This window comes from Passer domesticus, chromosome 5 (genome assembly GCF_036417665.1).
Source record: "Passer domesticus isolate bPasDom1 chromosome 5, bPasDom1.hap1, whole genome shotgun sequence".
Lineage (NCBI taxonomy): Eukaryota > Metazoa > Chordata > Aves > Passeriformes > Passeridae > Passer > Passer domesticus.
Window position 1 is genome coordinate 2368875 of NC_087478.1, and position 248331 is coordinate 2617205.

The window sequence follows — 248331 nt, forward strand, 5'->3', positions numbered from 1 at the left end:
CTCCAGCATCCCAGCACTGTGCTGGGGAAGGAAATGTCCATGAACAGCTGCAGGCAGAGAACGGGCACAGAGAAATTAAGATTATTCACATGGACACGGAATCTTTCATGCCAAGCTCTACACGACTCAGTGGGGATGGAGATGCTGCCACCCCGCATCCTTGGGGTCTGCTCCAATCCCAAGGGTCCACGGGCTCCAGGGAAGAGCAGGGATCCTGCTGATGTGCTGTCACTAGAGGGAAGCAGAGCCACGAGCACGGGGCTGGGCTGGCGCTGCTGAGGCAGCGAGGGGACTGTGCAGAGACACCCAGAGCAGCTTTGAGCTGGGGAAAGGGGACAGGGAAAGGAGCAGCTGAAGTGATGCTGGGCTCTCCCGGGACACACTTGGGTCCCGTGTCCCCTTCCTGCAGTGTCTGTCACTGCTGAGAGTGACACCGGGGGCTGAAATGGGGTTCAGGGGCACCCCATAATGCAGGGTTGTGGCCAGCAAGGCTGACTGGGGACTTTGAGCACCGTTTGCTCTGCCGAGGAGGTGACACTGCTCCTGGAGACAGTGGGGACAGCTCATCGGGCAGGGCATCCCTCTGCCACCACCCTGCTGGGAGCCACGACCCTCCTGGGATGGGTTAACTGGGGGTCTGGGGGCAAAGGTGGAGGAGGCACGAGGTGGCAGGAAGGGGACAGGGCCCCAGACTGCCCGTGGAGGGATGACCATGGGGGAATGACCAGGTAAGGATGACCCTGGAGGGTTGACCATGGAGGGATGACCATGATGGGATGACCATGGTGGGATGACCATTGAAGGATGATCATGGAAGGATGACCATGGAAGGATGATCATGGGGAGGTGACCATGAAGGGATGATCATGGGGATGACCACTGAAGGATGATCATGGAGGGGTGACCATGGAGGGGTGACCATGAAGGGATGATCATGGGGATGACCACTGAAGGATGATCATGGAGGGGTGACCACGTTGTGTTGGCAATTCTACCGGTCTGGGGACCCCAGGGAATGTGCAGCACACACTCATGGAAGCCACACCACCCACAGACAAGGCTGGACTCCAAACCAGCTGCTCTGGGACCTGGAGATTTTCTCCTTTATGAAGATGAGCAGCCAAAATAGTCATTTCCCTCTTTGCCCCTGGAGATTTGGAGGATTCCCCTCCTCTCCTTGCACACTGGGCTTGGATCTACTTATATCCTGAGCTCTCCCATGGGGCTGCCTTGGCCACAACCCACCTTCAGCCCATCCACATCTCTGGGAAAAGCTTCCCCCAAGCATTTGTCAGCTGCAGATCAGGATAATTTCCTGGCATATTTGGAAACAAATGCATCCTGTAAATTTCTTCCATTTTCTATTGCTCCTGAGAGATTTTTGATTCAAAGTCGTCCTATTTACCAGCAGCTGCCAGGAGTTTAGTTCAATAACAACTCTTGCTGACAGAGTTCTGCCCATGTCAGTACAAGCCTCAGTCGTTGTGGTTCTCCCAGTGCAGGTCATGGAGCCTGGAAATGCCAGGACTTGCTGCTTTGGCCAGCACAGGGCTGTATCTCTCTGCCAACCTCATACAATACAGGTTAACTTGCTGTTTTTCTCAATGCCATCTCTCCTGCAGAGATGGTTTATGGCACATAAAAAATCATTGCAATGAGGAAATAGGTTTGTTTGTCTGCTATAAAGTGCTGGTTTGGAAACAGGAGATAAAATATTAGCTGGTATTAGAACTTGAGCTCAACAGCTAAAAATTACTGCCAGCAGGAGTGGTTTGGGTGAGGAGGGAGAGACACATATGCAAAATGGCTCACACAGGAGGACAGAGGAAAAAAAAAAGACTGCAAGATAAAAATAATGTTGCATTTTTTGTATTTTGTTCCCGAGGAGTGGAGGCCACTGGAACTTCTAGGGTGATCATTGTGCACTGGAACAACAGCAGGCAAAAGATGGGTACAAAAAGGCTGCGATATTGCAATGACCTGAAGGCAACTGCAAATCGAAGAACAAGAAGTGCTAAAGAATGCCTTGTTTTAAAAGGAAGTTTTCTCCCCATCAGAGAACTTCCTGCAGCAAAAAATAAGGGCAGCTGCTCCTTTTTTTTTTTTCAATTATGATTTGTTTCTTTCATGTTTTCTGTTTGAGAAGGAGCTGGTTGAAAACTGGTTCTGTGGTGCCCTGTGAGCTGACAAACTCCTGGACACATGGGCACGTGGCAAGAGCTGCTTCAGCCTGCTTAAGTGGCCCCAGTCACCAGCCAAACCAAACATCTGAAGTCTAAATCAAGGCCTAGAAAGAGCAAATCAGTGCTTAAGGTTCCTACCAAATCTCCAAGTCCCACACAGTAGAAATCAATGCTATGGAATGCCATCACTATGGATATTTTCCAGCACCACTGATGGCTTTGTATTCCCCTGTAGCTGGACATCCCAGGAAAGGTTAAATCAACCCGTGATTTACCCTAAAAGCCAGAGAGATCAGCTTGTACCCTGGCTGTGTCACTGGTCACCTGTTCCTTCCAAAGCTATGGACCACGGGACAGGCCAGCAGAGTTGGTAGGGACAACTTTTCCATTGGGTTGAGTTCAGCCTAGGGACAGACCTCATCATTTGGGTGATAACACAATCCTCTGCACCCACAAGCTGTACCCTGGGACATTTTCTTCATTTTTATGGTGCCTCTGGAGCTGGTCCTTTATGATATTACCCCAGGTACAGAACCATTCTGTGAGTTTAAAGGGCACAGGTTCACTCCTGACATCAACTTGTTGGGTTTGCCACTCATCTGATGCAGTAACTTGTTTTGTTGGCTGTTTTCTTCTTTTTTACCAAGATTTCTGGGTTGTCATTAGCAGCAGAATTAAGTAGCTGCCTTCACATGTTGAGCTCCACTGAACATATGAAGTTTAACAGGCAGCTGTAAGAGCTGGATTCAGGATTTTTTTATTTTTTTTTAATCCTCTGCTCATTGTCAGGACATCTGGGTTCTCCCCCTATCCTTGTCTCCTGTTACCCAGAGTTGACCAGGAGGACCTTGCAAGCCTAAGACATCACCAATATTTAAAAATATAAAGGTGGGTGTCAAGGGGATGGTGCTAGACTCTTCTCAGTGGTTCCCAGTGACAGGACAAGGAGCAATGGCCATAAACTAAAGCACAAGACATTCCTTCTCAACATGAGGAATAACTCCTTTACAGTGAGGGTTGCACTGGAAAAGGCTGCCCAGGGAGGGTGCGGAGTCTCCCTCTCTAGAGACATTCCAGCCCCACCTGGATGTGCTCTGTGTAACCTGCTCTAGGCAGGCAGGGGTGTTGATCTCAGACCTCCCTTCCATCATTAAAGATTCTGTGTTTCTGTAGGAAAATGTGAAAATTCAGCCAGGACTGTGCTGATCAACAGTAGGGACAGCAAGTCTGCTCCAACACCATTTTTCCATGGGGGAAAGAGCAAGGAAAATTAGTGCAATGGGTCATTTTCCAGGTGAAGAGCTGCAGTTGAAGCTCTTCCATGCACAAGTGCTGATTTGTGTCAGTAGCTGCAGTTACGTTTGTTTATATTTAAGCACACACCGTGTAGCCAGACAAAAACCTATAGACTCAGGATATAGACATGGGTGATCATGGACAACCAGCCCCAGCTCCTGCCCTGGCCCCAGGAGCCCCAGTGATCCCCTGGTACCTCTGGACACTACTCTGGAGTCCAGAGGATGCAGTGCTGAGCACACAGGGGCAAAACTTGAGGGCAGACATTCAGCCAGCCCTTCTTCTCTGCCAGGTCTCCTGAAAGGAAGCAAATTTCTGGCCAGAAAGCTGTTTGGAGGGGAGATGTCTCTTTGGGGCTGGCCAGTGGGCCTGGCTGGGGAGTTGTTGTAGGTTTTGGATTTGCCCATCACTGGCACTGCTGCAGGAGAAATCTGACAGCAGGGAATGATGGAAAACATGCCAAGGGGCTGCAGGGCTAATGCTTGCCTGCCAGTTCATCTCCCATCTCCAGGAATTATGGCTTTTTATCTGGTCCCACAGGGCTTTATCCACCCCACGGTGCCCACATAAAATTGCTGCTCTCTCCCTTTGATGGCATCACCCCAAAGGGACAGGGACACACTGACACTGGCAAAGCCCCCTCCTGATCTCACCCCACACCAAGTATGGCTCTGTCTTGTAGGAAGTGACTGGGAATAATGCCCAGTGAGCTGCTGGAGAACACTTGACTGAGGCACCATCCTGCTCCTGGCCCCTGGCTGCACCCAGGCATCTTTCTAGAAAGGAAAATTCCTGTACTTTTGAACTCAAGTGTAAGAAATCTGACCTTCTCAACTTCTGCTTTTCACTTTTGCCTGGTAAGCATCTGTGCTGGTGACCCCACATGCTCCCAGTCACCAAGTTTCACTTTCATGGCCAAAGCTCCTTGCAGCACAGAAAACACAGGAAAGAAAACTTCCCTCCACTTCCCATCCTTGGCCAGTATTTGCTCTGGGGAGTTGAGTTGCCATTGACCACCAACAGGAGTTCAGGTTTCAGAGTCAGAGCCCTCCTGAGGCGAGGCAGCAGGGACAGTTTGTATGATAAATATTGTCAAAGTCCCCCTCTTCCCTCCTGCACAAGTTGGTGTCCTGTCACTTGGTCAGAGGCTCATCTCTGTCATGCTGCTGTAACCCCTGCAGGGGGGTGGCTTTGTAGCCTACTTTGGGAATCAGTGGGGTGTGAGACATTAAGGGAATTGAATTGCAAACTTCTCTCCTTCTTCTCCTTCTTCTCCTTCTTCTCCTTCTTCTCCTTCTTCTTCTTCTTCTCCTTCTTCTCCTTCTTCTTCTTCTTCTTCTTCTTCTTCTTCTTCTTCTTCTTCTTCTTCTTCTTCTTCTTCTTCTCCTTCTTCTCCTCCTCCTTCTTCTTCTTCTTCTTCTTCTTCTTCTTCTTCTTCTTCTTCTTCTTCTTCTTCTTCTTCTTCTTCTTCTTCTTCTTCTTCTCCTCCTTCTTCTCCTCCTTCTCCTCCTTCTTCTCCTCCTTCTCCTTCTTCTTCTTCTTCTTCTTCTTCTTCTTCTTCTTCTTCTTCTTCTTCTTCTTCTTCTTCTTCTTCTTCTTCTTCTTCTTCTTCTTCTTCTTCTTCTTCTTCTTCTTCTTCTTCTTCTTCTTCTTCTTCTTCTTCTTCTTCTTCTTCTTCTCCTTCTTCTCCTTCTCCTCCTTCTTCTCCTTCTTCTCCTCCTTCTCCTCCTCCCCCTCCTCCTCCTCCTCGTTTGTAAGGGCTCCTGCTGGGAAATGGCGCTTGGTGCTGCTGGTGGTGCTTTGAGGACAATTTCCAGGAGTGTCTGCAGAAAATGGATGGCTGTGATGCTGTTATCATCATCATGAATTTCAAGGTGGTATTTTTCCACCCAGAATATCTCTCTAACTTGTTTAGATCCTGTTAAATATTAATCCCGCTCCCCCATGCCCTTGAACTCATTTCCTGCTTGGAAGAGAATGTGAATTTAACAAGGATATGGTTTCCTCCATCAGCTGAGCTACCAGTTGAAAGCATTGAACAGGACTTGGGAAGCTGTGGAGAAACCCATGTTCTTCCACTCTGGTGTGGACCATTAAAGGCAGTTCTCTGGGCTTCCCACCACTTCCCACAGCTATCCCAACACATTGTGTCAGCCTCTGGTCTCTCAAACACTGCCATGGGAGACATGATCCAAAGTCTTTATAAAAAGAAGCAATGTGAAATCATCTGTCTCCTTTACCCACAAGGTCTGCAACCAGCTCACAAAAGGAAATCAGACTGGACTGAGAAAATTTGGTCTTTACAAACCCTCTCTCTTATGTTAATTTAGGATGTTTGCAGAAAGGTGGCCTCAGCAGTTGTTCTGGAATTAAATGAAGCTCATCCTCCCAGGTTTATAGGTTCTGGGGTCCATCTTTTCCTTCCAACCCTTTATTTCTAAAGACAAGCATGACTTCTCCTCTTCCTTCATGTGAAAGCATTTTCTTACCCTGCTCAAATTCCTCAAGTCAATTTCTAGCAGCTGTTTTCAAGCCTTGCAGAGGAGTCCCTGAGACAGGCGAGGTGAAGGCATCTCCTGCTCCTGGGTACTCTCTGCTTTGCAGATGTCCACATCAATAACCACCCTGTGCATTGAGCAGCACATTCAGAGTTCCTCCTGGTCATATGGTGATGGTCAGAGCACCTAAAAAGGGATTTTCCATTGCCCCAGATCAGGTGTGAGCTGTGTTTGGCCTTTCTCATTTAGTCCCAGTAAGCTCTACATAAGGAGGCTCATCTCTTTGAAGCTGACCTGGTTTCTACTTTATGCCACCCTGAAGCTGAGGTCAGTGAAGAGCTTGACATTTATCTGGCCTGTAGTGATGCTTCTTTCCTTCACTTTAGAGAACTCTGACCTTGAGTTCTTATAATTTATTTTATGTTAGTAATGAGTCAAGAGGACAGGCATATGTGTGTTCAGCTATAAGCATTTGCAAATCTGAATTTCAAAACTCTTCCAGAACACCTTTGAAGAAGAAAAATGATGGTTAGTCATAGAACTATTGACTAAGGGAAAGAGCAGATTTTAGGACCTGAAATAAAGGGTGAATTTGTAGGCTATTTCCCCTTTGGCCTGACTGGTGTAAAAAAAATATTTTCAGTTACTGAAAGCTGTCCTGAATCACCAATTGTAGTAGAGGAAACGGCCTCAAATTGTGCCTGGGGAGGTTTAGATTTGATTTAGCAAAAAATTTATTCCCTGAAAGGGTTGTCAAGTATTGGACAGGCTGTCCAGGGCAGTGGTGGAAGGAAAGATTTGAAAGATGTGTAAATGTGGCATTTGGGGATGAGGTTTAGTGGTGGTCTTGGCAGTGCTGGGTTAGCATTTGGACTTGGTGATCTTAGAAGTCTTTTCCAAACAAAATAATTTTATAATAATGCTGACCTCCTCCTCCTTGATGGGCTGATGGACAGAATGTTAAATCAACCTTTCAGCAATGTCAGTAACTAACATGTTTAGGATTTACAATAGGAATGAAATAATAATCCAGCAGTAAGGGCAGCCAATGCAGTTAGGTAATGCAGGTAAGGATGTGCTGCCCAGGCATGTGGTGGAGTCTAGAATAAATAATTTCTTGTGAGTTAAAGGGACAGGCAGCTGCCAGGATTGGTGTATTCTGGATTGAACCTTTCTGGAGGCTGGTGGTGAACAAAGTGCCCTTTCCAGGACAATCTGCTGTGACATTTGGCACAATCACAAGCTCCAAGTGTTTCATGTTGGTCATATCGAGGTAGGGAGGCTGAGGCAGAGGATTTAGGAGTTTGCAATGGTCCTTTGGCAAGTACCTGTGAAAGCTGAAGTCAGAGCTCAGGAAACCCTGGCTCCCACCCTGCAGCTGGCAGGGTATTGTTAATAACAGCAGAGACAAGCCAAAGGAAGACCAAGCCTGACATTTCTCATAAAGAATTTTGCTTGTGTTCACAAGTTGAGCACACACCATTGTACTTTGCCAGCGAAACTCTTGCTGGCTGGAGTGCCTCACAGCAAAGATAAAGAGGTTTTCTGCTTCAAGGCAAGGTCCCATAGAGCTGCCTCATGGGGCTTGTATCAGTCCCCAACCAAAACCAGGGTGCTGTGGTCTCAGCAGACGCTGCATAGGGGGAAGAGTTGCGCCACTTCCTGCGCGCAGTCGCTGAGCACGGTCTAGCACAGGCAACCTCCTTCCTCTGCCAGGGTTGTTGACACTCTTCTGCTTCTCCTTAAAAAAAAAATGGCCAAAAAGCATCCCTGGTTCCAGGAAAGCCTCTTCCCCAGCCTTTTTCCCATCGCAGCACAGTGCAGAACATGATGTGGTGGCCTGGCTCTCTTCCTTCTCCGTGCAACATCTTTGCAGTGCTCTGGGTAGGATGGAGTGAAATATATGTACTAAAAATAGCTGGGGGTTTTTGAAAGTAAAACTTGATTGCCTTCTGTTTTATTGCTGGTGTCAGTTCCTGAAGGCCCGTCAGCTTTGGGATTGGGAAGATGGGACTTTCATGATGAGGCTTCTTCAAAGAACATAGGAAACAAAATATCTGGAGTTTTTATACCTTGTGTGCTTTGCCCTTGAACATCACTGGGCAGAAAGTAGACAAAGAAAGTCTCCATACTGGCATATTATTTTTTCTCAAAGCTTATCAGTAAAGTCATCTAACTTTATTACAACTAATTGCAAAATTGAAATTGAAAAATATTAGTTGCAGTGTTTGTAACACACTGAAATTTGTCTTTTACAGCAAAGTCAGTCTCTGACAGACAAACCAATAAAAGCTGTGAGTTTTTACCTGCCCTCAGTAAATATTATTTGCTTATCTTTGGGACGGGTTGTTTCTGCAGGTTACTTTGATTGGATGACTGAGGATAAAAAACATGCAGCCTTTTAAATATAAGCTGCCTGAATAGATGCTAAATAAAAATAATTTAGAGAATGAAGGGTAGTTTGAGAATAAATAATACCTTTAAGTCTGTTCCTCTGTTTTCTGAATGTTTGAGTGATTTCCAAGAGTAAAAACCAAAGTTTCAATATGCAATATAAACACAGATAAAGAATCTCAAATTAGTAGCAGATTTCACAGTAAAAGCACTAACAGATAATGCCCAAGTAGCTGCAGGGCACCTGTGATCTTTAGGAGAGCAGAGCTCTGTAATGGAATAATCTGGCTGAGCAGTTGCCCTAGGTTACAGTAAAGAGGGGTGTTCCCTGTTTTAATCCTGCAGGAAAAAAATGTTTTGAAAGGTTGATATTAAATAATTGCATGGACTTTAATGGCAAGTTTGTGCCACTAACCTCATGGTGTGTTCCAAATAATGCACCCATAGGGAAAGGATGGAGGGCTGGAGCTCCTGAGCTCTGGAGACAGTCTGAGAGAGTTGGGAGTGCTCAGTCTGGAGAAGAGAAGGCTCCAGGAAGACCTTAAAGTTCCTTCCAGTGCCTAAAGGGGCTCCAAGAGAGCTGAAAAGGTATGTTGGACAAGGGCTGGAGGCACAAGACAAGGGGGAATGGCTTCCCACTGCCAGAGGGCAGGCCTAGGTGGCATATTGGGAATAAATTGTCCCCTGGGAGGGTGGTGAGGCCCTGGCACAGGGTGCCCAGAGAAGCTCTGGCTGCCCCTGGATCCCTGGAGGTGTCCAAGGGCAGGCTGAATAGGGCTGGGAGAAACCTTGACTTGTTAAAAATGTCCCTGCCCATGGCAGGGGATTGGAACGAGATGATCTTGAAGTTCCCTCTCAATCCAAACCCTTCTGTGATCTATGATTATAATGCTCAGGAACAAGTGTGAGAGTGGTATGCAAAGAAAGGGTCATGTTCTCAGCACTCATTTCCTGTAGTACAGACTCCCAGGATGCCCTATTGGGGCTGATGATAACAGCTCTGCATTTATAAGAAACAGTGGTTTAAAAAACCATAAAAGTATCAACCATTGCATTTTGTGCTGATTTCTGTGATTTTGATCTGCAGCTGTCTGAAAAACAAGAACCAGCACACAGAAACTGAGTGCTAAACCTGGTATTTTCAATCTTCTTATTGCTCCAGCTTTGCCCACTTTGACCTGCATTTTGGTATTATTTTGAATAACTCTGCACATTTTTTCACAATACCCATGGTCACATAAAGATTTGCCTTTTGACATTTGAGGCTGTACTTGAGTCACACGGACTCCTTATCCCCACTATTCTCAGAGGTGAAACCTCTGCACCAAGCTCTGTAAGCAGAAAGATATTTTTTTAGGATCATAGACTCATTTAGGCTGGAAAAGACCTCTAAAATCATTTTAATCCTTGCAGCAGATCTACTATCAATGCTGGATCAGACTGCTGCAGACTGGCTCCATCCCGAGCCAATGGTGTCTCCAAGGGTTCCCATGGGACAGTTGGATCAAATCCATCTCTTTGCATTCAGTACCTCCACCTTGAGGTTGATGGGTTTCTGGTTTAGGGTTCCCCACACCCAAATTTTGATGGTAACATTCGCTCTTGCTGTGTCCAGGCACAACAGCCTGTAGCAGAACTGGTGAATCTAACTTTTTCTACCAAGGCAACCAAGAGCTCCAATGAGGGCAACCAGGTGTGCTAACCCCAGAGGTTAAACTGGCACAAACACCTCAAAATCCCTCCAAAATTTCATTGTTATGGGATCTGCCTCTTATCAGCCAGTCTGGATTTCTAATTCATCTCCTGTAAACCAGTTTTGCTGGTCTGGTTTCCTTGCTTGTGACAGCAGGTGCTTTTGCTTCTGTTTCTCAAGAATGAAACAACCTCTCCTTAGACCCATAGCTGGGCTGTGGGTACTGCTGCCCAGCACTTCCCCAACCTCATCAGCTGCCTTCTCTGCCCCAGAAAATATCCCTCACTGAGAGCTGAGTCCTGGCAGTCAGCCCCTGGTGGGAAGGTTGTGTTCTAGGGAAGTGCCTTCATTGTCCAAGAGCTGGCTGAGGTGAGATCTGAGCTGGCTACATGCAGGTTTCTGCTTTTCCCTGATAGGTTCCTGTCTGGTTTAGTTTGAAGAAAATCTTGGCTCATCACTGAAGCATTTGCCTATTCTTACGGCTGATTTTCTCATCCTGTTCCAAGTCACCCCTGCAAACCCATCCACCCTTCATGTTCCCATTCATCTCTCTCCTGCTTGGGAAATGAGATGCTGCCCGTGTACAACACTTTCAGAAACACATCAGTGCAGAATCCCACCAAACAAAGGAAATTCTGAGTTTGCTTACCACATTTTGTGACTCACCACATCTGGTTGACCGAGTGCTAGAAACACCCATCTAAAATTTCCTCAGATGCTTGTTATGGACAGAAGTGTATTTTTACCATAATCTTGTTCTCTGGATCTTTCTGTGTGAAAAGGAGCATAAAATTGGGCATCCATAGCATCCAGATTCAGGATTTTCTCACACATCCCATTGGCAATGGTCATGTCCCATGAAATGCTATCTGCAGCAGAAAACTAAGCCACAAATGAAGCATCACAGGTCCCCTCTGAGGTCACCTGTTTGAGATGGAAGAGGAGTGTTGCAGACTAAGGCTGGATCACAAGGGGAGCCCAGAGAAGCCCTAAGGCCCAGAGAAGGACTTCTGACTTGCTTCATTGCATCCGTGAGCTGGCTCTTAGTCCAGCAGGAGGTCTTACTCAGAGCAAGTCACCTGCACAAAAAACTTTTGACTTCACTTCTCAAGAACCAAATTTGCATCTAGTCAGTGGCCAGTTTAGCATGAGCTCATTTTCAAACCAGGTGATCTTGTTGTGCTATATGCTCTTTTGGGCTTGAGTAAGGCTTAAAACACACAGCTAACCCTGCCAAGAAGTAAGAAAAATAATCTCTATTCCTTATCCTCTGCTGTGTTCTTCAGTCACATAAAACATCTTGGTTTCAGAATACTCAGATTGAATTCCATGAAGTGCATCCTTCCCTCCTTCCTTGCAATGCTGATTATTTGTTGTGCTCTCAAGAAAACATCTTTCCAGACAGGTTACAAAACTCCCCTGAAATTCCTGCTGGATTGACACATCAAGCATATGAAAATGAATGAGGAGAGGCTGTTTACTTTGAAGGTTTGTCCAGAAGGAAAGGGCTTTGGAAATGGATGGTTTTGTATTTTTTTTGTTATGCTTTGGCTAAATAATGTGATACAGACATCATGGATTTAGAGATGGCAACATAAAGTGGGACTCAGCTCATGTAATTTTGGAGGTGTAAGTCAGAGCTTGGCCTTCTGTGAATCCTCATGGTCATCAGAGAGGAAGAAACACTTTTAGAGTGTAATTCCCTTCATCTTCCAGATGCAAGCTGTGCCCTGGAAACGTGGATATTCCTCTTGTATTGACTCTAAAGGGAGTGCTGAGAACCAGCCCTTAAACAGGGTGAATTCTGCTTAGCCAAAACCAGAGCTCCTGGGACTACAAGTAATTTAGCTGGGGTGAGCAAGGAGTGAGTTCCTACAGCTGTTTGTTTGTGTTAGACTATCCTCAAGGGTTAGTTTCTTGTGAACTCATTAAAATGAGGACATGTTCTTAATTAGGCCAGGATTTGAGTCTGCCACCTCCTACAACACAAAATTCTCACATCTTTTCTGGCTGGAGGCAGTGAGCTCTGAGTGACACCTTCAGAGGTGAAGGGAAAATCAGCATTGCCCACTGCACACAGCTGGGCCCCCCTTCCCTGCCACATCCAGGGGATGCCAAGCCCAGCAGAGACGACCAAAGGCACTGAGCACAAGGGCTGCTCTTCCTCATGAGCAACAAGGCTCTTCCTCTGAAGCCTGGTCTAACATAATTTCCTCTTGCAATCAACAACCCTTGTCCAATCAACAACCTCATTTCCACGTGGAGTCAGCCAGCAGTCAAACTGGAAATCATGTTGACGTAACTGCTAATTACCCTCAGCATAACTAATGTGCCGTAGCAAAGCTTGTATTTATTTAAGTGTGGGGATGGCTAGCAGAGGAATCTAACTGGTGCAGACACTGTTGAAAAAGATCAGTCTCTCCTTAGGGAAAGAGATGAGTGGCTGGGGTCTCATCTAGTTGCTGTCTTTTCCCCAGAAGAGTCTGACCCAGGATTCTGGAAGTGTGTCCTCCTCCTGTCTCTCTGAGGTATGTGGTGTGTTTTTTATGACTTTGGGCTATAGAAAGACTTAAAAGTACAGCTCTCAGGACCAGAGAATTTGGCCTGTGTTACCATAATTTTCCAGGCAATATCTGAGTGTGGCAGGCCAGGGTGGGGTGGAATGGGAGAAGCTGGGAGATATATCTACCATAGGATCAAAGAAATGCTGTTTGGCACCATCAGCCGCAGGACTCTAATTCACCTGTGTTTTCATGAGGCTGAGCCTTGAGTCACCTCTACAATTCATCATTTGTCATTTCCCAACAACCTGTTCCAGTGCTGTAGTAGATGCCTAGAGGCAATTTTTATCCTGCTGTGCAACCTCCCAAACCAGTCTGTGGGTGCTGCCCTTTGTTACAGCGCCTGACACTGCCACAAAGAGCTCAGCTTTGGTGTTCTTGACCTTTTGAGTAGCTGTAGGCGACTGTTGGGCTGCCCTTCAGCCTCCCTTTGGCCAGACTCAACACGTCTGAATGCCTTCCACAAGGTGTGAATCCCTTCCTGAAGGTGTGTGCTCCATGCCTCAGACCACCTTGGTAGCATAACTGAGAGCAACTTCAAAGCAGCCAAATCTCAACAGCATTTGGGAGTCCACGTACATGGTGAAATCCTAATACACAAACATCTTCCAGGAAGAAAAATCAAAGGAGGCTTTATAAGCAGGTTGTATTAAATAAAGGTATTTCATCCTCCTAAGAATGTATCTGTATGAAACCACAGCATGGATTAATTTCTATACATACCAAAATGTGATTGAAATTGAAGTGCAGTTATGACTGCTGCTATAGCTTATGAGGAAGTGTGTTGTTATCACTGCATGGTGGAAATAAAATTCCCCAAATTCAGAATTCGGACTCCAGAGTTCCATTAATATGCTGGGACTTCCATTTTACCTGAGAAACAACTGCAGAATGTGAGAGAACAGAAGGGAAGGGTAACCCAAGTTCTTGTTAATAGATCCCTTGGGGTGGATTAGAATGAAACAATACTGAATGACCAGTGTTTTTAAGAATCTATGTGTGTAGAAGGGTTTATTTTAGAACAATTTGGTTGCAATGGAAAGGAGGTATGTAGTAGTTTTAGTTAGTATTGTCTTTATTAATATCCATACTATAAATCCTTATTTTGTATATATCTATATATATCTGTGTGTATATATATCTCCATTTTTTATTTTTTAAATATATGTATCTGTATATATCCATTAAAATATCACTCAAAGAAATATATAAGGGAAAAAAGAAAGAAAGGATAAGAGTAGAAAGACCTCACCTCCCATGGATCCAGGGACAAGATTTTATTGTTGCTATTTTGATGTCTGTTTGTTGAAATGATGGTCATAATCTTCATCCATTGGGTGTGGGGGGAAAAGCCCCCAAACAAAAAGTCCAGCGAGTTAAAATATGCTCAGGCTGTGTGGGAATGCCCAGCTACCTGGCAGGGGGGAGCTTTCAGTTCTGTGGTGGAAGGCCTCAGGAATGAGTCTGGAGACACTTCAGGGGGTCTTTGATGGTTTATCACCTCTTCTCAGCTGCCTCTCACATCAGGGAAGTTGAGGCTGTTTTAGCCCATCAGAAGGGATGAAAACCCTCAGGTGTGAATGTGACCTTCTCTAGGGGTGAGGGGTGGGAGTTCTACACTGAGCCAGTTGTAAGGGAGGACAATTGCCATGATAAAAACACCATCCTACCTCCTCAGGGTCTGCTTCTTGTCATCCTTCTCCCTTATCTGGCTGAAAACCTGGCTTGTAGCTTCATTACCTCTGTTTTAATGCAGTTCAGAGGTTTTTCCACTTGGGGATCTGAAAGTGAAAATAATAAACCGATTTTTGGTCTCCAAAGCCAAAAGAAACTGAAAGAGTGAGTGTAACCACAGGGAGCCTGACAGCTCTCAGCTGTGAGTGATAGTAGCAGGGTGGTGCTTGATTGGTGGCAAGGAGGTGACCCTTCTGTCACCTCAGTGTTTCCTGCTCTGCATGCACAGGGACAGTAGCAGCTGGTCTGGTGGAGTTAATGTAACCAAAGATACCCAAATCCCACACCAACTTTTTCAGCTGAACTGTAGAGTATTAAAAAATCTGTTGACCCTTGTGAGGAAAAAAATGCATTGAATAAATTTATCTCCAAAATTCAAGGATAGCCATGAGCCAGCATTTGGAGTGTTGCATAGAAAGGCTTGAGGAATAAAAAAAAAATTGTTTAAAATGGATAATGTACATCTGCTGTCCTGGGGTGGCGGGGGGGATTCAGTAACACAGTCAATCTTTTATATCCTTACCTTTTCCTTGCACTTTTTTCCATACAATTGATACTTTTCATATGGCTCTGGACAAGGGGTTTATTTTTCACACAGAGAATGTTCCTTGAGGGAGAGCTGCACAGCAGAGATGCTTTAGGGTCACTTTGGGACATGGGGGAAGAACAGAAGAAGCAGCTGTTGCCTTTTTTGTGAACCTCTAATCTTTGGTCTGATTGGGTCAGTGTTTTACCCATCACTTGAAGCTCACTCTGCTTTGTACACCTGGCAAAGGTGAACATGGGAATGCCCCATCCCTGGAAGTGTTCAAGGCCAGGATGGACTGGACTTTGAGCAGCCTGGTCCAGTGGAAGGTGTCAAAACACGGGGTTTGGAAATGGATGATCCCTAAGGTCCCACCCAATCCAAACCATTCCATGATTCTTTCTGTGATTCTGTGAACATACTTGGCATGTAAGGTGAGACATGCATGTATCACCATCCTGGCTGATGTAAAGAGTGTGCTGGCCTTGAGGTTTCTACACTCCCTCTCTGTCCTCACTCACAGATCTTGCCTGTGGCCATGGCATCTTTGCTGCCCTTGAAGGAGAACAGTCCAGAACAGGACAAATCTCCTCAATTCACCTGTCCAAGCAACATTCCTGTTTCTTGCATTTTGTTTTCTCATGTGCATTTGGCATCTGCTGCTGTGATTTACTTTGCTCTGGAGACCTGCAGCCCTTCCTGTACTGAGTATCTCTTCAGCTATTCACTTCCTTTATCCACAGGGACTGAAAACTCAGGAGAAGGCTTTGATGACATCTCGTTCTTTTCAGTAGAATCACAGCATCATTTAGGTTGAAAAAAATGTCCAAATCATTAAGTCACAGCTTTGATCAATCACCACCTTGTCACCCAGACCATGGCACTGAGTGCCACATCCAGTCATTAAAGTAGAAATAGCACTGCCCTCTGGTTAAAAACCCCCTTTTTCCACTACTGCAGTCATAACAGCTGTTTCTATTTCCCTGCATTTGCTCAGCTACTTCCCAGCTTGCCCTGCTTTTACCATGAAGTTGGACTGCTACATTTAGCATCTGATAGAAAGAAAATTGAAGGAGAAATCAGGAGAACATCCACTGGGAGAAGCCAGATCTGGACTTCAAAACAATTTCCTTAAAAAGTGCTGTAAATCCTGTTTGTTTTTTGTTTTTTGTTTTTTGGTTTTGTTTTTTTTCTTCACCATGATATGGAAAACTCACCAAAAGTACTTCATGTGGGAATCTCTGATCTCACAACTGTAAGAAGATTGGAGGATCCAACAGAATTTTTTACAAGTAGAAGAAATGGAGGCTTTTCTTACGGAACAGACCACAGGGCAGTTGGATCACTGGGCAGAAGGGCTCACTGAACATCTCTCATCCAGAAAGTGCACACCTCAGAGCAACATGTAGGCAGTGCCTCCACTAACTGAAAGGCAGAGAAGATCCAGTAAATAGGCACTGGAGCAGAGATTTTTATGAAAAAAACAGTGAAATGCAAAACCATGAGCTCACAGACCTCAGACATTGTTTGAGAGATTCATTACTTCATAACCTCATCTGGTTATAACAACCAACACGTTATTACTGTATTCCTGGAGTTTTGGAAGTGGAGGAAAATGAATCTAGTTTAGTTGTCAGTGAATGAGCAGTGGGAATAGACTGCTCCTCTGCCAGCTCTGTCCCACATGCAGAGACCATTATCAGCTCTCCAAGCTGAGTTTGTCTCTGCATTTGCCTTCCAGGGGAGCAAGAGCCCTTCCCTGAAATCCTCCCACCATGCTGGGGCTGCTGCTGCTGCAGGTGTTGGCCAGCTGCCTCTGGCTGGGACACAGCGAGGTGGTGAAGTCATTTGCAAGTTGTCCTCAGTTCTTCTATGCAGGGATTCCTCCAAATATTGTCCTGAATCCAAAGAAGCCAGCCTGGATCTGTCAGCACTTCAGGAACTCGTATCACTATGCCACCCTGTATGACAGAGACAGGAGAATTCCAGTGTACTCTGCTTACAAATACCAGCCTGGACCGGGCAAAAGACCTCAAACATGGCTGGCTGAGCCTCAGGTGAGTGTCTCTCTTGCAGCACATCACCCTCCGGTCATTATAAGACGAACTGCAGCATTCAACCCAACTTTTCTATTTCCTCCCACTTCCCTACACACATTCAAGTGAACACACCGGACAGGATTCTTCTAATTGAACTTCAATCTCCTGCACACCATGGTTCCTCTGATGCATCTGAGACATCAGCAGGAGCATGAGATGAATCACATCCCAAGGGTGCCCAGCTTTCTGCCTTCACCTGACAGGAACAGCAAATCAGATTCCTTTGCATGACATGACAAAGTCAAATGCTTCCCCTCCCTGGGCCCTGCTGTGCTGGGTGAGCAAGTGATGGGAAAAGGCATCCAGGAGAGGCTAAACTTGAGGCACCAACAGTCCTGCTGGCATCTGATCCCCCCTTGGCCCTGAGCTGTTCTGCATCCCTGGCAGAGCTTCTCTGCTCCCAGTGAAGAGTCAAACAGCCTTTGTGAGTGGTGGGAGTGAAGTGAGGAGAAACTCAGAAGGGGGTGACATGGTCCAGGGACAAAGCCTCAGGGGAAAAGGCACTGGAGATGAGAAGGTCAGGTTAACTGTGGAGGGATTTATGCAGTGACATTTCAGGCAGTGAAAGGTGAGGAGCATCAGTGTTGGTCCAGTCAGAAGGGTGTGATCTGCATCCATGGGCAGTGACCCCTGAGCACCTTTGGCTCAGGCTTGGTCCAGAAGGATCCAGCAGACAGACAGAACTCCACAAGCTCCAGAGCCCTCACCAATGTCCTTCAGACAAACTTCAGTAGAACAGGACAGGCCAATTTAAGAACCGAATAACAACAAATTCAGGACCTTTTTATGAGCAGAGCAGGAGGAGAGTTTTTGGTGAAACTGTGCAAGATCATATTGTCCAGTTCCAGAAGAAGGCTAAATAAGCTTCCCTAAAGATGAACAACAAGGTGTTGAAGTTATGAAAAATAACCATTTGCACTTCTTACTCACATGATCATGAGCAATTTATCGATCTTGCACCACTGCAGCCTCCACATTAGGGAGGGATAAAAACTTCTGTCTTTTTGTAGAGTCATAGAATCATAGAGTGGTTTGTGTTGGAAGCAACCTTAAACATCATCTCAATGCAAACCCCCTGCATGGGACAGGCCACTTGCCATTAGACCAGCATCCTCCAAACCCATCACTGGCCTTATGTTCCTAGACCTTGGACATAGGATACCTGAAATATCTTTGATTTTGGTGATGTTCTCCAAAGGCATTTTTTGAGTATTTAGTTATCACAGGAGTCTTTTGGGATTACAGGCTCCTCTCAGAAGCTGATGTTTTTTTAAATTTCATATCAATGATGCTGCAGAAAATGCTCCCTTGCCAGATCATCTCTGAGACACATTCTCAGCACTGCTGTAACAGATTCCATTCACACTGAAATATTTCTGCTTACTGAGCAAAAACATCAATCCTTGAACAAACTGCAGCCCTCCCAGGGAAACCTCAGCTCCAGGACTGATTTCCTGACACATCTCCCTCTGTATGGGGTTACAGGAGGCAACCTCTGGTGTTCCAGATCTGGGGTACACCTGCAACAACCACACATAAAATCACAGAATCATTGAATGACAGAATCACAGTGTAGTGTGAGGGGATCCAGGGAGAGCCCTGGGCAGATTTGGGCTGTGGAGACAGGAGGAAAGGAAAGCAGATTTGGCAGGGAAGTTGCCTCACCAAAATCAACTTTCAATCCTCGGAGTGGAAAATGCTCCATATCTTGTGCATCCATCCATGCTCCCTGCACAGGCTGCAGGCTGGATCACAAAGGTCACAAGTCAAACTGAGAGCAGTCACATTCTGAGCTGCTTGCTCTTTAATGCTCTTGCATTCATGCAGGAAGGACATGTGTATGATTTCTCTCAGATTCTTCCATTTTCCTGCACTGAGATGACAATAAATGGAATTTTGACCATCAGAGATTTCTGCTCCAGGAAAATCTGTTTCATTACATGCATCCTCAGTACTGACACCTTTTGCTCTTCTTACCCTGTCCAGCTAATCAACCCAACATATTCCAAGGATATGGATACAGAGACATCCATCAGTAATCGATACAAGATCACTCCACAGCAAATTGGCCAGAGTCAGGCTATCACCCAAGACTACAAAAACCTCCAGGGTTTGGACCGTGGTCACTTGAGCCCCAGTGGTCACCGAAGTGGCAACAACAGCAAGATGGCTACCTTCACCCTCACCAACATAGTGCCCCAGAACAGCACACTCAACAAGGGCCAGTGGAAAGACTACGAGAACCAAACGATGGCTCAGAGAACCCAGGGCTGTACAACAACCTATGTGATCAGGGGTGCTGTGCCTGGGAACACCTACATCTCCAATAACAGGGTTAATGTACCCAGCCACATCTGGTCAGCTGCCTGCTGCCAGACCAACACCACCATGAGGACTTGGGCGGTCATTGCTGAAAACAGCAGGAACCAGGTCCAGAACCTCACACGGGCACAACTGGAGGCCACGCTGACCCAGCTCTATGGGAGGGGACAGGTTTCTCTGTTCCACAGTGCCTGTCCCCGCTAACAAACCTCATATCCTGGGTGGAAAAGGCTCATGAGCTTTTCCCACATGTCACAGAATCACAGAATGCTTTGTGTTTTATGGCACTTCAAAGATCATCTTGTTCCATCCCTTTCCCTGTGCAGTGACACCTTCCACTACAACAGGTTGCTCCAAGCCCCATCCAACCTGGCCTTGAACACTTCCAGGAATGGGACAGCCACAGCTTGTCTGCTCACCCTGTGACAGAGCCTCACCACCCCCTCAGTATAGAATTTCTCCCTAATATGTCATGTAACCCTGCCATTTGTCAGTGTGAAACAATTCCCTCTTGTCCTGTCACTCCATGCCCTTATTCAAAATCCCTCTCCAGATCTCTTGGTGAACTTCTAAGTAGTGAAAGAAGATCCAGCTTCTCCCCATAGCCTTTTCTTGTTAACACCCTCAGCTGTCTCAGCCTGTCTCCAGAGGAGAGATGTTCCAGACCTTGAAAGATCTTTGTGGCCTCCACTGGACTCCACTCCAATATGTTTTTTGTCCTTCTCATGTTGGGCACCAGAGCTGGACACAGCACTCCAGGTGCAAGGACAAGATTCTGGACAACCTGCTCCAGATGATCCTCCTTGACCAAGGGAATGGACTAGAAGATTTTGAATCATCCCTCCCACACTCAACAATTCAGTGATTATGTGATCCTGAGACATGCTCTTGTTTGCTTGCTTTTGAAACTGCACCTTGAGAGCAGCAGCTGTGGTATCAGACAGCCAGGATGAGGCATTAGGTATAAAGGAAGCTTTGAGCAGCCAAAGATAAATTTCTATGATGCACTGCTTGGATACCTTACTTCCCTGCCCTGCTTCTGAAGCTTTTTCTGCAAAATTATAGGCAACTGATCTGGGGAAATGTGTTCAATGTATTCAATGTAATAATCAAAAGATCATCACAGGACAGATCATTTAGTTCCTGAGTAGTTCACAATAAAAGTGATTTGCTGCAGTGCTGGTTTGCAGGGTCATCTCATGTGTAAACAACAAGTTCATTCTTGCTGAAATTTCTACTACCAATAATGTCACAGTTCCCAGGACATCAGTGCAATTTCAGGCTGAAAGACATCTGCAGACACCTCTGCTGTACCTCAGGGGCTGCCTCTGACTCACTCACCCACCTCTGCACACTGGCTGGGGCTTGACACCACACTCATCCTCATCCCTGCTCATCCCATGCCCACTGCTTCCACTTTCCAGGCTCTGGAACTATGGGTGATTGACCAACCCCAGGAATCTCACCTCCATAACCTCCTTGGGCTGTCCTGGGGACCTTTACCCCTGGCAGTACCCAGAAATGCCCTGTCCTCCACAGCAAGCTTGTGAAATACTTGGGAAGCCATAAAGAAGAAGGAATTGGTTTCACAGAATTACTGAATGACAGAATTCAAGGTTGGAATAGACCTCCAAGGTCATCCTGTCACACCATCCTCTCAGCACTACCACTGTAAACCTTAAACCACCAACCAATATCACCCAGTGCCAAATCCAAATGCCTGAAACACCTCCAGGGATGGTGCCTCCAGCAAATTCTTCCATTGTCTGACAACATGGCCGTTAAAAGTGTTTTTTCTAACATCTAATAGGAATTTTCCCTGTCTCATCTTAAAGCCTTTTCCTCTAGTCCTCTCACTACTGGCATGGAAGAAGAGACCAATTTCAACCTCATTACAACCTCCTTTCAGGCAATTGTAGAGTGCCCTATGCCTGCTCTTCTCGAGACTAAAATCTAATCCTAACATCTAATCTAGCTCTGCCTTCTGTCAGTTTAAAGCTGCTCCCTGTTGTCCTGTCACTCCAAACCCTTCTCAAAAGTTCCTCTCCTTTTGAACCACTCTCAGGTACTGAAGGGGCTCTAAGGTCTTCCAGAGCCTTCTCAGCAGAAGGCTTTGCATGAATAAGAGCTCTTACAAAGCCTTTGAAATCAGGCAAGGGAAAATACGCAGCCTGACCCTACTAATTGTGTTCTGACAGGCTGCAGAAGAGCAGACTGTGAACATCTGGGTGTACTCAGAGACAGGCCGGTCAGTCTAATGCCACAAGAGATGTTCTGTCAGGAACAGGAACACATGTAGGTCCCCATTCATGGGGAATGAGGAAATGAAGACATAAGTCACCAGACCCAATTATTTTCTCCTGACACGTGATGATGCAAGAACCTGGCAGAAATCCTGAGGAAATTGCAAATAGCAAATGTCACCCCACTTCAGGGTGGTCGTGAACAAATCTCCTTGAATAACAACAGAAAACCTTTCTTTTCAGTGAAATTCCCTGTTTATGACAACGGGCAGATTTCTGACCAGGTATATATTGCACTGGGACTCCTGAGGGATCAGCCAAGGGTTTCTTCAGGGAGAAGAAGAAAGGAACTCTTTAGCTGCCTGTTCTGAGACTGCTTCAAGGTAAGCTCTTGCTCCTTTCTCCCCATTTACTACAATATTTCAGGACTTTCCTGAGCTTTGGAATAAATATATATATAGGCAAAGCCTAGGAGTTGCTGAGTTCCAACATCTCTTCTCCAAGGAGCAAGGAGAGTTTATGCATGCACTGAATATTGCAGCTCTTTGACTTTTTCTGTAAAGGACGTCAAGGACAGAAGGAATGATTTGGGAAAGAATTTCAAGCCAAGCCACCTGGAAAATTAACATCAAACTGTTCAATAAGAAGGAGGGGTGAGTTTATTGAGCACCAAAACTCCACCCATGACCTTGCAAGAGGCCTCTGGACAAACACAGGTGGCCGAACTCCTGGGCAAACTCCCTCTAAACTGTGGGAAATCTAACAACTCTGCCCACTTGGTGATTATATAGAAACAGCCAGTCTGAGACTGCAGCAGAGGCATTTGAGACTCCTCTGCCACTTTGGGGCTGTGAACAGAATCCTATGCTGCTCCTTCTCACGGTAGGCTGGTTTCTATATATCTGATATTAAGTTAGACAGTAAGTTAGTTAAATATATTTTAAGCTTGTGGAGGAGGTCATACAAAAGGACTTTTCAGGAACTTCTCTACTTGATTTGGGGCAGTTATGGGCATGTTCTGCAGAGTACTGTAAAAAGTCACCACTTCTTGTTCCTGTTCCTAGTTTCCAGCTTATTGGTCACAGGGTTGCTAAAGAGTTCTTAGTTTCCAGCTTACTGATCCAGGGTTGCTAAAGAGGAAAAGGACCAGATGTCTTGCATCAGAGCCAAGGTATATGTAGCTGAATACCCCAATGTCAGCTGAGAGGCAGGAGCCCAGGTGGATCATTTGGGGTTCAGTATTGGGTCTGAGTGGCAGAGCTGAGTGTCTGTGTGAGCCTGGATGGGGCAGAGACTTGTAGGAAGTGCAGCATTGCTGTTCTTTGCCTGCCCAATGCCCCATGAGATTAAAGCCCAGCTCAGCATGGCAGGGGGCTGAGCAGAGCCCGTGCCCAGCTGCAGGTGTCTGCTGTGGGAAGGTGCTGAGGGCAGGAGGGAGTGAGAATGGCCTGAAACTGAGCCAGGGAAGATTTAAGCTGGATATCAGGAAGAGGTTTTTCACACAGAGGGTGGTTGAGCCCTGAAACAGGCTGCCCTGGGAAGTGGTCACATCACCACACCTGTCTGAGTACAAAATGTGTTTGTACAATACTGTCAGGCACATGGTGAGTTTTCTGGGTCTGTCCTGGGCAGGTCCAGAAGTTGGACCCGATGGTCCTGATGAGTCCATTCCAACTCAGCATCTTCTGTCATTCTATGAGATCATGTTTGGAAGTAGGGGCCTCCCGGCCCTGTTTTGTTGAAGGATTTTTTCTCCAGTGCCAGTGCAAAAGCTGAGCTCTGAGCTCAACTGAAATAGGCTGGAAAAGGTGACCTTGTCCCAGTGCCATACCTCAGTTCCATGATAATTTTGCCATGAGAGCTGTTTAGGCATTGGGTGGGTTTGGAACACCCCTCAGACAGACTATGCCCCCACCATTGCCTCCTCTGGGCACCTAAAACCTATTTTACATTTCATTTTCTCAGGTGAAAAAGGGAGATTTGCTCAAAGCTTCAGTGTGTGTTCGGTCTGTTACTGCCACAGGAAAGCCAAAACCCTTCCGAGTCTGTTGGTGTCCTGTGGTAGGGACCCTTCACCAAGCAGTTCTCTGTGTTGGAGGGTTTGACTGACATGTTCAGGGTCACACACCAACCAGAGAAAGTCCTCCTGGGTCTCCACACCTTTACCCACTGCCAGAAGCTGTCAGCGCCCCTGAAGGACTCACTTTAACTGTTTACAGAATAACACTATTAATAAAACTGTGACAGGTTAAGGTTTGAGGCTTGCCAGTGAAAGTATCTGACTGCAAAGAGATATTCAAAGTGAGATATTAATTCAGAACAATATACTAAGAACCTTTAATCTTCAGCAAAAGCTGGCTTGAGATAATCATTCAGCATGCATAAAGTAGGATTCTTACCCAACAAGCATCTCTAAGGGAGAGAAGGCAGGTTCAGTCCATCAATTGACCCCAGAAGTTACAATGTAGTCTTCCATCACTTCTTTCCATTTTTAATTCACTTTTACACTATTTCTGTACATTTAGGTGGTGTTTGCATGTAGTTATACATCTTCCTCAGTGAGGGCTTCTCAAGCCCTGGGGGTGGATATCTCAGTAAAGTACCTGCAGTAACCTTGGGATGGGGATGTGCGTCAGTCCAAGGAGAGGAATTTTGCCCTGGTTGCTGATTCAGCAGCAGGACATCTTCATTTGTGTCCCATGGTTTTCAGTTGTCACGCAGATTATCAGATAGAAAATGCCACTGAGGTGTCTCCTCTGTAAGGGTTTTGAGAGAGCCTGGCCGTGGCATCTCCACTCCACTCCCCCTGCTGTTTAGACCCACCTTAGATTTAGTCCTCCTTGTGTGTGGGAGGCCAGGTATGCTGACTGTGTTTCATACAGGCAGGAGCAACTGTATTTTCTCCTGTAACCTGTTTACCACTATCCTTTTATCCCCAGTAATCTCCCTGCACAACCCTATAGCATTGATGATTTTTCCATATCCAGGAGGACAGAAGTTACCCCCACCTTGGTCTCTCACAGTCCCCTTCTCTGCATTTGCCTTCCAGAGTAGCAAGAGCCCTTCACTGAAATCCTCCCACCATGCTGGGGCTGCTGCTGCTGCAGGTGTTGGCCAGCTGCCTCTGGCTGGGACACAGCGAGGTGGTGAACTCCTTTGAAACTTCATGTCCTCAGTTTTTTTTCCGGGAGATCCCCCCAAATGAAGCCCTGGAGCCGCAGAAGCCAGCCTGGATCTGCCAGCGCTACAAGAACCAGTATTACTTTGCCACCCTGTACGACAGGAAGATGCGTATTCCTGTCTACTCTGCTTACATCTACCAGCCTGGACCGGGCAAAAGACCTAAAACATGGCTGGTTGAGCCTCAGGTGAGTGTCCCTCTTACAGCACATGACTCTCCAGTCATTAAAAGCAGTATTAAAATAACCATTTCTATTTTGTCCCAACCCACTACACGCATGCAAATGGACCCACTGGACAGGATTATCCCCGTTTTACTTCAAACAGCTTCATCATATGATTCCTCTGATGCATCTCAGACATCAGCAGGAGCATAAGATGAATCACATCCCAAAGGTGCCCATCTCTCTGTCTTCACCTGACAGGAACAGCAAATCAGATTCCTTTGCATGACATGACAAAGGCAAATGCTTCCCCTCCCTGGGCCCTGCTGTGCTGGGTGACCAAGTGATGGGGAAAAGGCATCCAGGAGAGGCTAAACTTGAGGCACCAACAGTCCTGCTGGCATCTGATCCCCACTTGGCCCTGAGCTGTTCTGCATCCCTGGCAGAGCTTCTCTGCTCCCAGTGAAGAGTCAAACAGCCTTTGTGAAAGGAGTGAGGAGAAACTCAGAAGAGGGTTGAGATGGCCCAGGGACAAAGCCTCAGGGGAAAAGGCACTGGAGATGAGAGGGTCAGGTTAACTGTGCAGGGATTTCTGCAGTGACATTTCAGGCAGTGAAAGGTGAGGAGCATCAGTGTTGGTCCAGTCAGAAGGGTGTGATCTCCATTCATGGTCAGTGACCCCTGAGTGCCTTTGGCTCAGGCTTGGTCCACATGGATCCAGCAGACAGACAGAACTCCAAAACCAACAGAGCTCTCCCAGATGTCTTTCAGTCAAACTTCAGAACTTTAGGAAAACAGGCCACGGAAATAATGGGCACAAAAAGAGGAAGTTCATGTCATTGCAAAGGACAGAGGGGCAGGATTGATTTAGGTGAAAAGAAATCACAGAAGAAACCCATATGCAGTGTTCCAAAGGAAAACAAAAAATAATGCACTGAATGTGAAATGAATTTCTGAAACAAAAAAATATTTGCAGTTTGATTGCACTTTGAGTTCCTCATAGGAACTCAAGCAACTAATCTGGTATTGTACCACACCAGGAACAGACAAAAACACAGATCTCGACACTCAGAGACTTCTGCTCTAGAGAAGTCTGTTCAATTATCCTCATCCCCAGTAATAACACCTTTTTCTCCTTATTTCCTGTCAAGCTGATTGGCCCAGCTTATCCCAAAACTATGGAAAAAGAGTGGACACTCTTAAATCATTACAATGTCACCTTAGAGAAACTCAGCCAGAGCCAGGCTATCCTTCATGACTACAAGAACCTGACGGGTCTGAACCGGGGCCATTTGAACCCCAATGGCCACCACGATGACTACAGCAGCAGGACGGCTACCTTCACCCTCACCAACATCGTGCCCCAGGATGAGAAACTCAACGGTGGCGCCTGGAACAACTACGAGCAGCAAACGATGATCAGGAGGACCCAGGGCTGTAAAACCACCTATGTCATCGTGGGTGCTGTGCCTGGGAACAACTACATCGCCAAGGGGAGGGTTAATAAACCCAGCCACCTCTGGTCAGCTGCCTGCTGCGTGGTAGACAATAACTACATAAAGGCCTGGGCGGTCATCGCTGAGAACGACAAGAACGAGGTTGAGCTCCTCACACTGGGAGAGCTGGAGGACACGTTAACTGAGCTCTATGGGAGGGGACAGGTTTCCCTGTTTGACAGTGACTGTCCTCGAGAATAAGCCTCACATCCTGGGTGGAACAGGCTCAGGAGCTTTTGCCACATGTCATAGAATCACAGAATGGTCTGGGTTTGAAGGAATTTCAAAGACCATCCGTGTAGTCTCAGCTCCTGAGCCATGGACAGGGACATCTTCCACTATCCTTGGTGGCTTCAAGCCCCATCCTGTGGTAGTGAGTTTCTTTGTTATGAAATTGTGGTGTTATAAGTTCAAAATAGTTTCCTCCCGTTGTCCCCCATACATATTGGTTTGTCCCTGAGATAGGTCCATCCATTCCCCTGTCCATCTACCTAAAGAGCTACCCCTTGTTCCAGAGTCTTCCCTGCCACTCAGGGAGACCTTGCCCTCCTCCCTTGTCCATCACAGAAACCCCACCTTTGTTTCCAGAACCTTCTGCATGCATCCTGGATCCCTCAAACACCTATTGGTCTCCTTGGCCTGCTCTCCTCCCCTGTTGTCTCCCATTGGATGTCATGATGTGTGCGCTGCCTTCTGCCCCTCCCCGGGTGTCTCACTATTGGTCCAAGTTTGTATCCTCCCTATGTTCCCTCCCCTGTACTTAAGATGCTGTTACCGTGTTGAAACGCTGTTATTTGTCTCTGGACTCTTTCAGATTAAATGCTCTTGAGAACATATACAAGTGATCCCTCTCTTTTCCTTTATTTTGGATGCCTCAACTCGGGATTCTAACAGCAGCTGCACAGAGCAGCTTTGCTGCCTCTGAGAGCTAGGCAGCCCTGCTTTACTGCCACCCAGACCGGCCCGGGGGGGGACAAAGAGCAGCCACTCTTGGCACAGGCCAGGAGCTTGGGTTAGCTGTTGTCAGCCCTAAGGGGTCAGCCCGTGTCACTGTCCAACCTGGCTTTGAGCACTTCCAGGGATGGAGCAGCCACAACTTCTCTGGACAACCTATGCCAGGGCCTCACCACCCTCACAGTAAAGAATTTCTTTTTAACATCTAATCTAACCCCACCTGCATTCAGTTTAAAGCCATTCCCTCTTGTTCTGTCACTCCACACCCTTGTCCAAAATCCTTCTCTCTTCTAAAACCATTTAGACACTGGAAGAGGTCCAAATTCTCCCAAGAGCCTTTTCTCCAGGCTCCGTCACCCTCAGCTCTCTCATTCTCTCTCCAGAGCAGATGGGCTCCAGCTCTTGGAGCATCTTTGTGGCCTCCTCTGGACTCCACTCCAACAGCTTTGTCTCCTTTTTTCTGTTGTGGATCCCAGAACGGGAGGAAGAACTGCAGTTGAGGTCTCACCAGAACAGAATAGAGGGGGACAAATGGACTGTAGAAGGGAACAAGACAACTCAAGGCTCCCAAAGACCTTTGATTCGTTTCCAGGAAGGTCTGAGAGAGCAGACTTCACATGATATCTATGTTCCATTAGGAAGTGAGAAACCTGTCATCAGATCAGGAAAATTTATATATAAAAGGATACCCAGTGCCACCTGCTTATAGAGTAGTTTAGGGACTGACATAACAATTTCCATGCCAAGTGTGTAATTTACTAATAAACCTTGTGGAATTTTACATATCTTCTGATTTTTTTAATTCCTTTTTACCATGAACATTTAGGGATCTTGGGGTGTTGGGGGGTGTTCCCTTTGCCTTGAAAGTGGTTTTGTGGGCAGAATGGGAGCTTCAGGCAAAGATCAATAGAGAAACCTTCCTGTTGAGTCATAAGCTGCAGGAAGGACCCCCTGGCTTGGTAAACTCCTTCTCAGGGAGCTGTCTGGGTTCAGTTGGATCCAATCTTAGCCCCACATTTTGTCAGTTATTATCCAGAGGATTATATAAATGTAATTGAAACTTTATTCAACTTGTCCCATGGGTTTTGAAGATTGCCAACCATACACATTTACATAATTATATATGATTTAAGATTAGAATGATAAGGCAAAAATATGTTAATCAGAATTACTTAGTACACAGTATGGAAGCTGTAACTACTAGTATAATATTGTCCACTGTGAAGAGGTATTGAAGCAAATATATTAAAGCAGTTATATAAAAACCAGCAAAAACAATTAAATAGAGATCACCCATAACAATGACCATGATCAAATCTCATTGGCTCAGCTTTGAGAAGCGACCTTGAGAGACATCTCCACGCCAGGGAGGAATCTCCACACACACACTCTCCAGGAACGTGTGTGCCTGGTGTGCAAGTGCTAAAGAGAGCAAAAGCCAGGTTCTACTTCACATCAAGAGCGATGTTCAGACACTTCCTGGGAAGCAGGGCACAACTGCTCTAAAAGGCCAGAATTAAAAACTCACACACAGTCCTCCTTCCTCCTCTCTCCCTTGGCTTATATATCTAAGCTGAAATCATCTGGAATGAAATATCCCTTTGGCTAATTTCGGTCAGCTGTCCTGGTTGTGTCCCCTCCCAGGATCTTGCCCACTACCATCCCCTGTGATGGGGAAAGGAATATCAGAGGGACAGTGCTGCTTTGCAGTGGCCAAAACACTGGTCTCTTATCAACACCCGTCCAGCTACCAGCACAGCACTGTAAGGGCTGTGACCTTTACCTCGGTCAGTCCCAACAAAGGCATTCACAATAAAGTTTACTTGCTGCAGTGCTGGATTGCAGGTTTATCTTATATGTAAATCACAAGTTGCTTCCCATTGAAATTTCCACCAGCAGTAAAGTAACAGTGCCCATCCTCACAGAATGTTGGGTGTCCAAACACAACCAGAGGATGCCATAACACCCGCACAAGTGTCATCATCACACTCCACATACTTCTCCAACAAATGAGGATGAACAAAGTGGGCCAGGGTGCCAGGAGCTCTTACAAGATATCCCCACAGACCCAGTAACAAGACTCCCAACTTTAATGTCACCACTCTTGATCATTTGGCCGTGGGGGCCTTTGTATTTAACAGTTCAACAGGTTCAGTAAATTAAAGATTACGTGGGATTGCCCCACTTTTCCCCTGGGAGGGGTTTTACACTGGTCATACAGCACTGTGGAGTTGGGGGGCACTTTGGGAGTCTTTGATCCTTTACGGCCCCTTCTAATGATGTGACCACTGATGGGCCCTGCTTTGTTCTGTCAGCTGGGCCTCATAAGGAAGGAGGAATTTGCTCCACCTCCACCAGATCTGCTTCTTCTTGGCCTTTTCCCTCATTCTGGATAAACCCCACTTTGTTTAAGACATCAGTCACAGGTTAACAGAGGCAAAAGGAACCACAGGACCCAACCAGTTTGTTTGAACAAACTTTGGTCTAACCCACTTCTTCTGGATATTTCTGGTTGTAACAACAAACTCATCATTCTATTATTCCTGGGCTTTTGGAAACAGAAAGAATTAAGTCCTGTTTAGTTTTGAGTGAATGAATGGTCATTGAATGGCAGAACATTCTGGGGTGGAAAGGTTCTTAATGACCAGCTACTTTCATGCTCTCCCATGGACAGGGACACCTTTCACTATCCCCGGTTTCTCCAAGCCTTGTGCAACCCGGCCATGGACACTTCCAGGGATGGGGCAGTCTCAGCTTCTGTGAGCAACCTGTGCTGGGGCTTCACCACCCCCACAGTAACAAATATCTGCCTAATATCCACTCTAAACCTACACTGCTTTCAAGCCCTTTCACCTTGTCTCAAGCTGCTTCAAGGGAAATAGAGGTCGGATACTAGGAAAAAGTTTTTCACTGAAAAAGTGATGAAGTTCTGGAATCATCTGCCTGGGGAGGTGGTGGAGTCACCATCCCTGCAAGTGTTTTAAAAAAAGACAGGATACAGCACTCGGTGTCATGGTTCAGTTAAGAAGTTGGGGCATGGGTTGGACTCAATCATTTTGAGGGTCTCTTCCAAACAAGTCATTCTGGGAATTCTGGGAATTCTGTCCTAAAGATGTGGTTTAACCCCAGCCAGCAGCCACACCCCACGCAGCCACTCCCTCACTTCCCGACCATCCGGACCTGAGAGTGAACTGGAAGGGGAAAAGCTGGAAAACTTGTGATGCAGACAGAGCCAGTCTAACAGGGAAAACAAAAACTTTGCTCACAAGCAAAGCTGATCAAAGAATCCTTTCATCATTTCACATGGATAGAAATGTGTTCAGCCACCTCCAGGAGAGGAGGGCCCCATCCCACCTAACAGCTGCCTCCGAAGACAAAACCCACCACTCCAAATAACACCTCCTTTCTTCTCCTTCCCCTCCCTTTATATCCTCAGCTGGATGTCTCATGGTCTGCAATATCACTCTGGTCAGTTGGGCTCACCTCTCCAGGCTGTGTCTCCTCCCAAGTACCCCCAGCCTCCTTGCCAGCCTGGCAGTACAAAAAGCAGAAAAGGCCTTGGCTCTGTGAAAGCTCTGCCCAGCAAAACCAGAAACATCTCTGTGTTATCAGCTCTGTGTTTAGCAGAACTCCAAAACACAGCCCCACACTTTCTACTGTCAAAACCAGAAACATCTCTGTGTTATCAGCTCTGTGTTTAGCAGAACTCCAAAACACAGCCCCACACTTTCTACTGTCAAGAACATTAACTCTGAACCCATCACACCTTTCAGCTCCATGCCACTGTGCAAAGTCTCTCTCCAGCTCTCCTGCAGACTCCTACAGTACTGGCAGGTGCTCTGAGGTGTCCCCAGAGCCTTCTCCTTCCCAGGCTGCTGGGATCAAGCTGTTACACAGCCATGGCAATCAGGCAGGAGAATATTTGTAGCCTGGCCATAGGAATGATGTTATGGGAGGCTGCAGAAGAGCAGACTGTGAATATCTGAGTGCACTCAGAGCCAGGCCAGTCCATCCCATGTCACCAGAGATGTTCTGTTGGGAACAGGAACACGTGTAGGTGCTGGAGCAGCAGCAGCTGCAGCTGGTGGGATTGATGAAATGATCAAGGCAGCCACCAGACTCTGTTAGCTGATGCAGACATACCATGCTGCAAGGCAGCAAATTTGGGAGAAATTCTGGGGAAAATTTGAGAAACAACTGTCAACCCATTTCAGGGTGGGTGTGAAGAAACACCCTAACTAAAAATAGAAAACTTCTCTTTTCTGTAGAATTCACTGTTTACAAGAAAGAGCAACTTCATAACTGGGTATATAGTTAACTGATCCTGACATGCCATGCTGCAATTCAGCAAATTTGGGAGAAATTCTGGGTAAACTGTGACAAAAAACAGTCAGCACATTTCAGGGTGGGTGTGCACATACCTTCCGAATAAAAATAGAAAACTTCCCTATTCCGTGGAAGTCCTTGTTTATAAGAAGGGGCAAATTTATGACAGGGTATATATTGCAGTGGCACTCCTGAGCATTCAAACACTCCTTTCCCCAGGGAGAAGACAGAAGGAATGGTTCAGCTGCCTGTTCTGAGATTCTGCATTAAGGTAAGCTTTTGCTCCCTCCTCACCATGGACTCCAATATTCAGAGTCTTTCCTGACTTTTTGAAATAAATATATATACATAGACAAAACCTAGACTGGAGTTGCTGAAGTCCAAGGAGCAGAGCTTATGCGTGCACTGAATTTTGCAAGACTTCAGTCTTTTCTGTCAGTCAGGAGGGCAAAGACAGATGGAATGATTTGGGAAAGAAACTCAAGCCAGCTCACCTGAAAATTAAGTGAAACTGTTGAATAAGTAGGAAGGGGGAGATTACAGAGTACTAGAACTCCACCTGTGATCTTGCAAAAAAACCCTGAACAAACAGAGGTGTGGTCTGAACTCCTGGGAAAATTTACTCAAAGGGCTTCTTGGGAAATCTAAAAACTACCTCTTCTGGGAGAGCATATAAACCCAGAGAGTCTGAGACTGCAGCAGAGGCATTGGAGACTCCTCTGCCACTTTGGGGCGGCGAGCAGAATCCTGTGCCACTCCTTCTCACGGTAGGTTGTTTTCTATGTATCTGTTAAATTAGATATTAAGTGAGTTGGATCTATTTCAATCTCATGGAGTAGGACACGCAGAAGGAGTTTTCAGACCCTTCTCTGCTTGCTTTAGGGCAGCATTGGGCATGCTCTGCAGAGTACTGTAAAAAGGGCCTACTTGTAGTTCCAGCTCATTGCTCACCACATTCCTGGTCCAGGGATGAACAAGAGAAAAAACACCAGATATCTTGGGTCACAGCAGGGCTGTGTGCAGCTCAACATCCTGAATTCAGTGGAAATGGAGAGATGAGGGTCAGGGAGAAGAAGAAGACAAGGGCAAATGTGCAAGGTGACTTGACCTTCAGCAGTGTTGAGCTCAGCCCCTTCCCAGCCCAAGGTGGGCTTTATGCTTTAGAGACTGTGGCAGCTTTCTCTGCTAGGAGCCCTTTTACCTGCCTGTCCCAGCTGCCATATTCCAAATGCTGATGATATGAAATCACTGCATTGAGTGTCTGGAAATGCAAACGGAAGCATCCCTGCTCTTCCAAACCTGGGCTGCCTCCGAAAGGAAACAAAGCCCCTTGTTTGGTTACCAGCATCCCAGGTAGCTTTTCAGCAGGTTTCTCATAAAGGAATGATCTTACTGACTGCTGAAAATCATGTCACCACTGGGTAAGACAAAATAGGACAGGTGTCTTTCCAGGAAATTCCTGCAATGGTGCCTTTGACAGTACAGGGAAATCAATCAGCAAAGCTGAAGATGGACATCAGCAGCAATCCCAAGCAACCATGGGAAGAGCTGCCCCTCAGTGCTTGCATTGCAGCAGCCACTGTACTGATAAGATAGAGGTGTTATCCCTGATGTTTGCTACTGCCATCTGCTTGGCCCCGTCATTTGCTCTCTCCATGTGTCTGCAAGTTCAGACTCTGGAGTTGGATAACATGGAAATGCAAGGTGAGCAGCAGGACACCCATGGCCCAATGTCAGCTGAGAGGCAGGAGCCCAGTGGATCATTTGGGGCTCAGTATTGGGTCTGAGTGGCAGAGCTGAGTGTCTGTGTGACACTGGATGGGGCCAGACACTTGTAGGAAGTGCAGCATTGCTGTTCTTTGCCTGCCCCATGCCCCATGAGATTAAAGCCCAGCTCAGCATGGCAGGGGGCTGAGCAGAGCCCGTGCCCAGCTGCAGGTGTCTGCTGTGGGAAGGTGCTGAGAGCAGGAGGGAGGTGGGAAAAGGTGACCTTGTCCCAGGGCTGTGCCTCAGTTACACCTTTGCTGTGAGAGATGATTGCCCTCTTGGTGGGTTTGGCTCCTTCCTCCTACAGGCTGAGTTCTCACAGTGCTGTCTCCTGTGGTCACCTAAACCCTGTTTTAGGTTTCACACTTTTTGCCCATGTGATTTTTCCGTATCGAGGAGGACAGAAATTAGACCTTTCCTGGTGTCTCATAATCCCCTCCTCTGGCAGCTCTGTCCCCCTGCACAAAAAGGCTCCAGGCCATGTCCAGCTCTCTCCAAGCTGAGTGTGTCTCTGCATTTGCCTTCCAGGGGAGCAAGAGCCCTTCACTGAAATCCTCCCACCATGCTGGGGCTGCTGCTGCTGCAGGTGTTGGCCAGCTGCCTCTGGCTGGGACACAGCGAGGTGGTGAACTCCTTTGCAAGCTGTCCTCAGTTCTTCTATGCAGGGACAACTCCAAATGATGCCCTGAATCCAAAGAACCCAGCCTGGATCTGTCAGCGCTTCAGGAACTCGTATCACTATGCCACCCTGTATGACAGAGACAGGAGAATTCCAGTGTACTCTGCTTACAAATACGAACCTGGAGATGCCAAGAAACCTCCAGAGTGGTGGATGGTTGAGCCCCAGGTGAGTGTCCCTCTTTACTCACATTCCCCTCCAACCACTCAGAGATGAGCTGCAGCATTTAAATTACCACTTCTATTTCCTGATATTCCACTACTCACATGTAAATTGACACACTGCATGGGAATGTCCTCACTGAACTTCAATCTCCTGCACCACAGGGTTCCTCTGATGCATCTCAGAGATCAGGAGGAGCATGAGATGAATCACATCCCAAAGGTGCCCAGCTTTCTGCCTTCACCTGACAGGAACAGCAAATCAGATTCCTTTGCATGACATGACAAAGGCAAATGCTTCCCCTCCCTGGGCCCTGCTGTGCTGGGTGACCAAGTGATGGGGAAAAGGCATCCAGGAGAGGCTAAACTTGAGGCACCAACAGTCCTGCTGGCATCTGATCCCCACTTGGCCCTGAGCTGTTCTGCATCCCTGGCAGAGATCCTCTGCTCCCAGTGAAGAGTCAAACAGCCTTTGTGAGTGGTGGGAGAGAAGTGAGGAGAAACTCAGAAGGGAATGAAATGGCCCAGGGACAAAGCCTCAGGGGAAAAGGCACTGGAGATGAGAGGGTCAGGTTAACTGTGGAGGGATTTCTGGAGTGACACTTCAGGCAGTGCAAAGTGAGGAGCATCAGTGTTGGTCCAGTCAGAAGGGTGTGATCTGCATCCATGGGCAGTGACCCCTGAGCACCTTTGGCTCAGGCTTGGTCCACAAGGATCCAGCAGACAGACAGAACTCCAGAAACAATAGAGCCCTCACCAATGTCCTTCTGACAAAATTCAGTAGAACAGGCCAGGCCACTTGCAGAAGAGAAAAAGAGGCAATTGCTGTCATTGGTAAGGACAGACCAGCAGGACAGCATTTGGGGAAAGGTGAGCCAGAGGAGGAAGCCACATGCCTTACTCTCGAGGAAGGCTTTTCATTCCCTAAAAATTAACAAAAGTATTTTGAACTTAAGAATAATATATACTTGTTATCTTATATATAGGAACTCGAGCAACTAATCTGGTCTTGCACAGCTGCAGCCTCCACATTCTCTCTTTTTGGATATTTATGGAATCATTTGTGTTGGAAGGAACTTTAAAGACCATCTCAGTCCAACTCCCCTGCATGGGCCAGGTCACTTGCCATTAGACCAGCATGATCCAAGCCCTATCTAACCTGTCATATTCCTCCTGGACCTTTGACCCAAGCCACCCAAAATATCTTTGATTTTGTTAGCAGTCTCCTGAGGCATTTCGGGTATTTATTTTCCCCAGGACTCTTCTGGGATTACAGGCTCCTCTCACAAACTGATAATTTGTAACTTCTTCCCAGTGATGCTGCAGAAAATTCTCGCTTGCCCAGATAGCTCTAGCACACATTCCCAGCACTGCTGCAATAGATTCTATTGAGATTCTATTTACATTGAGCTCTTTTTGCTTACTGAGCAAAACTATTCCTCCTTGAATGAACTGCAGCCCTCCCAGGGAAACCTCAGCTGCAGGACTGATTTCCTGACACATCTCCCTCTGTATGGGGTTACAGTCCTGGTGTTCCAGGACTGGGGTACACCTAAAGCAACCACACATAAAATCACAGAATCATAGAATCGCAGCATGGTGTGAGGGGATGCAGGGAGAGCCCTGGGCAGATTTGGGCTGTGGAGACAGGAGGAAAGGGAAACAGATTTGGCAAGGGAGGACTCTCACCACAATTACATTTCAATCCTCGGAGTGGGAAATGCTCCTTGTCTCGTGCATCCATCCATGCTCCCAGCACATGCTGCAGGCTGGAACAAAAATGTCAGAAGTCAAAATCAGATTCTGAGCTACTTTCTCTTTCAAGCTCATGCATTCACGCAGGAGGGGCATGTGTATGATTTCTCTCAGATTCATACGTTTTTTCTACACTGAGATGGCAAAAAATGAGATCTTGACAATCAGAGACTTCTGCTCCAGGGAAATCTCCGTTACACCCATTCCCCAATCTAACACCTCTTTCTTTTTCCATGTCCAGCTCATAGATAAAAATAGTCTTCCAGATATGGAAAGGGATTGGATCCTCATAGAACAAAAAAAGTTCACCTTAGACCAAATCAAACAGAGTCAGGCTGTCCTTGATGACTACAAAGGACTGAAGGATTTGGACCGTGGCCATTTGAGCCCCAGTGGCCATCAGTTGAGTAGAGAGAGCAAGATGGCTACCTTCACCCTCACCAACATAGTGCCCCAGGACAGCAGCCTCAACAATGGTAAGTGGAATGCCTATGAACATAAAACAATGTCCAAAAAGACCAAGGGCTGTACAACGACCTACGTGATCACGGGTGCTGTGCCTGGGAACACCTACGTATCCGAGGAGAGGGTTAACAGACCCAGCCACATCTGGTCAGCTGCCTGCTGTCTGGTGGATGAAGAGCCCACGAAGGCTTGGGGGGCCATCGCTGAGAACGACAAGAATGAAGTGGAGGAGCTCAGTCTGGGGGAGCTGGAGGAGAGGTTGACTGATCTGTATAAGGGAGAGGTTACTCTGTTCAACAATGCCTGTCCCCGGAAATAAGCCTCACATCCTCAGTGGAAGAGGCTCGGTGGCTTTTCCCACGTGTCACAGAATCACAGAATGGGTTGCTTTGATGGGACCTTAAAGCCTCGATGATCATCTCGTTCACACCTACCCGCCATGGGCAGGGACGCCTTCCACTACACCAGGTTATTCCAAGCCCTCCCCAGCCCAGCCTTGAACCCTTCCAGGGATGGGCCAGTCAAAACATCTCTCAGTAACTTTTACTTGTACCACAGCATGCTCATGGTAATTTACTTCTTTATAATATCCCATCCAACCCTGCCCTCCATCAGTGTGAAACCATTCCGTCTTGCCCTGCACTCTCAGCAGTCTTCTCCAGGCTGAACATCCCCAGCTCTCTCACCCTCTCTCCAGAGCAGACATGCTCCAGCCCTTGCAGCACCTTCATGGCCTCCACTGGACTCCTCTCCAACAGCTTTGTATCCTTCTTGTGCTGTGGGCCCCAGAGCTGGAGGCAGCACTGCAGGTGGGGTCTCAGCAGAGCAGAGTAGTGGGGCACAAATGTCCTGTGCAGAGTCTGTGCTGCTTCCTTCTCTGCTGTGTTTGCAGCTCTGTCCCTCAGGGCACCTCCTCCTCTGCTCAAAGGCACAGAGACGTGGGCAGAGCCTCCAGCTGCTTTGCTTTGCTGCCCATCTCAGGATTGTGCAGCTGACTTGTCCCTCATCTCCTTAGCAAGGCTGTGGCACCAGGGCTCCTCAGGTTGCTCAGAGATCCTGCCTGGAGATCTCCATGCCTGGAGATACCCAAATGCCAACAATCCGTGATTCTGGACAACCTGCTCTAGCTGATCCTGCTGGAGCCTGGAGTCTGGACTAGAACGTCCTGAAAAGTCCCTCCAAAACACAACAATTCTGTGATTCTGTGATCCTGGTATATTCCTTTGCTTGCTTGCTTTGGAAACTGCACCTTGAGAGCAGCAGCTCTTGTATCAGACAGGCAGGCTTTGGCATCAGAGACATAGAAAGCTTTGAGCAGCCAAAGCTGAATTCCTGTGATGCACTCCTTGGACACCTTCATTCTCTGCTCTGCTTCTGAAGCTTTTCTGCAGATTGATGGGAAACTGATTTGGGGAAATGTATTCAGTGCTTGTCAAAGACCAATGTGTGCCACATCATGGAGTTTGCAAGAGCTCACAATAAAAGTTATTTGCAGCAGTGCTGGATTGCAGGCTCACATCTTCTATAAATCACAAGGTGCTTCTCACTGAAGTTTCTAGAACCACAAGTAAAGTCACAGTGCCCAGAGCATCCTTGCAGAACATTGGGTGTTCAAATGCAATCAGAGGGTGCCATAACACCCACACAAATGTCAGCATCAGACACCAGTTATTCTCCTGTGAATGGCATGAACAAAGTGGGCCAGGGTGCCAAGAGCTCATACAAGATATCCCCACAGACCCAGGAACAGGACTCCCAACTTTAATGTCCCCACTCTTGATCCTTTAGGGCATGAGGGCCTTTGCATTGAACACTTAAACATGTTCAGTGAGTTAAAGATTATGTGGAATTGCCTCATGTTTCCCCCTGGAGGAGTTTTACACTGGGTCATGCAGCACTGTGGAGTTGGGGGCACTTTTTGGGTCTTTTATTGTTCGTGGCCCCTTCTAATGATGTGACCACTGTTGGCCCTGCTATGTTCTGTCAGCTGGGCCTCATCAGAAAGGAGGAATTTGCCCCACCTCCACCAGATCTGCTTCTTCTTGGCTTTCTCCCTCATTCTGGATAAACCCCACTTTGTTTAAGACATCAGTCCCAGGTTAACAGAGAAAAAAAAGAAACCACAGGACTCAACCAGTTTGTTTGAACAAACTTTGGTCTAACCCACTTCTTCTGGATACTTCTGGTTGTAACAACCAACTCATCATTCTGTTATTCCTGGACTCTTCTAAATGGAAGAAAATTAGTGCAGTTTAGTTTTGAGTGAATGAATAGTCATTGAATGGCAGTACATTTTGGGTTGGAAAAGATCTTAATGACCATGCCGTCCTATGGGTAGGGACACCTTTCACTATCCCAGGTTTCTCCAAGCCTTGTGCAACCTGGCCTTGGACACTTCCATGGATGGGGCAGTCTCAGCTTCTGTGAGCAACCTGTGCTGGGGATTTACCACCCCCACAGTAACAAATATCTTCCTAATATCTAGTCTAAACCTACACTCCTTCCATTTCAAGCCTTTTCACCTTGTCATAATAGTGTGGTTTAAGCCCAGCCAGCAGCCGCTCCCTCACACCAAGACCACCGGGATCAGAGAGAGAACTGGGAAGGGGAAACCTGGAAAACTCGTGGGTGGAGATAGAGACAGTTTAACAGGGAAAGCAAGAGCTGTTCACACAAGCACAGCACATTAAGGAATCCTTTCACCATTTCCCATGGATAGAAAGGTACTCAGTCAGCTCCAAGAGGGCTGGGTCCTTTTCCACCTAACAGCTAGCTGGGTAGACTAAACCCAACACTCCAAATAACATCTCCTTCCTCCTTCTTTCCGTCACTTTATATCCTCAGCATGATGTCACATGGTCTGCGATATCCCTCTGGTCAGTTGGGATCACCTCTCCTGGCTCCTCCCAAGTACCCCCAGCCTCCTTGCCAGCCTGGCAGTACAAAAAAGCAGAAAAGGCCTTGCTCTGTGAAAGCTCTGCTCAACAGTAACAGAAACATCCCTGTGCTATCAACTCTGTGTTCAGCAGAACTCCAAAACACAGCCCCACACCTGCCATTTTCAAAAAAATTAACTCTGAACCCAGCACACCTGTCAGCTCCATGCCACTGTGCAAAGTCTCTCTCCAGCTCTCCTGCAGACTCCTACAGTACTGGCAGGTGCTCTGAGGTGTCCCCAGAGCCTTCTCCTTCCCAGGCTGCTGGGATCAAGCTGTTACACAGACATGGCAATTAGGCAAGAGAATATTTGTAGCCTGGCCATAGGAATGATGTTATGGGAGGCTGCAGAAGAGCAGACTGTGAATATCTGAGTGCACTCAGAGCCAGGCCAGTCCATCCCATGTCACCAGAGATGTTCTGTTGGGAACAGGAACATGTGTAGGTGCTGGAGCAGCAGCGACTGCAGCTGGTGGGATTGATGAAATGATCAAGGCAGCCACCAGACCCTGCTAGCTGAACCTGACATACCATGCTTCAAGGCAGCAAAGTTGGGAGAAATTCTGGGGAAAATTTGAGAAACAACTATCAACACATTTCAGGGTGGGTGTGAACATACTCCCTGAATAGAAACAGAAAGCTCTCTTTTCTGTGGAATTCCCTGTTTATAAGAAGGGGCAAATTTATGACTGGGTATATATTGCATTGGCATTCCTGAGGATTTAAACACTTCTGTCTCCAGGGAGAAGACAGAAGGAACAGTTCAGCTGCTTCTTCTGAGACTTTGCTTCAAGGTAAGCTCTTCCTCCTTCCTCACCATTAACTCCAGTATTCAAAGTCTTTCCTGAGCTTTGCAATAAATATACATAGAGAAAGCCTAGGCTGGAGTTGCTGAGCTCCAAGGAGCAATCAGCGCTTATGCATGCATTGCATTTTGCAGGATTTAGGTATTTTCTGTCAGTCAGGGGGGCAAGTACAGATGGAATGATTTGGGCAAGAAACTAAAGCCAGCTTACCTGAAAATTAACCCCAAACTGTTGAATAAGAAGGATGGGGGAGACTATTCACAGAATCACAGAATTTCTGGTTGGAAGAGACCTTTAAGATCATGGAGTCCAACCCATGTTCTAACACCTCAACTAGGTCATGGCACCAAGTGCCACATCCAGTCTTTTTTTAAACACATCCAGGGATGGTGAGTCCACCACCTCCCTGGGCAGATGACTCCAGTATTTGACCACTCTTTCTGTGAAAAACTCCCTCCTTAAGTCTAGCCTGTATCTCCCTTGGCGCAGCTTGAGACTCTGTCCTCTTGTTCTGTCTGTTGTTGCCCGGAGAAAGAGACTGACCCCCAGCTCACCACAGCCACCCTTCAGGAAGTTGAAGAGAGTGATAAGGTCACCTCTGAGTCTCCTTTTCTCCAGGCTAAACAATCCCAGCTCCCTCAGTCGTTCCTCATATGGCTTGTGTTCCAAGCCCCTCACCAGCCTCGTTGCTCTCCTTTGGACACACTCAAGCATCTCAACGTCCCTCCTAAACTGAGGGACCCAGAACTGAACACAGTACTCTAGGTGTGGCCTCACCAGTGCCGAGTACAGGGGAAGAATGACCTCCCTGCTCCTGCTGGCCACACTATTCCTGATACTGGCCAGGATGCCATTGGCCTTCTTGGCCACCTGGGCACACTGGTGGCTCATGTTCAGCCGACTGTCAACCAGCACCCCCAGGTCCCTTTCCACCTGAGCACTGTCCAGCCATACCATCCCCAGCCTGTAACGTTGCAGGGGGTTATTGTGGCCAAAGTGCAGGACTTGGCACTTGGACTTATTGAACTTCATCCCCTTAGATTCTGCCCATCCATCCAACCGTTCCAAGTCCCTCTGCAAAGCCCTCTGTCCCTCTGACAGATCGACACATGCTCCCAGCTTAGTGTCGTCTGCAAATTTACTAATGAAAGATTCTAAACCCTCATCCATATCATCAATAAAAATATTAAACAGAACTGGCCCCAGCACAGACCCCTGAGGGACACCACTGGTGACTGATACCAGCTGGATGCGGCACCATTCACCACCACTCTCTGGGCCCGGCCATGCAGCCAGTTCCTAACCCAGCACAGAGTGCTCCTGTCCAAGCCACGGGCTGCCAGTTTATCAAGGAGTATGCTGTGGGAGACAGTGTCAAAGGCCTTGCTGAAATCCAAATAAACAACATCTACAGCCTTCACTACTAAAACTACACCCATCAACTTCTAAAAAACCTTTGTATAAACAGAGGTGTGGTGTGATGTCCTGAGAAAATTCACTTTTAGGCCTGCTTGGGAAATCTAGCAACTGTCTCTTCCAGGAGAGTACTGCGGTGTGTTTTTGTCCTTAATGGTCTGTTCTGTTTCTCCCCCTGCCTCATTAGGTCAGACCAAATTATACCCTCCCTGCTAGATATCTTTCCTAAGACCAACCCCTAATTTTAAACAGTCCCACTTCCTCCTCCCCACAGTTGTCAATCCCTTCTTCTACCAAAACCCTGCCAGACCTCTCCTTTGGAAATCCCCAGATCCTGGAAGTTCCAATGGTTTATTTGAACTGTTTCCCTCCCCCTGTGTACCCGGTTGGTTAGAAGATTGCAAACTCTGCCTTATGTTCTTCCCCTAAGATTCTCAGATTGGACGAAGAGCTGTACCCTCTCCTGAGTTCTCCCTAGCTGAAAATATCCCGAACCGCTATATTTGGGGTCCTTGCCTCTGGTCAGTTAATAAAATTGATAAATCCTTGGGTCACCAAGGAAGACCCGTCTCGCTTGTCATCAGCATTGATCTGTGGTAGCTGGCTGGGACTCCAGGCCTCCCGGGTGTTGTCACATCACCTTATGCGTGGAGTGTGTGCTGTGACAGGAAATCATATAAACCCAGAGAGTCTGAGACTGCAGCAGAGGCATTGGAGACTCCTCTGACACTTGGGGGCTGTGACCAGAATCCTGTGCCGCTCCTTCTCACGGTAGGTGGTTTTTTATGTATCTGTTAACTTAGATATTAAGTGAGTTAGATCTATTTCAGTCTCATGGAGTAGGACACGCAGAAGGAGTTTTCCAACCCTTCTCTGCTTGCTTTGGGGCAGCTTTGGGCATGCTCTGCAGAGTACTGTAAAAAGTCATCACTTGTACCTCCAGTCCTCAGTTTGCAGATCATTGGTCACCATGTTCCTGATCCAGGGATGAACAAGAGAAAAAGTACCAGATATCTTGGGTCAGAGCAGGGCTGTCTGCAGCTCAACATCCTGAATCCAGTGGAAATGGAGAGATGAGGGTCAGGGAGAAGAACAAGACAAGGTCAAATGTGCAAGGTGACTTGTCAAGCCTTCAGCAGTGCTGAGCTCAGCCCCTTCCCAGCCCAAGGTGGGCTTTGTGCTTTAGAGGCTGTGACAGCTTTCTCTGCCAGGAGCCCTTTTACCTGCCTGTCCCAGCTGCCTTATTCCAAATGCTGATGATATGAAATCACTGCACTGAGTGTCTGGCAATGCAAATGGCAGCATCCCTGCTCTCCCCATCCTGTGCTGCCTCTGAAAGGAGACAAACTGTTATAAATCACTCATAACCCAGGTGGGATTGAGTAAATAAAATTGACTTAGATCCTGTTAAAAATTACAAAGCAAAGGGAAAATCGCTGTGAGCATAGCCTTTGATTGTACAGGGAAATCAATCAGCAAAGCTGAAGATGGACATCAGTAGGAATCCCCAGCAACCAATGGGAAGAGCTGCCCCTCAGTGCTTGCATTGCAGCAGCCACTGTGCTGATAAGATAGAGATGTTATCTCTCATGCTTGGAGTTACTATTTTTGTGGTCCCTTCATTTGCTCTGTCCATGTGTCTGCAAGTTCAGAGTGTGGGGTTGAATAGTGTGGAAATGCAAGGTGAGCAGCAGGACACCCATGGCCCAATGTCAGCTGAGGCAGGAGCCCAGGTGGATCATTTGGATTTCAGTATTGGGTCTGAGTGGCAGAGCTGAGTGTCTGTGTGAGCCTGGATGGGGCCAGACACTTGTAGGAAGTGCAGCATTGCTGTTCTTTACCTGGCCCATGCCCCATGAGATTAAAGCCCAGCTCAGCATGGCAGGGGGCTGAGCAGAGCCCGTGCCCAGCTGAGAGCGGGAGGGAGGTGGGAAAAGGTGACCTTGTCCCAGGGCTATGCCTCAGTTACACCTTTGCTGTGAGAGCTGATTGCAGTCCTGGTGGGTTTGACTCCTTCCTCCTGCAGGCTGAGTTCTCACAGTGCTGTCTCCTGTGGTCACCTAAAGTCTGTTTTAGGTTTCACACTTTTTGCCCATGTGATTTTTCCATATCGAGGAGGACAGAAATTACTCCTTTCCTGGTGTCTCATAATCCCCTCCTCTGGCAGCTCTGTCCCCCTGCACAAAAAGGCTCCAGGCCATGTCCAGCTCTCTCCAAGCTGAGTGTGTCTCTGCATTTGCCTTCCAGGGGAGCAAGAGCCCTTCACTGAAATCCTCCCACCATGCTGGGGCTGCTGCTGCTGCAGGTGTTGGCCAGCTGCCTCTGGCTGGGACACAGCGAGGTGGAAACACCCTTTGCAGGTTGTCCTCAGTTCTTCTATGCAGGCCATCCCCCAAATGATGCCCTGAATCCAGATAACCCAGCCTGGATCTGCCAGCGGTTCAGGAGCTCGTATCACTATGCCACCCTGTATGACAGAGACAGGAGAATTCCAGTGTACTCGGCTTACAAATACCAGCCTGGAGATGGCAGGAGACCTTCAGATTGTTGGATGGTTGAGCCCCAGGTGAGTGTCCCTCTTTACTAACACCACCCTCCAGCCACTCAGAGATGAGCTGCAGCATGGAATTACCTCTTTTATTCTGTAACACCCCACCACACACATGCAAATGGACACACTGGATGGAAATGTCCTCACTGAACATCAAACCCCGGCACACCATGCTTCCTCTGATGCATCTCAGACATCAGCAGGAGCATGAGATGAATCACATCCCAAAGGTGCCCAGCTTTCTGCCTTCACCTGACAGGAACAGCAAATCAGATTCCTTTGCATGACATGACAAAGGCAAATGCTTCCCCTCCCTGGGCCCTGCTGTTCTGGGTGACCAAGTGATGGGGAAAAGGCATCCAGGAGAGGCTAAACTTGAGGCACCAACAGTCCTGCTGGCATCTGATCCCCACTTGGCCCTGAGCTGTTCTGCATCCCTGGCAGAGCTTCTCAGCTCCCAGTGAAGAGTCAAACAGCCTTTGTGAGTGGTTTGAGAGAAGTGAGGAGAAACTCAGAAGGGAATGAAATGGCTGAGGGACAAATACTTGAGGGAAAAGGCACTGGAGATGAGAGGGTCAGGTTAACTGTGGAGGGATTTCTGGAGTGACATTTCAGGCAGTGCAAAGTGAGGAGCATCAGTGTTGGTCCAGTCAGAAGGGTGTGATTTCCATCCATGGGCAGTGACCCCTGAGCACCTTTGGCTCAGGCTTGGTCCAGAAGGATCCAGCAGACAGACAGAACTCCACAAGCTCTAGAGCCCTGACCCATGTCTTTCAGACAAACTTGAGTAAAACAGGCCAGGCCAATTGCAAAAGAGAAAAAGAAGCAATTTTTTTTCATTGCTAAGGACAGAGTAGCAGGATGGCACTTGAGGAAAGATGAGCCAGAGAAGGAAACTACATGCCCTACTCCAGAGGAAGGCTAAATATGTTTCTCTAAAGATGAACCAAAAGATGTTGAAGTTATGAAAAAATAAACTATTTCATCTTATGCTTAGGAACTTGAACACGTACTCTGTTATTGCACCACTACAGCCTCCACATTCTCTCTTTTTGGAGAATCATAGAATGGTTGGTGTTGGAAGGAACCATAAAGACCATCTCAGTCCAATTCCCCTGCATAGCCGAGGCCACTTGCCACTAAACCAGCATGATCCAGGCTCTAGCCAACCTGGCATTTTCCTCCTGGACATGAACCCTGGCCATTTAAAAAATCTTGGATTTTGTTGATTTACTCCAGAGGCATTTTTGGGATATTTAGATTTGCCAGGGCTCTTTTGAGGTTACAGCCCCCTCTCAGAGGCTGATCATTTGTAACTTCCTTCCAGAAATGCTGCAGAAAATACTCCCTGGCCCAGATCAGCCCTGAGACACATTCTCAGCACTGCTGTAACAGATTCCATTCACATTGAGATCTTTTTGCTTACTGAGCAAAACTGTTCAACCTTGAACAAACTGCAGCCCTCACAGGGAAACCTCAGCTGCAGGACTGATTTCCTGACACATCTCCCTCTGTATAGGGTTACAGTCCTGGTGTTCCAGAACTGGGGTACACCTGTAGCAACCACACATAAAATCACAGAATCACAGAATCACACAGTCACAGTGTGGTGTAAGAGGATCCAGGGAGAGCCCTGGGCAGATTTGAGCTGTGGAGACAAGAGGAAAGGAAAGCAGATTTGGCAGGGGAGGTGCCTCACCAAAGTCACCTTTCAATCCTAGGAGTGGGAAATGTTCCTTGACTCATGTATCCATCCATAACCTCAGCACAGGCTCCAGGCTGGATCACAAAGGTCAAAAGTCAAACTGAGAGCTGTCAGATTCTGAGCTACTTGCTCTTTAATGCTGTTCTATTCATGCAGGAGGGACATGTGTATGATTTCTCACAGATTCAAACGTTTTCCTGCACTGAGATAACACAAAATGGGATCTTGACCATCAGAGACTTCTGCTCCAGAGAAATCTGTTCCATTACTCTCATTCCCTATTCTAATACCACTTTCTCTTTCCCTGCCCAGCTCATAGATAACAATGTAAATCTTAAAGAGATGGAAAGGGATTGGATCCTCATACAAGAAAAAAAGTTCACCTTAGACCAAATCAAACAGAGCCAGGCTGTTCCTGCCGACTACAAAGAACTGGAGGGTTTGGACCGTGGCCATTTGAGCCCCAGTGGCCATCAGTTCAGTAGAGAGAGCAAGATGGCTACCTTCACCCTCACCAACATAGTGCCCCAGGACAGCAGCCTCAACAAAGGCCAGTGGAACATCTACGAGTCTAAAAAGATGCGCACAAAGACCAAGACCAAGGGCTGTACAACCACCTACGTGATCACGGGTGCTGTGCCTGGGAACACCTACGTATCCGAGGAGAGGGTTAACAGACCCAGCCACATCTGGTCAGCTGCCTGCTGTCTGGTGGATGAAGAGACCACGAAGGCTTGGGGGGCCATCGCTGAGAATGACAAGAACGAGGTGGAGGAGCTCAGCCTGGGGGAGCTGGAAGAGAGGTTGACCGAACTCTATAAGGGAGAGGTTACTCTGTTCAACAATGCCTGTCCCCGGACATAAGCCTCACATCCTCAGTGGAAGAGGCTCGGTGGCTTTTCCCACATGTCACAGAATCACAGAATCACAGAATGGGTTGGTTTTGATTGGACTTAAAAGCTTAAGGATCATCTCATACTGAACCTGCCTGCCATGGGCAGGGACACCTTCCACTACTCCAGGTTGTTCCAAGACCTCCCCAGCCAGGCCTTGAACCCTTCCAGGGACTGAGCAGTCAGAACATCTCTCAGTAACTTTTACTTGTACCACAGCATGCTCATGGTAATTTACTTCTTTATAATATCCCGTCCAACCCTGCCCTCCATCAGTGTGAAACCATTCCCGCTTGCCCTGTCACTCCATACCCTTGTCCAGAGACCCTCTCCAGCTCTCTTGGAGATCCTTGAGGTACTGCACTCTCAGCAGTCTTCTCCAGGCTGAACATCCCCAGCTCTCTCACCCTCTCTCCAGAGCAGACATGCTCCAGCCCTTGCAGCACCTTCATGGCCTCCACTGGACTCCTCTCCATCAGCTTTGTGTCCTTCTTGTGCTGTGGGCCCCAGAGCTGGAGGCAGCACTGCAGGTGGGGTCTCAGCAGAGCAGAGTAGAGGGGGACAAATGTCCTGTGCAGAGTCTGTGCTGCTTCCTTCTCTGCTGTGTTCCCAGCTCTGTCCCTCAGGGCACCTCCTCCTCTGCTCAAAGGCACAGAGACGTGGGCAGAGCCTCCAGCTGCTTTGCTTTGCTGCCCATCTCAGGAGAGAGCTCTCAGGAATGAGTCCTCTCCTCCTTAGCTGTCCCCAGGAGTGTGCATCTGACTTGTCCCTCACCTCCTTAGCAAGGCTGTGGCACCAGGGCTCCTCAGGATGCCCAGAGATCCTGCCTGGAGATCTCCATGTCTGGAGATACCCAAATGCCAACATACACGATTCTGGACAACCTGCTGATCCTGCTGGAGCCTGGAGTCTGGATTAGATTGTCCTGAGAAGTCCCTCCAAAACACAACAATTCTGTGATTCTGTGATCCTGGCACATGCTTTTGCTTGCTTGCTTTGGAAACTGCACCTTGAGAGCAGCAGCTGTTGTATCAGACAGGCAGGCTTTGGCATCAGAGTCTTAGAAAGCTCTGAGCAGCCAAAGCTGAATTCCTGTGGTGCACTCCTTGGACACCTTCATTCTCTGCTCTGCTTCTGAAGCTTTTCTGCAGATTTATGGGAAACTGATTTGGGGAAATGTATTCAGTGCTTGTCAAAGACCAATGTGTGCCACATCATGGAATTTGCAAGAGCTCACAATAAAAGTTATTTGCAGCAGTGCTGGATTGCAGGCTCACATCTTCTATAAATCACAAGTTGCTTCTCACTGAAATTTCTACAGCCACCAATAAAGTCACAGTGCCCAGAGCACCCTTGCAGGACATTGGGTGTGCAAATTACAATCAGAGGATGCGCCAACACCCAAACCAGTGTCCGTGTTAGACAGCAGTTATTCTCATGTGAATGGGCATGAACAAAGTGGGCCAGGGTGACAACAGCCCTTGCAAGCTGTGTCCCGTTCAGAGGTGCCAGCATGGGACTGGACTTCTCAGCTCAGGAGCTGTTCTTCATCTTCCTACTGGGTCTCACTGCTCAGCCAGGACCAACCTCTGTGGGAGCTGCACTAAAACACAGGTTCTGGTGGAGGTGCAGAGTGAGGCAGCCCCATGCAGATGTCTGCAGGTGTGCTGGTGTCCCAGCTGTGACCACAGCCAGCAGAGCTCCAGGCTTGCCTCAGCTGCATGAAGAGCTGCACCCTGGGCCAGTGCAGCTGCCCTGAGCTTTGGAGAGCCCCACTGGGGCTGGCTGATGTACTGCAGGATCCTGGGCAAGAGCCACCCCCAGCTGGGCCAGCAGCCAGAGGCCAGGCCCATTCCCCAGGGGCAGCTCTGGGGGCTCTGCACACCTGAGCACAGGGCACCAGATCCCAGGGCAGACACGGGGCATGGCCTGGGAGCACCATGGAGTTCTGCTCCTGCTGCCTCCAGCTGCCTTGGGCACAGCAGCAAGAGCCCTGCCTTGTGCCAGCTGGGCTGCACAGACCCCTAGGAGAAGATTTTGCTTTTTAGAAGAACAAAGTGACCATATCACTCTCACCCCTTTGCTGGAGAGCTCCTGCCATCCCGGGTCCTCTGCCTGGAAGGAGTTTTTCTGCTGGGATCAAATGCTGACACAGTCCCTGATGGGATGAAAGCATCAGAGTGATTTCAGGCTGAGGCACCTCTGCAGACACCTCTGCTGTACCTCAGGGTATGGCTCCCTCTGACTTGCTCACCAGCATCTGCACACTGGCTGTGTCTTGAGACCACAGTCATCCTCACCATTTCTTGTGCCATGCCCCACGGCCCTCAATTCCCAGGCTCTGGAGCCACTGGCTGCTTGACCAGATGTCATGGTTTGACACTGGCCAAACACCAGGCGCCCACAAAAGCTGCCCACTCAGCCTCCCCTGTTACAGATGGACAGGGGAGAGAAACAAAATTAATAAATGAATTATAAGTTGAGATAAGGACTTCGAGAAAACTCTCCCAAGGGCAAAACATGCTCAACTTTGAGATAGAAATTGAGTTAATTATTATCACAATGAGAGGAGGATAATGAGAATTAAAATAGCCCTTAGAAACACCTTTTCTTCCCTCAGCCTTTCCCTCCTTCCCACAAACAGCACAGGGAGACAGATTTAGGCGGGCTTTGGTCAGTTAATCACCCAAGATTCTCTTCCTGTGCTCAGGGAGAGGAGTGCCTCCCCTTCTGCACCACGCGGTCCCTCCCATGGGAGACAGTTCTCCTTGAACTTCTCCAGTATGGCTCCACTCTCGCAAGCAGAACTCCAACCAAAACTGCTGCAACATGAGTCCCTCCCACAGGCACACAGTCCTCCCAAAACTGCCCTGGCATGGGTCATCCTTCCATAGGGTGTAATCTTCCAAGGACTGGCGGCTGCAGCGGGGGAGCTGGGGACCCATCTATTCCCTGGATCACAGCCTCCTCCAGGCATCCACCTGCCCGAGTGTGGGCACCTCTGATATGGTCTGTGGATGACTCTCTGAATTTCCCCTGGATCCCATGGGCTGTGGGTGGATCTCTGCATCCCGCATGGATCCCAGTGTGCTGCAGGGGCACAGGTGCATCACCCTGGACTCACCGCTGCCTGCACAGGAATCTCTGCTCCGACACCTGGACCTTCTCTTCCCCCTCCTTCTCCACTGACCTTGTTGTCTCCATGTTGTTTCCTGCACATGTTCTCAGCACCACCTCTTCTCTGGCTGGAAATCAAACTGCCCGCCCCACTTTCCTTTGATTTTCTTCTTAAATATGTTATTGCAGAGGTGTTACCAACATCTCTAACTGGCCAGCAGTGGCCAGCACCATGTCCATGTACCGAACCACCATGCATTGGGCCTGCTGGATATGGTGGAAGCTTCCAGCAGCTTCTCACAGAAGCCACCTCTGTGGTCCCCCACTCCCAAGATCCAGTCTATGCAAAACCAACCCACCAATCCCATCAGTGCCACCTCTAGATCAACTTCCCAGGCTCTTCCCAGGACCTTCACCCCTGGCAGTAATCAGAAATGCCCTGCCATGCACAGCAAGCTTGTGAAATACATGGGAAGCGCAAGAGGGAAAAGGATCAGCTTGGATTCTGCCTTAGTTCATATATGAGGACTGTTGCTTTCCATCACTTCTAATCAGTGCTGGGTCACTGGGGAGGTCCCACATGCCTGGAGTTTGGCCATTGTGACACCCATCCTCAAGAAGGGATGGAAGGGGAATCTGGGGAATTACAGGCGTGTCCACCTGACCTGGCTTCCCAGAGGGGTTTTGGAGCAGATTGTCCAGAGTGTGATCACAGGGCACATCCAGGATAACCAAGGCATCAGTCCCAGCCAGCAGGGGTTTAGGAAAGGCAGGTATTGCCTAGTGACCCTGATCTCCTTTGATGACCAGATGAGCGGCCCAGCGAATGAGGGGGAGGCTGTGGAAGTGTCCACCTGGACTTCAACAAAGCCTTTGGCACGGTGTCCCACAGCATTCTCCTGGAAAAGCTGTCAGCCCACAGCTTGGAGAGGTGCTCTCCTGGCTGGGTCAGGAGCTGTCTGGGTGTCCAGGCCCAGAGAGCCTTGGTGAACAGTGCCACATCCAGCTGGCGTCCGGCCACAAGCGCTGTCCCCAGGGAGCAGCGTGGGGCCTAGTCCCGTTTAAGATCTTCACTGGTGATCTGCATGAGGGCATCCAGGGAACTCTCAACAAGATCATGGATGATACCAAGGTTGGTGGGAGACTCAGCCTGCTGGAGGGCAGAAAGGTTCTGCAAAGGGATCTGGACGGGCTGGATCCACGGGCCGAGGCCACGTCAGCAGGCAGTGCAGAGAAAGGCCATGAAGCTGGTGAAGGCCCTGGAGGGAAAGGCCTGAGAGGAGCAGCTGGGGCAGCTGGGGTTCTTTAGCCCAGAAAAGGCGGCTCTGAGAGATTATTTTTCTCTCCAGCTCCCTGAAAAGGGGGTGTAGCCAGCTGGGTGTCAGAATTTTCTGCTGGATAACCAGGGAGATGATGAGAGGGCCAGGCCTCAACCGGCAGCAGGGGAGATTCTGTGGCACATCAGGAGGAATTTTTTCACATAAAGAGTGATTCAACATTGGAATGGACTGCCTGAGGTTATGGTGGCATCCCAATCCCACGGTGGGTAGCAAGCACCTGTGTTCCCTGGGAAGATGCAGCTGCACTGACATGGCCGGGTAATTTTGCAGTTTGCTCTGTGTCTGTCCATCTTTAGGGAGAGCTCTGCGCTCCAGTGTGTCACAGGGATTTTAGCCACTTAGGAAAAATGACTTTTGCTGGGAGATGTGGGGTGACACTGCGACCTCAAGCCTCTTCACTGCAAAGTGTTGGATCATGCAGCTTGCTTAGCCCTTTTCCAGTAACACCAAGGGTTCCCATTCTGTGGACTGAATATGTTGCCGTGTGCTGTCCCAAAAGAGAAGGTAACAGGAGACTCAAGACAGTGACATCCTCTGGCCTTTGGCTGAGAGAGAAGTTGGGCAAAGCCAGGAAAAAAAAAAATTCCTGTTTGGCAACTTTAATACAGTTACATTGTAAAGTTAAACTTCTGATTTCTGAGGAACTACTTATCTGTTGTAAATCTGGGTGCGTTTCTGCTACGCTACCTGCAATGAGGCCCTCACTTCCTGTACCTGGGCAAAATGTCCTTGCTAATGGGCAACAGCACTTTGGCACAGGAATATCAGGCAAGAACCCCTGGGTTCAGGTGAGGAGGTGTTCAGCAATGCTGCTGCCCAAGTGCTGTGCCACACGCCTGAAGATGCTGCAGAGAACCTTATGGACAACCTGCTCTAGCTGATCCTGCTGGAGCCTGGAGTCTGGACTAGAAGGTCCTGAGAAGTCCCTCCAAAACACAACAATTCAGTGATTCTGTGATCCTGGCACATGCTTTTGCTTGCTTGCTTTGGAAACTGCACCTTGAGAGCAGCAGCTGTCGTATCAGACAGGCAGGCTTTGGCATCAGAGCCTTAGAAAGCTCTGAGCAGCCAAAGCTGAATTCCTGTGGTGCACTCCTTGGACACCTTCATTCTCTGCTCTGCTTCTGAAGCTTTTCTGCAGATTGATGGGAAACTGATTTGGGGAAATGTATTCAATGGTTGTCAAAGACCAATGTGTGCCACATCATGGAGTTTTCAAGAGCTTACAATAAAAGTTATTTGCAGCAGTGCTGGATTGCAGACTCACATCTTCTATAAATCACAAGTTGCTTTCCACTGAAGTTTCTAGAACCACCAATAATGTCACAGTGCCCAGAGCACCCTTGCAGGACACTGGGTGTGCAAATTCAATCAGAGGATGCGCCAACACCCAAACCAGTGCCAGTGTCAGACAGCAGTTATTCTCATGGGTATGGCATGAGCAACGTGGGCCAGGGTGACAACAGCCCTTGCAAGCTGTGTCCCTTTCAGAGGTGCCATCATGGGACTGGACATCTCAGCTCAGGAGCTGTTGTGCATTGTCCTACTGGGTCTCACTGCTCAGCCAGGACCAACCTCTGTGGGAGCTGCACTAAAACACAGGTTCTGGTGGAGGTGCAGAGTGAGGCAGCCCCATGCAGATGTCTGCAGGTGTGCTGGTGTCCTAGCTGTGACCACAGCCAGCAGAGCTCCAGGCTTGCCTCAGCTGCATGAAGAGCTACACCCTGGGCCAGTGCAGCTGCCCTGAGCTTTGGAGAGCCCCACTGGGGCTGGCTGATGTGCTGCAGGATCCTGGGCAAGAGCCACCCCCAGCTGGGCCAGCAGCCAGAGGCAGGGCACATTCCCCAGGGGCAGCTCTGGGGGCTCTGCACACCTGAGCACAGGGCACCAGATCCCAGGGCAGACACGGGGCACGGCCTGGGAGCACCATGGAGTTCTGCTCCTGCTGCCTCCAGCTGCCTTGGGCACAGCAGCAAGAGCCCTGCCTTGTGCCAGCTGGGCTGCACAGACCCCTAGAAGAAGATTTTGCTTTTTAGAAGAACAAAGTGACCATATCACTCTCACCCCTTTGCTGGAGAGCTCCTGCCATCCCGGGTCCTCTGCCTGGAAGGAGTTTTTCTGCTGGGATCAAATGCTGACACAGTCCCTGATGGGATGAAAGCATCAGAGCGATTTCAGGCTGAGGCACCTCTGCAGACACCTCTACTGTAACACAGGGTATGGCTCCCTCTGACTTGCTCACCAGCATCTGCACACTGGCTGTGTCTTGAGACCACACTCATCCTCACCATTTCTTGTGCCATGCCTCACTGCCCTCAATTCCCAGGCTCTGGAGCCACTGGCTGCTTGACCAGCTGTCGTGGTTTGACACTGGCCAAACACCAGGCGCCCACAAAAGCTGCCCACTCAGCCTCCCCTGTTACAGATGGACAGGGGAGAGAAACAAAATTAATAAATGAATTATAAGTTGAGATAAGGACTTTGAGAAAACTCTCCCAAGGGCAAAACATGTTCAACTTTGAGATAGAAATTGAGTTTATTATTATCACAATGAGAGCAGGATAATGAGAATTAAAATAGCCCTTAGAAACACCTTTTCTTCCCTCAGCCTTTCCCTCCTTCCCGCAAACAGCACAGGGAGACAGATTTAGGCGGGCTTTGGTCAGTTAATCACCCAAGATTCTCTTCCTGTGCTCAGGGAGAGGAGTGCCTCCCCTTCTGCACCACAGGGTCCATCCCATGGGAGACAGTTCTCCTTGAACTTCTCCAGTATGGCTCCACTCTCACAAGCAGAACTCCAATCAAAACTGCTGCAACATGAGTCCCTCCCAGAGGCACACAGTCCTCCCAAAACTGCCCTGGCATGGGTTATCCTTCCATAGGGTGTAATCTTCCAAGGACTGGCGGCTGCAGCGGGGGGGGGGAGCTGGGGACCCATCTATTCCCTGGATCACAGCCTCCTCCAGGCATCCACTTGCCCGAGTGTGGGCACCTCTGATATGGCCTGTGGATGACTCTCTGAATTTCCCCTGGATCCCCATGGGCTGTGGGTGGATCTCTGCATCCCGCATGGATCCCAATGTGCTGCAGGGGCACAGATGCATCACCCTGGACTCACTGCTGCCTGCAGAGGAATCTCTGCTCTGACACCTGGACCTTCTCTTCCCCCTCCTTCTCCAATGACCTTGGTGTCTCCATGTTGTTTCCTGCACATGTTCTCACCTCCTCCTCTTCTCTGGCTGGAAATCAAACTGCCCGCCCCACTTTCCTTTGATTTTCTTCTTTAGTATGTTATTACCAACATCTCTAACTGGCCAGCAGTGGCCAGCACCATGTCCATGTACAGAACCACCATGCATTGGGCCTGCTGGATATGGTGGAAGCTTCCAGCAGCTTCTCACAGAAGCCACATCTGTGGTCCCCCACTCCCAAGATCCAGCCTGTGCAAAACCAACACACCAATCCCATCAGTGCCACCTCTAGATCAACTTCCCAGGCTCTTCCCAGGACCTTCACCTCTGGCAGTAATCAGAAATGCCCTGCCATGCACAGCAAGCTTGTGAAATACATGGGAAGCGCAAGAGGGAAAAGGATCAGCTTGGATTCTGCCTTAGTTCATATATGAGGACTGTTGCTTTCCATCACTTCTAATCAGTGCTGGGTCACTGGGGAGGTCCCACATGCCTGGAGTTTGGCCATTGTGACACCCATCCTCAAGAAGGGATGGAAGGGGAATCTGGGGAATTACAGGCGTGTCCACCTGACCTGGCTTCCCAGAAGGGTTTTGGAGCAGATTGTCCAGAGTGTGATCACAGGGCACATCCAGGATAACCAAGGCATCAGTCCCAGCCAGCAGGGGTTTAGGAAAGGCAGGTATTGCCTAGTGACCCTGATCTCCTTTGATGACCAGATGAGCGGCCCAGCGGATGAGGGGGAGGCTGTGGAAGTGTCCACCTGGACTTCAACAAAGCCTTTGGCACAGTGTCCCACAGCATTCTCCTGGAAAAGCTGTCAGCCCACGGCTTGGAGAGGTGCTCTCCTGGCTGGGTCAGGAGCTGTCTGGGTGTCCAGGCCCAGAGAGCCTTGGTGAACAGTGCCACATCCAGCTGGCGTCCGGCCACAAGCGCTGTCCCCAGGGAGCAGCGTGGGGCCTAGTCCCGTTTAAGATCTTTACTGGTGATCTGCATGAGGGGATCTCGTGAACTCTCAGCAAGATCATGGATGATACCAAGGTTGGTGGGCGACTCAGCCTGCTGGAGGGCAGGAAGGCTCTGCAGAGGGATCTGGACGGGCTGGATCCACGGGCCGAGGCCACATCAGCAGGCAGTGCAGAGAAAGGCCATGAAGCTGGTGAAGGCCCTGGAGGGAAAGGCCTGAGAGGAGCAGCTGGGGCAGCTGGGGTTCTTTAGCCCAGAAAAGGCGGCTCTGAGAGATTATTTCTCTCTCCAGCTCCCTGAAAAGGGGGTGCAGCCAGCTGGGTGTCAGAATATTCTGCTGGATAACCAGGGAGATGATGAGAGGGCCAGGCCTCAACTGGCAGCAGGGGAGATTCTGGTGGCACATCAGGAGGAATTTCTTCACATAAAGGGTGATTCAACATTGGAATGGACTGCCTGAGGATGTGGTGGAATCCCAATCCCACCGTGGTGTGGGAAGCACCTGTGTTTTCTGGGAAGATGCAGCTGCACTGACATGGCCGGGTAATTTTGCAGTTTGCTCTGTGTCTGTCCATCTTTGGGGAGAGCTCTGGGCTCCGGTGTGCCACAGGGATTTTAGCCGCTAAGGAAAAATTATTTTTGCTGCGAGCTGTGAGGAGACACTGCAGCCTCAAGCCTCTTCACTGCAAAATGTTGGTCATGCAGCTTGCTTAGCCCTTTTCCAGTAACACCAAGGGTTCCCATTCTGTGGACTGAACATGTTGCTGTGTGCTCTCCCAAAAGAGAAGATAACAGGAGACTCAATGCAGTGACATCCACTGGCCTCTGCTTGAGAGAGAAGTTGGGCAAAGCTCCTTTGGTTCCTTCAGGAAAAAAAATTCCTGTTTGGCAACTTTAATAAAGTTACATTGTAAAGTTAAACTTCTGATTTCTCTGGAACTACTTATCTGTTGTAAATCTGGGTGCGATTCTGTTACACTCCCTGCAATGAGGCCCTCACTTCCTGTACCTGGGCAAAAATGTCCTTGCTAATGGGCAACAGCACTTTGGCACAGGAATATCAGGCAAGAACCCCTGGGTTCAGGTGAGGAGGCGTTCAGCAATGCTGCTGCCCAAGTGCTGTGCCACACGCCTGAAGATGCTGCAGAGAACCTTATGGACAACCTGCTCTAGCTGATCCTGCTGGAGCCTGGAGTCTGGCTTAGAAGGTCCTGAGAAGTCCCTCCAAAACACAACAATTCTGTGATTCTGTGAACCTGGCACATGCTTTTGTTTGTTTGCTTTTGAAACTGCACCTTGAGAGCAGCAGCTGTTGTATCAAACAGGCAGGCTTTGGCATCAGAGACATAGAAAGCTCAGATATGCTCCTTGGACAGCTTCATTCTCTGCTCTGCTTCTGAAGCTTTTCTGCAGATTGATGGGAAACTGATTTGGGGAAATGTATTCAATGGTTGTCAAAGACCAATGTGTGCCACATCATGTCGTTTGCATGAGCTTACAATAAAAGTTATTTGCTGCAGTGCTGGATTGTAGGGTCAGGTCTTCTACAAACCACAAGTTGTTTCTAACTGAAATTTCTAGAACCACCAGTAAAGTTACAGTGCCCGGAGCATCCTTGCAGGACACTGGGTGTGCAAATGCAATCAGAGGGTGTCATAACACCCACACAAATGTCAGCATCAGACAGCAGTTATTCTGGTGTGAATGGCAAGAACAAAGTGGGCCAGGGTGCTGACAGCTCTTACAAGATATCCCCATGGATCCAGGAAAAACACTCCCAACTTAGAGGACTGCAGTCTTGATCCTTTGGGGATGGGGGCCTTTCCAAAGAGTTCAGCGGATTCTGTGAGTTCAGGATTATGTGGGATTGCCCCACTTTTCCCCTGGGAAGGGTTTTACACAGGGTCATGCAGCACTGTAGAGTTCGGGGACACTGTAGGGGTCTTTGATGGTTTATGGCCCCTTCTGATGATGTGACATCTGTTGGACCCTGCTTTGTTCTGCCAGCTGGGCCTCATAAGGAAGGCGGAATTTGCCCCACCTCCACCAGGTCTGCTTCTTCTTGGCCTTCCCCCTCATTCTGGCTAAACCCCACTTTGTTTAAGACATCCGTCCCACGTTAACAGAGAAAAAAGAAACCACAGGACTCAACCAGTTTGATTGAACAAACTTTGGTCTAGCACACTTCTTCTGGATACTTCTGGTTGTAACAACAAACTCATCATTTTATTATTCCTGGCCTTTTGAAAATGGAAGAACATGAGTCCAGTTTCATTTTGAGTGTGTGAATGCTCATTGAATGACAGAATATTTTGGGTTGGAAAGGTTCTTAATGACCAGCTACTTCCATGCCCTCCCATGGGCAGAGGCACCTTCCACTATCCCAGGTTGCTCCAAGCCCCAGCCAACCTGGCCATGGACACTTCCAGGCATGTGGCAGTCTCAGCTTCTGTAAGCAACCTGTGCTGAGGCTTCACCATCCCCACAGTAAAAAATACCTTCCTAATATCCACTCTAAATCTACACTTCTTCCATTTTAAGCCTTTTCACCTTGTCCTAATGGTGTGGTTTAAGCCCAGCCAGCAGCCACTCCTCACACAGCCACTCCCTCACTCTCCAACCACAAGGATCAGAGAGAGAACTGGAAGAGTAAAATCTGGAGAATTTGTGGGTAGAGATAGAGACAGTTTGACAGGGAAAGGAGAAGCTGTGCACACAATCAAGGCACATCAAGGAATCCTTTCACCATTTCCCATGGATAGAAAGGTGCTCAGCCACCTCCAAGAGAGCTAGGTCCTATTCCGCCTACCACTTACGTGGGAACACTAAACCCAACACCCCAAAGGACATCTCCTCCTTTCCCTCACTTTATATCCTCCGCATGATGTCTCATGGTCTGCAATATCCCTCTGGTCAGTTGGGCTCACCTCTCCTGGCTCCTCCCAAGTACCCCCAGCCTCCTTGCCAGCCTGGCAGTACAAAAAGCAGAAAAGGCTTTGCCCTGTAAAAGTTGTACCCAGCAAAACCAGAAACATCCCTGTGCTATCAACTCTGTGTTCAGCAGAACTCCAAAACACAGCCCCACACCTGCCACTGTCAAAAAAATTAACTCTGAACCCAGCACACCTATCAGCTCCATGCCACTGTGCAAAGTCTCTCTCCAGTCTCCTGCAGACTCCTACAGTACTGGCAGGTGCTCTGAGGTGTCCCCAGAGCCTTCTCCTTCCCAGGCTGCTGGGATGAAGCTGTTACACAGCCATGGCAAGCAGGCAGGAGAATATTTGTAGCCTGGCCATAGGAATGATGTTATGGGAGGCTGCAGAAGAGCAGACTGTGAATATCTGAGTGCACTCAGAGCCAGGCCAGTTCATCCCATGTCATCAGAGATGTTCTGTTGGGAACAGGAACACGTGTAGGTGCTGGAGCAGCAGCAGCTGCAGCTGGTGGGATTGATGAAATGATCAAGGCAGCCACCAGACCCTGAGAGGTGATCCTGACATACCATGCTTCAAGGCAACAAATTTGGGAAAAATTTTGGGGAAACTATGACAAACAACTGTCAACACATTTCAGGGTGGGTGTGAATAATCACCCTAACTAAAACCAGGAAACTTCTCTTTTCTGTGGAATTCCCTGTTTACTAGAAAGGGCAAATTCATGACTGGGTATATAGATAACAGATCCTGACATGCCATGCTGTGAGTCAGCAAATTTGGGAGCAATTCTGAGGAAACTATGAAAAACAACAGTCAGCATATTTCAGGGTGGGTGGGCACATATCATCCAAATTAAATAGAAAACTTCTCTATTCTGTCCTTGTTTATAAGAAGGGGCAAATTTATTACATGGTATACATCGCAGTGGCACTCCTGTGGATTCAAACACTCCTTTCGCTTGAGAGAAGAGAAAAGGAACGGTTCAGCTGCTTTCTCTGAGGCTCTGCATCAAGGTAAGCTCTTCCTCCCTCTCACTATTGATTCCAATATTTGAAGTCTTTCCTGACTTTTTGAAATATATATAGTTATGGACAAACCTAGGCTGGAGTTGCTGAGCTCCAAGGAGCAATTAGAGCTTATGTGTGCACTGAATTTTGCAGGACTTCAGTATTTTCCGTCAGTCAGGAGGACAAAGACAGAAGGAATGATTTGGGGAAGAAAGTCAAGCCAGCTCACCTGAAAATTAACAGCAAACTGCTGAATAAGAAAGAAGGGGGAGATTATTGAGAGCTAAATCTCCACCCATGACCTTGCAAAAAACTTCTGGACAAACAGAGGTGTGGTCTGAACACCTGGTAAAATTTACTCAAAAGGCTTCTCAGGAAATGTAACAACTGCCTCTCCCTGGAGAGCATATAAACCCAGAGAGTCTGAGACTGCAGCAGAGGCATTGGAGACTCCTCTGCCACTCAAGGGGCTGCGAGCAGAATCCTGTGCCACTCCTTCTCACGGTAGGTTTGTTGCTATTTACCTATTAAGTTAGATATTAAATTAATTAGATGTATTTTAATCTTATGGAGTGGTTCATGCAGAAGGACATTTCAGACCCTTCTCTGCTTCCTTTGGGGCAGCTTTGGGCATGCTCTGCAGAGTACTGTAAAAAGTCACCACCTGTAGTTGCAGTTCTCAGTTTCCAGCTCATTAGTCAACACATTCCTAATCCAGGCCTGAACAAGAGAATAAGGATCAGATATCTTGGGTCAGAGCAGGGCTGAGTGCAGCTCAGCATCCTGACTCCAGTGGAAATGGAGAGATGAGGGTCAGGGAGAAGAAGAAGAAATGAGCAAATGTGCAAGGTGACTTGTCAAGCCTTCAGCAGTGCTGAGCTCAGCCCCTTCCCAGCCCAAGGTGGGCTCTGTGCTTTAGAGGCTGTGGCAGCTTTCTCTGCCAGGAGCCCTTTTACCTGCCTGTCCCAGCTCCTTATTCCAAAGTCTGATGATATTAAATCACTCCATAGAGTGTCTGGCAATGCAAATGGAAGCATCCCAGCTCTCCCAAACCTCTGCTGCCTCTGAATGGAAACAAAGCCCCTTGCTTTGCCAGCACCCCAGGGAGCTTTTCAGCAGTTTTGTCATAAAGGAATGAACTTACTGACTGCTGAAAATCATGTCACCACTGGAAAAAACAAAATAGGACAGGTGTCTTTCCAGGAAATTCCTGCAATGGTGCCTTTGACTGTACAGGGAAATCAATCAGCAAAGCTGAAGTTGGACATCAGCAGAAATCCCAATCAACCATGGGAAGAGCTGCCCCTCAGTGCTTGCATTGCAGCAGCCACTGTACTGATAAGATAGAGGAGTTATCTCTCATGCTTGCGGCTACTATTTGTGTGGGCCCTTCATTTGCTCTCTCCATGTGTCTGCAAGTTCAGACTCTGGGGTTGGATGACATGGAAATGCAAGGTGAGCAGCAGGACACCCATGGCCCAATGTCAGCTGAGAGGCAGGAGCCCAGTGGATCATTTGGGGCTCAGTATTGGGTCTGAGTGGCAGAGCTGAGTGTCTGTGTGAGCCTGGATGGGGCCAGACACTTGTAGGAAGTGCAGCATTGCTGTTCTTTGCCTGCCCAATGCCCCATGAGATTAAAGCCCAGCTCAGCATGGCAGGGGGCTGAGCAGAGCCCGTGCCCAGCTGCAGGTGTCTGCTGTGCGAAGGTGCTGAGAGCAGGAGGGAGGTGGGAAAAGGTGACCTTGTCCCAGGGCTGGGCAAGATCCCTTTGCTGTGAGAGCTGATTGCAGTCCTGGTGGGTTTGGCTCCTTCCTTCTGCTGGCTGAGTGCTCCCACTGCTGCCTCCTGCGGGCACCTAAACCCTGTTTTAGGTTTCACCCTTAGTGCCCTCATGATTTTTCCATCTCCAGGAGAAAAGAAATTAGACCTTTCCTGGTGTTTCATAATCCCCTCCTGTGCCAGCTCTGTCCCCCTGCACAAAAAGGCTCCAGGCCATGTCCAGCTCTCTCCAAGCTGAGTGTGTCTCTGCATTTGCCTTCCAGGGGAGAAAGAGCCCTTCACTGAAATCCTCCCACCATGCTGGGGCTGCTGCTGCTGCAGGTGTTGGCCAGCTGCCTCTGGCTGGGACACAGCGAGGTGGTGAAGAATTTTGAAACTTGTCCTCAGTTCTTCTATGCAGGGACAACTCCAAATGATGCCCTGAATCCAAAGAAGCCAGCCTGGATCTGTCAGCGCTTCAGGAACTTGTATCACTATGCCACCCTGTACGACAGAGTCAGGAAAATTCCAGTGTACTCTGCTTACAAATACCAGCCTGTAGAAAAGAAGAGACCTCAAGGATGGTGGTTTGTTGAGCCTCAGGTGAGTGTCTCTCTTACAGCACATCACATTACCCTCCATCCATCCAGAGATGAGCTGCAGTATTTAATATTTCCTAACACCCCACTACACACATGCAAATGGAAACACTGGATGGAAATGTTCTCACTGAACATCAAACCCCTGCACACCATGCTTCCTCTGATGCATCTCAGAGATCAGCAGGAGCATGAGATGAATCACATCCCAAGGGTGCCCAGCTTTCTGCCTTCACCTGACAGGAACAGCAAATCAGATTCCTTTGCATGACATGACAAAGGCAAATGCTTCCCCTCCCTGGGCCCTGCTGTGCTGGGTGACCAAGTGATGGGGAAAAGGCATCCAGGAAAGGCTAAGTAGTGACCACTGTGCGCCTTTGGCTCAGGCTTGGTCCACAAGGATCCAGCAGACAGACAGAACTCCAGAAACAATAAAGCCCTCACAAATGTCCTTCTGACAAACTTCAATAGAACAAGCCAGGCCACTCGCAGAAGAGAAAAAGAGGCAATTCCTGTCATTGGTAAGGACAGAGTACCAGGACACAATTTGAGGGAAGGCGAGCCAGAGGAGGAAGCCACGTGCCCTACTCCAGAGGAAGGCTAAATATGTTTGCTTAAAGATGAACCAAAAGATGTTGAAGTTATGAGAAAAACATCTTTTCATCTTGTTTTGCATAGGAACTGCAATAACTACTCTAGTCTTGCACAGCTGCAGCTTCCACATTTTCTCTTTTTTGGAGAATCGTAGAATAGTTCATGTTGAAAGGAATCTTAAAGACCATCTCAATCCAACTCCACTGCATGGGCCAGGCCATTTCCCATTAGACCAGCCTGCTCCAAGCCCTATCCAACCTGGCATTTTCCTCCTGCACCTTGGACCCTGGCCACCCAAACAACCTTTGATTTTTAATAACTTTCTCCTGAGGCCTTTTTGGAGTATTTAGTTTCCCCAGGACTCTTTTGAGGTTACAGGTCACAATCAGAGGCTGATCATTTGTAACTTCTTTTCAGTGATGCTGCCAATAATTCTCCCTGGCCCACATCAGCCCTGAGACACATTCTCAGCACTGCTATAACAGATTCCATTCACATTGAGATCTTTTTGCTTACTGAACAAAACTGTTCCTCCTTGAATGAACTGCAGCCCACCCAGGGAAACCTCAGCTCCAGGACTGATTTCCTGACACATCTCCCTCTGTATGGGGTTACAGGAGGCAACCTCTGGTGGTCCAGGACTGGGGTACACCTGCAGCAACCACACATAAAATCGCAGAATCATAGAATCACACGATCACAGCGTGTTGTGAGGGGTCCAGGGAGAGCCCTGGGCAGATTTGGGCTGTGGCAACAGGAGGAAACAGAAGCAGATTTTACAGGGGAGCTGCCTTACCAAAGTCACCTTTCAATCCTAGGAGTGGGAAATGCTCCTTGTCTCGTGCATTCATCCATGCTCCCTGCACAAGCTGCAGGCTGGATCACAAAGGTCACAAGTCAAACTGAGAGCAGTCACATTTTGAGCTGCTTTCTGTTTAAAGATCTTGCATTCATGCAGGAGGGACATGTGTATGATTCCTCTCTGATTCTTATATTTTCCTACACTGAGATGACAAAAAATAGGATCTTGACCATCAGAGACTTCTGCTCCAATGAAATCTTCTTCTTTATTCCAATTCCCCAGTCTAACATCTCTTTCTCTTTATTTGTCCAGCTCATAGATGAAAATCTAAATCTTAAAGATATGGAAACAGAGTCACTCCTCATAAAACAACACAAGATCACCTTAGATGATATCAAAGAGAGCCAGGCTGTCCTTGATGACTACAGAGGACTGAAGGATTTGGTGCACGGCCATTTGAGTCCCAGTGGGCATATGGATGATACAGTGAGTAAAATGGCTACCTTCACGCTCACCAACATAGTGCCCCAAAATAAGAGTCTCAATGATGGCCAGTGGAGGGTCTACGAGCATAAAACAATGTCTGAAAATACCAAGGGCTGTACAACCACCTACGTGATCACGGGTGCTGTAGCTGAGTACACCACCGTCGACGAAGAGAGGGTTAAGACACCCAGCCATATCTGGTCAGCTGCCTGCTGTCTGGTAAATGAAGAGCCCAGGAAGGCTTGGGGGGCCATCGCTGAGAATGACAAGAACGAGGTAGAGGAGCTCAGCCTGGGGAAGCTGGAGGAGAGGTTGACCAAGCTCTATGGTAGAACAGTTACTCTGTTCAACAATGCCTGTCCTCGGAAATAAGCCTCACATCCTCAGTGGAAGAGGTTCAGTGACTTTTCCCACGTCACAGAATCACAGAATGGGTTGGCTTTGATGGGACATAAAAGCCTTAATGATCATCTCATTCGCACCTGACAGCCATGGGTAGGGACATCTTCCATTACATCAGGTTGTTCCAAACCTTCCCCAGCCTCACATTGAACCCCTCCAGGGATGGGCCAGTCAAAACATCTCTCAGTAACTTTTACTCATACCACAGCATGCTCACAGTAATTTACTTCTTTATAATATCCCATCCAACCCTGCCCTCCATCAGTGTGAAACCATTCCCTCTCGCCCTGTCACTCCATACCCTTGTCCAGAGACCCTCTCCAGCTCTCTTGGAGATCCTTGAGGTACTGCACTCTCAGCAGTCTTCTCCAGGCTGAACATCCCCAGCTCTCTCACCCTCTCTCCAGAGCAGACATGCTCCAGCCCTCACAGCACCTTCATGGCCTCCACTGGACTCCTCTCCAACAGCTTTGTATCCTTCTTGTGCTGTGGGCCCCAGAGCTGGAGGCAGCACTGCAGGTGGGGTCTCAGCAGAGCAGAGTAGAGGGGCACAAATGTCCTGTGCAGAGTCTGTGCTGCTTCCTTCTCTGCTGTGTTTGCAGCTCTGTCCCTCAGGGCACCTCCTCCTCTGCTCAAAGCCACAGAGACGTGGGCAGAGCCTCCAGCTGCTTTGCTTTGCTGCCCATCTCAGGAGAGAGCTCTCAGGAATGAGTCCTCTCCTACTTAGCTGTCCCCAGGAGTGTGCAGCTGACTTGTCCCTCATCTCCTTAGCAAGGCTGTGGAACCTGGGCTCCTCAGGATGCCCAGAGATCCTGCCTGGAGATCTCCATGCCTGGAGATACCCTAATGCCAACAATACGTGATTCTGAACAACCGGCTGATCCTGCTGGAGCCTGGAGTCTGGACTAGAAGGTCCTGAGAAGTCCCTCCAAACACAACAATTCCGTGATTCTGTGATCCTGGCACATGTTTTTGTTTGTTTGCTTTTGAAACTGCACATTGAGAGCAGCAGCTGTTGTATCAGACAGGCAGGCTTTGGTATCAGAGACATAGAAAGCTTTGAGCAGCCAAAGCTGAATTCCTGTGGTGCACTCCTTGGACACCTTCATTCTCTGCTCTGCTTCTGAAGCTTTTCTGCAGATTGATGGGACACTGATTTGGGGAAATGTATTCAATGATTGTCAAAGACCAATGTGTGCCACATCATGGAGTTTGCAAGAGCTCACAATAAAAATTATTTGCAGCAGTGCTGGATTGCAGGCTCACATCTTCTATAAATCACAAGTTGTTTCTCACTGAAATTTCTACAGCCACCAGTAAAGTTGCAGTGCCCAGAGCATCCTTGCAGGACACTGGGTGTGCAAATGCATTCAGACGGTGCCATAACACCCACACAAATGTCAGCATCAGACAACAGATATTCTCCTGTGAATGGCATGAACAAAGTGGCCCAGAATGCCAACAGCTCTTACAAGATATACCCAAAGACCCACGAACAAGACTCCCAACTTTAATTTCTGCACTCTTGATCCTCTGGCGGTGAGGGCCTTTGCATTTAACAGTTCAACGGGTTCCGTGAGTTAAAGATTACATGGGATTGCCCCACTTTTCGCCTGGGAGGGGTTTTACACTGGTCATGCAGCATTGTGGAGTTGGGGGACACTTTGGGAGTCTTTGATCCTTTACGGCCCCTTCTACTGATGTGACCACTATTGGGCCCTGCTTTGTTTGGTCAGTTGGGCGTCATAAGGAAGGAGGAATTTGCCCCACCTCCACCAGGTCTGCTTCTTCTTGGCCTTCTCCCTCATTCTGGCTAAACCCCACCTTGTTTAAGACATCTGTCCCAGGTTAACAGAGAAAAAAGGAACCACAGAACCGAACCAGTTTGTTGGAACAAACTTTGGTCTAACCCACCTCTTCTGTATACTTCTGGTTGTAACTCATCCTTTTGTTACCCCTGGACTTTTGGAAATGCAAGAACATGTGTCCAGTTAGCTTTCAGTGAATGAATGCTCACTGAATGACAGAACATTTTGGGTTGGAAAGGACCTTAATGACCAGCTACTTCCATGCCCTCCCTTGGACAGGGACACCTTGCACTATCCTAGGTTGCTCCAAGCCCCAGCCAGCCTGGTCATGGACACTTCCAGGCATGGGGCAGTCTCAGCTTCTGTGAGCAACCTGTGCTGGGGCATCACCACCCCCACAGTAACAAATATCTTCCCAATATCCAGTCTAAACCTACACTCCTGCCATTTCAAGCCTTTTCACCTTGTCCTAATAGTGTGGTTTAAGCCCAGCCAGCAGCCGCTCCCTCACTCCAAGACCACCGGGATCAGGGAGAGAACTGGAAGGGGAAAAGCTGGAAAACTCGTGGGTGGAGATAGAGACAGTTTAACAGGGAAAGCAAAAGCTGTGCATACAAGCACAGCACATCAAGGAATCCTTTCACCATTTCCCATGGATAGAAAGGTGTTCACCACCTCCAGGAGAGCAGGGCCCTATTCCACCTAACAGCTAGCTGGGAAGACAAAATCCACCACTCCAAATGACACCGCCTTCCTCCTTCTTCCCCTCACTTTATATCCTGATCAGGATGTCTCATGGTCTGGAATATCCCTCTGGTCAGGTGGGCTCACCTCTCCTGGCTGTGTCTCCTCCCAAGTACCCCCAGCCTCCTTGCCAGCCTGGCAGTACAAAAAGCAGAAAAGGCCTTGCCCCGTGAAAGCTCTGCTCAGCAAAACCAGAAACATCTCTGTTATCAGCTCTGTGTTCAGCAGAACTCCAAAACACAGCCCCACACTTTCTACTGTCAAGAACATTAACTCTGAACGCAGCACAGCTATCAGCTGCATGCCCCTGTGCAAAGTCTCTCTCCAGCTCTCCTGCAGACTCCTACAGTACTGGCAGGTGCTCTGAGGTGTCCCCAGAGCCTTCTCCTTCCCAGGCTGCTGGGATCAAGCTGTTACACAGCCATGGCAATCAGGCAGGAGAATATTTGTAGCCTGGCCATAGGAATGATGTTATGGAAGGCTGCAGAAGAGCAGACTGTGAATATCTGAGTGCACTCAGAGCCAGGCCAGTCCATCCAATGTCACCAGAGATGTTCTGTTGGGAACAGGAACACGTGTAGGTGCTGGAGCAGCAGCGACTGCAGCTGGTGGGATTGATGAAATGATCAAGGCAGCCTCCAGACCCTGCTAGCTGAACCTGACATACCATGCTACAAATCAGCAAAGTTGGGAGAAATTCTGAGGAAATTAATAACTGTCAACACATTTCAGGGTGAGTAATGTGATGAGTATTGAAATAGTTGACTCTCACAATTAAAGGCTAAATACTATTTATGTGGTAAGAGAATTTTTATAGATATGTTTTCCCCTTTTTCCATTGGTCTCATGGGATGGCTGGGGAAGCTAGGGCATTTGGGAGGGTCCACTTGTTAATGTGGCAATATCTGACCTCCAATCAAGATGTCAGGAAGTAACCTCTACCACTTGAAATGAAGGAGTTGATGGACAGAGCTTTGGGAGGGGCCAGAGGGTTAAAAGGTGGAACCCCCATTTTGTGGATGAGCAGATGGTTGGTAGTACTTTGTTCATGGTGCTTTGTTTAATTTTCTCTATTCTGTCTTCTGTTGTAAGTTTTGATATGGTTTTAATCAACCTTTTAAAATTTTGAAAGGTGGCAGCATTTCTCACAGTATGAACAAACTGCCCTAAAGTAAATAGAAAACTTCTCTTTCCTGTGGAATTCCCTGTTTATAAGAAGAGCAAATTTATGCCTGGGTATATATTTTGCAGTGGCACTCCTGAGGATTCAAACAAGTCCTTTCAGGTCCTTGCTCCAGGGAGAAATGAGAAGGAGCAGTTCAGCTGCCTCTTCTGAGACTCTGCTTCAAGGTCATCTCTTGCTCCTTCCTCACCACTGACTCTAATATTCAAAGTCTTTCCTGAGCTTTGTGTTGGGGGTTAGGTTTCTCTGCCTTTGTTCCTTCTCACCTATAGAACTTTTCCCATAAGTTGCTAAGAAACACTGACTACTGGGCACTTACGGCTACTTGAGAAAACAAAGAAGTGGCTAAGCCCAGGGGTTATGAAGGCATCTGGTTGCATTTTCTCTCATCTGGGGAGTTTCTCTATGAGGGACAGAGGTACTGCTGGATTTCAGGGCAGGTGAAGGAAGGCTGGGGCAGCTGGTAGCTCTTTGGCTCAGCGGCTTCATAGGTGGATGCTCGGAACTGCTGCTCCTTGTTGTTCTTGTTCTTCTTCCTCTTCTTCTTCCTCTCCTTCTCTTCTTCTTTCTCTTCTTTTATTCTTTTTCTTCGTCTTCTCCTTTGCCTTCTCCTGCTTCTTCTTTGGCTTCTTCTTTTTCTGTAGGGTGAGCTTCTGACTGTAAGAGCAGCCACTAAACCAAAACCTTATTAGTTCTTACCTGCTAAGAAGGACCTATCACCATCTGCTCAGATGCCTGGGAGCCTGAACCTGCCTCTCCCTGCCCTGCTGGGAGCCGGGTCACTCCTGCCCCACGCCCACTGCTTTCTTTGGCACTGCTCTGGGTTTCTCTACGCTGTGGGGCCCCGCATCGCCCTGCCCTGCTGGGATGTCCCACAGTTCCATCTACCACTGTGGAGATTCTGATACCTCTCATCCACCACCCCAAGATTTCTGCTCATTCCTGCCGTTCCAGCTCGGTGCTCCTCAGACTCCTGCTGGGGCACAGAGATCGATTGCCCCAGGGTTTTTTTCAGCAAAGCCTCTCTTCCGTCCCTTCGCGGGACAAAGCCGCCATTGCCGCGTGCTCCGCGAGCCCGCGCCACAGCGCCCCCTGCAGCCGCGGAGGAGTCACCGCACTGCCCCGCCCAACAGGAGCCACCAGCGCCCCTGGTGGCGGTGACAGGAACTGCACCGAAGGGGAAGGCGCCCATGGCAGAGCAGGCTGGGAGTGGGATTGTGGTTCTGTTTGTTGTGAATGCTGTAGGTGTTATTGTTCGCTTGCTTTATTGTAAAAACTAGTAAAAAAACCCCTGTGATTTCTATATTCATATGCTTTTGCCTGAGAGAACCCTAATTTCAAAATTAAAATAATTCAGAAGGACGGGGGTTACATTTTCCATTTCAAGGGAGGCTCCAGCCTTCACTAACACACATTTGTCTTTCAAAACATTTTAGCATAAATATATCTAGTCAATAAGCAAAGCCTAAGCTGGAGTTGCTGAGCTCCAAGGAGCAATCAGACCATATGCATGTACTGAATTTTGCAGCACTTTGGTATTTTCTCTCAGTCAGGAGGGCAAGAAGAGAAGGAATGATTTAGAAAGAAACTCAAGCCAGCTCACCTGAAAATTAACATCAAACTGTTGAATAAGTAGGAAGGGGGAGATTATGCAGTACTAAAACTCCACCCATGACCTTGCAAAAACCTCTGGACAAACAGAGGTGCTCTCTGAACACCTGGGAAAATTCACTCGAAAGCCTTCTTGGGAAATATAACATCTGTCTCTTCCTGGAGAGCATATAAACCAAGAGAGTCTGAGACTGCAGCAGAGGCATTGGAGACTCCTCTGCCACTCTGGGGCTGTGAGCAGAATCCTGTGCCACTCCTTCTCACGGTAGGTTGTTTACTATGTATCTATTAAGTCAGATATTAAGTGAGTTAGATCTATTTCAATCTCATGGAGTGGTTCATGCAGAAGGACTTTTCAGACCCTTCTCTGCTTGCTTTGGGGCAGCATTGGGCATGCTCTGCAGAGTACTGTAAAAAGTCACCACTTATAGTGCCATTTCTCAGTTTCCAGCTCATTGGTCAGGATCCCATGTTCCTGATCCAGGGATGCAAAAGAGAAAAAACACCAGATATCTTGGGTCAGAGCAGGGCTGAGTGCAGCTCAGCATCCTGACTCCAGTGGAAATGGAGAGATGAGGGTCAGGGAGAAGAAAAAGACAAGGGCAAATGTGCAAGGTGACTTGTCAAGCCTTCAGCAGTGCTGAGCTTAGCCCAAGGTGGGCTTTGTGCTTTAGAGGCTGTGGCAGCTTTCTCTGCCAGGAACCCTTTTACCTGCCTGCCCCAGCTGCCTTATTCCAAATGCTGATGACATGAAATCACTGCATTGAGTGTCTGGCGATGCAAATGGAAATATCCCTGCTCTCCCAAACCTGTACTGCCTCTGAAAGGAGACAAACTGTTATAAACCAATCATACCCTACGTGGGATTGAGTAAATAAAATTTGCTTAGATCCTGTTAAAAATTACAAAGCAAAGGGAAAATTGCTGTGAGCATAGTAAGTCTCCTTTTGCTCACTGGAGGCTTGGCTTAAAAAATGGCATCTCCGTCTTTGATATGCCCAAGATTGCATCAGCCTCATTAATATTCATGAGCAGTCCTCATATGTCCTTCCATGCCTTTCTTTGGCTGAGGTCTTCCTGCATCTTGAGTGGTGGGGCAATGCTACCCTGCCAGGCCTCCCAGCAACGAGTGTCCCCCACTCCCTGTAGCTTCCCACAAGGGACAAATACACATCGTCCCGCACATGGCCCCACAGTCCCGTCAGCCAGAGCTGCCAGGCAGCCACCCCACGGGGGGGGGAATTGAAGGGAGAACAGAAAAGGGTTCAAATCCACAGTGGAGAAACAAAAATACATGTCAAAGAAATGCTAACCTCAATAAAACCTCCACCCACCATATTTAATAACTCCTCCTCATTTTCATGAACCAGTCACTACATCTTATTCAAGCCAAAGACCCATGCTTGGTTACCAGCATCCCAGGGAGCTTTTCAGCAGTTTTGTCATAAAGAAATGACCTTACTGACTGCTTAAAATCAGGTCTCCACTGAGAAAGACAAAACAGGATAGGTGGCTTTCCAGGAAATTCCTGCAATGGTGCCTTTGACTGTACAGGGAAATCCATCAGCAAAGCTGAAGATGGACATCAGCAGCAATCCCAAGCAACCATGGGAAGAGCTGCCCCTCAGTGCTTGCATTGCAGAAGCCACTGTACTGATAAGATAGAGGTGTTATCCCTGATGTTTGCTCTTGCCATCTGCTTGGCCCCTTCATTTGCTCTCTCCATGTGACTGCAAGTTCCGACTCTGGGGTTGGATGACATGGAAATGCAAGGTGAGCAGCAGGACACCCATGGCCCAATGTCAGCTGAGAGGCAGGAGCCCAGGTGGATAATTTGGGGTTCAGTATTGGGTCTGACTGGAAGAGCTGAGTGTCTGTGTGAGCCTGGATGGGGCCAGAGACTTGTAGGAAGTGCAGCATTGCTGTTCTTTGCCTGCCCAATGCCCCATGAGATTAAAGCCCAGCTCAGCATGGCAGGGGGCTGAGCAGAGCCCGTGCCCAGCTGCAGGTGTCTGCTGTGGGAAGGTGCTGAGAGCAGGAGGGAGGTGGGAAAAGGTGACCTTGTCCCAGGGCTGTGCCTCAGTTGCAAGATCCCTTTGCTGTGAGAGCTGATTGCAGTCCTGGTGGGTTTGGCTCCTTCCTCCTACAGGCTGAGTGCTCCCACTGCTGCCTCCTGTGGGCACCTAAATCCTGTGTTGGGATTCACCCTTATTGCCCTTGTGATTTTTCCGTATCGAGGAGGACAGAAATTAGACCTTTCCTGGTGTTTCATAATCCCCTCCTGTGCCAGCTCTGTCCCCTGCACAAAAAGGCTCCAGGCCATGTCCAGCTCTCTCCAAGCTGAGTGTGTCTCTGCATTTGCCTTCCAGGGGAGCAAGAGCCCTTCACTGAAATCCTCCCACCATGCTGGGGCTGCTGCTGCTGCAGGTGTTGGCCAGCTGCCTCTGGCTGGGACACGGCGAGGTGGGGAACTCCTTTGAAAATTGTATTCAGTTTTTCTATGCAAACTCCACCCCAAATGATGCCCTGAATCCAAAGAACCCAGCCTGGATCTGCCAGCGGTACAACGGCTCTTATCACTATGCCACCCTGTACAACAGAGACGAGAGAATACCAGTGTACTCTGCTTACAAATACCATCCTGTAGAAGGGAACAATCCTCGACGATTGTGGATGGTTGAGCCTCAGGTGAGTGTCTCTCTCACATCACATCACCCTCCAGCCACTGAGAGATGAGCTGCAGGATTTAAATTACCACTTCTATTTCCTGACACCCCACTACACACATGTAAATTGACACACTGCATGGGAATGTCCTCACTGAACTTCAATCTCCTGCACCACAGGGTTCCTCTGATGCATCTGAGACATCAGCAGGAGCATGAGATGAATCACATCCCAAGGGTGCCCAGCTTTCTGCCTTCACCTGACAGGAACAGCAAATCAGATTCCTTTGCATGACATGACAAAGGCAAATGCTTCCCCTCCCTGGGCCCTGCTGTGCTGGGTGACCAAGTGATGGGGAAAAGGCATCCAGGAAAGGCTAAACTTGAGGCACCAACAGTCCTGCTGGCATCTGATCCCCACTTGGCCCTGAGCTTTTCTGCATCCCTGGCAGAGATCCTCTGCTCCCAGTGAAGAGTCAAACAGCCTTTGTGAGTGGTGGGAGAGAAGTGAAAGAAAACTCAGAAGGGAATGAAATGGCTGAGGGACAAAGCCTCAGGGGAAAAGGCACTGGAGATGAGAGGGTCAGGTTAACTGTGGAGGGATTTCTGGAGTGACATTTCAGGCAGAGAAACGTGAGAAGCGTCAGTGTTGGTCCAGTCAGAAGGGTGGGATCTCCATCCATGGGCAGTGACCCCTGAGCACCTTTGGCTCAGGCTTGGTCCACAATGATCCAGCAGACTGACACAACACCACAAAAAACTGAGCCCTCACAAATGTCCTTCTGACAAACATCAGTAAAACAGGCCAGGCCAATTGCAAAAGAGAAAAAGAAGGAATTCCTGTCATTGGTATGGACAGAGTAGCAGGACAAAATTTGGGGGAACATGAGCCAGAGGAGGAAGCCACATGTCCTGCTTCAGAGGAAGGCTAAATATGTTTCCCTAAAAATGAACAAAAATATGTTGAAGTTATAAAAAAAAATGTAATTTCATCATATAACTTGAACAACTATTCCGATTCATCAACACTGTAGCCTCCACATTCTCTATTTTTGGATATTTATGGAATTATTTGTGTTAGAAGGAACCTTAAAGACCATCTCAGTCCAACTCCCCTAATGGCCACTTGCCATTAGACCAGCATGATCCAAGCCCTATCCATCCTGGCATCTTCCTCCTCGACCTTGGACCCTAGCAACTTAAAACGTCTTAGATTTGGTAGATGTATTCCTGAGGAATTGTTGGAGTATTTCGTTTCCCCAGGACTCTTTTGAGGTCCCAATCAGAGGCTGATCATTTGTAACTTCTTTTCAGTGATGCTGCCAATAATTCACCCTGGCCCACATCAGCCCTGAGACACATTCTCAGCACTGCTGTAACAGATTCCATTCACACTGAGATCTTTTTGCTTACTGAGCAAAACTGTTCAACCTTGAATAAACTGCAGCCCTCCCAGGGAAACCTCAGCTGCAGGACTGATTTCCTGACACATCTCCCTCTGTATGAGGTTACAGGAGGCAACCTCTGGTGTTCCAGGACTGGGGTACACCTGCAGCAACCACACATAAAATCACAGAATCACAGAATGACAGCGTGTTGTGAGGGGATCCAGGGAGAGCCCTGGGCAGATTTGGGCTGTGGAGACAGGAGGAAAGCGAAACAGATTTGGCAGGGAAAGTGCTTCACCAAAATCAACTTTCAATCCTAGGAGTGGGAAATGCTCCTTGTCTTGTGCATCCATCCATGCTCCCTGCACAAGCTGCAGGCTAGATTACAAAGGTCACAAGTCAAACTGAGAGCAGTCAGATTCTGAGCTGCTTACTCTTTCAGCTTTTGTGTTCATGTGGGTGGGTCATGTGTATGATTTCTCTAAGATTCATACTTTTTTCCTACAATGAGATGACAAAAAATTGGATCTTAATCATCAGAGACTTCTGCTCCACGGAAATCTTCTCCATTACTCCCATTCTAACACCTCTTTCTCTTTCTCTGTCCAGCTCATAGGTAAAAATAATTTTGAAGCTATGGAAATGGAATCAGTCCTCATAAGAAACAATTTCACCGTAGAAGAAATCCAAAAGAGCCAGGCTGTCAATGCTGACTACAACATGACTGTTTGGGACCGTGGCCATTTGTGCCCCTGTGGCCATATGGATAATAAAGAGAGCAAGAAAGCTACCTACACCCTGACCAACGCAGTGCCCCAGAATAAGAGTCTCAATGATGGCCAGTGGAAGGTCTATGAGCGTAGAACAATGATCGAAATGACCAAGGGCTGTACAACCACCTATGTCATCACAGGTGCTGTGCCTGGGAAAAATTACATGTCCAATAAGAGGGTTAATGTACCCAGCCACATCTGGTCAGCTGCCTGCTGTCTGGTGGGCACAGAGCCCAGGAAGGCTTGGGGGGCCATTGCTGAGAATGACAAGAACGAGGTGGAGAACATCACGCTGGGGGAGCTGGAAGAGAGGTTGACTGAGCTCTACAAGGTGAAAAATATTACTCTGTTCAACAATTCCTGTCCTCGGAAATAAGCCACACATCCTCAATGGAAAAGGTGCAGTGCCTTTTCTCACATGTCACAGAATCACAGAATCACAGAATGGGTTGGCTTTGATGGGACATAAAAGCCTTAATGATCATCTCATATTGACCTGCCCGCCATGAGCAGGGACACCTTCCACTACTCCAGGTTGTTCCAAGCCCTCCCCAGCCCAGCCTTGAACCCTTCCAGGGATGGGCCAGTCAAAACATCTCTCAGTAACTTTTACTTGTACCACAGCATGCTCACAGTAATTTACTTCTTTATAATATCCCATCCAACCCTGCCCTCCATCAGTGTGAAACCATTCCCTCTTGCCCTGTCACTCCATACCCTGGTCCAGAGACCCTCTCCAGCCCTCTTGGAGATCCTTGAGGTACTGCACTCTCAGCAGTCTTCTCCAGGCTGAACATCCCCAGCTCTCTCACCCTCTCTCCAGAGCAGACATGCTCCAGCCCTTGCAGCACCTTCATGGCCTCCACTGGACTCCTCTCCAACAGCTTTGTATCCTTCTTGTGCTGTGGGCCCCAGAGCTGGAGGCAGCACTGCAGGTGGGGTCTCAGCAGAGCAGAGTAGAGGGGGACAAATGTCCTGTGCAGAGTCTGTGCTGCTTCCTTCTCTGCTGTGTTCCCAGCTCTGTCCCTCAGGCCACCTCCTCCTCTGCTCAAAGGCACAGAGACGTGGGCAGAGCCTCCAGCTGCTTTGCTTTGCTGCCCATCTCAGGAGAGAGCTCTCAGGAACAAGTCCTCTCCTCCTTTGCTGTCCCCAGGAGTGTGCAGCTGACTTGTCCCTCACCTCCTTAGCAAGGCTGTGGCACCAGGGCTCCTCAGGTTGCCCAGAGATCCTGTCTGGAGATCTCCATGTCTGGAGATACCCAAATGCCAACAATACGTGATTCTGGACAACCTGCTGATCCTTCTGGAGCCTGGAGTCTGGATTAGATTGTCCTGAAAAGTCCCTCCAAAACACAACAATTCTGTGATTCTGTGATCCTGGCACATGCTTTTGCTTGCTTGCTTTGGAAACTGCACCTTGAGAGCAGCAGCTGTTGTATCAGACAGGCAGGCTTTGGCATCAGAGACATAGAAAGCTTTGAGCAGCCAAAGCTGAATTCCTGTGATGCACTCCTTGGACACCTTCATTCTCTGCTCTGCTTCTGAAGCTTTTCTGCAGATTGATGGGAAACTGATTTGGGGAAATGTATTCAATGGTTGTCAAAGACCAATGTGTGCCACATCATGGAGTTTGCAAAAGGTCACAATAAAAGTTATTTGCTGCAGTGCTGGATTGCAGGGACACCTCTTTCATAAACTACATGTTGCTTCTCACTGAAATTTCTAGAACCACCAGTAAAGTCACAGTGCCCAGAGCACCCTTGCAGGACATTGGGTAGCCAAATGCAATCAGAGGATGTCATAACACCCACAAAAGTGTCAGCATCAGACAGCAGTTATTCTGGTGTGAATGGCATGAACAAAGTGAGCCAGGGTGCCAACAGCTCTTACAAGCTGTGTCCCTTTCAGAGGTGCCAGCTTGGGACTGGACATCTCAGCTCAGGAGATTGTTAATTGTCCTAGACATTGTCCTAGAAGAACAAAGTGAGCACATCACTCTCACCCCTTTGCTGGAGAGCTCCTGCCATCCTGGGTCCTCTGACTGGAAGGATTTTTTCTGCTGGGATCAAATGCTGACACAGTCCCTGATGGGATGAAAGCATCAGAGTGATTTCAGGCTGAGGCACCTCTGCAGACACCTCTGCTGACACCTCTGCTGTACCTCAGGGTATGGCTCCCTCTGACTTGCTCACCCACCTCTGCCCATTGGCTGGGGCTTGAGACCACACTCATCCTCACCATTACTCATACCATGCCCACTGCCCTCAATTTCCAGGCTCTGGAACCACTGGCTGATTGATCATGTCCATCAGTCCCTGCTTTATGAACTTCCCAGGCTCTTCCCAGGGCCTTTACTCATGGCAGTACCTAGAAATGCCCTGCCCTGCACAGCAAGCTTGTAAAGCCCAACAGAGAAAGGAATCATCTGAGTCAATTCAGAATTCCCTTTCCCCAGTACTGCAATCACAACAGGGTTTACATTTCCCTGCATTTGCTTAGTTTATTTCTTAAGAAAAAACTCAAGCCTAGTCACCTTGAGAACTAACATCAAATATTTTAATTAGAGGGGAGTGAGAGCATTGTGAATACCAAAACCTCTCCCCAGACAGTGCAAAATTTCTCTGGAGAAATACAAGTGCTGGCAGATCTCCTGGACAAACTCCATCTCAACCCTGTATGGGAAATCCCACACATCTTCCTTCCTGGAGATCCTATAAACATAGCCATTCTCAGACTATAGCAGACGCATTAGAGAGTCCTCTGCCACCTTGGCAGAAATGCCCTGCCTTCCACAGCAGGAGGTGAAATAGCTGGAAAACACAAAACAAAGGATCAGCCTGGCTGGTGTCTTCCCACAGGTCTTAGAGTTGCTTCTCACAGGAACCCAGCTTGGAGCTGAGCAGAGGGCTGCCCCAGCTCCACAAGCCTGCTGCCAGGCACCTTTCAGCTGGGATGGCCTCTGCTTTCTGCTGAGCCTGCTGTGAACAGGGAATAGGGATGGAGCCCTTTGCTGAGGCCAGAGCTGCTCCATGCCCACGCTGGGGTGGCAAGCACCTGTGTTCCCTTGGAAGATGCAGCTGCATTGACATGGCCGGGTAACTTTGCAGTTTGCTCTGTGTCTGTCCATCTTTGGGGAGAGCTCTGGGCTCCAGTGTGTCACAGGGATTTTAGCCACTAAGGAAAAATTATTTTTGCTGGGAGCTGTGAAGACACACTGCAACCTCAAGCCTCTTCACAGCAAAGTGTTGGATCATGCAGCTTTCTTGGTCCTTTTCCAATAACACCAAGGGTTCAGATTGCATTAAATGAACCCTTTGTCTCGTGCTGTCCTGGAAGAGAAAGAAACAAGAAAATCAAGACATTTGCATAACCTGGCCTGTGCTGGGCACAACTCCTTTGGTGCACCCAGAAGAATCTTTGGCTGCTCATTGGGAAGGCAGCCTGGGAGCTGCTTCCCGGTGCTTTGCCATCCCCTGGGCAAAGGAGATGCCATCCCCATCTGCCGAGTCGGACACGTGGGAGCTACCAGATCTCTCTCATGTAGGCGGCAAATGTACTGTGTGTGGTTCTGCATGAAACATGTTCTGTTTGTGGCACTGCCAGCCCAATCTCCAGCTGCTCCTCCAGGGAAAATGCACAGCTCATCTCACCCTGCAGGGACAGGCTCTTGCCTGGGAAATGATGATCAAAGACATGGGGGACATTCCCGAGTCTCACAGGAGGTCCTTCTAGGAGTTTCCTGTCTTAAATTAAATGTTAATCTAGAAAAAGGATAACAAAAAAAGACTACTTTCACTAGTCTAAGTGCTTTATCTTGCTGGGAGCTTTTAGAAGAGAGGACAGTTAAATTTATCAAAACCCAAATGTTTATTCTCATGCGTTGTTTTTACATCCAAAGTCAGATTCAGACATTAAGTCCATATTAGATGTTTGCTTAACCTTTTTAGCCTCTGGATATAAAGGCCACACTTTCCTATTATGAAAGTCGTATAAAATTTAACCTCCTTTGATTTCTGAGGAACTATTTATTTCTTGTGTACCCAGATGGGATCATGTGAAGTTACACTCCATGTACATAAGAACCACCAAACCTATTCAAACTAATTACACAGTAGGAGAGTTTCCCTATTGTTTTGTTTTGTTTTTACTGTTGCTTTTGGTTATTGTCTGGGTTCTCCTTCAGTGGGATTTACAAACTCAGCTTTCACATAGTGACGGTGCAAATATTGGAGCTCCAGCAGTCAACAACAAACCCCAAATACATAAAGTCTTTTATACTTCCAAATATACTTCCCAGGTGGATGGCACTACATTTAAGAGTGGCTCAGGAAGATTATCCAGATGATTTTTTAGGCCTTTGTAAACATCACATCCATTCTAAGGAACACTCAAAGGCCTCAACACGAGCTGCTTCTGAGAGTCAATGTTACATTCACATTTCCTCTGAGAACAACAATTACTTCAGCAAAAGAAATCTGATTTTACTTGACATTATTTTTTAGGAACTGCTAATTTGTGATTCATTGTGAACTCAGTGCCTCAAAATGCTTCATAATCTAAAGAACCCTCCAAGAATGTAGATTTATATATCAAAGAGAACTAAGAGAGAAAATACACTCAGGATCAGCCTGATCTGTCTCAAGTGCTGGATGGATGGCTCTGCTGTGCCAGTGGGTTTGAGGAGTTGTAGATCACACGCTGAAGAAGTCCAGAAAATGCCAACACCATTCAGTAGCAGCACTGTACCTTGGGAGTGCAAGTTGGCATGCTCTTGTTTTTCTTTTCATATGAAGTTACATTTTTCTCCACTACCTTCACTAAATATTCTAAGCCCAAAGCAAATGAAATTGTGTGATATAAATATGGTAGAAAAGCCTGCAAGTTCAAGAAGGCTGAACCAGTGATTCTGAGCTGGAAGTAAACAGGTTGCACTGCCTCCATCCTTTAGGGAGTAAATGCTAGGAGCAGTGATTTATCTCTGTCCTTCCCTTGCTGGTTTATATGCAGGTGGAATTTATTACTATGGCTACCCACAAACACTTGGTGTCTAGGTAAACTCTGGATCTTAGATATGTAAAAAGATTTAAAACCCAAGTGTCTTTATCTTGATTTTTGAGAGAAAAAAAAAAAAAATAAAAAAAATGAGGAGAAGGTTTGTCTGCTAAGTGTCTTCCAGTTTCAAGCATGAGAAGCCTTCAGAAAACAGCAATTTAAGAGTATCAGACAAATTGTCATTATCAGTGAGTGGAGGTGAGGAAGGCAGAACATGAGCCATTGTCCACATAGTTTGGGAATGTATAAGCCAGCTCTTGTAAATACACATGCAGATACTCCAGGTTAACACATCACATCCTTTTCTTTTAACAGCTGCAGAAAACTTGTTTAAAGCAGATGTACTGGAAAAACATTCCCTGGGGCTTCATTGAATTATGGAATGGTTTGGGTTAGAAGGGACATGAAACATCTTCCAGTTCCAAATGCCCTGCCATGAGGAGAGACACCTTCCACTATCCCAGGTTGCTCCAAGCCCTGTCCTGGTCTTGGACATTCCCAGGGATGGGGCAGCCACAGCTTCTCTGGGCAGCCTGTGCCAGGGCCTCACCAGCCCCACAGTTAAGAATGCATCCCTAATATCCCATCTAACCCTGCCCTCTGGCAGTGGGAAGCCATTCCCCCTTGTCCTGTCACTTCATGCCCATGTCCAAAGTCTCTCTCCAGCTCTCCTGGAGTCCCTTGAGGCACTGGAAGTGGCTCCAAGGTCTCCCTGGAGTAATTTCTTCTCCAGGTTGAACACCCCCAGCTGTCTCTGTTTGCAGAGCACACATTAAACTTACAGGTACTTTCATATCTGACATAAATTAAAAGCCCTCTTTTAAAACTAAATTGTGTTTTTATGTTTCTAACCCATCTAGAAGCCAGCATTGTCAAATGGAGAGTTTCTCTTTGAATACCCACTGCCTGTGTGAGTGGCTACTCCCCTTACTTCCAACACTGACCTCTTCAGGGTTTATCTCCTTTACTGCCATCCAAGCCTGTGGACCTTCTCAGAAGAAAAGGAGGAAGAAGGAGGAAGAGGAAATGGCTTCCTATTTACCCTTGCTGCCTGTACTTTTCTCTTCAAGCCCTCCTTCTCATTCAGAGTGAAGGGCCATGTCACAGAATCAGTTAGGTTGGAAAAGACCTCCAAAATTACTGAGTCCAATCTTTGACCACCTTGTGACACCATGTGTCATGTCCAGTCATTTCTTGAACACTTTCAGGGATGGTGATTCCACACCCTCCCTGTGCAGCCCATTCCAATGCTTAACCACCCTTTCAGTGAAGAAATTCTTCCTGAGGTTCAGTTTGAACCTCCCCTGGAGCAGCTTGAGGCTGGGTCCTCTCATCCTCTCGCTGGTTTCCTGGGAGAAGTGACAGACACTCACCAGAGTTGCAGAGAGCAATAAAGTCTCTCCTGAACCTCTTTTTGTCTGGGATAAACAATCCCAGCTCCCTCAGCCACTCCTCATAGGACTTGCCCACCAGGACCTTCATTAACTTCATTGTCCTTCTCTGGACTCACCACCACCTCAGTGTCTTCCCTGATCTGAGGGGTCCTGAGCTGGACACAGGACTCAAGGTGGGGCTTCCTTCCCCAGTGCCAACCACAGGAGGGCAATCACTGCCCTGGTCCTGCTGGCCACACTATTGCTGATACAAGCCATGATGCCTTCTTGATCACCTGGGCACAGCTGACCCATGTTCAGCTGCTGTCACCCAGGTCCTTTCCCCCTGGGACACTTTCCAGCCACTTTGGCCCAGCCTGTAGCACTGCCTGGGGTTATTGTGGCTAAAATGCAGGACTCAGCACTTGGTCTGTTGAACCTCATTCCATTGGCCTCCCACCATCAGTCCAGCCTGTCCAGATCCTTCTGCAGACCCTTCCTACCTTCCAGCAGATTAACATTCCCAGCATACTTGACAGTATCCCTGAATTTACTGAGGGTTCATAGAATAAGATACTTACTACAAATAAATCCTATCCCAACAAGAATAAAAAAGCCATGGGAAATACAAACATCAAGGCTGTAGAGTGAGAATAACTCAACAGGAATACTAACCAGTAAAGCAATGACACACACTCTATCTCAAAACAGAAAACTAGACCAAAACCTCCTCATGCCTTCTGAATTATAAGGAAGGGATCCACCCCATTTTGGCTTTTGTCATATGCCATGTAAGCATCTGTAGTTAATCTGGTCAATCTGGGCATTGGTAAAGTCAATACAGAGAAACTGGTCAGGACCCTGAGTCATTTGACCTGTATATATACATAAATAACTATATGTCTCTGTGTGTGTATAAATAAATACATATTCACATACATATATTACAGAATAATAATATATGTATTATCATATATACTATATATTTATTATTATATATATATAGGCAATAGGGTGAGAAGAACTGCTCTCCAAAGAGACTTGTTCCTCCCCACTGCCTGCCTGAGATTCATCCAGGTGAAACCCATCTTACCCAGATGAGCGTGGCTAAAAAGAGGCAGAAGAATATCCAAATTCCCAATAGTACAAGAACATGTCAAGTATTATGTGTGCTTGAGCCTGTCCTCAGATGCCTTTGTGCTGGGCTCTCTCACTCTCTGCAGCTACAAAAGGAGCTGTCAAATTAATTGGCCACCACGATCTGCATCATCCTTGTCTGAGCTGGAGGAATGATGGAGGAACTGTCATGGAAGGCACAAATCCAAAATAACTGGGAAGAGGGGAGTGATGAGGAATGCATGTATATAGCAAACCATAAGGGAATCCAGTCAGATTTTCAGCTGCAGTGCAGGGGGTGAAGGGGTTTAATTTCCAAGGGGAACAATTTGAGGAGAAAAGTGTGCCTGCGCTTGCCCCACCTGGGTGGGGAAGAGGCAGGGGGACATCAGGTGTCCAGCAAAGCTGCTCTGTTTGTGGGGAGGATGGTGTGTGGGCTGAAATGACAGTGGCACCATTCAATGTGCTTGGGAGAATTGTCCATATGTACTCCTGGTGGCTTGGGAGGGGCTGCAGTTATATTAGAAATACATCTGCTGTGTCGTAGGAGGAGGAGAAGTGGGTTTGGGAAGCAGCTTCAGGCAGGGCTCTTTCCCCAGCAGTGAGTGATGGGGTGCAGTCCTCCTACCAACACTCTGTAGGTGGAAAGTCATGCTGTCCCCATAAGAGTTGAGCTGTAACATCTTCTGCCACCTTCACACATTGGATTTGGGTGTCCAGGCTTCCTCCTCGTTTGCCATTGCTAGTCTTGGGGTCACTGGTGCAATCTGGTTTCTTCTGGTGGCAAATCATTAATTTCACAAGTTTGCATCTGAATGCCACAATTCCCTGAGAAGTCTTCCCTACAACAGGAAAAATACTTTTTTACAGGTGGGAAGAAGCAGGTTTTCTGTGGCTTCTTCTATATTTACTATGAGAAACAACGGAGTATTTTTTGCAGATGACACCATTTAGGATCTCAGTTACTCTTTCATTTGTCAGTTCCTATTTCATCTGGCATTGGCTATTTCATCTTTGTTCCACCACAGAGCCAGTACAATGTAGATCATTCTTGACACTTTGTCACATAGCACACTTTCAGAAATCCTACAATGGCCCAGGCAATCTGCACCATGGTTGACTATCTTCACTAAAGCACATTTCAAAGCATTGTTTACACTTTATCCAGCCATGAATCGACAAAATTCCACTTCTAATGTGGTTTCACAAGGTCCTCCCTTCCCACTTTTCAAGAAACATCCCCATTCAGCTAAGAAGCATTAGTAATTAGTAAGGAACATGAAGAGAAACAGGGATGAGGATTAGTAAAGAGAGAGAAGAGGAGAGTTCCCAAATGTTAAATAGGAACAATTGGCTTAACTAGGCAGGGGAGCCTATGAGCAGGAACAGCCTTGGTGCATCTCACTGTAGTAACAGAAACAGGGAGGAGGCTAGACTGAAATAAATCTGAAGTACAAAGTTGTCATGACACAACTCTGAAATTAGGGGAAAGAAGTTAACAGAATTACGTGGTTGTGGTGGCAGATGCTCCCCCAGACTTCCCACAGTTTGGCCAGAGAGAAAAAGACTGATTGCATAACCTATCTGAAACAATGTATTTGCATAGCTAACCTTAATTTTCCCACAGAATTAATCTCCCACCCATTATTTGAACTGCCATTCTCAGTTCCACAATGGCTGGGACAAAGACTGCTTTTTAGAATTAGAGAATCACAAAATGATTTGGGTTGGAAGGGATATTAAAGCCCATCTCATTCCATTCCCCTGCCATGGGCAGGGACACCTTCCACTACCCCAGGCTGCTCCATCCAACCTGGCCTCGGACCCTTCCAGGGATGAGGAGTCCACAACCTCTCTCAGCAACTTGTTCTAAGATTTTTTTTATTTGATTCCTCCTTTTTTTGTGCCAGTATTTAACAGCTGAATCAGACAATCCCAAAATCATGGCTCATATTTAACACCAAAGATTCCAGAAATCTAAGCAGTGCATCAGGGAAAGGCTGATCCAGTTGATAACTCTTCCACCTCTGGGGATTTTTTTGTTATATTCCATGTTTTCCTCCTTCTGCCCCACTTACCTTATCGGCTGCTTGGTGAGTCACACAAAGGCAGTGGGAATGATAAGCAGAACAAACCAGATAGCTGTAAAACGTGAAAACCAATATGGTTAGCACCTGGAGTTACCTTAATTATTGTATTTACTCCAGCTGGGAAAAACAGGCAGGATTAGGGATGGGGTCTCATCTTGCCCCTCTGCCCAGAGGCAGGAATTTTTCCATGTTTTCCCATTGCTCCCAGGACTCAAGCAGAGGGGACTTGGGCTACTAGTGATTGACCACAGTCAAATAACCAGGGACTGCTGTTGTTGTGGTCTCTGGAGCAGTTTGCAAAACTCCTCCTTCCCTTCCTTCATCTCACTCCATTATTTCTTCTCACCATAATGTGCACTACAGTTTTTGACAGACTCCAGCTGGAATCAAGAGCCCTTGTGCAAAGTCTTGAGCTTATGCACAGTAAGACACAATTTCTATTTCATCAGCTAATGGCTGAGTGGAAGATAGGGAAGTGGGAGAAGAAAATCTCTTCAGACTGATCTAAATGCATTGGTTTAGCCATGAAGAAATGTTCTATTTGCCCTCTTTTTTATTCCTTTGAAAATGTGAAAAAGACCTCAGCATTTAAATATTTACTTTTTTATTTCTGCTTTTTTCCAGTTGAAGTGATTCACTGAATTCACAGAAGGTCTCAGAGAAGAATCTGAAAATGGTTCCATTTAAAAAACAGACTTTTGGTTGATCTGTTTTCTTTTACATTCCTTACAAATATTTGAAAATTTCTTTGTAAAAGCTTAAGTGCTTAAACAATCTGGTTATACTGTCTTTACTAACTTCTCACAAAATACATGGGTATAGCTTTGTCTTGAAGCATATTTAGCAGCTCTTCTAACAGAGATGGATCTCTTTGGAATGGAACAACAAACTGAAAGACCAACTAAGTGCTCTGGGTGGTGAAGTCTTTAATAAAATGACATACCTGTCACTGGCAGTGTCCCTGATGAGGAAGGGAAAGAGGACAGAAGACTCAAACCTATGAAGAGAGAGAAAAATCTTGATTTTTTTTATCAATTTGCTCTTCTGATGAAGAGCACCAGGACAGTGATGAGGACAGAGCTGGGCAAAGAGCCAGCTCATTCCAGCACCAAAGCACCAAGCCCAGCTCATTCCAGCACCAAAGCAGCTCCAAGGGTGGAGTCTGATAGCTTTAAAATTGCCATGTTTGTTTCTTGGCCATCAAAAGATCTTTCCAGCCTGGATACCAACATACCTGCTAACCTGATACCTGTTAGTGGTGGGCATGAAGTGAACTGGAATGGGATCCATCTAAGATCTTTACCTCATATAAGAGGGGAAGGATGACTTTCAAGGTGTCACGCTAGTACTTGGAAACATGGTTTCAACCAGGATCTGTTTTTGTCCAGAAATGTAAACTAAACTTTCCCTGGTGCAAGAAATTAATTTCTCTCTTATCCTGAAAAGGAAGTCTGAACTTGCCCTGATATGGGGCAAAATTTTTAACAAGATGCCCTGTAATAGTGGTTGAAATTTTTTTTTGTGCTGAATGCTGAAGGAGAACTGAGAAAGTTCTAGCCTCATTACAGACATCAGATCATAACAAATACAAAGGCAACACTTTAGGGGAATAAACATTTGGTACTCTATTTGCAAGGACCTGACCTTGCTGAGGTTTGAGAGCATTTTGCAGGAAACTGGAATTACTGTTCAGTTAAATTAAAGGCAACGGGGGCTTCTTTTGTTATCCAGTCCCATGTTTTTCACAATCCAAATTTAAAAATTCTAAAATATTTGTAATTTTTAAATAGATGAAATTCCAATCGGCTGTATTATTTTCTAGGACTGGTTTGTTGATGGGCTGTATCTATCAGAGCAAGAAATTCTTTTATCCTGATAGCACCAAGTGAAATTTCAGTGGATTCATTCTGTACCAGGAACACTCTGAACCAGGCACCACAGGGGAACAGATCTATGAAATAGGGGAGAAAGTGCTGGGCTGATGCTGAAACAAGGTATGCAGTGGTCTGGTATGGTCACAAGGGCTGGAATGACAAAATAGGCTGAATTTCTCACTGACAGCCATTCATTTTACAGATATAAAAGCCACAGCAAACTTTCACAAAGTAGAAATCTGTACATTTTCCTGGAAATGTGTGGAGTTTCTGCCATGAGTAGGGAAACCTATTTCACAAATACTTCCCAAGGGATTAAGTAAAGGAATCTGTACATTATAATTATTTCAGTGGTAAGTTACATTTGACTCCTAATCAATACTATTTCTTTTGTTGGCTTTAATATAGGTATCTTGATACAGTTTTATATTGTGCTATAATCTGCTGGTAGTTATTTTAATTTTATACTGTGTAGCAAGTAATCCTGATGAAAGTCTTTTGTCTGTTACCTCCTGTTCATATGTCTTAATAAACAACTCCCTTTTATATGAATACATCTGATTTGCCATCAACAGAACTTGCAGGACAGGGTGATTCCTTAAATTTAAACTGTTGACAAAATCTGAGGCTAAGGAAGGATTTGCCTTCATTTCAACCCCTTTCTATCAAGGTGTTTAAACACACAAGGGACTTCTTTCTTCCCCTCAGTGGCAGGGCTTCTTTAGTAAACTTTTTTGAAGCCCCCACTCTCCCCAGGACAGCCGGGGTGTCTGAACCCCACATGAGCAGGTCAGGGCATTGCTGTGGTGTAACCACAACCATCTTACCTGGCCCAATGGTCTGTGGTGGCCACTGGTTGGTGTCATTGGTGCATCTCATATCAAGGGGGGTCCAGAAGGTTCTGCCATCCACCTCCTTGCACGTCCTGCTGCCAGAGGTGGGGGGTCTCTTATCATAACCCGCCTGGCATTTGAAATGTAAGACTTGTCCCACGTAATGCGTTTGGGGCAGCTTTATGGAGGCATGTGGAACAGTCTTGGGAGGACCACAGAAATCTGTGGGAGCACAAGGCAGCACATGGTTAAAGCAGACAGAGTTTGCATACTGCTTCTGTTCTTGAAAATTTTGTGTTCTTAGGAAATAAAGACAAGCAAGGTATTTCAAGCCTTTATAATTCTTGGTTAGGATATAAAATGCTCATTTGCTTATACTGTACCACCTTATTCAGCCAAGATATTACAGAAATAATTTCTTTCCCTCTGTCTGCAAAATAATTAAATATTATTCACCATTTTTACACTACTTCCATGGAAATCAGCAGGAAAAGTATTGAATGAGCTCTTATCTACCTTTTTGTTTGGACTCTGAAAGGTCTTCTTGCTTCTGGGGTGCAGGGCTCGTTGGTTCTATTTCTGGCTTCTGTGTAAGTTCTAACTCTGTCTTGGAAGCCATTGCTGATGAATTTTTAATTTCTGTGGAGAAGTTACATTTGTTGAGTTACTGCAGGACGAATATCAGAACAAAGTGCCAGAGCACCCAAGCTTCTAGAGGTTGGATAAAACTGTTTCAAGTTCTAACTTAGAAAAATAAGCACAAAAGATCTTTTGTTAATGCCCAGATTTGTTTTATACCAAGTTACACATGGAGGAGAAACACCTCTATATATAGAAAAAAAAACAACACTCACTCACCAATGCATTTAAAATGTTGGAATTCCCAAACAGCACCCTGCTGTCCACTCTTACACTGAATTCCTAGGTATACACCAGCTTCTCTGTCATAGCCAGGGTCACACACATAGTACAGTCTGGTCTGTACTGGATACATGTCGGCAGTAACATCAGCAAATTCACTCGGTGGAAGACGTGGGCATGCTCCTGCAAATAGAAAGCCTGAGAATCAGCACAGCCTGGCATTTTACTTTATGGATCAAGGACTTCCCTGTTCTCAATACCAGACATGTCCAGCAGATGGACAACATGAAACATTTTCTTAATGAAGAATCATTATTGTCAGCATTTTCTTAATGCAGCTGTATGTAATTGTTTTGGAAAGCAGCTACCACCACCAGAGTGTGCTGCCCTCAGTCTATGGAGTGAGGCACAATAGGCAAAAGTAAGCAATTAAAAGTTGCAATCATATATAAGCAAACACTGGGAACAGGCACAGACTCTCAGTTCTGTCTGAGGACACTAAAGAGCAGTTTACTGTGAAATAAGTTTGCAAACCTAAATATAACTTGTCCCAAAACAAAGACGTGAAGTGTTGTATCATCACCAAATCATATCTAAATATACTTCTTAATCAGTTGGAATGAGTTAAGTTAGATCATTTCAGCGCACTTGAAAAGCCTGCTCAAGCTGAGCTGGGGACCCGGAGGTTGGTAAAGGCACTACTTAATTATTAGTTAAGGCCTAAAGGCTGAGAAATTCAAGGCTCAAATAGTCTGGTTGCACCAGGCCTCTGGATCTTTGGGGGCATGATCTGTGGCCCTTTATGCTTATGCACAACAGTAACAGCTATCAGGAGTGAGATTTCTTAATCCTCATATCCTTACACTTTCTGCACCCATAATTAATGCAGCCTTAGCAAACAGTAGGAATGACTGCCAAAGGCCATCAAGTCCCTGATAGTTGTTCATCATCTGGTGTCTGCCCTTGACTCCCAAAAGTGCTTTCTCCTTGAAAGACCAACAGCAACTCAACCTGTGACTCCCAGCCCCAGCCCTGCAATGCCTTTTTCTTTCATTTCCTCGCGTCGATAATTTCTGCCCTTTTTACTTTACATTGTTTTGCTGTTTAGTAAGTCACAAAGTTTGAAGAAGGCAACAATGAAAGGTTTGTGCGCAGTTTAACAGCTAATCTGCATAAGGGTTGTTTTAATCCCCTTGTATCTTTCTGTTATCAAAGGATTTGCCTTGTAAACGACATCAGACTGTGGCTTTGAGAGAAGCGACTGCACCCGAAATAGTTAACCACATGGTTTACCACAGACTGTCAGGGTGATTAAAATTAAAGAGTTATCAGATCAGCAGCAAGTTGAGATCATGTACTCTCACTTTCCCTGAAAGCTAAAAGCTTGTTTCCCTCAAGACTTCAAAAGCCTCTTTGAAGCAGATTGCAGATCTGAATCTCAGCATAAGGCACTCAAACCTACAACTCATTAGTCTCTTCTTAAGAAAACCCACAACATTTAACCAACTCATCATAAAGGGCAAACATTCTTTAATTGATGATCAGATGTCAGGTTGTTCTGAACTTGCACACATCAGCCAGGGATTGTGCAGAAATGGTGCACTTGGGAGATGGTCAACATCCACTTTGCAGCTGGATCACACACAACCTTCCTTGGATCCAGCCTTTTAATTTCATCCACATTGCTCAAGTTCTTGTCTTCTCACATCTAAATAACTGCAGTATCTTCTTTGACCTTTACAACCATATTCCTTTCTCCTATCCAGAAAGAATTTTGGAAATTTCCCGGGTTTTGTTGTGACCTTGTGCCTGCCTCCTTTTAACTTTTAACTGCTCCATTGTCACATAAAATATTTTGCTCCCATTTTCAAGAGCCTTTTCCTTTGGAACCATCATAACCTTTTAAAACATTAGCTTGTCTTCCCATACTTCTCACCAATGTGCTTGATCAAAGCCGTCAACTTTTGGGTTTATTGTTGTACCAGTCCTCACACTGGGAGGAGCCGTGAATGAATACAGATATTGCAAAATATCCTTTGCCATGATTGCTCTGAATTGTCTCAAAATATCTTATATATCTTCAGAAGTCCTCCTCTTTATGTGGTTTTTACTCCTCTTTCTAGAAAAAGTAGGCACTCAGCCTGTAACCCATGCCAGGTAGTTTTAGGGAGTGAAAAGATCCTCCCCGAGCCTCATTTTCTCCAGGCTGAGCTCCCCCAGATCCCTCAGCCTCTCCTCATCAAACCTGTGCTCCAAACCCTTCCCCAGCTCCACTGGACCTGTTCCAGCATCTCGTTGTCTTTCTTTGGTTTCATGTCATGGGACCTCCTGGAATACTTTGGGAAGACTGCAGAGAGGATGCAGACCTGGTGAGCTCTGGACCATACTGACCTCTGGAGTGAATTGTGCCTAGAACTTCATTCCATCTTTGTTCCCAAGGAGACTACATGGTTTACTCCTAAAAAAATCAACATCCTTGCTGTGTGAGTGGGAAAATAGGCAAGGGATTGGAAGAATCCAGGGAGTAGGGAATGGCAGGGTAGATTTTTTTCTCCCTCACCAAATTTCTGACTTTTTACATTTTTAGGGAAGATTAGCTTTGTTTTCTGGGGTTTTCTGTTGTTTTGCACCCTGTTGGTAATTAGCCAATCAACTTGTTTGAGTTGGTGTGATATGAAAATATCAATCTTTTAAGAGGCCAGCATATCTGGGCATAACCTGCCTCACAGCCTGTGGTGACCTAGTTTTGCACAGCCCAGCTTTCCCTGGATTCTGCATCCCTTCTCATCTTCTCCAGGACTGCACTCCTGCTAGTACTCGTTTGAAATACTGCCCTCACATTACCTTGAGATGTCTTGATGTTTTGTTGCCTCCTCATTTTCCCTCTGCACATATTCCAATTTTTCGTCCCCATGACAAGGTGCTGTGTGCCACTATTTCCTCCTCTTGCTATCCTGATGTTCACTGTTCTCTCATTCCTTCATTCACAAAATTCATCAGTCCCTACCAATTATTCTCACTTCCCATACCCCAAAAGTGTCATGGGACTCCATTTATCTGCAGTTAGAGGTAGTAAATCGGCCAAACAGAGAGGCTGGTATAATTGTGTTCACAGGGATTTAGCCTTTCTGTCAGTTGCACAATTATGAGAAAATTTAGCTGTCCTAAAACAGATGGGAATTTCTGTTTCTCCCCCCATCTTCATGGATTTTTGGTACCTACAGCATTTGTGGAAATTCTGGAGGTGGTTTCAATTATTATGATGGAGTGGATGGAGACAAACCCTTGGAATTAGGAGACTTGTGTATTGGGACAATAGGCAGCCATGAAACATAAAAATTAAAAAGTAGTTCTTGGTTCTGCTGGAGTGCTCCCTAAATTAGGTTTGAAAAGCTTTTTGAGACCTGAAAGCCTTGTCATCTGAGCCAACAGATAAGTGTGATCTGGGGTGTCTGATGCCATTTGAGATGTCTCAGGGCATTTGGGATTTCCACAGGAGCTGTCAGATATCAGACAGGAGATACTGGAGGGAAAGAAACCCAGCATTTAAATCAGCATCAGTTCTTTCAGATTTCTTCCGTCACATTTCCCATGCACCTATGTTACTCACCCAACCACAAAACTACCACAAAACTGCTCTTGGTGGGTGTGCTGGCAGTACCAGGCTTCATGAAACCCTCCCTTCTGTTTCTCTTCCACATCTGAGCTGGCAGAGCAGCGATAGATGAGGGTCTAAAACAGCACCTTCAGTCCACAAGAAGCGAGTGCGGAAAATTTGTAACAGGTATTTTTAGTGTTAGGTAAAATACAGACAGTGAGTCACGCCACACTAACCTAAACTCAGAACTTCCTCTGTCACGTGGCTGTGTGTCACCAGCACTGACATTATTCTGATCTCAAGTTAAAGCAGCAAGGTGCAAAAATAGGACATTTTTCCCCTTACTACAAAGGCAGTAGGATGGGATTGGTAGGAGACTGGATGCTCTGAAGTTTTGGGCAGAAGCAGTGGAAGAAACCAGGCACTGCACACACCTGCCCAGTTCAGAGATGAAGGGCACCTCTCCCCAGAGACAGCAACAAATCAAACCAGGTGAAAATGAAGATACTCTCCCAGCTGTGCCTGAAAAGCTAAATCAGCCCTGGGGATTTATGTGCTGTGAGAAACTGGGCTCTCTAAATGGTGCAGTCTCATGAAGATGAAACTGATACAGGCAAAGAGAAGGAATTGATACCGACAACAGGACTGAAATGGTAATGAACTTTTCCTAATTTCAAAACCTATTCCCAAAGGATCCTTTAACGAGCAAACCTCAGGTCTGCAGGAGTCTTTCCCCCATTAATGTCATTTATTGCTTATGTGAATTTGTAAGATGGGAACAGATCCCAAAGGTGGGGTTGGGGAACAGACCCCAACTTTATTGTAATTTGCCTGTGAGATTATAATTAACTGTTCCTTAGATTACAGAGAGATTATCTTAAAAATAATTTGAGTAATAGTGAGTCTGCAGTGTAAGTGACAGAAATACAGTGCAGATAAAATGACCAGGTGCAAGTTTTAATACAAACAGCAATGGAGGAAAGACCAGCCTTGAGGGGATGGAGGTGGGTTTGAATATTCCCAGCAGTGAAGAACAAGAATGTTCTGTTCTAAGGATCTGGCAGTTCAGTCCCTGCTGAGTTTGCTGTGCCAGATGTCTCTGTTTAAAAAACAGTGTAAAATAAAGTGGAATATAAACTGTCAGGAGCCCTATGACCACAAAAAAAACTGTGTTTGGGAGACATGAACTTTTCTCTTACCTCTTGGCTTAATCCTGCTTACCAGCTGTTAGCCATTGACCTAGGCAGTGGAATCTAATGCAAAAAAAATTCCATCTACAGCAAGGCTAGAGCAGGTTGCACAGTGGACTAAGCTTTGTCATGCTAAGCAGAATTTGGCCTCAGGAATGTGCCTTCTTAGCTCATTCTGTGAGAAGTGGAGCTGGGCAAACCTCTCTAGAGCACAGCAGACACCTAATTTACCTCCCCCAAAGCAAAGCTTTAAGGTGCTCCTTCCTTTTTGTCAGCTGCAGCGGTGGAAGAACATTCTTACATGCTCACATTGATAATCAGAGTGGTTTACCTGATGCACTGATGGATCTCACTCCTGCCCTAGCTGAGAGGCTGGGCTGGGGACTTGAACTCAAAAAGTGGAATTGGAAGAGGGAACATTAGCAAAAGAGGAAGAGGGAGGAAAACTAGGAACATTAGCAAAAGAGGAAGCGGGAGGAAAACTAGGAACATTAACAAAGGAGGAAGAGGGAGGAAAACTAGCCTGGACACTGTGTGTTGTATAGAAAGTGCAGTAAGTAAAGCATGGGGAACACTTGTTTTTGTTTCTGGGTGTTTATAACATCCGTGGTTCCGTGGTAAAGCCACAGAGCTCAGACTGTCTAAATGGAATCATAGCACATGGTTTTGTAGCAAAACACAGAGCCAAGTTTTGAGAATATCATACATGAAAGCCTTGTTTTGGTGTGTGACACTTCTGCTTAAATAGACAATCTCAGTAACACGTGTCTTTGATATTTTCATCTAAAAAGAAACAAAAAATTTCTTTTTAAACAACAGCAGAGATACAGATTCTTTCCTTTGTCTGGAATTTTCTCAATCTTGCTTTTTGTAGGGCTGAAAGGCAGTTGAGAATAGCATCTCTGAAAATAATTGAATGGTCTGACATATGTGTGTGTCCCAGTCTTGGGAAAGTGGAAAAAAAAGGTCTAGTGGGGAAATTTTGATTTCAAATATGCCCTAAGGATTCATCTCACCTGACTTAGGGACTTTGCATGGTTATGGAGCTTTGCCCTGGAGATCTCAAAAGTGAAACGGAAATTTTCTGCACATGGCAATGATTTTTCTGATGTCATGCATGAAGTATTTTTCCACATAGAGAGGGTTATATATTCTTTATGTGAAGGCTCACACTTTACAAATCAAGAACATCAAGAACAAGCAGCAGATGACTGAGTGCTGCTCAGGCAGGGCTGAGGAGCAGGGAGTCAGGTGAGGAAACTCATGGAAGGACTTTGGAAATGTGAGGTTTTGGGAAGCATTGGAGGAGATGGAGCAAAGACTCAGTGAGCCACGTTGTTCCAAAATTCAGGACCAAGGTCAGGGAATGGAATCCGTGGGTAGAAAATATCCAGAAGCTGGGCTCTGAAGATAGCATTAATGCAACAGGGAGAACAGGGCAGACAAAGCTGAACACTGAGGAGGTAGGGAGACCAAAATAACAACAATCTGAAGGCAACAGTGAGCAAAGTCAGCAGCAGTGTCTTTCTAGAAGTAGATAAAGAGTGGATTTTTTTCTGCAATAAAAGGAAAAAGGACATAATTCCTCCAGCTGAAGAAGCAGGTACTGCAGGATCTCTATCTGTCTATAATATCTGCTTTTCCTCAGAAGGATCACACTTTAAAAACATGTTTTTACTTCTTTTTTAATTGTAGCTGTGTATTGAGCCCTTTGTTGCTGAAGGGCACTGTAGCTGAAAGGTTTATAAAGGTATTTGCTCTCTAGTTGACCTTACAACAATCACTTGTCTGTGTTTGACAACTTTAATGTATTCTGCATTGCATTTCAAATCCACTAATATGCAAGTATAATGGGAAAGAAATTCCTCTCATTTACATGACTGAGATCTGGTACCCATCTTGTGTGAATGAAATTCACTTGAATGAATTTCTTTCTTTTGTGAGTTTCAATCCTTTCCAGGTTTAAGTTACAAATCTGTTCAGTGTATTCCTGTATGATGAACAGCAAGATGGAAAGGTTGTAGGAGCACAAACCAGCTTTTACCTTGTGTTTGACCCTCACTTCAGGCTTCAACCATGCCTGCATCTTCTAGGCACTGATGCTGTGCAGAATAAAGGAGATAAATGTGATGCTCTTCACAGGAAAACCAGCATTTCTCTTCTTTTCAACACTAAGGTGTAGTTTAATTTTTATTAAATGAATAATCATCCCATGCCTTAACTTCCCCAGTCCCCCAGGACTTTTCCCTCTCAAAACACTTTGAGACCTCTCAGTGAAGTTGTTCTGTAAAACAAATGGTTTTTATTTCCTTCTCCCTCTAATTATATTTATTCCTGATAGTGCATTTTGACAAACACCATCTAGGAATGGATGTATTTACAAAACTGAACTTGCAGTGCTGGGACGAGCTGAAAATACTAAGGCAAAATAATAAAAAAAGCACTGTATGTGCTGAGGCCTGGTTGATTTTTGACCAGTTTGACCCAGCTCCTTTCCCTTTGCTTTGCTTATGTCTATTCCCAGGTCTCCTTGTTGATCCCCCTAAGGAATTAAACCAACAGGTCTTACAGCCACAATCCCTTAAGTGTTTCCATGATTAAAAATCCCTAAATTGGTAAAAGGTGGTGTTTCTACCTTAGCATATTATTTGCAGGGAGAAATTACAAATATATATATATAAATATTATGTTTAAACATGGGGAGAGACATTGAAAATAAGTACAGGAAGCTGAGGAAAGAAGAGCTTAGAGATACAGTGGGGAATGCAATCCTGTGCATTAATTCATTCAGCAGTGAATAAAATTGCATGAAATAGCATAAAATGCAACTGCTCTGACACCCCTCAATTTTTTTTCCAAAAAACCAGAAAGGTTTCTGATAAACGAGAACTGCCAGAAAGAAATTTCATAACATGTTCCAGGCAGAGTAATACAGAAAGTGTGATCTGGGGGACCTGACTCATCCCAGAACTGATCCCACTGACACATCTCTGGCTGAGCAGCTCGTGGTGCTGCTCCTGCACGCAGCACCAAACACTTCCCATGGGCTCTGCTTCCTCACCTGGCAGTGAAAGGAGAAGGTGCAGCATTTACTGGCAAAATAATGAGAATAAAATCACTTGGAGCTTCAACTGTTTGTGAAGGTCCTTCCTGCATTCATCAGTTCAGTCATTAGCAACACACTCCTCCCTTGAGATGGCCAGCCCTGAGGAAAATTCCCAGCCCTGCTAAGGATGATCCATCAGCAGTTACAGCACCAGCATATCTGAGAGCCTGCCTTAGGCTGTGTCTGTTCATACCTCTCAGCCTGGACATCATCATCAGACACGGAAAGAAATATCACATTTATGGAGCACTGAGAATGGAAGGGTTTTTTGGTTTTTTTTTTTTTTTTTTTCCCTGCCTTTGAACAAAGCAGTTTAAATTTAAATACAGTAATGCATCACCAGACCATTTCTCAATGCACACACTTGTCACAATAAATAAGCCAAATCTAAGCAGTGTCACCATTTATAAATGTGCAAAATCATGCTGAATTGGATTAGCTGTCTCCATTCACAGTTTACAGGCACTGCTGATTGAGAGGCATGGCTGAAAAAATATTTCATATCTATAGTACCCATAGCAAATTTGGATGGTACCTTTTAACTAATAGCATTGCCATCAATTTTACCTACAGGGATGCTGGCATTTCAGTGTCTATTTTTGTTTCCTAAACTTACAAGCAAAATGGAAAAAGGAAAATCAAAGGGCTGCCTCAGGCTGCTTTGATCTGCCCACTGTTCCAGTGATGGGTTGGAGGATACATACATTAGTCACACAAAAAATATCCTCTAAAGCTCTGGATTTTCTGCAGTTGACAGCTTGTGGGCACAGAACCCATTTCTCTCATTTCCTTAGAATAATAAATTCCTTAAGCTCCTTAGCATCTTTCCTTTGCTGAAAGAATGTTGTGAACACCCTCTTCAGCCACCAAAAAACCCAAATCATTTTTTCCCTCCCCAAAAGGCAAAAAGAGTCTTTTACCTGGCCCGTTCCCCTTGACAAATCCAAGCAAGAGCCACATCAAAAGCCACTTGGTCTCCATGGGACTTGTCCCCATCTTTTCTCCACACCTCTGAGGATGGTGAAGTTTCTCAGAAGTGATGAGCTGTTGCCAGCTAAGCCAAGGAGCTGATTACTGCCTGATGAAGCTGTCTGGGAGCATCCCCCACGTGTGCAGCGAGGGCTTTGGTCAGCAAATCATTGTTTTGCTGGCTCCACGGGAAAGAACAAAGGCTGCTTTCTGTTCAAGTATTAGTCTGTTATCCAGGAAACCAAACTCAATGCTCGCTGTGGCAGAGCGTGCCATTGTGTATAGGAAGTGGTTTGACACATCAGAGCTCCTGGCTCCAGAGCTCTTTCACATTTCACTACAGCTGAGGTCAGTAGAAGCAGGAAGACTTCAATAGGTTTGTTCAGGCACTCAGCCCCAAATCTGTGGCTGAAGAGGTATTAGAGAGGGAACCAGGGCTGTGGAATAGATGTGTGGTGTGTGACAATGGATCTCAGACAACCTCTGTGGGCTCTACCAGCAAAGAAAAGGTTCCATGGCTTATCCTTTTGGGTTTCAGAGGTCTTCTGTTAGTGGTGATAAAGCCATACTGCATTTGGGTTGGATGGAAGCATGTGTGCAGTTTCTCTGAATCACAGCTGAGCTCCTGAAGGATGAACAGCTTGATTTAAAAAAAAAAAAACAAAAAAACCATGACAGTGAGGCTCCCAGGTTTGGAAAGGTTTCCCTTGCTCCTAAATTGTCTGGGTGTGACATACTTCAGTGAAATTTTTGCAAAAATGGAAATTACCAAGGAAGTATCACACTTTATGTAGCTTTTCTTCAGTCATTTTCACAGAAACTATTTTCTGTTAATAAATAGAGAATTAGTTGGGATAAACTATAGAAGAAAACTGATTTAAACTATCTGTGGTATTCTATCATGATTATTACATGCTCAGCATTTATTTCGCCTTTATAAATTCCCAATGAATTAAATCTTAACAGGCAAGCTAAGGAATAGATGTGATACATTTTTAACTGCTGCTGTGGCTGTACCCATCAGTCTGCCACCTTTCTCCTGATAAATTTCCCTTTGCTCTTTCCATGAGAGATTTTGTGCAGCTTTGTGATGCAGGTGACAAATCCTCCTGCAGGGTTTGCCAGCTGCGAGGCTTTGCCAGGAGATTACTTCTCAAATCCAAATGCAACAGGGCATGGAGAACAAGTAAGATTTGTGAAGCAACTGCTGTGGGTAAAATGCTCTGCTCACCCCGGGGCTGCTTCACACTCCACAGTATTTACTAACTTTGCTTCAGTATCAAATCATCTTCCATATTTAACAGTGTAACAGGAAAAGCTCATGCCAAAGCCATATGAAGGACTTAAGAGAGTTTCACTCCTGAAAATTCTGTCTGAAAGTCTTAGAACCCAATCCTTCACCTTTTTCCAAGATGCCATGAGATATGTAACTGCATGAACCCTGCAGTCATTGGGACTGGTAAAACATATTTATTATGTTGCCTGGAATGAAATCCCAAACTTTTTATCCTTTCCTTACTAAACACAGGGTCTGTTCTTTTGAGGTGAAGGGATTTACTTGCCAACATCTGCTTCAATTTCTTGCTTGGTCTAACTTTTTAGTTCCACGGCTATTTTAATGATGGACACAGATGAGGAATGTTTTCTGCAGTCCTCCAGCTCAATCTTTCATTAAGCCATTTGTTTTCAGGTAGCAAACCTCAGCACAGGTGAGTAACAGCCACTAAGGTTGTATCAGAAAAGGTGAGTTTTTATCCAGGAATAAATGGAAAGTACAGTCAATTGTACTGGAATGAATGGTGACTTCAGGTGGCTCATTGCTACAAACACAGATTGCATGAGAAAGACCTGTAACTCAGCATTTACATCTCTTAAAGGTCAGAAAAAACAGTTATGGTTTGTGAGAGGAATTAGCCAGATCAGCTTTGGAAGTAGGTCAGTTTGCTGAATGATTCTACAAAAAAAAAAAAAAAAAAAAAAAAAAAAAAAAAAAAAAAAAAAAGAGAGAGAGAGAGAAAAGAAAAAACCCACCACCAAAAAAACCACAAACCCAACCCAGTGCAGATTCTGCAAGGAACAGACCCAAAGTACAGCAAGGTAGAGAAGGGGAGAGTGAGAGCAGAGAGACCCAGCAAGGAGGAAAAGGCACCCAGGCACAGATAAAAATTGGTGTTTATGAGAAAAAAAACATAACTAGCATTATAATTTTGATTATCAACATAAGATGTTAGCAACAGAATTAGGTGTGACAATAAAGGACAGGAGGTGCTGTGAAAACTCAGTGGGTATCTGGGCAGTGGTGGAGGAAGAAAAAAAAGGCATCTTGAGAATTAAGGAAGATGTAGAAGGAAAGTGCTGGGATACTGTTGCTCCTTGATTTTCCTCCATTGATTAGCAGAGTTTTGCTACTCAGATAAATCGTCTGTTTCAGCAGAGAGCTGGGAGGAAAAGAGTCTGTCACGTAGCTGAGGCCACCACAGACAAGATTATAAAGATTATTTTTATTCAGTATCACAAGATCACAAGTACAGGAATGGAGTTGCCATGGAGTAAACCACAAACACAGCTACAGCCTTCCTAGGTCTAGGTTTAACAAGGGCTTTTTGAAATCCTGTAAGTGCTTTTAAAACTCTGCACAAACTCATTTGGTCTGGAGGACTGTCCTTTCCTTCTCTCAGCCAGCTTGAAGAAAGGGTAACACTGATCTTACTGCAGCTCTTCCCATTTTAAAGCAGCTGTAAGCATCCATGTAACTCACTGAAATAAGCAATCTTTGTGTTTTATTCAACTTTTCTGCTGTTAATCACTCTTATGTGAGTCCTGTATTCAAGGGAATAATGTTTCATATGGACCTTCCCAGGGAGGGTGTGGGGGTGGCTCTAGCAGCTACTTAAACTCTGTTAATCAGCATATTGCTTATCCATCCTTAAAATCACAGTAAAGGGGGTTGTGAACTCACACTGCACCCACAAGGGCCCTTCCCAACTTCCACAGCAGCATCCAGCTCTGCTGCAGGGCAGAGGTTTGGGGAAGCCTGATTATACCACCTCCTCAAAATTATCATGAGAAAAATTTCATCCACCCTAATTATCTATAAAGGTCAAACAGGTTTTAATCACTTTTTATTTCCCATAAAAGTGAGATGGAGCTGACGCAAGGCATACAAATTTCAGGCCTTAAGTGGAGCATCTTTACCATGTCCACAGGGTTCAGCTCAAGAGTTGTGTGGTCAGTACAGTTGTTAAAGTTCCCCCTTGAGTCAGTGGACAGTCAATAAGGGCATCCAGAGAGTGACTCACCTCGTCTTCTGAACATCTACATCCACCAGATGAGTCACTGTTATCTTCTCTCCTTCTCTCCCTTCCATCTGCATGCAACTGTTAAACCAGCACAACAGGTCTTCTAGGTAGCCTCAGCTGGATGAGACAAATCCATCCTGAAAATCCATACTGACTTTGAAAACAGAATTTAAATTGATTGTTTAGTGACTGAGAACAGTCTTTTCTGCCAAACATCCTGGATATGGGTCATCATGGCTAATATTAACTGTTCCTTTCTTTGATGCTGAGTTGTGAGATAAATATGTGAGGAATATGAAAAACTCTTTAGTTTCCATGTAGTGAGTTCTTAACACACCAGTGCCTAGACTGGGTTCCTTAATACTTCCCCATGCAAATACAGCTGAGTAGTACAGATAAATTCCTTCCTATTCTTATTTGCAATCACCATTCCCTTGGCCTGAGGGAAAAAAAAAAAGAAACTGGAAAATGAAGTGTATTATTGCATGGTCATATTTGCTCCTCCTCTTCTTTTATTACCAGGAAGTTATAGTAAATCAAGTCTATTTAACCCTGCAGTAAGCTTCTTACCCAAAATACCATTTCTTTGCTTGATTTCAGTAATAATTTTTATACTATCTGTAAAGTTATGGAAATATAATCTAGATGAATTATGAAGTCAGTATGAAATTTATTGGAAAATCCCTGAAAAGTGCCCTTAAAATGGTTCAAAACTGTGTCAAATGGAAGGTCATATTGAGAGGCACTGATTAACTGCCAGAAGAGAAGGATGCACTGAAAGGTGAGTCTTTGGTTATTCAGTATTTCCAGCAGTTCCCTGATGATGAAGACCAGCTGGCAATGCCATACATTAAAAACTTAAATCTAACCCTGAACTGTGCAGCACATGCAAAGAAATCCCTTGTTTTGTGTTGTGACAGTGAAGCCATGGAGGATGCTGCCCCTACTTGTGGGCACTGCACACTGAGAAAAGCGTGGAGCAGCAGTGGGAATGAGAAAAGGGTCTAGAAAACCTTTTCCAAAAGAAAGAACCAAATAACTTGAAGATGTCTGAGGAATGATGATGGAGAAGGGGACAAGGTAAGAGCCTTAGCAGTGGTAGTGATGAAGATCATCTAGGCATGGACTAGATGAACCCTCAAATCTCCTTCCAGCACTGGAGTCTAGGGACTATTTAAATAGGGCACATCCCCTTTATCAGAGGCATCTAAAAATGTGAGCAAGTTTCAATGCTCAGTTTGGCACATCCCACTATTGCCATTCCACCTTTGGCCCTTAAATTGCCAAGTGAACTTCCCATGGTTGAAGATCACCATTGGAAATCTTTCTGCTGCATGTCAGAAGGCACCTTTCTGCATCTTCTTTACCTTCATGGGCTGGGTAGATGCTTCTGTTTAGAAAGGCAGAGCTCAGTGCCTTCCTTTAGTTCAGTAAAAGCACAGTTAATCTTATCTTCATGAATTTTGTTGAGTCAGCTGTGAATTTACCACTTCATAGGAAGCTGATGTAGATGTTCCAAGAACTGGGGCTAAATTCCCTGCCACAGAAATTAAAAGCAAACAGTTTCATTTCAGGTCCTAGACCCTAATGTAGTGCCTTACCCTGGGAGTGAAAAAAAACCTTCTGAGCTGGATGGATTTTGAAGATTACTTATAGAAATGCAAAAAATTAGAAGTTCTAAATGCAAATAGTAGTGGGAACTATTTAGAGAAGTTCTTCAGCTTGAGTAACTTGGAAAATTTCTAGATCTATCCACTATCCAAGAAAAGTTGGTGTTCAAGTGTAAAAATTGGTGTGGTACTCAGGAAACAAGTACGGAGTGAGAAAATGAAAAGCTGTGTAGAAAGCTCAGAATGCATTTTGCTTTAGCCAGGCTAAAGAAACAGAAAATAATAGGAGTTTTTCCTTCTTGAGCAGAAATTATTCAACCTGACCCTTTCATTCAGTGCAGAATAAGGGTTCATGCCTTGTTTCTTTGCTTCTAGTGAGGCTCAGGACTTTGTTCAACATCTTTGTGATGAATCCCAAATCCTCTTCTTACAGAATTAAGTACAATCCTTCCAATTATTGCCAGAGTAACTCAGGCTGAGATTTGTTACAGAAGTCAGACCTGATGATTTGGGACAGAATTTTGAAACCATGATTTCCTGTGATTGCTGTAGGATTTTTTGTAGGGCATTTCTCTAATGTATGTTCAGTGGTCCTCAAATACTCCAGTGACACCAGTATTCAAGTAGTTGTAGATGAGGCAAACTAAAATGGGATAATTATGAATTAATGAGGGAGCACTGATGTTCAGCAGAGCTGGACACTCGAAGACAGAAAATTATAGGTGAGATATTAAAAAAACAGCTCACTGGTGGGTACCCTTTCCATTGGGTCAGATCTCCATGGCCTGTTTTGGTGCAGTTAACCTAAAACCATTTTCATTGACCGAGCACTATTTGTGCAGTGGAGAAGGGTGGGGTGGGGATGGGATCTTTGGATTATCAAATTATGCAATTATAGAGTCACACAATGGTTTGGGTTGAAAGGCACCTTAAAGATCATCCCATTTCCACCTCCCTGTTGTGGGTAGTGCCACCTTCCACTACCCCAGGTTGCTCCAAGCCCTGTCCAACTGGGCCTTGAACACCTCCAGGGATGGGGAGTCAAAAGAATCCTGTTCCAGTGCTTCACCACCTTCACAGTAAAGAAGTTCTTCCTAATATCAATCCAACTTAACTGTCCTTTGGCTTAAGGCCATTTCCCCTTGTCCTATCACTCCATACCTTGTGAGAATTGCCTCTTCAGCCCCCTTGTGAGCCTCCTTTAGATACTGGAATGCTGCTCTAAGGTTTCCCTGACCATGAGATGATGGATGATCGAGGTGCAAAGCTCTGAGTAACTTGAAAGGCCTGTGAGGATTCCAGGGTACATTGTGTCTTTCTCCTGAGGGAGCTCAACTGCTGAGACAAGATGAGAAAAGAATTTTGGATCAACAAGGTGGTTTTCACATTTTGTCAGTTAATGAGATGTTGGTGTAGACACAGACTTTTGAGTTAGTCACCCGTCTGCTGCCACAGTGAAAGGAGAGGAGAAGCAGCAGCTCAGATGACCTATTTCTGATGCCTGCATTGGGGTGAAATGAGCTCCACTGTCAAGTGGCTGCTTCACTGCACTGGCTGTGAACACCCAAATGCTGCAGATGACACATTTGGTTTGAGGATACCCACCAAACCTCCCAGCTGGCACTCAATTGCCAGGAACAAACTCTGCCTGCTATAATTAGCACCAAACATTGCCCTGTGTTGCTTTGGTGTCCATAACAGTCTCCCAGTGCTTAGAGACCTCGGCAAAAACAACTTCCTTACCACCAGGTTTAATGTTTTCAATCAGATGAGCCAGAAATTTGTCAGTTATCCTGGATCCAGACCCTGTCACCAGCCTCACCATCTTTCTGACTCTTGTGCACAGTTTATAAATGCTGGAGCACAGCAGGTTTGGGCCTGGATTCTAGACAATTTCAGTCTTGAAGGGTAATGCAATTAAAGGTGAAAGTAATGGACTGCAGCTGGCAAATCTGTAGTATGGAAAGGTCCAAGGTGTCCACATGAGTCCAAACACCTGTTCTGTTCTGTTCAGGGCCTCTGATGGTCAATGCCTCTCTACTGCTGAGAGGAAAAGGAAAGAGGAAGGTGACCTAGAACAGGATCAAGCTGACTGTAAAACATGCTAATGAAATACAGGAGTTATTTCCATAAATCAGATCATATTTCATACCCTGGAACTGTTCTTCCAAAAAAACAGCAGCTATTTATCAGGCTGTTCAACACAAGTACTCTTGTCCTGAGGAAGTTCTCCTCTGACCCTAAGGAATGAAACTGTGCACATTTTATAGCCAGAACTTATTTCATCACCTGCATCTGTCCAACTGAGGGAACTACGTGGTGGATGGCTTTGGAGGTTGCAGAGGAATCATTCATGTGGGGCAAATGGCCTCAAACTTTCTCCCAGAGATCAGGACAAAGCTCACTGTAACTTAAGGACATTCAGTGCTGAAAAGGGGTCCTTACCCCAAAATGCTGAGCTCACACAGTGAGTGCAATTAGCTTAGAATCTGATTGTATTTACCAACTGTACCAACTGTGCAAATTTTGCTGGAGGTCACCTTTATCCAGCAGAATTCCACCATCTATGGGCTGGTCTTGTGCTTTGAAAGGGTACAGTGACACTGCAGGCAGGAAATCAGATAAAAAAACAGCATGAGGGATCTTTTATATCTCTCCTGGATGTACACTTGCCCTCTTCTCTATTGATACCTCTGATTATCACAGTTCAGCCCTTCTGAAGTCCTGTCTATTTTGATCCCTGCATGGTGATAACCATAACCCTATACAGTCCTCTGAAGAAGGCATTAAACAATCTTATAATTTTAGGCTCTGTCCTCAGGTGGATGGTTCCAGCTCCTAATTTTTTTTATTCCTAGTTTCTATTTGTAGAGATCAACATTCCCTCATCTTGAGTTTGACTTACTTTTAATATAGGGAATTATTAAGTAAGTCTTTGAAAGTGAGAATATTTTGGGTAGAGTCTCACATGTCCCCATGCCCCACAGAGGCTGATGTCACTTGTGTTGAAGGAACAAAGAGAGGACAATTTCCAGGGCTGATTTACTTCCTATCAGCCAGACTGCCCCTCGCTCAGATGCCCTCATGACCATCTTCATTGTATCTGTCACCTGCATGATACAAAGCATAGCACTCAAAAAACATCTCATTAGCCGTTTTCACAGTGAGCAAGTGGAAAACCTGAATATGTGATGTGACTAATAAAAGACAGACACTGAGCTTCCCCAGTTTGGAGTGTTTTTGTCAGGTCGTTTAAAGTTAGAAGTGGAAAGTACTCCAGATGCTCTGCCAGATATGTGCAGCTTAGACTATAAAAGAATAGATGAAAGATAATATGAAAAAATAAATCATAATAGAATTATAGTATCTACCTGCTTGGCTGTTCAGTATTCACCAAGATGATTACATCCGTATCACCCCTCTTTAATGGGATCAAGAAAATTCAAAAATTAAATATTTGTACAAAGACAGTAACTTCACCCATTTAATGCAACTGGGTTTGCATCCTGGTTGCTGTGGCATCTCAAATGTCCATGCACAGCCAAACCTCAGCTTCTCACACTCCCCAAAAAGTGACATTGTCTGAGCAGAGCTGCTGGCACTCACTGATTGTCACAGGCATTGCTGTGAGCTCCCCATGGTGGCACAGCCTGGCTCTGCCCTTGGAATGCTCCATTCTGACAACATCCAGCTCCAGTGTGGAGCTTTGAAATGAGAAATCATAACCAACAAATGGGAAATTCCACTACATGGGAAACCAGAGGAGCTAAGAGAGGGAGAGCTTCATGAGAAGGACCAGCTGCCAAAGGCAACAAGCACCAGAAGGAGCCCATGATGCCTTGAGAGGCTGCCTGGAACAGAGGCTAGACAGAGTTAAAGGAATAAAGTAAGCATTTATTTAAAAGGCCTTCAAAGGATACACCTTGAGCAGTACAAGAGCCTGGTTGTGGCTACATCCAAGATGGATGACCAGACATGGGTTTTCACACTTTAATAAGTTTTGGTCCATTTACATGTTGGGGTTAATTGTCCAATTACAGCTTCAGTTTATGCAGTCCCATCCTCCCAGATTGTTCTCCCCAATTCACTGTTGTTTACACTTTTTAGGCCTGAAGCTGCAGCGGAGTCCTTTGTTCTCAGGCTGGAAAGTTATTGTTTTGTCTTTTGTGAAGAGAATTTGCTAACACTTTATATTTTGGGTTATATCTTGGCAGGTTTTGTGCACAGGAATGCAGAAAAAGGCATCCTTCAGGTCTACAACAGTAAACCACCCTAATTCGTCCATCAGTGTGGTCAAAAGGGTATTGGAATTGGCTACCACTGGGTGCATGTCCTCTGTAATTTTGTTAATTGCCTTAAATCTTGAACTAATTGATAACTCTCACCATCTGGGGAGACAGCTAAGAGCACCTTGTTCTAATTTTGGCTCCTCCACTAACTCCAAATGTGGATGGGCAAGTCACTTCCTTGCTGTTCCCCTTGCCCAACACCTATAAACTCTTGATTACAATAAATTCTTGACAAAAACCTTCATGTTAACTGCAGAGATGTCTCTGTGTTCTCCTGCTTGATGCCATGTGCAGTCTTTGAGCCAAGACAGGAATCTGTCTTAGAATCACAGAATCATTTGGGTTGGAAGAGACTTTAAAGATCACTTTGCTCCATCCCCCTGCCATGGGCAGGGACACCTTCCACTATCCCAGGTTGCTCCAAGTCCTGTCCAACCTGACCTTGAACATTTCCAGAGATGGGCCAGCCACAGCTTCTCTGGAATATCTGTGTCAGAGCTCACTACACACACAGTAAAGAATTTCTTCCTGATATCCAGTCTAATGCTGTCCTCTGTCAGGTTAAAGCCATCCCCCCTTGTTCTGTCACTCCATGCCCTCATACCAAGTCCCTTTCCATCTCTCTTGGAGATTGCTTCGATACTGAAAGGTGTCTGAAGTTCTCCCAAGACCCTTCTCTTTTCTGGGCTAAAGGATCATTGATAACACCTCCTCCTAACTCTGAATAACTAGAAAACAACAGAGCAGAAATTTAGTCAAAATGTTTCTACCTTACATTTAAAAAGAAAGAGAGAAAAGATTCATTTGTTTTTGCTTCAGGAAGCTCTCTGCACCAACGGAGAAGAAAGTCCCTTTCTAAAATAACAAGAAATTCATTAGCACTGCTTGTACTTTTTTAAGGTCACCATTACAGATATTTTTGATAACACATCCTTTTACGTACATGTGGTCTGGTCTGATGGTGGAGATAATGCTGTTTACCTGAAGAGTAGGTTTGGGGTGGTTTTCTTTTTATGTCTTCCTTGTTTTTCAGGAACAAAAGGATGAACAATGCTCACACCTGGCCATTGCTCGTTTATGGTTAAGGCATTAGAATGAGTGCAGAAGGAAAAACAAGGCACGTGGTGAACACTGTCAGGCTGAAAAAGATGAAATCCCAGTGTTCAATTTCCATCATTTGCCTTCCATGATCCATGGTGGGATCAGATCATCAAGGACTTTAGAGTCCTCTATCTCTGGCTACACTGCTTTTGTTTTTTTAAGAAATATAAGAGTTGACAGACCAGGCTACATTACCCATCAGGGCAGTTCAGTATCAGGTCTTTTTCAGGATAATATTTTTGAAGGAAGAGGCAAGAAATCCTGCCCAGAAAAATGCAGAATAATCAGCCTTTGTTCCTAATCTTGTTTTAACTTCCAGTCATTAGGTTGCTTTATAACATATAAAAGCTTTTCTGTCTTGAATGAGATATACACTCAGAATAAACACACAGCTCTTTGTTTCTTACTTAAGCAGTGTCTTGTGAATTGTAGAGATATCAAAAACTGCATGGCAAGCATATATGTATTTTCATAAAATTAAAACTATGACCAAAAATAAGTCCTAGGATATAAAGTGGAATATGGAAATTGTTTCAGTAAATTAGGAAAGTGCTGATCCAAGGATTGTGTTCTAGAGATGACTGACCACCTGGCCACAGCCTATGCTTGAAAACATATTAGGCATCTCAATTTTAGAAAGATAAAAATTGATGAGATTAATTATATTCTAATTGTATAAGACAACATCCCTGTGTCCATATATCCATATATATGGTCCTCTTGTGAGGTGAAAAGTCTAACTTCTAAACAGCTGGAAAATGCTGCTTGGGGTTTGAGGAAGTTCCAAATCCTAAACCAGAGTCATATCCCTTAGACCTGACTGGTCAGGGATGAGGATGCTCCAGTGTTCCTGTCTCTGTTGGCATCACACACCTCTGTGGCAGAAACATCTGGAAGGGCTGGCATGTAAGTCCTCTACAACTACCCTACAGCAGCCTTTCTTCATTCAACAGATTCTGAACATCTGTCTTAGCTTCAAAAATTCACCTGGAATATCAATGCCACTGGACTTGATCCACATGGGAAGAAATCCACACAAAAAGACAGACAAGACCATGTCCCAGCACAAAATTCTGCATGGAAAAGAAGCTGGATTTCTCTTTAAAAGCTGGGGATCCCTAATGGAGGAGAACTCCTTTTGACATTTTCCCAGTGGTCAGAGCACTTGGAAAATAAATCCAGAGCAAGTCTGGAGGCTAAATCTTCTCTTTCATCTCTCTGAAGAAATACAGCAAGCAACAAAGCCATAGAAATAATCACAGATTCATCAAACAGTTCAGATTGGAAACAAGGCTGACAATGAGATCCCACCTGGATTTTTTCACTTGGCCTCGCAAACCTCCAAGGATGGAGACTGCACAACCTCTCTGGGCAATCTGTTACTGTCCATGAGCATCTCAGTGCCCATTAATGTGTTTCTAACACCAAATAGTTCTGATTATACCAAGAATGTCGTGACAGCCACCACGACAGGATATCAGAGAATTGTCTTTGAACTTCAAGTTCTTGGACTCAGCTGTTTTGGGCTAAAAACAGTGGTTAATAAGAAGTTGATATAAATCTTGAGCAAGCGGAAGGGTAACCTCACCTATCTGTGAATCATCACAGCAGAGGCATTTCCAGAGCTGTGTCGCTCTGCTCGATAACAACCCACAGTTCTTAGAATTTAATCTCATATCCAGAATTTTATTTCAGTCCAAAAAGACTACCCGTAAATTTGGATAGAGCTTTCATTCAGATGTTTGTAAATCTGATTTTCTACTCCACTTCCAAACCCTCCTTCACTGTTTGCTTTGGCTTGCAGTGCCTTTCTCAGTTATTAGTTTTAAAACTGGTGACCAATACAACAGAGGTTTAACTCCCCCCATCCCTCTCATTTTCATAAAATCACAGAATCATAGAACATTTTATGCTGGAAGTGACATGCAGGGTTGACTAAGTCCAACTCCCAGGAAATCTTCTTAATCCACATCATTGTAGGTCCATTTCAATTCAGGTTCTTCTGCATTTCCAAAAAGACAAACCTCCTGAAATCCCTCCACTTTCTCAGGCAGTGGCATTTTCAACATGTAAGAAACCTGCATTTTTGGCACAGAAACCCACTGTGGCTAACACGGGGGAGTTCTGAATAATTTCTCATCCAAATCCTTCCTCTAGCAAAGCAGCACAACCCTTTTTTTTCCTCAGTGATGGCAGATATCCCATCTGTACTGAGTCTAGTCATGTGTAATATTTTCACTGCTGTGTTTTTGATGTTTTCTCACTTCTTCAAACAAGCTTGAGACCATGGTGGTAGGACAAAATGGTCATTTCCACATTTAAAGTATGTTTTTTTTTCCCATGGCTGGCCAAACAAAAACACTCCCTGTGCAGTGTCAAAAGCAATGGAGTTTTTTTCAGTTGTCATCAAAAATATTGAAGTATGTGTGTTAGAAACTTCATCTGTGATGAAATGTTTCTGTTCTGAGACATTTCTTACTCATTTTAGTTATAGAACTCAGCCAAAATATGAAACTAGGTGAAACTGTGAAGCAAGTAAAAAATAGGGGGAAAACCCCCACAACTTTCTGGGGGTTTGGGTTATTCTATATATGGCAAAAGGCACTGTTTCCTTCACCGCTTTCACAGTCACATTTTCAGCTGTTCCCTTAGCAGAAGAAAGAATATTTCAAATGCCTTTCTAACCATTTTCAATTCCTTCAGGTTGCTACTGCCTGAAGTTTGGGTTTTGGGTTTTTTTTAAGGCAGCAAACCTAAGCTGATCTTCCCAAGCCAGGACAAGTCTTCCTCTGGGACTTTCCTCTTCATATTTCATTTTCCCTGTAGGCAAAGCTGAAGATCACTGGCAGGATAACAGCAAGCATTTTCTGGGGGGGGGAAAAAAAAGGAAAATCAAATCCAGAAAGGTTTGGAGGCTCTGGCAGGGTCACCACAAAAAGTGTGGTGTGTAGCAGGCTTAGTTCTCTGCTTGGGATCTCCACCATTGGCTGGAAACCACCATTTAATGGGATTTAACAACTTTTTGGGCAGGTTGACACTGCTCTGATCAGCCGTCGGGTTTTGCTTTTGGCCACGTGCTGATCCCCACCATTTCCCGCTTGTGTGAGTGGGAATCACTCTGTTGTCCTGATCATCAGGTGTTCTAAAGGCTGGTTTCTCACAGCCACCCCAAAAAACTCCAGTTAGGTTGCCTTGTACTGCCCTCTAATGCCATTTTGGCATATTAACAACCCTCACCCTCAGAGGAGATCTGTAACATAAATCATCCACCAAAAACTGCTATCAATGCTTTAGGGAAATCAGACATAAATGAGACATTTAATGGCTGTTTTTTTGGTTTTGGGGGTTTTTTTTTTTGGTGTTTTTTTTTTTTTTTTTTTTTTTTTTTTTTTTCCCAGCACTGCTTTATTTTACACATTCTTAAAGACCACCATCAGGGAGAAAAATGAGAACTCCCTATTTATCTTTTCTGGACCATTTTGGGTGCTTGATGTTTCCAGAGTCCCCTTCAGCTGCCTCTTTTCACCCAACACATCTGATTTCTTTAGGTTTTTTATTGCTTCTTGGAGAGGATGAGATAGCCAGGAGTGCAGGTGGCCACTCAAACGTGAATGTGCACGCTGGATTTATGAGGATACTTTCTCCTTTTTTAAGATTTTAATGCTTCCCAGCAGCCTGTTTGCTTTCCTGCTTCCTTCCTTCACTAAGTAGGCATTTCAGGAAAATTATCCACAATGAATGCAGCATCTCTTTCCTTAATGGAAGCAGCTGATTTAGAGCTGCTGCTGTGTGTGTTTTGTTAGTGCTATTTTGTCTTGTGTGCATTGCTTTGCATTCATTAACACTGGTCCCATCTGCCATCTCATCACCCAGCCAGTGCCACGCCATCCTTCTGCAACTTCTTGCTTCCAGCTTTTGGCTGATTACTCTGAAAAAATTGGGATTTGCAGCAGATTTCACCACCTTGGCTGTTCACCTTTTCCAGGTGGTATGTTGGTACAATGAGGGGTTTCAACCAAAGCTTGTGGCTCTTCTCACAGTGGGAAAATCAGTTTATTCACAGCTTTTTGGACCTCCCTGTAATTAATTCCATCTCCATAATCCTCCTCTCCTCTCCTCTCCTCTCCTCTCCTCTCCTCTCCTCTCCTCTCCTCTCCTCTCCTCTCCTCTCCTCTCCTCTCCTCTCCTCTCCTCTCCTCTCCTCTCCTCTCCTCTCCTCTCCTCTCCTCTCCTCTCCTCAAGTTCAGGAGACCCAGCTGCATCAAACTCATCTCAAAATGATAAGAAAATTGTGAAGCTGGGAGAAAAGAGCTGCAAGAAAACATAAAGACAGAGCCAAGCGAGATTAGAAAGGCAGGTACAGATGTAGAACTGGAGGCACAGAAATCAAGAGGAAAAGCACCACCATGGAAAGGTTTGAAATATGAATGGAAAAAAAAATAAAAATAGCAGGAAGATCAGGGCGAGGGTCTGTAGGAGGCACAGAGCTGGCCAGTGCTCCCCCACCTTGGCAGATGAAAAGGAGATTTCAGCCACAATTAACCCACCTTGAAGATGTGCAGTGCTGGGGATGAGCTCACACATTTCTCCTCCATTTCCAGTCTGTCTGGGACCTTGGCAGCAGGGTGAGGTTTCTTTATCTCCTGCAGCCTCCCTGGATTTAATGAGAAGGATTTTCTTGGCTCCTTTGCTCCTAACTGGGTGTGTACAAACACACTGTGGCTGTTATTATCAGTTTTGATCCATGCCTACTGCACTTTCCAGGCTTAACCAAGAGCTGCTTCTCTCCTTGTGAGTTGCCTGATTCCTGGCTTTAACAGGTTATTATTTACAGGTCTGACAATTCAACCTTTACCCTCCCTGCCATGACTTGCTCTGAGGAGGAGCTGAAATCTCCCGTGGCTCTCGTGTTTTCCACCTCTGCAGCCTCTGATCTCCTCTGAGTTTCTCCCAGTGGCTGTCACGCTGTGATATTGCTCTGTGGCATTTCATCCCACAGGGATTTCTCTCAGTACCTTTTGATGCAATTAATTATTTGATTCCTTCCTTTAACATAGGACACAGTTCTTTTCTCAGTGGGATTCTTATGGTGTAAAAGGAGTGTCTTGTTATTTTTTTTTTCTTCCATAAGGTTACAGACGTGTGAATTGTATCAATCCTTCCTTTAAAAAATACAGGCATTGCTAAAGCAAAAAACATAGGAAGATGCTTGGCAGATCCTCTAAAAATAAAGTGAAGATAATTTCTTCTTATATTTAAGGAGCTTTCACTGTCATTATGAAAATAGACATGTCTGTAAATGCGTTTAGAAAGACTGGGTTAATAGAAAGCAGCATAAGTAGGAAAGGAAGTAGTAGCTTTATTTTATTTATTTTTTCAGCTAACCATAGGGAAATAAACTGTACAGTAACACAGTCAGAAGCAATGCTGGAGATGAAGACTTTCTGATTAATACAGAGATAGTGCTTGTAAAATTTTGAGGTTGAGGGGCCAGATCTATCTGCTTCAAGGCTGGTGTTTGGCTTTGCAGACAGTCTTGCCTGTTCATTTGCATCATCATGTGGTGCAAGTGGCCATAATTTTTAGAAAACTCAGCTCATTTATTTCACGTGTTTGGTATGAGCTGGAGATACACCAGCCCAGTGTAAGTAAAAATGAAAATCCATTTTTGCCTATGTCAGAAAGAAGATATTAAATAATTAGTGCAAAATATTGGGCTGGGAAATTGGTACGGTTGGGTAAATTCCAGGCTCAGACAGATGCAGAATTTTAAGGTTTTTAGAAAACAAAAATTGCTTCTGCAGATTGAACAAGTGCACTTCAGGCCCAAATGACATAATGCAGCAAGACCTTCTAATAGCCAAATGTTTTGCAATAACAATTACCCAATGACCTCAGTGGCAGTGATGGCACAGTAAAATGGCAGCAAACATGCTGGAATAAAAGACAGAATTGTTTGAAATACACTTGATGAGGAGTAAGTTTTCTGGTTTTTTGTAACTTTCTCAGTGCAACTGTGTTGCCAGACTCAGAAGCCTGATATTGTCTCCATTTTCCCTCCCAAAATCTTAGGCGCCCTTGGTAAGTAACTGGAAATACTGAACGGCAGTGGAGACAGGTTACTCACTGAACAAACCACCACAGATCGCTTCAGGAGTTAGAAACACAGTATGGAAAATGATAACAGAACATCCAGAGGGAACAGTGCTGGGCACAAACCCAGCGCTGCCCTCGGGTGCTGTCCCTCAGGGAGCAGCGCCTGCCCTGCCGCTCTCGGGAGGACGCTGGATCACAGAATCACAGAATTTCTGGTTGGAAGGGACCTTTAAGATGGAGTCCAACCCATGTTCTAACACCTCAACTAGGTCATGGCACCAAGTGCCACATCCAGTCTTTTTTTAAACACATCCAGGGATGGTGAGTCCACCACCTCCCTGGGCAGATGATTCCAGTATTTGACCACTCTTTCTGTGAAAAACTTCCTCCTTAAGTCTAGCCTGTATCTCCCTTGGCGCAGTTTGGGACTCTGTCCTCTTGTTCTATCTGTTGTTGCCCTGAGAAAGAGACCGACCCCCAGCTCACCACAGCCACCCTTCAGGAAGTTGAAGAGAGTGATAAGGTCACCTCTGAGTCTCCTTTTCTCCAGGCTAAACAATCCCAGCTCCCTCAGTCGTTCCTCATATGGCTTGTGTTCCAAGCCCCTCACCAGCCTCGTTGCTCTCCTTTGGACACGCTCAAGCATCTCAACATCCTCCCTAAACCGAGGGGCCCAGAACTGGACACTCCAGAAAGGTTCTCCAGCGCTCCTAAACAACCCAAGCGCCCTCAGCGCTGCCCTCCAAACCCTTCCCCACCCCCGTGGCCTCCTTCGGACGCTCTCGGCGGTTCGGGGGTTCTGTGATTAAATAAAACCTCCGAGCTCTGATTGCCCCGTGAGAACCCGAAGGAACCCGGGCTCATTCTCCGGCCGGGCAGCTCCTCCGCCGCTGGGAGGGCAGCTGCGGCGGGGACAGCATTCCACCCGCCTCCTGCACTCCCTGCGGCCCCCCCATTCCCCGGGATTCGCCCTGCCGCCCCCCATTCCCCGGGATTTGCCCTGCCGCCCCCCATTCCCCGGGATTTGCCCTGCCGCCCTCCCAGTCCGAGCCGTGAGGGGCGGCAATGGCGGCGCTGCCGCTCCCTCCTCCCGCCGCCGGGGGGCGCTGGCGCGGCGGCGGCGCGGGGCGCGGTGCGCAGGCGCGGCCCTTCCCGGCGTGCTCAGCGCCGGCTCATGGCGGCGGCGGCGCCGGGGCGGGTGAGCGGCGGCTCCGGGCCCGGCCCGGCCCGGCCCTGCGGGGAGGCGGCTCCGGGCCCTGCGGGGTGTGGGGACACAGGGCAGGGCGGAGCAGGAGGGGAGGAGTGGGTGTGCCGCGCTCAGCGGCTCCTCGGAGAGGTCCGGGCCTGTGTGGAAGGTGGGGGGGTGTCAGGGCCTGCCTCGCCCCCTCTGTTCCCAGAGCGGCGGAGATCGCAGCCCGCCCTTCCTTTAATCGTGGGGACAGCGCCTTGTCCCTTCCCCGCGGTGACCCTGCATCCATCCATGTCCTCACCTTGTCCAGGGAAGGGTCTGGAGCCCCGGTCTGAGGAGGAGTGGCGGGGGGGGCTCAGCCTGGAGAAAAGGAGGCTCAGGGGGAATTTCTCCCTCTCCAAAACTCCCTGACAGGAGGGGATATCCCGGGGGATCGGACTCTGCTCACAGGTGACAAGTGACAGGACAATAGGAAATGGCATCAAGCTGTGCCAGGGGAGGTTCAGGCTGGATATTAGGAAGAATTTCTTACAAGGAAGGGTGGTTAAGGTTTGGAACACACTGCCCAGGGAGGTGGTGAAGTCCCCATCCCTGGAGGTGTCCAGGGAAAGACTGGCTGTGGCACTGAGTGCTGTGGTCTGGGTGACAAGCTGATCTTCAGTCTCGGCTTGGACTCAGAGGTCTTTTCCAACCTGACTGATTCCGTGATTCCCCAGTGCATGTTGTCTCCCCCTGGACAGCGTCAGTCCTGCTGCCAACATCCCACTGCTCTGTGGCAGGTGGGAATTCCTACAGCACCCCGTCCCCATCCTGTGCATCTGTGCCTTTATAACCCTTTGTGTTCATCCCGAGGCCAGATGTTTAATAATCTTCAAAACATCACTTTTCTTTTTGCAGTAAACTTACTGCTGTTGAGCCCTAATTGCTCATATTCCACTGCAGGATTAAATTAATTCTTGAGCAGTTCTCATCACCTTTCAAACTATTATTTTTGTGCAGCTTTGCTCTAGTTATGTGTATGTACCACTAGCCAGAAAAAGGTCCATTTTCTCTGGCTTTAGGAAAAGTAAAATAAAAGACTGTGTACCCATATATGTAAACTGTTAGCAAATAACCTGGAAATAGGTTTGTGGTGTCATCTGGAGGGTTTTTTTTGGTTTTTTTCCTTTTGTCTTTCAGTTTTAAATTTAAGGGAAAATGTCACTTTACGATGACCTGGGGGTTGAGACCAGTGATTCCAAAACAGAAGGCTGGTCCAAGAATTTCAAACTGCTGCAGTCTCAGCTGCAGGTGAAGAAAGCAGCTCTCACACAAGCAAAGGTACAGTCCCTTTCTGTTTTTCAGACTTCTTTTGTGTTCAGTGCATTGTGTTTGTGACCTCAGAATACTGATTTGGGTAATTTTGCTGGCATTTATCTGTGAGTTTTTAGCAAAGAGCCTGGCAAAGCTGAAGGGGGAAAAGGGAAAATTAATTTTTCTTAGAGGGAGTGTTGCAAAATTAAAACTGAAGGAAGCACTGATGTATGTGCTGCAAACATCTGAGCTTTTAGCCAGCAGAGCCAAAAGCTGATCAAGTTTAGCTTTAAAGATAATGAGATTCAGCTTTATAAAATTACTTTTTAATGTAGTAGGGGTCAGTCTGTGATTGATGATTTACGTGTTTGCATCATTTTATGGTTGTTATTTAAAGGCTGTTGGTGCTAACCTGCAAATCTTTATGTATTAGAAATTTTACAGCAGGTATTTCCAGAGTAGATGAAAAGGAGGAATGCAAGCTGATTCTTATTAGAGTGACAGAGCCATTTTCTCTCTTTATTGCTGGTTCTTGACATTTCATGCTTTTTCTTTGAGCAGTGTTGATATTTTGGTTCAGGCAGGACACAGGTGCTCTTTGGGGCAGTGTAGGTTCTGTTGTGAAACTGCTTAATTAAAAGAAGAAGCAGTAGCACTGATGCCAGATACCTAAATAGCCACAGCATTTTTTCACTGGAATTACTCCTGCTTTTATGCTGCTGAAATTGGGAGCAGGATTTAGTTGATAATTGAACAAACTGCATGGATGAAATTTACTGATGAATATTTACTAAATATTCTTTGTCCATGTAACTGATGTGCAGTGTATCCACAGCCCAACAGAAGAATAGGATAGGATTAGAAAACTCAAGAGTTCAGAAGTATTTAAAATATTTTATCTGATCATAAATGGGAAGAACAGTAGATCTTTGGAATAAATCTGAGTTTCTTAGAAATTAACTCAGTTCAAACTCACCTGAAGTGATCGGATGAATTTTTAATGTGTGTTTCTGCTTTGAGTCAAAACCTAGGACCATTCACCTACCACAGCAAAGTATATCAAGTAAGCTGATTTTCAGAAAACTGCTTTCCCTTTTTTACACATTGTGTGTTTTGGTGATTTTTGCAGAGTCAGAGAACAAAACAAACCACAGTCCTTGCTCCAGTGATTGACCTGAAACGAGGCAGCTCCTCTGATGAGAGGCAGATCGTGGACACACCTCCTCATGTGGCAGCTGGGCTAAAGGTAAGACCAGGGCAGCTAAAAGTTCCAGATGTTTTGGAAATTGAATGTTTCCCAGTGGTCAAAAAACTGATTATTTTCTGAGAATATCTTCCTCTGCTGAGAGTTCTTTAATTAACATTTCAGCTTCATTCAGACTTAGGTGGGGTACAGCAAGGAATTACCACTGTTAATGTGCAGTTATAAAACAGTGTTCTTAGAATCTTGGACAGCTTCAAATAACTTGGCTAAACAGCAGTTTGGGCAGCTAAATAATGACTATAATTGTGTTTGCACCAGTGTTGGAACTGGACTTGTATAACAATCAACTGAAAAATAAAGGAAGTAAAGCCACCCAACCTTTTAAATTAATTTCTCGTGGTAAGGAATCAAGAGAAACTCTCTCCCTGCAGCTTTTGCAAAGGAAAAGTTCTGAACTGGTTCTTTCAGATTAGAGGAGAACAATCTGTGTGCCTCTGTTGGTATTATATTAATAGAAGCTGATAAAAAGCCTGATGAGATTGTGTGGGAGGACCCTGGCAGATGTCATAAAGCTTCTAATAATGCATTAGTGGGGTTTGAAAAATTCCTGTCCATGCTGATTTGCTGCTGCTTTGCATTTTGCAAAAGGAGGGGTGGTTCTTTCTTCATGGGAAAAATTTGATGTAATGAGAGACTGGATGAAATGTTAGGTTTAAATTAAGCCAAGGTTTCTTCTAGCACCAGTGGGATTAGAATATTACCTGACATTACAGACGTCAGGAATGAGAAGTGTTTAAATTTTTACTTTCCAGCTGGGTGTTGTTTTGAGATGTCAGCTAAAAAAGAATGTATCTTTTTTCCAGGATCCTGTCCCTAGTGGTTTTTCTGCAGGAGATGTGTTGATTCCCCTGGCAGATGAGTATGATCCCATGTTCCCAAATGACTACGAAAAAGTGGTGAAACGTCAGAGGGAGGAACGGCAGCGGCAGCGGGAGCTGGAGAGGCAGAAGGAGATTGAAGAGAGGGAAAAGTAAGGCTTTTGTTTCAAGGCTTGGCATATTGGCTTTTATCTAAACTATCAATTTGTTTAATTTTATCTCTCTGTGTTCTTGGAAGTTCTTAGAGGGTTTGTGAATACTGCATGCTTGTAGAAACAAGAGCAGTGTTTTAGTTAATATTTTTTAGTGCTCTTGGTAAAAATCACCAAACAGTGCAAAAACAATAAGAATTACCAACTTTGCAGCCTCCCTGGGTGAAAGACCCTCATCAAAGATATTCTAAATTTACTTTGTTTCAATAATAGCAGCAATATTTGGGTACTTCCTACATTGTTATTAGACTTTGACCTTGCAGGTGTTTCACAGTATTTGATGTCACTGTCATCTGACTACAGAAAAGTTTTTCAGCACTCAGTAATGAACCATCCTTTCTGCTTCTAAAAACTGCAAACTGATCCATGGATTAATTCAGTTTTAAATCTAGCTAGTACAGCCTTTGGAAGGCACAATTGCATTTCCTTTTTTAATACTCTGCAATCAGTAATTTAATTATCAAGTAAGTTAATTATGTGTTTATTAATCTGTTATCTCTGGACAAAGAAAATACTGCTTTATTTTTAATGCCCTTTCCCTGAAATAAGAAATCTCCGTAATCTTGTTAGGGAAGTTGAATGCAGATTCAGTATCTGATTGTTATAAGTGGTAAAATGTCTGCCAGCCAAGCAGAAGATTACATTTGCTCATTTCAAGTGAAGTGAATAAACCATCCTCATCACAGTATGAATCATCTGAAGTCTGGAATTACAGTTCTGCTACCCTGTTTAGATTGTGGAAATTTATATCTCTAGTCATTGGGTCTTCTCTGTTTTCTCTTGGTTATATCTTTGCTGTTTTGATGGAGGAGGAATGCCTGAGGCTCTGCCCCACTGGCATACAAGGCCTCAGGAATCTGGGATGGCATTCCCACAGCTTCAGCATTGACTGCACTTTGGTTGTGTTTGCACTTGTGTGTGGGCCAAAAATCTTTATACATATTAACAGTAGAGAAAAGAGGTGAAAAATGCATAATAAATTCTGATTTCAAACTGGGGAGACAATCTCAGCCAAGCCTTCATCAGATGTGTGCTTTGGAAGTTCAGGCTGGACATTTGATTGCATATTCAGAAATTCTGTGTGGTTCCACAGTAGAGCTGTTTTTGTCATCCTTTAGCACAGTTTTGGTGGCTGTGCTAGGAATGAGATTTGATTTGTGCATCAGGTGGTGCACTTAACTTTTGAGGAAAAGTGCTTTTCCTTTTTGTTGTATTAAAATGAGTAATTTCCTGATCACATCAGATAACAGCTGAAGTACAAACAAATCTTGAAGTATTCTGTACTTCACATTAGAAGTTGTTCCTGAATCTTATTTTAATTGCCAAGCAAATGTCTCAACAATCTGATGTTTAAATATGAGGATATGTTTTTTATTCAGTAAATTATACCACTCTGTATAGCCTGTGATGGGAAATGTAAAAGGGATTCTGTCCAAAGCAGGGTGATTAATTAATTAATTAATGTCTGTTACCTTGCTCTGTGTTCCATCCAACATCTGTTCCACGTTAGTCATTCAGTCACTCTGGTCTGTTTGGACAGGATTTATTCAGGTGCTTCCTCCTTTCCATGCATTCTTCTTGGCTGACTTGCAAGTGGAAAATGATCTTGGCTTAGATCCATCTTCTGTTTAACCAAAAATGCCCCATGATGGTAAAAGCAAAGAAACAAATGGTGAAGGTGTTAATTTGCACTTTCATAGGAAACTTGTTAAACGCCAGTTGGATGGAGCAGAATAATTCACCCTGCAGAGGTGGGAATCACAAATTAAAACCAAGAGTTAACTTCCCTGGTTTCTCATCCTAACTTGCTGTGTCTCCTAGAAGGCGTAAAGACAGACATGAAGCCAGTGGGTTTTCAAGACGACCAGATCCAGATTCTGATGAAGATGAAGATTATGAAAGGGAAAGACGGAAAAGAAGTAAGGGAACTGCTTATGGTTTTGGTGTGGAAAGAGGAGAAAAAGGGGGAGGGGAATTCACAGTTCTGTTTCATGGATTCTGTATTTCTCTGTACACTGTTAATTCTATGCCTTTGGAGTAAATCTGGCATTTTATTACAACATAATATAATGTAGAATACTGGTATTTTTCCATGGAGGCAGATGGCAGCCAAATTACTTGTGGAAATACGTCTGTTTAACATTAGTTTGTAGATACCTATTGTAAGTTTCTGCATGGTGTAGGTTCCAGGGAAGGAATGAGGCATGACATAAAATCAGGCTGTGAGAATCACTGAGTTTTCACTATTGTAGCTTTTCATTCCTGCATTTGTTACATCAGTGCCCTTTGAGCTTGTCAGGTGACGTGGGTCAGAAATGTGCCTTTGCATAAACAAAATTAGTCTTTATTTTCTTTCAGCAGCAGAGTTACAGTAAATAATTGCAAGTCTGTTGTGATATCCTCTGAATGTGTTGTGTTCCATTTTGCTCATAGGTATGGGAGGAGCTGCCATTGCACCACCCACTTCTCTCGTGGAGAAGGACAAAGAACGTGAGTGCTCCAAGATCTTCTTCTCTAAACCCAGCAGTGTTCATTTCCTACTCAGCTTTCTGTTTATTTAAGTCCTCCTGCTTTTCCCATTGAATTCTTTGTAGCAGCAGGACATGAACAAGTTCTTTGTTCATGGGGAGAGGCTGTGGGGGACCCGTGATGCTGCCCTGTTTTGCATCTCTGTTCTGAAGAAATAAATCTTTCTGTATTGCTGGACAACTGGCTTGGCAAACTGGGCTCTTACAACCATGTGCAGCTACTCATTTCTGATATGAAAGAAGAAATGTCACAGGCAGGTTTGTCTGGGTGGACTAGAAACCTCCACAGTCTGGAGAGGAAGTTTTTCCATTGCTCTTTCCTTGAGGAGGTATTAGTGAATATTTTTTTCTAAAGGAGTTATGCACTAGAGACAGAATTTTATAAATTTTTCCAGGATGCAGTTTAGCTGAGGAGATTTGCCTGCAGTGCTGGTGTGAGGATCTCAGTTGTCCACGAGATGGCATCATCTTGCTATAGGAACAAAACCATTCCCTTTCTTTTTCATGTCTAACTGTTGTAGATTTTAAAATTTAAAAAACTACTTAAAAAACAATAATAAGAAAAAATCTTATGCACACAAACTTTTGTTTGGGAGTCCTCATTACATTTATAAGAAGATTAAAATGTAAAAATATACCTCGAAGCTTAAGTGAATGATACAGTGAAAGCATTTGATATGTGTAAACATTCAAAACAGAAAGACATTGTTTTGAGTAAATAATTAAGAGCAATTAATCAGTGTCAAGGAAAAGTAAATATAGGCTGGAAATAGTAGAAATATCCTTAAGGGGAGAGCTTTTAAAATGTGACAAGGAAACCTTTGTGTTGCTTCTTACTTGATGCTCAGGTCCAGGCTGGAAGAAAAAAAGAAACTATTGGTGTAGCAAAAGTCCCATAGTCCAGTCCATTTTCTGTTTAAATAGGAGTTATTTTTCTTCATATTATGTCCTCAAACTTCATGTCTGACCTTTTATTTGATAAGATACAAGAGCTAGTGTACAAGAAAATATTCTAAAATTAGGTCGGTCTGATAAAAGTCCATAAGTCCATTCAAAAGTGATTTTTTTTTCTAGTGTTCTATAGTTGTTTGTTTTTTTTCCATTTTGCTATTTGACTTGTCAGTGAAAGGTGATTTAATAATCTAACCAGTATGATTGAGATATCCAGATTCATCTCCATTCCCAGGAATAGCTGCAGTTCAGAAATTCCCAGTGAGAAGAGTTGCATTTATTCTTTTTAATTGACTGATTTCTCTTCTCTGCGAATGTGCAGTGTACTTTTTATTACAGTCCTTGGGCCTTGAGTTGTGTCCATTGATCCATTTTTGTCATAATTCTGTTCCTGATGAATGGGAGTTTGTCCTCCAGATAAACTCTTTGTAGTGCAGGTGGTCTCTTAATGTTTTCTCAATTTAATAAGAGGTCAATAAATGCATTATAGAGCTGTGGAAATCTACATCCAATGAGGAAAACCCAGAATAACTCAGATGTTTCTGAGAGAGAGAGGGAGGTGAGGGGATGTCAGAACAGAGTGTGCAAAGGAAACATTCTTCTGATTTGGATTTATGTGGAAGACCTTTTCATAGTTTGTTAGGATTTTACTGAAAAAAACCCCAAATGTGTCTGTTTTCTCCAGCTGTAGCATCATTCCCATATGAGGAGGAGTCAAGACCTCGGGCACCTTCTTCCAAAGCAGCAATTCCTCCCCCGGTGTACGATGAGCCAGAGAGACCTCGTTCCCCCACAGGACCCAGCAACTCCTTCCTCGCCAACATGGGGTAAATAAATGAGTGACTCCTGCACGTTTTGTGGGGACAGGCATTGGAAAGTGGTGGAAACCAAAAGCTTGAAATAGTTTGTCAGGAGAGAGGAGCACAACCCATTGCATGTGTGTGGTTAGTCTGAGTTCAGAGAGTCCACACTGGCAAGATACAGGATAAAATGTGGATTGACAGGATTGGGAAAAACACATCTGAGGTGGTTGCATTCAAGGCTGTGCTTTTAAGCCACACTCCAGCATAAAGTGTTCATGTCCTGCACAAGCCAGACAGTGGAGTGTACTTGAAAATACAGGTGGCATGTTAGTTCTTCTAGGTTACTTTTCCAGCTTTGTCTTAAATTTGCTACATACAAGCAAACTGATATTTCAAATAATTTCAGCTCTTCTTTGTTGAAAAATTGACTATGTATTTTGCATGAATGTAGCAACTGTGACTGCAAATCTGCCCATTTACTTTCCATCCTTGTATGTGATGGTGTGTAAATTACCGTGGCAACAAATGAACATGAATCTATACCTAAAAACAGCTTAGAGACTTAATTTTTGAGTTTGGTGGGGTTTTTTTAATTATCCAGAAAAAGATAACCAAATTTGCTACTGTTGGACCAGCTTGTGCATTGCTACCACCTCTAATTAGTAGTACCAGGGAACCCTGACTTCACTGAAGGAAGGGCTAAAAATCTGACCTGACCTGCCTTACTTTGACCACACAATGGGCTATTTCTTCTGTGACTTAGTGCTTGAATCTTTCAGCATTATGTAGCCAGACTTTTTTGCCTTTTGTGTAGAAAAAAATCATGTAACTTGTAGAAGCTCCTATACTTTCTGTTCCTGTGTAAGGAAGTTTTAGGAGGTAGGATATTGGAACACTCAGGAGAAATGCAGTGTTCATACTTTGTGGAAGAAACCTTTATGATTTTTTTTTTTCTCATTGCAGGGGGACAGTTGCTCACAAAATCATGCAGAAGTATGGTTTCAGAGAGGGCCAGGGGCTGGGCAAACATGAACAGGGGCTCAGCACAGCACTGTCAGTAGAGAAAACAAGCAAGAGGGGTGGCAAGATCATTGTTGGTGAATCTACAGAGAAAGGTAATTGTGTCCTGCTCCAAGTGTGTGAGAAATGAAGCTCCTGGGTTTCTGTTTAGCATCTGTCTTGTTGAACACATTGGAGTTGGAAAAATGACTTATATTTGTTCTTGTGAAAATTTACGTTTTTTTAATCTTTTTGTAAATTGATCCTGTATACATTTTTTTAGCTCATCCTCCCCTTCCTCCATCAGTTGTTCTCCTTTAGTGTTGGGGAAGCATCTTCACTTCCAGGGCTGATCTTGCTCTGCTCAGATGGCTTTTTTCCTGTTGATATTGCTCTCATTTCCCTGCTCTTGTCTGATCTTGAGATAACATCCAGGCTTCTGAGCACAAGTGGTGGAAGTCAGAATACTCCTAGTCTTGTACTTCTTATGATACAATTCTGAACTAGGGAATTCTTTCCCTTAAAGGAGTAGTACATTGTCAGTGTTACTGTTTAATTCACACCACTGGAACTGATTTTTCTGCTTACTGCCATTCCAGGTAGCTACAAGTTCTGAATTACTGTTCCTCGCCAATATGAAAGTACATTTTGTGGCTTTCATTCCATTGTTTGATCAATAAGATTCTGATAAAAATCCCTAATTGAGCTTTAATTTTAAATTGTACCATGATTCACTGTTCTGTCTTTAAACAGAAACGGGCAAGAAGGCGGATTCCAACCCCTTAACTGAGATCCTGAAATGCCCAACTAAAGTGGTCTTACTGAGGGTGAGTTGGAAGTAAGGGAATGTGTCTTGGTGTTGAAATGTTTAAACCTCTATTCCTGATACAAAACTCTGCACAGTTCAAATGGTTCTGGCCTGCACCCTCGTGGTGTTCTGGAGAAATTATGTGACTTCCTGGGGTACAAACTATGACTTTAAATCAACACTGCTTTAAATCATGCAGTGCCCTTGCCTTAGGGACAGGGAACTGTAGCTCTTGAGCTTTAAAAGTATTTGTGGTCACAGTTCACAGAGCATCTGTGATTTGTCTGCACAATCACCTGCACAGACTCCATCCAGTGAGTTGGCTTTGTTCTTTGGCTTTCAGAACATGGTCGGTGCTGGGGAGGTGGATGAAGACCTTGAAGTTGAAACTAAGGAGGAATGTGAGAAATACGGCAAGGTTGGGAAATGTGTCATCTTTGAGGTAAGAGATAATCTGTCTCTCTTTTTGGCTGCTCTGAAAGTAAACTCCCCTCACTACTGGAGTGTTACTGCCTAAGAGAGGCATACATAGAAAATCTCTCAGGGTCCTTCAGGTGTTGGAATTCTGGATTTTCTGTATCTGTAAGATACAAGCTTCTAACAATAGCAAATGTGCAAAAATCACTTGAATATTGTGGTTTTGGAACCTTTTTATTTTGTTCTTTCACTGCCTTTGTGAAGGACAGCAGTTGAAAACCATGTTCTCACTACTGTTTTAATTGCTTGTGGCTTTGGGTTTTTGTTTTGTTTCAGATCCCTGGTGCCCCTGATGATGAAGCTGTAAGAATATTTTTAGAGTTTGAACGGGTTGAATCTGCCATCAAAGGTAGGATCCTAAATTGTGTCCTGTGAAGCTCAGAGCTAACTTGTGTGGAGAGATTAAACAGTCTCACTGGTCAGGCTGTTTAGTTAAAGAGATGTTTATTTTATTGAATTGCTGCTTGCTGATCTGCTCTTTGTTTCAATTCCAGCTGTTGTGGATCTAAATGGAAGATATTTTGGAGGCAGAGTGGTGAAGGCTTGTTTCTACAACCTGGACAAGTTCAGAGTGCTGGATCTGGCGGAACAAGTTTGATTTTAAAAATCTAGCTCGAGGTGTCATTGTTTTGGCAATCACGTTTTCAGCAGTAGGCTGGGAATAAGGAAGAGAAAAGTAGCTTTCCTAGCAGACTGGAAACAAGCCTCATTGAATGGATTTTACACATTCGTTGTGACTTATGGTTTTTTGTAATATAAAGCCCTTTGAAAGTAAAATTCACGTCTGTGTGGTTTTGAATTGCACATTTCCGCTTTCTGCTCTGGGGATCCCGGTTTTTTTGAGCTTTCAGATGACTTTGCTCTGTTGAAAACCCACTGCTGAGGAGATGCTTTGTCTGTATTCCTGCTTTCTTTGTTCTGGTGCTTCATCATGGAGTCCCTGTGCTGGATCCACAATAAGTGTGAAGCTTTGGACAAGGACTGTGTGCTCTGATCTTCTCTTCCCTGATGGTCTCTCCTAGAGTTAGAGCCTTGCTCTGAGTCCTCATCTCTGCACACCAGTGCTTTGGGTCATTGGACAGCTGCACCTGGTTTGTTCTCCTGACTCCAGGACAAAGCTTCTGTGCCAGAATGGAGACTGAAATAACAAGGATTGAGTCTGTCTTCACAGAGCAAAAGAAAATCCATGTCTAATCCAGGGAAACGGAAAGAGGAGGGAATTTAATGGACTGTTAGCAGGACTCTGCTGTTGGGCAGTCTGTGCTGGGAATATCCAGGGATAACTGATTTCAGGTCATTAGTAGGGAGAAGGGAAACTCCTTCCTGTGTCTGGCCAGCTGTCAGAATTTCACTTCTCTAACTCACACATAGGCAACTAACTTTGTTTAACCATTTCAAACTTGTCATTTGCTCTTTCTGTTTATATTTCTATATTTGAGGTCAAATACCATCAGGGTTAGGCTTTCTTTTAGGAAGGAGTGCTTGTGGAAATTTTTGCCATGGAGGGAAGTTCCCATGAAAACCTGAAGAGCTGACAAACTAAACTACTAAACACTACTACTCTTAGTTTTAACTCGATGTGAGATAGTACACAGCTCTCTGCTCCTGGTTTTATGTTTGCTTTTTGTTTGGGAACAGTGTGTGACAAAGAGTTGGCAAGAGGGGGCTCTGCAATGGTGGCATTTGTCTCTGTGCCCCATTGCACCCAGAATTGTGGAGATACTGAAGTGGCTGTGAGCCCTGAGGGCATTTTAGCTGTTTGAAAGCTGATGCTGGATGTCTTTTTCCTGTTACACACACGGACTGGGGGGGAGCGGGGACAGACCTGTAGTTCAAGGCTGTGAATATCTCCAGTTCTTGCCCTTTTGCTGAGTTTTGGCTGAGTTATGACAAACCCTTGGGTCTTGTGTTCTGCTTATTTTGTCTGCTTGTGTTCCACCAACCTCTGTACAAACATTTGCTTGTAAAACAATTTTTTTTAAAAAAAACCTGATATTTTACCTGCTGTGTTTTGGCTTCCTTACTGTGCTCTTGTGTTGTCCAGGGCAGTCCCTCAGAGTTGGGCACTTTCTCTGATCTACCCTCATTGCAGCAGAGGTGAGGAACAGGCCTGGCACGAAAACCACAGGACCTGGGGCAAAAATCTGGATTCTGTTCCTGCCTCTGCTCTTTGTTTTCTCTTTGAGCAACTCTTTAAGGCCTTTGCTGCTGTGTAGCAAAACAGAGATTAGCCAGCTATGAATAAGCATTGGTTTGCTTGTAGTACTCAAAATTTGAGTGGCTGCTGTAGAAAGTTTAACCACTGGTAACAGATTGAGTGTGATCTGAACTTAGCTTGAAATATGACTTGGCATTAAGCAATGTGATATATTTATGGCTCTTATTTCAGCAAATACCTCTTGAGTGACTAGGCTGTAAGTATTTCCTGAGGTACACAGGCTGTTTTGTGTGCCTTTAACCAGCTATTCTGCTTTTTAGCACCAGTTTCTGAGCTTCCAGTCTGATAACTTGAAGGTTTTTCATTTGCTGAGACTGGCTTTATTGGCAGCTTTTGAAACATTTCATTCTGAGACTCCTTATTGTGGTTGAAGACAGGAGTAAAGTTTATCTGTGAAAATGCAGGGGAGAGAGTTTGTTCATTTAGTATTTTGTGCAGGAGATTCATGCTATAAATGCAGTGTTTTTTAAGGGGACACTGAAGCAAGCAAACCTGGAGCAGATTTACATCCCCTGAATTCCATCTGTGTGCTGGAGGCTGCACAAACACGTGACAGTGGAGCCAGGTGTGTAAGCAGGTGATGCAAGCAAACCTGCACAGCTGTGGAAACCTGCAAAGGTTCAGACACTCACTGAGCTCTGTGGTCAGACTTTGTCTCCATAGCAGGAAGCATTTTTTTGCAAATGCACCTTCTCCCTGTTTTTCAACACTCAGTGTGTTGGCTCAGACTTCCTTAAGCATGCTTGTATCTTGCATGCCTTAAAAATTTGGTTCTGAATTTACTTCTCTGCTGGAGAATTGGCCTCCTCTGGAATCTTGCCACTGACTTCTATTTCTAGTCGTTTCTCAAGTAACTTTTTATCTAGCACCTCCAGCTCTTCCTGCTTACACATCCAGTTTTCTCCTCTGTTTCATCAGTGCCCTTTCCAAAGGCTCAGCAGCACTTAATTTGGAGTTCTTTGCAGCTACCAAGTTTTATTTGCTGGTTTGTCTTTAAGCCCTGGATATTGTGCAGCCACCTCATTTGTGTCATGTACGTTCGTGGTGACTGGTCTGAAGCAATAATTTGTTTCTCTTTTTGTATGGTGCCCTAAAAGGTTCTGATTTCACAGAAAGTGAAGAGGATGATGGGCTGTTAGGAACATTTACCTTACTGGCAGTGCAAGATTGGTTGTAGTGCTTCAGGTGAAGCACTGGGTGTTTTCCAGGTATGATTTCCTAAATTTAAGCTTTAATTCCTTGGCTTAAGCACCTGTGTAAGTGCTGTGATTCTCTAATGCATTGAATAACTGCATCTCCTCTTGGGCTAAGTATGAACTGTTCATTGCTTCTGGGAATTCAGATTAGATGCCTGCTTAGAGAGATTTGAGTGTCCTGAAGCCACCAGGAGGGTGAGAGGGACGTGTAGGACGTGTCAGCCCCGAGCTGAATGAGGTGCCTGGTGCAATAACAACCCCAAGGTCTTAAGAACAGGGATTTGCACAGTGGCATCACTGCCTTGTTCTCTTCCTAATTCAGAACACTGGCTACTATTTTAATGGGGATTTAGTGACTTGATTACCTTCCTAATTGTTAAAACCCCAAGGTGTTTTTGAGCTGTAGCAGCTATTCCAGAGCCCGTCATTAAGCACATGGGTTATGATTTGTTTTCTCACCTGCACTGTTCTGCACTTTACCTGTGTTGAATTTCACCTGTCAGTTTATTACTTTGCCTGCTCAGTAAAGTCACTGAAATCTGATGTGACATGGAGCTTGCAGGAAACATTTTTAACATTATTATTGTCAAAATCTTAAGTTTGCTTTGCCACTGTTACATGAAAGGTGAGAGTTGTTGCCTTGAAGAACTTTCTGTCTGAGTAGCCATGGAGGGAGGGAGGCAGATAAAAAAATATCTTGCCCAAGGACATGCAGAAGGTGGTTTGAAGCGTTGGGATTACATCCTATTCCCCTGTACTTGCAACTCTGCAACTGAAACCCACATTCCCGGTGGAGCTGCTTTTTATTGTGGCAACAGAAAATGGTAGAATCTCTTAGCCTTGAGCTTTGGATTCTGAAGCAGCTTCAGAAGGAGATGTAATTCATGTGCTGCAGTCTGTGTAAGTGGTTGCCTTAGGAGAGGCTTATCTGAAACCAGGCTCCTGTGGGAGATTTGAGTGTGTCAGGGTATCTTACCCTTCTGTGCAAGAGAAAATATGTGTTGTAATATCATACAGTTTTCTGAAAGATAGAAAGACAAATATGGAAGGTTTCAAAGAGGATCTTGCACTCTCAGATCCTTCTTGCTCCACAAGCAGAAGTCTAATGGGGGAGTGAGAACTTTCAGTCCTCACAGCACTTGGTGCAAGAGGCCCTGAGCAAGACTAAGATTCACCTTGTGTTACATTGAACTAATTAATCCCCTGTTCCTGCCTGGGATTGCTCCTCCTTAGGTACAGGACTGGGCACTTCTCACTGAGCTCCATGATGTTCCTGCCAGCCTCTTCCCAGCCTGCCCAGGTCCCTCTGGGTGGCAGCATGAACCTCTGAGGTAGTTGCCACTTCTCCCTGTCCATATGATCTGCAAGTTTGCTTTCATGAAGGTGTTAAAGAGAGCTGGACCCAGCACTGACCCCTGGAGTTCACCAACAGCTCCTGGCCTCCAGCCCTGAGCCACTGATCATGGGACCAGGCATTCAGACAGCTTTTGGTGTCTGCTCCTGCAGCTTCAAGAGCTTCTTTGTGAGGAGGATCTCACAGATGACCATGTTAGGAAGTCTTACAGAAGTCCAGGTAGGCAATACCCACAGCTCTCCTCTGCCAGGCCAGGCTTTCATTGTGGAAGGTTGCTCTAGGCAAGCATGACTTCCCCTCAGTGCATCCAAGCTGACTGTTGCTGATTTTCTTGTCCTTCACAAAAAGTGTTAGATTAGCTACTCCCAGAATTGTAAAAATTATTTTAAATTCTCTAAAAATTAGAAGAGAGCAACAACATCCACACAGCTGAGGTCCATGTTTGGATGCATCTGGGACTGGTAACATGCTCCTAGCTGGGTGCAAGACTAACCCTATTCCTTTTCCCCAAAAAAGCAGGAGCTGCTTGTGATCATGGAGGACTTGGTGTCACTTACAAGCACTTTCTGTCACAGTCAGTGCAGTACTGTAAAGATTGAGTTCTTGGGGGAATTCCTGCCTTTAGATGATGAAGCAGTTGTTCTTAAAGACAAACAGGGATTGACTGTGTCTAGCAGTCTGTTAATTTGCTGTCACTGAGCAATTAGAGGACTCAGCCAGGAGATCTATATTCCTGCTGTGCTCTCTGGGCAGATCTAGATTCTTCATAGATGGGTTTGAAAGTAGCCCCTGGGCTTGGGAATTTTGGTGTCCTATAGACAGGACTATGGATAAAAGACTTCCTTCTTGCCCTGTGATGCTGTGATTTTATTCAAGATGCAGAGCAGTTAAAGAGCAATCCCAGTGCCTTTATCATCCATCAGTTTGGTTTATCCTCACACTTCACCACTGGCTTCTGGTTGTGGCTGTAGAAGGTACTTCTGAAGTCCAGATGGAGATGATCAGGCAGGACATGTGGCCCTTGATTTTGTGTTTAGTATGTGAACACAGCTGTTTCTTACCTGTGATGGAATTTAGAGGATGAATGTATCTGCTTTGCCTTGTTCTGAGCCACAAAATCATAGTATGGTTTGGATTGCAAGGGATCTCAAAGAGCATCTAGTTCCAAACCCCTGCCATGGGCAGAGACACTTTCCACTAGACCAAATTGCTCAAAAATTAACCTTTTCCTCAAAAGGCTTTAGTGACACTTCCTGCTTCACAGAGGACTACAGGAGTTTTTAAGGATGCAAAAACTGGTAATTATATGAGTTGCTCATAATATCAGCCAGAGCTGACAGACCTTAACCCCAGGGCAGCCCTGGATGTAACCATAGATACTCATGCCTTATATAAGGAGCAGTAAAGGAGTAGCTGCTCTTTTTTCCTCCTCACTGAAGTATTTATTAACTCTGAAACTTTTTCTCAATGAGTGCTTGGATTGGTAAGATTCCCTTTCTCTTCCTGCAGGTCAGTGGGTTACAAGTGCTGCTTGCTTTGAATGTCCAGTGTGATTTTACCTCCTATTTACTGCAAAAAATATTTTGTGCCACTCCACGTGCAACTCAGCCAATTAATGGCAAGGAGAAAAAAAATGCTGTTAAATTTGCAGGACTTTCAATTGCTGCACAAAACCATGGGTAAACCTGAAGTCTTTCACGTCTGTTTCTAAAGAGAGAGAAAGAATGACAAAATCCCTGTCTGTGTGCCTGTGTTTGGTAGTTCAACCAGAGCTGTGCAGTAGCTGACAATAAATACAAAAGTGATCTTGTTGTCAGCTGTGCTCCTTTAGGGATCTTGCTGCCTGTTTTATGTCAGGTGGAGCTGGATCTTGCTGGTGGCTTTTTGTACACAGGTCCAAACTCATCTTTCCATGTCAGTAAGCAAAGTCCTGTTTGAATGGGGGGGAAATGGATATTGAAGAGGAAAAGGTGCAGTGGAAGAACAGGTATGAAAGCCAAAGGAAACATTTTGTAAGTTGAAGAAGGGGTAGTGTGTGTGTGTGTGCTCCTGCAGAGGTTTCCTCTCACACCCTGATTCCTCCTGCTGAGCTCATGGTTGTGGCTTTATGGCTTTTTCTCTTTTTAGCATCAGGAAATTGGGAAATTGCAGAGCACAGGGTTGTTAGTACAGAAATGTAAAAACACAGCCTTAGGTCTTGTGTCCAAACAAATACCCGGTGTCCAAACAACCTTACCCACCACAAGCTTTCTGTAGCTGTGGAAATTGGGGGATAGGACACGAATGTCCCAAATGTCCTGTACCCACCAGCCCTGTCTCCCATGCAGGATATCCCCCTGCCCTTCTTTGGCAGCCCCAGCACAAGCTTAAAGCCCAAGACACCCTCAACTCTATGGAAAACAAGATCTTTCCCAGGATCTTTTCCTTCTTTTCTCCTGCTTCTTCCTCCTCTGGGAGGAGCATGGGGTTTTTTTCAAAGCAGCTTTTAAGCATCTTGCCACTTCACAGCCCTTGAGTTGTTTTTCCTCTCCCAGTCTCTAAGGTGTTGATCTCTGGCCTCCATTTGAGAGCTTGCAGCAAGTCAACAGCTCAGGAATCCACACGGTTCTGCCAAGACAAAGGTCTTCCACTCATCTTGGGTTTCTCCACCTTCTGCCGCAGGCACAGAGCTGGGTAGCACTTTTGGACTTCTCTGCTTTGAACTTGTAAAACTTGTATAGCAACTGTGAACCAAACTCAAATGATACCCTGGCAAAACACACCGAGCTCCTCTTGGGAGGATGGAAAGTGAAAACTGGTGGGGTTTTGTGTTTTCCCACTTTGGGAAAGGGCTGGGTTTGTGCAGCTGAGGTGATGCAGTTACCACTGGGAGAGGATGTGAGCTGGAGCTATTCCCAGTGTCCTTTCTCTCTTTGTAGGAAGGGATGTTGCACTTGAACAGCAAAATTTAAAGACCTTTCCAGGGAAATAATCCTGTGGCAATGAAGTGTACTCAAACTGGGGTTCAGAGATTTGCTTCAAGCACAAATTTCAGAGGAAAATCCATCTCCCTGCACCACCACAGCCCTGCCCGTCATCCCATAACACCACTGCACCCAAAGACACTGTCCCAGAAGTATCACACTCACCTGCAAGGACTCAGCCCTGCTGAGGAGATCAGGAATTTAAGTTCTAAAAATATCTTCAGCTATCACATACTAGTAATAGTTTCTTCCCCTTTCTTCACGTGGATTTCTACCTCATCATTTAAGTGTTCTGCTTTGTTTTATTTGTATCCAGCAGGCTGATTTATTCATGGGCAAAGCCTGGTGGTTTTTTGTTTTCCTGCAGTGTTGGGGAACATCAAAGCCTGGAAACTTGAGGCTGTTATCAGCATTTATGCTAAAAAATAATGGTGTTGGCATCATAAAATCAATGCATCTTTTTTTTTTTTTTTTCCTGTTTTAAAACCAGGAGGAGTTAACTGCATGGCAAGAATTTGCCTCAGCAAGCCTGGACTGTGTGAAATAGAATTGATTATCTGTCACTCTTGATGCATCAGAAGAAGGATGCAGATGTTTCTCCAAATGTGACATTTCCTCTTCAGTGCCAGGTGGGTGTGTGGTAGCAGTTTAAAACCACAGAAATCAAAGGAGAAGGGAAAGTGAATTTCCTGCATGGAAAGAGCAAAATAAAATTTAGAAACCTGATGGATCTGGCAGCAGCAGAGAAGCTGAGAATGTTTCTACCTGACAGCTGCAGCAATTACTGCCTGCAGATCACTCCTGGGAAACTCTGTCCAGATCTTTCTCTCCAAAACCCAAAAGCTGAAAATTGTGCAAAACAGGAGACCAAGAGTACCTGGTCAGAAAATGATTTGGGTTAGAAGGGGCCCTAAAGATCATCTCATTCCAACACCTTCCAGTATCCCAGGTTGTTCCAAGCCCCATCCAACCTGACCTTGGACACTTCCAGGGATCCAGAGGCAGCCACAGCTTCTCTGGGCACCCTGTGCCAGGGCCTCACCACCCTCCCAGAGAAGAATTTTTTCAAATCTCTAATCTAACCCTGCCCTCTGTCAGTTTAAAGCCATTCCTCCTTGTCCTAAGTCTTTGACCTGCATCTCTCTAATCCAATCTCATCTCCACACCTTTATAGAGCACCTAATCTCTGTGATATGAAGATGCCAGCACTAATACCAGAGGTTAACAAAAGTAATCTCTCTAGGTCAGGCTGCAAGGGGGAGATTGGCTGTAGACTTTCCAAAAGCTGATTGTTCCCTGTCCCTTCTGCATCTTAAGCCCTGATGACCTGGTTGTGCTGCCTGTTCCCCCAGCAGGGCCAGGCCAGGAGCCCCTCTGCAACTTTCCCCTGCTAAATTTGCAAGGTGATCAGCTCGTGGGGAGAGCCTGCTGTGAGAAAGGGAGCTGGGTACCACTGTCTGGCTGCTGGAGTGTGGGAGGGTCAGGAAAGGGCCTGGGGAAGCTGGGCATGGGCTGAAAGCAGAGATGTAATGGTCAGTGCCTGGTCACTGAAGGGCGACCTTGAAGATTGGCTTAGGTGTGACCACAGAGCTCAGCCAGGAACAGCTGAGCTGTGGGAAAAGGGGTCTGGTGCTGACAGGGAAAGCAGGGCCTTCAGGCAGTGTGTAACCCAGGGGAGGAGGAGGAGGAGAGCCTGCCTGAGCACTCAGACCTCTTATAAAAGGACAAAACAGAACTTTGCAAGCTGGATCAATCATGTAAGAAAGTCCCCTGGTGTGCCCAGTGCCAGCAATTCCCAGCACCCTCATCTTCCTTGGGTTGGTGCCATGCAAGTCATTCCAAACGTTATAAATATTTCAAAGGAGCTGTTTGCATTCTTATTTGCTTGTAGAGTAGAAGCCTTGCAGGGAAGGAGATCCCCGTGACTGCTTCTCAGGCTGGAAGCACTGACATTCCTGCCTCACACTGCTCCCACCCGTGACCTCCCTACCTGCAAAGGGAGAACAGTTCAGTGCTCATTTCCTGGCTGGGGATGTGCAGGGCAGCTCATTTCATCCCCCTTGATGCAAAGCCTGGTTGTGCACACAGATGGATTCAGTGCAAGGTGGGGAAGGCAAATTAAATCTCCACCCTGGATAAAGAGGTTTTTCTGGGCTTAAGGATGAAGTTGAGGGAAAAATTCTTCCCTGTGAGGGTGGTGAGGCCCTGGCACAGGGTGCCCAGAGCAGCTGTGGCTGCCCCTGGATCCCTGGAAGTGCCCAAGGCCAGGCTGGATGGGGATTGGAGCAACCTGGGATAATGGAAGGTGTCCCTGCCATGGCAGGGGATTTGGAACTAGATTGTCTTTAAGATCCTTTCTAACCCAAACTTTTCCATGTTTCTATGAAATATGGGGTTTAAACTCCATAGAGAGACAGGTAAAAGGATCCTTTGCAGGGTCAGCTCTAACTAAACAACCCCCCTAACATAATAGTCATTAAATTATGCTTTTGTTTCCTTTGGAGACACCTTCCTACAGGACACAGCTGGGAAAGCTGGTAGCAACCACTGAGGCTGGAAGTGCCTCTCCCACAGAAACCAGGGCTTGGGAAGATCTCAGGAAGCTTTCTGGACCATCCCTCAGCCCCGGGGCACAATCAGTGCAGGCTGAAACCCTTCCCACCATGTTTGCTCAACAAGTTCTGAAAACCTCAAGTGATGCTGAGCCACTGCCACCCTCTCTGGCATTTGTGTTCTGCCAGGAGAGATGCTCTGATTTCGCCATCCTAGACCAGAGTTTGGTTAGTTTCATCTAAATCTTGTTCTGGGACCAGCTTGATTCTCAGTATTTTTTTTTTAATTATTACTATTTTCTACTTTTAAGTTGTTCTTTCTAGATGCCAGACAGAAATGCTGTGAGCAAAGGGTGAAGATCCTCATACACCAGAAATCCCCAGACTGTGTTTGAAGTCTTCTCTGCTTATTAAAACTGCCTGGCACCACTGAGATTGCCTGAGGTGCTTTCTGTGGGTGAAACCCAATAATATCTGATACAGGGAATGATGCTCTGACTGCTCTGATGGCCTTGGCTGGAGCTTGGAAGCTGGTTTCTGGAATTTTCTGGAAAATGGAAAGCAAATCCATTGGTGTGGACACCAAGGATGGTCCCATCTGAGATCTTTCTAGGTCAGTACACAGAATAACTGGAGCAAATCCCAGGGCAAGGACCAGGGGACAGAAGCACCTTGATGGGGACCTGAACCATCATCCTCTAATACAGGTCCTGGTCACAACCACAAAACTCTGGGATGTTCCTACTGGGAAGGTTTTGGAGCTGAAGTGGCATTGTCCAGGCAAGATCAGTGCTGGAAAAAAAACCAAAAAAACCTCTAAGGAGTTAAGCCCCTTCCAAGATGTGCAGGCACTGAGCAGGATGTTATGGACAACAAACTTGGACATGAGCATCCAAACATGGATTTTCATGTATAATCCATCATTTTGGGTCTAACCCTGAATATATTGCATTAAGTTTCTTTTGTGAAGCCCTGGAATCATGTGCTGGAAATATCCTTCTGGAGATGAACTGCAAACCCACTAATTTATCCTGGGAAATAAAACTGTAAAAATCTGGTTTTGTAGAAATTTGAAAGCTCATCACTCCAAGGAATTTCACTTGTTTGCCAGAGCAGAGGACTGGGTTGGAGTTGAGGTGAACCAGAAGAACTCCTGGGTCCTGCTGCCCTGGCCTTGGGCATGGCTGGGCTGTCCTTCCCTTCCACCTGGGTGCTGGGACACATGGAGTGAAGGAAGACCCCCTTCACCTTCTGGGCTGTCTGGCAACAGCACATGGCTGTCCAGCCCACCTGCCTTTATCCCAGCCTGTGGCCCTTTAAGGTTACTAAACATCCTGGGAAATTCCATTTCTGGATGATTTTTCCCCAAGGTAATGGTTTCCTGCTCAATGTTCTTGAGCACAGCCCCAGCCTGTCCTGCTGTGTTTTCCAGGGGCAGGGCATAAACCAGCTGCTGTAACTGGTTCCAGCTACTGGAAGAAGCCCAGCAGCAGCCCATGCCATCAAATCTTGAACAATTTTGCTCTTCACGTGGTGCTGGGGCTCAGGAACATCTCCACCTACAGAGGCAGCAAAGACTGTAGGACACTGATGTCCCTGTCCCTGCCATTTCTGTTGGTGTCACAGCCCTCATAACACCCTGGGGTGTGTTTTTTTTTTTGGAGTGATCCTCACCCACTGGCCTCAACAGGTTTCTCCAGTGGGGGTTAAGCCAAACCTGGCAGCCTTTGCCCTGGGGAGGATGAAAGACACTCACCTGGAGCATCGAGGTGGTCTGGATGGGGCTGGAGCCTGCAGGAGAGGGATGGGGAGGCTTTAGAGCACCCCAGGGATGGTTTGAGGAATGTCTTGTTGACTCCAGGAGGGAGAAACAGTTTTGCAGGGAGCAGAGGCACAGCATGGAGCTCATGGTGTCGCTGTCAAGCACCAAGATGAAAGGATGGGGTCCTGTCCTGCACAGTTCAAAGGGTTTCTCTTGAGCTCCCTCCAAGCCAATGCCCCTTTCTACCTCCAGGGAGGGCATAAAGGAACCACAGTACAGATAAACAACCCTCCCAGGTTAAAATGTTCCACCTTCACCTCATGCAGAGACGAGGACACACTGACCTGATGCTGTTCCAAAGCTCGTGGCTCACCCCAGCCCCGTGATGCCACCAAGGGGTATTTGCTCATCCTCAGGACCCAGCACAGCAGGATCTGAACTTCCAGTGGCCCGTGCAAGGGCAGGAGGTGCTGAACAGGGGGATCTGAGTTTCTGACCCCCTTGTTTCTGAAGCAGTTGGGTTTTCCCAGTTTGTCCCAGGGCCACCACAGAGAAGATGGGATTGGTGCTCTGATGAGCTCAGAAATTTGCTTAAGTGATGCAGGAGGGCAAAATTCCATCATCACACCCACATCCATTACACCCAGTTCTGTACTGCTCCTACCAAGAAAAAAACACCACAAATCAACTTTAAAACCCTTTCCCAATACCTTCCACCCCTTTCTAAAGCAATCCTCTCCCTGTCCTGTCACCTCCCTCCCATCCCTGCTGTCTCCGGGAAGCGAAGGGTTAAAGGCTCTGAAACTGCAAGAACTTCCTCCCTTCTGCAGTGCCACCCTCGGAATGACGCTGGTTTCTGCCGGGCTTTGCCCAAATATGTCCGTTTCCTTCTGAAAGACGGAGGAGGAGGAAGGAAAGAAACAGAGATACGGAAGAAATATATATATTTTTTTGGTTTTTTGTGTGTGTGTATATATCTGAGAGAAGACGTCCGCGTCCGGGGAACCCAGGCAGCCCTGCCTCCTCCTGCTCCATGCCGTTCCGCAAAGGTAGGGCTGGAGGGGTGGGCAGCACCCCGGGATGCTCGCCCAGGGGCTACCTGGGCATCCAAGGGAATACCTGGGCAACCAGGGAATACCTGGGCATCCAAGGGAATACCTGGGCATCCAAGGGAATACCTGGGCATCCAGGGGATGCCTGGGCATCCGGGGGATTCCTGGGCATCCAGGGGATTCCTGGGCATCCAGGGGTGGCTCCGTGCCGCCGGCGGTGCCTCCTGCAGGGTGGGAGGTGGGAGCACCGGGCTGTGCCGCACCGCCGGCTTTGGAGGAGGCTGGGGGACACCCCTGGGGTTGTGCGGGTGGGTTCTGCGCAGCCTGAAGAGGGTGACTGTCCCCTCTCGGCCCCTCTGTGGGGTTTTCCTTCTGTCCCCAGGCGGGGGGCATGAGCTGCTGTGGCTGTGCGAGGGCTGGGGACGGAGGGCAGCGGGATGCTCCTGCCCAGGGGATGCTGCTGGGGGCTGCCTGGGGCCATGCAGCTGAGAACTGGCGACCTGCGTGCGTTTGTGTCCTTGGGAGGAGCTCGCCTGAGGGGCTGCGAGGAGAGGCTGGGCAGGTGAACAGCCCTCACCTGGGCAAAGCCCTTCCGTGCCCCCCAAAGCATCTCTTTTCCGCAGAAATCCCCACTTTGCCACCCCCTGGCTTGGCAGTGTGGGCAAGAAGCAGCCAATATGTGACCTAAAGCCCTGATGGGCGCTCCTGTGCTGCTGTGGGTGAGCTCTCCATCCCCCCCGGGCCGCTGTGGAGCAGAGACTCTTGAATGCCACCTCCTTCCCTGTCCAGAGGGAAGCGGTGCGGGATGCTTGTGGTGGTTCCTTTTGGAGAAATGGAAGGGGAAAAGTCCTCTCCGGGAGACAGACAAGCCAGGGGAGGCAGGGTTAACTCGGGATGTGCGAGGACACGGGCGGAAGGCGCTGCCCAGCATCGCTCACAGGCTCTGGCCGGCTGTGCCGGGGCAGGGACAGAGGTGTCACACACCGGCACACCGAAAAGCAGCAGGGAGGGGATGAAACTGGCGGGGGGAGGGCTGGGTTTGTTTTTCTCCCCTCTGGGGAGGGTGTGAGGCAGTGCCCGCAGTGATGCTCACAGAGTGATGCCGAGGTTTCTGCTGCCTTTTAAGGCTCAGCGCAGCGTGGTGCGGCTCACACCCTCGCATCCCGACAGCGCAGCAGCCTGCAGGGCTCCGTTTCATTTTAGGTGATAAACGGATTCATTTGGAGCAGAGGGAGAGGCGCTGGGGGCGGGCGGTGGGAGGAAAGAGCGTGTGAGGCTTTCAAAGGGCTGAGAGGTGGAAGTGACAGGCGGGGCTCCAGCACTTGGGGACACGCGGAGGATTTGCAGCAATTGATGCTCTTCCGTGCGCTCCTGCCCAGCACAGCTGGATTGGGGTTTTTGGGACACCGTGCCCCCATCGCTGCTCGTGGGGCACAGCTGGGCTGCAAATCCTCGGCAGTTCCGTCCTGCAGCCCTCGTGTCACCGTCGCAGCCGTAGCTCGGCTGTCTCCGAACTTCCTCTAGAGGTCAACCTTGAAATGCCAGAGCAGCTCTCAGCAGCCTGCAGCTCCAGGGAGCCCAAGGTGGCAGGGAGAACGGTGTGGATGGGTTTTGCCCATTGCTGGTGTGTTTTAGGAATAATTTTGTCACCGCAAGAGTTGTCAAACACTGGAGAAGTGGCGCCTGGGGGAGTGGTGGAGTCACCGTCCCTGGAGGGATTTAAGACCTGTCCATGTGGCACTTGGGGACGTGGTTTAGTGGTGGCTTCGCAGTGCTGTGACCTGGCTGCAGCCTTTAGCCTCAGCTCAGAGCATCCCGTTGGGCTGGTGGGACTCTGCATCACCAGCCCTGCCTGGAGCACTGCTCAGTGCCTGCTGCTGGGCTGCCTGGGCTCCCCAGGGACACGTCCATAAGCCACCAGGCAGGAGGGTTGTGGAGAGCATGGCCTTGTGGCTGCCCTCCAAAAGCTGCCCACAGCTAGCTGTGCACATCCTGAGTTTGCAGGAGAGGTGGGTGTGAAGATATTTTCCTTCTAGTTCAACCTGGCGCATCAAAATCCTTGCTCAAGGTGGTGGCTTCAGCTGGGTTGGGATCTGGCTGTGTTCCTGACCCTTTCAGAGGAATGTGGGGGCTCCAGGCAGCTTGGCAAGGAGGCTGAGCCTTTACTCTGGGAGTCTTTTGGGAACAGCATCTCACCTTCAGGGCTTGCTCACAGCCACCTTGATCCAGGGTGCAAAGAGGAGGTTCTGCCCAAGTGCTGCTGCTCTGTAGAGCCTCTTGAGGCACAAGGACACTTTGGGATGAGCATTTTGGAGGCTCTCAGCTGTCTTTGCACATCCCTGCGTGTGGAAATGGAGCATCCTGTGGAGGAAAATGCAAACTCCACCCCATTCTTGGCTGGTTTCTCACGGCTTGCAGCTTTGGCATCCCTTTCCTGTGTCTCCCTAAGAAGTCTGTGTGAAATCCTGCTTGCCTTGGCTCTGTTCTGCCTCCTTTCTCCTCGGGCATCTTAGCCAGTGGCATTGCCACAGGATCTGCACTCCCTGGCTGTGTAACAGCTGCCATTTAGCTGACCTCAAGGCATTTGGCAGTTTCAGGTATTAAAGAAAGGTATTTCTAGCAGGGGTGCTCAAGGACAGCCAGGAGGAACGAGCTTAGGACAGAAATTAATTTCTCGAGGCATTGCTGCATCAGCTGGGAGCACTGGAGAGAGCCCTGATCCCCAAGCAGTGCCACTACCCTGGCCAAGGCCTGTCTGTGGCTGCAGCTCTGCTATCAGGAGGTGTTGGGAGCTTTCACCTAAAGTGCCCTTCCTGAAAAATATGATTTAATTACTGCAGCTGACGCGAGGAAGCCTGGGAGTGTGCAGGTGATAAGCTGGCAGGGCACTGCCAGCGAGCAGGACATTTATCATCTGTCAAAGGACAAATGAAATCCTGGTGCTGCTGGCTGGGAAGGAGCTGGAGATAAGACTGAGAGCCAGTGAGCAGAGAGTGAACACAGGATGATAGAAGCATGGAACAGTCTGGGTTGGAAAGGATGTAAAAGATCACCTAGTTCCAAACTCTCTGACAAGGCAAGAACACCTTGTGCTAGATGAGGTTACTCAAAGTCCACTCCAGCCTCACCCTGAACACTTCCAGGGATGGGGCATCCACCACCTCTCTGGGCAACCTGTGCCAGGGTCTCACCACCCTCATCATAAAAAATTTCTTTCCTATATCTAATATAAATTAACTCTCCTTCACATTGAAACCATCACCCCTTGTCCTATTGCAACAGATCCTGCTAAAATCTGTCCCCATCTTTCTTATAGGTTCCCTTTAGGCACTGGAAGGGGCTCTAAGATCTGCCCAAAGCCTTCTCTTCTTGAGGCTGAACACCTCAGCTCTCTCAGCCTGTCTGTATAACAGGTTCTCCAGCCCTTGGAGCATCTTCATGGCCTCTTCTGGACTTGCTCCAACAGCTCCACATCCTTCTTACATTGCAGACCCCGAGCTGGACACGGTGCTCCAGGTGGGGTCTCACGAGAGTGGAGTGGAGGGACAGGATCCCTCGCTCTCCTACTGCTCCCACTGCTTTGACCATTCTGTTAGCACAAGTTACAGCATCCCCTGGTCTCATTTCTGCTTGCTGAGATCAAGGAGGCCCTTGTTAGCAGGGGCAGAGGAGCCTTTTGCCTGCAGCATGAAGGGGAAGGGCAGGACTGTGCCACATCCTGGCATTGCTACTTCTGCTGCCTGTCCCCTGAGCCACTTCCTTGCTGTCCCAGCTCTTGCAGTGGCTCAGATTACAACACCCCCTGATGGGAAACTCTGCTTTTGCAGAATGGTTACAGCTAAAAGTGGAGAGCTGCCTTTCTGCAGCCTTTTTTAGGTATTGGAAGGGATAATCTCATCACTTTAGGAGGCTTTCTGGATTGCTGGCAATGCCCTGCCTTTGCTGGTCATGTCACCCATCACTCCTTGATGTCGTGTCTTCCTGGCAGCCCTGGAAAAGGTTTCATCCAGCATTTCCTGTCAGAGGCACTGAGCAGGATTTTTAAGCACTGATGGATGCAGAGAAGCCATGTGAGGAGTCAGGAGCTGCTCGAGGGGGGTCCTGCCAGCTGCAGCTCCCCATGGGGACCATCCTGGTGACAGTGACACCGTGGGTGTCTGCTTGGGAGTGTCTGCTCAAGGAGCACGGAGAAAACGTGTGGCAGAACTGGCCCTGGCTCTCCTGACTCACTGGCTCATGCCTGAGTAGAGCCATCACCTTATTTTCACTGAACATCTTTCCTGGAAGGCTGGAAATCCCCTCCCGTCCTGCTTTGTCCCCTGGCCTGTGTTTCTCACTGTGGTATTTTCACTCTGTCTCTTGGTTTCATTTCATCCCCTTTCACCTCACCAGCCCCTTGAGCCAAAGCACCCAAAGGAGCAGGTGTCTGTCCCCCATCCCACCCCTCCCAGCACTTCCAAGAAAGCCCTGGGTGAGCGTGACCTTTCCACTGCCCCTTGGCCTTTGCACTGTCTTTAGCATTTATGGCCACTCACAGGGAGTTTCTGATGGATTTCAGGGTCACCATGCCTGGTTTTGTTCCCATTATCACCCACTGGGTCATGCACAACCAAGCAGCAGAGGCTACCACGTCTCGAGGTGCCGGTGTCCATGCCAGGCTGTGGTGGCCAGGTGGGACAGCCTTGGCTGCCACTCCACTAGAAACTCTTGTAGGAGGCTTCTAGAGGGTGCAGTGGGATTTTTGGGACCCGCTCTGCATTCTGGTGACTCCACAGAAACCAGCTGGTGGGGACAGATAAGAGTTGTTAGCACCTCTCAGACTTCCCGAGTCTGGGAATTAAACCACATAACAATACTGAAGGTACATCCTCATGTCCTATCCTGGCAGCAGGCAGACACACCTATAACCTCCCTGCCAGGGCCATCACCCCATCAAGCAACTCAGGATGCTGGAAAACCCCTCCTTTTGGTGTCCTGCCTCCCTCCTGGCAGGGATGGGGAAGGATTTTCCACTGCTGTATCTCCAGCCACCAGCTGAAACCAGCCTCAGTGGCAGTGTCACACAGGAGAGCAGCTCAGACTGGGCTTGGGCTCAACCCCAGTGCTCAGATCCCACCACCAACACCCCCAGGCCCTTGTCCACCTGGCATCCCACCACCCCTGTGTCACTGGGAGCCTGTGCCAGCAGAGCTGCTGCCCTGCTGAACCTTTCCCTAACACACCCTCTGTGATGGAGAAATTGATCTCAGCACAAAACAGCTCCAAAGGCTTTAAATCAGATGACCACAGGGTTTTTTTTTTTCATGGAGGGACGTGGGAGGATTTCAAAACCAGCAGCCAGCAAGGTGTGATCCCTGTTTTTCTGGTGTGTGCGTGCAGGTACTCACATCTCTGCAGGGCACCTGATTCTTTTCCCCATCATAACTACATTTTAAGGTTGGGGAGGGGAAAAAAAGGATGGGGCACAGTCCCCAGTTGGGCCTCAAGATCAAACCCACACAAGCAGATTTAGGTTTCCTTTGTGTTTTCCCCTGGATAATCCCTTGTCCTTGCAAGGGGTATTAGGATTCCACTAATAAGGGTTCCACTGGGGCAGCATATCTTGTATAAACCTTAAATATTCCTTGCTATAAAGAACAGCTGTTATCTTCTCCATAGCATCCTTTTCCAGGCCGAAATCTATTCCCTAGTTTTCTCCTTCCTGGAGAACAAAATCACTCTCATTTTGTCCTTTCCCATATTCCCAATTCTGAAAACATCTCCTTGGTATTGCCCACCCTGTCCCATCCCTGATTAAACCTCTTCCCAAAACTACAGGGCCTAGAGTGAGATGTGCCCTTCCTTGGTGCTGAGGAAGCAGCACCATCCAGTCCAGAAAACCCACCCTCTTGCCTTTTGTATGCCACCCTCTAGCTAAAACATCATGGAATTGGGTTCTCCTTTTGGTTTCCCTGCATTGCTGTTATTAGTGTTATAAATAAATTAAATAATAATAATAATAATAATAATAATAATAATAATAATAATAATAATAACTACTTCTGGGATTTCATGCTGTTTGTTCAGAATTGACTGCTGAGACCTTTTTATTCCCTCTCTCCTCAGTCCTTTCCTCCTTATTGGATGAATTCCAGCTTTATCAATTGAGGCAGGGTAAACTGAGGCACAGGAGGGCTGAGATGGGCTGGAGGCTGTGCTGATGGTGCCTTTAGCTGCTCATATCCACGGATCCAGCTCTCTCTGCACCAATCCTGGTAGTGCCAGAGCATTCTGAGGTGTGTGTTCCCTGTGTAGGTCCATTTTGGGGATATTAGTGGTGCAAACTTCATTGTAGTGCAGCGCAGAGCTTCCAAATCAGCCCGGGTGGGCAGGAGCAGGGTGTTAAAACCCCACATGCAGAGGTGTTGATTTGGGTTGGAAAGCAAGGAAAGGTTTGCTCAGCCCTGGAAAAGATTATCTGAGGACAGAGGGGGCGAGCTGAGACAGACCAATGTCTCCTTGTGAGATGGTTTGGGGAGAAACGATGCTGCTGGGGAAGGGGCAATGGGGAAGGGGCGATGGGGAAGGAGGTGGTAATTCATGGAGAAAAGGAGGTATTTCCAGTGCAGTCCCAGCCCTGTTTTGGGCTCTCTTCGGGCAGGGCTGGTGTGAAACAGCTGCATCCCTTCAGCCATCCCGATTTTTTCACTCCGCTCCCGTCCAGCCACCGCCGGAGCTTGTTTACCCGGCCGGACGCCAGCAGAACCTTTCCCAGGGCACCGGGGTGAACTTGTTTACCAGTTGTATCTGTCATTTCACTGGGCTGCTGGCATGAGGGACAGCAGGCAGGGGCCGTGCACGCCTCGGTGGCGTGGCCAGCGAGGGAGCGCTGCCAGCTCTGCCCCGTTCCACCCGAGACACGCGAACGGAGCGTGCAGGAGCCCTGCTGCTGTGCCCTGCTGCTGTGCCCTGCTGCTGTGCCCTGCTGCTGTGCCCTTCCCAGCTCTTTCCAGGAAGCCCGGAGAGCAGCTGAGGCTGGTAAACAACACGGGTAATCTGTCAGTATCTGCGGTGGTGCTGGTGACTTAGGCTGTTATCTTTTATATTTTTTAGATCCTGCACTGCGTTAGTGCGTAACTCTGAACTCCGTATAAAGTGTTAGTTAACTTCACAAACGGCACAAAATGTCTTCACACTTTGGTCAGACAGAACAACCTCTCTGGGCCTGAGTTTCAAGCCTCAGGTCCTCAAAAATGTAAACAAAATTACTTGGGGGGAAGCAAACTGGGGGTATATGATTTCATTTACCCCTGATATGCAAATGGACCAAACTCATATATATCTGAAAAACTCATGACTGTCATTCATTTTTGGGTGTAGCCCCTCGTGGAGGCTTTGTCTGCCCTCAATGTACCTGAAGAGCCTTTGTTAAATATATCAATTTTTATTCTTTTAACTTTTTCTGGCCTCTGTTTCTAGATAAGCCCAAAAACACATCGGTACTGAGAGGAAAATTGGGTGTTTTATCTCCTGCTCCCAAATCTATGAGCCCCAAGGAGAGATGTGGCTTCCCAGCCAGAGTGCTTCAGCTGCCTTTACTGGGGGATGAGCAGGGTTGCATAATAAGCTTGAAGGAGAGGACTGAACAACTGATGATTCTGTGCCCAGGAGACCAAATTTTTCCACCCCTAAAAATGCAAGTGGGCGCTGCCAGGTCACCTGGAACAAGTGGAAAAATAAAGGCTCCTCAGTCACCAATATGACTTTATTTGGAGGAAACTCATGACCCACCCGACGCAAGCACCCCACCTTAATGAAATTTGAGCAGAAATTTGAGAATTTGCCTTGATTTTTTTCTCCTTCTCACTGGCTTTCTTAGAAATCCTCCTTATTAGCAAGGGATATCTCACAGGAGCAGTAGGACATAGCTGTGGCTGTGATTTGGACTTAGGCATCCCGATAAAGCCCTCCCACAAAAGGAATGTGGGCTGGCTTTATGCCAACACCAGGTGCTCCAGGGATGGATCCACGCTCAAAAACAACATTCCCATTCAGAACAAAATAAAGAAAAATAAATTTATAGAATAAATAGTATATAGACTAATAATAAAGAAGAATAAATGGTAGGGTTTGGGGTTTTTTCCAGCCTGGGTCCATTTCTCAGCTGGAGGGCTGGATCTCATTCATGGCTGAGGAAGAGGCTTTGGGGTGGGAAGAAAGACTCAGAAGTAGCTTCACCACCAAAATCTCCATGTTGCTGAACCAAGCTGAGCAGGATGAGTTGAGACAGAAGAGGCACCTGCCAGCAGTGATTTCTGTGTTTATTTTTTTCTCCAAGGTGGCTTTGCCAAAGGCAGGGAATGGATTTCCACCTCCTGCCAGCTGTGAAGATCATGTGCATGGGGGAACACAGTCAGCAAAGCCTTTGTTTCCTTTAAACACTAAATCACCTCTGGTTGCTGCCATGTTTCTCCTTTCCCCTTTTTTTTTTTTTTTCTTCTCTTAATAATTTTTGGGTGCAGCTGAGCTGCTGAGAAACCGATCACGTCCAAAACATTTACACCACAAATAAAAGAACAATGCAATAAACCATTAAATCATGTAGGGCTGTTGCAACAGCAGCAATTATGTGGAATGCATGAGGGTGGGAAGTGTTCTTTTTATGGATGTGCCTCTCCTGGCCCAAAATCTGGACGACCTGAGGTTACCTTTTCCAGCCTGGCTTGGCATGTGCTGTCACACGGGGCTGGGTGGCCTGGCAGGTAACGGCCCAGCTGCAGGCAAGATGGGACAGGGCAGCGTGGGATGGGGCTGGCATGTGCCAGTGCTGAGCTTTAGTCACCCCTGCCATCGATGACTGGCTCTGCCTGAATGCAAGAGGACCAGATTTTTGAGTGGCATCCGAAGGCGCTGGCGGCTGCCAGGGGCTGGCGTGGCTGCGTGTGCTCCTGCACGTGTGCAAGGGAGCTGTGCTTGCCCAGGCTCTGGGCTGAGATGGGCTTGGAATGGGTTTGGAATGGGTTTGAGGTGGGTTTTCAGGGATATTGAGCTGGTCAGGTCTGGAATGAGCGCCAGTGTTTAGGGCAGGACAGGCAGGGGCACAGCACATGTGTGCTCCAAGCATGTCCTGCAGATACTACAGCTCCTACTACAGCTCCTGTGGCCCCACCTGCATCCCAAACCCATCCTGGTGGGATCTCCCTTAGCCACAGCTGCAGAAAGGCCTTGCTGTTGCATAGCTGGCAGGTTTAGGAATTGCTCTGGGCTCTGCTCCACGGGCACAAACTGTATTTCCCACTGCCCCAGTGACCATGCACGGAATCCCTGAGGCACCACACGCATTTCACCCAGCAGTGGGTGAAAGGTGCCCATCAATCAGGCGCCTGGGGCTGTCCCAGCCTGGGTAATAACAACATGAACTGGAGGAAGGTCATGCCTTGAGCCTGAGCCTGGCTCTCCTTTATAGGGAAGCTGGCAGGAAAGCCTGTCCAGGAGTCGGGTGTCCCTCAGATCTCTTGTTGACTGTCTAGCAGTTGTTTTCCTTCGGGCTGAGCTCTGGGTAAACAGCTGGGCTGGGAAATGTGAAACCCTGGCTGTGGCCATGCTGTCACTGCAGCCCAGGGACGTGCAGGGAGCACGAACCCACCAGAGCCATGCAGGGGGCACAGGGGGATGGACACGTGAGGTGAGCCCTGTCCTGGGGTCATTTGTTTGTTTTGAGAGGTGTCTATTTGTGGCACAGAGTTTGTGCTGGAACACGGTGCCCAGAGAAGCTGTGGCTGCCCCATCCCTGGAAGTGTCCAAGGCCAGGCTGGATGGGTCTTGGAGAAACCTGGGATAGTGGATGGTGTCCCTGCCCGTGGCAGGGGTTTGGAGCTGGATAATCTTTTATGTCCCTTCCAACCCAAACCATTCTGTGATTCTCTGATGGGTGGTGCTGCTGGAAATGCTGAAGCAGACACAATAAAAGTGGTTTTCCCCCATCTCCAATTTTATTCGGTGAGGATGAGTCATAACCAGTGGCCAAGATGTGTTTCCACCTGTGCCATGCCCTCCTGGCTCTGCTTCTCAGCTCAAGTAACATCAGTTATTTTGGAGAAAATTGAGGCCCTCCCAAGTGCTTTGAAGCACAGCATCTTTCCTTGTGACCCCTGCCAGGCACCCAGATGCTGCTTTGCTACTCCCTGTTAAACTCCAGGGCAGAAATCTAAACATTGAGCTCAGTTTTCTTTTTTTTTTCCCCCCAAGGAGCTGTTAACAGCTTGTCATTGCGGGTTGGAAAATATAAATGTATTTGAGAAAATATGTTGGCAGCAAGCTCCCCATATTGTTTCAGCTTGCCCCAAAATTCCAGAGAAATTTTCCATTAATATTTTTCATGTCTGATTGGAAATTATCACGGAAAGAAGAAACAAATTCTGTAGATTTTTTTTAACAATTTTAGACTTTTTTTCTTTCCCGGCCAGGTCTCCATGGCATAGAAAAAAAGTAAATGAAATACACAAATGAAAATCATCTGCTAGGACTTAAATGCATTGAAATCATTGCTCTGTAAGTGGAAGAATTTTAAGAAAACCATGATAAGGAAATCTGGTTATTTAATTTCTGCATTCCAGCAATCTGTGTGATCTGACTCCAGTGATTTGGGTCCAAAACTTGGTTAGGAGAGGTGTTAGGAGATTGGAGGTATACTGAGAGATGTTGTGACTGTAAGGAGCTCCGGCAAAAGATATGGAAACAAAACTGGCCCTTACTATTCTAAATTTCAGCTTGTTGACCATACACTTTCCCTTTTACTTGTCTTTCACAGACCTCCTAAAAGCAGTGCCTGCAGGTCTGGAGTTTAAAAGCACATGGCAGCATTCTGGAAAAGTGGGACACAAACCTCACCTCTGGATGCCTTGTGGTTTCCAGCAGCTGAATGGAGAGGGGAGCCCTTGGGGAGGCTGATCCAGGGAGCAGGAGTGGTGCTGGTCCCAAAAGTGGTTCTTCTTGGCCAGAGCTGGGGTGTGTGGGCCACTGTTGGGCAACCATTGTCTGGATCACGCCAGCCCTGTGAGGGAGCAGGGATGAGCAGGTTGTGCATGGGGCAGACGTGCTCACAAAGGTGAGGTGTGGGTGGGAAGATCCTCGGCACGTACACGATTTCAACATGCAGCTCCTCACCAAAGCTCTGCTCTTCCTCCCTGCATGGGACTCTGGATTGGACAAGGACTTGTGTTTTGGGTGTTTTGTGTGGAATGGTTTTGGGCATAGCTCTGAGGTTCCCTGTTTTGGACACAAGGACACATCTCATCCTGGTTTGCAGTCAGTACCCACAGCAGGGCAGCTGAATTGTCTCCTGTGTGAGTGCCTGTTTCTCTCCACAGGTGGCAGAAGTGGTCAAAGGTGACCAATTCCTTGTAGACACCCCAAAATTACATAAATCCTTCCCAAACTCTACCCACAGCTTTGCTGTGGATGGAGGCAGAACAGCAGGAGCTGAGAGCTTCAACGCCTCCTCCCTGCTCAGCATCCCTCAGGGGAACCTTTCCATCTGAGCCTCCCAGGCAGTGCAGATCCTTCTGGGATGCTGCTTCAAAAGGCCCTGTATCAGGAGCCAAACTGATTATCAGCGGGGGCTGAGACCTGAGATTAAAAAAAAAAAAAAAACCCTTTTTCCTAGGCTGTGATTAATCTGCTGCCCGCTGCTGCCTACAAGTCCTCCTTGATGATCAGAAATACAAGCCCATGTTCTTCCCCCAGAGCTTTGTGTTTTCGTTTTTTTTTTTTATTATTATTATTTTTTTATTTTTTTTGCATTGCTTTGAAGAGATTCCCCAGCATCTCTGGGGTATCTGGCTTCACCACATCATTGCCTACAACTTTTTTAGGCGCTTCCCTGTCACCATGACGATGCTGAGGCTGTCGCTGGCCCGGGCTTGTTACATAATGAGGTGAGTCAGCCCCAGAAAGGCCACAGCCTTTGCCATTGTTTGATTTAATAACCTGCAATGATGAGATAACGATCCAGGCTCTTAATGAAAGGTGGGTGGTAATGAGAAGTTAGGAAACAGTTCAGTAGCAAAGTCCACGGGATAATGACAGGCTGTGGTTTCCGGAGGGCGATCATCGTCCACCGTGAATGGGCTGAACAGACTCATCATCCATGGGGGTTTCACATCCAGGACTGAGCCCTGCGGGCAGGAGACCTGGAGAGCAGCATCCCACCTGCATCACCGGGCTGGGAATGAAGCTCTTCAATGAACACAATCAACTTCAGCCACTGGGCACCTCCGTGAAAAGAAGTCCTATAACAATCTGAAATAAATGGGCAGGAGATCTTTCTCCTTTTTAATGCCTTTATTAAAAAGAATCAGCTCAGGTGGGGAGAAATCGACGGGTCGTGCCCACGCTGCCGCTGCTCCCAGGAGTGGCACGGAGGAGGAGGATGATGCAGCTTTGTCCCCTGGTCTGCAGGCAGAGCTGGGGATTCTGTCCTCATGAGAGATTAGGAGATTCCACCTTTTTGTCTAACACCCCGGGTCGTCTCTCTAGTTAACATCTTTTAGGTTAGGGTGAGAAGCAAAAAGGATCCAAGCAGGCACTGGACTACGCTCCCATCCTTAGACATCACTTAGGTCACTCAGTTCTATGTTGGCTCGCAGTTTTTTTAGAGGTTTTCCTGGAAAACTTCAAAAATTGGGGCAATGCGTTTCTCATCTGCATACTAGCTCTGATGCCACTCCCATTCTCCTGGTACCTGCAGGGGTGTCCCTCCCTGGCAAGCATCAGGGGGACAATGGTTAATCACCAACCATTAACAGGTAATTGAAGAAGAACTCTTAACAATGAAGCTAACTTAACAGCACTGGACTAACTTGTTTTAACTCTGCAGCCTTAAAAAAAAATAGATAACTTTTTATTCATAACAAATCTACGCATACAGGAGGGTTGGAGTTCTTTGTTCTTCCCATCAGATCTCCAAAATGCTGCGTTGCTTTGCAGCACTGTGCTGGTTTGGGCTGGGACAGGTTGATTTGCTTCAGAGCAGCTGCTCTGGGGCAGCAGAGTAGCTGCCCTGTGATTCTGACTTGTGGCCAAAACAGTGTTGATAACACAGAGATGGTTTTGTTTTTGCTGAACAGGGCTCGCATAGAGTCAAGGCTTTCTCCCCTAACCTCACCAGTGAGGAGGCTGGAGGGGCACAAGGAGTTGGGAGGGGACAGAGCAAGGACAACTGACCCCAAACTGACTAAAAATATTCCATAAAATATTCGGTTTTGTTGTGTTTAGGAAAGGGGTGATGGTGTTTGCCTTCCCAAGCCACCACTTGTGATGGAACCCTGCTTTCCTGGGTGTCACTGCAAACCTGTGGGAAGTGGGGAATTAATTCCTTGATTTGCTTTGCTTGTGCACGTGGCTCTTGCTTTACCCATTAAACTGTTTGTACCTCAACCCATGAGTTTTCTCACTTTTACCTTCCATTTCTCTCCCCCATCCTACTGGGGGGGACTGAGCGTGTGGGGCTGAGCTCCCAGCCCGGGTTAAACCAATAAAGTCCTAAATTAGGTCTGGTTCAGGTGCGAGCTGTAATTCTGCTGATTTTCCCGGAGAAGGCACTGTGGTAACACATGCCAAGTTCTGCTGGCAGCAGCAGGACAGGGAACATCTGATCTGGCAGCGGGGACAGAGCAGCCCTGTAAACACACTTTCCTCTCAGAGCAGCAGGATTTTTTCTGCTGGAACAGTGCCTTGTCGCGGGTGGTTGTGGCCTCCTGATTAGGGATGAGGTAACCTAAAGTCAAGTTCAACATCCTGTGGATTTACACCCTAAAGCAATCCCACGATTTTCAGCGGGGGAAATTCACACCTTAAAATAACAGTGCAAACAGGGAAGTGTTTCTTTCATGTAACTAAAAGTACCTGGGAGTAGAAGGCTCAACCCAGTGTCAGGCTAATGTGAATATTGTCTTTTCAGAAGCTCTAACAGTGCCAAAACCTGAATTGTGGCTCTCTGACTGATCTGCACTCTTTGGCCCTTGCTATTAGGACCAAGCCTGAACTTCTGCAGCCAGGTTTTGTTTCAAGAAGAACCAGTATTAAATTCCTGGGACAGGGATATCCTGACTTCTTGCCATTTAATTACCCTCTAACTACTTTTAGAAACCCGTGTTTCCTAGAATCACAGAATGGCCTGGGTTGGAAGTGACCTTTAAGATCATCCAGCTCCAACCCCTGCTGTAGCAGGGACACCTTCCACAAAAATAGGTTGCTTCAAGCCCTGTCCAACCTTGGATGCTTCCAGGCATGGGGCAACCACAACTTCTTTGGGCAACCTGTGCCAGGGCCTCACCACCCTCACAGTAAATAATTTATTTATAATATCTACCCTAAATCTACCCTCTTTGCCACCTATGGAGTCAATTATCTGTATGGTTTAGCCCGTTTATGGGGTGAGTTTTGTTTTGCACTAGTCTTGTACAGTCAGGAACTTTCACAGGACATTGCTCAATCCTCCTGGACCAGTTCCTGAGCAGACCTGCCAGCTTTGAGGAATGTTCCTGCTTTAATGGATGTTTGCAACTTCAGAATGTTATCTCCAAATTATATTTTTTGAGAACTGTAGGATATAATTATTTTTAAAAATTACAAATAAACCTCCTTTCTTAAATATGAACCTCCATCTGGAAGGCTGCTTTGGGGTCATCAGCCCTGGCCAATGCACACCCATTGTACACCTCCTCATTTTTGGTCTTAAGATTAAGATTTTGGTCTTGAGTCTTCCCAAGGATCATCCAAGCCACATAGGAGGTACCCACCTCTCTGAGGCCAGTGGAGGAAACCTTGAGTGATTTTGCTTTTAATTTGATGAATTGAGATTCAATCCAGGCTCTCATCCTTCCTTCTTGCCCATATTCATCAAAGCCAGGCATGCATTTACAACTCCCATTTCCCTTTCTGCTACCCTTTAACTCGGCCAATTATAACCAAACACCCCTAAGTTAGGGCACAAATCCAACACTCAAAAGAAAATAAGGTTTGAACCCTTGTCCTCCTGCCTGAAGAGTTATAAATTAAAAGAAATTAAACAGACAACTTTGCAGAGTGTTGACTTCAAGGAAGAGTTTACTTGAAAGAGTTCCTGCGTGGTTCAGAGCGTGGTACAGGGAGCTCAGAGCAGAGGGCTGAGCTAAAGCAGCAGGTCCCCAACCTGCTCTCAGCTGAATGAGGCTGAATTCTGCATTTCTGCAGCCCCTTCCTGGCTTCTCCTGTCCCTTGGCTGCCAGGAAAGCCAGGTCAGCCCTGGGTGCAGCGTTTGACAGGGGCTGATAGCGCGGGTTGAGCAATGCCCTGTGCCTTTGTGGGGATTTCCCCTTCTGGGGCTCAGCCCTGCTTTCTCAATGCCAGAAGCTGAACCGCGTTGAATTCCCCCCCTTTCTCTGCTTGTGGCTATTTTTAGGCAAAGCTGCACCCACAGGCAGGCCTGTGGCAAGCCCAGGTCTTGCTCCGGTGTTGTTCCAGCGCCCGGCTGCTGTCAGCAATGATCGGATTTTCTCACAGCCGGCCGAGGAAGGAGTTTCATGAGCACATCAGGTGCAATTAGAGGGTGCAACAGGCTGAAAAGTGCACGGCTTGTTCGCAGCCAGGAGCACGCGTGTGGGTGAAAGGAGGGAGAGCTCTGGGGCACACGGCGTTCCCTGCCTGCATCCTGCATCCTGCATCCTGCACACCTCACTGCTGCAGAGGGACCAGGAGCTCTGCCCTGATTTCAGGGTAAACCCCTGTGCTGAGCAACATCCCTTAATCCCTGCAGGAATATCCCTGCAAATAATACCGTGAAGAGATGGTTTGGCTTGGCTTCTGTTCCCCTTTGCGGCGGGAGGAGGAAAGGCAGTGTGAGACTGCAAGAACAGGCGGGTGAGAGGAGAGAAATGAGGAAGTAAAACACAGCTTGTTTAGAGGAGGGGAAATAAAAAACTCTTTTCCATGGCAGAAAAACCCCGATCCATGACAGGGACAGATGCAGGAGCTCTTGGTGTCCCTCCCGAGCATCAGGATGAGGGAGCGGTCACACAGGTACAGTTCACACTTCGCTCCTTGTTTGTTTATTCCTGTAACTGAAATACCTGCGAGGGGCGAGGGAGGCAATTGAAAACTGCAGGCGCAAAGGACCGTGAACTCCAGCTGCCTCTCCAAATCCAAACATTTTTATCAGCCTGATAAAAATCAGACGTTTATCACCTCCCCTGCCACGAGGCTGACCCGTAGCAGCTTTTTTTTCAAGTCCTTCCAAAGAAAGCGCCATCAGCGGCGAAAACTACTCAGCATCCAGCTGGCAAGGGGAGGGGTCGGTCAACCACTTGATTTCCTTCCTGACCTTTCTGAAAGCATCTAATTCCCCGAAAAAAATGTTGCAGACAATTTTCTTGGCTTCTCCAGTATCCCACTATTTAAAATTATTTTTGTAAGTGAAAAATTTAGCGATTTTTTGTTGTTGTTGCTGCTGTTTGTTTATTTTGCTGTTTGTTTGGGGTTTTTTTCCCCCTGAAAAACATATAAATTCCCCTTGCTCAGCCCAGAGGAATAAATTTTTCAGTTGCAAGAAAATGTCATTAACGCACTAATAAGAGTCTGGGCAGCTGCTGCCGGACTTTTGCAACCACCCTCCCGGGGTAGGGAGCATTTTGGAAAGGCTTTAAACTGGATGAGAGTAGATTTAGATGGGATGTTAGGGAGAAATTCTCTTGTGTGGGTGTGGTGAGGCCCTGGCACAGGCTGCCCAGAGAAGCTGTGGCTGCCCCTGGATCCCTGGAAATGTTCAAGGCCAGGTTGGACAGGGCTTGGAGCAGCCTGGGATGGTGGAAGGTGTCCCTGCCCATGGCAGGGGGTGGGATTGGATGATCTTGAAAAATCCCTTTAAACCCAAACCTGGCAGTGATTCCGAACTTTGTGCCCACATTCCAGGCTGGTAAACCAAGGCCACACTGGAAAGTGCTGCAGATGATGCTGCCCTGGCATGAATGGAGCACAATGTGTGGCTGCATCTACACGGAGATGTACACACAGCTCCCAGCCACCCCCCTCCAAATTCTAACCATGCAAAGAATTCCTGGATGTGTGACTCGGATCCCACCAGGCATCCCCCCCCCCCCCGAAAGGAGAGGATGCGTGTTGCACTGAATGTAGGCAAGAACGTGACTGGTCCTTCCCGTCCAAGTTTCCTTTAGAGGGAATCAAATAAATAAATAATAAAATAAAAAGACATTCAAAGAGGAGGGTGAATCATGGCTTAGTCAGAGTTGGTGCTGGCATTTTGATGCTGGGGGGTGATGTCAGGAAAGGCTGGCTGGTGACCAGTAGGTTCTTCCAAAGGGGATGGAGAATGAAGTCTGGAGCTGTTATTTTGGGATGCATCCAGAGCCTAATGCCACTGTTCAGGATGGGTTGCTAGGTGAGTTAGATGTTGGAGCAGCAGTGGAGCAAAAGGGGGAATTGAGAGGTTTTAGTTTTGGTGTTTCGGAGAAGTTTGAAGACTGTAAACCCCATAAGAGATGGGTATCCCATTCTCACAGAAATGGAGTTTTCCCCCTTCTCTCCCAGACTTTCCCTTTTTGTACTTCCCTCTCCCACCTCTCTGGACCTGCTGCATTCATCCCTTGGACACTCAAGGTCAATTTTTTTCCCATCTACCACTGGGACTTTCACATTTCAAACCCTGGCATTACATTTATACCCCTGTCCCTGCTCATTTATTAAATATCTGCCATTTATTAAATATCTTCTCATTTATTAAATATCTGACTGGGGTATGCATGGCAGGACCTCCAGCCTACACTGGCTGGTTGATTCCTCCCTCCACCCTCTGTCCCACAGTGAGGATCACTGCCTGTCCCATGTCACCCCGTGCCTGTGCTGCCTCCCAAGGAGCTGACACATCTTCCTGACAGCATTCAGGCTGCAGCAGTGACTTGATTTCCTGAAAAATCGCTGAGCTAAGCACTCCTTTGGGCTTCTTATCGCAGCAGCTGCGAGCAGCATTTTATTTACCAGTCCAGGTGCTATTTTTAGGAAGCTGGGATTTTGCACAGCACGATTTAGGAGGGAGAAAAATAATCCTCTGAGTGCACCTAGTGCCATCCTGCTCCCTGCCCTCTCCCCGGGGTGCAAGTGCCTTAAAAATAGCAGTGCTTCTTCCAGCTGACCTCCCTCGGAGCAGCTGGGTGCTGGTGCCTTTGAAATCCAGGCCACTTATTTAGGAGTTGAAGCTTTCCGCTCCAGTTATTTAGGAGTTTCTAAGCCAAGAGTCACTAGGTGGATCTAATTTGAAGCGACTGTGATTTTAATTCAGGCAGGGTTTCACTTTCGGGCTCCTTTTCATGTCGTGGGGGTGGTGATTTGTGAGGTGGGAAAGAGCCACGGAGAGGGGAGAGAGCTGCTGGGGGAAGGGGGATGATGCCCGAGTTCCTTGTCCTGTGAAATCATGTGAATTTTTGTCCTCCTTCTGACTCATGCTTCAGCTGGGAACCGACTTTCTGTTGCCCTACATGTGAAAAGGATTTGGGGATTTTGTGCAGAGTGGTCCAGGGAGGGCAGTTGTGCCTGACTCCTGTCCCATCCTTGCCAACTGGAGCACTCACAGCTCTCTCCCATCTTCCTTCCCACATCCCAAATCTCTGGTTCTTTTCCAGCTCCCTCATAGTAGCTTTTCTTAAAATTTCTTTTTTTTTTTTTTTCTTTTTGCCTGTGAATATTTTTTCCCTGTGTAGGAGAGGGAAAGATTGTGCACTTTTTACTTCATCTTGGCTCCATGTAAGGAATTAGCCAGAAATATCTTCCTTCTAAATGCGTTATAAAAATACAAGCCTTTGCTTCCAGAGAAGGAAAATGCCCTAAGTAAAAAAAAGATTATTGAACATTTTAGGTATCCAAGATGCTCCTTATCAGGCTTTAAATTTTGAAGTGAATTTTGCTGTATCAAGCACCATCAAAGCAGATGCTCCCACCTCTACAGCTCTTCCCACCCGTGACACATTCCCACATTTCCCTGCTGTAGCAAATTCCCAGAATCATTCCAAAGAAACCCCTCCATGCGAGGTGGGATCATCCCCATCAGCGCTGGGGGACAAGGGGGTTTGAGCACCTGCGTGTTTGGGATTTGGGCACGTCAGAGGAATTTCCAGGGTGGTCCCAACCCCTCCGTGCTGCAAGCAGAAGCTGTGTGGGGGCGTCAGCATTGCTGGGGTGCAGTTTGCAGCCTAATTTAGAGTGGAAACATAACTTGCAGGAACCTGGCGAGTGGATTAAGATGTTTAATAAACTAATAAAAGAATGCAAATAAAATAATAATAATTAAGATGATGATGATGATTATATGATGATGATGATGATTATATTTATTGTATACGAACGTGACAATTAAGAACAATTAAATTATCAGTCAAATGAAAAAATAATTTTTAAAAAATGAAAAAATAATTTAAAAATTACAATAATTTAATGAAAACATTAAATGATAAATAACGAAACGGGATTATTAAATTAAAATAATAATAATTTTTTAAAATATTGATTAAAAATCAGCATTATGCGCCCGTTTGAGCATCCCCAGCGCCGCGGCCGCCCCCGGTGCGCTGCCGGCGGAGGGACGCGGGGAGGCCCCGGCCCCGCCCGGGCGCGGAGCGGGGCGGAGCAGCCGCGGTGGCCGCGGGCGGAGGCGGAGCCGCCGCATCCCGGGCATCCCCTCCGGGGGAGGCGGCGCGGCACCGCATGTGCGACGTGAGCGACGTGCAGGAGAGCCGGGCCGGCATCCCCCGGCCCCCCGGGACCCCCGGCATCCCCCGGCCCCCCGGACCGAACCCGCAAGGGGCGCGCCGGCGGAGCCCCCCCCGTCCCACCCATGTTGTACTTAGGGTTCATTTCTCTCTTTTTTTCCCCTTCTATTTTATTTTAAAAATTTGTTTTAATTTTATTTGTCTCTAGTTAATTTTTATTTTTTATTTTGTTCAACTTTATTCTCAAATTTTTTTTAGTTGATTTCCTTCACCCCCTTCTTATTTTCTCCTCTATTCCCTATTTTTTCTTAATTATTTTTAATATTAATATTTTCTTAATTATTTTTAATTTTTTTCTCTTTACATCTTTTACTCCTTTTTTATTTTTAAAGCATTTTTTAAAAAAGTCATTTATTGTCGAGTTTTCATTTTCTTTTTTTTTTAATTAATTCAATTTCCATAATTTTGCATCATTTTACATCATTTTACACCATTTTACACCATTTTCCCTCGCTGATTGAAAAGACGCGAGGAGTGAAATAGAGCATTTATTTATCCACACATATTTCAGTCCGGGGGGGTCCCCTGCTCGCCCCAAATTCCCGCTGTGGGGGCGGGGTCGGTGTCGCCTTCCCCCCGCGGAACAAAGCGCGTCCTTTGTCCGCGCTGCAGCGCGGGGCGCGGCCGGCAGGCGGCAGCAGCGGCCGCGCCGCCATCCCCGCCTTCATCCTCATCCTCCTCCTCCTCCTTCCCATCCTCCTCCTCCTCCTCCGGAGCCCCGTTCCGCCCCGCCCCGGGGGCGGTCCCGGCCTGTGCGGATAGAAATAGGCGGCCCGGCGGCTGCCGGCACATCGTGAGCGGAGCCGGCCGGAGCAGCAGCCCTGCTCCTTCCCCGGCTGCCTCGCGTGGAGATTCTCCTGCCTTTCTTCTCTTTTTATTGTATTTTTTTCCAATTTTAAAAGAAAGATTTTTTTTAATTTTTTCTTTTTTTTTTTACTATCTGGGTTTTTTTTTTTTCACCCCAGATATATTTTTTTTTTTCCAGTGGGGCTCGCCCTCGCTCCCTCTCAGCGCGCAGCGGCTGCGCTGGGGCCATTTCTGCCCGGCTTTGTGCCCTGCAGACCCGGCCCTCCTCTTCCTCCTCCCCCTCCTGCCGTAAAACCTTCACGAGGCTCGCAGCAGCATCCGAAAGCGCCGCAGCCGCTCGCCCAAACCACCGGCTGCAACAAAAACCCTTTTTATTTTATTTTTTTATCATACATTTCCCCCACCTCCTTCCCCCTCCCTTTTTTTTATTTCTCCTCCTCCCTCCCTCAAACGCATCAAGGTGGACGCGGAGCGCAAAAAGACCTTTGTTTTAAAAATGCCCATGGAGCTGACGCAAAGCCGCATCCAGAAGATCTGGCTTCCCAATGACAACCGCCCGGCGCTGCCTCGCCGCTGTGAGTACGGGCACGGCAGCATCCCGGAGGGATGGGGATCGGCGTGGAGGGATGGGATGGGGAGCTCTCCTCTTTCTCCGTGCACCGCGGCGGGGCTCTTTGCAGCATCCCTGCAGCATCCCCCCTGCATCCCGGCGGATCCCCCGCATCCCGGCGCTGCCCGCATCCCGTGACTCAGTCCCGGCAGGGCAGGGAGGTGCAGCCGGCTGTCACATGGCCCCGCAGGATGCGGGGAGCTGCCGGCACACGCGTGGCCCCGTTTCCACTCCAGCCCCGGGATTAAAAGGGAAGGGAGCGGGTTGTTCGCCTCGCAGCCCGGGGTGCCAGCTCAGCTGGGATTTTCACGGGATTTATCAATGGCAGGAGCATGAATGGTTCGGGTTGGAAGGGACCGTAAAGATAATCTCGTTCCACAACCCTCCTGCCATGTGACAGGATATCTTCCACTGGACCAGGTTACTCCAAATCCTGTCCAAATCTTTTTTTTTTTTTTTTTTTTGGGACGGAGGAAGGAGGATTAGGGCGATGTATTTAGGGGAAAAAAAAAAAATCCCAACCAGACACCAGCTGTTTGCAGTTTACTATTTAACCCTGAGGGGATGAGGAGGCAGGTGGAGGGGAAGGCAGAAATTAGTGCTGGAACTTCTGCAGTGCTTTCCCCTTGCCTCTGAAGCTCGGAATATAAAAATGCTTGGGTCGTCCCGGTGTTGCTATAAACCAAATTTTGAATCTTGATCCGATCCGAAAGCTCAGGAAGGAGCCCTTTAAGTCACCCACCAGCTACGCTGACAACCTGCCTGTTGTGCGACTCCCAGGAATGTGCGGAGCCGGGATGGAGGGGGTGGCACTCGCAGCCTGGCGAGGGATGGAAGTGGCTTGGCGTGGGTGAATCAGTCTTTCCGATGCTTGCCTTCATCAGGCGCTTAAAGTCGCTTCCGATGTTTATTTACCTTGGCTGGAAAGTTTCCCCTTGTAAATAATAATAATATTTTTTAAATATTAGATATTCTGTGATCTTGCCAGGTGCTGTTGCCCGTGGCTGTGGGTCAGGCAGCCCGGAGCAGATGTTGGGATGCGCAGCCTGCCGAGGAAATGGATTTCAGCAACAGGCTGCACATCTGGGTAGCCGAGGGGCTTTGCTTGCCCCTGGTGGTGTAAAACGTCTCCCGGCTTAATGCTTTGCACGTGTGTCTCTGTGGCTGGGTTTTCCTCAAGGGCTGGCACCTCTGAAAGAAATCCCTTGTGCATGCAGTGGTTTTTTTGCCACTTCGTTCGGCTGGCTTCTCAGAGAGAGCTCCCTTTTGGGAAGCGGAAAAAACGAACATATTTGATATATTAAGGCACCGAGGGGCTTATTAATAACGTAACGTGGCTTGTAATTATATTTTCTTGGGGTGGGAGCAAGCCACGCTGTGCAATGCGAGCAGGGGGTTTTTAGGCTTTTTTTAGCTAGCTCCTTTTTAACTCGAGGTATTTTAAACGCGAGGCGCTATTAATTCCTCAGCAGCAACAAAAGGCGAGGGCTGCAAAGAAGGGAGGGAAGGGAGGGAGGAATAACGGAGACCACTTCCAGCGCGATGCCTGGAGGGAGCGGGCGCATCCCTGCGAGCATCCTCTGCACGGACGCTGCCCCGGGTGTGAAACAACCAGTCCGACTGTGTGCCCGCTGGTCCGGGGCAGGCTGCAGGCATCCCTTCAGCTGCCCTTTCCACGGCGATCCATTAAATTGCTGTCACGCCGCACGTCTCTCACGTAGGGGCTGGGAAAGCCGAGCCGTCGGAGGCGCTGGCTGGGCAGAGCCGGGCGAGGGGAGGGGGATGCTCCGGCAGGGAAGGGGCTGCGCTGCCCCTCTCCAGCCTGTCGCTGCTTTTTCCCGTCCCTCCGGCTCGGTGGGTGCGGGACACAGGCGGGGATGTGCGCGTTCCGGCAGCGGTCACAGCGCTGCGAGGGCAGGGTCGGTGGAGGTGTTGGGATTGCAGCGGGAAGGAGCTGGGAAAAGGGGAATAGGACTGACGGAATGTGCTGTCTGGGCTCGTGGGAGGTTTTGGGGAATACTTAGGAGGAGACGGTGAAAATGCCTGAAGTGGCGAGGTGGCTGTTTTATCCGACTTTTTATAGAAGCAAATTTCCTTCCCTTTTGGGCTGGGTGTTTTTTTGTTCGTTCTTTCTTTTTTCTTCTCTTTCTTTTACCCACTGGTGAAACTGACTTTCTGGCAAATAGCAAAAGTGATAAGCTCCTTTTAAATACCCTCTAACTGAGCCTGAAAGTCATCCCTGCCCTTGACTTACCTGGCTAGATGTCGATAAGGAGTAATGAATATGTATTGAAATCCCTGATAGCTTCCCAGCAGCGGTGAAAAGAAATGATGAATGAGGGCTTTGTGAAAGACTGGGAGCAAAACACTGGGTTCTGTTTCATCCCTGATGCAAAGTTTCCCGGAGACTTTTGGTCTGGGCTCAGATTCCCGATGGAAAGTTGCTCACTGATGCCATGGGTGTTTTGGGAGGTGCTTCCCAGGTGCTGTTCCATTGTGCAAGGGCAGCAAAAATCCTGAATTAGGGGTGTTTTAACTCTTGCAGCAGCCTTTGGAGGTGACACGTGCATGCCTACACAGTGCCAGCCCCGGGGCTGTCACAGCTGTCTGGAGCCACAGGGACATGAACAGTACCCAGCATTGTCCCTTTGCTCTTGGAGTGCTTTTTAATGGCCCCAAATCCTCTTGGCTCTGCTCTTTGAGATCCTTTGTCCACTGGCAGGTAGGGAAAGGAAGTTTCCTTATTCAGGTATTATTCCTTCCTCCTCCCTTTATCTGATAAGTGTGTGGGTTTTGTGTAAAACAGACTTGCACCCATAGCTTGGCTAAGGATGTGAGATTGTTGGGCAGGGGGAAGTATTTTTCTGGGTATGTTGCACAGCTCCCTTGTGCCCCAGCACAGAAAATTGGCACTTGCTGCCAAAATCTTTGGGAGCTGCCCTGGGGTTTAGAAATTCAGCACTGGGCAGGGGGCAGGTTGCACAAAGGGAGTGAGTGAGGGCAGCTCCTGCCTGGGGAATGAAACAAAAAAAAAAAAAAAAAAAAGAAACTACATTTTAGGTAGTTTTTAATTTCTTGCCTGCTGAGTTTGCTTTGCTGAGAAACTTAGGAAGATGATGGGTGGCTTATCTCTGCCATCTAGGTACCAGTGCCATAAATCTTCCTTGTGGCCTTAATTTGGTTCCTCCAGCTGCTGGATTTATTTTCTCGGATGGGGAAGGTGCTTTACATGTTCTGTGGGTACCTCTCAGTTTGTCCTTTCCAGATCCAGGCTGACAAAAACCTACCCCAGCCCTGTGTCCATCCCAGGGAGCCCCTGGCATCCCCTGGTCCCACCTCCAGGCAGCTGTGACAGGCAGGCAGAGCTCTCCACCCAGGCCATAATTAAGCTGGGTTTTATGGCTCTGCCACCAGCCACTCACTCCCTGCATTCCTTTCCTATGAGGTCTCTGTGCTCACCGGGTGGATGGAAGAGTGGGTGAGAAATCCCCTGCAGGGTCCCATCTGTCCTGCAAATGCTGCCTCTGGGTTTTCTTTCCAGCTGTTTGGCATGGACCCTCTTCACCACAACAAACAAAACAAAAAAAATCCCAACAACCCAGCTTGGGTTGTGAGGAAAAAAAGGGATAAATCACTTGGATACCTGCTTTTAAATGCTGCTGGTTCTGTGGTTCTCTTGCCTTGTTTGTCTTTAGAAAATCCAGTTAGCTGGTTGTGTGGCAGCTAGAAATTTAGTCAAAGATTTTGGGAGATGCTCTCTGTGAGTGAAAATCTGGACCAGACCTGGTATTTCAGCACAGGCACTGCTGCAGAGAGGGGTCTGAAGTCCTTGGCTATCCTTGAGCTTTTCATGGAATTGCCAAGCCATTGGAATGTGAAGTTGTGCTTGCCTTGATGTTAATTTTTTTTTAATTTTTTTTTTTGGTTGCAAGTGAGGCAACTGAGGCACAGAGGCTCTCCAGAGAGAGCCTGGGCCAGCTGCTGGCTCCTTGCCTACTTTGACCCATCAGGATGTTCATGCTGTGGCTTTCATGTTTCCTCCAGCTGCTGAAGGACTTGGCAGGAGTCCAGATAAAAACAAGTGCCTTGTTGGGTCAGTGCAGGACGAGCTGGAGAACTAACAGCTCCTGTTCTTTTTCCTTGCAGCCTGTGGGCCTCAGCTTGCCAATTCCCCCACTGTGATAGTCATGGTTGGCCTCCCAGCCCGTGGCAAGACCTACATCTCCAAGAAGCTGACTCGCTACCTCAACTGGATCGGGGTCCCCACAAAAGGTAAGGCTTGCACTGGCTGCCAGGGGAAGGCAGGAGGTCTGATCCTCAGGAATCCCTCTAGATCAGTGCTTTGGGAGGTGGGGAGGTAGTGGGGGACATTTCCAAGATCCCACAGGTCAAATATAAATATCTGTGTTTTCATATTCTGCTGCACCCCAGCTTCTCCTTCACTTTGAAGACCAAGGGATGCCCTGAGGATGTAACTGTGTGGCCCCAGCTTGCTTTAACTGCAGAAGGTACATAATTGAGTCATGCCTCTCATTTTGATGGTTTGTTTTTTCCCTTTTCCTCCCTAGTTTTCAACGTTGGGGAGTATCGCCGCGAGGCCGTGAAGCATTACAGCTCCTACGACTTCTTCCGTCCTGACAACGAGGAAGCCATGAAAGTCAGGAGGTGAGTGTGGGCACCCTGACCCCACGTGGTGGTGAAGCCTTTGGCTGGGAGCAGAGTTATCCAGTTTGGGGGTGATGAACAGAGAAGTCGGGCTCTGAATTTCCCCTGGACTTGAAATTCAGCGTTGGGCTCTGAATTTCCCCTGCCTGCTCAAGGGGGATTCTGAGAGCTCAAAACTGAATCTGTACAGGATTGGTGACTTCAGGGTGACCACCACACCCAGAGGACAGCAGGGCCACACGTCTGTCCCCTCTTTTGCAGGCAATGTGCCATGGCTGCCCTGAGGGATGTGAAGCTGTACCTGACCGAGGAGGCCGGGCAGATTGCGGTGAGCTCCAGATGTGCTCTGGGGTTTGGCAGCTGTGCTGACCCCAAAGGTCCTCTGCAGTCCCTTCTCTGAGGAGGGGCTCTCTGGGAAACCAGGCCTTTGTGGTGCTAATTGAGATGTTTTGCTTTTAAAGGTTTTTGATGCCACCAATACCACGCGGGAGAGGAGAGGGATGATCCTAAACTTTGCCAAAGAGAACGGGTTCAAGGTTGGTACCATGGGACTCATGCCTGCATTGTGAAGCCTGCTGTAGTGTAGAGTTGGTGTATCTTCTTTCAGTCATGTGTTATCCTCATGCTGCTCCTGTGTGAGGGAGATTTCAACACTGGGTTTGATTAAAAATATGAAACTCTTCCTTCATTCCCTGTACTGAGCCATGGGGAAGGAAAGGATGGGAGTGGGGCAGAGGGAGAGCTCTGGTCAAGCAGGGAGGAGGCTGGGTTGAGCAAGGAGCTGGCTGAATGTTACAAACCTCATTGGTGGCTTTCAGCTGAGCTCTGCTTTGCTTCACAGGTGTTCTTCATTGAATCTGTCTGCAATGACCCCAACGTAGTTGCCACCAACGTTATGGTAAGTGTGGAACTGGTGGAAATGTCCTGCTTTTACTTTCCCTCCATAGAGAGGTAGGAATGGCATCACCTTCACAAACTCTGGTCTTCATGGTGGGCTTCATCCACCCTGATATCTGCTGGAGGGACAGCTCAGCATGGCACAGCCAGTCTAGGAGGTTCCTGGAACATGTTGGTGACTTCTCCAAGTGACAGCACCTCTCCTTGTTTGCTCTGTGTTGCACCTCTTGTCACCAACAAGGAGGTGCTGGTGAGGAATATGAAGCTCCAGGGCAGCCTGTGCTGCAGTAGCTGTGAAGTGAGATGTCAGGAGAGCAGATTTTGGCCTGGAGCACTGTGGGATAAAAAAACCCAGGAGGGAAGAGGGACCCAAGAAAATTGGTTCGTGTTCAAGGATCATCTTCTCCAAGTTCAGCTGTGATGCATTCCCAGCAAAGGAGCAGCCATCAGAAATGCCAGGATGAACAAGGAGCTCCTGGACAATCTCAAAACACTGAAAGGGAAGCCTACAGAGAGGATGGAGGCAAGGACAGGCAGCCTGGGAGGAATACAGAGATTGTCTGAGCAACCAGGAACTGGGTTGGGAAAAACAAAACCCTGACAGAACTGGGGGACTACAGGTGCAGTCTCACATCAGTGTTTGGGAAGATAATAGAGCAGATCATCCTGGAAACTCTGCTGAGGCACATGGAAGATAAAAAGGTGGTTGGTGACAGCCAGCATGGCTTCACTGGAGGCAAATTGTGCTGCCAGCCAGGGGCTGAAGAGTGTCTTTTGCTCCTGCTGGGAGCTGTTATCCCAGTGACCAACTTTTTGGGAGGTTGCATACAGCCTTTTCTACAACAAAAATGCTCAGCTTGCTACTTTTTTTTTCCCTCAAACTGGATTTTTTTGGAGGATTTTAATCCCTTTATTTGGAAACTAATGCTTGAAGGGTGAGAAAATCTGCTCCTAGCTGAGCATGGGATTTTGCTCCACAGGGAACTGCAATGAATGGTGCTCTTAGTGCTGGGATCAGTGTGGAAAATGCACCCCAGGCCTGGGATGCTGCCACATGTATTGATCCACTGTGTTATCCTGTTGGTTTCAGGACTGCTTGTGAAGTTACCAATGTGTAGTGCTGCTTTTCAGACACAAATCTTTAGGAAAAGCAGCCTATTAGTTTAGTTCAGCCAGGACTTAGTCTATGAGGGTTCTGGATATTCACACTGCCTGTTTCTAATGTCTTTCAGCCCAACAGCTTGCAGCAAATAATGCACAGAAAGGGGTTGAATGTTGCTATCATACTGTCTTGCTGCTGAGCTAGGATAAGCATCTTATCTAAGTTCATGTACTTCCCTCTCTCAGCTTGAATTTGAACCTGATGGGGCTTTTTGTAGCTATTAGGAAGCTCAGTTTTCCTGCTGTTGGGTGGTGAAGTGCTAGTCCAACTTCTGGGAGAATGGGAGTGGACTGTCTGTACTAATCAGGCAATGGTTGATACCAAACTGTCCCACCTGGTGCTTGGTTTTGGGTCTAATTTGCTTCTTTTCTGCCCTGTGATGAGTGATGGCAATAAAGTACTCATCACTTCCTTTCAACTAATCACTGAATCTTGGCAGGACTTTGAAATTCCAGATTAGCATTGTCTGGCTTGGAGAGCTTCCTAACTTTTCCTTGTGGCATATTTTTTTTTTTTTTTCTGTTGCAGGAAGTCAAACTGTCCAGCCCAGATTACCGGGACTGTAATTCCACTGATGCCATGGAGGATTTCATGAAGAGGATCAATTGTTACCAGGCCAGCTACCAGCCCCTCGACCCTGATGACTATGACAGGTAAAAGACCTTGACTTCTGAGCTGCCTTGAGCACCTGCCCTCTCCCCAGAGAAGAGCAGTGAAGGGTGGAGCTGTGTTTCACTTTGTCTTCAAATGCCTGACTGTGCTAGAATGATTTATGGCCAGGCCTCACCTTGAATTTAGGCCTTTCATAGGAAAAGCTGGTTTCCCCAGGCCCTATGCCAGGGAAATGGGCACTGATGCCTTCCCAGGCTCTTCTGGGCTCAGATGAGCTGTTTTCAATCTTGTTCTGCAGGTCTAAATACAAAGGCTTTGGGAAAGCACTTGAGTTGGAGTGGTTGAGGTGCTTTTTTTCATTGTCCCAGTTAAAGGAAGGGACTGCTTGGCTCACCACAGCATTGAGCAAGCCTTGTGGCTTGTGCCTGGTGGTTGTGTGCCTTGGAAGAGCTTTGCTGTCCTGCCTGACTCTGCAGGCACCTCCCAGCCCCTCCACTGCTCACAAACACTTGTGTGTGCCCTGCGTGGATTGTCCCAGTCCTGCTGATCCCTGTCCTGGGGAGGAGCATGTTCCCTGCTGGTCCTGTTTAATCCTCTTTACTGCTGCAAGAGGAGGGGTGGCGATCACACTGCTGCTCTTCAGCTCTCCATGAATCCCCAGTACCTGTTGGCTCCCAGCTGAAAATAGCCTGCAGGAAATCCTTTGAGCTGGGTGATTACATGGACAGAGATAAACTCACAGGGCTGCTTTGGAGAATGACGTCTCTCTCTGTCCCCAGGGAGCTTTCTCTCATCAAAGTCATCGACGTGGGCCGGCGGTTCCTGGTCAACAGGGTTCAGGACCACATCCAGAGCAGGATTGTTTATTACCTGATGAACATCCACGTCCAGCCCCGCACCATTTACCTCTGCCGGCATGGGGAGAGCGAGTTCAACCTCAAGGGGAGGATTGGGGGTGACTCTGGCCTCTCCAACAGGGGCAAGAAGGTGAGGGAGGAGGAAAATGTGCCCCTGTGGCTGTAGTAGATGCTGTGCCTTGGGTTAAATGTGTGAGGAATGGTTACTTGCTTTTCATAGTTTAGAAAGGTTTGTTAAACCTTATCAAAAATACAACAGAAGACTAAATAGAGAAGAAAGGTTATGGCACAGGAGCAAAGGATTATCCCTGCCTTATGCTTTCTCCCCCATACAATGGAGGTTTTCCCTTTTTAACCCTTTAACCCCTCCCAAAGTCCTGTCCATCAACCCCTTCTTTGCTGTCCAGTGGTGGAGCTCTCTTCCTCAAATCCTGATTGGAGGTCAGATGTCACCATAGTGACAAGCTGGCCCTCCCAGATGTCCCTTAATAACCATGTGAGGGGGTAAAACATAACTATAAATCTGAAAGACTTTTCTTAACCTATATACATGATATTTGTCTGTTAATTGTGATAGCCAATCATTGCATTACTCATTGATCACAAATGCATGTTTGATGACAGCTGAGCTGCTGAGGGTCCATCTGTAGCTTTTGGGGATCAGTGAATGTGTGGCTGCCCTTCCCATCAGGGCAGGAGGCTGATCTTTCTGCCTATGGAAGGCAACACTTACTGGGAAGTAGGGAAGAAGGCCAACTGGGAAGCTGTGGACCAGGAATCAACCTCTTTTTTCTATGTCCCACAGTTTGCAGTGGCACTGAACAAATTCGTGGAAGAGCAGAACCTGAAGGACCTCAAAATTTGGACCAGCCAGCTAAAGAGGACAATCCAAACAGCAGAAGCTCTCCAGCTGCCCTATGAGCAGTGGAAGGCACTCAATGAAATCGATGCTGTGAGTATCTGTGCAGCTGGATGGGGCTGGGTGTTACTTGACAAGAGAAAGTGAGGTTTTGTCTGGTGGCTGTGGTGATGCTGTTTGACTTGCATGTCCAGTGACCTCGTGCTTGTCCTGCCCTGGCAGGGTGTGTGTGAAGAAATGACCTATGAAGAAATCAGGGAGCAACATCCAGAGGAATTTGCTCTGCGTGACCAGGATAAATATTACTACCGTTATCCTTCTGGGGAGGTAGGTCTGCAGGACTTTTACTTTAAATGTGGCCTTTTTTCCCCTCATTCTGTCTTCTACTCTTGAGCAGAGGAGCAGTGGGAGCTCCAAGAAACTAGAATTAAAAGAGCAGGGCTCGTGTTTTCCTCTACCTTGAGCTCTTGTGAAATCTTGGCATATGAAGATCTCACTGAGAAATGTCATTTAACAAACAGTCCCACTGACTTTATAACAAATTAGCATGGAAAGGTCTCTGGAGGTTTCTAGTCCAACCTCCATAGTTATATCTGCTCACAGTTTTGTGCTGCCCTAATTTTCTTTCATTTCCAAAAAAAGCAATTTTCACCTTGTTCTCAGTATCATTCCCTAAGGGTTGATGGTAATATCTCTGTTTCTGGCAGTCTGCTTTCAGGGTATGACACAATGAGGTGGGAATTGACATCAATTCTAGATGATACTTTAGGCTGTGAATTGCTAATTATCCCCAAATTAAAAGTCATGCCCATGGACATTTCAGGAAAATCTTTGGAGACATCCTCATGACCCTGTATCTAATAGAAGAATATGTGGGGATATCAGACACAAACTCTGGGTGTCTGGGGCTCCTTCTGACTGCCTGTCATGGTTTTTATGCGGCCTTTCAAAACCCTAGGGTTTCTCAGGTTGCTCCAGACTTCTCAGAACTTTGATATCCTGTACCAAATCAAATATCAGTGTGATGGAGAGGCTCCATCTTCAAAGCCCTTGTTGCTTACCTTAATTAATTCTCCAGGCCTGAGCTGTGATTGACTGAGATGTGAATGGCTCCTTCTGTGACAGAAGAATTAGGAGTTCCAGAGTAGCCTGAGGATGAGGATTTATTTGTTTTTAGCAGTTTGTTGGTTTGCTGAGAGGCACGAAATCAGGAGGGTGTACCAAGACAAGGACTGTTTTTTTTGGGCAGCTCGTTGAACTGATTCCATGCCTCATCTCCCTTCCCTTCCTTCCCAGTCCTACCAAGACCTGGTGCAGCGCCTGGAGCCAGTCATCATGGAGCTGGAGAGGCAAGAGAACGTTCTTGTCATCTGCCACCAGGCTGTCATGCGCTGTCTCCTGGCCTATTTCCTGGACAAGAGTGCAGGTGAGCTCCCTGGCTCTGGGAAGAGGATTGGCCCTGCTGGGGGAGGGATGATGGATGCAGCTCTGGGGTGTTCACATCCTGGAGCGTGCATCATTTCGGTGTGGGGTGAAGGTGTCTGAGCCTGCCTGTGGAGGGGAGGTGGGATAACCCTCCTGCTTTGCTCTCTCTGCAGATGAAATGCCCTACCTGAAGTGTCCCCTGCACACAGTGTTGAAGCTAACCCCGGTAGCCTATGGTGAGTGAGACCAACCCAAACATACCAGGGGGGTTGACTTGTACCTCCTCCTGAATCCAGGCTGTGTGGGAGAAAAGCAGGGATCTGTGGTGGGGCACCTGGGAACATCCTGTGCCTGCTGGGCTTGCTGATCTGTCTCTTTGTGCTCCTTTCTGCAGGTTGCCGGGTGGAATCCATCTCACTGAACATTGAAGCAGTCAACACCCACAGAGACCGGCCAGAGGTGAGTGTTGCTTTTCCCTGGAGCTGTCCTTTGGTGTCCCCCTGCTGTCCCCTGTGATCACCTGGCAGTGGGAACTGCCAAATGGGGTGTGGGGAGATTGCACAGCTGGGTGCTTGGAAGTGCTGCTGGAAAACTGGGAGCATCAGGTGTGTTCTTGCTCTGCAAAGTCATGGCCAGTTGAGGGTTTTCCAAGGGAAAAGGACTGTTGCATGTTCCTGCTTCCCAGTGTGTTTGCCCAGGGAAAACTCCTCCCTGGTCTCTGACTTTCACCCGCATGGTCATGTGCTCACCTGAGCAGGGAGTGGAGCTGTGGATGGAGAAGGTGACTTCTCCCAGGTCTCCCAGTTGGCTGGCAGAGCCTGGGCTCAATGCTTGCCCTCCATCTGCCTCTGAGGGTCTTTTTCCTGGGATGCCTGTGGCTATCTGTCATTCTGCAGGGTGGGAGGTGGCAGTGCGGGGCTGGGGGTGCTCTGTGGAGGAGACTCCTCCTGTGGAGAAAGACCCAACCCTACAGGAATCTATCTGCCAAGAGCTCCACTGGAGCTCAGAGGCCAGGACAGGAGGCTGCCAACTCAGTGTCAGGGCTGGGCAGCCACCCAGAGTGAGCCCCAGGGACCCTGGCAGCACCCATGTCCCAAGATGCTGGGACATTTCCAACTTGTGCTTAGTGGTGGTGGAGCCCAAAGTGATGCTGAACAGTTGGGGCTGTCCCATTTTGGCCCACATCTCCTTTCCTTTGCTTCCCCTGTCAGGTGGCAGCACCTGAGCTGCCTGTCCCTCCCTGCAGCTGTGGGGGGAAGCCAGTCCTTCCCCTGCATGGGGTCACTGATGCTCTGCTCTGCCACCTCTCTGGGGATGGCAGTAAGGCCTTGGGTAGGACAGGGTGAGACCTGGGTGCCCCTGCTCAGCTTTGCCTCCATCCCTCCTTGCTTCCCTTGGAGCTTGGCGTGGTGCTGACCCTCGCTGGCTGCTCTGCTCCCGTGTCCCAAATCTTCCTGATCAGCCTAGGCTGGCTCATCTTCCCTCTTCTTGCTCCTCTCTCTGGGTGGAGGGACCAGCTTTGAGGAGGAGACCGATGGGCACCTCTGTGTCCTGCACAGTCATGGCTTGATTGCTGCTGGGTGTGTTCAGCTACCTGTAGTCCCTTTTTTTTTTTTGTCAGCTGAGACTCGGATGAGGAGAAAATCTGTCCTATGTCTGAGTGCAGAGCCAGTTTTTTTCCTCCTCCTGCCTTCTGTGCTCTTAAGCATTTTGCATCAGGGTTTTTTTGGGTTTTTTTTGGTTTTTTTTGGTTTTTTTTTGGTGCCGAGACTTTCAATGCATCCTTTGCTCATGGACAGTGACTGTGGGGAAAAGCAGAGGCCACTTTAAGACAAAAATGAAAACCAAAGCAACTTGCTTCTTTTTTTTTTTTCCTTTATAACTGTCGCCTTCTTCCTTTTTCTTTATTTTGCTTTATTTTTTTATATTTACTTTTATTTTCTTTGTCTCACTTTAATTTAGGAAGCAAAGAAGGGACCTAACCCGCTCATGAGACGTAATAGCGTTACCCCTCTAGCAAGCCCAGAGCCCACCAAAAAACCTCGCATCAACAGCTTTGAGGAGCATGTGGCTGTTTCTTCTGCCCTGCCAGGCTGTGTTCCTCAGGAAGTGCCCACGCAGATGCCGGGACAAGTTAGTTGAACTCTTCTTTTTTTTTTTTTCTTTCCTTTTTTTTTTTTTTTGGTTGTTGTTCTTGTTTTATTGTTTGTTGTCCTCCTGTCACTCCTGAAGCTGAGGAGCTGCTTGCACTTGTTGTAACCTGTGCTGCTGTCTGAGATGCATCTTCCTCCCACGGCTGCTGTCCCTCCCTGCCTTGGGTCACTGTTGATCCTCTCTTGGGTTTTGAGAGCTTCATCAACTTCCACCAAGCTCTAGACTGCGTTCATTTAGTGCCTTCACCATCCAGCATCAACCTCCTGAGGGGTCTCCTCCCTGGAGTGAGCAGGAACAAAGGGCTCATGCCTTCCCTCTGGGTGCTCTTGGCTCTGTTGTAGACCTGGGCATGGCCAGTAAATCAAATGCTCTTGTGCTTCTCTGAAGGAGGAGCTGCTGCCAAGACTCATCTTTGGCTGGAAGGGTCTCCTTCATCCTGGAGCTGTAGGCAAAATGGACCAAAATTGAGTAGAAGGCTCTTGGTGTGGTGAACCTGGGTGAAAGCCTGTGTGTAGCTGCCATGGTGCTCATGTGTCCTCTCCTCTGTCACCCACCCATGAAGGGATGTAGGAAGAGAGGCCTTGCTTGCTGCTCACTTTCCCAGGCACAAACCCCTCTCCTAAGCTCACTAAGGAGTCCTATATAATCTATAGGAGCCTTTGCCATGCTGCCCTTCCCACCAGCTGCCTGTTGGATCTCGCTGTCTTGCCCAGCCCTCTCCCTGTTGTGTTGGTGTGATGTCCCCCTCCTTGCCCAGATCCCAGGCAGAACAGGAATGGCTCCATGCTCCACCACTGCTCAGCTTGGTTTGCTGCTTTGCATGAGCCTGCCAGGACAGCTGGGTCTGTGTCAGCTCCCAGGGCTCTGCTTGGGCTGGTTGAGCCTCACAAGAAACCTTTTGCCAGCTCTGGCTGCCCAGTGCCCCTTGCTGCTGTCCACTGTCCTCTGCCCACTGTGGCACGGAGTTACTGACACCTCTCTCTGTTCTCTCTGTCTCTCTGCAGCCTTTACTAGGGAAGGCATGCCTGTAAGTACCTTCTTGCCTCTTATTCCCTCTTCCAATCATTTTTTCCATGTCTCTTGCCGTCCTGCTGGGTTGTTCTGTTGTTGCAAAATCCAGACGGGGTGTGGATTTCTTGGAGTTAATATTTTGCTGGTTTGGGGGGGGATTTGTTTAGGAAAGGTAAACAGGAAGCTGTGGGTCCTTGTTTGTGTCCTAGCTGGATGGAATGTCCCAATTTTGTTGTGAGATTAAGCAAATTATGACTTTTACTCTGATGATGCCTGTGGGCAATGCTGTTGGGGTTTCCTGGAGCTGTCTCCTCTGTGATAGCATGTTGTACTGTAGGTGAGAGACCTGGGTGCTCTGTCCTTCCTGAGGGCTCTGAGTTGTGTCTGTGAGTGATGGCACCAGAGAGGTACCTGAGAAGCTTCTGACCTTCTCAGGAATATGTTTTGTGGAGCTGCATGATCCTGGGACCAGCCATCTGCAGTTCTGCAAACTTGGATTTTTGGGAACAGTCAGCCTAGGTGTTGTGGGCAGAGTGAATGGAAATTGTCCTTCTCTAGCTCTCTTAAGAAAGCAAAACATCTTGAGCATTTGAAGCACTAATTATGAATAATCAAGGCTCTGGCAGTTTGGCTGAGGGCTGTTATATCCCCAGGTAACAGGAACAGGACAGCTCCTGGATAAATTCAAAGCCTTTGGACTTAGTTAATGCCACACTGAGTTGAGAGCAGCAGTTGTTATATGCTCAGAGGTCTTCTCAAAGACTGGGAAGACTTTGGGGCAGAGCTGATACTGGGTAGTGTCCAGGCAGTGTTTTGCTCTCTGAGGGTCAGTTCAAATCAGCCTGTGAGCATTCCTGGCTCAGGTTGTTTTGTGGGCTGAAGATGGAGGGATCTGCTCTAGCATGGCCAGGCCAAAGCTCAGCCCTGCTTGCCTGTAGCAGCTGTTGAATCTCATATTTCTTCCCCTTTTAGAATAAGTGTTTTTGAGAAAAGGGAAGTTAGGACTGTTGCACTTGGCTTTGCTGGTGGATGGGTTAGGTGGGATCACAGAGTGTAGAGATTGAGTTGCTCAGCATGGCCTGCATGCCTGTGATCCTCCCCCTGCTGCTCATGGCCACGAAAGCCCCTGATGAAACCTGATCCTCTTGGGTTGCTCTGAAAGCATTTTAGTTTTTGTCCATCCTTCCCTCCACCCTTTCCACACCTGTATTGGTACAAAAGGCACTGCATGCCTTTCTGCTGGCTGGGACACTGGAAACACACTGTTGTTGAGTTTGGGAGATGCAGATTTTGTTGCAGATTTTGTTGGAGCAGGCAGTGGTGGTTACCCATGCCAGGTGTAGGCTGGCAGCAGCAAGATTAAAATCTCCAGCTGCTGGGAGCCTGTCTCCCCTCCTAGAGTGGGACTTAAAGGCTGCCTTTGTGGGACCCATGAGGACATGCCAAACCCAAGGCTTGGTGACATTCACCCTGTTGTTAGCTCTGCTGTCTTGCACACTGGTTTGTCCTTCACTGTCACCACCTGTAAGGGGCTGGGGAGGTGGAAGATGCCTCTGTCACAACTGGCATCATGGTCCTGGGTTGGCAGTGGGAGGTTCACTGCATCAGCCCTCACTGTTGGGGTCTTGACCCCCATCCAGGGGACACCTGGGTGGGCCCTCAGAGTCTTCCTGCCTGTGGGGCTGAGCTGACTGGGGTTGTGGGACTCCCTGGTGTGATGATTTCTTTTCCTTTTGCTTGCTTTGTGATCCAAACTGCACTTTTGAACAGTCACCTGATTCCCCACTCCCTTCTTCTTCCCTTCACTTTTCATGCTTAAAAAGAAGACCCGTTTGTCACTTTCTCAAAGTTTTCTCTTTGCTAATATTTCCAAGGTAAATGGCTGTGGTGCATGTGGCTTTTCCTCACCCTCCTCCTGTCTCCTTAGACAACAGAAAGAACAGCTCAGCCTGCTCTACCTTGTAGCCTGGCTGAGATTCCTAGTGCTTGTGAGAGTCAGCTTAGGTAGTAAAAGCATTAAAAAACCCAAAAAAACCAACAAACAAACAAAAAAACCTGCCAAAAACCAACCAAACAAAAAAGTCCTTCCTAGCTGTTTCCTAGTCCTTTTTTCCCCTACCTTGTTTCATGTAGTTCTGTGAGTTGGGCAATGTCCTTGTGGTCCCCTGGGCTTTTCCTGGAGCAGATCTCTCCTGGGTGCTGGTCCTGCTTGTGTGTAGCTGGTTGTCTCTGGTTTTGTGGTCCTCACCACGTGCTGGTGGGTACCTGTTGTCATCGTTCTGTACCAGGGCTGTGTCTGGAGCACCTCTTGGGCCCATGGGACCTCATGGGGTGTCACCAGGGGAGTTGTGCTGCTGCTCTACCACTGGTGGTGGGTGGTCCTTGGCATGGCCAGCAGGAGCTGCCTGTTCTTGGCATTGACAAGGGTGGACAAACAACGACCTTGTCTTTGGCAGGCAGGGGGGGACACTGCCCACCCTCAAGGGGAGCAAGAGAGATGTTTAACTGGGCTGTTTGAATGTGGTCCCATGTCACCTTGTCTTGACCAAAAAGTAGCTTCAGAAGTGCAGACAGGGTGGGGTGGGAGTGTGTGGGGATTCTTAGTTCAGTCCAAGAAAGAACAGAGATAATTTCTCCCAGGCTGAGCCTGGGAAACTTAGAGAAAAGAATTAAAACAATTACTATCTCTCCTATAACCGTTGTTTATAGATATGCTTCTCCAGAGTGTGGTATTCATAGTTCACCAATAGTGGGAGAGGTTTTTACTTTGAGACCAATCAAGTCTCACCTTAGCAAGTCACATTATAAAAGACCCTCTATCTTCATTAAATTGCCTCCTGAAGAATGGGGTCTTTCATTCTGTCCCTGACTCAACAGCACCAGGAGGGGCTCAGCTCAGTTTTTAGGGATATCTAAATTCAAGCCCTGTAACTAAAGCCAGGCAATGCTTGAGGAGGGGCTGAGCAGTGAGTCAGTCACTCCTTTCTCCTCGGGTGGGCAGTGTCCTCCCCTCTCTGGCGGGTGCTTTGTGGTGACCCGTGCTTGGCTCTGTCCCCCTGTTCACGTGCTCCCAGAAGGTGCTGCTGGGCCGCAACCTGACCCCAACCCCTCTCCTTCCCCTCTCCTTCCAGAACATGAACAACTCCCAGAAGCCGTCGTGACTCCGTGGGCACCGCCGTGAGGCCGCCAGCTTCCCATCCCATCGCCATTCCCGAAGCTTGCTGCCAGCCTGGGCGGGGCTGGCTCTGCTCCTGCTGCCCGCTCACCCGCCAAACCCCGCGCTGCCCGGCGGGCAGGGATGCAGGAGAGCCGAGGAGGAGCCCAGCTCCCTCCCGGGGTCACCACCAGCTCTCCAGGCTGCAGCGTTTGCTCTCCTCTCCAGCGTCCTGTTAGGTCGTAGCGAGCTGTAAAGTGCTTCTGTAGTGCACAGGAGTTTAATTTTCTTCCCTTTCAGTGGTTTTTGATCTTCTGTGTAGATGATTGGTACCCACCCGTGCCTGGGTGGGGTGTGTATATATGTGGATGGTGAGGGGTTAGTAGAGAAATAGGGGGAAGGGGGTGGGTAAATGGGTTTTGCATTATTTTTTTAATTATTATTAATGTTGTTAATTACTTTTGAGCAAGCCCCTAACATGCTGTGCTGCAGTCCCTCACCCACACTACAGCTGGTCACACACGCCAGCCTGGCTCATGCAGATCTGTGAGCTCCAGGAAAGCAGCTGTGTGGACTCCTTCCCTGTGAGAACTGCTGGGTTTAATAAAAAAAACCAACCCATTCTTTCACTTTTATTTTTAAAATCAACATACCTTAAAGGGGTTTGCAGAGAATGTAGATCTGCTGCTAAAACTGGTTGAAAGATTCCTGCAGTGTATGAGGAGCCATGCCAGCAGGGGCTTGGGTGATGCTTTCATCTTGGGGAGCAGCCAGGGATGGTCTGAGATCAGGCATGGGTTGAATTTTGGGAAGGCTGGGCACTGTTTGAGGTGCTGTGCTGGTACTTCATCTCCCCTTTCTTCTTTTTTAGATGGAAGTGGAGGTATTGGGAAGGGCTTGAATCCCCAGGATTAGATGCATTTTGTAGACACACAGGTCTCATGGAGGTGGCCAGAGGTCTGGCTGGGTTGCAGGAGTTCCTGTCTGACTGCAAAGAGCCACAAGAAGGGATGGTTTTGTCTGTATTTTTTTAATTTTATATATACATGCACACACTTGTGTGTGTATATGTGTATACTTAGAAACTGCTTGGTTTTTGCACTTTATTTGTGGCAGAAGCATAACTACTTTATTTTTTTCCTAGTTGTGCCCTTTAACAGGGGAAGCCTGAATATAGGCAATTTTTTCTGTTTGTTTTTAATTGTATTTTGCATGCTGGAAAGCTGGGACTACAAAATAATAGTAGTTACAGTGTTTGAGGTGGGGGGAACAGGGTGAGGACCTGACTGACTCCATCAGCCAACTCCTAGTGCTTTGATCCATAAGATCCCTTGTTGGCAGCCTGTCCTGGGCTGGGAGACAGCAGTTAAAAATTGCAATTAACCACTATTGCTTTGTGCAAAAGTCTGTGGATTTTGGAATTTATTTTTTTTTTTAGGGTTTTAGGTTGGGTTTTTTTGTTTTTTTTTTTTTTTTCCCCATCTATGTGTAGCATCTTCTCCATGCCCATCTCATGGGTTTTTTTTTTGCTGGAGGCAGAAGGTGAAGGCAGCCACCCCTCCTGCAGCACTAGGCTGGGGAACTAGGGGTGAGCAACCCTTTGGATTCATCCTTCCCATGGCTTCCCCCAGTGTCCTGCGTAGGGAACACCATCCCCAGAGATGGAATCGGAGAGCTTTGGTGGAGAAATGATCTTTTTGTGAGAGCGTGCATGTCTTGGGGGTGGGTTTGGTCTGTTTTTTCCTTTGGGAAAAGGTGAACCACAGTGCCTCGCGCTCCGGCCGCGCGCTGGGAGCGGCACCGACGGCGGGAGGGCTCCGGGGCCACGCTCAGCCCGTGTGCCACGGGGATGGCAGTCCTGGCAGTGCCCTGCCTGCGTGAGCTTGTGCATATGTGTATCATATTCCTGTACAGATAAAACAAACAGCACTCCCCCCCCCGCTCTTCTTTGATTTGTGTTTTATTAGCCTCATTAAAAGCAGGCTTCTCCCTTTGTGCCCTGGGCGGCAGCTGCGCTTTCGGTTTCTCTGCCTTTCAGATAAATGAATGTTTTGGGGAGGCCACTCGCTTGGCTCTTTTCAGCTTCCTCCTTCGTGGGGAGTTTTTATCTCTCTCCTGCTGCTGCTGCAAAAAGATAAGCCAGCAAATACAAACATGACGTCTGGCTGCCCCGAGATCAATCCTGTACACGTGTAATTGCGCGGATGTTTTGGTGTGTATTTGTGTGTGTAAATATATAAATATATATATAAAAAAACAGAAAAAAAAAAAACCAAAATGGCCCTAAACTTTCATCCTTTAGTAATAATAGAGGTCTCAGTAGGTCTACGTAAACCTGAAATTTGAAGGTGGTGTTTTTTCCAGCACTGGGAAAACTGCTCATTTGGGTTTCTCTTGTGCTGGAAGGCTTGGTGTGATGGTGTCAACCCTGTGCCATCACAACTGCCTTAAAAAACTTGCTGTCCATCTTTTTGATTAATAGAGCCAAGGCAGATTGGTAGAGTGGACATGTCAAACCACACCAATGATTTCTTCCCCCACCTTTTTTTTTGTCTCTGGTTTGTTTTCCTTTGTGATACTTGAATTTATTTTTTTTATTTTTTTTTAATAGCAAAGCACTCCTTTATTTATTTAATGTATACTGCAAAGCTTGGAGAGAAGGGTGTAGTTACTTGGGATTCCTTTTTTTTTTTTTGATTTGTGGTATGTTGACTGTTCTGTATATATGTCTGGAATAATTGCCTGATCTAAAGCTGTGCCAGCTTAAAACAGGGTATGCCTTTCAGAAATTTGTATATTTTGCAGTTGCTGGACCAATAAAATACCTTGTTGAAATACAGATGTGATCTGGTTCTTCCTTGTGTCAGAACTCGTGCTCTCAGGCCCTAAGGGTCACCCTGTGCTGCCTCACATGTATTTCTGTCCCTCATAAGTAAAAATTCTCATAAAAGGGAGATTGTGGATGCTCCATGCCTGGAAGTGTTCAAAGCTAAGTTGAAGGGGGCTTGGAGCACCCTGCTCTAGTGGAAGGTGTTTTTCAAACCATTCTATGAATTCTACAAGTGTTAACGCCTACTTAGGACAAGCAAATGCACCCCCAAGCTGTACATGTTCCATAACTCTTGAGTAGAAAAGTGATGCATTGGGACTTGTCCTGCCTAGATCTAAATCCAGTGTGCAGATTAGGCAGGACTAGGCATTTATTCAGACCTAGTCTAGTTCTTGAAATTAAAGACCTGGGTGCTGGGTGAAGGGCTGGACAGGACCTGTCCCCTGAGATAAGGTCTGTCTGCCCTGAAGGCAGGAAAACAGCAGCTGCCACCTGCAATTTAAGTTCCCTGTAAACCTGTGTGTGGTTTTTTTTTATGAATTAATTTAATATTAATTTAGTGTTCCAGAGGAAAAAGTAGGAGAAGGCAGAGCAAGGTGTAATTTGACATGATATTTGGGAGCACACCTTGTGTGGATGCCTCTTCTGTGATTAAGAGGCTTGTCCCACTATGGGAGTTGTATCTCTAAAAGCTTGTGGGGAGCTGAAGGGGCTAAAAGGTGCAGGGTGCTGTGCATCCCAGCTCAGCTCCGTGGTTTGGCTCCTGGTGATGTGCAGCCCTTGCTCTGCTCTCCCCTGGGCTGGCAGAGCCTGTCAGGCCTTGCTTTGGGCCAGAGCTTTTTGGGGTGCACAGGGATCATCTCCCTTCTCCCAGCTGCTCTGTGCTCCAGGCCCTCTCACGAAGGAGGCTGTTCTCCCATTTAAAATGTGATTGAGGCACCTGCAATAATATTTTCTAGGTGGACATGTGAGGTGTGGGATTGTGGCCATGCGCATCCCAAGGACAGGGAGGACCCCAGGAAACCCAGCAGCCACCAGATTTAAATTTTTTTTAGCCATTTTTTTTTAATCTCCAGCAACCTGGCTGTCTCCTTGAACCATGCAGAGACAAAACACTTGTTTTAGGGCAATGAGCATAGCCTTGCACTGCCTCACAGGGAGTCCTGCAGGGGCTCTGATAACACCTCCAGCGGGGTGGGCTGAGGTCACACGAAGCCACAACATCACTGCAGCTCCCCTGTCCTCCCCAGGGGCTCTCTGGAAGCCGTGATAAAACCTTGTCCTTGTGGGAAGAGCACGGGGGAAGGTTTTGCCTCCTTGAGAATGGCTTTGGGCAGCATTTCCAAGGCCGCTCTGTAAGAAAATCCCCCCCTCCAAAAATCTCTTTTCCATGTGCACGATAGGGCTTGTGTCACACCATCCCCAAATCAGGGAGGGGAATCAGTGCCAGTGCCATCCCAGGCAGCAGCATCCTTTCTTTTTCTTCCATGTGATGCATTCAGTAGCAGCATCCCAGAGAGGAGAAGCTCCTCGAGGCAGTGCAGCTTTAAAGGTTAGACTCGACAGCAGGAACATTTCCCTCCTCCCAGTCAAGTCCCATTTTTATTTAAAGGAAAAAAAAAAAGGAATAAACCCCCAGCTCACTGCTGGCAAACAAGTCGAGAGAACTTGTGATGGCTAAAAAAAAAATAAAAAGGGCAGACCAGTCACGCTGGCTGACTCAGCTCTGATTGATGGCTCAGGAATGTGTCTGGGATTAACTAAACCACGGGCAAACCTTTACAATGCAACACACTGGATGAAGCACAGCCGGCACCGCTCACCTGCCTCCGGCTGGGGAGTGGCTGCCCTCACGTCATGGCATTGCAGGGGGTTTTTCTTCCTTTTTTATCCATCTGTGAGGAAAAAAAAAAAAAAAAAGAAGAAAGAAAAAAAAAAAAAGAAAAAAAAACCCATAAAAATAAACGGCATTTTCGGGAACTGATTTGCAAGGGGCTCTAGTAGGAATTATTTGCAATACTTCCAGGTCTAGATGCACTTGTGCAGTTTTGCTGCAACCAAGACATCCTGGGAAGGAATATATTTATGCTGAGATATGTCATTCTCCTTTCTTCTTTTCTGTGGAGGTATGGGGAAGGGTTTGAATCCCCAACTTAGATGCATTCTGTAGACACACAGGTCTCATGGAGGTGGCCAGAGGCCTGGCTGGGTTCTAGCTCTGTGTAATTCAGAATCTTGCTGCTCCATGCCTAAACTCTGCCAAATGTCAGGGTCCCTTCCCCATCCACAGGGGAGCCCCTGTTGCATTCATAGTTAATGGAAAGCTTTGTGGATGTGAATATTTTTCCCTCACATTTCCCTTGTCTGTGTGTCCAGCTCTGTTCTCTTTGAGGCTGAGTGGTGTGGTGAGTAGAAGAAGTGTATCAAAATTGAATTTATTTGTCAGCAATGCTGGGAGACACTACATCACGTGGATGGAGGAGTAGTGGTAAGAGTCAACACCCAAAGCATTGACATAATCCCATAAACCTGATCTAGCTGAAGGTGTTCCTGCTCATTGCAGGGGGGTTAGATAAGAAGATAACCTTTAAATGGACAAGATGACCTTTAAATGTCCCTTCCAACCTAAACATTCTATGATTCTATTCTAGGAAATTAATTTTCAGTGCCTACATCAAGGTTGGCTTCATCTCTCATGCTCCCCCTGGAAGTGTCCTGCTCTGTGGTCCACCCCCAGGAGCTGTGTCTGCTCTGGGGAGGACATGGGTGTACCCAGCAGCTCCAGCTCAGCTGATGGTGGGCTAAATGCCTTGAGAAGTCTTCTCTGGATGTTATCTCCCACAATCCTAAGGAAAACCTAATTTACACTGTGACAACTGAGTCTGGTGAGCTTCAGGGCACGCCAGATAAAACCCAGCTGATGCATTTCTCCACCCAGCTTCCTGTGCAGGGAGAAGATATTTTTCTTGCTGATCTAAGATTCAGATCTAACATGGTCTGAAGGGACAACATTCAGGATCCCCCAGGCCTTATGAATTGCTTCTCCTTCTAGCAGCAGATGCAGACTCTGATACTGCACCCACTCCTGGCCAGACACCAGCAAACATTATTTGATCTTTAAGAGGTATCTGAGTGCTCTTTGTTCTGATTTGATGTTGGTGGCTCGGAGAAGAAGTTAGAGAAGTGGGTGGCAGCAGAGGTTGTGACCAAAAAATGCAGCTGAATTAGAGCTACAAAGAGAAACAGTAATTAAGACCTAACGAATAATTACTATGGGGGAGGACAGCACAAGATTGAGCACAGCCCCAAATCCAGACGTTTCTAGCTGCAGCTCAAACCCCACAATTAAGCTGTGATTTTGGTCATTATGAAGAGGTATTTCCAGAGCTGGGTCTTGCCCTTTGCTGCCTTCACCCACCCAAATGACTGCCTGAGCATCAGCAGAAAGAAAACCCAGCATTTTGATAAATGCCATCCAAACCAGGCTGGAGAGCCCGTGTTGGATGCCTCCACCAAAGCTGGGTGCCAACCTGTGGGCAGAGCTGGAGATGAGGAGAGGAGAAGACTTTCTGGCTAGCAGGGGATGTGTTGGCTTAGAGGTTGGTGGCACCTAAAAATACCAATGGGGAGTCTCACCATGCAAATGTCACCTTGTATTTCTCTGGTTCTTGGTCCATCTCCACCTGCTCATCACCCCAGGGCACTGATCCATCAGTGGCAGAGTGGGACAGGAGGCTGTGGCTCTCACACAGGTACCATGCACTCTGTGCTGCAGGCACGCTGTCCCTGGGTGTCCCCTTGGGTGTCACCTGCCTGTCAGGGTGATGGAACCAGTGCTCAAGGCTGATTTCCCTCCTGCCTCTCCCGCTGGAGCTGCTGCAGGGACTGTGGCTTACCCTGGCAGTCCAGGGCTGCTCTTCTCCCTTTCAGACAGTGTTAGTGTCACCCTGTCCCCTCAGTGACACCACAGTGGTGCCCTGACTCACTCACTCCTCCTGCCAGCCTTGGCTCACCTGTGACAGCTTCAGATGTGCTCTCCTGCCACACATCCACCTCATTCTCTCTGCCTGCCTCACCCTTCAGCATTATTTTGCTGTTTTGTCCCAGTCTTTCCTATCATCCATTTGGGCACTTTCTCAGTGACGTATTCACACCATCATTGGTGTGGATGAGCCCACCTTTTTGAAGCCACTTGGCACACAAAGGTTATTATCTGGCTATAAATTACCCAGCAAGGACTGGCTGCTGTATAAGCAAGGCACAAGAAAATAATAAAAAATTTATATGAATCATAATTAATTTGTAATAATGACTGGGATGCCTTTCCAGACTTGTTAATTGGTTTATGGTGAATATTTCTGAGCATGGCCACTGCACAAAGACTGATTTAAGCCTCTTTTTTTGGCACAATTTTGCCTGTGATGGGGTCTGTTGAGAGGGGAAAGAAGTCCATCTGCAACTCTTAAATAAAATCACTTGCAGTAGTCAGCAAACCCTGGAGAGAGATGGGACTGGGAAGAAAGTGAATTAAGCCAGAAAAATTGTAATAAAAGGTTTGAAGGACTCATGGTTACAGCTGGCTGAAAACCAAGGATCTCGGTTCACCAGAGATCTTCTTTTTAATGTGTAAATAAAAATAAAAATGCCTTCCTGTCCAAATGGGATGGAAACTGATATTTTTCAAAATTTCTGAAGATCTTCTTGACCTCATGAACTGACATATCATTTTCCCTGTTTTGCTGAAGATGTTTTTAAAGAAGTGTTGGCCTTTTTTGAAAAAAAGAAATATTCCCTTGTTGGAAAACACTGCACTGGAGTATGCTGAGGGAAGAAGAACCATTGATGGGACAATGGGAGTGACCTTTCATCACTCATTAAAGATGAAATGAGGTTTTCACTGCCCTTATCTTGCACAGGGCTGGACGCCCAGCTTGCCCACCCCCAGGCACCTCCTGGGAGACCAGCAGAGAGGAGCAACCTCAGGAATGCAGGTGTGACCCAGCGTGGTGCCTCTGGCACCTCACTGTCAGCCCTGGAAATGCTCTCAGCAGCTCTTGTCAGCAGCGTCCCAGACAGGGAGGGAGGCTGGGAGGTCTAGGCTGGAGCACAAAGCCCACCTGTCTGCCCTTGGTGGTTTTATCACTATTAAATTATTAATTACCTTCCTATCTGCTAAGCTGATCTGAGCCTGTCTGCCCCTTCCTCCCAGAGCCTCTCCTAGCAAAGCTCTGCTGCCCTGTGCCTGCACGGCTGCTCCTGGAGGGGGATTAGGGCTGTGGAGGTGTCAGCCAGCCCGGGATGGCTTTTTGTCTCAGATGTGGAGCTGATTTTCCTGCAGAAAGGCTGACTCAGCAGAGCTGGGAGGGTTAAGCTAAGCCAGGCAATCCCAGGGATGGCACAGGGTGAGCCCATGCACGTGTTGGGTTTGGCTGATGCGTTGCCATTGCCATGGTTTGGTTGTGTGAGACTGTAATTTGAGTTTTGCAGCTTCTTTAGGAGCCTCTTCAAATTTTTTTCCCCCCACAAATGCAGCCTGGGGATCTGCCCCTCAGGTTCTTCCTGATGGCAGTGCAATGCATTGCAAAGTATTTCTCTTTCTGATCACCCTGGAGGATTTTTGTGCTGGCCTGGGGGAGAGGATTTGGTTTCATGGCTTGTCTTTGGCACAGCCAGGATTTTTGGAAAGCGTGATGTTTGCCAAGAGCATCCAGGAGCCCACACAATCCCACTGTCCAGCCCATCCACTGGCTGTAGATGGACTTCTCATGTCTGTGCATCTCTTGCAGGTTTTGGATCAAAGCTGTAGAAGTGTAGAACATCTCAGGTTGGAAGGGACCCATATGGATCATTGCATCCAACTCCTTGCTCCTCACAGAACGACCTAAAACTAAACCATCAGTGCCAAAAGTGCCAAAAGAAACACATCAGTGCCAAAAGTAACACAAGCAACATCCAATAAACACCAGCTGTCCAGAAAGTCAGTGTCGAAGTGCTAAATGAGCACAAGCAAACTGTCCCTGCTCCAAAAGGGGATGTGTTTGCCCCTGTGCAAAGCTAAAGGGAAATACTAAGCAGCTGCCAAATTCCTCTGTTGTTTTGAAGAGCTGATTTGAGATAAACAGCCGGGGAATCCATCTCTGGAAGAGGTCTGGGTCCAGTTTTGAAGGGTGGAGTCCAAGGCCAGGCTGCGTGGGAGATGCACTCTCACTCACAATCCCCTCATGCCTCAATAGGCAAATGCCAGAGATCAAGGTACCTCTGGATAAGGAAACATTTACTGGGAGGGCTTAGGAACAAATCCACCTAAGGAAATGGACCTAATGGCTGTATCAGAATCAGGCCTGGTGTCCTCGGGTGACCTGGACGTGTTTCAGACAGATCCCATTAGCTGCAGCCCTCTCTGGGTTTCATCCCCTCTGCTGAGATGGGGTACAGCACTGCAGCCATCAAAAACTGATCTATCCCAGGGTGGAAACCCAGTAGCATCCTCTTCTAGGTAATTAACCAAAGGGCCCAAGCAACTATGTGCAAAGAGCAAATTAAAACATTGTGTATTGGTCATGCCCACAGTAACTAAATCTGTCAGGGAGGTCATTCCTGATGCTGGCTGGGATTATTTATAGCCACTGTCTGCAGGAGCTCATCCGAGCAGGCAGGGATCACAGCAGGGCTGTGGCTGCTGGGAGAAGTCATCTGTGTTTAAGTGAGGCTGGGAATGCAGGCAGAGACACGCAGGATTCTTCTGGGTGAGCTTTTTTTCCGAGATGAAAATGTTGGTTTGTCAGAAATTGAAGCTCTCTGCATCTGCATGCCAGGCTGTGTTTATGCTGGCAAACCAACAGGGTCAGGGCAGGGGTCATCAGTGGGGTTTTGCTGTGTCCCTGGTGTGTGGCCTGGACTAACCAGGAGCAGTGCAGGGGATGCCAGGGCTCAGGGATGCAGCCACATTGCCCCCATCACCCAGCCTGGGTACGTGCATCAGCTGGGGGTGTCTGCTGTCCAAAGGTACTCTCCCAAAATAAATAAATCAGAAGGCTCAAATCAGCTCCTTGTTTGAGGCACACTGAGAAGGATCTTGACCACAGGTGCAGCCTGTGCACCACAGGGTTGTGTGGATTGTAACTGCAGGGTCTGTGAGCACAGCTGAGAGCAGCATTCTGCTGTCAGGGGGGCAATAACCATGATGGATGAACTGGGCAGGACTGGGAGCAGCTGCAGCCTCATGAGCATGATGCACTCCATGGCCACACTGCGTACAGCCCCAGGAAAGTCCCAACACTCAGAGGGACGCTCCACCACTTGCACATGAAAGGGGACAGCTGTGGGAAATCACCTGGTTTTGCACAGTTTTTGGGCAGAGGCACAAAATATTTCCCCCTTCAGCTGCCAGCTCTGGTTGCTAAACTACTGGAAGTTGCCCCTTGTGCTGGTGTCTGTATGTGTGCAAATCACCCCCAGGCAGGTCTGGCCTTGACAGACAGAAAAGCTGTATTTTTTTTTTATTACTATTATCATTGTTGTCTTTGTTACTATCACTGTTGTAATGTCTGGGAGTGGCATGAGCTCCTCTGCACATCTTGGGAGCCAGGACTTCAGAGAGGGATCCAGAGAGTGGATTCAGGGTAGATCTGTTGGAGCTGTGTTTGGTTTATTTGTCCAGGAAGAGTCTGACAGAAGTGGTGAATGGCCTCATTTCTGTGATCCCCAGGGGTACTTCAGTGATTCCTGGAGGGATAAATTTCTGTTGGAGCCTCTAGGAAGAGTCACACATCCACCTGGATCTCCTGCAGTTTGATTAATGAACTTGTATGGGAAGAGATTTAAACCAGGGCTCAGATGTGGAGCCCATTCTGCTTTCAAACATAGCCAGGGCATCTCCCAAAAGAGAGACAAGGTGGAAACACATTCTCCCTGCCCTCCAGAGCCAGTGTCCCCTTCCTCCCCTGTGGTCCAGTTATGGATTTTCTGCGATCCTGGGACATTCTATTAGGGAATCCCAAGCAAGCAGTGCTCCCACAGGGCACATCAGCCTCGTGCTCTCACCTCATTTTGGTCACTGCCCTCTACTTCAGGACCTGCTGGGGCTGGGGGATTGCAGCAGAAGGGATGTTGTTTGATGGGGCAGATGCTGGCAGGATCACAGGGTGGTTTGGGCTGGAAGGGACCTTCAAGACCATCTTGTTCCACCCCGTCATGGGCTGGGACACCTTCCATGAGACCAGGTTTCTTCAAGCCCCATCCAACCTGGCCTTGGACATTTCCAGGGATGGGGCAGTCCCAGTTTCTCCAGGCAACTTATTCCAGTGCCTTTCTACTCTTTGAGTAAAGAATTTCTTCATAACATCTAATCCAAATCTCTCCTCTTTTAGTTTAAAACTGTTCCTCCTTGTCCTGTCACTATCTGCTGATGGACCAGAGGAGTCATAAAGCACAGGACAACCTCTAACTGATGTCCAGATGGGATATTTACTTCCTTTAGCTTCTTTCCATTACATTTATTAGTGTTGATGCTTTGATTTAAAACCTGTGCCTTGCCTGGCAGGTGCTGCCACTGGCAAAATTTGCAACTCATTTTGCAGCTGACAGCCAGGTGTTAATTGTTGTATTCCTAACTCTCCATCAGGTTGGAAAAGGCTAACCAAAAAAAAAAAAAAAAAAAAAAAAAATTAAGGTTAACAGCTAAACCATAGAACTGCTGGACTTGAGGTGCATTCTGTCCATCCGTTTCCACAAAGCCTGCAGGAGGCAGGCAGGTCTGGCTCCTCCCTGGAGGCAGACAGGGGCAGTGAGTGGTTATTGCTCTGGTGAGTGCAGTCACACGTGGTGAGTGCCAGAAGTGACTGAGATTTGCATTTTTGCCCGGCGCTGGCTCAGCTGCTCCGGAGTCACGGCTGCGCTCACACAGGGGGAGAGAGGAAGCGAGGGGGAGGATGTCACCACATGTCACAGTCAGCCTTTTCCCGTAATTGCCGTGTGCTTAGGCAAAGCTCATGTTTAATTTACCAGCAGGCAGATGGTGGAGAGCTCTCCCACTGCTTGGTCACAGGGCTTGGAGCCTCCTTTTCCTTCTCTGCTGTTGGGAGAGCAGAGACAACCAGCAGCACTGGTCTTGTGATTTGTTCCTACATGTGGCCTCCTGGTGAGAGGGTTCCTATCAATTTACTCACTGGAGTTGTGACTGAAGGGCATCCTGGGCTGCATCACAAGAAGTGTGGGCAGCAGTGGAGGGAGGGCATTCTCCCTCTCTGCCCTACTCCAGTGGGACCCCAACAGCAGGAGGATGTGGAGCTGCTGGAGATAGTCCAGAGGAGGCCATGGAGATGCTCCAAGGGCTGGAGCCCCTCTGCTCTGGAGACAGGACCCCAGGGAGAGCTGGGGAAGAGAAGGCTCCAGGGATTCCTTAAAACACCTCCTGGTACTCAAAGGGGGCTTGTAAAAGGCTTATAAATTTTTTTACATAGACAGAAGGTGATAGGACAAAGAAGAAGGATTTTAAACTAAAAGAGGGGAGATTTAGATTAGATAAAATGAAGAAATTCTTGGCTGAGAAGGTGGTAGGGTAGCACGGGCTGCCCAGAGAAGCTGTTGCTGCCCCATCCCTGGAAGTGATGGCCTAGCACTGCCCCACACCTAAATTGCACGAGATGGGGTCAGGTGCTTTGGGTTACCTGGAGTGGGGCTCCTGGCACAGCTCCTTCTGGCTTTGCTCAGCAGATGGATGTCAGAGGTCCCAAACTGACTCCCTGACTCCAAGGGCACGTGGTTCTATGCAGAACCCAGAGGCTGCACTGGAAAGGCTGGGTGGGTGGGCAGGAGATGAGGAAGCAAACCATACCTATTGTTTAGGTGCATAAACCTAACAAATTCCTTGCCAGCTGGAGTTTGCTTTACAGAACAACCTGGGAACAGAGCTCATTAGTTATGCAAAGCTTCTTGATTATGAAAATAAAGTCTCAGATAAGTCAAACTTACCTTTCATGAATCAACAACAACAGAAAAAAAGGTTTTAGAGAGAAGCAAAACCAGCTCTCTGCTGGGAGGAATGGCCTGGTTCCTAGTCCAGGACTGTGCATCAAGTCCTATCTCATCTCCCAGACAATGCACTCGGTCCTCATCTCCTCCTCCTCCTCTTGCCCACAGGATGTTTTGATTCCAGCACTGAGCAAAGAGAAAGGCATATGTGACCTAAATCAGGTTTTACTTCTGCTCACATCCCTGCAGCTGGAGTAAACAGCAGAGGATGTGACTGGGAGCACATACAGTGCCTTGCCAACGCCTCCTCTGCTCCAAGTCTTCTTCTCCATTTGCCAGAGGTGAGTTTGACTCACTCTGTACTTAGGGAGATGCTTCTCCTTTCCCCACACTGCTCATTAAACCTCCCTGATGAGTCGATCTCCAGCCCACCTCTGCAGCTTTTCTTGTCACACAGAGCAGCGTTGTCAGACCCTGCCTGCCAAACCCCACCAGAGGGCTGGGAGAAGCACCCCCGGAGACCGACAAAACAAACACAAAAGGGACTCACCTGATCAGCCTGAGTGCCAGCCCCACCCTGGGGTGTGGAATAAACACCGGCAGGTATTTATTTATTGCCAGTCAGCATCCAAATATTTGTTCCTGTGTCACGGGGGCACACACTCATTTGTGGATGATGGATTCCTTTGATCCCAGCAAACCTGGGCACACTTTCATCTCCTAAGGCAGGGGAGGAAAGGAGCTGACAAGATTTGTTATAAATATGCTGGGATTTCTAGCGATTTGACATCTAGGTGCACAAGATTTCTTTTTGGATATCTGAACTTCTCTTCTGCATCACACATTTGTCTATCCATTTCTAATCTTGCACTCAGATTAGAATACTCACATAGTCATGTGTGTATGCTAAAGCATCTAACAGACATAAATCTCTATCCACCCACGTTCACCTACGTATGAGTACACAGTGCTGGAAATGATAATCTGGGTGCCTTGGCATTAATAATGCATAAATCAGATGTTTGCAAGAGTGAATGTATGACAGATGATGCCATTTCAGTCTTGGCACACACACACATGTGCATCTTTTCTCCATCTGTCTAGTTATGAACATTTAGGTGTGCTTAACACCAGCATGGGCTTTTATGGGAATCTTCCTGGGATGAATTAAGTTAGCACACGGCACTGGTTATCCCAGCCAGAGTAAACCTCAGCAGGAGCAATTAATTAAAACTTACAGAATAGTCTGGGTTGGAAAGGAACTTAAATTCCATTTCATTCCAACCCCGTTTCCATGGGGAGGGACACTTTGCACTATCCCAGGTTGCTCCAAGCCCCATCCAACCTGGCCTTGGCACTGCCAGGGGTGGGGCAGCCACAGCTTCTCTGGGCAACCTGTGACAGTGCTTCACCAACCTCACAGAGAAGAATTTCTTTGTAATATCCAATTGAAACCTACTCTCTTTCAATTAAAAGCCATTTCCCCTTGACCTGTTACCACATGCCCTTGTTTCATTAAAAAAAAAAAAAAAATTGTGCACCTGTTGTACTTTGCAGAATCAATATGGATCTAGTGCAGGCATCAATGTCCTGATCATCTCAAGGTCACTGCCAAGAGAAGAATGAAATGACCTCATGTGACTAAATTCTAGGTAAATTCCTGGCTTGATGACATGACCACTGAAGAGTTCCATCCGAGGTCTGATTTAATGAGGCTGCAGGTAAAACCTGGAGGTGTTGCAGCTTCCTCTCACTGTGTGCACACACAACCAGGTGATAACTGTCCTGTGATCTGTCCCAGCTTTATGGATGTCACGGGAAATGTCTTTAGTGCAAGCAAGGTGAAAACACTGACCACGGAGATTAGATAAAATTGTTTAGTGAGAAGCTTAATTTCCTGTCTAAAATGGTCACAATGACCTGTGATGAGTAACCAGGGGCTGCTGGAGGTCAGGGAACTGGCCCCAGGGGAAGGTTTTTTCCTTTGTCTAGAGGGTGTGAAAAAGAGGGAAGTTCTCAGCTATCTTGAGTATTTTATGGAGCTGGGGTTTATTCTGATGTCATCCTCGGGGTGTTTCTCCACTGCCCTGGTGAGGCTCCTGAATTGGAATGGGTTTGAACTCGGAGAAGCATTACAGGTAATGTGGAGATTCTTGTCTGGCCCAAGTCTGGTGGCTCCTGTCCTCACAAGCAATTAAGGACATATTTTATCCTTATCTGCTTTTATAGCCTTTATGGCACCAATTTGCCAGGAACACAGAGTACTTAACTGAGGTGCCCCAGCAGGGCCCATATTGCAATTTAACTCCAAGAGAAATGTGGGTGATGCCCAGCTCCCAGAGAAAGCAGCAGGTGTGATGTCCATTTCAGACTTAGGTAGAAAAATGCTCATGTGCCTTTGACTTGATTGATTGGACAGGGAGCCAGGATCAGGCAGATCTGGAGAGGAGATGTCCTCTGCTCTCTCTGAGGTACAGAAATCACAACTCATTTTGTCACGCCAGAAAGTGCTTCAATATGACACATGCTCTGCTTGAAGTCATCCTTCCACTGCTCCTTGCTGTGGGCACCTGGAAATGTGCATTTCTCCCACCCACCAGTGGAATAGACAAAAATCTGCATTTTTTCAGCTAAGAAACCTTTGTGATCCCAGGTCTGAGTCACCATGAGGTACAGCCTCCTCCAGCCACACCACCACATGTATATCATCCACAGAGCAGGCCAAAGGAGTACTTTACTTTGCTTTCAGGTTTTGTTTTTTTTTTTTTTTTTTTTTGGGGGGGGGGGGGGTGTTTGTTTTGTTTTGTTGTTTTGTTTTGTTTTGTTTTGTTTTTTGAGACCATCAGATGAACATGCAGGGAAGTCTGGGAGGTCTCAGCAGTCTTTTTTTCAATCAGGTGTCACGTTCCAGCTAAGATACAGCGTGTTCTAGCAGATAAGAGGAAGTAGGATGGCTCCTGACCCGGGAGCTGTCCCATGGTGACAGTGGCAGACAGTGCCTTGGAGCCACCTTGCAGCACTTCTATAATTGGAGACACACTCCTGAATCTATAAATGTAAATTGCCTCTGGAGAGATTACTGAGATCAGAGCAAGGAGCCATCAGCTGCTTTGTGGCCGTGTGGAATCCTCCAAATAGACTGGTAGTGGGAAAGGCACTACACAGGGCTGCTGTCCAAAACCAGGGATCTTCTGTGGTCCCTGGCTTGTTGCCATTTTCGTCCTCCCAGTTGGACTCTCTAACCATCATCCACAGCATGTGGCCTCGAAATGCCCCAGGTTTCAGTGGCAAGGTCTCCCTGTGTTCTGCTGTAGGAGGGGGACAGGGTGGGGGAAGGTTTTTTGGGAAGCCCTACAAGGTGGGAGTGGGTTGGTCAGGGCTCCTTGATGGGCTCCAAGACCTTCAGCGCCATCTGCTGCCATGCCATGTCTTGGCTCCGTGTGATCCCTCCAGGAGTGGGTTTGGAGGACACTTCCAGGATCATTGGATTGAATAATTAGTACCTAGATCCTGTTTTTATGAGCTGACTGCAAATTAAAAAAAGAAAAATAAAATGCAGTGTCTGGAGATAAAAACCTGGTGCAATTTCCCTTCAAAATTCATAGCAAAGGAAAAAGAAAATACCTGAGGACTGTTATCTGAGAATGAGCAAACTCCAGGCAAAAGATAGTGACTGGGAGCTACAGTGCTGTTCTTCCTGGTCTGTGTCTGCCTAGAGGATGTTCTCCACTGTCAGCATAAACTTGTGAGGATTGAGCAGATCCTTCAGTGAAGGTTAGAGGGAAACAAAGGTAAGATTCCCAGAGAAGCTGAGGCTGTCCCTGGATCTCTGGAAGTGTCCAAGGCCAGGCTGGACAAGGCTTGGAGTAACCTGGGATAGTGGAAGGTGTCCCTGCCCATGGCAGAGGGTTGGAGCTGGATGATCTTAAAAGTCTCTTCCAACCCAAACCCTTCTGTGATTCTCTGTGAGAGAGGTTATCAAATATGGTTCACTGAGTTACCTGTGAGCAGATACAAAGCATCCCTCACATTAAACAGTGAAAAAATGTTAGAGGGACACGTGACAGGACAGGTGCAGCTGAAGCAATGGGTCTGTCTCTATGTCATGTTCCAGTCTCAACCAGCTTGAATCAAATCAGTTGAAATCAATGAAGATATATTGAATTTCCAGCTCCTCTATTAAGAACAGAACTTGATTGTGCTCTTCCCAGGATAAAAACCTGATAGGGTCAAAACTCTTTCAGGCCTAGGAAAAATCAAATTTATGGAGCAAGGCAACAAGTAATTTCTGATGTGTGCTAGGATTCAATCCTTGTGAGCTGAACCTTGACAGCCAGCCCCAAAATCCATCTCTTCCACCATTTAGTAGGTGGAGCTGTTCTAAGGCATTTTGTGGGTGTGTTCTTGCCCTTCACTCTCAGGTGTAGCAGGGATTCAAAATACACACGTTCCTCTCTACCTGCTCAAGAATGTTGTTATTCATTTTATGAAATAAAGACCCAAAACTGATTCTGTTCAAAACTCCTGTTCCTGTAGATTAAGCCAAAGGCTGTGCAGAAACATTGGCATCTCCCAATCCTCAGCAATCCACACTCAAGGCAAAGGGGAAGATGAGTGTGACTGTTTTACATCATCTATAAAACCATCAGAGAGCACTAAAAAGGTTTCAACATAAAGGAAATGAGCAGCACTCAGGTCTCCTCTGCCATGAGCAAAGGTGTTTGGGGGCTCCAGAGAAAATATCAATAATTTTTAGTTGAACTTGCCCTTATTTATGGAGTACAAAGCCTTTCAGGCATAAAAATGACAGACTTCACCTCATTGATTCAGTCAGTGACTGATTTTATACTCTTGTTTTTGCCAATAGCCAAGATCAGAGAATTCTAGGATGGTTTGGGTTGGAAGGGACCATAAAGATCATGTAGTTCCAAACCCCTGCCATGGGTGGGGACACCTTCCACTAGACCAAGTAACTCAAAGCCCCATACATTTGTTTGCACTTGATTCTTCTGGTTAGTGAAACCATTATTAGGAACTTGGATCAGTTTGACCAAATGGGATGGTCTGTAGGATGACACCAAGTCAGAGTTTTGACAAAATGTGCACATTCAACTTTATATTCCTCTCCTGTGAGCCATGAACAGGGGAGGGAATCCTACAGGTGGCCTGGACATCATCTAACATCTTGGTTGAGAGATTTGGGAGCTGATCTCAGCATGCTCCCACGCCAAAAACCAAAACACTTTGCTTTCCCCAAGATCTCATATGCTGTCAGATTCTCTGGGTCCGGGGAAATTGAAGGAAGCAGCTTTCAAGGAACTTGTAGCCCAAAAGGAGGGTAGATTTTGGAAGATGAACTGAAAATTGGAGATTAAAACCAGTTAGTGTCACCAACAGTCATCTAGGAGTTAAATAGCATATCAGGACCTCTCGCTTGCTCTTCTGGTGAGGATCTGATCAATCAGGACATCAGTAGATATTAGAAACTGTGGAGAGGCTCCCATTAATGAAGGTTCAGAGCATAGCCTGGCATAATTGCAACCTAAAAGCTTCTGCTGAGCTCCAGCTGGTGTTGATTCACCACCAGCCTTCTGCTGCAGATGGCTGGGTAAATTAGGAATGCTGTGCATAGCAACCTGTAGGCTTTTTCCAAGGAAAACAAACAAAAAAAAAATCTCAGTGTGGTTTCTGCAGGAATGGAACTCCAGCTGAAACATTTGCTTTGTCCCTTTTCTGAAGACCAGTCCTGGAGACCAGGTCTAAAAGGACATGAGAATTGCAGATTCCTCTCAATCATGCATAACTTCCTGGAAAAAACGTGGTTTTTACCAAATCTTGTGTAGCATCCCTTCTAGCTGACATGCTTGTGCTGCTTCTCCTGGCATGCTGAATGTCTGATAAAGGTACACTTATGCAAACACACCCAAATTCCTCATGGGCATTGCCCAGGTCTCCAGCTGGGAAATTTGACATGCAAAAGGTGACCTTGATCACATGCTGAATGCTCCAAGGATGAGGTGTTGCAAGCAGCCTTCCTGGGATGGCTTGTAGGCATGTGATAAGATTAACTGGTGTTCTCACCCACCTTTGGTGTCCCTTTGGGTTTTCATCCCCCTTTGGCAGTCCTTGGCATGAGGAGAGCTGGGTTTCAGGAGCTCACAGCGACCTCTCTGATCCCAGACATGCCTGTGACTGAAAAGGACAGGCCTGGGGTTGGGTGAATTGACTTTCCAGTGCTTCCATTTACATAGATGTGAATTACTGATAGGGAATTCTTGGAGATCTCTGCAGACTGCATCATGCCTTGCTTATGTAGGAGTTAATTATTCTAATTATTATATTCCTTTTGCTACCAGTGATTCAGCACAAAGGAATCTACCTGAGGTGATGGGACAAGGAGCTTTTGACAGTGCTTCATCAGCAGGATTTGGAGAGGAGGCATCTGAGCTCTGTTTCTGAATCTGTGGCTGAGACTCCTCCAAGACCTTGGCCAAGATGTTCAAACACCTCTGTGGCTCATGTTACCTGTGTGTTAAACAGGAGGAACAATGAGAACTCTGCAGGAGGGATGAATTCCTCACTGTCTGCAGTTTGTCTGGAGAAGCCTTGAGTGCCAGGGAATGCAAAGGTCCTTATAATTTTCAGTTTGGGACCTCAGCAACCACTCCATGCTCTGGAGTGGCCTGTAATGGCAAGTTTGGGTTTGGGTTATGACAACCAAGAGGAACAAAGGGATACACACCTCTGGTAGAAAATGCTCCAAAATCAGGGGGGAAAAGTAAAAGCTTGGATTACTCTGCCCTATTCAAGGCCAGGCTGGATGGGGCTTTTCACCTGGTCTAGTGGAAGGTGTCCCTACCTGTGGCAGGGGGGTTGGTCTAGGTGACCATTCTAATATCCCTCCCAACCCAAACCACTCTGTGATTCTGTTCCAAACACACAATATCAGAGATTTTTAAAGCTTTGTAGATTAATAGGCTCTAACTTGATGAAGAAGTGACTCTTCATGAGTAGCCACAGCAATCAAATTCTGCTGATGTGGGCTCTGGTCTGAGCTAAGGCTGCCAGTCATGTTGGCTCTACCCGTGGTGGTGTCCACAGGGAATTTCTCCACTGAGAAGTTGCTTCTCTTTTACTCTAACACAGGTTAAATTAGTCAGATGACAACTTCAGACCACCTTCTCAGAGATGTGGCTATTTCCAAATTTACAGAGGTAAAAATTTCCATGTAAAGAATTGAAACCCTATGAAATTTTTCTCTATGGAAGAAAAGGGAGATGTTTACTTTTATCTACCACAGGATCATCTCTGCCCTTCATCCTTTGCTGTCAGTGCTGCTCTAGCAATTTCTTTTTTCTTTACTTCCTTTCAATTTTATTTTTTCAGATTCTTGTCTATTCTGAGTTGTCTGTGTAAGACATACAAAGAATATTTTGTAAGAGAACATGGTTTGCCATGTCTTTCATCCATCCTCAAGGCTGACTTGGGGCAGAATTGCCTTTTCAGTGCCCCTTTACACATGGATTGAATGAAATTATGGTGATTTGCAGTGCTGAGGGGAATCCCACTAAAACAGGGAATAAAGATGAAAGATAAATAGGGAATAAAGATGACTCACACATGTGGTACAAAGTTCTCCAACACAAAGAGTTTCCATTATTCTCACCACTCCTTCTTGTTTAGAGCCTGCTAACATGGTGATGATTGAAACACTAGTGAACAAAAACAGTTCAGGGAGATGAGGGATGTTGACCTTGGCCAGAGCCTCTCAGGAGTTCTAAAGCACCTGAACATTCTTGGAAGAAAAACAGATTATAAGGGCAACTATTATAAATTATTATCGTTATTATCAGTTTAAATTCCACTTTCGAGACATATGAAGTAGCAAGATCCCAAGGTCAGGGCAAAAGAGAGCTGCACACCACATGCAGCAGTGGAACTTGATCCTTGCTGCAGAGTGAGCTGCTATTTGGACTTTGTACCACCTTAGACAACATTTCCAGTCACAAGCGGCTTACAAGACTTGAAAATGGAGTTTTAAAGCAAGCAGATAATTTGTCAGCCCAGTACAAAACTCCTGAGATTTAGTTCTGATATGTCCTCAAAGACACAAGGCAGAATAACATTGTTCTTAGCTGTTAGAACACTGTTCTTAGCAAATTAATCTCTTGGTGTGGGAGCTGACATGGACTTAGCTCCTGGAATACTGGAAAATTTTATTCTCACCTTTCAGGCATTATAGGCAAAATAATGTATTTTGATTGCAGTTTCCTTTATTTGTTGCTTTTGCTTTCTTTTCCTTCCACATTGGAAATTAGAAGAAATAAAACCAGAAGTAAAACTGCATTTCACAAATGAGGAGCTGGGTGTACCCATTCCTGATCCATGATCATGGAGCAGGGAAGGGCTCCGTGTGGGCTGCATTTTGGATCTCATTGCCTGGACCTGAAGAGTGCTGGAGACCTTGGCTGAAAAGTGCTCCTATCCCACATTGCAATTGACTCTGGCTGCAAAATGAACAAACAAAATTTTAAAAATATGTCTTATTTTGACTCATTGACCAGAAAAGCTTTATTTTCATTAGGAATGCTGATGTCAAACAGAATGACTTTTGCCTCTGGCTCTTCCTTTTGAGCACTGAACAAGACCCTACCAAAAAAAAAAAAAAAAAAAAAAATCAGGTTATTTGGTCTCAGGCACCACGGTGGTGAGTGCACTGACAGCCTGCAGTGAGAATAGAAAGTCTGCAAAGCCCAAAGCTCCTTTTTGCTCTGTGTTGTCCCCCACTGGAGCTGGCCCAGCTCCCCAGGCTCTGTGGGACCTCCTGGGCCTAAAGTTCAGCATGGTGGCAAGAGCCAGCTCCTCCCCTGGAGATAACCAACACGTGGAAGGGTGATGCCTCTGCCTGGACCTTGTGCCTTCCAAAAGAAGTCTTCCAAGAGGAATAAAAGCCAGGTGTGACTGTACTGCAACAGCAGGGTGATCTTCCCATGGGCCTGCCGTTCTCATGGGCCCAGCAGAGCTCGGGATGGAGGCTTTTCCTTCCCAAAATCTCCCATTATCTTGGTGAGCACAGCACTGGGCACAGAGTTGGTCCTTCCCTGGGGAAATCTTTCAATCCCCCTCCCCAGAACCTCCATAGGGACCCCTCCAGGTGAACGTGTGGCTGGATGAAGCCCATATCCCTTCTGAGGAGGAGCAAACCTGTCACCTAGAGAAATTCAGTGGGAGATCTCTTCCAGGATCAACTACAGTGGGCCACTGGGATTTACAGCCCTGCAGAACCAGGGGAAGGCTGGAGAAAGCAAGCGAGACATGGATCCAAAGTGGATCCTGCAGCCTGGTGGTCTTAAGTTATTGCTACACAGCTGTTTTATTTTGTGCAGGGGCTGCAGATTATTTTCATAAGAAAATGAGACAACATAAATGAGAATTAGTCCCCCAGGTTTTGTTTTTGAGTTGGTGTCACCCAAAAAACAAAGCTGGATTCTGCTTGGCTGACCCTGAAGGCTGGAGAGGGACTTTTTTGTAAAGGCATGCAGTGATAGGAGAAGGAGGGATGGCTTTAAACTGATAGAATAGGGTTGAATTGGATATTTGGAATAAATTCTTCACTTTGAGGGCACAGGTTGCCCAGGGAAGCTGTGGTTGCCCCATCCCTGGAAGTGTCCAAGGCCAGGTTGGACAGGGCTTGGAGCACCCTGGTTCAGTGGAAGGTGTCCCTTCCCATGCCAGGGGGTGGGAATGAGATGATCTTTAAGTTTCCTTTCCAACAAAACCATTCTGTGGTTCTGTAATGACATTTCTCTCACATAAATTCTTTTGGGACCAGGTTGCCACTAAAGGAGCTGACGAGGACAAGATGGTGCAAGACAAGTGACAAGACTCATTTTCTCACGTTCTTGTGAGCTATTTCTGCCCAAAAGGAGAGGGACACAATAGCATCACCTGCTGCAGTCCCAGCCCTGGTGAGGCCTGGAGGAGGTGTTGATAATTAGGCTCGTGACTCATGCCTTGGGTGCGAATTTCTCCTCTAACGCTCTGCTAATTAGCGCACACTTCCTGATCAATGGCGGGGTAATTACAAGATTAGGGTTAATGGGTCAGAGTCATTGAAGGCTCCCTCCTCTATGTCAGATTACTGCTGCTGTCATTAGCTTTACCTTTCCAGGCTGCTGGGCACAGACAGAAGAAAGCACCCACAGGGTCAGTGATGAGGCTCCAGGGACCAAGACGTTGTCAAGGGAGTTTTGCTTCCATGATTGTGCCAAAAAACAAACTTTAAACATACTGAGGTTTTCCAAGTGATGTTTTTCATGTATCCACAGAATCATTTGCTTCGCTGCTAGAAGGCAGGCAAAAATGGTTCCTCTGCAGGATCATTCCAGTGAAGTGGTGTGAGGGGACCTATTTTGCTTCAGCGGGCTCTGTTCAAGTAGCAGCTTGTCTGAGAAACAGATATTCACCACACAGGCTGCAATGTTCTGTTCTTGCAACCAGATCTGAACCAAATCTTGACATTACACTGACAGCTCCAGTCATTTAAAGTATTTTTCCTGCAGTTTTTGAGGTTTAAAGAAGAGTTAATTGATCCTGTAATGTCATAGAATCATAGTATCATTACCTCCAAGATCATTAAGTCCAACTTTCAACCAAATGCCACCTTGCCTACTAAGCCATATTGAGAAGTGCCACATCTACAAAGTTTTTTGAACAGGGATGGTGACTCCACCACTTCCCTGGGGACCCTGTTTCAGATTCTTTTTCACACTTCCTCAAGATTTTTTCCAACACCATTTAAATCCCAAAATTATTCAGTTGCTTTTAAAGCCTCAGATTTTTTTTGTTGTTTTGATTTTTTGTTTTTTGTTGTTGTTGCTGTTTCCAAGAGTCACAGCCACGTTGTAGTCTCTCTTCTGGGATATTTGCAAACACTAAAACAACCAACATACCTGGCAGCAAAATCTGTGCTCTGCCCATGAGGATGTACAACTCTGGTGTGACAGTTCTGGGGACATGAAGAGTTTCTTATCCAGCACATCAAACATCTTGATTCACCCTTTTCTGCTCATGCAACAGGACTATCCTTCACAGAGTTATTCCAGTAACACAGCTCAGGCAAAATCCTATTTATTTTATAGCAGTGGTGCCATTAGACATCCACAAATAACCCAAATCTGACTATAGAAAAGGAACAGTGTTAGCATCTGAGCCTTTTCTGGGCTGTGTGCTGCTCTCCTGTTTCTCTGGGACCTTCACCTCTCTCCTGGTGCTGCCCTTGGAGCTGCAGCACCTTCACTTCAGTCTTTTTAAAGCACAGGGGATGAAAAAGCAGAGCTCTGTGTGTCCACAGATGTTCTCCATTGCCAGGGACATATTTTCCATCACCAAATATGCCACGGACAGAGTCCTGCTGCTTTCAGGGTTTTGAAAGTTATTTGCACAAATTCACTGGGACAGCATTCAGGAAAAATGTGACCATGTGTTTATCTTGTCATATTTTCCCTTAGATCACTGCTGTAAACCAAAATTCTGGGCTAGATGGCCCTTGACTAGTCATTTTTATGTTGTTTTCTACAAATAAGTACGGGACTTGTGTTTGCACTCTCTGATTCCAGCCCACAGTGCACAGGATGAGCACAAGAGTGGGATGAGAGAGGATCAGGCCAGTGTTATCCCTCAAATTAAAGGAAACAAACATGTAAGAACAGGGTGAGCATGACAGCAGCTGTACAGGATCACTCTGATGGTCCACATGAAGCTCTGCCAGCAGTGACTGAGCAGAATATGGGAGCCTTCTGCTAGGACAGCCTTGCAGTGACCTGTGGCTGTGAGTCACAGAACACTCATGGGAGAGGCTGAGGTTGGAGGGAAAGTCTTGGTCTGAGCAGCTTGGAAAGTGAGCTTCATCAGCTCCGGACATAGCTGCTGGCTGTTCTGGATCCTGTTTCTTCCACACCGGGTCTCAGCTGTTCAGTGTGAAGGGCTGACCTTAAACATCAGCAAGGAAAATATGCAGAAATTCATGGGGACCAGTGGGAGTGTGAGCAACAGGGGTCGAGGAGGTTGTGTCCACAAGAGACACTGGAGAGGATGAATTGGGAGAGCTGAGAGGGCTCAGGGCAGGACAGGCTCACCTCTGCAAGCACTGAAGAGGTGTTTGGTCACCTTCAAGCCCAGGCCCAGAAATGGGGGAAGCATCTGGTGGAGGTGCTTCCAACTGCATCCCTGACAGAGGGGCAGAGGTGATGCTGACCCATTTTTGCCATACCTGGCCAATAAACCACCAGCCCTGGAGGAAAAGCCAGCCCAAAATCCCTGCCCTGAAAGGTTGATATATACCAAAATTTCCCTTGAAACACTATGCAAGATTTCCCTACCTGGACATGTCTGCTCTGATTCCTCAACCTCAAATTCCCCAAATAGTTTAGAGATTGAAAAAGCGCCTGTTTGCATTTGCTTAGAACATTATTTCTACCTTTTATGAGCAGGGTGGCAGTTTTCACAGAGAAATAATTCCAGACAGAGTTATTAAAAGATTAAAAAACACACCCAAAAAGGAAAAAGCAAAAAAAAAGAAGAAGAAATCCAGGCTGAAAAAACAAATATCTCTACCAGTCCTCCAGGGCGTTTCTCATAACATCTTGCTTATGTTATGAACTCTGATTTTTATTTTTTTTTCAAGGGGGTGAGGTAGATTCAATTACTTTGCTGAAATTCCTATGACCTGCTGATAAACCAGATTAAAAGTCACCTGTTTCAGCCTGGAAGTCCTACAGGAACCTCCCCAGCTCTGTAATCTTGTTAGTTCCTGTGCTGACAGGAGACGCCTGGGTTGAATTTCCAACAGGTTCATGCCTTGTGCTGGTGACAGCTCAGAGCTCACCCCGTGCATGGACACGTGTTACCTGTGGCCTGGCAGGTCCCTGGGGCTCGTGACTCCTGGCAGAGCTGAGTCACAGCCCCAGGTAGTGCTCGCAGGTGTGTCACCTTGTCCTGGAAAGGAAAGGTGATGTGGTTGCAAGCGGCTCTGTTTGAACTCTGGCTGAAGAATTGAGGTATCAGGGAAGTGAACCTGAAAAACCTGCAAAGAAGAAAAAAAACCCAAAATAATATTTAAAAAATACAGAAAAGTTGTGGTTTCAAGTAAGTCTCAGTGGAAACTCAGAATCTCTATAATGATGAAGGATTTTAGGGGACTTGTGTCGCCTAAAATTTGCTGTGCTGAAACCCACTATAAACAGCATCAATATTACACCTTTCCACGGAATTATTCAAGGCCAGGAGGGATAGGGCCCTGAGGAAGCTGATCTAGTGGGTGGCATCCATGGCAGGGGGTTGCAGCTGGGTGATTTTTTAGGGTCCCTTCCAATGCAAACATTTCTTTGATCCTCTGACATTCACATGCTGCCCCAGCACTGCTTCACCTTGCCCATGTAGGATGAGATATTTGCTCCTTTTTAAAGTAAAAAATGAATGTACAACATCAAGCAGGGAAAGCAGACGTATTTATAGAGTTACTGATGTTTGCTTGAGCCGGCAGATGCTGGGCATGTCTGAAATATCTTCACTGTTTTGTTTTGTTTTGTTTTTTTTTTTTTAAAGTCACTGAGTCTCCTGGAGATGAAGTCACTCTCAGAGGTGACTTCAGGACACGGAAATCACCTTGAAGCTCTGCTGGACTTTTGCCTTATGTCTGTACCAGGTGTTCTGCAGGACAGTTTGCTTTACACATACTTGTGTCTCTTGAGACACCCGGGACCAAAACAAAGCCCTGTGATCCCCTTTCTGTCCTTTGGTCATTAAAATCACAGTGATTCCTTACAGCAGGCGTGCTGCAGCTCAGGGCTAAATATGGTTTTAGAGGAAACTCAACATCCTCACTTGAAAAAAAAGACCAAACAACCTCTGCCCCTGCCTACCCCGTAATTGCATCTTGACATAACGAGTGGTGTTTATTAACTTCAGCTCTCAGAGCTGATGTCACCACCGAGCTGGGGTCCGGGAAGTCTCTGAGTCATGAGGAAAGTGCAGAGCCAGGAAATGTCAGCCGAAGGAAGAGGAGTAAATATTAAGGTGAAAGATGTTAGAAGCTGGTGGCAGCTTCCTGTAGGAAGCTGTGGGAAGCTGGACAGTGCTCAGAACAAACTGTGGCCTTGGGTGAAATGTCAGTATTCAGTTTGGTTGGCAAATTAAGGCAGAATATTTCCCTGTGATGATTCCCTAAGGATGTAAAGGAAAAGGGAGGCAACATGCTCCTGTGTAACCCAAGGCCCTGTATTGTAAACTGTCCTTTTCCTTCACCACTTCAGATAATTGAAAAAGCAATCAGAGCCTCCGTGGTGGGATGGGGAAACCATTTCCCTCTCTGTTCATTTTCCTGTCAGACCCAGCCTTGCAATATGTGGGTTAGGACTGGGCTTTGGTGTGACTTTAAAGGCTCAGGACTTGGCCTGAGAGGGTGGTTTTGGCATGAGTCAGAGCTTCAGATGGGCAGAAGCTTGCTGTGGATTCTGCATGAGTTCAGCAAATGATCACAGGTAAAGAAGATTTTGGAAACATAACTTTTAAATATCTGTGGTGCAGGCATTTTTTAATAGTCACCGCCTGCTCAAATCCACATAGTTTTAATTTTTTCTTCCTCATTTTTACCCACTGTTTTGGTGTCAGGTGTTTTGTCACTATATAAGTAGAAGAAAGGGGACAATCCTGGGGTGAGAAGAGGACCCATGAGACCCTGATGTTCTGCACTGAGTATAAATTCAGACTGGGCTGCCCCTATTCCAGGTGGCTCGGTGGAGTGTCTGAAAGGCAGACTGTGGTTTCTGAAAAAAGTTGAAGAAAACCCACAGAACCAAACCACGAACAAAACCCCAAGGCTATTTTTTTAAAACTTTTCTCTTATTTTAAATTCCAGTTTTCCCTCATGAGGTCATCTTAGTTACAGGGGTGCAGTGCTTTGTATAGATAAGCAGAAGACAAGGGAAGAAAAGCAGATTTGTCCTTTCCTTCATCAGTGAAGAGAAAATGTCTGTCTGACAACTTCAGGTAAACCTGGTGTGTTTCTGCTTGATCTGGTGAAGAAACCTGAGTTTCACTTCACTGTGGGAACTTTGCCTGTGGTCTGAGTTTGCCGTCACTTGCAGCATCATGTATTTTTTGATACAAAGCCTTCGTTCGCCTGTGCTGAAGCGTGGCAGAATTTAATCTGATTTCACTTCTGCAACTGCAGCCCTGGCTGGGGAAATGGAGTGTGAGCAGAGGGAGAGCCCAGGACTTTGGTCCCAGCACTGGATGTGCCTGGCCATGGAGCAGAAAGGCCACATTCACACTTTTCTCTCTCCCCCTTGTATGTGGCAGCACACTGCAGAGGAGGAAGCTGATGGTTTGAGTTTCCTTTCAGATGCTTCCTTTCACACCGTGACTCATTTTGTGTCCATCTTTGCCATGTTTTAACAGGTTTTTTGTCTAAAATAAAAACTCTTTAGCCAAGAAGAATGTCTTGCCTTTGAGGGATGTGTGTGTGCAGTACAGAGGAGATGGAGTGACGTCTGAACAAATTTAAGAGGGATGTCCCAATGAGATTGGTCTGCAACAGAAATCATGAACCTTTTCTCCAGTTTCTCAAAGTTACTGAGAGAACCTTTTTTTATAATAACATTTTTATAATCTCCGGCCTCTCAGAAATCCCAAAGCTGATGCTGTGTCTGGGTTACATCTCTTTTAAGCTGAACTCTCTGGATGTAAATGGGTTGAGGCAGTTGGGAATTGCAGGGGCTGTTACCAGACCGCGCTTCCCTCTCTCTCCTGCTGCTCCATCACATGTGGCTCCATCCCTCACTGCAGCTGCACAGTCTAGACAACCTGCCCTTCCACAAGGTTCAGAGTCAGCGGATACAGCTGCACTTCATGTGCTTTTCTGCTCAGCCTCATGCATTTGCATTTTTTTTTTTTATCGTCCATGCTTCTTGCCTTTTGTCCTCGTTCTGCTCTTTTGAACTCTCTCTGACCTCCTGCAAGGCTTATCTCTGCCTCATGCCAACTTGTGATATGCTCTGGGAAGCTGGAACAGCTGACTCTGGATAAGGCAGTGAAGGTTGGCATAATCTCTTGTAAGTACGTCTGGAAATAAAAACTTTGAATAAAATCAGGAGAATTCAGGTGTTTGCAATTTCCCCTTTTTTGGCTAGTTCTGAAGAAATATTTGTTCTGTTTTAAAGCACAGTGGAAACGACTGGAGATGCTGGTTCTATTCAGTTCATCACATTTGATGGAATGAAAGTGATTTTAAAATCACTCCCAAAGGGCTTTATTCCCCAAAAAGGCTGGGATCAAGCCTTTTGCAGAGTAATTCCTTCGAGACTCAGATTAATGCTATTTACAAGATGATTAATGATTAAAGGAAAAGTTTAGCATTAAGCTCTCTGGTACATTAATGACTTCATGTTGCTCCAATATTTTGGCCACCCTGCAATCCCAGTTTTATTTCTCATTGCTGTAGCCCAGTTGAAAAAAATAGAACCATGGGAGACAGCAACAGCATTTGTGGTTGTTCTCTCTCTAGTAAACAGCCTAAAAATATGATACACCCTGTACTGATATGTGGTGGGAAGGTAAAACCAGGACCTGACTGGTCACAACTGCTCATCTGCCCTTCTGAAAGGATCAGCCACACACAAGGGGTTCCTCAGTGCTTTTATTTGGCCTGCAGGACACTCATATTTCTTACCAGTTGATTTTTGAAGTAAAATCAGCACCCATAAAATTGTGCTCTCTGCAAAAACAGAGGAAAAATAAAACCCACTGAAGGCTGAGCTCTCCTTCAGCTCCACCAGGTCTTCAGGTCCTTAAGTGGTGACACAGCATGCACCAACCCAAATTTAGTTTCTGTTGAACTTTTTCCCCTTGTTTGTTTCCATTATGGGATGTGTCATCCCAAAACTGACACTCCAGTGTCTGTTTTAAGGAGCTGTTTGAGTGAAGACCTGCCAGGCAGGGAACACGGTGTCCTGAAGGAGGAATTGGGATTTGGATGGAGGCACAGAGTTACTTTATTCCTGCAGAAAAAGCTGTGTGGCTGGGGAAGGGTAAGAAATGAGAGCAGATGTGTAACCCTGTCCTGACTGGAAGGGGTATGAGAACATTATGCAGAAGGTGAATGGAAGCTGAAAAATCAAGGAAAAATGAGCACCATCTGATGTGTTTTGGATGGAGAAATCTGGGGAAACAGGCAGGAAGAGCAATAGGGATTCACTATTTTCATTCTGATGTCTGCGACATGTGTCTACTATAGAACTATTTGTACCTTTTAGTGTAGGATTCTGAACTTCTACAGATATTTGCTCCAAAGTGGGACTTCCCACCTTCTTCATCTGCTCCTGACCTCCCACAGATGGTGTGTCACTTCTGCAAGCCCTTTGCAGATGTTTCTGTTACCCATGGGTGTCTCAAATAGCCCTGGGTGCCTCTGTGCTGTTGGAACAACCAACTCCATCAAGTTCCTGGATTTGGTCCCAGCCAGCTCCACAAGGCAGAAGGGACCATCAGTGGGATTTTTGTGTCTGAGAGCCTCAAGGCAGCTGTGCTCTCACACAGGTATGGGTGAGAGCAGAAATAAAGGGCAGGAGGGAAGTGCTCTGGCTGTTCAAGCAGTTCTCTACACTTGTTCTGTGATTCCTTCCTCATTTCACCTGTTTCCTGTTTCAAGCACTGGTGTTGATACCAACATGGACCATGCAGAAAACTGTGTGTTTTAGGCCTAAAGTTTGTGTTGGGATGACAGACTTCCTTCCTGCCAGTCTGTGAAAGAGTCAGAGGAGGACAGAGTGCAGAAAACACCATCAATGGACACTTTCCCTGCTTTAAAGAGTCATCCCTGCTATTTAGTGGTTCTGTAAAACCCTGGAGGGTGGCACTAAAGTGTAAATTACAGCTGTGACATTTAGAGACAGATATGTTGTGCTGTGGCTGTTGTTTGAAGGCTGGGAAATGGAGCCTGCAGGGCAGAAAAGTTGAAATCTCACATTTGGAGGGCACAGGAAGGTGAAGTAGAGATGACTCCGAGTCAGTTTGTAGCTTATTCCTGCCCTGGCTGGGAATTGGGCTTTTCCATCACTGAGATGCATGATAAAGAATTAAAATTAAATTAATACCATGCCTTTTTGAGGACCTGCAGGTGAAGGTGCTAGCTCAGCTTGTGGGGATTGCTGCTGGCAAGGCTTTTGCCTTACTTTTGCACTCACCAGCTCCAGGTGAATTGCCCAATTGTTTAGGGATGGGGTTGGCAATAATCTCACCCCACTTCAAGGCTTTGATTCATGAGCTCAAACTCACCCCAGGTATGAGAGACCCACGTGGAGCTGTGGATATGACCCAGGACCTGCAGGACCACAAAGCTGCCTCAGGGGTTGGCAGCTGGAAGCCAGCCAGGTTGTGCTGGTTGTCCCTTCAAGGGACTTCCCCACCATAAGGGTGGTAAAAGTGGAATTCTAAGGGCTGGATCCACAGGGACAGTGAGGTGTGGTGCCTCCTCTAGCATTCAGCCCCACATAGGTCTTTATGGAGGCTTTATTTGACTCACTTGCGCCCAGGGAAAGTGGCTGCTCCAGCTAAAGCTGAGAGAATCTGTCAGAAATTTCTTAGGAAGCTGCCCAGGAAGCCCCAGGGATGTCTGGCACATCAGGAACAAAGTGTAAAAAGGCAAGCTCTGCCGTGCATGAGGCTTGAACATTGGCTTTGAAGAATGAGGCTCCTGACCTTTTTCTCAACCATCCCATGAATTTAAAAGAAAAAAAAAAAAGCAGGAAAGCTACAGCTGTAATTTAATAATTTAATAAAATAAAGCTCCTTCTTTCCCTCCTTTTTTTCCCCACTCCTAGCTAAATTGCTTTCCTTATTCATCTCAATTTTCTCAGACTTTTCAACACTGCAGCTGAGAGCAGTTTTCATATTGAACAATTTCCACTGACAGTACCTTTCTTCCAGTAAAATCACAGCACACTCCCTTTGTTTTCAGACTCGTAGACAATCACATTTATCTGCTCACTGCCCTTCAATAGCAAGCAGCTTCTAATGGATTTCTGCATGAAGACTGTACCCCCTACCCAACTCATTGAAATTCAGTGCACAGAGTCACATCAGTGCACTGGGTGGTGGAGAATATCAATGCATGCAGCCTGGAGGGGGAACTGGCAGAGGGAATTTTCAAATTTTCACTGCCCAGCAGCAAATGGGAGTGGGAATTCCGAGTGCATCAAAGCACTGGGATATGGTCACGTGCTTCAAACCTTCCTCTGAGGGTCCCAGAATGTAAATGGGATGGACATCTGTCCTCCAGTCACTTCAGGAGTGAGGCTTAGGGGTTTAGATAAAATGAATGTTGGAAACTTCACTACTTTTCAGCCTCTGGCTATGGGAAAAAAGCAGCCTTCAGCCAGCAGCTGGAGTGCACTGACTGCTGTGCTGGATCCGAGGATCAGAGCCTGGGATGCAGAGCTACACCTCGTGGTTACAGGGCCTGGATTGATGGTCAAGAGAACTGGGCTCTGTTCCCAGCTCTGCCTTCTGGATGGCTACAGGCACCTCAGCTCCCTTCTGTGTGCCACACTTCCCTCACCCATGAAACTGATCCTTTTCCTGTGGAAAGTTATTTGGAATGCTGCTGGAAAACAGTCACAAGAACAGATGAGTTCATAACAAAGATGATGAGAGATTTTTAAGACCAAACAGGGAAGGATGCACTGGATGGAAGGGATTTCTCTCAGAGGATGTGGACAGCTTCCCAACAGAAGTGTCCTGTGCCATATGTGAGGACCTCCCACCTTCCAGCTGCCACTCCAAAAGGGAATAATTTCCCTGAATCACTTATATCTTTTGTATTTGTGCTGCTTAGGTGTTTCAGGAAAGCCAGAACACCTCACCTGGCTCTTGGCAGCTCCAAGTGCTTGGTGGAGCCCTCTCTGTTGGCTGTAGCAGGAGGCTGGGAGACACTTGAACATAGAGAAGGATCTGCTGCTTAAACAGAGGTGTCTGTTGTCACTTGAGATGTCCCCACATGGGGCAGGCAGATATGACAGAGGTCTGGGAGAGATCCATGCCTTGAGGAGGAGCAGCTGGAGAGCTGCTGGGAAGGTGTGGTGTGGAAAGAATGACACACAATGCTTATATTTACTCAGTTGAGTCCTGTCCCTGTGTCACCTTAGGCACTGTAGGTCTCCTGTACACCCCAATACTTTGGTGTCCTGGAAAACAGATGCCTGTTTTAAAGTAGTCCTTAAAAACACCAGCTGGGCTGTGATTGGCATGGAATCCCTAAGGTGACAGTGACATCTGTAACCAAAACCACCTGTGACCAAACTCCAGTTTACAAGAAACCAGGTTTCTGCTCCTCTGAGCTAGGAAGGCTGATCTTAGGGAGATCTTCTGGTAGGTTTTGGGGTGAGTTGCTTCATCTCTCTGTGCCTCAGAAGGAGATGGCAGTACTTCACTCTTTCTTATCTACTAGGAGGTAAAACTCCTTGATAAGAGGAGCTATCTCTCAGATAGACAGTTTGGGCTGCACTTATCAGAACTTTCTTGCATATCCTGAAGTCCCCTCTCCTTGTACACACAGGGCAGCCTTGCTGTTACTGAAAAGGAATATTTTTAAACATTTTTGTTTATTTTTGCCCTGGGAGAAGGGACCATTTTTCACAATATTTGCAGAGCCCTTGCTAAAAGGAGGTCTGATCTCAAGCACAGTTTCCAACCAGAGCTATAATTTGAGTGGTGATAATAATAATAACAAACACAGCAATAATCATGCCCAAATACAGCACTTGGCACAGTTTTTCCTGCTCAAATCCCTGTTCCTGTGACTGTCATTCTTTGCACGCTTCCAAATGCTGGCATTTGGAAATGGCAGCCGCTTCCAACAACGCCTTTTTGTCCTGAAGAGATTATTTCCAGCCCAGTGCACTGCAAACTGTGATGCTGCACTTCATCCCTCCAAGGTAGGGACAGGGACAGCGTGTGACTCACGCTTCTCACATGATCCTGCAAAGGGAATCGTTGGTGCAGGCTTCAGCTGGGCTCTCTAATTTCAGCTTGAGCCTCCCCCCTTCAGACAAAGACAAGTCCACTCTCATGATTTCATGTTTTGGCCCTACAAGCTCTCCACAGATCATCTTTCCCCATTTTTCTTGCAGTGCTTTCCTCAAACCTGCTCTGTCTCTCCTTGCACCCACCAGGGCAGGAGTCAACCTCCAAAGAGCCTGGGCAAACTGTGTTTATTATGGAAGGTGTGGATTGCCCAGATGCCAGAAGGTCTGGAGATGCTGGGTGTGAGGCTGCATTACAGGCAGTCAAACCAAGAGATGTGGGACCAGTAAAATGCCATTATTTTATTCCCAAATTAGTCAAAACCAGCCTGAAACATTCTCATTTCCAGAACAGCTGTCCCTCTCTTTAAACATGTCTCTGTAAATACCTTATTTTGGTATTTCTAGTCCAAAGGAAATATTTTCAAATTCCTGGATTTAATAATGTTTCTGTTTGTTTGGGTTTGGTTTGTTTTTTGATTCTTTTTTTAATTATTATTTTTTGTTGTGGATTGTTGTTATTTTTTGGTGGAGTATTTTTCCATAACAATTAACCTGAATCTTTCTGAGCTGTCAGAGACCATCTGTGTTTAGGTTTAATGATATCAGGCTCCCCTCTACCCCCAGCCAGGCACTGCATTCTCCTTTTTTACTGGATGAACATGGGCACGGTGCAAGTCAAGGTCTAGGGCGTACCAAGAAAAATGTCGTCCATCCTGGAATGTTGCCTTCCAGCTAAATAAAAAGGTCTAAGACACTGGAAAGCACTTTTATGAAGTCCCTGTATAATGAAAATAGGCAGAACATGAGGTCAGCATGACCCAAGCAAAATGCTTCGTTTCTGCTTAACAAAACAAAACAAATGGGTTCAAGTGATTTTAAGCAGAAATGAAGTGGTTTGTTTTCATTTTCCCCAAGGGAAAAGAGTAAAACTGTGCGTACATGTGGGAATTCAAATTCTCTGGCAAATTATATGAACCTCCAGCTATACAGAGACTGTATTTTCCATCAACCTAATGCACAGAAATGGGTAGAAAATCCCCAGGCTGATGGAGTGATAAGATTTCTCAGACATGCTTGGTTTCATGAGCATTCAAGAGAAATTAATAAAAATTCAAAAAATTATAAAGCCTCTTTATCCAGGAAGAAGGGCAGATTGCCAGCCTCCCTTGCAACCTGGAATGCAATTAGGAAAAATAAAATTAAGTCAACTATAACCTCCTAGATAGGTGGGAATGTGAAGGGCCAAGGACAGCAGTGAAGAGGGAGAGAAGAATCTAAAAGGTTGAAGGAAGAAATGGGAGGGGATGGACCCAAAACCAAATCAACTTCTCTCCCTACGCTGTTTTGGGTAGGATTTACTGGACAGATGAAGAGGGATGGACAATGCTAATGAGGTTTTCATTCCTTTTGCCCCACTGTGGCTGGTGTAGCTTACACTGACAGCATGGCATGATCACACAGACCTGCTCTGGGCTGGATGGGGGGGATTGATCCTGCCCAGGACTCACAGACAGGAGCTCCCTGTGGTGTTGTGGCACTGGAGTGCCTTGGCCTTGCTGTGAGGCAAACAGAATCACAGAATGGTTTGGGTTGGAAGTGACCTCAAAAATCATTTAGTTCCTTCCCCCTGCTGTGAGCAGGGACATCTTCCACTATCCCAGGTTGCTCCAAGCCCCATCCAACCTGGCCTTGGTCACTTCCAGGGTTGAGGCAACCACAGGTTCTCTGGAAAACCCATGCCAAGGCCTCACAACCCTCACACTGTATAATTTCTTCTTTATAACTAATCCAACCTTGCCTTCTATCAGATTATTGGCCATATCCAACACACTTGTGACTGACAGGATTTATTGTCTCCCTTCTCAATCCAAGAATTTTCAGGGCCTAAAACCATTGGGCAGGTTCTGGGCATGATGCTGTGATTACAGTCACCTCCCTTAGATCAAGGTAAAGCAATGTTTTTGTTGCTGATATTCTGGATGTCAGCTGAAACAGCACAGGCTCAGACATGTCTTTGCACTTCAGCACTGAAAGACCAGCCCGTCAGTGTGGGCTCTCTGACTCCTTTTGGAATGCTGGTTTTTAAATAGTCACAACTTTGTAAGCCAGAAAGGAGCATCATGATGATCTAATCTGGCCTTCACACCTGTCAGAAGACAAGCGACTCCACCCTGTGTTTTCAGTCCTGCAGCATGGTCTTAGATCAGCATTCCTTGGCATTGCAGTTGAACCTGTGGCCTAGAAGAGGGAAGTTCTCTCTGCCCAGGCATGGAAGGATCAGAGAAGGAATTTGAAGGCTTCTCCTGACTCCTAACCTGGTATATTCCCCTTTCCAGGAAGTGCGAAGGAATTTGGGACCACAGAAGCTGAAGTAAAGAGACAAAGATTTTCTTTTCCTTCTCTCCCAATCCTACTGCATCCATGTGGTTCCTGTCCTATCCCAAGAAGAAGGATCCCCACTGAGAAGCCAGTGCTGACCACACCTTTGATTTTATTCACATTGGGAAGGCTGTGTCCTTACCTGCCGTCCTGGGTGAGAGAAGCCAAGGGATGTGGGGGGCTGGCTGGAGGCAAGAATGAGTTGGACCTGCTTTCCAAAATCCATGGATCTGTGGGAATCCAAGAGGACAGTGCCTGGAACCCAGCTGTCCAGCACCCACCTGTGCTTCCTTCCAGGGGTTCATTTGTGGTGAGCACTTGGCTCTCCTGCACCCCCAGGAAACCACACACACCCAGGAAATGATGTGTGAAAATGCAGGGGGACAACATTTACTTGACTTGTTATCCCCAGACAACAGTGTTTAGTGTTAAATTGCACTTTCAGTGTCTGCTGTGCAGATGTCACCTCGAGTTAACCACTGACAGCTTCCTTCTGAACCCCTGGGAGACATCAGGCACTTGGAAGTGTGATTCATTTGCCCTACTGAGGTTCAATAACCCTCAGTCCAGACAGTTTCTCTTTATTGACATTGGAAACAATTGGTTCAGATGTTGATAGATCTGTGTTTGAGCTGTTGAGTCGCATCCCTACACCTTAAACCAAGCAGGATATTTTCCTACAGTGTCCAGCTCTATCAGGACAGCAGAGCTGAGTCACTACCAGGCTGATGAGATGGTCACAACCCCCTTCAGGCTCCAACCTTTGTGTCTGTGAATAATCACTGCTGAGTAGCAAACCCAGGGTTTTAATGAGGTTCAGGGTTGCTTTCTTTGGCTCTCAAAGGTCAGTTGTCGTCCTGCATCTCCTCCACCCTGTGTCCAAGTTACACTCAATAATTGCAGAGCTGAGTGATCAGACCAGCAGTGGCAAGATCCCTCCTCATTTGTCCCTGCTCTGTTAGATTTACAGTACACATTTATACAGGGAGAGGGGGAAACCTCAAATTCAAAGATTTTTACCTTTTTTTTTTTTTGTGTGTGCTTATATGTGGTTATTTTATTCTTGCTGTCAGTTAGGAAATTCCTTTAAAAAACCTCTTTTTCTTGTCCTATCTGCACTGTGTCCATAACCACTATCAGTGCAGGCCCCATCAAAGGCTGCTGGATTTATCTTCCCCTTGCATCACGTCCTGGACCTGACAGTGCCTGGTGTTACATATTCTAGCATAAGGTCAAACCAAAACCTGCCATCTCCTTTCCTCACTTGTCCCTCTCTTTCCCTTTTTCCTGGCCACTCCAGATGGGTTCAGCTCCATGCTCTGGCACTGGTGTGACAAAAAAAAACAAAGCAAGCTGTGATTCCCACATATTTTTTTTGCATTTCCATTGTTTTTTCCACAGCAAAGTCAGATGGGGATGGTTACTGCTCTGCATAAGAAGGCAGTGTCAGGAGTAACAGGGAAGCTCAAGGCGTACTCAGGTGAATTGTTTTCCTGGATTTAGTGAGGAAATCTGGAAGTTCTTCATGGTAGCTGGAAGAAATGCTGCATGACTTGTTTGTTGAGACTCAAAAAAAATCTTTCTTAGGGCAAGAAGGGGAGTGGTTACAATGACAGAAAACAATGATAGAGGAAATGGCATTAAGAGCGGCAGAAAAGAGAAACAAGATTTTTTTCTTGCTACTTTAATTTTCCAGACTGCTAAAGCTCCGCTTTAAATTAAGCTTAACCTTTACTTTCAGAGACAGATGAGGAAATATATTTTCAGCTGAAAAACAGGCGGCTGCTCTCTGAGACAGGCTTCCCCTTTGGGGCTGCCAAATCTCAATGCAGCTCTCAGCACTGTCCTCACTTAACCTCTCCCAGAGCCAAAAAATATCCAAATAACTGGCTGCCTCCTGCCCTGGCCATTAATGCAGCTCACACCAATCAGACAAATTAATTCCAGTGCATTTAAACAAAACCCTCCTATGGCTGTCAGACAGAGAGTGGAGTCTCCCAGTTTTACTGGAAAGAAAGTGGGAAGGGTAAATAATTCCAATCAAAAGTCTTCTCCAGGTGTGTGAGTGTGGCTGTCCTGGGAGTCCTCTGGAGGTGGAGATCCCACAAGCAGGGGGGACGTTGCTGTCCTTGAGGGACACATCCATGCTGACCTTTCCTGTGCCCAAATAACCAGGACACACCTGGATTTCTGTGATATGGCCAGGAGTTCTCTCCTGGAGTCACAGTATCACTAAGGATGGGAAAGACTTCCAAGAGCATTGAGTCTTCTTATCATTGCCTTTATCAATGTTATTACACATGAGAACACAGTGTGAGCTTTCCAGAAAATTGTTTTTCAGCATGTGGCATGTTCTAAGTAGAGATACAAGTATTAAACCCTTTTTTTTTTTTTTTTTTTTTGTATCTACATGTTGTGCAGCAATGGGAAGATGAATTTTGAAATCCCCTAAAGGACTCTTGTCAATGTGTTAGGGTATACCCCAGTTAGAATCTTCTTGATATAAATAAGTCAAATCTCCTGAAAATCTGTGAGTTGTCCATGGACACACATATATACAAACAGATATATAAATAGATGTTTACACACACATACACACACACACATGCACATACACACACACACTGTCTACATGGATGTATATATAAAAATATATCTGATTGTGGTTAAATATCTGGTAATATATTTAATTTCTGATCAATCTATAAAGTCAGAACAATATTTTAAGTCTCTGATTCAGTACATTTAGTTCAAAGCACTGGATTCCTAATAAAATTTGTGTTTTAGATGAGTGGTTCCTGCAGACTGATGTCTGGTGTGACCCAGAAAGAAGCATCCATTTTCTCTCATCTCATCTCATCTCATCTCATCTCATCTCATCTCATCTCATCTCATCTCAATCTCATGTCTTTTTAAGGAAGAGGAAGCACTGCACTGAAACTTAAAATGAGGACCTGACACAGAGGAACATCAGTTCTACAGCTTTCAGCAGATGCTGCAATATGGAAAACCTTCCCTCAGCAGAGTAGGCAGAGAGCACAGAAGGACTTGTGTGCACTCTTAGAGGCCCTAATGGCAAGGAGCTACTACAGACATAATAAAACGGGAGAGATAAACTATAACCAACATAGATAAGGAGAACATTCCCAGGCTTTTGGCACTGGCAAAAATCCATGTACAGACTTGGGTTTGGGATCCCTCGCAAGGACTGAGGGAAACAGGCACTGTTGCCCCCAAGGATATGTTGTCCTCAGCATCTCCCTGTGATTGCATTGGCCAACCCCACCACAGTTCCCCCTTGGTTTTGCTTGGTTTGCTGCCTGCTCAGAGGTCACCACCTCCCCCTGGGACAGAAACCCTGGCAGGGCTGAGCAAGTTGCTGCCCCATTCCAGCGTCCCTTGGCAAAATGAAGCTGTGAAGTGGCACAGTGCCATCTGCAGCAGATGGGCACAAACATGTTGTCACCCCTAATGCAGACCCATGTCCCTCCCAGGGGAGCTCTCTGGGAGTGTCAGGCTTTGTCTGGGATGTCACCTTCTGTCCACCCATATGCTGGTTCTGCACTCACTGAGTTACCCCAGCTCACCATAAACTGTGTTGTGTTTTGTCTTCCTGAGAGCCAATATTTACATCCACAGCACTGTGGAAGAAGTTAAAGGTCCAAGCAGATGGTCTCCAAGGCTGAAGGCAGCTCTGCCTCTCCCCTCAGCTCTGCTCTGATTTAATTTCCTACTCTCTTCTCCAATCCCTCTGACTCACTGATGTCACCTGCAGCTGGGGCCACCCTGGCTCACAGGTTCTGTAGCAATCATGGCTTGAAGAAAACAAGCAACATGGAACCTTAGTCCCAAGGTTCTCCCAGCTGCTTTTTTATCCATAAGACCTTAGGGCCAAGGACATGTCCCATTCACCAGGACAGGGAGTTCTGTGACAGCTCCTCAGCTAGCCTGGGGAGTGGGGAAATTGATCCTGGCACACACCAGATTTTAAAAAGAGGCTGTAGGAACTTAAGGTGGGGATTTGATTATGGGATGGACCCTGGAAATGTTTTGAGGCTTCATGTTTCTGGAGACATTGAGTTTAGGTGTTTAATTGAGCCAAGGCAGGAACCAAGCAGGTGCCAGTCAGGAAAACCAGTTGTTTGGGAATGCCGAACGGGTTAAATTTGTCCAGCAGGAACTGGGGGTTACTGGAAGTCTTTGATTCTCTTTCCCAGCTGCTTTCATAAAGGGTTTGTTGCTGTCTGAGTCTGCCCCAGCCTGACTGTCTGCAGCAAAGTCAACAATCCCGAGTGTGCTGGCGGGGCTGGTGGCTCTGCAGTACCTGCCCTGGGCTCCCCGGGATGAAATCCCCTCCTGCCTCTGCCCTGCAGCTCTGCACTCTGGCACTGACCTGCAGCGGCTGTCACACAGCTGTGCTGGAGTTCCTTGGCCGGGTCAGGCTGCAGTGGTAAATTTTTTTAGTGAATGAGGGTGCTATGAATGATCTCACAGTGTTTTGTTAATTTATTCCCTTTCTTGCAGGCTGATAACACACACACACACAAACACACCAAAAAAAAAGGGTGAATTGTGTATTGTAGTCTGATTCTGAATAAAACCACTGCAAATTTCACAAGATGCATATAACATAGACTCAAGGGGTCCTTTCTAGCAGATGCCTGAAGCCAAAAACAGATAAAAATTTTTAGCAGGGTCTGATTTATGGTCTGGTTTGACAAATATTCATATGGGTGTGAAAAAGCTTCTGCAGAAGTGCCATGGAGCATTGCATCCCCTGTCATCTTCCTCGCTCCGTGCTCCCCCTCAGATTAGATTTGGTAATTCAAGTGGTTTCAGCTTCAGGCTGATTTTTCTTGCTTCAGTTAAATCTCAGGTTTCAAGCTGATGATGTTTCACACATGGCAGATTGGCACCTGTTATCTAAGGGTCCAGCAATGCTGACCGTGATTGAGTTTGGCCCAGACAACACACTGGAATAAATCAACATGATTGGTTGGAAGGGTTGTTGCTGGGCTGTTTTATACCAGGCTGGTTTTACTCTCATCAGGATTAATAACAGGCAATTTTCTAATGAGGCCATAAAGTTCTGCCTTGGTGTCTTTGCCCTTTGCTTTCTCAAAATCCTGCGGCATGGTTCTGTGGCTCCAAATGCCACGGATGACAGAAGACAATCTCAGTTTAATTGCCCAATTGTGCAGGCAGAAGCCATGCAGAAGGGGCATGCCCAGCACAGGCAGCCCAGGACACGGCAAGAGGAGCAGGCAAAGGAAATGTGTGGTTATAAAGCAATAGAAAGTAATGCAAAGATAAACATTTCACGCACACACAAGGCACCTATGCTGCCTGGAGTGATACCCAAAAGGTTGTCAGTTATTTCTGAGTATTTTCTGGAGTGTTTTCCTTTTTCCTCTTTGGCCTGAAACAATTGGAAACTCTAATTCACTATGTTTTGAAGCAAAAGCAAGGCAGCTCTCACAGTCTCTCATGCACTCTGTAGAGTTTCTTTCCAACCTTAAGGATTCCATGATCCTCTAACAACAGCAATAGGGGCTGACAATGTTTCCCCAAGAGAAACACCTGAAACTTGGGTAGCAGGTGGAGATAAAAAAAAGCAAAGCTTGCCCAACAGCTTGTTTTCCTTGTGTGACTACTTCTGTACCTGTTCACAGACTGTTTTCTTGAAGAGCTGGGGAATGACTTAAAACCAAAATGATGTCTTTGCAGAACTAAGTTCCCTTGTTTGAGTAGGAAAATAATACTGTTGTCAAGGTTTTATGAAGAATTTTCAGCCCCTGCTGAAAACAAAAGCAGGGGCTTTTGTTTTACAAAAGCAGGGGATGAAGAACCCGATCCTCAATTTACAGAGGGTAAACCAGAAGCACAGAGAAGAAAAATGTCTTCTCAAGTTCACCCTGAGGGTTTCCTGCAGCTGATGCCTCGCCTGTGCTACTTCTAGCAAAGACTTATTTCTTCAAAACCTGAAGAGAGGAGGTTATCCAAATCCTCCTGGCCTGACTGAACTCCTTGAGTGTCACTTCCAGCCTAAATATCTGAATTTATTTATGTGAGAAAAGATATTTATGCCTACTTGAGGAGCAAAGACCCAATGAAAGACATAGACTCATTTGCAAGTCTCATCTTAAAGCCATTTAGTGACACACACATTTTACCAGAAATGTTTAATGAAGTCTTTCAGATGGACAATTGCCCTGAGCATGTGACAGCTCACACTGAGTTGTTTTTGGAAATGAATACAAGCAGCAAGCCAAGATGGGCAGTCTGCAAGAGGCAGGGCCAGGAGTGGGTCACTGGGACACCCGGAGCTGGAGCACTAAATGGGTTTATGAAAATCAGCTCAGAACTTGCGGGAGGATGTGTGGATACAGCCTCTGTTTTTAACCACTATTGTCTGTGTCCTACCTGGGAGGATCAAGAGAAACTCACTCCCAAAGAGCCTCAGAGCACAAAGAACCTTCACAGAAACTGCTGTCACCAATTTTTGTCTCTGTTTGATTGTATTGCAAATTTGCTCAAATTTCTGAGAAATGCTGGCTCTGTTTGAGTTTGACTCCAGGCACAGTTACCAACCCCCTTTGTGGTTTGGGATAGGAAGTCTTTAAAATTGACAAAGTGAAGTTTCCCTGCTTTTGAATACCTGACTTTGTCAAATGTATCTGTTGGGTTCAGGAAACAAGGAAATCAGGCTGAAAAAAAAAATGGGGAGAAATAGCTAGCAGAAGTGCAGCCAGGATACCCCTCGTGCATGTTCCCCTTTTGACATTTTCTCCCGTGCCTGCTGAATCAGCATTTTCCTTCTGCCAGCCTGTAAACAAGAAAATAAAGAGGCTGGTGACCTTGGCCAAACAAGCCCATTCCACTCTCCTGGAAGTCTTGGATCAAGGAGAAAATCTTTGTCCACCTCAGGGCACAAAGCCCAGCCAGCCCTCATGCAGCGCCCAGCTATTGGTGAAACGCTTTCCAAACATGCAGAGCTAAGACCTTTGAATCCCTCAAGAAGGGGAGTGAAGCCAAAATTTCAATAGAAGCTGCCATCCTCAGCTGTCATTGCCACAGTAGAGATTTTGTCTCAATACAAAAGAGAAAAAAACCCAAAAAAAAACCAGGAGAAAGAGAAAAGGGTGTTTCAAGGCAAGAGAAGGTCTTGGAGGAGAAGTTGCTGCTAAGTTCACCCCGAAGTAAAATGTAACCTTGCAGAACTGAGACTCCTTGGTGCTTTGCCATGTAGGGTTGAAACCAGCTTTGTCTTGGAATTCAGATGCTAAGCAGACCCAGGGCTGCTCAGTGCTTGCAGCACTGAGGTGAAGACACCACAAGCATAACTGAAGGAGTCGGGGTCAGGCGCCCTAGTCCAGAAAATGGTGAGATTAAAAAAACCCAAATTCATTGAAGAACAGCAACAACAACAACAAGAACAACATCTTCCCAGCAGCTTTGGGCTGGCAGAGGGGCAGTGAGGAGAACTTTGCCATGCTGACTCACAGAGTACAGCCTGCGTGTCATCGACTTTGCTCTCTGTTTCCAGGGATTTCCCTTCTACCAGCAAAGGAGCAACTGGGCCTTAGCAAAAAGGAGAAACTGATATTTTGGTCACATGTCGCTGGCAAAGACAGGCTTGACAATGAGCTATTTTCTTCTTGCATTGAACAAGGAGCCTCAGTTGCAAGGACAAAACAATATCATCTGAAAAACTCTCTGTTTCCTCAGCTGGCAAAGGCTATCAAGGGTCAGGCTGGCTGGGAAGTGTCTGGACAGAATTATTTGCAACTCCCAGATCTCAGATCAAGTGCTTCCAAACTGTGGTGGCCACCAGGTGCTGGAGGATGGAAAGGGATGTGGATTTATTGTAACCTGTGTGATATATGATCTTTCCATATACTACTAAATTCCCAGAGGTTTTCAAAGTGAATGGCAGGGATTCTCTGCCTCAGAGCAGAGGGAAAACCTGCTGGATCAGCATCGGTAAGCAGGGACACAAGAAATGGTGAGGATCTTTCTATTTTGGGGGTGAGAAAAGTCATTTCAGGAGACAGGCTGGCTGTGTAGGCTCCCATCCAAGGGCTCCTGCAAAACTGCTATGAGCATCCTTGAGAACACAAAGAGGGAAGCTGCTCTCCCCTGTTTTGCCTCATCACTGGGTCAAGAAGCCAAGTGGCTCCCAATTTCACTTCATCATCTGAAGGATGGGTATGAAGTGGCGCCTGCTCAAGGAGCTTTTCCATGGATATGTCATCAGGATTGTGCATTAGCCAAATCTCCTTCCCTCATAAAACTGCTTAATTGATGACACATCATTAGTGGAAACTGTTTAGGCCTCTTTATGTTTCTGCAAAGCTGGTCACACAAACAGGGCTTAGCATTCCCAGAAGGGTAAAAATTCCCCCTCCCTCCACTTTTGGAGGAGGGAATATATTTGTGAGTCTATAAACTGCAGTTCATGACAGATTTGCTCAGGCTCCAGGGCTGATGTGTTTGGCAGCCTCTTTAGCTTGGTCCTTCACCAAGAGAGCACGTCGGATGTGTCGGGGTTGGGAGGAGGTTTCACATGCTCCAATCCCTCCAGGCTCTGTGAAAGCAGCGCTGTGTTCAGTCAGAACCAATTTGTGGGACACCCTGCCAAAAGGCAGGCAGCAGACAGCACCCACAGGCTGTTTCCAGTGATGGTCTGGGAGAGATGATGTCTCCAGAGAAGTGGGCAGGCACCGTTGTGTGGTGTGAGGGAGAATCGGCCGGCTGGAATTACAGAATGAAGAAATCTTTTGGAGCAGATTCCGAGACCAGAGTTCTGTGGCTCCATAAAGATCTCGGGTGGGAGCCACATGGGGTGTCCAGCTGCTGTCCATGGCCCAGCCTGAGCTCCCCAAAGCCACAACACAGTCTGGTCTTATTACCCCCGTGGGGGGACTGTGGGTGCATGGCTCACTCGAGTGAATTTGGTGGATCCACTTCCCTGGAGAATCCTGCAGATCCACTTCCCTGGAGAATCCTGCCCTGTGCCAAGGGGCAGGGAAGGTCGGTGGTGTGTCACCTCCTGGTGACATCGCTCTGGGGTTCAGCTGGGGCCCTATGGACCTGTGTGTTCGTGCCCCCATCTAGTGGCTGTCCCCAAGGCTGCACCGTCCCCTCCTCTTCCTCAGGTGACACACAGCTCTGACTGTGACTCTGCTGTTGATGTTTTTGGGGCTCTGTCTGGCTTGGGACTGTGCCCTTTTGCAGCCAGGCTTTATGGCACATTTCCTAGTGGTAAATTACTGGTGCACAAAATTTCTTGTGGGGCAAAAAATCAAATTCTGATAAGATGGAATGCCTGTAAGTGAAAGGGGATGGTGTTTCTTACTCCTTTCCATGTTCCCAGCACACTGGGATCTAGCATTGAGGAATGTGCCCTTGAATGGAGCCCATCATCTCAGACAGAGCTTCAAAGAGGGGAAGAAACTATTTTGGTGATGATAAATCAGGTTTTCCCTTGCCCTCATGCATATGACTTGCTTTTGTGTAAGCGAAACTCACTTTGCAATGTGGTTACCTAAATGAAAAAAAGTAACAAAATCATTGAATAGTTTGGGCTGTAAGAGACCTTAAAGACCATCCAGTTCCAGCCCTCCTTGCTCCAAACCCCATCCAACCTGGCCTTGGACAATTCCAGGGATGGGGCAGCCACAGCTTCTCTGGGCACTCTGTGCCAGGGCCACACCACCCCCACAGGGAAGAAATTTTTGGAATTTCTAACCTAAATCTCTTCTCTTTTAGTTTAAAATTGTTCCACTCTATCTTATCACTGCCTGTATAAGAAGACTCTTTCCCTCTTTTTAATAAACCCCCAAAAGTCCATTAAAATTACCACCTGCAACAAAACAAAGGACTGTGTGTTCAGGTGTGAGCTGCTTCCCCAGGCTCAGGGTGAGCTTTCAGACCGTGTCTGAAGTGAAAGTGGAAGTTGTGTGTAAACATTAGGCTGCTCTGCCAGCGGCTGGGAAACAACACAGTGTGATTTTAGTGCTGAGTGTAACAGGATTCCCCCAGTGAGCCCAAGACACTCCAGCAGCCCTGTGCCTTTTCCACAAGCTGCATCACATATCAGCTCCAGTGGTGATATAAAGAGATCTCTATTTTCTGTAGGTATTTTTACAGCTCGTCTTACAACATTATCTCAGCTCTTTACAGCCTTTATTGTGTCTCCCCCAACTCTTCAGGCAGGTAGTTAGAGTTATTTCTGGGAAAATGAAGTGCACAGAGAGATGCAATGGAGATCCCAGAGGAAATAACCACCAAAGAATGTCGGGAATTGAACTTAGATCTCTGCTTACCACTGGGCTGCCTTATCTTAAATAAACCCTAAACAAAAGCCACAGAACTTCTACAGCAAGATCAAGTTCCTATAGATTTTAAATTTGTGAATAGATGGCCTTTAGGTGCATCCTTAGGACTCTCTGGTTGGTTTTTCATAGCGTGCCTTTGCTGCTCTTACAGGCATAAAAAAATTTTCAACAGGAGAAAACCATTATCTCTCAGCTATGCCTGCCTGACTTAGCAAGTGCAATCCCTTGTGAAGAAAAACCACTTGTCAGGACACATGGACTGGTGACTGCCAGCTCAGTCAGCCAGAGTGGCACAGCCAAGGCTCAGGAGCTGGAGGTGGGATTGGTGGTCCCTCTGAGTTTTTGTCTTTCAGGCCATTCATGATTTTCTAGGCATTTTATTCCACTCACAACACCCCATTTCCAGCTGAAATGCTTTATTTCTTAAAATGCAAGATCAGATCTGTATCTCAGTCCTCCTATTGCTCCTCTCTGTATCTCTTCCAGTTTTTCTTGTTTTTTTTTTGGAGAACAACAACTGTGCTTCATATTCCAGATCTGGATATCTGTGGTACCCTCATCTTTCCAGTTAGTTGCTGGATTTCATTCCCATTCTTCCAATGTGCTTCTTCACCACCCACCTTGAGCTGTCCCCAGATTTCTTCCCTGTCTCTCTGTGTTCTCACATGGCAAAGTGGAGAGGTGAGTAGTTTCTGATACAGAAAACCTTCTCAGGCCCTTTTCTGCCCAAAAGAACAGCAGCACTGAGTAAAGTCTTCCAGAATTAAGTTACTCAGTCAACACCTTCCTGGAGGCATGGAGGGGAGCAGGATGATCTCGTGAATCTGTTTTTCTGTGCTCTCAACCCAAGATCACCTACTGGGGAGCTGTTATGGTGAAAACTGTCCAACCTAAGAGCTAATAACCCAGCCCTCTTGGATGCAGTATGGTTGCAGTTGGAAAGAGAGGGGAAGAAAGTTTTCTTTTCAGGCCCTGCAGCAATGCCAGATTGCTGGTTTGATAAACCTGTTCTTTTCCTTCCCTCTTATTCCCTCACCTCCCAGGGGTACAGCTCCAGTATTTATGAATGCAAATGCTTCTTGGGTCAAAAGCAGGTCAGAAGATGCTGTGCAAGCAGGATAGCACATCCTCTGTTCCACCAGGACACATGGCTGCAATACAGAAATGCTGCCATACCCCCTAAGTCTCTGTTCTCACTCCCCTGCCCTGTCCTACCCCATGGAGTCTTTCTGAATTCCCAAAGGCTGAAACAATCAATATTAGCCTGATCTGCTGAGCCCTGGGTCTACGTTTCTAAAAATGGATGGGGTTATATAATTTTTTTGGCGGGGAGGGAAGTAAGGGATGGAAAATCACCATCAAAAGCTAAGGCTGTTCTCATCAGCTGCAGGTCACTGCTAAGGCAGAGAGGCTTCTCAGGAAATGCACAAACTTGAGACCTCTGTGGCTACAAGCACCAAGTGGCCATGGATTTTTGGAAGAGAAAGCATGATCCTTGGCATCTCAAAGCACAGTGCCTGTGCAGACTGTGGGCTAGGCTGATCTCTTTGTCACCTTGGTCACCTGCCTAAAAGCCTCCTGAGGCCACTAGGGAGAGTTTTGACCCTTATTCCCTGCCTTTGCCAACCGAGTGTAGAGGAGCAAGGTCTGCTCCTTGGCAGGGAGCAGCCTGAGCTTCCCCTTCCATCTGTCTTGATCTCCTCAGCCGTGCCAGTTATTCCAGCAGGTTCCTGTGCTGTGTGAATGGTGCTGTGAACTCCAGAAACACTTTAGTTTGGCTTTCACTGAAGCATGAACCCAGAGAAAACCCTTCAGATCCATGCCAGCACTCCAGCCTCCACAGACAGCACATCCCTGCGTGGTCCATGTGTGCACATTTCTGCGTGCCTGGGGACATTGGATCTTATTAACTAATTAGTCCTCATGACAGTCCTGTGCTGCTCTGTCCCAGGTCACGGGGAGGGGAAAGCTGATTTCCTATTTCCATCATTGCCTGGGGAGATGATGGGGAGCACAGATCCACCCTGCCCAGCTGGCAGGCACCCAGCCCTCTCCTGTCTGCCCGTGGTGCCTTCAGAGATCCCCTGATGCTCGTAACAAGGTTGTTCATGAATGCTCGTCGTGCTCAGGAAATACAGGCAGAATCTGAGCATGATCACAGTATATTTATACACTAGTTATTCTTTCAACCTTGGCCACCATCTGTAAGTCCTGATCCTATTTATACACTGGCTGTCATGCTAAGCAGCGTTGCACTGACCCAGCTGGCCTCCTTCCTGCAGATAATGATGAGATAATCTAACTTATCATCCTCCTTCCTGCTTGGAGGACTAAGAAACATATTTAAACACTGGGAGAGTAGGGTTAATTGTCACCCTCACTGATGCTGTAAGAACCAGATCATAGGTAACCCAAGAAATCTGAATCATCCCTTCCCTGTTTGTTTTCTGCTGAGCAATAGCTGACACAGGGCATGCTGTTCAGTGAACAATGGAGGCCACGTTAGGTGGAGAAGAGGGATGACTCCTGAGATTGTAAAGTCACCTCTGGACCAAATTCAACTCTTGATGTCAGTGGAAAAGCATTTCCAGCCTGGGCTGCGCATGACACTGCCCTGCACGAGAGTGATCTCTGTGTAAATGAGCCTGGAGTTGCACTGGTTGTTTAGAAAAAGGTGATATGGAAATAATACATATGATTTTGTAGAACTGATGGGATCATCTTCCTCAAAGGTAAGGCTAGCAGGGGAAGGCCACCCTAAAAAGCAAGTAGTTGCTCCTATCACTTTTACTTCATCCTAGTTCTTCCATCCCCAATGGAACACTAACCCATCCTTGAAGAGCTGCTCATCCTGTGCGTGGAGGAGAAAGACATTTTGGGGGAGAAGAAGCTGAAGACCTAGTCCTGGTGTGTGAGGAGGCCAAATTGCAGTTTCCCAAGCATCAATCATCTGTCAGCTTCCAACAGTTTGCCATCGCAGCTTGACAGCTCACTTATCTGATGGAACACATCAGAATGTAATCCACAGTCGTGCAGGCACAGATTAACTTCACTAAGAGCACTCATGGCCTTTACAAAGAAAAGGACAGCCAAACGAAATTCAGTGGATATATTTCTACTAAAACCCATGTGCCTGCAACTGTCTGGGTTAGGCTGGCTGCAATTCCCCTCCAAATGAGGTCATGTGGAACGGTACAGCAAACATTGCTAATGCTGCTGCATCATGCTGGGCTGTCAGACAGATCCCAGGGCTTTAATGCAATGCTATATATATATTTATGCAGTTGCCCATACTTATTTAATTAGGAGATGCAAATGCTGGTGGGAAACAAAGCAGAAAATGCCAACAAAGGCAGAGCATGCTTCTGCTCGTGTGGAGGCGTTTGTGCTGGCGGGATACGGCTGCATCAGCGGCTTCTGTCAGGGCTGTATCTGCCTCTGGTAAATCCTATTGATTAGCAGTAAATTGTCTGCAGTGATGTCATTTCACAGGGGAGGCAGAGGGGTAAGGGTAGAGGGGCAGGGTTGTTCCCAAGGTGACAGCTCTTTGGGGGGGATGTACTCATAGAATTACAGAATAATTAAGATTGGAGAAGACCTCTTACATCATTGAGTCCAACCATTAGCCCAACACTAAAGCACATCCTTGAGTGCCACATCTACACATCTTTTAAATCTTTCTAGGGATGGTGACTCCACCACTTCCCTGGAAACCTGTTCCAGTGCTTGACAACCCTTTTTGTGAAGAAGTTTTCCCTAATATCCAGTATAAACCTCACCTGGCACAATTTGACGCTGTTTCCTCCTGACCTATAATTATTTGTGGAAAAAGCCTGACCCCCACCTTCTACAACCTCCTTTCTGGGAGTTGTAGAGAGTGATGAGATCCCTCCTGAGCCTCCTTTTCTCCAGACTAAACAACCACAGTTCCCCCAGGTGCTCCTCATAAGACTTTTGCTCCAGACCCTCAAGTCACGAGACAACAATGCCCGGGATGGAAAGGCTCATGATCTCAGAAAAACCTTGGGAAGGGCTGCCAGGCAGAGGACAGCATGGAAATGACTGTTCCTCCTTGGTCTGGTCCAAAATTTCCTGGTGCTGCAGCTGTGGGTGGGTAGGGCATGAAGGGGATGAATGTAGTGTCCTTTGCAAAGCACAGTGTGGATGTGTGGGATGGAGCTACAAGAAACAGCTTGGAGGAAATGAACAGCTGACCCTGATCATAGAATCTTAGGATCAAAGTATCATGGAATCACAGAATGGTTTGGGTTGGAAAGGACCCTAAAGATCATCTAGTTCCAACCCCCTGCCATTGGCAGGAACACCTTCCTCCAGACCAGGCTGCTCTCTGTCTTCTCTTGACTGGGTGTGCCCCATCATATGCAGTGTGTAGTGGTAGGAAATGTCCAAAATTTGGATAAGAAGGGGTTGATATTTTTGCTGTTTGCTGTGAAAATGGGAAAGAAAGGAAGAACTCAGCTGCAAAACCTTGTCAGGACAGTCAGACACCATGACATGTCAGGTTCCATAGCACGGTGTGTCTGTCCCAGTCCACACTGGGAGGTGTCACTCCCCCAGCAGTGGTGTAGAGACAGATCCTCCAGGTGCACTGCCCAGATGTGCAACAGTGACCTGGTGGATAAGATGGAGGTTGATACACGACAACCTGATTAACCTATAGGACATTCCCAGTGCTCCTGTTTGCCACAGCTTTTCTCAGAAAATTGCACCCATGCCATCAGGAGCAGAGTACAAGAGGGGTGGGACTGATTGCAAGGCTGTGCACAGACTTCAGACTATGGAACAGAAATCCCTTTAAGATCCCTTCCAACTGAGGCCACTCTCTGATTCTATGAATTTCACTATAGACAAAAAAGCAAACCAAAAATCCAACATGGAAACAACCTGAAAGCTCAGATGAGTTTACTTTCATCCTGAACAAAGAACAAAAACCCCCCACACTGCCTGATGCTTCAGAATTCTCATTTGGATCTGAAGTGGGATCTGGAGTGAAACTTTCAAATTAAAAATATCACCCCTCTATCTATTGATCTTGAAGGTTAACATGCCCTACAGCTGTAGGATGGCACAGTTCAATCTGAATGGCACAGTTCAAAGTGGAAAGACTAAATATTCATGATCCTACTTTCTCAGGGACATATCTTCATGATATTTAGAATAAATGTTACTGACCATACACAGAACTGCTTCATATACCAAAATCAATATGGCTGCAGCAGAATGACATTTCAACTAGAATTCTAGTGTAGACAAGTTCTTGGTGCAGTGGCTTAAACTAGCATTCAACTCTGGTTGAACTTCCAGCCAGCCTGACATTTTTTACTCTTTTGTTTCTCTTGTGAAATGTGTAAACCCTGAGGTTAATAAGTTTGATTCTCCAATTTCAGTGAACTTGGTGTTATTCTCTTGAAACTGTCAGACCCTGAAGTGTTCATGTGTACTAAACTCCAGAGAGTTTTACTTTGAAGCAATGGTGCTTGGATAGTATTTGGTACTCAAGAGAAGATTAGGAGAAGACACATTCTTCTGCCAGAATTAAAGTTTATCAGAATTGCTACAACAGAGACTCAGAACAGAGTGAAACTTTTTGGAAGATTTTCTTAGCTTTGGCTTTGGCAAACTCTGCTTTTTTCAGCTGCCTCCTATTCCCCAAAGATCCCTGAAAGTAAAAGAGAAAATTGTTTCCAAATAAGAATAATTAAAGCTTGCATAACACAGTCTTGCATTCAGTTACAAAGTCAAAGAAATCAATCAGGGCATCTCACTTGTACAAACAATGTCTTAAATTGCATGGAGGAATGTTTTGTGATACCCCCAATTTCAAATCCGGCTACACTTTGTTCTAAATTTGAAAGTTCAAAAGATTCACAATACCTAAACAATCCTCATACTTTTCTCCACTCCCTCTTGCTGAAAACCTGCCCTGAAAACCAATTTCTAAAGTTTTGGGTTGAGAAAAAACAGGTAAAATGGTCAGTTTTGCCCTTGAATTTCTCTGTGCTAGCCCCAAGGACTTTAAAACCAAAATAATTTTGCACTCTTATTCACTGGTCTCTTTCTCTCTTTATTTATTTCATTTTTTTTGGGCTATACATGCTTTAGGTGATGAATATCTGTATTTCTAGTTTACTAGCATGGAGGGAGACAGGGATCTCTGACTGCAATACTCTCAATAAACAAATCATGAACAATTGGTTAGCTCTTTGGGGCAGGACTCTGTAATACAGCCCACCCTAAACAACTGTCTAGACATGTTTTTGGAAGAGGAGCTAATATAATAATTCTGGGGCATTTTTTTAATGAAAGCAAAGGCATGCAGAGCAATGCCCTCCTCCTCTGAAGAGCATCTGCCAACACCCTGGGACGCTGCACGGTCATGGCAATTATTGAAAAGGTGGAATAGGCTGGCAGTAGTGCCAGCAAATTCCATCCTGTGGAGAAGGAGGCGTTGCAGTCTTGGTAAGAGCTGGATCAGATAAACAGAAGGGCTGCTTTTCAATAGCTGGTGCCCAAGGGCTGGTGCACTGTAACTCTGCCACCTGAACATATCGAAACCCTGCAGCCCACAAACATTTTTCGGGTGCAGGAGATCAGGCCAGGGCAGGGTGTGCAGCTAGGGATGAAGTGCAGGTTCTTTTTCTTCAGATACAAGTTGTGGTGTGATGTGCCAGCAGATCTGACAGCAGTTTCCATGGTTATCCACAATCTGGGATACCTGGAGCACCTGCCTGGTCCTCATTGCCTGTTTAGAAACCAAATGACCATTTCCAACTAAGTGGACATCCCTTGGGAGAAGTGTAGCTCTGTTCTCAGGCTCAGGGCTGTCCTGTGCAGGGCCAGGAGTTGGACTCAATTATCCCTGAGGACATTCAGTGATTCTATGTAGTTTCACCTCTCCAGACTTCACCTCCAGCCATTTCCAAGTAAGGGAATATCAAAGTATTGTGCTCTGTGCTGCCATTTCAAGGAAGGAGATGGCTACTTGCACAGTCATGTCGGAATAGTCCAACACAACCTACCATAAAGGTAATTTAATCTGGTCTAAAAACAGCTTCTATTTTTGCAGTGCTGATGAACCCACCTGTTGTGACTACAGAACACTGAGGGACCTGTAAATCCCAGGGCCAGTGGCAAGGCAGGAGAAATTTCCATTTATCTTTTTTTTCCTCTCTTTCAGTGGGGATCAGAGACCACAGGGGTGTTCCATGCTGCTCTTTCCACCTCACAAAGCCAACACAGGGATCAGATGCTTCTTACTGATGCAGGCACCCAGTGCATTCATCAGAGGCATCTCCTTGTGATTTAGGAGCCCAAAGGAGATTTAGATAGCCAACAGAATCTGGGCAGGGATCCAGCCAGTCATATGCCTGATACAGAGTGAGTTATGTCACTGCCCAGATTATCAACTGTGATGTTTGATTCCATTTTCCAAATGCAGATGTGTAGCAGATAAATTGTGTGCCAGAAGTGTTCCCTGGCTGTGGAGGGAGTCTAACCCTGGTGGGTTTTTTGCGGAAGACATCTGAGAGACATTGGTTTGATGAGCTCATCACAGTAAGGAGGTGACAGGAGCAAACAACCTCCGTTGCATTACTTTGACAAATGTACAGGACAGACAGATTCTTGTACCTCCCTTCAGATTATGACAGCAAGAGATTCATCTTCATTCTGCTGCTTAGATAACTAGGGATAGATATCTCCTGTTGCCCCTTCCTCTAAATCCAAGGGGAAAAAAAAAGATTTTGAACATCCACAGGGAATATTTTCAAGAGACAAAGTGAGTTTGAGTGGGGAAATCTTCTCTGCCAGTGCTCCATTTTCAATTAGTTTTATGAATTCCTGTGGTTTATGTTTATTTCCAGATGACATTAAACCACTGACCTGATCCAACATGAGTAAGACCCAGGTGCTGTAGACACAGGATGGTGTTCAGTACCATTCATGGTTTGCTTGAAGCCCTGGTCATGGCCAACACACTTTTGTTTCCTGTTGGGACATGAGGTTCAGTGTGACACCAAGAGCATGAGACCCTGGCCTGGGCAACAGGGGAACCAGGACTATGGGGCACACAGCCCATCCCTACAGCCAGGGATCCTTCCCAGTCATTCTCATTACCTTCTTAAACAATCCAGAATCCTTCCAGGACAGAGGGAGTTTTGTGCGGACAAGCTGGATAGTTGGGGAAACCCAAAAGGGGGAGTTGAAGGTAAGACGAGAGCATGAACCCTATTGAAATCCCTCCTAAGAGCAAAAAAAAACCCTCTGTGACAGCCAGGAGTGCCAATAATGGATGGACAAGCCCTTGTCCATCATTTTCCATCAACATTTCCCATATGGGAAGCATTTTACATTGAAGGTTTCCCTAGCTGCAGTGTACTTTGTGTTCAGAGCCAAACACTGGAATTTATTTTGCTTTGGGGCCACGGCTCAGTTTGAGAATAAATTGCCTTTGGGTGGACACAGGAAGGGAACAGGGTACATTGTGTCCTCCTGAGCTCCCCCTCTCCTTCCAGGCTGGGCTCAGGCAAGAACAATAAACAAGATCCAGCCCCAGTGCCCCTCCTGCCTGGATTCCCACGGCACATGTTGCTCTCACGTGGCTCCTACCTGAGACCCAGGAGTTTTGGAGAGAGTTACAATACTTCCAGTCAGTGCCTCCCCTCTGCCCCTGCACCCTGTGATCTTATCTGAGTGAGAGAGCCACAGCTCAGAGCTCTTTCTTGCAGAGGGGAAAACATCAGAGATGTTATGAAACGTGTTCCTGGCGCTTGCCTCGCTCCGCGGTGGGTGGAACGATTGAAAAACACCAGCACTTTCCCTCTCTTACCTGGCTCCTCTCTCCACCAGCACCCAAAACCTCGCTGGAGAGCACTGGAAAGCCTCCCAGCTGGAAATGCCTGAGTGTTTTGCAGACTTGCAGCTCCTTCAAAATTATCTCCATGCTTGGAGACAACAGGGCAAAGCACACGTCTGCCAGCTTCCCCCACGAGCGCAGCGAAGCTCAGTTCCCTCTGCCCGGTCCCAACATGTTTCAGGCCAGATTAAAAGCTACAGATGCTGCCTTTCTAATGCAGACATGTGGGTTCATTACCAGGGAGTGGTCACTACACTCTTGCTTTCTTGGCAGGGGCAAGGGAAGAGAGGGAGGAATACACCAGGGAATGGCAATTCACTCTGCCAGCGTCTCCCTGTCCACAAATCAGAACAATCTCAGGTATGCAAGCTGAAGCAGACACTCAGGCAACAGCTGCAGCTCTTATCCCAGGAAATCTAATTTTTTCCCCTGGAATTTGTGAGGCTGGTGACACTGACGTATTCACAGAAACTGTTTCATTTTTGAAGCATGTCAAACTCCCACATTTTTCAGCTGCATCTCCAGTTTCTAACTGTGAGGATGCTGAGGTGAGTCCTTCCATCCCACTAGTTCTGGGATGCTGCAGACTGTTTAAACTGAACCTGGCAGGGAGAAAAAGGCTCAAAAGCACTGATTCCAAGGAGTTTAATGAAAGTAGGTAGCCTGAAGGAAGACAGAGAATATATCAATTTCTCCACTGAAGGAAGGTCTATGCCATGAAATCATTCCTTACAAGGCACCAAAGAATTCAAATTAAAACCTGAGGGAGAGGGAAAGCCCCACTGGAAGCTCACAGGCATTGAAAATCCGACCACGAGCTTCCAAACAACAAATCCAGGCAGGCTCTGCCATCCAGGAACAGCTTGTTTAGCCTTGGTTAGAATAAAATGGATTTAGAAATAATAAATAAACTTTCCTCCTGCCCCACCCAGCTTGGGCTCTGCTAGAGCCTGAGATGATTTTACATTTTCATGGATGCCTTTCACAATCACCTGAAGGCTCTGGGCTGCAGCTGCTCAGTCTTGTGGAAACGTTGCTGAAGTTTTTGTGATGATAAACATGGTATTATTAAAATGTCTTTCTGTGATTTGCCTGCTCATAAATAACAAGGTGTTGTGCTTACACAATGATTCACTTGTTGACCACTTCAAGGAAATAATATTCAAAATTATGGCTTCTGTCAGTGTGGGGGAGAGAAAGGAGTCTCTATTCTTCGTTTGGAGAGAATACATGAAAACTTGGGAGGAGCAGGTCTGGAGGAGAATGTTGAAGGAATTTATGGAGTCCTGAAGATGAAGCATGAACCTATGCTAGAGGAGGTTTTAATCCATAAAAATTAAAAAGATCTGCAGGACTTAAACTGTTCATGGGAAAGGAGAAGAAGCCAAGAGCTCCTGGCCAGATCTGGACATTGAAGACACAGGCTAATAAAATCATTTAAGGCAATGAAATTATTAATTCCTAGAATTTAATGAAGAAGCCCAGTTCTTCCATTCAACAGGAGAGAGTAAAGAACTCTGGGAGAAGAATGATGGTCTGAAGGCTGACTGCAGCCAGGCTGTGGAGAAATGCAAACACTTGGATGTGCAACAAACATGTTCTTTGGCCTTCATTTTTGTTTCTTCTTTTTTTTTTGTTTGTTTGAGCTTTATTATTACTATTATTATTATTATTATTATTATTATTATTATTATTATTCCCCCCTCTCCCCAATTTGAGAATCATTCCAATTATATCAAGGGCTAATAAATATCAGTAATTTTATTAATACACACAGACACTGAGAGGAGTTTCCAGCTGTTCAAAAAAGTCTTGCTCAAGGATGGAACCCAGGGGATTTCCTTCTAGCACACGTTACAGTGGATGGAGTGAAGGGAGGTTGCAGCTCCCACTGAAAATGTTTGGTAAATAAAGCCCGTGGAAAACTGGGTAATGATCCCAGCCCTGGAAATTTCTTCATTCTTTCCACCCCCGCTTATTCATCTCCTTTGTCCACCCCGTCCCCTTCTGAATGAAGTTTTGGAAGAAGTGATCAGCACAACTCCTTTTCTGGGCTCTCCTGGCTGGAAAAGAACATTATTGAGGATGTGGCTCCATCTACTGCCATAAAGGGAAATGTCAATCCTCCACCACCACCTGTCTTGGGCCCTTCTGTGGGTGCATTAAACAAAGTGAACTCAGCATAAAAATGTCCCACTTAGCCTTTTTTTCTAATAAAAATAACCTAAATCAATAGGAGTCAAATTGTCATTTCTCAGCATTCAAAATTCCAATGAAAACAATTATTTTAACATAGAAAATAACAATTTGCAGACTTGTTTTGGTGCCTAGACCTGCCAAAGGCATTTTACCTGCAGCAATTATCCAAAATTGAAGAAAGCTCTGAAAAATTTGGCCTGAAACACTGTGGCTTACCTTTGTGCTTGCCATAGTCAGTGGGATGGGCTTGCTTTCTGTGGGTCAATTTTCCTATGGGTTCTGTCAGTGAAAGTGCAAGAACTTAGTGTAAGATACTGGTTTGGTTCTCCTTGTGGTCAATATGGAGAAGAGGATAATTCCAGAGGGCAGCTCATCCTCCCCTTGGATGCCTGGCTCTCAGGATTTCATGGCTTTATTTTAAAATTTTTATTATTTTTTCCCCCAAATCAGAGAATTATTCTAATTTTTATCAAGGACCAATTAATTTTTCTGATTTTTACCAAGGACCAATTAAAAGCAGTGATTTTATTCATGACACAAAGACAGTGGGAGCAGAGGAGATCCCAGTCCAGTAGTCCAGTAGGAGCCTTGCTCAAGGATATAACTCAGGGGTTTTGCTTTTAACATGAAAACATATTCTTGGATGGTTTAAAACAATTAGCTGCTCTTTATTTGCCTGATCTCCCATTCCCCAGCTTAGTTTTTGCACTAGAAAATGTGTTGCTATACCCAGATAATGGTTTCACATCACAGCAGAAGATCTTCTAGGAGATGTAAAGCTTTCAAAAAGGGTTATGTGGGAGTAGGACAAAGCAGCACATGATGTAATAAGTCCTTCTGGGAATAAAAGGCACCTAAACTATTAAAAACCTGCTGAAAATCTAAGCCTTTATCCTGCAATCTCTGAAATATTCAGAAAAAGGCGACCATGGGTTTCAGGCTCCTGAGGGACACGTGCCACAGCCCTGTTTGGATTCAGCTGTGGCCACTGGTAATACTTGTATTGATTTCAACAAAAGCAGGAGCCAGTCTGGTTTTGCAGAATCCAGGGACAGTGCATTGGTCACCAGAGACAATGGCAGCCTTTCTATTGGCTTCACTGGGCTCAGGCTGGGGGCCGTGAAAGCTGGTCTTGTGTTGCACAGAAAGGGAATGGCTTTGGGACTGTATAGCTCCAGGGATTAGTGATCAACAAAGAGCCTTTAACTTCTAGGTCAGTGCTCTGAAGCCCTGCCAAGCTTCTGGCCAGTGAATGCTGCTGCCCTTTGTACAGAGGCAGCTGATGAATGAGTTTGACAGTCCTTGGCATGGTCCTGAACAGAAAATGTCCATAGCATTGCAAGGCCAGCCTTCTGTGCCTTCCTTTAGGAATGGAGGGGACTCGTGAGGTGCAACATTTTGCTGCTGGCAGTGTTCCAGGTGTGTGGTACCTGCTGACAGGGAGCACAGAAGTGCTTGGCCTTTGGAGAGAGATGCCTCCTCTCAGTTGTCTGACCACTGATGTAGTCTGGACAACGTATTCCTGCTCAGCCTGTGGTGATAAACAGAATAAATGAGCAGCTGTAAGGACCTGAATTCCTGACCAATCCATGCTGACAGCTGTGTCTCCTCCTGGACAATCCCTGTTGCTGTCTGTCTCCACCCCAGCAGGCAGAACCTGAGCTGTGTGTGCATCCTTGCAGCTCTAGGTGTGTACTGGACCCCTGAGCTGATGCTCTTTGAGCTGATACTCACTTTTCCCTGCTCAGACATATTGTGAATCATTTTCTGATTTAGCTCTATTTCATAAAACCATCAGATAATTCTGTTGGGTTTGTAGCCTGCTCATCCTCCTCACTGGGAAGGGCTGGACACAGTGGTAGGACATGATGTACAGCTCTGGTGCTGAGCTGAGAGGAATCACATCCAGGCTGTTTGTCTGGAATTGCTTTTTGGCACTTGAAAGTTCACGTGAGTACTTCTCCCACTTATTTTCCATTATTTACCCTTGCTGGTATCAACTATCTGTCTCAGAAACTGTCCAGAGTTTTGGACTAGTGAGCTGTGTGTGTGTCTGCCTGTGAGTGACTTTCCTCACCACATCCCCATGCATACCTTATTTATTTTTAAAGTGTAGGATGTCACAGAAATAGGAACAGAAAGGAGGATGCTCATGTGACAGCAGAAAGGCCTTTCCAGGAGGGGCATTTCTCTCCAAATTAGTGATCCTGAAGATAAATCAGCACAAAGAAATAGATTGGTTACTACAAAGATCAAGGTAATTGCAGGAAAGGGGTGGCTAAGTGGGGATCTAAAGAAGGATGAGGATTTGATCATGGGATTTAATGCCCTCCCACTGAATTGCTGAACATCTGAGCCATCCTGCAATTTTCTACTGCTTGGTTTATTCACCTCTGACCACCCAGCTATCAATTATGTCAAACTGCAGGCAAATCTCAGAGCCCAGACTGAAAAATTGCAGGCTGAAAATTTCCAGGCACTCCTGGGGGAGGACTGGCTTTTGGTAATGTGTGTCTATGCCTTGGAGCAGGAAACCTGGAGTGGAGACCTCTCGGAATGGCTTCAAAGTTTGAAGGGTCTGAGAGGAGAAGGTTGGTTTGGTTCAGGGTCAGAAATATCAATGACAGCTTGTAGGTTTTCCATGTGTCACTGAAACTCACATGAGCTGCAGTTTGGATGACACCAGGATGGCAACACCTCCACAGGAGGTGGTGATCCTTGTGGGTCCCTTCCAGCCCAGGATATTCATAATATTCCAAGTTCCAGTGGCATGGCTGTGTGAGGGGGAAACCATTTGGATTTTGATGGGGAAAAAACCAAAAAAAAAAACCTGAGAAAATGTTAAAGCCACACCTGTACAAATCACAGCCCCTTTGCCACAGCACCATGAAGATGGGAAAGACACAGGTCCAAATGTAAATCACAAATCTACTCTGGACTGGGAAAACAAGAAATGAGGGGTGGGACAGGGCACTCAGAGTCCAAAACCACAGAGCAGCTCTCTCCCTCCTCGTGGAAAGAACATCTGCATTATGTTCTTAATGTGTGGGAAAGTCTCCCCAGCAAGGAAAGAAATCTCCCTTTAGCCTCATTTCTTTTGGAAAGAGTTTTCTCAGTGCTGTGGGTCCCACCAAGAACCACTGAACCACTTGGCTGGTTCCAGTCTCAGGAGGGATGGAGGGAGATGTCTCCCAGGAACTGACATGCCCATGGATTTTGCAAGCATGGGGCTGGGTGGAAGAAGAATCTTTATGAGAGCCTCTAATGAAGGGGAGACGAAGTCACTGGGCACAAAAGGAGCAATGAACAGAAATGTGATTCATAAATGTCTCAGTCACGTGCCTGCAGGGCTTAGCCAAGAGAGGAAGGATTCTGATGTTGTGAGGAGTTGGTTTCCTCGTTTTCATTAAAATTTGCTAGTCTGGCACATCTTTTTCAGAGTGAGCCTCACATAATCACGTGGCTCTGGGAGCAGTGAGTTGCCATCTGCTCCATCTCCCTGGTAGTTGATCCTTCTTTTCCTTGAGTTCTTTTTGATGTTGGCTCAGTCAGGTCTGGTGGCTCAAGTCTCACCCACATCAGTCAGACCTTTTCCTTAGAGAGGAGCAAAGAGCTGGGAATTTTTCTTGCATCCACAGTGGACTGAGAAGTCTTTCCCAAATGCTGAGTGGGATGGGAATACTGCAGACACAGCAGCTCTGAATTTGGTTACAGTATAATCCTGGAGAGTGCATTTTTTAGCTGCTAGTTTTTGCTCAGCTTGTGTTGCATTTGCCATCTGGCACTTTCTGCCTGGACTAATGAGGATTTTCACAGAATCAGAGCAACATTTAGTTTGGAAGAGATCTCTGATGTCATCGAATCCAACCATTAATGCAGCACTGCCAAGTCTGACACTAATCCATGTTCCTAAGTGCTTCATCTACACATCTTTTAAATCCTTCAGGGGTGCTGATTCCACCACTGCCCTGAGCAACCTATTCCAATGCTTGGCAAGCCTTTCAGGCAAGGAATTCTTTCTACTATCCAGCCTTAACTTCTTCTGGTATAATTTGAGTCATGGGTTTAGGTGTACTTGATTTGGGTTATTGATCCCACCACATTTATTGGGAGGGAAGCCCTAATTTCTACATGAGCATGCTCAGGCATTTCTAATAACTCTCATTTTAAACATCCCAAGAATCAGAAGCAGTGTAAGGTTACCAGCAAGGCTGGCAGTTGGTGGATGGCAGCACCATCTTGTGTTCACTTCTGGAGAAGGGAGAGCGGCTCTTTTCTTCATTGAACAGGCTACAGATTCTCAATCTCTTTGGCAGCTTTCCTGTGAAAATTAATAACTCTTGGCAAACTCTGGATCAACACAATACAGAGGCATAAATTCTAGGCCAGGCTCCATCTCCATACCACCCAGAGTCTCCAGTACTTTTATTTTTTTGCACATCATAGTTGATTAAAGGTGTGTGGCACTCATATCCCAGGAGATGATTTGTGCTCAATCCTGTCATAAATGGTCTGGCAAATCCCTACAACCACCCTTTAAAACCAGACATCTGATTATTTTTCCCACCCTGTAAAGTTTCAGTGCATGGAGACTTTGCATTATCTAGTCTCATGGGCTATATCTGGACTTGATTATTGTGTTATTAAATCCAACCAGCAATTCCCTCCCAGAAAAAGCTCTTGAAACTTTTAAAGACAGTTTTGGCCTCTAAAAAAAAAAAAAAAAAAAAAAAAGCAGGGCACTGCCAGATTAAATCTTGCTCAGTCAACCTCCATGTACAAAAATTTGCTCACACCAACATTTGTATTTGTCATTCTGTGTAATTCCTACCACGCTGTCATCTCAGTGCTCACAGTTTTTGACCTAGACCCACACTAGACATTTGCAAGAGAAACCAGTTGACTTTTGGCCAGACTTGAAGCAGTGACAGATTTGCTGCTGGTTGCAAAATACGTGTGTGTCATAACTGCTCTTTGGGAAAACTGTGAGATCAGAGACCATGGTTCTGAAGGAGGGATGAGATTGATCATCATTTACTCATTTATGTAATGACCTGCTTTGAGGGACAATTAGGAATTCCCACTGTGGACCAGGTCTCCCTGGACACAAGCACACCAGTACAGGTGTATAATTATGCAGATAAAACTGGTCAAGGGTGCTGGAGATATTATTTGCCACTGCCAATGTTTGTGAAATATTAGAACATTCCCTGGCACAAATTTGGCTTATTTCTACTTAGTAATCTCCAAACCATTCCCACATTTGGCAATTAGTCCAGTCCAGGGACCATTCCCAGCTGGCAGTTTGCTCACAGCCTTGCTCTGGCTGCTGGGTCAGTGCCACAGAGTCAAGCCATGACGTTCAAGGTGACCCCACTACATGGGAGCATCCCCTGGCACATTTATTTCACTCATTATTGAGAACAGTTTTAACCCCAGTGTACTGGAAGGTTGGGAAGTTTTATAATCTAGATTATAAAAGGAAAGGAGAGGTTGATACAGGAACAGGAAAAATGCAAACAAACACCATGAGTGGGAAGAAGGTTTTGCACTGGCACTCTCTGCCCTGCTGCCCACCAAGCCACACCAGTGTGGGGAAAGATAATACAGCTGGAGAACCTTTGGAAAAGGGTGCTATCCTTTCCTTTCCAGGCACAGGGTTTGGGCACTGTGTTTCATGACAGAGGCACCTCAAGGCGAGGGTTAAAGAGTTTGGAAAGATATGAGCTGTGATATAAATTGTCATATTTCCCAGCCATGCAGCTCTTGCACAGGCAGCACACAGGAGGTTCTGAGAGAAAAAAGTCAATTTTTGCCCTCCCTGAGTGCATCACCATGGAATCCTAGGATCATTTAGGCTAAACAAGACCTCAGAGTCCAACCATTTAATCATAAAACAGTTCAGGGGGGTGTCAGTGCCCTGTTCTGTTGCCCTGAGCAGGGGTGGCAGCTTTTGCTCCCTCTGAGCTCAGAGGGGGCCTGGGATGGTGCACAATTCCCACCCTGTGGATCTAAGGCCAACGTTGCTCATCCATCCTGAGGCTTCTCTGCAGAGGCTTGGGAGGCTGTGAGGCTTGGGAATTATTGGTGAGGCCTCTCAGCAGCAGGAAATGAGCTGTGATTGCCAGCTGATTTTATTGTTACCAACAAATGGCTGTCAGATAAAAATGACTTCCTTTCATACCCGACCTCAACTGGATACAGCAGCTGTACAAGTGAAGTGGATGCATAGAACAGACTCAGACAACTTCAGGAATCATGGTTCCAGGCATAAAAACGCCCCAGATTTAATGCATCATAGCAATTACTGTCAAATCAGTGCAGTGGATATTCACTCTAATTTCTAGACACGCGCACAACTGATAGATATTCTTCTGCATTTACCTTCTATGCATATTTTAGCAAATGAGTTTGCTGGCAGAAAACTCCACTCAAACAGCTAATTAAAGCAACTCATTTGGAGAGCAGATTTCAAATTTACAAGAATCAAACAGGCATGCTGGAAATGTGCTTTAAGTGCAGCACTCACCCAGGTGGGCACGATAAAAATGCTGTGAGCGACCTTGATGGGACTCACAGTCTCTCAAGGATAGGCACAAATCAGCAGGCTTGGTCATCCAGGGCTACAAAATATCTTCTTTAATTCCTTGTTTTCTCAGGAAAAACCTTTGCTAAAAAGCTCCAGCAGAAGGTCATGGTCTTAGAGCTATTTTCAACTCCAGGGCATCTGATCCCAATTAATGTGGTCCACACATAGACTGAGTTTGTGACAGGGAAGTGTTGCTTGTGGAAGAATTACAAATAATTCAAGGGAATTGGGCAATGCCTGACCATCAGTTGGGTTTCAAGTTCTGAAGGAAATCCCCATCTGCTGATTCCAAAAACAAGGGAAAAGGGGAAAAGATGCAATTTCAAATTACTGGCCATTATTGGCTCTGTGTAGCTCGTGGTGTCCTCTACTTCAGAGCAATTTGTAAAGGATCAGCTTCCTTCAGAGAAGCTCTTCTCTTCTCCCTTCAGGATCTGTGAACTTTTGAGGTTCTGATGGCTCAAAAGCAGAAATGTGGAGTAATCTGGCAGTACAAAGACAGTTCTTGACTTGCCACATTTTAATCACATCTGTCTGGTTGTGTCCATAGCAAGAAATTGCACAAGACCTGGACTGCAATGGTTCAGTTAATGGAATGATTAAAAAAAAAAAAAAAACAACAAAAAATGAAACTCTTTCTGGCTGAGGTTCTTCCAGACAACTTCCACCATCCAAAACTTGGTCATGGGTCAAAGGGCAATTCAAAAGTCAGTTTTGATGAGACCTTTCTTGAAGGTGAGAGAGTTGCACTTGATGGAGATGGTCAGGTTGTTGTCTGGGATCTCAAGGCCACAAAAGAGCCCTGACTATGGTGACTTTCCTTGGAGGCACTCTCCTTTTTCTGCTTGTTAATTTTGTTTTCAGTAGATCCAGAAGCTGAATGGAGCACAACAAAGAAAGATAAGCAAAGAAGAAATCAGAGAACAGGATTGTTGTCTTATTTAACTAGAAAAGAAAGAGGAAAATGGAAATATTTTCTTTACTGAAATTGGTTTCAATGCAGTGTCCAGGGTGGTATTTTTTAGGGGTGCACATGAAGTCTGCTTCTTAAGTCTGGGTTATGTCCTAAATTCAGTTCAGGTGCTTGAACTTTAGTTGCTTTTTTCTCTTGACTGTACAGGATGGCAGAATCTGTGTTTTAGGTGGCCATAATCACTTTCTGGAGGTATTAAATCGCCATGTTGACCGAGTTAGTGTTTAACTTTGTGTGAAAGGTCATTATCCAGGTGATTGAAGTTAGGCTCAGGATCAGGCTGCTATCCTGAGTCAGAGTTCCACCCCTCTCCTGGCTGCTCTCTGTTATTCCTTCTTTCCTTTTTCAGGAAGGCACCGACACGAGAGCAATTTGAGGAGAAAAAGGTGACTACAGATAGGTATTGCTGGATCTGTCCTTTTCTAGGCAAAGGGTTTAAGGAGAGAACAATTTAGAGCCAGTACAGTAGCACCAAATATGGTTGAGAGAGGTCTCCTTGAAGTCTTTCTCTGAAATGTGACTGGAAATTGGTTGGTCATGAGCCAGCTCTGTCTTGGAGAGCCTTCTTTCATGCCATTGTTTGGGCTTGAACTTGCCTGTTCTTTATTTTTGAATCTGACTCAAGCATACACAAGGGTGATCAACTTGCAATGTGGTTTTCTGTTTCAGAGAAAAAAAAAATTGTGAGCTAAGAAAAATAGAAAAGGCTGGTGCCATTGCCATGGGAATAAGTCATAGTTATGAGGAAGAGATGTTCTGAAAAAGTAGAACGTTTCTCTGGCACACAAGAACTTAAATTCATAAGTTTTCTGCAATACTTTCCTTTGCTAACAAGCTCAGACTGGCAATGAGAAAATTTCTGCAATTTTAGCTTGTTTTATACTTTTAAAAAATTTATTTCAACCGGAGGAGAACCAACTCAGGAGAGACAAAATCCACAGATCAAAGTATCAAGCCTGAATCACTATTCACCAGGAGAAGCTTACGGTGGACATGAGTCTTGGATTTAGATTTATCTCTGTGCTCAGGCAGGGCTGCAAATAAAACCCAAAGGCTTTAGTAACTAAACACCAGGAATTCATTAGATGAAAACAAAGCATGTAGTTATTCCTGGAAATACAGTGTTCCCTTTAACCAGAAGAGATTTTAGTTCCTGGTTTTGGCTAATAGAGCTGCCTAAATGTGAAGAGTGTTATCGACCCAAAACCAGCAAACAAAAGGAAGATTCACAGTGAGACCACCACCCAACCAGGCTCATTAAATGCAAATAAATACAGATGTTGCAAAAGAATAAGCTCCAAAGATCAGTGATGAGTTTTCTGCTCAAAGCACTCCTCAAATAGCTGTGACTGACAAATGAGTTGGTGAAAATTAAAAGTCTGTGAACAGACAATCCTTAATCAGAAGATGCTGTGATTTTTTTTTTCTTTTTCACTATTTTGATTTTTAGCTGGTTCCAGAGCTCCATCATCCAGATGCTGGACATACAGCTCTAGAGCTTCTGTCTTTGCATATATTAATTACTATGCACGGAAAAATGAAAAACATTATTTTTAAAATTCCAGTTATGTCTGGAGAGTCCATCCAAATCTATACTGAGATTCTATAGATATGCAGAGAGAGAGAGAGAGAAGATCTGTGCCAGAGAGCTTGGTGTAATGATATTGTGCCATGTCATCTGTGGTGGTTTCAGGTTTCCTGTTCCTTAAAGGAGGTTAAGCATCTCAATAGTCTGAAAATATGAAGCAGTTAGTTAGAGCTGATATTGAAATTATACCTAATTACATGAAACCAGTCTTTCTAAGTAGACAGGATCTCTGAAGGCTTTGAAACACCACTAGGAAACACAGAACACATGGATTTAGGAGAACTTGGGCTGTCTAATCCTATTTTACCTGGGACCCTGGATATCTAGAGGGTTCAGTGATGAGTTTTGTGGATCACAGGCTCTTCCATTCTCTAGACACTGCTGGAAACAAATCTGCAACAAGACATCCATCCATGGGGAAGGCAAGAACACATATGAGAAGTGTTGAAGAAGTCAAGATGGCATTTTGAGCTCTCATGTGCGATTCCTTCATTGAGCTAAAATCTATCTGTGTACCTTGTGCACCCCAAAGTTGTCAGTTCTGTTTTTTTCCCATCACTGCACATGGTTTTTGCTAGTCTGATTTTCTCTGCATCTTCAGAATTTGTTTACAGACATCTACATTTAACGAGATTAAAAGGAAATACTGAATAATTCATTCAAAGGAAGAATTGAACTGCAGTGACCTTTATGTTAATAAAAGTGCCCCTTTCCTCTGTGCAAACACTTTAGCCTTTGCAAAGTAGGGAATTCACTGCATCTGTTGAATTCACAAGTGGCTTTTTTTTTTTTTTTCCTGTTTGTTTTGTTTTAAATAACTGCCTAATAGCTGGAACCAGCATTGTGTTCCTCCTGCTGACTCACTGGTTTGCAAAAGCTCTGCGATGAGTGTGGCATCTTTAAACACCACAGAATATACTGTTTCCTTTCAGCCAGGCATAATCTGCAACGATTCAACTCCTGTAAAAGAACCATGTGGGGAAAAAGCATCCCAGCTGAACACGTCACCCTCCATGGCTCCAGCCTCTGTGCCTTGCACCCGACGTGCTGCTGTGCCATTCAAATGCTGCTTACTGTGGCAGCACATGAAAGGATTCTGCCTTTGTTTCAAAAATCGTGCAGTGGACGTGGAATTTGGCTGAGGCAAAAGAGCCCGTGCTCATTAAAGTGGGTAATTGCAGCTCTTGCCTCTGCTCGGATGGGGAGGGTACTGACACCAACTACAAAGTGCTTGTTTAGGGGATGTGATCCAGGACAGGCGGGAGAGGTGGTCTCTGCAAACCTGGTGAAGTTCAAAAAGGCCAAGTGCAAGGTCCTGCAGGGAGGCAATCAAAGGTCCTGGGTGGAGGCAATCAAAGAATCACAGAATCACAGAATAATGAGGTTGGAAGTGACCTCTAAGATCATAGAGTCCAACCTATGTCCTAACACCTCAACTCAGAATCCAGACTATAGCACCAAGTGCCATGTCCAGCCTTTTTTTAAACACATCCAGAGATGGTGATTCCACCACCTCTCTGGGAAGAGCATTCCAGTGCTTTATTATTCTTTTGGTGAAATTTTTTTTCCTAATATCCAACCTATCCTTCCCTGATGTAGCTGGGACTGTGTCCTCTGGTTCTGTCAGTGCTCCTGGTGGAAGAGACCGACCCCCAGCTGTCTACAACCTCCCTTCAGGAAGTTGTAGAGAGCAATAAGGTCACCTCTGAGCCTCCTCTTTTCCAGGCTAAACAACCCCAGCTCCTTCAACTGTTCCTCACAGGGCTTGTGCTCCACGCCTCTCACCAGCCTTGTTGCCCTCCTCTGGACATGCTCAAGCATCTCAACGTCCATCCTTCCTAATACCAAGCACAAACACAGGATTGAGAGCAGCCCTGAGGAGGAGGAATTGGGGTCTTGGTGGAAGAGAAACTCAGAATTTCTGTGCAATGTGCACTCACAGCCTGAAAGCTCAGCCACATTCTGAGCTGCATCTCAGGCAAGACCTCAGAGTCCCTGCCAGTGCCTAAAGGGGCTCCAGGAGAGCTGGAGAGGGGCAAGGGGTGGAAGAAAATGGTCTTCAGGGTCCTTTCCAACAGGACTCTTAGATTTTACTGAGAAGGTGAACTCAGAGCCTGAAAGCTCAGCCACATCCTGGGCTGCACCTCAAAGGTGACCAGCAGGTCATGGGAAGGGTTTCTGCCCCTCTGCCCTGCTGAGACTCCATCCTCAGTGCTGCTTCCAGCTCTGGAGCCCCCAGCACAGGAAGGACATGGAACTGTTGGAGTGAGTCCAGAGGAGGTCATGAAGATGGTCCAAGGGCTGGAGCCCTTCTGGAGCCAGGCTGGGAGAGCTGGGGCTGCTCACCTGGAGAAGAGAAGGCTCCAGACAGACCTCAGAGCCCCTGCCAGTGCTTAAAGGGGCTCCAGGAGAGCTGGAGGGGGACTTGGGACAAAGCATGGAAGGACAGGAGAGGGAATGGCTTTAAATTAAAGAGAGCGGGTTTACATTGGATATTAGAAAGAAATTCTTTATTGTGAGGCCTTGGCACAGGTTGTTCAGAGAAGCTGTGGCTGCTCCATCCCTGGAAAAGCCCAAGGCCAGGTTGGATGGGGCTTGGAGCAGCCTGGGCTGGTGGAAGGTCTCCCTGCACATGGCAAGGGGTGGAACAAAATGGTCTTCAGGGTTCTTTCCAACATGACTCTAAGATAAGGAACCCTTTATAGGGTAGTATATTGTTTGGAGTTATCAAAGAGTGAAAGTCCAAAAATCCACCCACTAAAAAACCCCTAGATCACTACCTGGCAAAAAGCAACTAGAACTAAACCTCATGCAAGGCTTGGTATTTAGGGAGACCAGAGGCTAATTCTTGTCTGTGATTTTTTTCTATTTGCTGCTAATTTAGAAGAAGTCTCCTCTGTGGTCAGCATCAGCTCCATATCTGGAAAATGAGGACAGTATTGAATCTTTTTTTTTTTAATGTGCACTTAGACCAAGCTCTCCACTAAGGAGACAATTTCTCATTTGTGCCTCTACAGAACTGAACACAAGAGGGCTTTTCTTCTGGGTGAGATTTCAAGGTACCGCTGCAAAATAAAGGATCTGTGAGTTTTCTTCTGTTTATGTGCAAACCCTTTTTATTTGCTTTTTGGAGACAGTTTGAATGTTTACTTTTAAGAATTTCTGCAGGAAGTTAAGTTGTCAAGAGAATTGGTGAGAATAAATATTCATGAGAATACTCTTGTTTCAAGCACTTTTGTGGCCATCTGTAAAAGCTTTTTTTACTATTCAAACAATGCTGAGCGTTTTGCAGATAATTTACCAACAAAAAAAAAAAAAAGAGGATGTCTTTTCCCTTTTTTTATTTTTGAAAGGCAGCTAATGGTGTAGCGGCAAAATCATAATTTCTGATGTGTGATTTAATATCCAACAGTGACACAAATAGCCAGGAAGGACTAATGAGAACACTGCTGATGTGCTATCAGAGAGACAAAAATATGTTTAAACCAACTATTTTGAGCAGAGAACAAATTAGTAAAAATACCACCTGTTTCTGAATAATTAAGGCAAACAAAACATTCTCAATATATCAAATAACTTGTTTATAGCAGCAATTTTCTTTAATGTTGCTGTGATGCCTTAATGTTGTTACACAGCAACCTTCTGCTCATCAGGAAAATTTTTCACTGTGGGAATTTTCTTTTATTCATGTGAATCAGGAGTAACACAAACAACTTTTCCTTTATTGGTCTTTTTATCTAATATCTGTGTATTTCATAATCATATCAGCAGATAAACTCCAAAGTGCTCTGGCTCTGTATTACCACACCTGCTTTTTAAGGAAGACTGGTAATCTCTTTTTCACAGGAAAGGAAGTGTGCAGAGGTAATATTTGCCCTTTGCTAAAGACAAATCTGGAAAATGGGATTATACCTAAATCTCTTCTGTATTACCATTGCCACAAAATTATTTTTCTGTAGGTATTCTATTCCTTCTTTGCATTAAGTTTGGAGCTAAAAGAGAGGGAAAATCAGAAGGATCCTTTTTTTTCTTAAATTTCCCTGCACAAGGACTTCTCACCATGGTTGGGGAGCTGATTGTGCACCATGAGTTCTATTCAGCTGACCCAGCTGTGAATTTCTCTTTTTATTCTTTTCCCATTCCACAAGTGCTTTTTGTCCAAGATTACTAAAATATTTGGTGTGCTGTTAAACTCCACATTATCCTTCAGCAGATATTTCCACAAGTCAATTATTCATTGCGTGTAGCTGTTTCAAAATATTTAATTGATTTGTCTTTTTGATTATGAGGCTGTGTAAGGAATTTTGCTTCCCTGCAGTGCTGTGTATTCCAGTGTGCCCATATCTTAAAATCCTAGGCTGTCACTTCTGCTGAAAATCTTAGGGCCAGATATTTAATTTGTCTCTACATTGAGAGGTAGAATCTGCTTTAAAAGTCATTGGGATCTCTCACTTTTTCTTTAAATGGGGATTTTTCCACAGCACCTTGAAGCTGTAAGAAATTTCACCTGAAAACATCCCAACGGAATCTGTTCAGGGCATTTCAGTTTTTCTGAAATCAGTTGCTGGAAACCTTGAACAATTCATAGGTGCAAAGGAGGGAGTTTCCTCCTGGCCCATTGCCCCAGGGTGGGAAGAAATCAGGGTCCCACCTGGGGTGAAATTCAGGGCTCAGGGGATGAAGGCAGTGAGGTTCCAGCATTTCCTTCTGCAGCAGCACTGATGAACACTTGAGGGAAGCAATGTCCTTCCAGAGGAGGGATCTCCAGCATTCCAGGGGCCAGGGCCAGCCCTGCCATCAGTGTGGGTGCACCATGTCCTTGTGCACCTTCTTGGGTGAAATAGATCAGTGTGACAGCAGCAGGGAATGGGTCCACAGGAAAATCCTCTTTTCTCCCTAACAAATAACTTGAAAGAATTTTTTTGTCCTTTTTCTTTTTCCCCTCTTTTTTTTTAACATCTTGTCCCTCATCCTGAGTTATTATTATAATTTTGAACACTTTTCCCAAAGTGACTCAGTCTCTGCTGCAGACTCTGTCCAGATTCTGATTGATCAGCAGAGACATGGATCAGGAAAACATGGCATTTATCTGAGGGAGAATAGCAGCCCAAGCTCAGAATGAATTTTCTTCCTCCAGATCTCCTCTTTGATACATAACCTTAGAATTTTAATCTGTTTTTTTTTATATCTACCATGATAACTGGGAGTCACAACCAGCTGGGTACTGTGTGGTTTGTGGATGGAGGAACAAATGGATTTTAAGCACGGACTTCACAAAGCTCTCAATTCTGAAGGACTTTGTACATATCAAACCTGAACCAAAATCAATAAGGATACAGCTCATCCATGGCTTTGTACCATGCCCTGCCTTAGACCCCAATTTGGATGTCACACACAGCAGTGAGTTTAAGCCCAGACTCTGAATTTATGATGAAAAATAAATTTTCCTCCCCACTCTGAACAAAACTGGCTCACACTCTGCAGCTCCTGTCCTCCTGCTCTCTCCCCCTCATCAGTTCTCTTTTCCCTTTTACACATCAGCTGCAAACATCTCATTTGGCTGGGATGCTGAAGGCAGGCTCATCTCTGGCAGTTCCACACTGTTGATTCAATCAGCTCTTATATCAGCACTAACATAAGGAAGTGGAAAAGGCTCTTGAATTTCATCACCTTGCTAAAAAACTCGGATGGATTTCTGGAAAGATTATTCTATTTGCTTCACTAGGTTTTATAAAGGTTTGTACACAGCATTTAAACTATTATTATTTACTTTTAACAAGCTATTTATGTCCTCCTCTCAACTGCCTAATCAATACTGCTCTCCCATCTGTTCCGAGATCCTGACATCAGCAAATTTCAGTTCTCTGCTGAGTGAGTAAAAAGGAAGGAATAATTTAAACACAGTGGGTGAATGAGAGAAAAAGAGCCTGAGAGAGACTGAGATGAGCTAAATCTCCATGTCCAAAATGGCCAAACATGCAGGAATTGTGGATCCAAGTCCTCAACTTCCTAAGGACAATGCTGAGAACACTGAAGGAAGATGCTAGGATTCAGAGTAGATAAAAGTGGTTTCTCTCCCTCACAGGAAGGATATTTTCATACTCATTAAAGCTACCTGAATAATTTTTTTTTCAAGTTAATTTGTTGAGTCTTCTGAATTTTTCTTTACTTTGCCCTGGAGCAGACCAGAGGCTTCACCCAGGCATTTCAGAGTGCACGACTGGCACAAAGTAACTTCTGAAATAATTCTGGAGAGATGAAATCCCCCCTCTGTGAGCTGAAAGGTGAAATTAGGATGAACATCTGCACGTGCAGATGGGTGCAGAAGAGCAGAGGGTTGATCCAAAGGGAAAAAGGGAAGAGATCTCAGCCCTTTGATGCCCTGCCATTGTCAGGGATTCAGGAGACACCTGGAATGTTTTACAGTGGT

The 248331-nt window shown here is 46.5% G+C and overlaps 9 protein-coding genes and 1 long non-coding RNA gene across 34 annotated transcripts; 8 read left to right on the forward strand and 2 right to left on the reverse strand.

The window, feature by feature from the left end:
• The first annotated feature begins 7736 nt into the window (after positions 1–7736).
• Positions 7737–28096, forward strand: LOC135301523 (endonuclease domain-containing 1 protein-like). 5 transcript variants are annotated; one of them, XM_064421687.1, is made up of 5 exons: positions 7737–7861; positions 12542–12592; positions 21793–21932; positions 24599–24917; positions 26045–28096. In XM_064421687.1, the coding sequence occupies exons 4-5, from the start codon at positions 24633–24635 to the stop codon at positions 26588–26590; spliced, it is 831 nt and encodes a 276-aa protein (XP_064277757.1). In that variant the 5' UTR covers positions 7737–7861; positions 12542–12592; positions 21793–21932; positions 24599–24632; the 3' UTR covers positions 26591–28096. The 5 variants fall into 5 exon arrangements, with proteins under 5 accessions (XP_064277757.1, XP_064277758.1, XP_064277755.1 ...); XM_064421688.1 differs by lacking the exon at positions 7737–7861 and adding an exon at positions 8852–8959; XM_064421685.1 differs by lacking the exons at positions 7737–7861; positions 12542–12592 and having other exon boundaries at positions 21504–21932.
• On the reverse strand, positions 12127–66673 carry LOC135301527 (uncharacterized). 3 transcript variants are annotated; one of them, XR_010363275.1, is made up of 3 exons: positions 66642–66673; positions 13878–14406; positions 12127–13230 (listed from the first exon to the last, which is right to left on the reverse strand). It is a non-coding gene; the product is annotated as an uncharacterized LOC135301527 (long non-coding RNA). The 3 variants fall into 3 exon arrangements; XR_010363276.1 differs by lacking the exon at positions 66642–66673 and having other exon boundaries at positions 13878–14163; positions 14296–14310; XR_010363274.1 differs by lacking the exon at positions 66642–66673 and having other exon boundaries at positions 13878–14690.
• On the forward strand, positions 16651–20226 carry LOC135301525 (endonuclease domain-containing 1 protein-like). The gene is made up of 2 exons (XM_064421695.1): positions 16651–16942; positions 18971–20226. Exons 1-2 carry the CDS (start codon positions 16661–16663, stop codon positions 19508–19510), a joined length of 822 nt encoding a protein of 273 aa, XP_064277765.1. The 5' UTR covers positions 16651–16660; the 3' UTR covers positions 19511–20226.
• Positions 31800–37990, forward strand: LOC135301521 (endonuclease domain-containing 1 protein-like). 2 transcript variants are annotated; one of them, XM_064421683.1, is made up of 3 exons: positions 31800–31940; positions 33965–34283; positions 36273–37990. In XM_064421683.1, the coding sequence occupies exons 2-3, from the start codon at positions 33999–34001 to the stop codon at positions 36813–36815; spliced, it is 828 nt and encodes a 275-aa protein (XP_064277753.1). In that variant the 5' UTR covers positions 31800–31940; positions 33965–33998; the 3' UTR covers positions 36816–37990. The 2 variants fall into 2 exon arrangements, with proteins under 2 accessions (XP_064277753.1, XP_064277752.1); XM_064421682.1 differs by lacking the exon at positions 31800–31940 and adding an exon at positions 32283–32436.
• Positions 40146–48056, forward strand: LOC135301214 (endonuclease domain-containing 1 protein-like). Of its 2 annotated transcripts, XM_064421547.1 has the most exons (4): positions 40146–40227; positions 42086–42426; positions 43903–44221; positions 46224–48056. In XM_064421547.1, the coding sequence occupies exons 3-4, from the start codon at positions 43937–43939 to the stop codon at positions 46773–46775; spliced, it is 837 nt and encodes a 278-aa protein (XP_064277617.1). In that variant the 5' UTR covers positions 40146–40227; positions 42086–42426; positions 43903–43936; the 3' UTR covers positions 46776–48056. The 2 variants fall into 2 exon arrangements, with proteins under 2 accessions (XP_064277617.1, XP_064277616.1); XM_064421546.1 differs by lacking the exon at positions 40146–40227 and having other exon boundaries at positions 41602–42426.
• On the forward strand, positions 59245–75846 carry LOC135301524 (endonuclease domain-containing 1 protein-like). 4 transcript variants are annotated; one of them, XM_064421692.1, is made up of 3 exons: positions 59245–59367; positions 71718–72036; positions 74012–75846. In XM_064421692.1, exons 2-3 carry the CDS (start codon positions 71752–71754, stop codon positions 74549–74551), a joined length of 825 nt encoding a protein of 274 aa, XP_064277762.1. In that variant the 5' UTR covers positions 59245–59367; positions 71718–71751; the 3' UTR covers positions 74552–75846. The 4 variants fall into 4 exon arrangements, with proteins under 4 accessions (XP_064277762.1, XP_064277761.1, XP_064277764.1 ...); XM_064421691.1 differs by lacking the exon at positions 59245–59367 and adding an exon at positions 59727–59865; XM_064421694.1 differs by lacking the exon at positions 59245–59367 and adding an exon at positions 67148–67287.
• On the forward strand, positions 59727–63981 carry LOC135301522 (endonuclease domain-containing 1 protein-like). The gene is made up of 3 exons (XM_064421684.1): positions 59727–59865; positions 61404–61722; positions 63427–63981. The coding sequence occupies exons 2-3, from the start codon at positions 61438–61440 to the stop codon at positions 63970–63972; spliced, it is 831 nt and encodes a 276-aa protein (XP_064277754.1). The 5' UTR covers positions 59727–59865; positions 61404–61437; the 3' UTR covers positions 63973–63981.
• Positions 75847–76207: 361 nt separating the features above from the next.
• LOC135301528 (interleukin-2 receptor subunit alpha-like) lies at positions 76208–113556 on the reverse strand. Of its 2 annotated transcripts, XR_010363277.1 has the most exons (10): positions 111083–113555; positions 99536–109402; positions 96188–96876; positions 87371–87556; positions 87029–87151; positions 86507–86734; positions 84749–84802; positions 83794–83857; positions 81693–82557; positions 76325–77503 (listed from the first exon to the last, which is right to left on the reverse strand). XR_010363277.1 is itself a non-coding variant. In XM_064421696.1 (9 exons), the coding sequence occupies exons 3-8, from the start codon at positions 96261–96263 to the stop codon at positions 83814–83816; spliced, it is 711 nt and encodes a 236-aa protein (XP_064277766.1). In that variant the 5' UTR covers positions 96264–96876; positions 99536–109402; positions 111083–113556; the 3' UTR covers positions 76208–77503; positions 83794–83813. The 2 variants fall into 2 exon arrangements, 1 of the variants encoding a protein (XP_064277766.1); XM_064421696.1 differs by lacking the exon at positions 81693–82557 and having other exon boundaries at positions 76208–77503; positions 111083–113556.
• Positions 113557–113764: 208 nt separating this feature from the next.
• Positions 113765–124750, forward strand: RBM17 (RNA binding motif protein 17). 2 transcript variants are annotated; one of them, XM_064421697.1, is made up of 12 exons: positions 113765–113829; positions 115000–115140; positions 116243–116359; positions 117181–117347; positions 119229–119326; positions 119841–119897; positions 121572–121713; positions 122653–122804; positions 123442–123515; positions 123840–123938; positions 124250–124322; positions 124468–124750. In XM_064421697.1, the coding sequence occupies exons 2-12, from the start codon at positions 115018–115020 to the stop codon at positions 124569–124571; spliced, it is 1206 nt and encodes a 401-aa protein (XP_064277767.1). In that variant the 5' UTR covers positions 113765–113829; positions 115000–115017; the 3' UTR covers positions 124572–124750. The 2 variants fall into 2 exon arrangements, with proteins under 2 accessions (XP_064277767.1, XP_064277768.1); XM_064421698.1 differs by having other exon boundaries at positions 119232–119326.
• Positions 124751–136854: 12104 nt separating this feature from the next.
• PFKFB3 (6-phosphofructo-2-kinase/fructose-2,6-biphosphatase 3) lies at positions 136855–177915 on the forward strand. Of its 12 annotated transcripts, none has more exons than XM_064421707.1 (18): positions 136855–137067; positions 158131–158245; positions 162427–162552; positions 162849–162945; positions 163207–163273; positions 163407–163481; positions 163787–163843; positions 165533–165657; positions 166396–166603; positions 167279–167425; positions 167555–167659; positions 168629–168758; positions 168931–168993; positions 169152–169216; positions 170720–170890; positions 171916–171938; positions 173746–173796; positions 175054–177915. In XM_064421707.1, the coding sequence occupies exons 2-18, from the start codon at positions 158167–158169 to the stop codon at positions 175058–175060; spliced, it is 1596 nt and encodes a 531-aa protein (XP_064277777.1). In that variant the 5' UTR covers positions 136855–137067; positions 158131–158166; the 3' UTR covers positions 175061–177915. The 12 variants fall into 12 exon arrangements, with proteins under 12 accessions (XP_064277777.1, XP_064277780.1, XP_064277773.1 ...); XM_064421699.1 differs by lacking the exon at positions 136855–137067 and adding an exon at positions 157653–157736; XM_064421703.1 differs by lacking the exon at positions 158131–158245 and having other exon boundaries at positions 136903–137067.
• Positions 177916–248331: the final 70416 nt, after the last annotated feature.

Excerpts from the sequence above, each read along its gene's own strand:
- LOC135301525 (XM_064421695.1), top strand. The coding sequence starts at position 16,661 with ATGCTGGGGCTGCTGCTGCTGCAGGTGTTGGCCAGCTGCCTCTGGCTG. Across the intron at positions 16,943-18,970 it reads CATGGCTGGCTGAGCCTCAG|CTAATCAACCCAACATATTC; the intron begins GTGAGTGTCTCT and ends TACCCTGTCCAG.
- LOC135301523 (XM_064421687.1), top strand. The coding sequence starts at position 24,633 with ATGCTGGGGCTGCTGCTGCTGCAGGTGTTGGCCAGCTGCCTCTGGCTG. Across the intron at positions 24,918-26,044 it reads CATGGCTGGTTGAGCCTCAG|CTGATTGGCCCAGCTTATCC; the intron begins GTGAGTGTCCCT and ends TTTCCTGTCAAG.
- LOC135301521 (XM_064421683.1), top strand. The coding sequence starts at position 33,999 with ATGCTGGGGCTGCTGCTGCTGCAGGTGTTGGCCAGCTGCCTCTGGCTG. Across the intron at positions 34,284-36,272 it reads GGTGGATGGTTGAGCCCCAG|CTCATAGATAAAAATAGTCT; the intron begins GTGAGTGTCCCT and ends TTCCATGTCCAG.
- LOC135301214 (XM_064421547.1), top strand. The coding sequence starts at position 43,937 with ATGCTGGGGCTGCTGCTGCTGCAGGTGTTGGCCAGCTGCCTCTGGCTG. Across the intron at positions 44,222-46,223 it reads GTTGGATGGTTGAGCCCCAG|CTCATAGATAACAATGTAAA; the intron begins GTGAGTGTCCCT and ends TTCCCTGCCCAG.
- LOC135301522 (XM_064421684.1), top strand. The coding sequence starts at position 61,438 with ATGCTGGGGCTGCTGCTGCTGCAGGTGTTGGCCAGCTGCCTCTGGCTG. Across the intron at positions 61,723-63,426 it reads GGTGGTTTGTTGAGCCTCAG|CTCATAGATGAAAATCTAAA; the intron begins GTGAGTGTCTCT and ends TTATTTGTCCAG.
- LOC135301524 (XM_064421692.1), top strand. The coding sequence starts at position 71,752 with ATGCTGGGGCTGCTGCTGCTGCAGGTGTTGGCCAGCTGCCTCTGGCTG. Across the intron at positions 72,037-74,011 it reads TGTGGATGGTTGAGCCTCAG|CTCATAGGTAAAAATAATTT; the intron begins GTGAGTGTCTCT and ends TTCTCTGTCCAG.
- LOC135301528 (XM_064421696.1), bottom strand. The coding sequence starts at position 96,263 with ATGGGGACAAGTCCCATGGAGACCAAGTGGCTTTTGATGTGGCTCTTG. Across the intron at positions 87,152-87,370 it reads CCAACATTTTAAATGCATTG|AAATTAAAAATTCATCAGCA; the intron begins GTGAGTGAGTGT and ends ACTTCTCCACAG. Across the intron at positions 86,735-87,028 it reads TTCAGAGTCCAAACAAAAAG|ATTTCTGTGGTCCTCCCAAG; the intron begins GTAGATAAGAGC and ends GTGCTCCCACAG.
- RBM17 (XM_064421697.1), top strand. The coding sequence starts at position 115,018 with ATGTCACTTTACGATGACCTGGGGGTTGAGACCAGTGATTCCAAAACA. Across the intron at positions 116,360-117,180 it reads ATGTGGCAGCTGGGCTAAAG|GATCCTGTCCCTAGTGGTTT; the intron begins GTAAGACCAGGG and ends TCTTTTTTCCAG. Across the intron at positions 119,898-121,571 it reads CGTGGAGAAGGACAAAGAAC|CTGTAGCATCATTCCCATAT; the intron begins GTGAGTGCTCCA and ends TGTTTTCTCCAG.
- PFKFB3 (XM_064421707.1), top strand. The coding sequence starts at position 158,167 with ATGCCCATGGAGCTGACGCAAAGCCGCATCCAGAAGATCTGGCTTCCC. Across the intron at positions 167,660-168,628 it reads ACCGTTATCCTTCTGGGGAG|TCCTACCAAGACCTGGTGCA; the intron begins GTAGGTCTGCAG and ends CTTCCTTCCCAG. Across the intron at positions 170,891-171,915 it reads CCACGCAGATGCCGGGACAA|CCTTTACTAGGGAAGGCATG; the intron begins GTTAGTTGAACT and ends GTCTCTCTGCAG.